The sequence below is a fragment of the Vitis vinifera genome, chromosome 12 (assembly GCF_030704535.1).
Source record: "Vitis vinifera cultivar Pinot Noir 40024 chromosome 12, ASM3070453v1".
Lineage (NCBI taxonomy): Eukaryota > Viridiplantae > Streptophyta > Magnoliopsida > Vitales > Vitaceae > Vitis > Vitis vinifera.
Genome location: NC_081816.1, coordinates 19128856 through 19417213, shown reverse-complemented (window position 1 = coordinate 19417213; position 288358 = coordinate 19128856). Strand labels below are relative to the sequence as shown.

At 34.6% G+C, this 288358-nt stretch overlaps 18 protein-coding genes and 2 long non-coding RNA genes across 51 annotated transcripts in view; 9 read left to right on the top strand and 11 right to left on the bottom strand.

Moving 5' to 3' along the window:
• LOC100248076 (uncharacterized) overlaps window positions 1–4992 on the top strand; it is an 11042-nt gene extending 6050 nt beyond the window's left edge. For 2 of the 3 annotated variants that reach the window (XM_010659462.3, XM_010659463.3), the window contains exons 2-5: window positions 2276–2385; window positions 2478–2849; window positions 3438–4068; window positions 4402–4992. In XM_010659462.3, the coding sequence (XP_010657764.1) occupies window positions 2276–2385; window positions 2478–2849; window positions 3438–4068; window positions 4402–4487 (1199 nt within the window). In that variant the 3' untranslated portion in view covers window positions 4488–4992. The remainder of the gene's footprint in view (window positions 1–2275; window positions 2386–2477; window positions 2850–3437; window positions 4069–4401) is intronic. The other variant, XM_010659464.3, reaches the window with a different exon arrangement.
• A 404-nt stretch (window positions 4993–5396) lies between these two features.
• LOC100242951 (RHOMBOID-like protein 10, chloroplastic) lies at window positions 5397–10120 on the bottom strand. Its single transcript, XM_002273341.4, has 9 exons — window positions 9825–10120; window positions 8763–9010; window positions 8541–8595; window positions 8362–8442; window positions 8177–8273; window positions 8009–8076; window positions 7379–7477; window positions 6795–6836; window positions 5397–5931 (listed from the first exon to the last, which is right to left on the bottom strand). Exons 1-9 carry the CDS (start codon window positions 9981–9983, stop codon window positions 5788–5790), a joined length of 993 nt encoding a protein of 330 aa, XP_002273377.1. The 5' UTR covers window positions 9984–10120; the 3' UTR covers window positions 5397–5787.
• Window positions 10121–12750: 2630 nt separating this feature from the next.
• LOC100265241 (probable E3 ubiquitin-protein ligase RHC1A) lies at window positions 12751–14713 on the bottom strand. 2 transcript variants are annotated; one of them, XM_019223343.2, is made up of 3 exons: window positions 13763–14713; window positions 13426–13615; window positions 12751–13342 (listed from the first exon to the last, which is right to left on the bottom strand). In XM_019223343.2, exon 1 carries the CDS (start codon window positions 14679–14681, stop codon window positions 13845–13847), a length of 837 nt encoding a protein of 278 aa, XP_019078888.1. In that variant the 5' UTR covers window positions 14682–14713; the 3' UTR covers window positions 12751–13342; window positions 13426–13615; window positions 13763–13844. The 2 variants fall into 2 exon arrangements, with proteins under 2 accessions (XP_019078888.1, XP_059597189.1); XM_059741206.1 differs by having other exon boundaries at window positions 12751–13615.
• A 13692-nt stretch (window positions 14714–28405) lies between these two features.
• Window positions 28406–30603, bottom strand: LOC104880985 (E3 ubiquitin-protein ligase RDUF1). Of its 2 annotated transcripts, XR_787056.3 has the most exons (3): window positions 29315–30603; window positions 28995–29184; window positions 28406–28916 (listed from the first exon to the last, which is right to left on the bottom strand). XR_787056.3 is itself a non-coding variant. In XM_010659466.3 (2 exons), the coding sequence occupies exons 1-2, from the start codon at window positions 30231–30233 to the stop codon at window positions 29150–29152; spliced, it is 954 nt and encodes a 317-aa protein (XP_010657768.1). In that variant the 5' UTR covers window positions 30234–30603; the 3' UTR covers window positions 28406–29149. The 2 variants fall into 2 exon arrangements, 1 of the variants encoding a protein (XP_010657768.1); XM_010659466.3 differs by having other exon boundaries at window positions 28406–29184.
• Window positions 30604–55113: 24510 nt separating this feature from the next.
• Window positions 55114–77409, top strand: LOC100246257 (protein RETICULATA-RELATED 1, chloroplastic). The gene is made up of 8 exons (XM_002273501.5): window positions 55114–55650; window positions 65486–65650; window positions 65764–65856; window positions 65930–66045; window positions 74615–74713; window positions 74802–75107; window positions 75947–76111; window positions 76815–77409. The coding sequence occupies exons 1-8, from the start codon at window positions 55288–55290 to the stop codon at window positions 77101–77103; spliced, it is 1596 nt and encodes a 531-aa protein (XP_002273537.1). The 5' UTR covers window positions 55114–55287; the 3' UTR covers window positions 77104–77409.
• A 1325-nt stretch (window positions 77410–78734) lies between these two features.
• On the bottom strand, window positions 78735–81359 carry LOC132254797 (uncharacterized). The gene is made up of 4 exons (XM_059741343.1): window positions 80452–81359; window positions 80231–80361; window positions 80060–80135; window positions 78735–79976 (listed from the first exon to the last, which is right to left on the bottom strand). Exons 1-4 carry the CDS (start codon window positions 81317–81319, stop codon window positions 78799–78801), a joined length of 2253 nt encoding a protein of 750 aa, XP_059597326.1. The 5' UTR covers window positions 81320–81359; the 3' UTR covers window positions 78735–78798.
• A 3608-nt stretch (window positions 81360–84967) lies between these two features.
• On the bottom strand, window positions 84968–93114 carry LOC100263564 (disease resistance protein RPV1). 7 transcript variants are annotated; one of them, XM_010659480.3, is made up of 9 exons: window positions 92450–93114; window positions 90520–91606; window positions 90080–90427; window positions 88662–89981; window positions 88071–88508; window positions 87066–87106; window positions 86356–86486; window positions 86125–86226; window positions 84968–86033 (listed from the first exon to the last, which is right to left on the bottom strand). In XM_010659480.3, exons 1-7 carry the CDS (start codon window positions 92947–92949, stop codon window positions 86435–86437), a joined length of 3786 nt encoding a protein of 1261 aa, XP_010657782.1. In that variant the 5' UTR covers window positions 92950–93114; the 3' UTR covers window positions 84968–86033; window positions 86125–86226; window positions 86356–86434. The 7 variants fall into 7 exon arrangements, with proteins under 7 accessions (XP_010657782.1, XP_010657781.1, XP_010657785.1 ...); XM_010659479.3 differs by having other exon boundaries at window positions 84968–85571; XM_010659483.3 differs by having other exon boundaries at window positions 86207–86226.
• An 8504-nt stretch (window positions 93115–101618) lies between these two features.
• On the top strand, window positions 101619–104302 carry LOC132254754 (protein RETICULATA-RELATED 1, chloroplastic-like). Its single transcript, XM_059741135.1, has 3 exons — window positions 101619–101896; window positions 102738–102902; window positions 103703–104302. Exons 1-3 carry the CDS (start codon window positions 101634–101636, stop codon window positions 103986–103988), a joined length of 714 nt encoding a protein of 237 aa, XP_059597118.1. The 5' UTR covers window positions 101619–101633; the 3' UTR covers window positions 103989–104302.
• Window positions 104303–106076: 1774 nt separating this feature from the next.
• LOC100242860 (disease resistance protein RPV1) lies at window positions 106077–114102 on the bottom strand. Of its 5 annotated transcripts, none has more exons than XM_059741133.1 (9): window positions 113429–114101; window positions 111521–112607; window positions 111081–111428; window positions 109650–110981; window positions 109059–109496; window positions 108083–108135; window positions 107382–107522; window positions 107189–107252; window positions 106077–107097 (listed from the first exon to the last, which is right to left on the bottom strand). In XM_059741133.1, the coding sequence occupies exons 1-7, from the start codon at window positions 113926–113928 to the stop codon at window positions 107474–107476; spliced, it is 3807 nt and encodes a 1268-aa protein (XP_059597116.1). In that variant the 5' UTR covers window positions 113929–114101; the 3' UTR covers window positions 106077–107097; window positions 107189–107252; window positions 107382–107473. The 5 variants fall into 5 exon arrangements, with proteins under 5 accessions (XP_059597116.1, XP_059597115.1, XP_059597114.1 ...); XM_059741132.1 differs by having other exon boundaries at window positions 106077–106690; XM_059741131.1 differs by having other exon boundaries at window positions 107382–107512.
• Window positions 114103–116153: 2051 nt separating this feature from the next.
• On the bottom strand, window positions 116154–118023 carry LOC104880986 (disease resistance protein RPP2B-like). The gene is made up of 2 exons (XM_010659474.2): window positions 116866–118023; window positions 116154–116712 (listed from the first exon to the last, which is right to left on the bottom strand). Exons 1-2 carry the CDS (start codon window positions 117706–117708, stop codon window positions 116236–116238), a joined length of 1320 nt encoding a protein of 439 aa, XP_010657776.1. The 5' UTR covers window positions 117709–118023; the 3' UTR covers window positions 116154–116235.
• A 21425-nt stretch (window positions 118024–139448) lies between these two features.
• LOC100261701 (disease resistance protein RPV1) lies at window positions 139449–147887 on the bottom strand. 8 transcript variants are annotated; one of them, XR_009467092.1, is made up of 10 exons: window positions 147200–147887; window positions 145377–146463; window positions 144937–145284; window positions 143498–144838; window positions 142839–143342; window positions 142022–142071; window positions 141565–141625; window positions 141208–141315; window positions 140600–140704; window positions 139449–140182 (listed from the first exon to the last, which is right to left on the bottom strand). XR_009467092.1 is itself a non-coding variant. In XM_019223454.2 (8 exons), exons 1-7 carry the CDS (start codon window positions 147697–147699, stop codon window positions 141580–141582), a joined length of 3876 nt encoding a protein of 1291 aa, XP_019078999.1. In that variant the 5' UTR covers window positions 147700–147887; the 3' UTR covers window positions 139449–140829; window positions 141565–141579. The 8 variants fall into 8 exon arrangements, 3 of the variants coding, with proteins under 3 accessions (XP_019078999.1, XP_002273047.2, XP_059597113.1); XR_009467091.1 differs by having other exon boundaries at window positions 141208–141625; XR_009467090.1 differs by lacking the exon at window positions 141208–141315.
• Window positions 147888–170906: 23019 nt separating this feature from the next.
• LOC100241137 (disease resistance protein RUN1) lies at window positions 170907–173355 on the bottom strand. Its single transcript, XM_003633334.4, has 2 exons — window positions 172709–173355; window positions 170907–171893 (listed from the first exon to the last, which is right to left on the bottom strand). The coding sequence occupies exons 1-2, from the start codon at window positions 173206–173208 to the stop codon at window positions 171068–171070; spliced, it is 1326 nt and encodes a 441-aa protein (XP_003633382.1). The 5' UTR covers window positions 173209–173355; the 3' UTR covers window positions 170907–171067.
• Window positions 173356–180829: 7474 nt separating this feature from the next.
• On the bottom strand, window positions 180830–192863 carry LOC100246324 (disease resistance protein RPV1). Of its 4 annotated transcripts, XR_009467158.1 has the most exons (9): window positions 192262–192863; window positions 190441–191527; window positions 189989–190345; window positions 188337–189893; window positions 187749–188183; window positions 187261–187319; window positions 185711–185841; window positions 182234–182341; window positions 181543–181982 (listed from the first exon to the last, which is right to left on the bottom strand). XR_009467158.1 is itself a non-coding variant. In XM_010659469.3 (8 exons), the coding sequence occupies exons 1-7, from the start codon at window positions 192759–192761 to the stop codon at window positions 181898–181900; spliced, it is 4080 nt and encodes a 1359-aa protein (XP_010657771.1). In that variant the 5' UTR covers window positions 192762–192863; the 3' UTR covers window positions 180830–181528; window positions 181877–181897. The 4 variants fall into 4 exon arrangements, 3 of the variants coding, with proteins under 3 accessions (XP_010657771.1, XP_019078994.1, XP_059597296.1); XM_010659469.3 differs by lacking the exons at window positions 182234–182341; window positions 185711–185841 and adding an exon at window positions 180830–181528 and having other exon boundaries at window positions 181877–181982; XM_019223449.2 differs by having other exon boundaries at window positions 181542–182341.
• LOC132254782 (uncharacterized) lies at window positions 183546–185290 on the top strand. The gene is made up of 3 exons (XR_009467152.1): window positions 183546–184477; window positions 184561–184679; window positions 184863–185290. It is a non-coding gene; the product is annotated as an uncharacterized LOC132254782 (long non-coding RNA).
• A 22401-nt stretch (window positions 192864–215264) lies between the features above and the next one.
• LOC100263413 (elongation of fatty acids protein 3-like) lies at window positions 215265–216251 on the top strand. Its single transcript, XM_002275541.5, has one exon. It carries the CDS (start codon window positions 215362–215364, stop codon window positions 216157–216159), a length of 798 nt encoding a protein of 265 aa, XP_002275577.1. The 5' UTR covers window positions 215265–215361; the 3' UTR covers window positions 216160–216251.
• A 954-nt stretch (window positions 216252–217205) lies between these two features.
• Window positions 217206–219359, top strand: LOC100253199 (pathogenesis-related thaumatin-like protein 3.5). The gene is made up of 3 exons (XM_002273235.5): window positions 217206–218042; window positions 218175–218841; window positions 219008–219359. Exons 1-3 carry the CDS (start codon window positions 217982–217984, stop codon window positions 219147–219149), a joined length of 870 nt encoding a protein of 289 aa, XP_002273271.2. The 5' UTR covers window positions 217206–217981; the 3' UTR covers window positions 219150–219359.
• Window positions 219360–219807: 448 nt separating this feature from the next.
• LOC100248070 (uncharacterized) lies at window positions 219808–257764 on the bottom strand. 7 transcript variants are annotated; one of them, XM_002273262.5, is made up of 11 exons: window positions 257380–257764; window positions 256143–256371; window positions 255822–255969; window positions 255203–255310; window positions 254452–254609; window positions 252548–252713; window positions 234294–234430; window positions 231149–231836; window positions 230509–230621; window positions 221135–221390; window positions 219808–220256 (listed from the first exon to the last, which is right to left on the bottom strand). In XM_002273262.5, the coding sequence occupies exons 1-11, from the start codon at window positions 257549–257551 to the stop codon at window positions 219963–219965; spliced, it is 2469 nt and encodes an 822-aa protein (XP_002273298.2). In that variant the 5' UTR covers window positions 257552–257764; the 3' UTR covers window positions 219808–219962. The 7 variants fall into 7 exon arrangements, 5 of the variants coding, with proteins under 5 accessions (XP_002273298.2, XP_010657791.1, XP_010657793.1 ...); XM_010659489.3 differs by having other exon boundaries at window positions 221146–221390; XM_010659491.3 differs by lacking the exon at window positions 257380–257764 and having other exon boundaries at window positions 255822–255977; window positions 256143–256218; window positions 256298–256371.
• A 477-nt stretch (window positions 257765–258241) lies between these two features.
• On the top strand, window positions 258242–265455 carry LOC100258274 (probable plastid-lipid-associated protein 4, chloroplastic). Its single transcript, XM_002275671.4, has 6 exons — window positions 258242–258662; window positions 259537–259650; window positions 259932–260027; window positions 262713–262787; window positions 263434–263501; window positions 265067–265455. Exons 1-6 carry the CDS (start codon window positions 258351–258353, stop codon window positions 265137–265139), a joined length of 738 nt encoding a protein of 245 aa, XP_002275707.1. The 5' UTR covers window positions 258242–258350; the 3' UTR covers window positions 265140–265455.
• Window positions 265456–267362: 1907 nt separating this feature from the next.
• On the top strand, window positions 267363–273471 carry LOC109123454 (uncharacterized). Of its 2 annotated transcripts, none has more exons than XR_002031196.2 (3): window positions 267363–267590; window positions 267778–267897; window positions 273391–273471. It is a non-coding gene; the product is annotated as an uncharacterized LOC109123454 (long non-coding RNA). The 2 variants fall into 2 exon arrangements; XR_009467185.1 differs by lacking the exon at window positions 273391–273471 and adding an exon at window positions 269946–270026.
• A 2812-nt stretch (window positions 273472–276283) lies between these two features.
• On the top strand, window positions 276284–277148 carry LOC109121480 (uncharacterized). The gene is made up of 2 exons (XM_019223447.2): window positions 276284–276472; window positions 276581–277148. Exons 1-2 carry the CDS (start codon window positions 276419–276421, stop codon window positions 276947–276949), a joined length of 423 nt encoding a protein of 140 aa, XP_019078992.1. The 5' UTR covers window positions 276284–276418; the 3' UTR covers window positions 276950–277148.
• The last annotated feature ends 11210 nt before the right edge of the window (window positions 277149–288358 follow it).

The following is a 288358-nucleotide window of genomic DNA, read 5'->3' as shown; positions in this document are numbered from 1 at the left end:
CCAAAGATTATAAAAAAAAAAAAAGGAAATTCTCACCCTTACAATGGATCATCGTTGCTAGCAATGCCAAAAAGATCTATACATGACTTTACAATGGATCCCACACATATCATTCGGTAAACTAAAATTTCGCCTGCCTCCCAGCACTCACTTGAAATGAGAGAGGTTTCCAAAAGTATCATCATGCAAAATTGACAATCTTATCACTCGTTCTCCATTGAGAATTTTTTCTTTATCTCTGTCTTCTCTAGATTAGTTTTTTTTTTCCTTAAATAGGTTGAGCTTACTTTACATAAATCCTTCCTCCTTTTCCTTTTCAAGAAGGAAACCTCACTTATTTTATTGACATCCATATTAATTTGGAATTCTTTGGCTCCTTTGAACTCAAAACATTTGCATAATAGTGGCTCACAGTAAAGTTAATATGGAGTGATTTGCTTGATATTAGGAGGCCATAAAAAGCTACTAGCCCTAATAGGTGCATTCTTTGTGAGGAGAGGGGAGTCAAATGACCATCACTTTTTTCTTTGTCCTTTTCCATTTAGGTTGTAGTGGTATCTTTTCCACTAGGCTAGGATCTACTGGGTGACCTTGAACGGGTTCCTAGACATGTTTCTTATTTCCTTTGAAAGCTTTGGTAGGGTAGCAAGGATATTGTGCTTTAGTAGGCACCTTCTGGATTGTTTAAATTGGAAGGAACGATCAAAGCTTTGGAGGCTAAAAATGATCAATTATGCTCCAAAAACCTTAAGAGGGAACGTAATCCCCCTATAAAAAGGGAGAGTTCAGGCTTCTCTCCTCTCTTGGCAAGCCTATTAACTCTTTGGTTTTGATGATCTTAAACAAACAACCCACCTCACTACAAATGTAGGCCATATTTTTGTGGCAGATGATTGTATCTCCAGTGTCCTTTTCCTATGAGCCACCTGAAATATGATGATCTCTCACTCCTTAACAAATATGTTTGAAATAGCCAATGATTTAACTTGCATCAGCCCTTCGAATAGCACTAGAAATTTTGCCTTGATAGCTAGCCAAAAACCTACAAATTTCAAGAAAACCTTTATAATCATCCACCTTTTGTCTCTAGATAGGCCACCAATTCCCATCTGACCCAGGTTGTTTGAGCAATACCAATCAAGTCTCAAGTTTCCCTACACCTAATTGATTGGGCCCTGATTTTTTATCCCCTCTTAATGGGTAACAAATTGATCCCAATGAGGAATTGTTATACTAAATGGAACACTTGCAAATCTTGGTAGTTGACATCTCAAGAATCTTGCAGTAATGCAACACTTCTAATAGGTTATCCATAGATCTACATTTGCCTGTAAATATTCTAGTGTTCCTCAAACTGGATTACACTAAAGATAGCTCCTCTCCACAAAGCTCTCACCTTAAGGCGGGTCATAGACCTAGGACAGAGATAACTACATATATGCAATATCTCAAAGTATAACCATGCTATCTCCTTCACGCAAAGCAACCTATGCCAAAGTAGCATTAGGATAGTGAAGAAAAAGATGATTAACTAATTTACTTCTCATGCCATACAGGCATATAATCCCACACCCACACTATGCCACGTTGTGTTGGTACACTGGGTGAGGTTGAAGAATCCAGACATCATGAATGTTGATAATGCTTTTATCTGAAGTTGACTTCTTGGAGTAAAGAATTTTAATTTCTGACAAGACCTTTTAAGCCTAGAATATTTTCTACTCAAGAAGTGCATTAGTATGTTATGAAGCATATTGATGAAACACACTCTACAGTATTTTAACAGTCAAAAGGAGTTTCCAATGATCAAGAAGTTATGCCAAAGTGGACCTTAAACTTCCTCTATTTGGTACAAGTGCTCTTTTTCTTTCAAGTTATATATTAAATAATTTTGGGGTATTCTGAGTATGCTAGGAGGAGGTGCTGTATATTAAAAATGGTTCACATTGTAAAGCCCATGGATCTTATTCTACTGTATCCTTCCACTGCTAAACTCAAACTACATTTCACTAGGACTTGAAAGGATGAAAAATATTTGCAAAATGGATAAAGTTGATGATGTTAGTTCCATGAACTTCATTATGGTCTAGTGTCTTTGGGAATCCTAACATCTTTTACTTTGTAATTATTTATTAAATTAAAAGGACTTGGTTCTGTAATAGCTTTTACTTCATAATTATTTATCAAATTATGAGGACTCGATTCTGTTTGACTACTCACAGTTGTGGCTTCCTGGATTTTTTTCTAATATTGGATGCTTTATGTGTATTTTCAGCTACGGTTCAAGCATGCTTCAAACTGCAAAAGCCAGTTTCGTTGCTTATTCCACACATTCGAAGATTAGAGTATGATATCTCAGGGGAAATAGGTGTCCCATATACAAAGGTTTTCTTTCAAGCCGAGAATTGCATTTTCTTTTATCTTGTTCTCTTTTTGAATAAAGAAAAGATCAACCTAAAAGCAAATGTTCTCAACAGGTGGTTGCTCTATCAATGCACCAGGCAGGTGCTTCTAACTGGACTGATGTGGTGTTTGGTGTTCTTTCGGATCCAATAAATGTTCCAATAAATCCAGTGTCTCTTAGTGTGCTCAGATCATCTTTAATTGAGCTGTTCCTTCAGCAATCCAATCTAACTTTGACAACATCAATTTTCGGGCAGTCATCTATGTTTGAACTTCTAAAGTTTCAAGGCGGAATCACTGTAATCCCTCTACAATCTACTTCCATTTGGCAGATACCACAGGTCCTATTTAACTTTACTCTCCTGAATTCTATATCGGAGATACAGGACAAGTTGGCTCAGCTTAAGGAACAGTTGAAAGTTGGATTGCATCTGAGGCCTTATGAGGTAAACTCCCATTCAAGTAGCTTATTGCACATTTTATTAATGGTACCAATGGTTGGTTGTCTGATGGGATTCACAAAATACAAACCTGGACCAAATCTGGTTTTGATAAGTTTCATAATGGCGAATGAAATAGATAGTTCACAAACAAATATTTAATCCCTTTGCGACTTTCCAATTATTTACAATTCAATGAATTCATGAAGAATGTCAAATAAACCTTTACATTCAATTAATGAAACAGAACCAAAAAAAAAAAAAAGAAGGAAAAGACTAGACAAATAAGAAAGTTGATTTTTTTTTTTTCCTTTTCCTTGTTTCATCTTTTCTTCTCTGCAGAAAAATCAGATAGTTTATATATTGTTGGTGTGTTGGGTACCTCATAGCGGGTTCTACTTGGGTCCAAATGTTACCTGGCTATTAAATTGTGAAAACCCATCTTGTTCTGGTTTTTTATTAGGTCCAAAAGTATGGTCACAGACCTTAGTACTGGACTTAATTTGTGTCAACAGATAATGGTATCTATTGATACCCACAAGTACATATCAAAACTGATATTGAGTGTTTAACTATACTTTCTTTTGCATGCAGAATGTTTATTTGCAGATAACAAATGTAATTGGCTCAACAGTAGACCCACCAGTTACAGTTCAGGCTTCAATTATGTCAGATTTTGGGATTCTTTTGCCGCAGAGATTGAAGCAGTTGGCTCAAACAATTACGGGCTCCCCTTCAAAGAATCTTGGCCTGGATAACTCAGTCTTTGGTACAGTTAAGGGAGTTAGTTTATCTTCTTATTTGGCGGATACGCTTCATGCAACCCCTCCTACTCCTTCTCCAGCTCCATCTCCAGAACCACATGATTATGCAGGACCATCTCCTTCCCCATATGCCAATCTTTCTCCATCATATCCCCCAGTTCTGTCACCTGACACCCATCATGCCTCACCTTGTTCTAACTGCAATGCTTTCCCCCCATCTGCACCAAGCCCTGACGAGGGGCCTTCTCATTCTTTCCCTCCCATTTCAATGTCTCCTTTGCCTTCAGCTGTTTCACCTCGTGCCAGTTCTCCTTACCCACCTCCCCTGGTTCCTAGGACACAGTTGTCCCCTAATCTGTCACCTTCACCAACAGTATCATCTGACACCAGTCAAGACCAGGACAAAGGAACTGGGAAACACATTGTATCTCCACCGTCCTTATACTCAGCATCATCATCATGTAAGTTGTTCCTGCCATCTCTATTTTTTAAAGTGCATGCAGATGTCTTCCTTGTTTATTTGATTCAGATATTTTGATCATTAATGTTGATTATCATTTGGTATCAAAATGAAAGGCTTTGAAGAGATGAAATTGTTTATTAGATTATGATTCTATGTTTTCTTAAACTTCATTCAGTGTGTCTACACATTAATTTTCCATCTCCCTTTCAATAGCTTTTTTCTGATACATCAGAAAAGTGTTTGAAACACAACTTTTTTGTTGCCTCATAGTTTGAGGTGTCCATTTCGCATGCTTTTTACTTTTTGTATTCACATCCTGTGCACTTTGCAGCTTTTGCAGGTTCATCCAACAAGATCTGGTTATTCGTTTTCTCTGGACTAGTCGTGTCTCATTACCTCTTATGGTTGCATATATAGTTCATCTCCGCACCAAACAAATTCAAAACACTTTGACAGCATACTGATGTTGAGTAACCAGTTTTGTTATGGATTAGGATGGTAAAAGCTCCTGTGAAAGCTTTGGTTGGTTTTTTCTTTCTCCAGCAAGAGAGTTTGTACATGAATCCAAAGATGAATTCCAGGTCAAAGCCAAAAGGGCAGGCCTCTCATCTTTGTTCTACATCTGCGATGGCACAAGAGACCGGGAGACACACTACCATAGGAGTTACTCCAAGAGAAGGTGTGACTGGTAATGAAATGAAGACTGCCTTGCAGATTTCAGAAGAATGATAGTAATCCAAGTGTAAGATATGCAGGTTTTTTTTGTCTTTTTTCCTTTTTTTTTTTTTTAGCAAAAAAATAAAAATAAAAGAGAACAAAAGAAGAAAGAAAGAAAGAAGAAAAAGAAGCAGAGTTGGGTTAAAACTGATGTCATACAGAACTTTATACATCTTTATGTGAATTCAGCAGATGTTGAATTTTAGAGCTTTGATCAAAGAAATAAGTTGTAGGCCTTGAGAAGCCCCATGGTCCAAAAAAGGTCATTGGGGTATTGTGATTTCATGCCTTCTGTTGTGTTTAACTTATTCCATTTTTCCCAAGCTGGTTACATCTTCAAATCACAACAGGAAACAAAAATCCACAGCCACCCCATATAGAAGCTACCCCCTTGTTCTAAATGGATGGATTTTTCATATTTCAATCAATTACTTCCAGTGATTGACCAGGTAGTTTTCTTCCTAATTTGCTCATAATATTAAGTGATTCCTCTTGCTCTGAAAATGGTAAAACACAAGGCAGACTACTGTACATTATGAACAGTCTCTTGAGATGCTTCTCTGAATAAATAACAGAATTGTCTCTGGTTTGACAAACATTAAAACATCATGCCACTGAATCTTTTAGAATAGCATTTTGATAATTCTGTTCTTCATATAAAGCATTTTCCCTAAAATAAATCATTACATTTGGATCCTGGTGTTCCTAGCTTTCAATTAATGGAGAGCTTGAACCTTCATTAGATTTTTTGACAATTCCAGGCACAATACAAGGCAGTTTTGAGAAAACAGGAACACTCTGTTTGCATCAGAACATGAACCTCTTCTTCCCAAAACCCTGATAATCCTAAACCCCCTTTCTCAAGAGATGGATTTGTTAAACAAAAAATATAGTGTGAGCAGTTCATGCATACATTAAACAAGAATCTTCAATGTACAAAAATTTAGGTGGAAGTGGATGAGGGAGAGCTCTGTCAGGAAACCAAGTTTGATTCCAAGTATCAAGGTTTTCTCCTTCTGTTGACGAGGTGGAAAATTGGTGCCCTATCAGCAAATACTCTTCGCCCATCGTTAGACAGGGACTCGTACTTCCATGCAGGACCAAGAAGCCATGATGTCACAAGCCCGCCAAGCAGACCTCCTAACTGAAAAATGCATATGTAACACTCCAAAATCATAAAATATATGAAAACTGAAGTAACAAATAAATACTCTGCCATGAGGTCCCTATTAAGCATCTGGCATGAATTTGCTACAAGAATTAAGTGAAGTTTCCTGCATCTCAATTCATTTTATTGTGGATTGTTTTTCACATAGATGACTGAAAGGCATGTTCCCGTTGGAAATTTGACAGTCAAAAAGTGTAAATTTCCACAACAAATGTGAAATTTCAACAAAAGCCATCCTTTCTTCATGGAAGTTCCCAGATTTTCAAATAAAAAGTTGATATTTCTCTTCCAACATTAAGCATTGCAAGGCAGTGCAGAAACTGACTGTTAGGAAAAGAAAAACAATGTAATGCTTGTAATTTGAATTTACAATGACTGTGAACTAAGGTTGGGGAAACTAGTGAAAATATTTGAAAAAAAAAATGTTCAGTTGAAGTCCTTTCTTCATTTTTAGTCATTACAAATTACAGATTGCAGGATCACACTCTTAATGCAAGATGGGTTCTTCTAAACACTAACTATTAATGGGAGGCACTAGACCTGTTTTCCTCCCCCTGCCCCTATATATTTTTTTTCCCCTTCTTTTTCTTTAATACCATTCTTATCAGCACGCCACCTGGAATAACAGTTTTGAAGGTGCATTCTGAAGCAGGCATTCAATTAATTGGTATATATATATTTTTTTTTTTCTGATAACCAAGGAACCTTCCATGGCCAAGCCTTAGGACTCTCCATGGCGACCCAAACCTTGGGGTGCTAACCACATTCAATTAATTGGTATTTAAATGCCAATTATTGAACAAGAAAACAACATCAACAGAAAAAACTATAACACTTACATGGCCCCAATTATCGATGCCTTTAGACAAACACCCAATAACCTGCATGACAGATGCTCATGGATTTAGTGTGAATCATCAAAGTTGAAAGAATGCGAGAACATTCAAACATTTTTGATACAAAGAACAGGATTTTAGAGATTACTACTACACCATACGAGTTAGGTCAAGATTGTGGGTAGGCCCATTTGTTTTTGCTCTGCCTGCATCTTTGGTATTTTAAGGATTCTTCATCCTTCATAAGGTAAATCAATTGCTTTTGCTTTTTTTTTTTTCCTTTTCATACAAGCATACCATTTTCAAATTACATATATCTTCTTTCCAATATAGAATTGTAGGTAATCAGAGTAAACTGTGATGATTCAGATGACTCAAGATTGAGCCATGCACCTTAACTCACCCAAAATGAAAATTTAGCCACACCATATTACAACAGAATTTGACAGATTGTTGGAATTGATTCAGTAGGTTAGAACACATGACATGACTCAGCTGAGTCACAATTTGATTTCTGAAATTTCCCAGATATGGATTGCATAACTTTAAAATTTTCTGATATTGGAAAGAGAAAATGAGGAACATACCATGTTCAGTACTATTACGCGTGCTATATGCTGTAAACTTTCTTTACTGTCTCCAACCAGACCTCTATGCCTCATCATAAACACTGCAACTGAGCCAACCTGGTCAAACACAAGGAGTTCAATGAATGGGAGATAATAAGGGAAAAAAATTGCAACAGAGAATAAAATTCAAATTATTAAGAACAATAATAAACCACAGGCCCAAAAACGTCGGAATCCCTCGTTAAATTTAGGAACTATTTAATAGATTTTTCTTTCATGCAGCTAGACTTCAAAATTGAATGAGGATTATTCCAACGTAATTTTAAAACCATACAAACTACATAGTTCACCAAATTTTTTTGCTGAAGCATAGGCTTAGGACCCAATTAAATGGTAATTTTCATTACATGGAAAAATTACATTTATAGCCACAGATTTTCTCAGTTCTGTAATATTTCATCTGGACCAAGCTTACACAACTTAAGGCCAAATGCTGAACCTTTTTCTTCCTAGATTTTCTACCTTTTTTGTGGTTCTAGTTTAACAGACATTTCTTTTGCCAGACCTTCTGGCACGCCACTGTTTAAAAGCATTAGCCAGGGAAGCCAAAGTAGAATTATGGAAGAAAAAGACTTCAAGATGACTTACTAAGCCAAAAATAGCTCCAGATGCACCAACTGCAGGGCCTTTGCATAACCAGTAACTCATTGCTGAACCTGAGTTACGGAAACGAGAGAATCAGAATACTAAAAGTGGGAGTGTTTGAAAATAATCAATTGCATCATCGATTGCAGTGGGATTAAAATGGGCTGTTACTTGCAATTGCAGAAGTGAAATAAACTGCAAGATATCTCCTTGGTCCACTGAGATTCTCCACTGTAGGACCAACAGAATTCAAAGAGAAACAATTAACCTGCAAAGGCAAATCTCTTTCAGACAAAAAAGAAACTCTAAATCAGCTATAAGACGATAAATTAGCAACAGTAAGACTCACAGCGTACCATCAGATGCCCAATATTTGCATGCAAAAAGGAAGATGTAGCCAGCCTCCAAAACTGCCCTTTGTCAATGAGACTATTAATCTGTTTGCATTTTTAGTTGATCCAAAGGAAATGAGCCCACAAATAGGAAGTTTCAAAATAAAAGTGGACATATACTATAGTTTCTTGTTAAATCTGACCTTAGCTCCCCATAAAAGTAGCTTGCCTTGTGTTGCAGCTTGTCCAATAAAAACTCTGCGCAGAGGATTAACAAATAAAAGATGAGCCCAACAATATAAGGGAATGTGGAGAAAGGATAAAATAAACAAAAAATGGTATTGCATTATCCATAGGAGATGCCATATTATTAAAGCATGAACAAAAATGAAATTTTTTTCCGAGTCAGAAAAGGTGATACTCACAATACATTAATTGCAATGAGGATATTCGTCCATTGTCTTCCTCTCAGTGAATTTCTTCTGGGTGCCTCTGAGTATGACATTCCCTCATCTCTGGAGCCCTTTCTAGTTTCTTCCCCACCAAAGAAGTATAAGTAGGATGAACATGTAGCGGAAAAGGAATCGCTTGGAAAACTGATTCCTTGAAATTGGATGGCCTTTCCAAACCAGATATTTTTCAGTCCAGGCACATGAGCAAGATGAGCAAGCCTCTGTCAACAAGAAGAATTAGTTGGCAAAAGGAGAAATATGGAACTAAGAAAGCAGCAAGCTCAAATGAAGAATTTGTCATGTTGTATCTAAGTTGCCAAGAAACCAGCATAATCCTTTTGTCACCCATTCAAATCAAACTCCTTTGACCAAGCAATTTCAATATCACCCACCACAAAACCAACTCACACTGTTGTAGCTATTATGCATTGGCTTTCATAAAATGAAAGACATATTATTAAATATTTTCTAGAATTATAAAGGAATTGGAAGCTCCCATGTCAGTGTTAAAGCTACCAATTTGGCAAAACAGCTTAAGCTAACAATTTGACCTAAAAGCTTAAATCATTAAATAGTCTGGCCAACAACATATGGCAAGCTAACATCCCCTCAAGTGTGGCCCCATATCCCATATCCCAACATAGAGGAACGAATTACAGATTACGAGTTTTAGTTCAACAGATGAAGAATTGACAGAGAGAAGCAAACTTGCGACCTGCTTAACCAGCTTTTTTTTCTTCCCTGTCAGAAAAATTTGCAAAATCTCACGCCATCCAATTCAATTATTAACAAAGATCATCACCGGATTCCTTAGAAACAGAAACAAAGATTCAAGATAAAATCTGGGTTTTATTTTGATGCTGCCTTCGGTTTGTTCTCTGCGAAAGCGGAGGAAAAGTAGAGAAAAGCACTAACAGAACGCAACCAACACCAACTAATTACATTAGGATGGATTAAGCCAGAGACGAAAAATCCTGGGCTCTTCACATCTCCAACATTTTCACAGTAGCCAAACGGAGGGAAATTCTCATGTACCTTGAAAGAGGAACGAAGGAAAAACCCTAGATGAATGTATTGACGATGGATGAAGTGGCCAAGGCGGAGAGAGGCGGCCGTGGTGATGAGGTGGGCGGGTGTGGGGCCGACTTTGGAGAGAGGGAAGCGAGAAGGTTGTGGGACGGCTGCGCCCACCATCACTCCGACCGCCACACTCGTACGCAGTTGCAGTTGGAGCGACAGAGGGAAGAAAAAGGCTATATCATATATGGGGCTACCTGGTCTGTGGCCAAACCGAAGAGAAGGCTATGTGGTCTGTGGTCAAACCAGAATTTTCTGTGCTTTTAAGGAAAAAAACCAAGTTACATGACTAGGATTAAAAGAAGATTACAATGAGTACATTGTTGTTAACGGAAACCAGCAATAAGAGCAAGGTAACGGGATTAAGTTATAAGGCAACGGATTAAGTTATAAGGCAACGGATTAAGTTATAACTCGGTAGACTTCAAGATGCATACCTAACCAAAATGTTTAATTAAGATTACATGATTAATCCAGCTTTTTAATGCCTATACATTCAAAATTATAGTCTGAATTTTTCAAAATTTTTTTGTTTGTACTTTTAATTGGGTGAAATAATATTCCTTTCTTACAGGGATGGTAACAATCCATCCCGTTTATTTAAAATAATTTTTATCCTTATTTCTTAAGTTACATTAAAAAAAATTAAATGGGACGGAATAGGAATATAAAATTTTCAATTCTTGTCTGTTTAACATTTTTTTGAAAACTTTTTAATTTTGTTTTAAGACAATACCCAAACCCTTTAGAAATTCATCTCAAGATTTAAAAAAAAAAAAAAATCTTCAAGTAAAGTTAAATTTCCATTATTATCTCTTTTATTTTATGCTCGATGATGGATAAATATAGATACCCACTTCACCGATGTAGGCATAAAAGAAAGGGTTAAGAAAGACAATGTATGAAATAATAGAACTTTAGAGGAGTGAATTTATTGATCTTAATGGAGTCATCAATTGATTTATGAAATTATGTTTGATTAATTTTATAAGAGTCATAGTCAAATGTTTCATTGATATGATTGAGCTACTTTCATAAAGTGTATTTTTTGTGTGTGAAATTTGGGACTTTGCGAAACTTAATTTGGAATGGGGATTGAGCTTTTGGCCTTTTCCCCCTTAGGCCATGTTTGGTATATTGGAATGAGAAATAAAAATAATTATTTTGTTTTTATTCAAAATTTTCTTTGAATATGAATAAATTTGATGTTAGGTAACAATTGAAATCAGAATAAAAAAAAAAAATTAATAATAATATTAATAATATTTTTTATTTTGATTTAAAAAAAACACATTTCAGAGTTTTTTTTTTCTAAATAATAAAATTTTGTTTGGCTATAAAATTTAAAAGCAATATTTTATTTTTGAGAAAAAAAATTTATAGGTTGTTGTTATCTAAAAGCAACTTTTAAAAATGAGGATCGGTTTTAGAGAACAAGTGAGAATATTTTCATCAATTTTTAAAAATAAATGAAAAATATAAAGAAATAAAATAAAAATCATAAAAGCAAATAAAATATAACATGATATCTTTCTTAGTTCATTCTCTCTTTACCACTTAATATCAATATAAAAAATCTTTAAATATCTTTAAATATGATTTTCATCTATGTTTTTGAATTTCCTTTTAACTTCTCCAACTTTTTTTTTATTAAACAAGTAGATTCTAAACCAATATTCAATACAAAAAATTTATTAATTTTTAAAAATAATTTAAAATATAAAAACTGATTCCCGTGGAACTTTATATTGATCAAATTAACACTTCAAAATCTCATACTTATTAAATTAAGTCAAACTTAAATTTTAAAAATAATTTAAAATTTTAATAGTGACTCATCAATAAATATAAAAAAATTTATGGATAAAAATTGGTTTAAAATGATTATTATTATTATTTTTTTTTGTATAGAAACACATTTTTTTCAATTTTTTCAAATTCGAATGAGACTTCCTATTAAATTTATTAATGATTTTAATAATTTTTAAAACTAATTTGAATCTCAAAAAAATATACATGAGAACTATAAAAAGTAATAGACTGAAACTAATACATTCATGATTTACTATTTTTCCTATATACACAATTATATTTTCTAAATTTTCTCATTAAACAAATAGATTTTAAATTAAATGAGAGATAATTAATTTTTAAAATTCTTTATTGAATCTTTTGATTTTAAAGAACAATTTAAAATTTTAAAAATTTATTAATTAATTACTGATTAAATAAAAATTTAAAAATACCATATGTTTAATTGAGTACTAAATATATACATGTAATGAAAAACATAACTAAGTTATTTCCTAAAAAATGCTTTAATTTTTTAAAATTCATTTAAAATAAAATAGTATTACTAATTATTAATTTTAGATTATTATTATTACTATTTATTTTTAACAAACTTAATCAATTATGTTTTTATGAGGGTGTTAATATCCATATTTTTATAATATTTATAAAAAAATATAATTTATTCATATTTTTAAGACTGAATTAAATTTGGTTTATATGATATAAATTCAATTTATAATTTTTTTTATAAAATCAAAACAAAAAATTAATTTTTAAAAACAATTTATCCAAACAAGTTTTCGATTTTTTATTTTCTAAAGAGATTTAAAAAAAATAAATAAATAACTTGAAAAGAAATCAAAATATCTTTTATCATTGAGATTTAATTTCTATTAAAATAAAATAAATTTTCTATTTTATTCTTATCATCGTTCCGTTATCCAAACATGACAATAGATGAAAAAAAAAAGAATAAGACATCCATTCGATCTCCTCATCCATGCTTACCAATCAATGCCTTAGTGTATAAGGGAGGATGGAAAGATCAAATTTATGTCATTCCTCTCATCTTCGTCTCTTGAGAGAATAGAAAATAAATTCAGAGTTTTCTATGAGTTTCAAGAGCAAGTCTAGCTCAAATATACATCACCCACTCAATGATACTCTGTGGTAGCATCTATCAGAAGATTGTGGGTTTTGGAGTTACAATTTGTTCTGCCCCAAAGACAAAGACAATGAGCGAGTAATTTAGATTTGCTTAAACTTAGGTAATGAAGATCCTGGTGTAACAACAAATTATTGAGCATGGATGATATCACATCTATCACCATTGTTAATAGTTTCCATCACTTCGTTGCAGGAGAGAAGATTCTTCTATAAGATTTTAGCTCATCATCATGTTCATAGCAGTTTTCACCATCCAAATCCCTCGCTCAGCCAATTCTGCTAGCTCACCTCAGCGCCATATTCAGAGTCCAAAGAGGCTAATGCTTGAGCTGAAACCCCTTTCACTGCATGTACGCATCAGCATCCTGGTGCACCGATTTAGTATAGCTTCGATACCTAGGAGATCACACTACATTTTTTTTTTTATGTTGAGAACTTGAAAAGAAAGAAGAAAAAAACACTTCAGGATAGTTAGGAGCTTCAAGTACTGTACAATGCCCCCTTATGAAACCTGACTGCATAATTGAAATGGAGAAATGATGAGGGGAAAAAATGACTATATATATATAGAGAGAGAAAATACAGGCTATGGACGTACCTGCGAATCCTCGACATCTTTCCATCAGAGCAATCTTGAAATTAGTATATATTGGATATATATACTTACCTGCCTAAGGAACAATTCAATCACAAAGCTAATGTTATAAGCAGCTTCTCCACATGGAATGTGCTGCTGCAGTACACATATTTATGCTATACAATGAGCCAGGAAGGCCACCAGGTGCCAGCTACAGGAAACAACACAGCTCAGTGTATTATTTGTTAGGCGGTATAGGCGGGTTTGGAAAGAATAAGGCATTCTGTGAAACATGCTTAAAATCTTTCATGATTTTCAGAAAAATGAGGAAGAAAAAAGGAATGATTTTGAGTCTCACCTCCACGCCGATTGTACTGGAAATCAAGACCATCTGGGTACCTCCAATTTGGCAATGAACGGAACGGCCACATAGAGAACAACTAGTTCCATGGCCAGACTAGGCGGTTCGTCACCTCTTCAACATCAAAATTTTCAGCTCTAGTGTTGTGAACAGCATGAGGGTTGGGGGAAGCTTCCAGCTCATGGCGGCAAACGGGGCAAGAGTTATGAATTCTCAACCAAGGAACAATGCAGTCAGAGTGATACATATGCTTGCAGGGCATCTCCCTCACTTCCTCACCAGCCTGGTATTCCTCCTTGCAAACTGGGCAACAAGGGTCATTCCTCAAATGGGTGGGTGTCAGCCTTACTGATGGCAAGGCCTCAATGGCTGAAGGGGCAGCAGGTGGTGGCCCAGGCCTGTCATTTTGGGTGTTCTCCCCCGTCACCTCATTGTGAGTAAGCTCCTCCATCGCCTCGTTCAGCACGTCCCTCATGGTAAAATTGCTTCCACCCACTCTGGGCGCCGCCACATTTTCAGGTGCAGCCACCGGCCTACGTGGCCTAGGTGGTCTACGCAAATGACGGCCGACCCTAGATGGGACATTAATGGAGGGAATACGCATTTCAGTTCCCCATAAAACTCCATTTAAACCAGTGGTTTGCGGCCTCCTTGGGAGCAGAATAACATCCATATCCTCCAACAGCTCAGCTGCCAGGACTCCTAGGCCTGTAAAAGTGGGGACAAGCCTTTGCCTCGGTGCATGGAACTCATACTGGAGTCTGCATGAGCAAAAAGGACATAGAAGAATTTCTGATAGGTTCCCGGATGCAATCCTTACTGTTCTTTGGCAATGCTGGCACCAGTAGTAATGGTAGGTTCTCATTCTTCGGGTACCATGGTGGACTATTACGCGAGGACGACGGTCCAAGGACATGGATTGGGAGCTTTGGAGTGGATGGAGTTGGGTTTTTGATTTCTTGGTGGGTTATGAATGAAGGAAAGTAGGTGGTTTTATATGAGGTTTGATGAAGATAGAGGAGAGAAAGGAATGGCTTGAGGAGGTACGGAAAGGGATTCCAAATCTTGAGTCTAAAACATGTGATTGATTTTGCTTGTACATCTCATTTCCATCCTCAATCTTCTCACCTTTTCACAAAGGAAGGGATGAGTGGAGAAGTGATTCTAGGGTTTTAATTGATTGCATATGAGAATTTGAATTAGCGCTGAGGTAGGTCAAATCGTGCATACTAAGTTGTACCATCGACTCATTAGTGACCAATCACAGACATGTACGTTTGAAGTCTCTTAGTCTTGTATTAAAGTTTCTTTCATTATTTTGTATTTTCATCTCATTTATTTATATTTGATCCAATTTGTTTATATCTTGATTTTATTAGTTTGTATCATCACCCGATGACCAAGATTTCACCACACACATCTAACACCTGAATCAATTCACAACACTATTTGATGTGTTCTTATTGGTTCTAATAACTAAGAAGTTCAAGTTCAATGTTTTTATATGTTGCTTCCAACTTAAGGAATGCAATAAAACAGATCGAAAAAATAAATATAGATGCATGATAAAATTAAAAAAAAAAAGAAATTAATTAGAATTTAAAATCTTTTCTTTCTTATCCTTAAATATTTTTATTTTTTTATTTTTTTATCAATATCATTAAATCATATTAAATAACTATTTGATAAATCAACTTAATAACTTAAAATCACTTTAAGTAATAAATATAAATAATTAACTTATTCTTAAATTCATGTCTTCATTTAACATTTTTACCATCATTTCCCTAATTACATTTACGATCTCTTTTGCTATTTCATGATTTCCATTATTACTTGATATTTTTTTGTCTAATTATAATTTATGAAAGTAAATATGTCAATTTGATGATTTAGAATAAAATTTAAGTTAATTTTATCAAACAATCTTAATATTTAAAGTAATAATTAAGTAATAAGTTTTGAAACAATAATTTAAATATAACTTAACTTAAAAACCAACTTAAGTTATTAAGTAAAAAAAAAAAATTTATCATACACTCTAATGTCTCGTCCTGCTATAAAACTGTGTCTACCTTTGCATATTGTACATAGAAAGGGGGCTCATTCCCAAAGTAATATACCAAAAGGTTAAAGGCTGCTGGGAGACAAGAAATTTGAAATAAATAAATAAATATTAGAAACTTTTAAAAATAAAAAATAAAAATAAAACTCTTCTAAATAAAAATTGAAAAACTGTTTTTTTTTCTTTTAATAAAAGTAGAAAAAAAAAATTTTAGGATAAAATGGAAAAGCAAAAAAGAAATATTTTTTTTAATAAAATCGAATTTCCCTTTTTAATAAATTAAGTTTTTCTTTTTAATAAATTATTTTTTAAAATAAATATATATATATTTTTTAAAAAAAAGCATGTTTGGTTGCATTAATAAAAAAGTTTTTAAAAATAAGTAAAATAAAAAACATGTTTGAAATTATTTTTTATTTATTTATTAATAAGTGTTTTCTTCCATTAACTTGATATTGTAAATATATAAATAATTTTTGAATTCACACTTCATTTAAATTAAAAAATTATTCCATTTAAAAAATTTTACATCCATTATAATTTTTTTTAAATAATTACTTTGTAAACATTTATAATTATATTTAATTTTAATAATATTTTTATTCACATAGATGATAAACTTCTTAATCATTTTTAAAATATTTATTTTAATCATAAATGGATTACACTAATACATGTTTTCGGTCAAAACATCATTGAAATTATACTCCTGCTTCTTGTTTTGTGGAGTTGGGTTTAGCAGGGCTATTGTAAATGCGGCTAGGTATGTTAGACTTTGAAGAGTTTGAACTCTTATTGCTATAAAAAAAAAAACGTATAAATACAACAAAGGAGTAAGAGAAGTGTGAACTAACTCCTAACTCTACCATGTACAACTAAGAAAACATCTTTGAATAAAAGAATAAATCAAAAGTAAGTTTCTAAGACTAAGGAGATAAGTTAATTCATTAGTATGCCCTCTCAAGATGGAGCTCGGGAAAGAAGTCCAATCTTGAACTTGAGATGAAGAAACCGTTGGCGAGGAAGGGGCTTTGTGAGGGCATCGGCGATTTGATCAGTTGAAGAAATATGAGCAACACGAAGAGCATTATTTTGAACTTGAAAAATGAAATTCAATGGCAACATGCTTCATTCATGAATGAAAAACTGGATTTGAACATAATTGATTGGCCTCATTGTTATCACAATAGATGACTAGACAGTAGGGAGGCATAACGCCAAGATTAGAAAGTAGATAGCAGATCCATTGGATTTCAATAGTAGTATTAGCAATTGGTCGATACTCTGCCTCAGTAGAAGATCTAGCAACAGTCCATTGCTTTTTAGAACTCCAAGACACAAGAGTTTTACCAAGATAGACAACATAAGCACTTGTGGATGAAAATGTGTCTTTGTCCTCTGCCCAATCAGCATCAGAAAAAACATGCAAACTAAGAGAAGACTCATGAAAAATTTGTAGGCCATCATTAATGGTTCCAACCAGATAACATAAAAGGTGTTTGACAAAATACCAATGCTCAATTGTGGGACAATGCATGTACTGGGACAACTTGTTAACTGCAAAGGCAATGTCAGGCCCGGTAATGAGTAAATATTGTAGGCTGCCCACCACTGTTCTATACTGAGAGGGATTGGATAAAGAAGAACCCAAGTGTAATGAAAGAGAAGGACTTGTTGGCATAGAAGCAAGAACAGGTTTGGCTTCATGTATCTGAGCTTGTGTTAAGAGGTCTTGAATATAATGTTTTTGAGAGAGTAGCACACCATGCGTGTTGGGGACAACCCCTATACCCAAGAAATAAGTTAACAACCCAAGATCCTTAAGAGAAAACTGTTAAGCAACAACAATCACAAATCGATCCACCATGGCAGGATTATTACCCGTAATGATTATGTCATCAACGTAAACAAGAAAGTAGAGAATATGATCATCAATATTGAAGACAAAGAGAGAAGCATCAGCATAGGAATTCTTAAAACCAAAGGAAAGAAGAAAAGTGTGAAGTTGTTGATACCATGCCCGAGGAGCTTGTTTCAAGCCATAGATGGGTTTTATAAGCCTACATATATGTATTGGGTGGTCTTGATCAACAAAACCTTGTGGTTGGGACATGTAGACATTTTCGAAGAGATTACCTTGAAGGAAAGCATTGTTGACATCAAGTTGCCTTAAGGACCAACCACGATTGACAACAAGACTAAGTACAACAAGAATGGTTGTTGGTTTGACTATAGGGCTGAATGTGTCAGTGTAGTTTATTCCAGATCGTTGGTGAAAACCCTTTGCAACTAAACGAGCCTTGAACCAGTCAATAGAACCATCAGACTTGCATTTAGTTCTAAAAATCCATGTATAACCAATAAGGTTGTGACTTGGATCAGGTGGTATCAACGCCCATGTCCAATTCTTGACTAATGCATCATGCTCCTCTGACATAGCCCGACGCCATTGAGGATCTTTAAGAGCTTGGGTCATCATGGTGGGTTCAAGATCATGGGATTTGGTCAATTGAATGTGCAAGTTCATTTTATGGAGGGGTTTGTGAATGTTGTTCTTAGCTCGGGTGATCATTCAATGAGTAACTAGTGGATTAGTTGGTGGTGGAAGCCATTCTAAAGGGTGTTGAGCAACAGGTTCAGGTAAGAGGTTTGGAAAGAAAGTTGGTGATGGGGCATCACTAAGGGACTGCTGAGGAGTAGCTACTGCAGATGGGGAATTGAGTGGTGGGAAGAGATATGGTGAGGTGACACAAATTGGTGGGGAAAACCAAGTGACAATAGTAGTGGATTAGGGACGAGGTAAGTGTTGTGAGAGATGAGTGAAATGAAACAAAGATTCAACAAACTGGACATGGCGAGAGACATAGATTTTAGAAGTTGTGGCATCAATACAATAGTAGGCACTTTGAGTTAGAGAATATCCTAGAAAGACACAAGGTTTGGAATGAGAATCTAGTTTGTGAGTTGTATAGGGTCGAAGCCAAGGGTAACAAAGACGACCAAATATTTTTAGTTAGGAATAGTTAGGGGTAGTCCCAAAAATATTTTCATATGGAAAGAAAAGATTGAGGGTTGGGGTTGGCATACAATTAATGAGGTAAACTGTTGTGGCAAAAGCATAGGGCCAGTAAGTGAGAGGAATGGGGGCATAAGAGAGTAAGGCTAAGCCTATTTCAATAATGTGACGATGTTTTCTTTCGGAAAATCCATTGTGTTCAAGGGTGTGAGGGGGAGTAGTGAGATGAGAAACTCCATGAGTAGTTAGGAAATGGGCAAGAGCTATGTATTCACCACCATTATCAGAGTAGAGTGTTTTTATTTTTATTTTTTTTTGTCAAAATACTTTTCAACAATGATTTTAAATTTAATAAAAACAGACTTGATGATTACTACTCAAAAAGTGCTATTTCATAGCTTGTAATTAATTCTTTTAAACACTTTTGAGTAGTAGTTATTACCTTTTAACCCAATTAACATATTAAGGACCCTTGCAATCAATTCTAATCAAATTGTGTTAAGTTTTGGTGTTTTGATAGCTTTTTGATCACCAAAGCAATCCGAGATTGAGGAGAGTTCTTTGGAATCCATAAGCAAATCCAGAATACAAGGAGTATGGGATCCTGCTTATTCCACCCGGACGGGAATCATAGCTCATTCCACCCGGGTAAGAATTCCATCCGGCTGCCGCCACTTTCCACCCCGAATGTATCACATCCGGAATTCTGCTGCCACCGCCATTTCACCCAGATGTTTCACATCCGGAATTTTGACGCCGGATGGGAGAGGAGAGCGTTTCAACTTCCCCGGTCACACATATCCGGATCATCTAATAGCGCTTACCCGGAAAGTTTCGCAGATATTTTGCACAGTGTCGCGGTGTTCTCCTGAAGCTTCCAGATATTTGCGACCGACATTTGGAGATATTTTGCTTTAGATATTTGATGTCGAAATCCCCAAACTCTCCTTGCAACCCACCAATTATAGGATTCCTTAGTTATTAAGTTTGGAAAAAGGGTGAATAACCCCTTATATATAGCTTTGTAATTTCCTTTATAGAGAGAGATCGATCATATATCGATCATAGATGTAATCTGAGAGCTTGTTCTCAGAGACGCATCCTTTGTACAGTTTTGTAAGGAAGTATAATACAGAGCACTTGCTCTGCTTTTCATATTTTTGTTTTCTTGTTATTTTACTTTCTAGCCAATCAAACTCTGAGGATTTTTCCTCAGATGATGAGAGGCTAGGCTCTTCGTCTCTTGGAGTGAAGAAAGCTGGGTAAATTTCCACATGCATAAATTGGAAGTTTTGTTGTTTTAGTTTTTAATGAAGAGAAAGTGTGACCCGTTAATGGTTTTTATCTTTTTAGTTAACTTAAAACGCCTTTAATTCACCTGGGCCAACACTTGATAAGGCAAGTGGTCTCCATCCATTGAGATACACTAGTTTATCTCTTGCGAGCCTTTGGGAGGTGGTTTGAAGGTAGGATTTTCTAGAATAGCCAACACTTGGTAAGCTTTTGGACTCTAAGGAGACATCCATTAGTTATCTCTTGCGAACTTTTGACGGATAATCCAAGGTTAAAGATCACCCTGAATGGCAAGTGCTAGGTGAGAGGTATGAGCCATTGCAAGATGCATTAGTGAGAGGGATTTAGTGTTTGAACCCATTAAAGGGAAGCATCTGTACCACACCGGTTCAGGAAATAACTATATGTTAAATCCCCAATGCGAGGAAAATAAACAAGTGACCGGAACTCTCCTTTTTGTATAAGGAATCTGAGCCCAGTGATCTAAACTCCAAGAAACACTTTTCTTTGTAAGTAAAATCAGTTACTATTTTTGGTTAGTTTAAAACCAAACCTTTTCCGCCAAAGATTATGTTTTCTTTTAAAGCTAACCTTGAAATGAAAAGACACCAATTCAGCTTTGAATTAATATCAATTGTGAAGTGAAAACCCATCCCAGTTAAAGATCCTAGAGCCATTATGCTATAGTAGCTTTGTCTTTGCTACCCTAGTTCATGGTGTAATAGGTTATAAATTTTGTTGATTACTTCCGCAATCAAGGAGCACCAGTTGGACATGAATCAGCTGAGACACCAAGTGGGCACGAATCAAATGACGTTGTTGCTGGGAACGAATCAAATGGCGTCGTTGCCGAGCCTTGTGATCAGAATTGGGAACGAATCACTTGACTTCATATTTTTACTTAATAAGGTAACACCAGATATATCTAGTAAAGTGGTCAACAAAGATTACATAGTATTTAAAACCATATGTTGAAATTATTGGTGAAGTCCACATGTCTGAAAAAATAGTTTCAAAAGGTTGAGTAGAGACAAGTGTGGATTTGAAGAATGACAATTTATGACTTTTATTGTTGTGGCAAGCATTACAAGAAAAATCTGGTGACATATAAGATTCAAGACCTAGGTTATTGCTGGAAACAATGTATTTCAGGATGGAAAAAGTTGGATGAGCTAATTGATGGTGCCACTCGGATGAAGAAGTTTTAATGTTGGAAAATGCAAGAAGTGGAGATGATACTATCCATTAATAGACACCATCTTTAGCTTTGCCTGTTAGAAGTGGTGTCCCCGTGCGAAGGTCCTTCATAAGAAAAGTAGAGGGTAAGAATTCAATGGAAACGTTGTTTGTGTTACAAAATTGAGAAATTGAGATGAGATTTTTTTTCATATGAGAAACACATAAAACATTGTTTAAGTGAAAAGTCTTGGTAGAAGTGGTGAGAGAGGTAGAACTAGTGTGAGTAATAGGTGGACCCAAGCCATCTCCAATCATAATGTCATCGGAGCCATTGTATAGAGTATGCAGTGAGAGATTATGGAGATCAGATGTTACATGGTGAGAGACACCACTGTCTAAGAGCCATGATGGATTGGGAGAACTAGCAGCATAATTGGCCTGTGGTTGCCATGGTGTAGGAAAAGGAATAATTGGGGCAGTGGAGTTGGTGGACGAGTGAATGGATATCAATTTGAATAAGGGACATCGCTTGGCAGTGTGACCTTGTATCTTGCAGATTTGGCAGTAGCCTAGATATGGATGGGAAAGTGGATGGCCAGGAGAAGATGTTGGTCCACCACTAGTGGATGGGGAGGATCGATAGGCATGGTTGTGGGAGGGTCGCCAGTTTGTGGTATTTCAGCTAGTTGGATGTGCGATAGCATGAAAATAGGATGGTTCGGGTTTAGTGAGAAGCATAAACGCTTCAAAGGTGAGTAACTTTTCATGAAGCTCGTCCAAAGTTATGAAGGTATCTCTAGCTTGAACAGCACGAACTAGTTCCTTATAGTCATCACCGAGTCCGACGAGTATTGTTTCTATAAGGTCCTCTGTGTCAAGGGATGCTCCAAGAAGAGCTAGTTCATCAGTTCATGCCTTTATTGCTTGCAAAAATTCACTCACACTGGAAAGACCCTTTGTGATTTTTTTTTAAACTAGATTTTAACCTGTTTGATGCGGCCACGACTTGGCTTGGCATACGTGTTGGCCAAAATGTTCCATGCTTCACGAGAAGTGGTGGCTTGAGCAATAAATGGGATAATGGTAAGGGAGAGGGAACCAATGAGAGCATTGAGGATTAGATGGTCTTGGTGAATCCAGAATATGTAATCAGGATTGGGTATGGTGGTGTTGTAGTGGATAAGGGTGGTTGCTAGACAAGGTTTTGATCTATCAATATAAACGATGAGATCATAAACAATGAATAAAGTGTGAAATTACAACTTCCAAGAGGCCGGTATAGTTGCTGAAGGTGAGTTTAAGAGGAGTTTGGGCAGCCATATTAATGGTGATGAGGGTGTTCTGAGGGTCACTAGTGTTTTGAATGGTGGGGGGAGCTGATCTAGTTGTCATGACTATTGAAAAAAAAATCGGTTGGCTATCTCTTAAAGACGCTCTGATACCATAGACTTTAAACAGTTTGAACTCTTATTGCTATATTTCATTGATCAAAGAAAGCGTATAAATAAACAAAGGAGTAAGAAAAGTTCGTTACAAAGATCCTATAAATTAGAGTTGTTGAAACTAGCTCCTAACTCTGCCATGTACAACTAAGAAAACATCTTTGAATAAAAGAACAAATCAAAAGTAAGGGAGGAAGCTCATGGTTGATTGTTGTGAAAAGGGCTTTCAAATCTCATACCAAAGAGACTGATAAGAGAGGTGGCAGAAGAAGAGAGGAACATGACTAGGAGAAAGACGAAGAAAAGGTTTGAGATTTTCTCTTATTGAAAATTTTGAATTTATTCTGTTTTTTGGTTTGTTTGAATTGGTGGGTAGATGGATGTAATAGTGGTGTTTTAGGTTTTGCGTGGAAGAGAGAGAAATGGTGATGGATCTTCTGGAAACCCACGAACCAAGAAACTGCATCACCACAAACCTAGTGAAAGGTTGCTTCTGTCAGTGTCGGCGGTGGCAGTGGTGTTGCACCAGTGAATGATGATGTCTCCATTGCTACTGCCACCGAGCAAACACCATGTGATTGTAGTGGCTATGGCTACCGTAGCTACAATCGAGGGATGAAAAATTCAATGGGAAAGCCTTTAAATTATATTTTCTCTACTCTCAGAACTAGCAAATTGGGTTTGATTTTAGAGGGTTAAGTCTAACACGTTTTCAAACCTAGCAACATCAACCTGAGAAGGGAAAACACAAGAACAATGAGAACACCCTTTTGAAAACACGGAGAACAACCACCTCTTTTTTCCTCTAAGCGGTGTAAAAAACAAGGAAAACAACTTGAAGTTATTATCTGAAAATAGGGTTTTGAGAACATGGAAAACACGGAGAACAAAAACATCCTTCCTTACCAAACATGTTTTAAGTGTTCATCTGTTCTAGAAAACAAAAAACAATTTTTAAGAACACTTTCCAAACAGGCCCATGGTACCTAGAATTTTTCCTTAAACAGGGGTCTTCTCTCATTCCTCTTCCATTTTCCTTGCAGCCACACTGCCACTTCCAAGACACACCCCACGGCCTTCTCTCACTCTCCTCTACTCCCATTTTTTTTTTTTTTTTTTTTTTGCTCTCATTTATTCTTTCTTTTGCTACTCTTCATTTTTTTTCCTTTTATTTTATTTTGGTTTCCCAAAAATCAATCACCTTTCACCATCGCCAATAGGACCATCGACAAGTCGTCGTCGATGGCGTGATGTCGGTGCCATTTCCAGCAACCCCCCTTCTCTTCTCTCACTTTCTCACCTCACCCATTTTCCCTTTTTATTATTCATTTTATTTTGTTTTCCTTTTTCATTTTTTTTCTTTCTTTCTCTCTTCAACTCCACTGTTGGCCAGCCGCGACCGACTAACAATTCTAGCCATCCATAAATTCTTCAAGAAAAAAGAAAAAAAAAGTGTAAGCCATTTATGTATTTCTTTATTTTATTTTATTTTATTTTTCTTATTATTTTTATTTTTTTTCTTGATTTGATTTTAATAGTAATTATTGTTTGTGAGATTTGAATTGTTGAATTAATAAGAAATTTGGATTTTGTTAATTAATATGGAATTTGGATTAATTTGTTATGGGTGATAATATGAAATTTGGGCTAATTTATTATTGGTGAATTAATTTAGAATTTGCTAATTTTAGCTGGATTGGTTGATAATTTAAATGGTTGTACTCATTTAAATTATTTAATTATGAACATGATATAGTATTGTAGTATATTTTTATTATATTTGGGTTTTACATATTCAATTGAATTGATTTTGGTTGTGGATTTGAGTTTGTATATTAAATTAGGCTTGAATTACGGAAAATTAAGTTTATAGCTAATTGAGTTTAATTTAATTTGTTACATTTGGGCTTGACTAATTATGTTTGTATTTTGGTTATTAATTTGAAAATTTTGGGTTAAGACCTATAGCATGAGGGATATTTTTGTTGGGTTAAATTTTCTAATTTAGGTCCATTTTAATTGGTGAAATTTGTTAGACTAATTTGAAGTTTGAATTTGAACTTAAAGACTTTGTATATTTCTGGATATTTACTTTTGGATTATTTTTGTTTTTGCATTGAACATGGATTGGATTAGTTAGACTAATAGGTTCATTCTGTAATTCTATTGGTTGAGTATGAATTTATGACACATGGAGAATAAAATTTCATGAAAGGAAAAGACGTTTAAGAAGACTATAAATGAAACATTGAACTTGTTATAAGCTTGTTTGGGTACACATTTTATTTCTTACTTTTATTTGATTTGATTTTTATTGGTTTTTGTAAATATTTATTTGTATTTATTTACTTATTGTGTATAGAAAATAATTCATAAAATATTCTTTTTAATAAAAGTAAGTTTTCTTAATAAAAATTCATAAAAGTGTTTTTAAGAAAATCTAAAAAATAGTTTTTAATAAAATTCAAAAAAATGTTTTTAACAATAATTGTCCGAAAATTTATTTATTTAATAAAAATTGTTTTGTAAATAAAGTTATCCCAAAAATTAATTTATAATAAAATTGTCCAAAACATGTTTTTTTAAATAATTTTTTTCTTAATTAAAATGAGATTAAAAGTAAAGTAATTTTTAGAAATAGAGGATTTAATTTTATATATATATATATATATATATATATATAAAATTAAAGTTGTAAATCATTTTCTTTAAGGTTGGATTAAATTTAAATATTTTTGTAAATAAAACTATAGAAGTAGTTTTTTTTTTTTTTTTTGAGTAAAAAATCTTTTGCAAAGGAAGTTATATATATTTTTTTTACATAATTTGTATAAAATCACTTTTCTTAAATGAAAGTAAATTGAAATACTTTTGTAAATAAAATTGTAAATATTCATTTTTTTTAATAAAAGCAAATAAAAATAATTTTTGTTGTCAAATTGAAATTTTGTAAAAAATTATTTTGATAAAATAGGTGCAAATAATATTCCTTCTTTATAGGATGGTAACAAGGCGAGTTTGAGATGAGTCATCTCATTCCAATCCCGTTTCTCCATTTTTTAGTCTCATTAAAAAAATAAATGGGATGGGGGCAACTATGCTAATTTCCCATACCTACTCCACCTTGTTTTATTTTATTTTATTTTTAAAAAAAAAAATATTTTAAACTTTTTTTAATTACATTAAAATAAATATATTTTATAAATAATTAAAATATTATAACTTTTTATAACTTATTTTATTGAAAATTATTTAATTTTATTATTATTATATATTAAAAATAGGAAAATAAATTTTATATTAAATTAATTTTTAAAATTAATTATATATATAATCGGAGCAAGATAGGACAAGATAAAAAAATACTCAAACCCATACCAAATTCATCTTGGGTTTAAAAAAAAAAATCTTAAATCCATTTCAAGCTTATTTATTTAAATTTCAAACTCATCCCATTAGGGACTAGACTTCCTAGTTCTTACTATTATCTCTTTTATTTTATTTTTTCCTCTATCCTCGATGATGGATAAATATAAATCCCCACTTTACCAATGTAAATAAAGAAGGACTTTCTATTGTTAACCATGAAAAAAAGTTAAGAAAGATAATGTATGAAATAATAAAACTTTAGAAGAGTGTATTTAATTGATTTTGGTGGAGTCATCGGTTGATTATGAAATTATGTTTGATTAATTGGTATAATTGAGCTACTTTCACAAGTGTATTTTTTGTGTGAAATTTAGGACTTTGTGAAACTTAATTTGAAATAGGAATTGGTTTTCTATTAGGGAGTAGCTTTTGGTCTTTTCCCATTAGGCAATGTTTGATACATTGGAATGAGAAATAAAAATAAATATTTTGTTTTTATTCAAATTATTCCTTGAATAAGAATGAATTTAAGTGTTAGGTAAGAATATAAATGACAATTAAAAAAAGAAATAAATTGATAATAATATTTGTAGATATTTTTTTTAAAAATTTATTTAAAAAACATATTTGAGAGTTTTTTTTTATCTGAATAATAAAAATTTGTTTGAAAGTAAAATTTAAAAACAATGTTTTATTTTTAACCAAAAAAAAAATTGTTTTTAAAATTCTATAGGTTGTTCTATAAAAGCAACATTTAAAAATGAGAATAGTTTTTAAAGAACAAGCCAAAGTTATTTTTATCAATTTTTAAATATAAAGAAAAAGATCAAGAAATAAGAAAAATAAAATGAAAATCACAAAAGCAAATAAAATAGAACATGATATCTTTCTTATTTTATTTTCTCTTTACTATTCAATATCAAAATAAAAAATCTTTAAATATGATTTTTCTTTAAATATACATGTTTTTTTATTTTTTTGTTTTCAACTTTTCTAATTTTTTATTTATTAAACAAGTAGATTCTAAATCAAACAACATTCAAAATAAAAAATTATTAATTTTTAAAATAATTTGAAATATAAAAACCAATTCATTAGTATTAAAAAGTCATGGAACTTTATATCGGTCAAATTAATACTAGAAAGTCTCATACTTAAATTCATTTTGAATGAATTTGCTAGTTTTTCCTTTACTTATAATTATAATTTTGTGAAATTTTTTTACTAAGTAAATAAACTTTAAATTAAGCGGAACTTAAATTTTAAAAATAATTTAAAAATTAAATAGTGACTCAATAAATAATAATAGAAATTTATGGACAAAAATTTGTTTAGAATGATTACTTTTTTTTTTTTTTCTTTTTCTTGTTTTATAGAAAAACATTTTTCCGATTTTTTCAAACCGAATGAGACTTCCTATTAAATTTATTAATAATTTTTAAAAATAATCTCAAATTCAAAAAAAAAAAAAAAAAAAAAACACGAGGACTATAAAAAATATAGACTGAATCTAATGCATTCATGATTTACTACTTTTCCTATATATACTACTATTTTCTAAATTTTGTCACTAAATAATTATATTTTAAATTAAATGATAGATGATTAATTTTTTAAACTCTTTAATGAATCTTTTAATTTTTAAGAATAATTTAAAATTTTAAAATTTGATTAATTAATTATTGATTAAATAAAAAATTTAAAATATTATATGCTTAATTGAGTACTAAATATATGCATGTAATGAAAAATATGATTCATATATTTCATAAAAGTTTACTTTATTTAAAATAAAAATCAATTAAAATAAAATAGTATTAGTAATTATTAATTTTAGATTATAATTATTATTATTATTTGTTTTTAACAAACTTAATCAATTATGTTTTTATAAGGATGTTAATATCCATATTTTCATAATATTTTTAAAAATTATAATTTATTCATATTTTATTAAAAACTATTTATTTTTTAATTTATTTATAATTGTAAAATCATTTTTATTTTTAAGAATTGAATTAAATTTAGTTTATATTATATAAATTCAATTTATAATTTTTCTATAAAATCAAAATAAAATAATATTTTTAAAAACAATTTATCCAAATAAGTTTTGGATTTTTTATTTTCTGAAGAGACTATTTAAAAAAAAATAACTTGCAAAGAAATCAAAATATCTTTTCTTAGTGAGATTTCCTTTCTATTAAAATAATTTTTTATTTTATTCTTATCCTCGTTTGAGTTACCAACAGATGAAAAAAAACTGAGGTAGGATCTATCACAAGATTGTGGGTTTTGGAGTTACAATTTATTCTGCCCCAAAGACAAAGACAATGAACGAGTAATTTAGATTTGCTCAAACTTAGGTAATGAAGATCCTGGTGTAACAACAAATTATTGAGCATGGATGATATCACATCTATCGCCATTGTTGATAGTTTCCATCACTTCGTTGCAGGAGAGATGGTTCTTTTGTCAGATTTTAGCTCATCATCATGTTCACAGCAGTTTCTTCCATCCAAATCCCTCGCTCAGCCAATTCTGCTAGCTCACTTCATCGGCATCTTCAGAATCCAAAGAGGCTTGAGCTTGAGCTGAAACCCCCTTTCATTGCATGTACGCATCAGCATTCTGGTGCACCCATTTAGTATAGCTTCGATACCTAGGAGATCACACTACATTTTTTTTTTTTTTTTTAATGTTGAAAACTTTGAAAGAAAGAAGAAAAAACACTTCAGGATAGTTAGGAGCTTCAAGCACTGTACACTGCCCCCTTATGAAACCTAACTGCATGATTGAAATGGAGAAACGATGAGGGAAAAAAATGACTATACATATATAGAAAATACAGGCCTATGGACGTACCTGCGAATCCTCGACATCTTTCCACCAGAGCAACCTTGAAATTAGCATATATTGGATATATATACTTACCTGCCTAAGGAACAATTCAATCATAAAGCTAATGTTATAAGCAGCTTCCCCACAGGGACTGTGCTGCTGCAACATACATATACATGCTATAGAATGAGCCAGGAAGGCCACCAGGTGCCAGCTACAGGAAACAGCACACTTCAGTTCATTATTTGTTAGGAGGTATAGGGGGTTTTGTTTGCAAAGAAACTTAAAATCTTTCATGATTTTCAGAAAAATGAGGAAGAAAAAGGCATGATTTTGAGTCTCACCTCCACGCCGATTGTAATGGAAATCAAGACCATCTGGGTACCTCCAATTTGGCAATGAACGGAACGGCCACATAGAGAACCATTGGTTCCATGGCCAGACTAGGCGGTTCGTCACCTCTTCAACATCAAAATTTTCAGCTCTAGTGTTGTGAACAGCATGAGGGTTGGGGGAAGCTTGCAGCTCATAGCGGCAAACGGGGCAAGAGTTATGAATTCTCAACCAAGGAACAATGCAGTCGGAGTGATACAAATGGTTGCAGGGCATCTCCCTCACTTCCTCACCAGCCCGGTATTCCTCCTTGCAAACTGGGCAACAAGGGTCGTTCCTCAAATGGGTGGGTGTCAGCCTTACTGATGGCAAGGCCTCAATGGCTGAAGGGGCAGCAGGTGGTGGCCCAGGCCTGTCATCTTGGGTGTTCTCCCCCGTCACCTCATTGTGAGTAAGCTCCTCCATCTCCTCGTTCAGCACGTCCCTAATGGCAAAATTGCTTCCATCCAATCTGGGCACTGCCACATTTTCAGGTGCAGCCACCGGCCTGCCTGGCCGAGGTGGTGTAAGCAAATGACGGCCGACCCCAGATGGGACATTAATGGAGGGAATACGCATTTCAGATCCCCATAAAACTCCGTTTAAATCAGTGTTTTGCCGCCTCCTTGGCAGCAGACTAACATCCACATCCTCCAACAGCTCAGCTGCCAGGACTCCTAGGCCTGTAAAAGTGGGGACAAGCCTTAGCCTCGGTGCATGGAACTCATACTGGAGTCTGCATGAGCAAAAAGGACATAGAAGAATTTCTGATAGGATCCCGGAGGCAATCCTCACTGTTCTTTGGCAATGCTGGCACCAGTAGTAATGGTAGCTTCTCATTCTTCGGGTTCCATGGTGGACAATTATGCGAGGACGACGGTCCAAGGACATGGATTGGGAGCTTTGGAGTGGATGGAGTTGGGTTTTTGATTTTTTGGTGGGTTATGAATGAAGGAAAGTAGGCGGTTTTATATGAGGTTTGATGAAGATAGAGGAAAGGAATGGCTTGAGGAGGTACGGAAAGGGATTCCAAAACTCTGAGTCTAAAACATGTGATTGTTTTTGCTTGTACATCTCATTTTCATCCTCAATCTTCTCACCTTTTCACAAAGGAAGGGATGATTGGAGAAGTGATTCTAGGGTTTTAATTGATTGCATATGAGAATTTGAATCAGGGCTGAGGTAGGTCAAATCATGCATCCTAAGGTATAGTATCAAGTCATTAGTTATCACAATATAAGACCAATCACATTATGCCACATGCACCTAGTTTCTTCTGTCATTTTGTATTTTAATCTCATTCTTCGTATTTTCGTTTCATTCATTTATATTTGATATTATTTGTTTATACCTTGATTTCATTAGTTTGTATTATCACTTAATGATCTAGATTTCACTATACACATCTAAAAATTGACATCGAGAATTTAGTAGATACCGATTTTATACTCTAATAAATTATTCAATAAATTTATAATTTATGTTTATAAGTTTGTAATTGAACTTAAAAGGAATAAAAACTAATCATAATTAAAGTTACAATAAATGATGCATATTACACATAAAGACTTGGCTTTGGCCAGCTTGAATTAACTTTTGGAAATTAAAATAAATTCCAGGACAAAATTGCCCTTTTTTTTTCACGTCTATAAGAAATTCATTTATATTAAATGAAAGATTATAATATCAAAATTATATTTTTGAAAATTTAATTCGAGAATGGGCTTAAAAAGTTGGGCTCAAATGCTTAAAGGCCCAATAGGTCATCCCAATCCTCCATAGTTGGGTTTGGTTTAGGCTGTAAACCCTGAAACAAAGAAGTGTAGGTGTTCATTTTTCTTTTGCTTTTTTTTTTTTTTTATAATACATTTTTTCTTTTTTACTTTTGTAGCTAAATTGAATCAATTCACAAGACTATTTTAGGTGTTCTTGTTAGTGGTAATAAGTTCAAGTTTAATGATTTTGTATGTTGCTTCAACTTAAGGGATGGGTTAAAAAAGATCGAAAAATTAAATATAGATGCATGATAAAATTTATAAAAAAAAATTAAAATTTTAAATCTTGTCTTTCTTATTTTTAAGGTTCTATTTAGTTCCCAAAGAAAAAAAAATTAAGGAAAATAATTTTCTCATGTTTTGTTTCATTATAGAAAATGTAAAAAAAAAATGGAATAAATTAAAATTTTATACAATTTAAAATTATTTAATTTTTATATAATATAAAACAATAAATTAAATAAATTTGAAGAAACATATAAAAAAAATTTATTGACTTTGAATTATTTTTTATTTTCGTTCATTTTTTTTATTCTTTCACTTTTTTATTTTATTTTATTTTCCTCAAATTTTATGAGAACCAAATGTGGCGTAAATATCCCTTTTTTTTCTTTTTTACTTTTTATAAATATCATTAAATCTCATTAGCTTACCACCCACAGTCGGAAAAATAACAAAAAAAAGAGAGTAAAAGTTAAAAGCTAACCTAATGTCCCAATTGCGTCTACCTTTGCACACTGTACATATAGTGGGACTCACTCCTTAAAGTTACATGGGAGACAAGAAATTTGAAAAAATAAAAAAATAAAAGTAGAAGAAAAAATGAATAACATGATTGAAAATTGCTCCACAATATAACAAGTTGTTAGAAAAGAGCTCAATAGGAGTTCATCATGCCCGATAACTGTTATTGAAAATAATTTTAAAAAATAGTTTTTAAGAATAGTTTTTAAAAACCTTTTTATAATATTTTGTAGAATAAAATTAAAAATTTGAAATATTTTTAACTTATTTTTAAATATTTTAAAACATATTTAATTTTTTTTAGTACTTTATTGTTAATCATTTTACGTGTATAATTATTTAAAAATAATAATGAAAACAACTAAAAAAACAATTAAAAGATATTCTCTAAAAAAACTTTATTTTTGTTTTTAATAATAAAAAAAAAACCGAAAACAATTTTCTAGTTGTTGAAAGTGTTTTATTTTTTAAATATTTTTAAATGACAAAACATTAATTCTGAAAATCGTTATCAAACAAGCTCTAATAAGCTCTAACTATATATAAATAAAGTTTCTTGTCACAATGTTTGCCAAAAGGTAATATGTCTAAATCTGAACGATTATTGGTTGAATGATTTGGGTTATTCCATTAGTGAAATGAAGAGAGTTGAGAAAATTAATGGTTCATTGATGAAAATGTAGAGAAATCATTGAGGAGAAAAATCCATGTACTTTAGAACTTGTAGATTTAGGAGCAAACTTAAATGTGAAGGAGGTGTGGTTGTAAAGAACAGAGAAAAATGCTAAGGAAGAAGAACAAGGTTGTCATCATCTAATAAATGAACCATACATTAACTTTAATTTTATAATGAACGAGCATTCATACTAGTAGTGATGGGTGGCAATTCAAGTGGTATGATTCTGTTCGATGAAGAAGCTATGAAGATAAAATGGTCCTCTTTGAAAATTATGTCAACATCTTTAATCTATTTCTCCATGACTGATTTGATTTCGGAAATGGATTGAGCTAGGATGACAATGAAGTTTGTTTTTTCAGTTATGTACTCCTAATAAGACTGGTTTAAAATTTAAATAAATAGTTTAAGGGTATGTTTGTGATTTTTTTTAAACCCCTCTGGGTTTAGGTATTACCTTATCCCACCTGTTCTTATCTTATATTGATTATATATAAAATTAATTTAATTTAATTTTTATTTTTTCTATTTTAACATAATAGTAATAATAATAATATTTTTTGATAAAATAAGTTATAAAAAATAAAATAATTTAATAATTAATAAAATATATTTATTTTAATGTAATTAAAAATTTTAAAAAATAATCTTTTAAAAGAAAAAAAAAAGTTAAATGGGATAAGGTGAAAACAAGTATAAGAAATTTACATACATGTCCCACCCTATTTAATTTCTTTAATGAGACGAGGATAAGAATCATTTTGAATAAGCGAGGTGGGGTTGGGACAGAGGTGACTCTCTTGAACTTACCCCGTTACCATCCCTAGATTGACCTAATCAACCTTCTTATTTCTTTTAATACTATGTTTTTAAGCAAGATCATAAAAAGGAATTCCTAAGGAAAGGAAACAACTATGTTTAGTCATCAACATGTAACATTTTGGGAATATAAATTATGCCTTAGGAAATATATTTATATTTAATGTTGAGGCAAAATTAAGAGTTCAATTTTTTTTTTAAAAAAATTATTCTAATCCTAGAATTCCATTATCTTAAGAATTACTTGAAAATTAATTCATACACATAGATATAGAGATTGCAACTCTTTAAATAACATTTACAATATATATATATATAAAAGGAAATAAAAACAAGTTCCGCCCTTTCCTTTTATTTAATAATTAGAATAAAAGAAAAAATATATCATATTAAAAAATTTCCTAATTTTGGTAGAATATCATATTATAAATCTTACTCGAAAATATGATTAAAATATTCTATTTAGAATAATTATGAACCAAATCTAACCCATAAAAATTAGTAGGGATAGCTTATCAAGTCATATTTTACTATTATCAGAAAGTGTGTTTTCGCACACTCATATGAAAAGAACCATAAAATAAAAAGCTGAATTTATAAAATATATTTCAAACAGCTATTGTGGACCCGCATTTTTCACGTGCGCCCCCACTCGATCGGCGAGACTCACTTTTTATTTGTAAAAAATTAATTTTTGGAAAAAGTTGGAGTCGCCACTTATTTTATTTTTATTTTAAAGGGAAAATAAAACAAGAAAGAAAAACCCTAAAATGTGACTCCATAATTTTTGGAAAAAGCATGTCTTTGAAAAACCCGAGTCTAAGTCCGGGGATTAGGTTACCTATTGGGAAAGTACCTTTAAAAGGTAGCACCCCTCTAAGCCCTCTAAAGGTCTCTACTGACAAAGTTAAGGGAAGTGTGGCAATTAATCGGTTAATTATAGATACCTAAATAGGCTAGGTGATTTTAGAGAGTGGCATGCCAAACACAATCAAATTGCAATAAAGGAAAGTGAGGGTGCGTACCTGAACCGCTCTTCAAGCGCTATCATAAAATATAAAAGTTAGTGTAGAAATGTAGCACACAACATTTGTTTTATTCAAGCAAATCAGGCATATATCAAGACATCCAAGAATCACGTCAAATATGGATATGGTCATCAATGGCATACAAGTCCATAGAGTTCTAAAAATAGATGAGAAGAGAGCGTACCTGGATAGCAAGCTAGTACTCCTCTATGGGAATCTAGAGCATCTCAACAATAATTACGAAACAAATTCATGTATATCATCAAGAAGAATAAAAAATCAACATATCAAGCAAACAATATTGAAGAAGGTATCATGAATGTCGGGCCCCCACCAAAGCCCTAATTAATCTCGCATGAGTTGATTCCATAAATTCCATTGTTTGGAATCATAAAATTTATTCATGCTTAGAAAAAATCGAGAAAATCAGTTGAAAATCAAATAAAATAGTGAAAATGCGTGCCGGAAGGAAAATGGCAGCAAAATGGTGTTGAAATCTGGATTTTATCGCCTAGAGAAGGTCTAAAGATGAATTTTTCAAAGTTGAGAATGTTTAGTTGAACAATGGTTTTGAAATTCAACTTAAAACAGTAAATTCCCAATCAAAGAGGCAAGTAGGGGAGAAGATGCTTGTAGCAAAGTTGCTATGATGGAGTGGAGCTTGTGAATGAGATTTGAGACTGTCTTGCTGGTGTGTTCTGTAGAACTGAATAAAATTATGTTGACCCTCAAATCTGAATTTTGCAACTTGGATTCAGAATCGGCAGCAACATTAGAGTTACTGACAATGGCAAGCTCTGATTCTTCATTACTCCATATACATCAATGACCTTGTTTTGGTTGCATCTTCATTCTGACATCTACAGGCTGTATGTCGTGGCCCACATTCTGTTTTAGCCTCGGGTAGAAATTGATGCAGTGTACTCCGTAGTGTATTCCAACACCTTGTTTAGTTAAGGTCCATGATATTAAATGTCAACTGTCGATCTGGACTTCTGTGGGTGAACACAAATAGCTGAACTGTTAATTGAGTACAAAAGAAGTATATCAAGGTCTTTAGGTACCATTTTCATGTCCATGGACTGGTGAAGGTGAGCTTCCTTAGGCTAGACGGACTTTGCAGAAGTTGTTTTAGATGCCCATTGAATTGTCTCTGGTTTGATGACCGTCTGAATTAGGTGGAACTATTTTCTGATTTGGAGAGTGAGTTCCTTTTGTTAATTCCTCATGACAGCTCAAAGGAGAAGACAATGACACCATAATTGCAGGATGACAGAAGATGATTTCAGCCACTTCTTGAACTGTAGAGAAAAGAACTCCACTAATTGTTGAACAACCAAAATCAGGTCTCAGAACCAATAGTTCATCCAGTATTCTTTCCGTAAGGATGAAGCAAACTTCAAAAAGATGTTTCAATTCATCTAATGGCCTTATTCTATAGTATGATTATGTCTGATGGGTCCAGGATAGCATTGCGTGTTCTCATTTTCTTCTTCTATGTGCTTCTTCAAATCTGAATCACTTACAATTTGACCATCGATTCTCTATGAATGATCATGGGAACTCTCTACATCAGAGTGAGAACCTTCACCTGATATTTGCTCCAATTCCTCCAAGGAGTGTTTGGCAGCTTCAGAGCCGTCAAGAACTATACCTTTATACTCTTCATCTATAGCTGAGCCTTCAACCTCAGATTCTTCATCATCTACATCTGAGTGATGATTGGTTTTATCTAATTTTATTGTTGAGTTTCCTGTGGTAGATTCATCACCATTTTCCACTGCCTGATCTTCATTGCCAACAGCTTCTTTCCCGCTATACAGAAATTGTACTCCATCAGCAACTATCTTTGCAATAGGTCCATTTCTTGTGGCTTCAGGATCAGCTTCTGGTTTGGTTCTTGTTTCCTGTTTCTCCGTATTGCTAATCAGACTAGCAGTTTCGCTTTTATCAGTACAAGCATCCCCTTTAGCATCATCTTAGTTATCAACTATAAAAATATTATGGACAATAACACCATCATTTAATTCTCGATCTCTCTCCTCATCACCATCAGTTTTCTTTTTTTCTTTTTGGAACTTCTGGAATATGGAAGAAAACCTGTTAGAGTGCAAATTCTGCAGATTTTGGGGAGTCCTCTCAGTTTGATTAAATTGCAGATGTACATTCTGCACATGAGTCTGAGGTTGTTCCAATTCCTTCTACTTGTTGGCAGGCATGATGGTGTTGAAGGAATTCTTGAAAATCTGAAATATGTCACTGAGTAACCTTGGAACATTCGAATGATCTGCAGGTTATTTTCCTGCTCTCATCACAAGGCTATCTCATTCCTTCTGATATTCTGGACCTGTCACCTCTGGTTTGCTTGAAGATCATCAACGTGAGGACAATCAAGGTAACATGAGTTATTTGATTCGTAATCACAATTTGAGAGGTTGGGACGCCAGTCTTCAATTTTGCTTTAGCACAGAATTTTAATTCTGAACATAAGAGCGAATATCGTTTCAGCATGAATGTTTGCTGGAACAATATTGCGTAATTGAGATAGGAAGTGTTCCTCTACTGCTTGTGCGGTAATGGTAGCCTGACTACTCCCTTGTGACTGCCTATCATCAAAATCAACATCTGAAATTGGTCTTCTCAGTTTGCAGCCTGTATCAGAACATTCATTTCATGGGAGGGATTGTAATGAAAACCAATCTCAGTCCCAACTATGGCAGCGTCCTCACTCGGTATCCTCTTCTCCAGCACCTCTCGGACCAAGTAAAAGATAAATCCCACCATCCCTTAATAACAATTCAGTGAGGAGTTGCTTCAGCACCAGATTTTTCTGCCATTGATGATCTATATTGCCTCTTCCATTTCATTACAACTGTCCACCTCCCTTTGCTGCAGCAGCTTATACGTAATATTCTAATGCTGTTGAAAGATCGCCAGCACGTAAGTACACTGATCCATACTGCCGGATTATGCCTGATGCCTTTGCTAAGACATCCATCACTCCCAATTTCTATCCTGCCCCAGCACCTTCTGAAAAGACCCCATGATCAGAGGATCCTTTCCATCATTAAAGCTATTGCATATGGGTTATCAATTGCAAATGGGATGTTCTTCTTCTGAACAGTTCTCTCAATCATATCCTCTTGGGAATCTCTTTTCCTCCCAAGTGCCCGTGTATCTGACGAAATTCCCATAAATGGAGAAGACAAAGTCAATTGATTGTCAGGATATACCACATCCATGACAGAATTAGGTCTCATGCATCAAAGCCCAATAATGACATATTTGAGACTAATGTTTTCTCCCACATCCATGATGGCACTGGCATTAGCCACCAGAATGATGGAATTATGCAAGGCAGAAGGTTTCTTAGGAGATAGGTGGTCAACAAGAACGAACTGAAAAGTCACAAAACCAATCACTTAAAGTAGAGTTTCATAGCTTGAGAGCAATTATATTGTCAGTATCCAGCTTAAACCCTTGCTTGAGCATCAACAATCTCAGCAATGGTCATTACCTCAAGCAAGAAAAAAACACTATTTCGCTAACTTCAGCAAATGCAAGGTGCCCCAATGTTTCTTGTGATCCACAAGCTTATAGTCATCAATAATCCCACTCTGCTTTTATTAAAGGCTAAAGACTCTTCAATAACTATTCTTGCATACCCCACTCCAAATAGCAATGCCATAGCAACATCCTAATTGGCAGCAGCCCAGGTCTGATTAATTGCAACTGCCTCTGTTACACTACTCCTGTGCACTTCAGCATTTGCTCTTTAGTTACATTACCCCCTTAGATGGCATTTATTCTACACCATGAAGCAAGCAAGGTTCACTATAATAGAATCTAATAGTAGCAACGAACAGTGTAATCCTGTAGTAATGTGCATTTCCATCACGAGATTCACCACAATGTATCAATGGTCTAACATCAATAACTGGTTGAGGATCAAGTTCATTATCGAACGCAAGACTATGCTTTAGCTCTCAATCTGAGCTATCTATTCATATCTTGAATTATTAAAATGATGAAATTAATGACTCACTGAAACCTGCAGATTCCTCATCTTTCAGTTTCAATGAGTTCCTCTAAACCTGCTTTATAACGACTGTGATATCACCTGGAGATATCTTGAACTCGATTTCTTCAACACGCCCTCCTGTTGGAACATAGGCGACAATAGCAGCAGGAAGAAGTGCAGTAGGTTTTTTCAAAATCAGAGATGAATTCTAGCACTTGAGCATCAGTAAATTCTCCAAATACTCCCTGTATTGCCTTGCCAAATTTCCTCGTACTTCATTGCCAATGTCAGCAGCATCACTGTTGATCCCTATGCCAATCGATCTAACAGAACCATACTGATCTTCATCCATACAATTATCATCAAGCCTTGGCCTCTCACAATTATTCATAACTTTCCCATCTTTTAACATGATAAGTTCGTTTGTTTGAGTGACAAATCCTTGCCATACAAATTCTGCACGCCTCAAATTCAGTTCCTCTTCATCCATTAGTTGTCCATCATATCGAGCTATTAAATCATTTTCTTCAGTCCTCCCATACATTTCAGTCACTGACAGCCCTATAGGAATCATCTGAAGCTGAATCCGGTGCAACATGTTTTGCTTGAAAGTACTGCTCACAGGAGAAATAAGAATTCCTCCTCTGCAAACGATTGATCATCATCTTCATCTTTGGTTAGACCTCTTCCTGTGAGCATGGGACACTCCCATGCCCTGTTCCTTCTTCTGTGCCTCTCCTCAAGACAAACCAAGAATTTCCCCCAAACCCAATGGATTTTAAATTCTGACCCCATGGCTTCCATGAACAGAGGACAGGTATGACCCAAGAGGAGCCAAGCAGGCAAACAAACTACTAAATGAGGTCCCTTTTCATGTTTTAATCAAAGGGCCAAAAGTAGGTGAAAGAGGCAGGGAGCAAAAACATGATTCTCATACATTACGCAATGAAGATGAATTATATTGAAGATGAATCTCAAGGAAGACCAAAGATGCAGTATATGAATAGGGTAAAATCTAGTCTATCCATAACTTAGAAAGCAACAAGCAACAAGCAATGTCTGTATATTCGATGTTCACACCCAATCAACAAAATAAATACTCAAAACCATCAAAGAATCATCAAGAATAGAATAAGATGAAGCATAGGAAATAGCTGGAAACGCACCTGGGCAGTCTTGGCTGCAAAGGCTCAGCTTCTGGCTATCTTTCCTCTTCCTTCTGAAGACAATTCCCAGATAAAAATCCTCTTTTGCTTGTTCTTTCTTCCTCCTCCTCCCTCTCTAAAACTCCAATACGTGCTTCTCCTCAAAGAAAAATCCTGTGATGCGTGCTACCCCCTTAAAGAAAAATCCTATGATGCGTGCTGCCCCCTCAAAGAAAAATCCTATGATGCGTGCTGGCCCAATGTGTCCTCTCACCCAAAAAGAATCTCCTCCCACAATCAAAAAAAAAAAAAAAAACTTTTCTTCTTTTTCCTACCAAGACTCCAATACGTGCTCCCCTCCTAAAAAAAAAAAAAAAAATCCCTCCTGCTCATTCCTCTGTTCTCTTATTTTATATGACAGCCCTCAAGACCTAAATTCTCTTCTTTCCTTTCTTCTTCTCTTCTTTTTTTAAATCTTCCAATCAAAAGCAATCCTCCCAATTTCAAATTCCCCTCCAAAACCTTCCAATGAGAGTCTCACCTTCCTTAAACTCCAATGGTAAGTTTCTTTGCAACAACATGAAATTCTTGAAGTTAAATAAATTGAATGAATAGATAAGCAAGTAAATAAATTAGGAAACGGTAAAAAAATAAATAAATAAATAAACAAAAATAAATAATAAATAAATAAATAAGTTAAGGAAAATAATATAAAGAGGAAGATAACCAATAAAAAGTGAATGATAATCATAAAACTAAAACTAAAAATAAAATAAAATAAAATAAAAATAAACCAATAAACAAAAGCCGAGCCCAAAAGCCATGTAACCATACAAGTCACACTAAAAATGTTCAAATGGGCCAAGTGTGCCTAAACGGGCCTATGATGAGACTAAGTGGGCCTAAGGTGGTGCCTAATGGGCCAAGTGTATCTAAAAGCTATCCTAAAAAACAAGAAAAGCCTAAGTCTAAGTTAGGGCTGCCAAGGGTCACAATAAGGGATCAAATAATCCCTCAACCAAAGTCTCCGAGGTGACTCAGAGAAAGGTAAGTGGTATGAGTAGCCATGGGCCATCAAGGAACTACTGTGGAGCACTAAAAACAAATTTAAAGACATGTGTTAAAGGGACAAAATTGAGGGTCTACAGCTATTTAAAAATAATTAACATTTCATACATTTTTAAAAAATCAAAATATATTATCTTTGATAGTCTTATATACTATTTTTGAGTGTTGAGTATATAAAACTTGAATTATTTTTAAAGGATTTCTATTTTATAATTATTTTTAAATAAGTATGTGGAAAGTCATTTTTTTTCCTTGACTCTCTTTTAACAAAGCTGATTTTCTAACCCTAAATGAATAAATTGGAAAAAAAAAATGCATGCATAAAACCTTTTTTTTTTTTAATGATTCTAATGTTCATTTTAAACCATTTTAAAAGTTATACTAAAATGAAAATGACCAACATAATAAAATCACAAGCTATTATAGAAGATGAAGTGATAAACTCCATTAATATTTTGAAATTAAAATGATAATTGGGGATTGTAGACCCCCATTTTGGGGTTTATTTTTGTAGGTCAGTTTTTGCCAGGTGGAGGGCTCTTAAAGAGCCATGTGCTGCCTCAAGAGAGGCTGTTAGAGAATCACAATAGTGGGTTGAGGAAGCAATCATTAATTGACACGTGTTATGGAATATTATGAGGGGAGAGCATAGGCCGATTACAGAGAGAAGAGGTTGTTAGAGAGAGGGGTGTGTTTTTTAGGGGGTAGCTTGGAGAGAAAGTTTTGGTTACATAGAGAGGAAAGATAGGAGCGTTTTTTTTGTTACAGAGAGGGGTGTTCTATTGCTTAAGGAGCAAGTTTGTTTGGGAGGAAAGACTGAGAGAAACCAGCTGGGTATTTTGGAAACAGAGAGAGTGAGGCTACTAGAGAATGAGGTTGGTTGCTTGAGGAGGGAGATATTTTTGTTGTTGGTTAGAGGATGAGAGGAGGCAGATAGCTTAGGGGGCAATGGAGTTTTACAAAGAGGAGCGTAGGAGGGTTTTTGGGATTTCTCTTGAGGTGGTTACAGAGAGGTTACAGAGGAGCATAGGTTTTTGGGCAAGAGAAAAAACTAGCTGAGACTGAGAGGAGATGGGGGAGTATGAGCAGAGGAAGGGCGTTTTTAGACGGACAGATGAGTGTGTTCTGCTGCTGGAGGAGATAGGTTGCTTGAGGAGGAAGAGAGTTTGAGCAGAGAAGAAATTGAGGGAGAGTAAGGGAGCATTCTCAGGTATGATGTTGTAGACTCCCTGTTTTTCTTTATCATCTTACAATCCCATTTCTTTTCTTTGGTTATTTTTTTTGTTACTTTTTTTCTTATTTAGATATGGGTAGCTAGTCATTTATATGTCTTTGGCTAATATCTGAGTTATCAATGAGCCTTGATATTGCTAATCCATGTTTTGTTCATATAACTCTGTTTGTGTGTCACTTGGCTTTGCTGAGATTTTGCTAGAAGTTTTGCTACTGTTAGTATTATCCTTAGGTCTATTTTGATGTCTCACCTGGTTCCCAAGCTCAAGGTTGCTTGTTTTGGATTATTTGTTTTTTTGCATCCTCTCCTGCTTTGGTTTATTTTCTTTCCTTCCTTGGAGTATGTTGCAAATAATATTTCCCTTGAGCCTACTACTTTGAATTGTCGTTGCCAAATTAGCTTCAAGGTCTCTAGGAAGGGAGTCATGTTATCTAAATCACCTTTGACATATCAGAAATGGCGATGCCCCAGCTCTTGACCGCAACACTGCCCTTGCTTCTACTAAGTTGGCTGAGACAAACAAACACCCAGAGACAGAAAGTGAGTAGAAAATGGGGAAGAAAGGTGAATTGTGAGATGATTCCACTCTCAGCAATGCCTTTGATCACACCATGTCCTAACACAAGATAATGTCTACTTTGTCGTAAATGATGTTTTCATATACATGAATGAAAGAGAATCGCTCATGGTTGAAGCCATTGCAATTAATGATGTGAATGAAAATGCTCCCAGTAGCAACAATACCCCCACTAATAATGGTGCCCACTGCTAGCAGCCGATACCCATTCCATTAGCTCCTCCCATTTATTCCACCCCAAGTCCTCATTCTACAAATCACCATATCCTAACCTTCGTGCCCTCACCTCCAACTTCATACTCCACCATACTAATAACCATACCCCTCTCTCTATTTATCACACGCTGCCACCATACCCATATCACTATTTTTTAAATGCCCACTCACCCATTTCTCTCACTAGCTTTTTCGTCGTTCCCACCCATTTATTTTTTATCCAATCCTGACATAGGTGACCCATGAGTGCATGGCCATCCAAACTCTTTCAGAAGTCCTCTGCCAAAGCCTTTCCACTATCAAACCTAGATCTCAAGCCAATCTATTCCATGTCCAACGTCTCAGGGCAAACCCACCATTTCCATATTCTAGATGCCCATCAAACTCACCACCCTACTCCTCATTTTCGTCCCATACTCAACACCACAATCCAACATCATCATTTTTCCAAGTGTTGGACAAGAAATAGTAACGATTTTCTGGGCATGCTCAGCACGGGTAGTCAAATGAAGAAGTGATTAAATGATATATTTATGGATGAGATTATTGAAAAAGTTGATAGGTTCGCTGGTGTATTCCCTGAACATAAGTACGAAATTGTGAGAATTCTATAAGAAAAAAAGCATGTGCGTGGAATGACTAGAGATGACGTGAATGATGCGTCTACGCTGAATAAAGTAGATATGGGAATAGCTATGGCGAATGCTACAAATACTGACACGCTTCTTCTTGAGCTCCCTAATCAGCCACTTTGGACGAATATTTATGTTCAAAATCATGCTGAGGCTTTTGTTCCTTTGCTCTGGAGTTGTGTGCAGGTTCAAGGACAACTTCATTCATCATGTGATGAAGTTTTGAGCTTTGGGCTTGCACATTATGTCTCATCAGAGTTTTAATTGATGGCAGAAGAGTTTTTTAATGAGTGACTCGATGATCAAGATATATGGGGCTCTACGCATGTCTATCAAAGTGTACTTGATGTGGAATTCCAAAATGTTTATAGATGGTGGCAGTGATTCACTTGTTGCAACTTCTTCACTTGAGTACAACAATTTATTGGTTCTCAAGGAATCATCTGTGATATATTCTAATGCAAATATGGGAGTCCATGGCCAAGGTTTATTGAATTTGTCTGGACCAAGAGATCTAATTAAAGCATAACACTTGATTATGTCATTACTTTACAGTATTAATGTTGGACCTGTTATCACCACTCTATGTCGTCTCCACGTTCACCACCATGAAGGGGTGATTCTGAAGTGGTCACACCCACATCCTCCACCATGATCGCACTTTTTCCGCTGCGTTAAAGGAGGGTGTGGCAAATCTGCAGAGACATGGTATGATGGGAAGCCACGCATATATATTTCACATATGGTCCCGAACTCGTGATCTACCGTTTTTCTTTCTTCAATAATACACCATCCATAGGAGATCACCAGAGTTTGGAAACCGATTACAGCCACTTGAATCAATGGCTGGAGGTAAGTAGACTATGTCTAGTCTTTTACAGATTCAATTCATCTTACAAGTGTTAATTTTGAATTGAATGTATCATATGAATTTCTAACATTTGGTATCAGAGCATGAAAATCTTGTCCCTGCCTTGGTATCTATTTTGCTAGAGAATTGTTTTTTAATGGTTTCTCTTCTCTGTAAGATACTATCTATAAGTTGATCATGCTTTAAAAAGAGCAAATAGCTTTAGCCTTGCCACCACATATCACAGGCCTTCATGGCGCTGATCGTTGCCGCCATTTAAGCGTTATTTTAAGGCGTTCCGAAAGCGCATTTTCGGTGTTGTTTTGGGCTGTATTTTCAGCCACTATGGGTACCATATTTAGGCACCATTAAAGCACTGCTGCTGGTGCTAGTTTCAAGGGTTGCAAGCGCCCATTCAGGTGCTATTTTCAGCCCATTTCAAGCGTCATTCAGGCGCTATTTAAACGCCGCTGCTGGTGCTAGTTTCAGTCGCTGCAGGCGCGACTTAAGGCGTTCCAAAAGCGCCATTTTTGGTGCTTTTTGAGGCTGCAGTTTCAGCAGCTGCAGGTGCCATATTCAGGCGCTGTTCACAGTGGCTGCTAGTGCTGGTTTCAAGCACTTTAGGTGCCCATTTCAAGCACCATTCAGCCCCCATTCCAAGCCTGTGAATGAGAGAATCGGGCTGCACTCCGATGGATGCAGCCCATCCCGTTGGCCGCGGCATGCATGGCCCTGTTGGGGATGAAGCAGTCCACGGGTGGCTGAAAATTAGGAAGATGGGTTTGTGTGGAGAACCTAGAGAGAGATTGGATTTCCAATGAAGCCCACTAATGAAATTGGGCTCATTAGTTAAATGCATGGGCAGTGGCCCATTTTACAAAATCAAGGGCTTTGTGTATTGGGCCATGAATTAAATAAGAAATTTAGGCCTATTTAGGTTTTAATGGCCCGGTCATGAATTACTTTATATTGGGTTTTGAATTGATTAAGTTTTATATAGATTTAGGCACCCTTTCATAATATGAAATCCTTTAAAATTAATTCTGAATTATATGTGATCCTTTATACATGCATATTAAATCATTAATTTTAATGTTTGTATGTATAAAATGTAGCTTAATCTTGTGTTAGATATATTAAATGTTGTAGCTATTGATGCATGCAAATTTTATCTAAATTGTATAAGATATATTAAAATATATATATCATATAATCTTAATGTCTAGTGAATCATATAATTTTTTAATAATTAAGGAATAGCCACAACAACCTTAATTATATAAAAATTATATATTAAGTAAATCTGGATCACATTATGGACATTAATTGTAATTAATTATATGAATATGACAATTTTACCCCATAGGGATTTCATTATATTTATATAATTAATTAGGATAAAATATTAATATTAATTTTCCTAATTTACCCACAAGAGTTGGGAATAATTAATTTAATAGGTTTATCATAAAGCTTATAGATAGAAAAATATCAAACTATATTCATAATTAAATAAAATAGTTTGATAAAGTTTATCATAAAGATTTAGCCCATAGACAATTTTTAATAAAATTAGATTCAATTTTTTAGCATGTTCTACATTGGTAAAACATGAATTTAAATTAAAGCCTCAGTTTTTAATAAGTTTGTAATATTTTTTTATGCAGTTTTACCTAGCATATCTGATATTCGTTGTGAGGTTCCCGAACTTAGGGGAGATAACTTTAAGATATGGAAGGAGAGAATTCTTCTTCAATTAGGGTGCATGGACATAGATTATGCTATAAGGAAAGATGAACCACATAAGATCACTGATACGAGCACACCTGAACAAATTTTATTGTACGAACGCTGGGAGAAATCTAATCGCCTTAGCGTGATGTACATTAAGACAAAAATCAGTGCTGATATACGTGGTTCAATCGAGCAACATGAGAATGTACGTGAATTACTAAAGGCTATTGACGAGCAATTCGTCACTTCAGATAAAGCCTTGGCAAGCACCCTAATTATGAAGTTCACATCCTTGAAGCTCACCGGTATAAGAGGTGTGCGTGAACATATCATGGAGATGAGGGACATTGTGGCTCAATTGAAGAAACTCGAGGTAGAAATGTCTGAATCTTTCTTGGTGCACTTTATCCTTAACACTCTTCCACCTTAGTATGGACCTTTCAAAATCTCTTACAACACACATAAGGATAAGTGGTCTATCAATGAATTGATGACCATGTGTGTTCAAGAGGAAGGAAGGTTAATGATGGAACAAGGAGAAAGTGTCATGCTGGTGACACAAAGGAAAGGAAAGAAAGGAAAATCTCAAGCCAGTCAGAAAGGAAAGCAACAAATTTCTCCTAAATCTGACATTAAGAAAGACGAAAAGTGTTTTTTCTGTAAAAAGAAAGGACACGTGAAAAAGAAATGTCTGAAATTTCAGAATTGGCTTGAGAAGTAAGGTAACCCTACCTCATTTGTTTGCTATGAATCTAATATGGTTAATGTAAACACCAACACATGGTGGATTGATTCTGGATCTACAATCCACATTTCAAATTCCTTGTAGGGTATGCAAAACCTAAGGAAGCCAGTGAAAAATGAGCAATTCATCTTATCCGGAAACAAGATGGGCTCGCATGTGGAAGCAATAGGGACATGTTATTTAACTTTATATGGTGGTTTTATTTTGGAATTGCAAAGGACCTTTTATGTACCAAGTTTCTCATGAAACTTGATTTCAGTTTCTAGACTTGTACCGTTTGGATATTCCTTTCATTTTTCAGAAACATCTTTCAGTTTGATTTATAAATCTGATTGTGTTGGGAATGGTATCTTGTCTGATGGTCTTTATTGTATATTCTTACAAAATGATACGACTCATAATTCATTACATGTCCAAACTGGCATTAAGAGATGTGTTGTAAAAGAGGATTCCTCTACATTGTGGCACCGGAGATTAGGTCATATCTCCATAGATAGAATCAAAAGATTGGTGAATGATGGGGTACTTAGTACTCTAGATTTTACTGACTTTGAGACTTGTGTGGACTGCATTAAGGGTAAGCAGACCAATAAGTCAAAGAGAGGTGCTACTAGGAGTTCCACCATACTAGAGATCATACATACTGATATATGTAGTCTTGACATGGACTCTCATGGTCAGAAATACTTCATCTCTTTCATAGATGATTTCTCACGATACATGTATCTCTACATACTTCATAATAAACATGAAGCTTTAGATGCCTTTAAAGTCTTCAAGGCAGAAGTAGAGAAACAATATGGTAAACAAATTAACATTGTGAGATCAGATAGAGGTGGAGAATATTATGGTAGATACTTGGAAGATGGACAATCACCTGGTCCATTTGCAAAGTTTCCTTAAGAGCATGGGATTGTTGCCCAATACACCATGCCTGGTTCTCCAGACCAAAATGGTGTAGCAGAAAGAAGAAACCGAACTTTATTGGACATGGTGAGGAGTATGCTTAGTAGCTCAAAACTTCCTAAATTCTTGTGGACTGAAGCACTAAAGACAACTGTGTATATATTAAATCGAGTTCCAACCAAGGTTGTCCCAAAAACGCCATTTGAGTTATTGAAAGGTTGGAAACCGAGTTTGCGACATATGCGCGTTTAGGGATGCTCGTCTGAAGTGAGAATTTATAATCCACAAGAGAAAAAACTAGACCCAAAGACTATTAGTGGGTATTTCATTGGATATGCTGAAAGGTCCAAGGGGTACAGATTTTATTGTCCATCTCACAACACTAGGATTGTGGAATCAAGAAATGCTAAATTTCTTGAATATGGCTTGGTCGGTGGGAGCAATCAATTTAGAAACATAGTTTCTGATATTGATCATACAGAGTCTCAACCTTCCACTTCAAGCGATAGATTATTTATTGTTCATAACACCCCTCAAGTACAAACGGGTGTTGAACGAACAATCGATGAAGTTCAACCAGTCATTGAAGTTCCACAAGTTGTTGACAACATTCCAATAGACCAAGTTGATCAGGAGTTGCCTAACACTTCTGAACAACAAGTTGAACCTCATACTTCCTCGGAAGATATTGGTGCAACCTTAAGAAGGTCTGCTCGAACTAAGAGGTCAGCAATTCCTAGTGATTATGTAGTGTATCTACAAGAATCTGACTACAATATAGGAGCCAAAAATGATCCAGAATCATTTTCACAAGCCATGAGTTGCAAAGAATCAAAATTGTGGTACAATGCCATGAAGGATGAGATGAGTTCCATGAGGTGCAACGATGTTTGGGACCTTGTTGAGTTTCCTAATGGTGTAAAAACCATTGGTTGTAAATGGGTTTTTAAGACAAAGAAAGACTCATTAGGCAACGTTGAGAGATACAAGGCCAGACTTGTTGCAAAGGGGTTCACCCAAAAAGAAGGAATCGATTACACGGAAACCTTTTCTCCTGTATCTAAAAAGGATTCCTTGCGCATTATATTGGCATTAGTAGCCCACTTTGATTTAGAATTGCAACAAATGGATGTGAAAACAACATTTCTTAATGGAGAGCTAGAGGAGAAGGTTTACATGAAACAACCTGAAGGATTCCCCTCTAAGGATGGTGAGCAATTGGTTTGTAAGCTTAAGAAATCCATATATGGTTTGAAACAAGCATCCCGCCAATGGTATTTAAAATTCCATAACATAATTTCTTCATTTGGTTTTGTTGAAAATGTTATGGATCAATGCATATACCTTAAGGTTAGTGGGAGTAAAGTTTGTTTTCTTGTTTTATACGTGGATGGCATCTTACTTGCAACCAATGATAAGGGTTTACTTCATGAGGTGAAACAATTCCTCTGTAAAAATTTTGACATGAAGGATATGGGTAAGGCATCTTATGTCATTGGCATTAAGATCCATAGAGACAGATTTAAAGGTATCTTAGGTTTGTCTCAAGAAACCTATATCAATAAAGTTTTAGAGAGATTTCAGAAAAAGAATTGTTCACCTAGTGTTTCCCCTATAGTGAAGGGTGATAGCTTCAATCTGAACCAATGCCCGAAAAATGATCTTGAGAGGGAACAAATGAAGAACATTCCATATGCTTATGCAGTCGGAAGTTTGATGTATGCTCAGGTCTGCACAAGGCCTGACATTGCATTTGCTGTTGGAATGTTAGGACGATATCAGAGTAACCTAGGTATAGACCACTGGAAAGCTACAAAGAAAGTGATGAGATATCTTCAAGGAACCAAAGATTACAAGCTTATGTACAGACGAACAAGCAATTTAAAGGTAGTTGGCTACTCAGATTCAGACTTTGTTGGCTGTGTTGATTCACGTAAATCAACATTTGGATACATTTTTATATTGGCCGGTGGAGCTATATCTTGGAGGAGCGTTAAGCAGACCATGACTGCTACTTCTACTATGGAAGTTGAGTTCATATCTTGTTTTGAGGCTACTTCACATGGTGTATGGCTTAAGAGTTTCATTTCTGGACTTAGAGTTATGGATTCAATATCTAGGCCATTGAGTATATATTGTGACAATTCAACTGCATTCTTTATGGCAAAGAACAATAAAAATGGAAGTCGAAGCAAGCACATCGACATTAAGTATCTAGCCATAAGAGAATGTGTTAAAGAAAAGAAAGTGGTCATTGAGCACATTAACACTGAATTGATGATTGTTGATCCTTTGACTAAGGGCATGCCACCGTTGAAATTCAAGGATCATGTAATGAACATGGGACTTAGTTCCCTTATGTAGTTTTTATTGTACAAACTCTTATTATGATGTTTTCTCATATTGATGTGCACCTTTATTTAATTTTGAGAAAATTCAACTTCATTGGACCAAGAATGAACATAGGGTTTATTCATTAAGTAATATTAATATTGCCACATAAAGTAAAATGTTAAGAAATGAATGCACTGTAATACATGGAAGATAACACTCATTATATAGAGGACTTATCGCCATGATTCATGTATTTGTTACTTAATATGGATAATTGATGGATTAAGATAGGACATTAAGTTAAAGGTGTGGACCAAGTGGGAGAATGTTATCACCACCCCATGTCGTCTCCACGTTCACCACCATGAAGGGGTGATTCTGAAGTGGTCACACCCACATCCTCCACCATGATCGCACTTTTTCTGCTGCGTTAAAGGAGGGTGTGGCAAATCTGCAGAGACGTGGTATGATGGGAAGCCACGCATATATATTTCACATATGGTCCCGAACTCGTGATCTACCGTTTTTCTTTCTTCAAGAATACACCATCCATAGGAGATCATCAGAGTTTGGAAACCGATTACAGCAACTTGAATCAATGGTTGGAGGTAAGTAGACTATGCCTAGTCTTTTACAGATTCAGTTCATCTTGCAAGTGTTAATTTTGAATTGAATGTATCATATGAATTTCTAACAGGACCTGGATCTATTCTGTGGGGTTCGTTGAAGGAATGCCAGTGATAATGATGTGACACCACGACTTTACTGTGAACACTAGGATCGTCCCATGGAACTACTTAATCCACTTGAAGATTGCAATGTGAACTCTTCACTATCCTTCACTCTTTAGATCTGTCGAGTTGAAGACATTATTATTGAGGCCTCCTAGAAGGATTTGTTCTTAATTTCCACCGGGTTAGAATTGAGGTTGCCCATTGTTCTAGAATGATTAGCACATCGGGTTGGGTTGGGCTGTACAGGTGGTGGTGGGCATGGTGGCAATGGCGAGGGTGGATATTACAATGGCAGTTATACTGAGGATGACATTGCATATGGAGATGTTGATTTGCCTTGTAAACTTGGTAGGGAAAGTGGAAATGTTAGTCTACTGAGTGCAACTGCAGGCGGATGGATCATTGTGATTGGTTCATTGGAGCATTCAATGTCAAGTTTGTATGTCAATGGTTCATTTAGATCTGATGGACAGAACTTTGGAGAAAATATAAAAAAGGGGTTCACTCTGGATCTCCTGGCAACAACAGCTATCTGATGTGTCAGGTTGATAACTGTAAAGAAGATCCCTCAAATGTAGAAGACCATCATCGATAGCATAAGGTGTGCGAGATGCATAGCAAATCCACCAAAGCCTTAGAGGGAAAGCGGATGCAAAGGTTCTGCCAGCAGTGCAACAAGTTTCACCCACTTTTCAGAGTTTGATGAAGGAAAGAGATGCTACAGGAGAAAACACTTTTGCATGGCCACTTTTGGCATGCAACCCTAGTAGCCACGTGGCTTTCTTTCACTTTTTCATCTTTGATTTTAAAAATAATTTTCCCAAACCCCAGTTTTCAAGTAGTTTTCCAAATTCTGGTTTTCAAATAATTTCAAGTCTCCAAATATTTCCTCAGAATTTTTAGGTCGTAAATTTTTTTTTAATAAAATTTGTTTCCATTTTCTTCGGCAAGCAATTTTCACATTTTCCTTTATTTTTAAAATGTTTTTGAAATAAGCATGAATTTAATTTTGTAATTCTAAATTATGGAATTTATGAAATTAATTCACATAAAAATAAATTGGGCTTTGGTGGGGGCCCCAACATTGGTGATGTTTTCTCTAAAAATAAATTTGAGTGAAGTGTGATATCTGATGATTTCTTACTCTGTTCAGTGACATGTGTGACATACTTTGTGTTCATTATTGTGCACTAACCCTATCTCATGACAACGCATTAGTGCTTGCTGCTAAGGTACGCATACACTCTCACTTTGACCATTCTCAACGCATTGTTGTGACTCTCATGTGTGTAATATCATTTTGGTATCTCTTGACCTACTAATTAATTGTCATGTCTGCTTCATCATATTTAATATAGACCCATTTTATGGGCTTAGAGGGGTGCTACGGTTTTTTGACATACCTTCCTAATAAGTAACCTGACCCCCGAACCTCAATTTGGTTTTTCACATACCACATTTTCCAAATAAGGAGTTACACTTAGGGTTTTCTTTCTTATTTTGTTTACCCTTTAAAAATAAAACAAAAATAAGTAGAGACTCCAAGTCATTTTCTAAAAAAATAAATCGTTTTTAAATAAAAAGCAAGTTCGCGATCAAGTGGAAGTGCATGAGCAGAAATGTGGGGTCCATAGGGACATTCAAAATGTTAATATTAAAATAAAAAAATAAAAAAAATATGAAAAAAAATCATTTTTAGAGGAAATTGTTAAATTATCATTTTTCCTAAAACCCTAAGTTTTGGGTCACGTGGAGAGAAGAATTAGAGAGATAGACAAAATTGATAACAAAATTTGAATTCATATCCAACAATTTTGCAAGATTTAGGTTCAATATATATATCATGTCCTTTAATAGAAATTTGTTTGGAATAGTATTGAATAATAATAATAATAAATAATTTAAGAAAATGGGTAGAATAAATAGAATTTAAAGATAAAATTTTAAAAAATACTTAGCATGTGTTGCTTTGATTGTATGTATAATTTTGGGCATGTGAAATTTTATATTTCCAAAAATGATTGATTCGTAATGCAATCATTGAAATCTAAATTTGGGACAATTGAATGTGAAAATGCAAAAATTATATTTTAATTTTTAATTAAAATTAGAAATTTGAGGTGTTTTATTTATGCTATAACATTAATTGCTTGACATAGTAATGCAAATTTATATAAATAAAGTTAGAATAAAATTGTGTTTCCTTTTCTTTTATTCTAATGTCCTTACTCCTAGAAATGAAATTGAAAATATGCCAATTTTACATAAATTCCTTAATTTTGAGAGAATTGTACATGTAGTAAAATTAAAAAGTAAAAAAATATAATGAATTGATAATTTAAAATGAAATATTCACTTGTTTATTAAAATAAAATATTTTTCGATTTTTAAATAAAATATAGCATGCTAAAAATGTATAAAAATTAGAGAATAGAAAATGCTAAGATACTGTAATAGACTAATGGTACCTGTCAAACTATAGAACGTAGATGTCAAAATTTTTAGTAAATTAAATTATTACTAAATTTGTTTTCAAAATTATGGTTTCTCAATTCAATAAAATTTGGGCTCAATAAATAATAGGTCATACATACATTTGACACGGGACATATTTTCAAAAGGTGATACATGACAAAATTTGGTTTTATAAATAAAGTCAAATATTTTGATTAAAATCAAAAGAGAATTAAAAAAAATAAAATAAATATTCCCTCACTAAGAAATTTTCTTAATTAAAAAGAGAAATTGCTAAAGTCCAATAATCAAATTTTTTTGAATTAAATAACAAAATTTTCAAATTTTTTTCACTTATAGATAGATGTGACTTCTTTTATGACTTTATATGGGAAAATAGGTTTCACAAAGAATAAAAGACTTTACAAAATCTTTTTGCAAGCTTGAGAAACAATATAAGTATTACATACACACTACTTGTGGTCTTTGATCCATCTCTAAAATCAAGAAAACCTTTTTTTTCTCTTCAAATTGTGATCAAGATAAAAAAATAAAAAATAAATATTCTTTTGTAAAAAATTATCACCACAAATATTATATCTATACAATTATTAATTTGAATAATTTTTTTTGTCTCGTATATTTTTCTATAGTGTTACTTATATGCTAGGTTTTAATGAAATTAGGTGTGTACAAGAAATAAATAGAATCAAACTACAAAGTATATTTGAAGGAGATTAAGGTAAACTAGACTTGGATAAATACTCATCACTTATACCTTTTCAAAATCCATAGAAAAAGTAAATATATCAAGGATTAAAATATTGATAAATACGAATATATTAGTACTTGGATATAGGAAATATTGAAGAAATATTGGTAGATATTTTGATAAAAATATTAAGGCAAAAATGATTCAAAATTCACAAGAATGCTTAAAAAAACTAAAAAAAAAATAAAAATGATAAAATAAGTAGGTAATGCTACTTTTTTTTTATTTTATAAAAATTTGATAAATATTATCTTTAATTGTAAAGATAATATTTATCAAATTTTTATAAAAAAAAGCATAAATTCCTTTAATATATTTATATTCATTTATTTTAAAAATTAAAATACTTTTATTAAAACATATTTTATTACATTTTAAATAAAAAATTAAATTGATTTATATAAAATATTTTATTTGAGATTTGATTTCTAAAAATTTATTACAAGTGACAAATTTTCTATTAACATTAATTTATTTAAATAATTAAAATTATTACTAATTTATCTTATCAAATTAATTTTAATTTATAGAATATTAGGACTTCATTAGTTTTTTTATATTGTAGCAATTTTTTTAGTAAAATTGTATTTTTAATATTTTAAAATAAAAACATTTCAAATTAAATAAAATTAAAGGGATAAAAAAAGTATGAAATGATAATAATTTTTTAAAATAGTATTAATGAGATAAATATAAAAAGTAGGTAAAAAACAAAAGATAATATAGATTTAAAATAAAAAATAAATTAAAAATGAATAATTAAAAAATAAAAAAGGATAAATACATATAGTTTTTTAAAAAAGTTTTCAAAAAAATCTTCGATATTTCATTTGATATATTCCCCGATATATCCGATATATTCTCGGATATATCCGATAATTCGTCCATATATCCGAAATAGCCCATATATTTTCAATACTCTGATACTCGATGTTTTCATCAATTCTGTTGATATTTTGACAATTTTTTTGATATTCCTTCCATTCGATAATTGGTACTCAATATCCTTTTGGGACTATCTGATATCCGACATATGAGTGAAATATATCGATAAAAACCAATTTTTCAATTCATGGTATAGATGGACCATAACGGAATATACGATTGTGTACATCGTCTAACACAATACAAAATGGAATAATACCAAGGACAAAACTGTAATTTACTCACCAAAAGACAAGACCGTCAGTTGATAGCGGTCCAGGACCAACCGGTGCAACTAAAGTTGGGTGGAAGCCGAGTCAGCCGGCTGAGTCACTCGCCCGAACCTCTTGAGTCAACTCGGGAGTTCAAAACCCCCCCATCCCCACATTCGGATTGGGTTGTTACCATACCTCGAGTCCCCATCAAAACCCCCGAGCTACTCTCACCTCAAACCCTCTTTCTCTCTCTAGAATCTCCCAAAGAGAGTCCCTCTCTCCCCAATTTTCCCATGATTTTCTGATCACCAGTTTTCCCTCCATCCAAACATCCCCAAGAAAATGTCTCACTCCGTTTTCGCTCCCCAAATCATGCCTGTCGCCCCCACGAAGACCATCTACTCGTCAAACCCCCTCTTGCCCATTCACACTCTCAGTTCTCTCCGCCCCGCCGCCGCCTCCGCCTCCGCCTTCGCCAAGCGTCGGAGCCTGGCGGTGAGGGCTTCGTCATCGGCTTTGGTCGATGGCGACTCTGTTGCGTTGTTGGAGCGGTGTTTCTTGGCGGACTCGGCTTCGGTCCCGTCTTCATCGGCTTCAGCGATGCCCCTTCCAGTTATGAAAGGGAAGTACGGTTCTTTTGGGGCGGTGACGTTGGAGAAATCGAAGCTTGATTTGTCGCAGAAGCAGTCAAGGTTGAGTCCTGAGGTCTGTGTATTTTTTTTTCTTTTTCTTTTTTGAATTTTGAGAAGCTTTGGTAGGTAGTTGTTTTGGTTGCTAAGGGAATGCTGGACCTGAATGGACGGTGTAATTTTGAGTATTGGACTTTTCGTTCTTTGGGGCTTAAGGAAGAAAGAATACCTCTCAGTTGTTGGGCTGCATAGAAAACCAAACGAAAAAAAAAAGAGATGTATTGTGCTAATTAGGTTTAGATTTTTGTAGCCACATAGTTGTGTTGTGTTAAAAGTCGGGTTTAGGCTTTTGTTTTCTGATGGGATTCCAAATAATTAAAGGATAATCTTCAGCTCAAAATTGTAAGTTTTTGGAAAAATTCTTAGAGAACTTTCCTAGAAATGAACATCCACATGGATTTTTGCGCTGTTTGTTTTTCTTCATTTTGAAAAAAGGAAAGCTGTTGAAAATGGAAAGAGGCAAACCTCCCAAATTTTGACATTCAAGGGTTTTCTCCAATCAGTTGTACTAATTATCAGTATCTATTTCTCAGATCCTAAAATTGATGGTCAAGTTTTATTTTCTCTTTCTTTCCTCATTCTTTCAGCAACCAAATGGAGTGTGGAGTTTCTAATGCTGAAATTGCTTGATTATTAGGGGCATGAGCACATCTTTTAATTTGTTGCTTTAAATTGAGCACATCTTTTACTTGTGCTTCATTTTTTTGATTGGCTTGGGACTGATGTTTATGATTGCTTTGTAAATTCATTATTCTAGGAACAAGGATTGAGTGGATTATTTGTTTATTTTAGTGTTGCTATCTCTTTGAGATGCTGTTATAGGGAATGTCCACAGAGTATTCTATTATAAAGCGCATGACCTGATAGATAAAGTAGTTGGCTGAGTTTTTGTTAATTAAGGGTAGCAGACTTGCTAATCAGGTGAATGCACGTGAATTTTCATGATTCCCATTTGCAGAACTAGGATAGAAAGATTGCATTAAACATAGAAGAGGAAAAGAAGAGGGATGGAGAGTGGATGGACAAGGTTCTATTAGGTGGAAAAGAAGCTTTTTGAGATTAGATCCTAAGGCATTGAGGGGGGAAGTGGATTTTAGTCTCAGAAAAAAGTTGAGGTTCTATTTTCTCTCTGGCTTTTGAAAAGGGACTGTTGGGGCAATTGAAGAAGGCATCTGAATCGGAGAGGTCTTTGGGCTTCATCAGGAAGTTCAGAGGAAAATCAAGGACTTATTCTTTGGAGGTATGTTTTAATAATAGGGGTAAGTTTTTCAAGATTCAAAGTTTGCAACAGATCAAAGAGCTGTCCCTATGGTGGTCCCTGAGGGTGGTAGAAGCAGTGAATTGGAAACTTGAGGTTTGGGACCTCATCAATGGAAGATACCCATTCTGGTGCATTTTGGGTGAGGCAGACTAAGGTTGAAAATAAACTTAGAATAAGACTTTATTGTATTGTTCATTATTATGATCTACTACTATATTGAATGGTATTTAACATTTTTAGTTAACATTGTATTATGAAGCCATCTTGAGGCTGGAAATCAACTTAGAAAAGAGTGAGTTGATCCTAATTGGGGGGTTGCGAATGTGGAGGACATGTTGTTTGTGCTAGGTTGTGAAGGGGGAGAGCTTCCATCTGCCTACTTGAGTCCACCTTTGAGTGTTTTCTTCAAATCATTATCAGTGTGGGATGGGGTGGAAGGGAAGTTTTGAAGAAGTTTGTCTTAAGTCAAAACACCTTATCTAGTCTGCCTATCTATTTTATGTCCTACTTTAGCATTCTAAGGAAGTTAGGTTAAGGCTTGAGAAGATTTAAAAGATTTCCTATAAAGAGGAGGTGTATTAGAGAAAAAGTTGCATTTAGTGAAATGATTGAGTGTTTGCATGGATAAGAGTTAGGGGGGTCCAGGCATTGTATGTCTTTCTTAGCTTAATTGAACTCTCCTTGGAAAATGGATTAGGGGATATGCATTTGAAGGGAAGCAGGAGTTTTTTGGAAACAGGTTATAAAAAGGAAGTGATAACCCTCTTTTTAGCCAAAATGTTCACCTCAAAATAGGTGAACAATTAGAAACCATGGCTGATAAAATGTGTAAACTTCATGTGGAAGTCCAACCAAAAGTGCCAAAAGCCTCAGTTTTGTGGCCTCATCCAAACCAAAAATCATGGAGAAACTATAGTTGATTTTCCCTATGGTATTCTAGAACATATGCCAATCCCCAATTATGAAGAATTTTGATAAAATAACCAGAAAGATGACTTGAACTTCATAAATTATCACACATTCAAAATAGCTGAAGCTTGGTGTGATGTTTAAAAATTTACATATACTTCATGCTTTGATTAAAGCAGATTTGCAAATTTATTCCACTTAATTGAAATTTAAACTAGGTTTAAATGCATATTTGTTTGTTTCTTTTTTTAAAAAAAGAATATATAGTAACAGTGCCTAACTGGAGGGTGCACCAAGTTTTAAATCCATGTTTCTGATGGTTTCAAAAACAAAGATGATTCTCTTTGGCTTATAGAATCCTTAGCCTTTTGTAATCATTAACTTCAAACACATTTATGAAAAACCTGAGTTTCTAGAATGAAGCAATCGACATATAACCTTCCAACAAAGAAAATATTATTGCTAAAATCATAGGTATCAAATGGATACTATTTTATTGCCACAAGATAATAATGATTGCCATGTTTTAACATGAGTTAGAAGTGAAGACAACTTGGGGATGTGAAGATTCTTTAATTTAAAAAGAGTAAGATTGTTCAGTTACATCCTCCATGAATTTTTAGTTTTCTTTTGTGTTCGTGAAATTTCAAATTTTTTGGCCAAGATCAAAATCTATGCTGAAATGAAATTTAAAACATTAATTGCTGACATTTTTATAGAAAATGATGACTAGAATCATATTCGATTTATCATCACCTCTTTAGGTATATCCTTTACTTGTTCTCCTATAGAGTGATTGCCTGAGCTCATATTAAATGCTTGACTTGAACACCTGGTTTCAGTTGCCCTTCACGATTGAATTGTTAATATCAGTTCCCTGAAATCACACTATTAGATGTAAAGTATGGGCCTGCTTTTTTTCAGAATGTGCAGTAAGTTCACTGTTTAATTTGCTTCCATAGTTTGTTATGTAATTAATATTAATTGTGGGAAGAGAGATAGAATAAAGGTCCGACATGAGTGAGAGAGCGAGTGAGAGAACGAGGGCGGCCGAGAGCGAGGAAGCGAGTGAACCCGCCGGCGGCGAGAATGTTTCTCGCGCGGAGAATAGGAGGAAAAGGAAGACGAGGAGCTTTGGGGTGGAGTCCAAGTCCTTCGTGCTGGAAATGGAGGAGAGGAGAGGGAAAACCCTAATAACCATCACGGAAAGCAAGAAAGGGGTATCGTCTTGGGTGCGCATGGGGATGTTCAGCGTCGGACTGTTCATGGAAGGCCTTCATCAGTGCATTGAAGATGTGAATGAAGGCAGATGGGAAAAGGGTTGGAAGGAAAAGGGGAGGAACTTTTCTCTGATGCGCATTACGAACAGGGGGGGGTTGTTTTTTGCGGTTGGGGGTTATTGATTTGGAGTTGAAAAGTTATAGTATCTGTATTCCGAAGGGCAAAGGAGGCAAGGGGGGATGGTCGGCGATGGTGGAGGCTCTCTATCAGTTGGATAACAGTATTATTAATAAGGAAAAACAAGAAGAAATGAGGGTAAGGGGAAGGCAGTGCACGGAGATGACGAAAGGGAGGTCGTTTGCAGATGCGGTGAAGGGTGGGTGGAACAAGGAGTCCAAGATCATACGAGTGGAGGTGGCTCGGGAGGAACTAAGTAGAAATCTCAGTAGACTAGAACATTGCTTGATCGGAAGCTGGAGTCCCAACATCACAACAGGGGTAACCTTGGAAACCTTGGGTGGGGAAATGGCCAAAGCTTGGGGTTTGAAAGGCAAGATGGGGATGGCGAGTATGGGAAAAGGACGTGTGCTGCTGGAATTCGAATTTGTGGAAGAAGCGAGACGGGTTAATCTATCAGGCATCAGGGCTGTGAGAGGTGTTCAAATGGGCTTGGAGTGCTGGGACCCAAACTCAGGCTGTTTGGAGGAAGGGGAGACAAGAAAGGAAGTGTGGGTGAGAATATTAGGGTTACCAATGTCGTTATGGGTTCCGTCGGTGCTGAAAAGGGTGGGAGATGCGTGTGGAGGGTTTCTCGACGTCGACCCTCAGACGGAGAGCTTGGAGGAGTTGCAGTGGGCCAGGGTCTTGGTCAGATCGGACGGCGAGACTTTCCCTGACACTCTAGAGCTAGGGTTTGAAGAGACGACATACTCTGTAACCCTATGGTGGGAGAGGATGCCGTCGATAAGGACGGAAGAGGGGAGAAAGCAAAGCCGGTGGAATCCATCAACGAGAGAGGTTGAAGGTGACGAAGCTTCACGCGCTGCTACGCGAGTGGAGCAGTTGGTGGGCGTGGAAACCGAGGCGCAGAGTCAGTCAGATGATGGGACTGACTGTCTGTCGCAGGACATGGGCCCCTCTGTAAAGAGAGCCCAGACGCGAGTGGGCTCGCCGCAGGGGCCTGGCTCCAAATCTGGGCCTACAGCTTCTGGGCTACTTCGGGCCTTTGGGCCCAAGTCACCTCCAGCTTCTGATGCCCCAAAGGGGGATCAGTCTGGGCCGAGGCTTCCTAATAGGTTGGGGCGGGGTGCAGGCTATGGTATGGGCCAGGCTCATAAGGGGAAATCCAATTTAGCCCAGACCCACCTTTCAGATAATGGGCCTCTTTTAATAACCCCTCCTTCTTGCTCCAACGGTCACTTTAAAGCTGATGACTTAGAGAAAGAGTTCACCAGATGCAGAGAGGAAGAAATGGGGAGAAGACAACAGCTGGACCCAATCAACCCGAGCGCTGAAAGAATGCTAGAAGAAGAAGCTGCGAGGTATGTCTCAGAGATAAATATGGGGGGTACCAGGGTTCAAGGGTCTTTCTCTTCTAATCTTCTTTGTTTCGGTCGGACTCCGGAGAGGGAGTATTACGACCATTCTGGGGGGAGAAGAGAAGGAATTCTGGTTGGAAGTGGGTCGCGAAGACCAAATACAGAAGATCATTCAGGAAGAAGGGAGGGCTGTTGGGACATGGTTGAAATCAGCAGCGATGACCCTACGGGTAGGAATTTGGGGTGGACTACAGACCAATGGGCTAGTCAAGAGGGCAGAAAGGAGGACCAGCTCAATTGGGAGGAAAGTAGCCTGATTAAGTTCAGCCACTTTTTGGGTTTCTCTACGGAAGGTCTAGAGAAGGAAATTTTGAACTTCTTAGGAAAAATCAGGAAAAGAAGGGAGAAAATAATAGACAAAGGACTACTGGAGACTACAAGATTTGAAAGGGAGCTTAAGAGATTGGAGTGCTCTGTTAATTATGAAGGGGACACTAGGAAGAAAGGCCCTCAACAGGGCAGAGGGATCCAAAGTTCAGTTGTCCAATGAATGTAAGACTTCTGAGTTGGAATGTGAGGGGCGTGAATGACAGGTCCAAGAGGAAAGTTATCAAGTCAGTTATCAGAAGCCAAAAGGTGGACCTGTTCTGTATTCAAGAAACAAAGATGCAAGTTATGTCTGAAGAGGTGGTGAGGAGTCTAGGGCCGGGGAGATATCTTGATTGGAAGGCTTTAAATGCTATGGGGACAGCAGGGGGTGTCTTGATTTGCTGGGACAAAAGATCTCTGGAATTGCTGGGGGTGGAAGAGGGCCAATTCTCCATTTCCTGTAGATTCAGGAATGTGGGAGATGGAGTAATCTGGGTGTTCACAGGGGTTTATGGTCCTTGTTCCAGAAAGGATAGGGAGTGTTTATGGGAGGAGTTCGGGGCAATTAGAGGACTGTGGGAGGACCCATGGTGTCTAGGAGGTGACTTTAATTCAACTCTATACCAAGCTGAAAGGAGTAGAAATGGGAGGATCACTTCAGCTATGAGGAGGTTTGCCCAGGTCATAGATGAGTTAGGGCTTATTGATATTCCCTTGCAAGGGGGATCCTTCACTTGGAGTGGGGGGCTCAATAACCAATCGTGGGCCAGGTTGGATAGATTCCTGGTGTCCCCCAATTGGATAGATCAGTACAGTAGGGCTAATCAAAGAAGATTACCTCGCCCAATCTCGGATCATTTTCCGATTTTGCTTGAGGGAGGTGGTCTAAGGAGAGGTCCTTACCCCTTCAAATTTGAAAACATGTGGCTCAAAGCTGAGGGGTTTAAAGAGCTGATAGAGGGGTGGTGGCAAGGGATAGTGGTTAGAGGAAGGCCGAGCTACAGGTTAGCAGCTAAGATGAGGGGTCTAAAACACAATTTAAAGATCTGGAATAAGGAGGTCTTTGGAAGGTTAGAGAAAAACAAAGCTGAAGCCCTTCAGCAAGTGGAGCGATGGGACGTAGTGGAAGAAGAGAGGGCTCTATCAGAGGAAGAGTTAGGCCACAAAAAAATAGCTAAGGAGAATTATTCAAAATGGGTGTCGATGGAAGAAGTGCATTGGAGACAGCTATCAAGGGAAATATGGCTTAGGGAAGGGGATAGGAACACGGGATTCTTTCACCGTATGGCTAATGCCCACAGGAGAGTCAATAATCTGATCAAAATTAAGATTAATGGGGTGAGACTTACAGAAGATCAAGAGGTGAGGGATGGAATAGTAAATGCTTATCAGCATCTTCTTTCGGAAAACGCGGATTGGAAGGCGGATATAGGGGGTCTTGTGCTGAAGCAGATCAGCCTATCAGAAGCGGATGCTCTTGAGCTTCCTTTCACTGAAGCTGAGATCTATGCTGCATTAATGGGGATGAATGGGGACAAGGCCCCGGGTCCGGATGGTTTCACTGTAGCATTTTGGCAAAATTGTTGGGAGATTGTCAAGGAGGATGTCTTGGATATGTTCAAAGAATTCTATGATCAGAATTCGTTCATCAAGAGCCTAAATCATACATTTCTGGTCTTGATTCCGAAGAAAGGGGGGGCAGAGGACTTAGGGGACTACAGGCCAATCAGTTTGCTTGGGGGTCTTTATAAATTATTGGCTAAGGTGCTGGCCAATAGGCTCAAAAAAATCATAGATAAGGTGATTTCCCCTGACCAGAACGCCTTCATAAAAGGGAGACAGATTCTTGACGGCTCCCTAATAGCAAATGAGGTAATAGATTCTTGGCAAAAAAGGGGAGAGAAAGGCCTAATCTGTAAGTTGGACATTGAGAAGGCGTTTGATAATATCAATTGGCAGTTTCTTTTAAAGGTTTTGCATAAGATGGGCTTCGGATCAAAATGGATAGGATGGATGTGGAGCTGTATTTCTACCATCAAATATTCAATGTTGGTGAATGGGGTTCCAGCTGGTTTCTTTTCAAGTTCTAAAGGTCTTAGGCAAGGGGATCCCCTTTCCCCCTACCTATTTATCATGGGAATGGAAGTCCTTAGTGTGTTAATATCGAGGGCCGTTGAAGGGGGGTTCATTTATGGCTGTAGGATATGGAAAGGAAGAGGGCAGCCCGTAAACATAACTCATCTCCTGTTTGCGGATGATACAATTGTCTTTTGTGAGGCAAAGAAAGAGTCCCTGTTGTACTTGAGCTGGATCCTATTATGGTTCGAGGCCGCCTCAGGTTTAAAAATTAACTTGGAGAAAAGCATGGTCATTCCGGTAGGGGAGGTGGAAGGGGCGCTTGATATGGCTGCGGAAATTGGGTGTAAGGTGGGACAGCTGCCCACTGTTTATTTGGGGCTGCCCCTTGGGGCGCCTAATAGGGCCTCCTCCGTTTGGGATGGGGTGGAGGAGAAAATGAGGAGGAAGCTTGCTCTTTGGAAGCGTAATTTTTTGTCCAAAGGAGGGAGAATTACTCTCATTAAGAGCACGCTGGCCAGCATTCCTTTGTATCAAATGTCACTTTTCCGCATGCCTAAATTAGTGGCAAGAAGACTAGAAAAGCTTCAAAGGAATTTTTTGTGGGGAGGAGCCAATGGAGGGAATAAGGCTCATCTAATCAAGTGGGAGGTTGTATGTACGGATAAAAAGAAGGGAGGGTTGGGGTTAAGAAAGTTAATTTGGTTAAACAAAGCTCTCCTTGGCAAATGGATTTGGAGGTTTGCGCGGGCTAAGGAGGAGCTGTGGAAAAAAGTGCTTGAGGCTAAGTATGGGAAAGAGGAATTTGGGTGGAGAACAAAGAAGGCAAATGGGGTGTTTGGGGTTGGTGTGTGGAAGGAAATTCTGAAGGAGTCCACTTGGTGTTGGGATAACATGGTATTCAAGGTGGGAAAAGGCAATAAAGTAAGATTTTGGATTGATCCTTGGTGTGGAAACAACGTGCTGTCCGAAGCTTTCCCGGACCTCTTCTCCATGGCTGTCCAAAGAAGCGCCACTGTGGAGGATTATTGGGATCAGAATCTGAGTCAAGGAGGGTGGAGCTTAAGACTATTGAGGGACTTCAACGATTGGGAATTGGGGTTGGTGGACAATATGTTAGTTGAGTTGAGGAACTATAGAGTATCTATGGAGGAAGATTCGGTTTTTTGGAGGGGAGGAGCGGACGGGCTGTTTAAAGTTAAGGAAGCTTATAGGGTGTTGGTTAATGCTGATGAAGCGGCCTTCCCCCATAGCAATGTTTGGGTGGCCAAAGTTCCAACAAAAATTATTTTCTTTGCTTGGGAAGCTACTTGGGGGAAGGTTCTTACATTGGATAGATTGCAGAGAAGAGGATGGCACCTTCCTAATCGGTGCTTCTTGTGTGGATGTGAAGAGGAAACTATCAATCATATTCTTATTCATTGTACGGTGGCAAAAGGTTTATGGGATATTATTCTTGCTTTGTGTGGTGTACAGTGGGTCTTTCCTAATTCTGTAAAGGAGGTTCTTAGTAGTTGGAAAGGCTCTTTTGTGGGGAGAAAAAGAAAGAAAGTGTGGAAGTCCATCCCGCTTTTCATTTTTTGGACAATTTGGAAGGAGAGGAATAGGCTCGCCTTTAAAGGGGGTGTGTTAGCCTTTCAGAAATTAAAGACTTCGTTTGTGTATAATTTTTGGGGTTGGGCTAAAGTGTACATTGATATGGAGTCGAATTCCCTTATAGGTTTCTTGGAGTGGATAGCTTCCAAGTAGGGGTGGGGTTCTTTTGTTTTTTGGTTAAGGGTTTGTAGCCTTGTATACTCCCTGTATGCTCTTTGGCTTTTGCCTTCGTTAATATAATCGCTTACTTATCAAAAAAAAAAATATTAATTGTGGTAAATGACTTGTGTCTGAGTTATCCTGGTTGTCAAACCCTACGTAGTAAGGTTGTGCTGGATCACCTGATGTAGTTCCTTTTTGAAAGTTGTTTTTGTGCGAACAATTTGGTTGTGTATGATAATAAATTGGGTGGATCATGATCATCTAATAATTCTAATGGTTTACTGTATAGACATTTTAGAGGGGTAATGTATTGTTGGATTCCATCCATAGACTTGTGTGTGGTCCTTGTGGCATGGTTCAGTTGGCATGGAGCGCACAGAGCTTTGGACCCAAATACATTACCCACAGTGGAACATGTTACTAACAGAGCCTTCTTCAGAAAGGTCTAGAGGGTAATCTACATAAGCAATATACTGATTTTCTGGGCTCAATGTGGTAGCATCAGGTTCCATTCCTAACGGGGAAAAATGTTTCCTACTAAAAAATTCATTGACGTGTATGGTGTAGGGATAGTAGACTGGGTACCTGGGGTGCAGTTTTTCATTATATCCGACAAATGGAGTAGACTTTACCATCTTTTCATTTGTGCTATTCTGTTTATTTCCATTTAACTTACTTAGAATCCTGAGCAAGTGATTTTTACTTTTGAAATATTGCAGACTGCTATTGGTGGTGGTGGTGGAGACATCGGAAAGAGAATCAATAATGGTGGTGGTGATGGAGGTGATGATGATGGTGATGATGATGATTACTTTGACGACTTCGATGATGGTGATGAGGGAGATGAAGGTGGACTATTTAGGCGGCGCCTTGTTCTTGAAGAGGTTGGCACGTCAAGGGACAAAAATGCACATTCTTTGATAAGAAATACATTTTCTTTTATGGTATCAGGTTAAATTTTCCAGATGCAGTGATGATTTTTATACATTTGTTTCAGCTGTTTGACCGGAAATTTGTGGATGCGGTTTTAAATGAGTGGCAGAAGACAATGATGGATTTGCCTGCTGGGCTCCGTCAAGCTTATGAAATGGTGATTATTTTTCCTACTTAATCTTATGGTGAAGGACTCTAAAGCTAGATCCTAACTGAAATATTGTTTACAGGGTTTGGTCAGCTCGGCTCAAATGGTAAAATTCCTAGCAATCAATGCCAGACCAACCACTGCTAGGTTTATATCTCGAACACTTCCCCAAGGAATGTCTAGGGCATTTATTGGCAGGTAAAATTAATAAATACTCTTAGATCGACCAAACCAATGTAGTAACTCCTACAGCAGCCACTGCTTTATCTCCAATCCACCTTAATTCTGTCATGAAACTAAAAATTTGTCTTTCTCAATTTTTTATTTTTGGGTTGTCTTAGCTTTTCGAAGTAATCTCTGTATGTTGTCTGTTTGTGAACATTGTTGTGCAATTTTTGCTCTTGACCAAGTCACTTGTATGTAGGATCGGTAATATCATGCCTACCAATCTGACAACACTAATGCACAGATATGTTTTATTGATCATATAATCACTCTATATGTCTTATCTTGAAATTTTTTATCATATATATACATATATATGATAACTGCTTTGCTTGTGAATCAAGTCATTGGTGGCGAGTAGGGTCACTTGTTTTTGTTTTTCTATTTATGGTCCCTTAAACGAATATAAATATCTGTTGAATCATCAGTAGGACTGGTGATTACCAGTCAAAATGATTTTCCTTACCATCAGATGAAGCCAACCTAAACAGTCCTTTTTGTTCCTGAGTATGAGCTGGTTGCTCAGTGGCTCGTAATTTAAAATGGCAACTCCTGCTAGTCAGATTGAGAACGCTGTTTTAGTTTTTTAGATTTATCTACTACTGATATGATTTGATTTTTTTATTTTTATTTTTATTTTATATGTTTTTAGGTGGAAGATGGTCTTTAGTTTCTATCTTGCCCTTATGTGCATCTTTGATGGGCCAAAAACTTGAACTTTGTCCAATTTTCTGTGGGTTTTTTTTTTTCGAATAGAAACATAAGATACACTGAACGCGATACAAGTACAGGAGAAGGATGAGAGGTCCTCCCCTCAAAATACAAAACCTGATCAAGTGTCTGTGGTAATATTGTGAACCTTTTTGCAATACTAGAAAAGAAAAGGAATAGCTGAAGTAGCCTGGTGTTAATTCCAGTCTAAAGAACTACCTGTCCGGCTGTTTGTATAAATCATAGCCCAGATAAGTCACAACCTAACGAGACTGAATAATGGCTAAATCAGTTGAATTAAGGTTATGATGGCAGTGGTGTCTCCCGGAGGTAAGTGCTGGTTTGGTGTAGAGTCAAAGACTTGAAGTTTCAGTCGAGGAGACCAAGGGGAAGGTGATTGGAAAGATTTGTGAAAGGGGTCCAAACTTCTTGTCTTGGATAAGATTTAGTGGTAAGGGCTTGGCTTTGTTGGTGGAAGGAGCTGAGACCTGCAGTGCACTCAAAGTTGGGGAGCACTTTAGAAAGTCTTGGGTGTGGGGGGGGGGGGGGGGGGAGGAGTTACATGTTGGAGTTGTGCAGCAACATAGTTGTGGGGGGGATATGTGTGTGTGTGTATTTGCTGTGCTCTTTTTGGGATGTGGAAGGAAAGAGGGGCTTTGGTTCTTAGTGGGGGTGTCGTCGCGAATGAGGGCTCTTTAGCGAAGGTGGAGACTTCTGGCTCTTCTGAATTTCGTAATGCTTTGTGGATTGAAATAAAAAAAGAGGTGATTGACAAAAATGTGGATGTCTTGAACAAGAGCCTTGTGGGAAGATGGGGGGGACTTTTTGACCAGCCCTCTGATTTAGTCCCTCTTAGGAATTGGGCTCTGTCCATTTGGAAGCTGAAAGGAAATCTATACTTGGCTTTGCTGTGAGGCTCATTCATTCTCTTCGAGTTTGAAGATATAGGCGAAGCTGAGAGGGTACTCCACTTAGGGGTGAAGTGGTTCAAAGGAAAATGTCTCTCGCTAGAGTGGTGGAATCCCTCTGTTGGCTGCCTCTTTGAGGAAAGGGGTGTTTGTGAGGTGTGGGTAAGGATTTTGGGCCTTCCCTTGCATCTCTAGGGAAAAAGTTTGTTCAAAAGATTAGGGGACGCGTGTGGGTGCTTTATGGCTATCGACGAGGACACGGCTGAGCGTAGAAATTTGCAATGGGCTAGGATCCTTGTTAGGATTAGAGGGTGGAAGTTTCCTCGCTCTTTGCAGGTGGTGGTGGGTTCCTTGTGCTTTGTGATTCAGTTGTGGTGGGAGGTTCCCCAATGGGTGAGTGAGGTGCAACCTTCCCGGTGTTGCAGAGGATGGGGGGTAGGAGAAGAGGGCAAGGCAAGGTCACGCACGGGTTTGAGGGTGGAAGGAGAGGTGCCTAAAAAAGTGGACAAATAGGTGTCATCTTCTAACTTGCTATACCTTGCAGAAGGGAGAGGGGCTTCTGTCCTTGAGAGGAAGGGAACTGTCGCTTCTACAGTAACACGTCCTCTCCTCTTTGGCACTGGGCAAGAGATTTGTGGGGTGGTTAATGAGGCCTTGGACCATCCTTGTGGGCCTTGGGCCAAGTTGGGCCTTTTAGAGGCAGAAAGCTCTAAAAGGCCCGTGTCATTTAAAGCCTAAGTTTCTTCAGATGTGGGCCGAGTTAGCATTAAAAGGGGAGGGAAGAAAGGTCTCGAGTTTGGGTCTACCTTTTTCTTTCTCTCAAGATCAGCTGGTTGTCGAAGCCCTAGAAGCTTGAGGCGCATGTCAAAGAATCCAGAAGCTTCAAATCCTTGTGCTTCAATGATGCCTTTCACGGAGTCAATGGTGAAGCCTTTAGCTGATGAAGCTATTTTAGATGAAGCCCTCAGATTTCAAGGTACGCTCTCGCGGTCTCGATCTTCTTGGGGGAAAGGGCCTTCTTCTTTTTCTACTCCTTGGGTGATGGATAAAATTGGTCTGGGGGTGATTGCAAGGAGACTTTGGTTTTTGAGCGGGGAGGGGAAGGTTATTCCGAGTTGGGAAGGGAAGTGTTGGAAGTTGCGGTTGACATAGCGAGGTTGCCTTTGTCCGTGGTTTTTCAAGATGGCTCAACAGTTGTCTTTCCCAGATAATTTTTCTCCCTTTCAAGAAATTGGGCTTGCGTCGAGGGGTTCTGGTGCTTGAGGTTCCACCCCAGAGGGGTGTTCTAGTGGTCCAAGGGGTGAGGATCCATGGGCCGATGAGGACTTCACCAAGCTTATAGAATTCAACAAATTTTTAGGGATGCATGTTGAGGGGTTTGAGGAGGAAATTTGGTCTATGCTGAATAAGTTAAGGGAGAAGGTTGGAAGTGGGACCCCCCATAATAAAGGGCGGAAGAAGAAATCAGAAGTTTTTGGCAACGTCTCTTTCCACAAATTAGAAGCCTTTTCTTGCGTTCAATTCTGCGGCTCTGAGGAGAGAGAATGTCCCTTGTCTCTAGAGGAGGCAGAGGCCAAATTGGGGGCCTTAGAGGATTATAAGAAGTGGGTTCTAATGGAAGAAATGTCGTGGAGACAAAACTCCAGGGAGGTATGGTTAAGGGAGGGAGATAAGAACACCAAGTTTTTCCACAAGATGTCCAATGCCCGTGCATGAAGGAATTTGTTAACCAAGGTGAGAATAAGAGGGACCACTTTAACTGATGATGAAGAGATCAAGGATGGGTGTGTAGGGCTTATCAATCTCTTCTTTCGGAAATGGGGCATTGGAGACCGATTATTAAGGGCTTATGTTTTGACTTGTTGGGGAAAAGATAGGTCCAGAAGTCTTGAGGTGCCCTTCTTAAAGGAGGAAGTTTTTGAAATCTTGTGCAGCCTTTTTGGTGACAAAGCTCTTGGCTTAGATGATTTTACCATGGCATTTTGGTATTTTTGTTGAGGTTTCACTATATAAGAAATAATGGCCTTCTTTGAAGAGTTTTTTCTACATGGTATGTTCCAAAGAAGCCTTAATTCCACCTTTTTGGTTTTGCTTCCCAAAAAAGGGGGTGCTAAAGATTTGAAAGACTTTAGACCAATCAGCTTGGTAGGGGATTGTACAAGCTGCTTGCCAAATTTTTGGCAAACAAGCTGAAGACAGTAGTGGGGGAGGTGGTTTTTGTTAACTAACATGCCTTTATTACAAGTAGACAAAGTTTGGATGTTGTGCTCATTGCTAGTGAGGCTATAGATTCTAGACTAAAGAGCAATATTCCCGGTCTCCTTCTAAAAATGGACACTGAGAAGGCTTATGATCATGTCAACTAGGATTTTTTACTATTAGTTATGTGGTGGATAAGTTGGATTAATTAGTGCATCTCCATAGCTAGCTTTTCAGTTCTCATTAATGGCACTCCTTCAGGCTTCTTCTGTAGCTCTAAGGTTTGAGACAAGGCGATTTGTTACCCCCCTACTTGTTCATTTTGGTCATGGAGGCTCTCAGTTGGTTACTATCCAGTGCTAATTGCGATGGCTTCATTTATGGGTTTAAAGTGGGAAGAAGGAGTGGAGAGAGGAGGGAAGTGTCGCTTTTTCTGTTTGCCAATGACACTTTGATCTTTTGTGAGGCCAGTAGTGATCAATTGAGATATTTGAGTTGGATCTTTATGTGGCTTGAGGCTTTTTCTGGGTTGAAAGTGAATATGGATAAAATTGAGATTATCCTTGTTCCGGGGTTTGGAGGATGTTGCTTCGATGATGAGGTGTAGAGTAGGGAAGCTTCCCACATCTTACTTAGGTCTTCCCTTGGGTGCCACTTTTAAATCTCCTAGGGTGTGGGATGCAGTAGAGGAGAGATTCAGAAAAAAATTATCATTGTGAAGAGGAAAACCTCTCTAGGGGTGGGAGGCTTACGTTGATCAAAAGCACCTTGTCAACTCTTCTAATCTACTTCATGTCTCTTCTCGTTATTCCTAGAAAGGTGTGTGCTCGACTCAAAAAGATCCAAAGGGATTTTTGATGGGGGAGGTGGTGCTCTTGAAAAAAAGACCCCATTTGGTGAATTGAAATTTAGTTTGTGTGGACAAGGAGGGTGACCTAGGAATCCCTAGTTTTGTGGCCCTAAACAAAGCCTTGCTCGGGAAGTGGAGTTGGAGATTTGCAACAGAAGGGGAGTCCCTTTGGAAATAGATTATCCTCGGGAAGTATGGAGTAGAGGATGGGGGGTGGTGTTCGAGAGGAGTAAGAGAAGGTTATGGTGTGGGGGTGTGGGAAGCCATCATAAGTGAATGGGAGGAATTAAGATGTAGAGTCCACTTCATGGTAGGGAATGGGAGAAGGATTAAGTTTTGGAAAGATTTGTGGTGTGAGGAACTAACCTTGAAAGAAGCTTTCCCTAACTTATTTCGTTTGACAGTTAATCAAGATGGTTGGGTGGTAGAAGCTTGGGAAGAGGGTGGGGATTTGAGTAGCTGGAGTCCCTGCTTTTCAAGACATCTTAATGATTAGGAGTTGGGGGAAGTGGAGGCTTTGTTTTGCAAACTACAATCCTTGGTTGTGAGAAGAGAAGTGGAGGACATTATGAGCTAGAGAGATAGTAAGAACAACAAATTCTCAGTTAAGTCCCTTTATTGCTTCTACATGAGGGCTTTTAGAGAACCTTTCCCATGGAGTATCATTTGGAAGTCTTGGGCTCCTGTGAGGGTGAGTTTTTTTTTTTTGCTTGGGAGGTGTCTTGGAGCAGAATTCTGACCATAGACCAGCTGAAAAGGAGGGGTTGGAATATCCTGAATGGGTGCTACTTGTGCAAAGAAGAGGAGGAAACTTCTGACCTTCTACTCCTATTTTGTGGCAAGGCTAGAATGTTGTAGATTTTGATCTTTTCCCTTTTCGGTGTGTAGTGGGTTTTGCATTCCTCAGTTAGAAGGAATTTGCTAGGATGATATGACTCTTTCATGGGTAAAAAAAGGGAGAAGGCATGGAGAGCTGCAGGGCTGCCTCATTGTGTTTAATGTGGACTTTATGGAAGGAACGGAATGGAAGAGCTTTCAACGATGTTGAGTGGTCTAATCAAGCAATTAAATCTCTTTTCTTGTATACTTTTGTGAATTGGGTTAGGGTGTATATAGAGGATCAAACTTTCTCCTTGATTGATTTCATAGATTGGTTGTTTCTCAAGTTAGGGGATGACTTTTTTTGTCTCCTCACTGCTTAGGTTTTTTTGGGCGTTGTGTGTGTACTTTGTATGTACTTTTTTTGCCGTCTTTTGGTACTTATAATGCAAGCTCTTTATTTACCTATCAAAAAAAAAAAAAAAAAAAATACTAGAAAAGAAAAGGATTTGTGAAGATAATGGGATGTGCCTAACTAATGTACATCGAGTTATGGCCCATGAAGGGACACTAGGAATAGCCTATCAAAAGAGAAAAAAAAAAGAAAAAGAATGAAGGGACACCGGGAATTGCTTTTTTTCATTGGATTGAACTGCGCTTGATAATTCTTGATTGATGAAGTTAATAAAAAGTTGACAAAAAGGGTGGAAGCCTGGGATTTTTTGGAGCATTATTGCTTGGGTTTCTAGCTCAAAGTAAGTGCAAAATTTTAACTTATGCTACCACAAACAGAAATTGGAGAGAATTTCTGGAAGGTTAAGAAAACCTACTTTGCCTAAGTTTATGAAACCGTGGAGATGTGCATTGAAATTTTAGGAAACGGCTAGCTAAATAAGCTTAGTACTTAGCATAGTTGTTAAGACCCACTTTAAGCTTGCCTAGGGGATCTTTGTTTGTTCCGGGAAAGGTTTTATTCTCTGTTTTGGTTTTCGCTAGGGGGTTCCCAGCCCTTGTGGGAATTGGGTGTTGGTGGGTTTGAATCTTTCTCTTCTCTTTTCTTGCTTGCCTCTGGGCCATATCTGTATACTCCGTTTGTACTTTGTTGCGCCTTTTTGCAAGCACCTTTAATATATTAAGCTTATTTACCTATAAAAAAAAGAAGCTTGCCTAGGCCCAAAATGCATCAACTCTTCCACTATAGCACCATGCCTGCCAAGGCACATACCTTGTTGGAGAAGTGCATGTGGTTTGTTTTCTTTTTTCATTTTGAATATTTTATTCTTGAAATTTCTGATTGTATATTAAAATTTTATATAATTGCATCAGTTTTTTGTTAGATGCTTTTTTTAAATGCTTGAAATCTTGAAATTTTTTTTTCTTCTTGGATTTCATTTTGGATAATATTTTATGAAATGAACATGCACCCTAAGTTGTGCTTCTCTTGGCACAGATGCATGCCTTGGGTTGCACCTTGTGCTTAAGCCTTGGGGCACTTTTTTGCCTTAGGTGTGCTTTGTGTGTTTCAGACTATGGTATGCAGGGCACATCACACAACAGAATATTGTAATTTAAAGATAAGCAGTTATCTTAAAAATGAAACTTCAGATTAACAGAAAGTAAGAGTTTCTTTCTGCTAGTTATGTTGGTAAGAACATTCTATTCTTTGAGTGCTTGGGTCAGGCAGGATTTAGGTTTCAAAGGACTGCTCATCTTTTTGTATACAGTCATTAACCTGTACAGGCAAAAGTTATATATATGGTTCAAACTGTCGGTAGAGCCCAGATTAGATGATTTAATATTCAGAATCTGTTTGGGAGTGTTTATGATTTAAATGCTCAAGTTACCTTAAGATTCCGGGCTTGGGTTGCTTTCCAGGCTTCCTTTGTCTAATTAATATATTCTCTTCTGTGTTTACCCATCAAAAAAAAATAATTAAAATGCTTAAGTGACCACCCTGGAATCACTTCATGTCATTCTAATCATGTTTGGTGGTTAAGAAAATATTAGAAATTTTTTTAGTTAATACTTGTTTTATGTAGTGTACCTTGAGATTTATGGATTTATAATTAGAATATGTGTTTTTGTTGTTGAGATTAATTCATTAAATTTTTTTATTTTTAATTTGAGAAAAAGTATCAAATTCTAACTATGCATTTTTCAAAATTAGTTGGAATTGTTAATTCTAGTGGATAATTAGATGAGTGTGAACTATGTTTTGAACTTCTAATTAAAAACAAATTCGTTAGAATTGATGGTTGTTAGTATATTTTGGTTTTGTTGTATAGTATAAGGTTGAATTTTGAAAATTTGTAGTAAGTTCATTTATAATCCAAATTTTATGATTCTTAGTGTTCAATGAGGAACTTAAAAAGGCTTATAGACTTTAGTTTTGTTGAGAATTGGATGAATTATGAGGCAAAAATACTGGCTGCATTAAATTGGAGGAATTTACAAAGTTATGGAATTCAATTTATGGTAAATTCATTTATCATTTACCCAAAATTTTCAAAAATAAATTTTGTTTCATTTTTTGTGAAGAATAAGATTTGAGTATTATAATAAAGTTAAAGGTTGAAAAGAGAAAGAAAAAAAAAGTGACTTTTTCCATTGAGATAAAAGTTTGACTCTTTCCATTAAGACAAAATTGTTTACTGGGAATTCCTGGCATTTCATGGCAGTTAAGGATATTTTTAGGTAATATCAAACCATAATTTGCTTAGTGGAAGCTGCATACTCTTCAGAATCACAACTCACTTTTATGAACTTATCTTCAATTAGTGCATTGAATCCTTTAACATATTCTGAAATTGCTTTAGTTGCCATCATTTGTTCTTTCTAAGATATGGAAATCTCATAACATGCCATCCTAAATACTATTTTTGGCTACAAGTTTTATTCATGTGATGTGGGCCAAACAGGGCTTAGTCAGTGTTGTGGAACTCTTGGCAAAACAGGATTGGCCATATGTATTTGTTTAGTTTCAGTTTAACATTGAATGTTCTATTAGCAAATGGTTCAGTATCCTATGATTTCTTATATAACCATCTCTGCACAGGATGATAGCAGATCCAGCTTTTGCATATAGGCTTCTTCTAGAACAGGTTACCACAATTGGCTGCTCTGTGTGGTGGGAGTTGAAGAATCGCAAAGAGAGGTTCGTGTTTGCTTACATATCTAAGTAAAACTGTATGATGTGTTTTTGCTATATTGGTTTGATATTGTTTGCTTTACTGTGATTATAGGATAAAGCAGGAATGGGATCTGGCACTTATTAACGTGCTCACAGTATCAGCATGCAATGCTATTGTAGTTTGGTCTCTTGCTCCTTGCCGTTCGTATGGCAATACTTTTCGGTTTGATTTGCAAAATACGTTGCAGAAGCTTCCAAACAACATATTTGAAAAGAGCTATCCGCTTAGGGAATTTGACTTGCAGAAGAGAATTCACTCGTTCTTCTACAAGGCTGCTGAGTTCTGTATGGTTGGATTAACTGCTGGAGCAGCACAAGGTGCTTTGACAAATTTTGCTGCCAGTAAAAAGAAGGATAGGTAAGAAATGTTTTGAAGACACAACTCCTCCCTCTCATTTTTTTCCTCTCTTTTCTGGAAAAAAACTGTGCTATTTGTTGACCATGTTAGACAAACCCCTTGCTTCAAAGCGTAAGTTGTTAGTGCATGGACAACAGTGTATATCAGGTGAACACCCCCATCATGTATGATGATCTTATGCATGGGAAACAAATGTGGAATAAGTAAACACTTTAAAATATACTTGAACCTAAGATCTCTAGGAATTAATACTTTGATTCCATGTTAAACTATCTGATATGCCCAGGCACATGGGAATACTGATTTATATATATATATATATATATTAAGGTTTTCTAGTTTTTAGATGTCTTATCCTTTCAGGTTTCCTATTTTATTTCCAAGCCAGTTATGACAATAATTGATTCCTATCATTTCTAGAAGTTGAGAGTCTATAAATACTTAAATCATAGTTCCAGTCTACAGTAAGATTGTTACTGTTACTTGTCAATAAAATGAGAATTATATCCAAAGAAGATGATGTTCCTTTTTCTTGCCTTTTTTTCTTAGTAATCATTACAATTAATTAGACTTCAGATACCTAGTTTTTGGTATTTTCTTTAAGAAAATCAAGACGTTTCAGCGGATGGTGCCTTTTCTTGCTATTCAAAGATGTCCACATCCACTGTATGACATGGATTCCAAATGCTGTATGAACTCTTCATTCACTAGGCTGCATCAGGATCACACACTTCAGAAGCTTTTTGCTGGTAGAGAATCACCTTATATCCACTTAACCGCTAAAACAAATATTTTGGAGGGAAATTTATTGTGATAAATCATTTTCCTTTTTTTGACAGGTTATCTGTCACAATCCCAACTGTGAGTACAAATGCTCTTGGTTATGGTGCATTCCTTGGGCTCTATGCAAACTTACGATATCAGCTATTGTGTGGAGTTGATAGAGTGATGATCAACCATTTTGACGTTATTGGAGTGGCTCTGTTCTTTAGCACAGCTTTGAGGTTTGTGTTCCTTTTTCTTTTGTAAACAGTAGCCATATAAACTTTCTTTTTCATCTCTTTCTCAACCATTTCGATGTTATTGGAGTGACTTTGAGGTTTGTTTTCCCTTTTCTGTTGTAAACAGCCGCCATATTAACTTCTTTTTCTCTCTATATCTCTCTCTCAATTGTTTTGATGTTATCTTTATCCCATCTTTGAGGTCTTTCTCTCCATCTGTCTGTCTAACTGAATCATTTTGGCATTATGAGATTGACTCTGTTCTTCAGCACATAGTCAAAGTTTTTTTTTCTTTTTCTTTTGCTAACAGTAGCAATATAGATCTTCTTCCTCCTCACCTTTTCCTTTCCACACCCATCTCCCTCTCTCTCAACCGTTTCAATTCTACTTGAGGGACTCTGTTCTCTAGCACATCTTTGTGGTTTATTTTCCTTTTCTTGTGTTAACAGTAGCCTCTGTGTATGTGTGTGCTGGTGGCAAGAATTAGTAAGTTAGGAATGTCTTTCTTCTTGGTGTGTGTGGGTTTGTAGTAGTAAGTTGGTACTGTATGGGTTTCATTCTTCCATATTTAATAGTACCAGTTTATTATTCATGGTTTTATCCCTTACATCTTACATCTTACATCTATAACTGATTAAAATTGCATTATCTGTAAACTTCCTTTGCTACCTTCCTTAGTGATTAAAAATGCTTGCTGGACGTGCAGGATTTTGAATGTTCAATTAGGGGAGACATCAAGGCTGGCTTGGCTCGGGGTGGAGGCAGATCCACTGGCCCAGTCAGACAACCTCTTGAAGGCGTACAACAGGCCTTCTGAGGGTGCTGCTGAGTCATCTTCAAAATGGTTTATATCAAAGAAGGCCATTGTTTCTGGGCTTGGACTCCTCGGCATCAAACAGGGGACAGGTGATTCTGTTGCTAATCAGGAATCATCACCTCCCAAGGCACGAAGAAAGAGGGTCATCAGGAAGAAGGTCACCACAACTTCTGCGTAGTTTACCCGATCTAATCACCATGACCAAACAATTTTGCAGCCTGATAAGAAAATGCGGGAAGAGCTTGCATGTCAAATCCTGAGCAGAAAGAAGAGCTGAGAGAGATGGTGATCCAGGCTGCTAAGGTGGAAGTCACTGAAAGCCATACATTCAACAGTTCTTAGGAGAATATTGGGGGAGATTTCTTGAAATTTTTTTTTTCCTTTCTCATTCCCTTGTTTTGATTCTTAACTAGTTTGTTAGACACTGTGTCCCAAATTCCATATTCATCTTCCAAATAAGATGGGAGGTTTATTGTTGTGCTCATTGCTAGGAAGTCTTGTACTTAATTACTCATTTTTGACCATTTTCACGTTTCTGGAGTTGCCACCTGATTTCTAGTATTTGACACATCTCATTTGTGAATACCCCAGACAAAGTGATTGACGAAATATTCATAAAATATCCCACTTATGGTGGTGGTGAGAGGTGTTCTGAAAATAATTTAATTTTGAATCATGTTATTTTTTCTGGAAAAATATATCTGTGCCTCCAATATGAATCCAATTTTGTTTTTATATTCATTCTGTATTAAAAGGTTTTTCACTTTTAAGATCAAGCTTCATTAATCTCTCAATATGTGATAATAAAAGGATTAAAGTCAATCAGGGAATCATTTTTGAAAACCATTTTTTTGTTTCGAGAGACAAAACTGGTTTTAGACTCAAAAATGCTAGAAAACAATTTTTTGAAAAAATTTAAGGGTTTGTTTGAAAACTATTTTTGAGAACAATTTTCTCTTTTTTATAACAAAAAAACAAGAAAATAACTATTTCTTATTTTATGTTTTTAAGAATAAAAAATAAGGTGTTTTTAAAATAATATATTTTAATTGTTTTTTATTGTATTATTTTTAAAAATAATTATATAAATATATAGAATGATTAAAAATAAAATATTAGATATACAATTATTTTTAAAACGTATTTAAAAATATTAAAAACATGTTAAAAATATTTTAAGTTTTCATACAAATTTATTTTACAAAACATCAAAAAACGGTTTTTAATAATTGTTCTCAAAAATTATTTTTTAGAACGCTTTTCAAAAACAATTACCAAATAAGCTCTAACTCCTTTCACTGCATTTCTAAGGTTCCTTTTAAAAAAAATAATTATACAAATGATTAAAAATAAAGTGATATAAATAAAATTTATTATAAAAAAATATTTTAAAATATAGAAAGCACAATATTTCAATTTCGAAAGACTTTATTTTAGAAAATATCATAAAACTAAAATTGAGAATTGTTTTTGTAGACATTTCTAAACAACCTTTAATCAAGGATGAAAATATCGGTAATCACGGATATATCGGTAATTCGATTTTACGGATATATCGGATATATCGGAGATATTTTTGGATATATCGGAGATATATCGGTGGATATTATTGGTAGGCTTAAAATTGTTAAAAACTCATGGAAATGTAAGAAAAACCTCATAATAATATAATTAGAAGTATAATAGACATTTTAAAATTGTTTTATTGAAAAATTTGATATATATATGATATAATTTGCGATATTAGATGTAATTATATCATGTCGATATATAAGAAATGTTAATTTCGTAATTGTTCTCATTATAAAGTCACATCAAATACTTCATTTCATTAAATAACAATAATTTGTACACATTACATTGCAATGTCCCTTTAGTACCAAAATGAGTTTCGATGTGGTTCAATGGGATTGATAGATGAAGGAACCCCGGCTTGCTGTTGGAGACAATATTGGTACCAAGTCAATGAGCCTCGATAATATTGGTTATAAATTCTAACATGCCATGCATATATCTCTTGAGTCCTGCCTACTGCTTCTACATGGATAGGATACTCAAAGTTCACCCATGTGTTAACGCCAAATCCTTCTTCCATCTGATATGGAATTTGGTATGGCATTTGTCTGGAAGGGGAATAATGTGACATACCATACTCTTCATCTGTTGAACTTGAAGGTTGACCATAACTCATCACATGAGGAGGGTAGACGTTAGCCTCATTCGAGGAGTCACTAAATTGAGTCCCTATACTCATAGATTCAAAACTCCCTGAAAGTAACTCCTCGTTATATGGTTCCATCATTCGTTCTCTTCCTCTATAAGGCCTCCCAATAGCTCCTATGCCTGGACCAGCTCTTCTAGAGCCATGGTCTTCATCCTGTGTGCAGTGTGTGAAATCATTTTCACAAGTAAATTGGTTGATTGGATATTGACTATGTCGACGTTCATCAATATCTCCTCCCCCATTATCACCTCCATCATCAGTTCCACCTCTTGAACCATCGTAACCAGAAGCAGAAGTACCTGCAGCACTAGGTCTACTACTATGGCCAGCACTTGTGGAGTCAATCTCTTGCTGGGAATATGTCGCATGAAGAGAATCATCAGTATCTTTGCTAAAACTTTCAGAGTGAACTTCTTCGGACAACACACGTTCAACATTAACTCCAAATTCTCGAGCATGAGCGGCAATTCGTGGATCAGGATTTCCAACTTCGTCATCCAAGTGTATAGGCCTAACCCACTGGAACAACTGATTATCTTCTTCTTCACCCACCTCGGCTGAAATGTCAAGGAGATCAAGGTAATCTTTTTCAGCAACTCGATCATTTTCTGCCTCCATATCGCGTAACTTTAGCCTCATATTATAGTAACAAAACACTAATTGCTCCAATCGAGAGTAAGCCAAACGATTTCGTTGCTTTGTGTGGATGAGAGCAAACGTGCTCCAATTTCTCTCACATGCAGAAGATGACGCAGTTTGTGAGAGAACTTTGATGGCTAACTTTCTCAATGTAGGTGTTTGATTCCCATACATAAACCACCATTCAGCTGCAACGAATTTGATAATCATATAAATACTTATGTGGCGAACTTACAATAATAATAATCAATTTTTTCCTATAAAGACTCACCAGGCACCATGGTTGACCTTGATGCAATTGCCGCTCGATCACCGAATCCTCTTTTTGCATCTCGAAAAAGTACAAGCTATGTATTCAACATTTAATTTGTTAGTAAACGTTCAAATAAATTGATGAATGAAATTATTGTTTTATTGACAAAAATAACAATTTTTTATTCACCTCATTTCCAAATTGACCAAGCGATTCAGTAGTTGGATCTAATTTTGCAAAAACATCATGGACAGCTTGAAGTAGTTCCGGATCACTACCAACTCCACGCCTATATTGAAATCTTGGATTCAAGAAGTATGCTAGAATAAAATTTAGTAGAGTTAGTATTTTTTTTTAAAGAAACTTAAATACAAAGTAAAAACTTATAAAGATATATAGTATTTAAGTACCTGCTGCATGAAGTGGATGTTTTAGTGTTTTCTGCCAACGATCTTGTATTATTTTGAACATCCAATCTCCAGCTCCTTGACGAATAAGGTTCTCTTTCATCACTTGCATAAGCTCGTACACAAATGGCATTGTGGGAACAACTTCAGAATCCACAAGTCGAAGCACCACGTATAATGGCTCATATAATGAAACTATATTTGTCAATCTGTCCCAATACGTATGGTCAAACAATAATTGCTCCAATTCTCGTCCAAGTTTTGTTCGACTGAGTTTGTGTTGTGCCCATTCATCACTCATAAACAATTTTTTCAAATCAGCCCTTTTTTTTAGAAGACTGTCAAGAGCAATATAATTGGTAGCAAACCTTGTAGCTCCTGGTCGAACAATGTCTCCACCACAATACTTTCTCATTTGTGCTAGTAACCAACCATGATTGTAAATGAAGTTAGTTATCTTGCGAGCATTGTTTATCACCTCGATAACATTGGGTCTTTTACCGATGTCTTCAAAGATTAAGTCGATGCAGTGTGCCGCACACGGAGTCCAATATAAGTTATACTTCTTCATCAATTGTTTCCCTGCTTTCATGAATGCCGACCCATTATCTGTGACAATTTGGACCACATTTTCCTTACCGACTTCTTTGATAATAGTCTTCAAAAGCTCATATATATACTTGTGGTCTTTGATATAGTTCGATGCATCGACTGACTTAAGGAACACCGTGGTCCCTTTAGAATAAACCATGAAATTAATAATACTTAATTTCGTGGGCCCTGTCCATCCATCTGACATTATTGTGCACCCATATGTCTTCCATTTTTCCCTTTGTTGGTTCACATAAGCTTCCATTTCTTTGTACTCCATTTCCAAGTATTTGTTCTTTATTTCATATGGAGATGGAGGTTCGATTCCCATTCCTACACTTCATATGTAAAACATGTCACAAAATACTATACTTACTAAAAGTATAACACAATATAACATTTGATAAATTAGTAATTACCTGCTTGTTGTGCACCAATAATCATATTCTTGAAGTGATGAGACTTTGCTTTTGCGGGTGCGACACTCTCATAAATGAAGAATTTGCTGATTAAGCGTCCCATCGTTTCTTTAATTGCACCACCCTTGAATATATCTTTGATATTTTTTTGTTTTGCTGCAGAAGACTTGTAAAGCGAAGGGGCAATAGGGGGTGAATGATGCGAATGTCGCATACTCTGTGATTTTCGCATCGTCGACGGTATACCAGTAGAAGACTCTCCCGATTTGCGTTTGCTTCCTACAATATTCTCATGTTGTTCACGTTCCCAATTAGATGCTTTCGAGGCACGAACTGCAGATCGATATGCATCTCGCTCATCTGGGTGCATATCTGTCGGATACATATACACATCTTCTTCCTCAGCATCTTCATCATCATCATCTTCGTTTACCAAATGTGTATGATGCGTCCCCATTGTGCCACGTAATTGACTACGAATTTCTTCAATATCAGCATTTTTTTTTGCTTTTGCTTTTTGTTTGTCATGCACCAACAATCGTATCTCTTCTTTCACTTCGGGCGGCACTCTTGGACACTTTTTGGTGTTGTTATGCGGGTCCTTATGCATTAAATGAGACTTGAATCGTGTGATGCCTCCACTTTTCATTACCAACCCACAAAAATTACAAATTGTTGCATTTCGATTACCCTCAATTGGTGAACAATACTTCCAAGCCGGATCTCGCCCTGGCATGGCAGAACCACCTTCACTAGCCATGCTAAATCTATTGCAAGAAAAATACACTTAAATTTAAATCTATGTTAATTTAACTAATTAAATAAATTACCTAAGTTAATTTTCAAAATCTAAATGTAATTTTATGACAAATTTACTAAATATTGAAATTAATCATAATTGAATATGAAAAAAAATCGCGATAATATAAAAAATTGAGCATATTTAATATTCCATATATAGTAGTTCATGTTAATTTAGCTAATTAAATAAATTACCTAAGTTAATTTTCAAAATCTAAATGTAATTTTATGACAAATTTACTAAATATTGAAATTAATCATAATTGAATATGAAAAAAAATCGCGATAATATAAAAAATTGAGCATATTTAATATTCCATATATAGTAGTTCATGTTAATTTAGCTAATTAAATAAATTACCTAAGTTAATTTTTAAAATCTAAATGTAATTTTATGACAAATTTACTAAATTTTGAAATTAATTATAATTGAATATGAAAAAAAAATCGCGATAATATAAAAAATTGAGCATATTTAATATTCCATATATAGTAGTTCATGTTAATTTAGCTAATTAAATAAATTACCTAAGTTAATTTTTAAAATCTAAATGTAATTTTATGACAAATTTACTAAATTTTGAAATTAATTATAATTGAATATGAAAAAAAAATCGCGATAATATAAAAAATTGAGCATATTTAATATTCCATATATAGTAGTTCATGTTAATTTAGCTAATTAAATAAATTACCTAAGTTAATTTTTAAAATCTAAATGTAATTTTATGACAAATTTACTAAATTTTGAAATTAATTATAATTGAATATGAAAAAAAAATCGCGATAATATAAAAAATTGAGCATATTTAATATTCCATATATAGTAGTTCATGTTAATTTAGCTAATTAAATAAATTACCTAAGTTAATTTTTAAAATCTAAATGTAATTTTATGACAAATTTACTAAATTTTGAAATTAATTATAATTGAATATGAAAAAAAAATCGCGATAATATAAAAAATTGAGCATATTTAATATTCCATATATAGTAGTTCATGTTAATTTAGCTAATTAAATAAATTACCTAAGTTAATTTTTAAAATCTAAATGTAATTTTATGACAAATTTACTAAATTTTGAAATTAATTATAATTGAATATGAAAAAAAAATCGCGATAATATAAAAAATTGAGCATATTTAATATTCCATAATTAACCATGTTAATTAAATTAATTACATAATTTACTATGTTAATTAAATTAATTAAACAATTTAGCTAAGTTAATTAGTTTAATGTAATTCTAAATACGAATTTAAATCACAAATAATCATCTAAAATAAATATATCATAACCTAAATTAATTCAATAAAAATACACAAAATAATTACAATTAAATGTAAACATACTAATTAATTAAAAATACATGAATTAATTATTGCAAACAAAATTAATTATAATTTCAAACAAACATACCTTAAAATGATTGAATAATTGAGCAATCTTGGAAAAAATTGGAGTAGTAAGAGAGGAAATGAAGAATCAAAGCAAAGATGGATGAAATTGATGCAAAATTGGCTATTTATAGATGAAATTTGGGCCAAAATAGCCGTTGGAACCTTAAGTTACCGTTTAAAATTAATTTTGGCCGTTGGATCACAATTTGGAAGCAATCTGGCCGTTGGATCTCTTTGTTAACGTTGGGATTCAAATCTGGGCGTTGGATCAACACGGGCGTGATCTGGGCCGTCAGATCACGCTGGAGAGAGAGGGCCGATTTTCTCAAAAAATCGCCAAAAATCGGCGATAAATCGCCGATAAATCGGCGATACACGGGATTAATCGGCGATTTTATCAAAAAATCGGCGATTTTTCCTGTGTCGCCGATATATCGGCGATTTATCGCCGATTTTTGGCGATTTTTTGAGAAATATCGGCCGGCCGACTTATCTCCTCCATTTGTCGTGTCGCCACCCGCCGACACGCGATATATCGGCGATATTTCGCCGATTTTTGCCGATTTTTTCCTCCTTGCCTTTAATCTCTAATCTTTACATACGATTATGTTTTTTTGTTATTTAATGAACTTGATTGCATGCTTGGTGCTTCCCCTCCACCCCACCCACCCACCACACACAAAAGTGAAGGCCCAAATGCACTGTCAAACTTATGGCTTCATTTATATCCTTTTAGCTCTCTTGCCATTTTCCCTAAGCTCCCTTTTTGGCTCAGGCAAATTTTAAGACAATTTTAGAAAGCCCATTTAGACTATCTTGATTACACTTTATAAGGTTTTTGTAAAATTTAAGATAGTCTTCTGCTTTTATTTATTTATTTATTTATATTTTAAGATATAATTCACATATTAAGTTAATTAACTTTTAAGTGTTAATTTACTATTAGGTTGACCATTTTAATGTATATATTTATCAATTTTATGTAGCTCTTATATTTTCCTTGTATATGTGTACAATTTTTTTTACATTTTTATGTTATTTTCCCTAAATTCTAAATATCCCTATCAAGCATTGTGGTTTTATGCCCACCCCGTCCCGTATTAGATGTAGATATTAAAGTTATTTTATTGAAAAAAATAATATACGTATGATAAAATTTGTGACATTTGATAAATATGTCACTTTGAAAACATATTTAATACTAAAATAATGATTTATATAATTTAATTATACTCAATGATATAAAAAAAAGTATAATTTTTTTTTCAAATATTTATATTTTATATTTAATTGATATACAAAATATATAAAGAAAACCTGTTGAAAAATATTTTATATTCTTAACAAACAATTATGTATATATAGAAAATGAAACCTTCAAAGTGTTGCTCTGGTTTCCACCAGAGCCCCAAAGAGGTCGATAACCAAACCAGAGCCCCAAAGTTCCCAGGGATGTGCACTCATTGGCCCATAAATCTTCAATACTTGATGGAAACTCTGGCAATGATTGAAGACTCTTGCAGTGTTGTTCCAGTGTGAGCCTTTTGAGGCTACAAGGCACGGCAATGAAACTGTTTCTTGTCAGATCTAAACGTCCCAATGAAGATAAGGAGCCAAGATCACTGAGTAGGGCTCCTTCCAATAGGTTGCAGTCACTTATTCATCAACATATTTTCAAGGAGCATAGACCCGACAAAGAAGGCAGTGGCAATCCTTCTGTAGGTGATGAGCGCAAAGATAAAACCAGATTCCTTGACTTGGATTCCCCTGCCTTGCATCCTGCTAATGATAATACTTGAAGCTTTGTCAAAAGAGTAATAGAGGTGGGTACCTCTTGTATACCAATTCCATTTGCTTCGAGCTTTACTAACCCTTGTAGGCTCCCCATGTCATCTGGCAATTTCTTCAGATCTGAGCAACCAGAGAGAGTATAAGAGTCTGAAGAGACGTCAGCTTACAAATGCTTCCATTAGAAAACCTACCCTTGCAGACCTTAGGACATTTGTTACAACTATAACTACAACTACGACACTCACTTCTACACTGTTATATTAAGGGCAAGTTCCATATGGAGGTATAACTTAATTACCAGAGTATGAATAAATTTGTGATGGCCTTTTATTGCTTCTATCCATATTTTAATAATTGTAAGCACACATAATTATTAAACTAAATATCGTCCCGATTACAAAATCAATAAACTAAATACTGGGAATATCAATAAATAATAAACCAAGCAGCAACTGCATTGCCAAATTAATAGACTATTCATTTGCTGCATTAACAAACCAAACTAATGTCCTCAACAACAATAACTACTGTTTCTACACCAGGATCCTCGTTTTCAGTCACACTAGATCCAATGTCCAAAGCCTATGAGCACAAACCACAAAATGCAGGTAAAAAAAAAAACCATAGTGAGATCAGTTATTGAAATCAAATTGCAAGAGAAAATGCATCTTACAGAGAGAAACCATTTCTTCATGCAGTGAAAAATGATAGAGAAATCGACTTCAAGGGAGTGAAATGGGAGAGAGAAGATGGACCTGGTGTGAAAGCAGAGAACCTGAAAGTAGAAGTAAAGGAAGGGTGTAAGAAGCAGAACATAATAATCATTTATGAGATCTATGAGAGCGGTAAAAAAAAAACCACCAAGTCCATAATATTATTTATAGAGTTGGCTGCCACTACATACCTTAATGCCAACTTTCCCACTAACTTTTGCCTCCATCCAATTCTTTGCATGCCTTAGAATTTTGGGTGCAGCTGTACCATCATGTTTGGAGACTACTTCTGCAGGCCTCTACTACGACCAGCCAACTGTGTCTTTCATTTACAAGAGTATTTTGGTTATTATACTTAAATAATGGTAATTAGTCTCCCTATACAAAATAAAATCTATTTTAATCTTTTATATATACAGAATAATATTTTAATCACTATATCTATCTATCTATATATGTATACACTTTAAATATTATCATTTTATTATGCCCTCATCCTAATTTTCTCATAATTTTTTTTAATTTTTTTTTATTGTGAACCTTTAAATAATTCTTTAGTTTCTTTCAAAATTTTTATTTAGTAAAGATGAAAAGGCACAACTTACCACATAAAGCATCGTTCAATTAATACAACTATAAATTTAATCACATAAAATAATTGGAAAAATATTAGTCCACAATGATCACCAAAATGAAATAAAATGATATGTTATTTATCAAATTCAAAATCATTATTAAATTAAAAAAAGTTACAAATAAATTAGAATGGAGTCAATTAAAATTTCATTTTAAAAATGAAAATTAAAAAAATCAATCCATTAATATTATGTATTTTTTAGATAACTAGCAACCTAATGAAGAACTAAAAAGACCTAAAAACATATTAAAAGGAAGTGATTACCTTGGAATGTAAAATGGGACCTCCAACCAATCTTCATGTACCTAGAGAAATTAAAGTATTTTTCACTAAATTGAAAGAAATGATCGAACTCAAAATAAATTGTCTTTATGGTCACTAAAGACTTTTGGTGGACTCTTCAATAAAGTAAATTAAAATAAAGTATTATTTTTTCTACATTAAAAAAAAAAGTTTCAATTAGAATGCGTATATATTTAAATAAGGATAATTAAAACATAACATTTAAGAGTAGTTTATAAAATTAATTAAAAAGTATTTATTCATTAGAATCATTGATTATGGAAAAATGTATTCACTTAAAACAACTTTACCAAGATATTTGATGATTAAAAATTGCGGGGACTAGCAACAAGAGCGATGCTTATTGATAGTGACAGCCTCAATAATTTGGTGAGGTACGACACACCCAAAAAAAATAATGAATAGAAAAATAGACAAAGCATATAAGACCAATAGTAGCATATAATAAAGATAAATAATAAGAAAAATAAGAAGATGGTACCACTTGTGGTTGTGTACATAGCATAGGATGTTTAGGAAGAAAGGTAAGATAAAGAAAGGATCAAGTCAAAACAAAGTCTTCCAAAGTAAATTCCACCACCCACTCTTTCATTTGTCCAAATGGGCGCATAATGCCCTACCCTAGGCTTCACTCTTATGGATGAACTAGACAGTTGAAGGACCTCAACAAGGACAAATCAATACTTTAAATATATGTATTGCCAACCGAAAGCAACTTGGAGTAATAAACTTCAACCAAAACAAAGGGGCTTTTATTTATTTTTTTTAAGTAGGTTTGTAAAGTATTGATTAATTACTATTTGTGATCATTTGAGCGCCCGTAAAGAAACAAAAGGGAGGGGAAGTGAGAACGAAAGTAGAAACTAATAGAATAAAGAGAGTAGGAATAGGGGCGTGGTGCTTTAATATGTTTATTTTAATAAATTAAGGAATGAAAAAATTTGGACCAGATTTCCTGAAGCTTACATGGTTCATCTCCTCCTCCCGGCCACATGGTTCATCTTGCTCAAATACCAGACGAGCCCCACACTTTTTCACCACTTCGCCGGCACGATTGGATCCAGCAAAGGAAACCTTCAGGTGATCGATGCTCGGGCTGAAAACCTCTCCATAAAGGGGTCGATACCCAAACCAGATGTGGTCAGCTTTTGAAAAATGCGTGGAAGCCGTGTTGTGGAGAGAGAAGCCTCCAGATTCGTTCATACTAAAATATTCAGAACGGCCGAACTTACCCATGCCGATGTTTGGGTGGAAAACAAAACAAACAGCCAATCCCATCAACCTGGTAGTACACCAATGTGGAGGCAGCTCTACAGTTACTGAACACCCCAGGCTCTGATCGGTGAACCACTCTGGAATGCTACTCCCAGGAACAACAGCGTCATACCACTTAAGTTCATAATGCTGAATCATGAAAAAGTTGGAGGCATGCATGTAGAGAAATAATATTCTAGGATTAGTATTCCAAGATTATTTGTGGGATTGTGTCAATTATTTAACACGACATTAAATTATGTTTTAAGAATTCTTAGCATACGCAAACAAATAATAACATACCGGAGCCACAAAGTTCGATATTGATGCAACAAGCCGAATTCCCCGTAAGATAGCTTCCACATTGTCACTCTGCTCATTCTCCACTAGTCGGAAGCAATTATAAAATTGAAAGTTTAAATGTCTGGAGTTCCTCCATGCATATGCACTTGATGGATTTGAAAAGGTTTCCAGGGATGTGCAATCATTGGCCAATAATTTTTCAATATTTGATGGAAGCTCTGGCAAAGATCGAAGACTCTTGCAGTGTTCCAATATGAGCCTTTTGAGTCGAGGAAGTCGACTGAGGTTAGGCACGGTGATGAAACTGTTTCTACTCAGATCTAAACATTCCAACCAAGATAAGGAGCTAAGATCACTGGGTAGGGCTCCTTCCAATAGGTTGCAGCCACTTAAATTCAACTTTCTCAAGGAGTATAGAACAGGCAAAAAAGACGGTCGCAATCCTTTTGTTGGTGATGAGCGCAAACATAAAGCCAGATTCCTTGACTTAGATTCCCCTCCCTTGCATCCTGCTAATGATAATACTTCAAGCTTTGTCAAAAGAGTAATAGAGGTGGGTACCTCTTGTATACCAGTTCCATTTGCTTTGAGCTTTACTAAACATTGTAGGCTCCCCATGTCATCTGGCAATTTCTTCAGTTCTGAACAACCAGAGAGAGTAAGAGTCTGAAGAGACGTCAGCTTACAAATGCTTTCCGGAAGACTTGCAAGTTTTTTACAATTTTTCAGCTTCAACAAAACAAGCCCATTTAGATGCTCAATTGATGAAGGTAGCTCTCTTAGACCAGTGTCATCTAGAAAAAGCTTTTTCAAACTCTCCATATTTTCCTGTATCTCTGGAAGCTTCTTCAGTCTAGAGCAGTTTGAAAGAATAAGAGTTTTCAGGGACTTCAACTTAAAAATGCAGCCCGGTAATGACTCAAGGCTTTTGCACTCTTCCAGATTTAATAAAGAAAGTCCATTCAGATATTCAATGGACAATGGCAATCCTTTTATAGCAGTCCCTTTTAAAGAAAGCTCTGGTAAATTATCCATGGCTCCCTGGACCTCTGGAAATTTCTTCAGTTTTGAGCAGCCAGAGAGAGTAATAGTTTGAAGAGACTCCAGATGGATGCTGCTCGAGAAACTCTTGAGGTTCTTGCAGCCTTCTAAATTCAGGAAAATAAGCTTCTTGAGAGCTCCAATGGATGGGTGAACCTTGACTAAACTTGTACAACCTTCAAGAATTATTCTCCTGAGCTTTGGAGCTCCAGAGAAGTCTGGTGTTTTGATAAGATGTTGAGAGTGGCTAAGTTCGATGAACTTTAACTTCTGAAATGACTGTCAAAGAAAAAGAGGAAAAAAAGGCTCGAACAAATCCACTTTAATGAACTTTATAATCCATTTAAAGTAAAACAACAAATCTAAATTATACCTACCTTGTTTCCTTCCCATAGTTGTTCAAGCTGACTAAAGCACATTTTCAACTCGAGAAGCTTCTCAGGATGAAAATTTGATGGAAGGGACTTCAAAGGGTATCCATCCCAGTGGAGAGATCTTAAGTGGTTGGACAGAAATTTAAAATCCCCAGAAAGATGGAATTTACATTCAGTGTATGGACTTTTATAGCGATCATTGTGTCTCCCTATCCAAGAACTTCCCCATATTTGTGCATCATAGAATCTGAGCACTCTTAATTTGTTCATCTTTGTGAAGACATTAACACTGAAGTGTAGCTCTTTCAAAGTAGACAAGTTAAGGACCATGCCTTCAACTGCTTCAGTCCCCTAACAATGAACCAAGAGCAGAGTATGAGCTCAAAGTTAAAATTAAAAAGTAGACAAAAGAAAAAAAAATTTGTTGTGCATTTAGGTCTTACTGTATTTGTTGTTAGCATATCAATGACATCATCATTAACCCACAACCTGCTGCGTTTGCCGGGGTCTTTAATAGATTCTTGCCGAACAATTTCCCATCCCATTTCTTGTATCAAATCATGCATGCACAACTTATTATATGAAATAGTTACGAGAGACTTATCTATAAGATTACGTATTTCAATTTCTGGAAAGAAATCACAACTTTTCAGTAGTTTTATGACGTAATCTTTGTCTTGCCCTTTAAAGAAGCATGCGATGTCGAGAAATATATCCTTTTGATTATCATCTAATCCATCAAAACTTATTCTCAACACATCTTGAATCTCTTTGTTTGGAATTCTTCTAAGTTTTTCCAATTCACTCTCCCATTCCTTTTTGCTTCTATTGTATAAAAAACGACCCAAGATTTTAAGGGCTAAGGGAATGCCCTTTGTATAATTTAGGGCACGGTCACATAGTTGTACAAAATCTCCTACAGGAGGTTTATATTTAAAGGCATGCTGATAAAAGAGCTTACGAGCTTCATCTTTGTTTAATTCCTTAGCCACATATATTTCCACTTTCTCATCTAGCAAATGCTTTTCTCTGGTTGTGATGATAATTCGACTTCCTGGACTAAACCAGTTATGATTTCCAGCTAAAACCTCCAATTGTTGTGGGCAATCCACATCATCAAGAACAATAAGGACTCTCATGGAGTGAAGTGTTTTTTCTATAACGTTGATTCCTCCACTGAGAACTCCTGTATTTAGATTTCCTTCCTCAAAAATTTGTGAAAGGAGTTCCATTTGTATAACAGCTGGATCATTTTTTTGTGATTTTTCTCTAACATTTGAAAGAAAGCAACAACCTTCAAATCGAGTGCGAATTTTCTGATAAACAGCCTCAGCAATGGTAGTCTTACCTATGCCAGCCATGCCCCAAATTCCTACCATCCGAACATCATCTGACCCAATACGTAATAATGAAACCATGTTCTGTATATGAGAAGCCATTCCAACTAGAGCCTCCATGTTGCATGAGGATGCATCATTCAGTTTTTTCCAGATCTTGGAAACAATTTCCTTAATAACCTCGGATTCATGTCTGCGAAATTATAATTGAAAACAATCATATGGTCATCTTTTAAAAGTCACAAAGGGACAAAGAAAAATAGATAAATATAGCAGTACTAGTGCTTAGATTTGTTCTTTGTTGCGACTGAAAGAAAAGAAGGTAGACAAGATATGATTCAACAAGATGAAGCTACGATTAACCCCATTATCATGTTGTTAGGATGGGAACACATGGTATCCAACAAAAGCAGGGACATGAAGCTAGGAATAATGTATTGTGAAGTTATATAATCCAAGATACTATTATTCAGTCTGACACACTCCCAATTGAGCAGTCTGCATAGACAACATTTTAGAACTTGGGTTAGGAACACTAGAAAAGCAATTGGATGCATTTTGACGCCACAACGATTGATTTTCAAAGCTGAAAAAACAGATCCGGTGATCCAATTAATTAATGGGCTGGGTCCGGTATCCCAGTGGGCCTTCAGGAAGGTTGAAAAGGCACTGATCCAATGCTGTTTGAAGAGGTTTTCAAGCATTGATCACAAGAAAAAAAAAAAAAAAACAACCTTATGCTTCTTGTCATTTTTGAGATCAAGGAGCACCAAACCTCATTGATTTGATGTAAAATGGAACTCAGCTTAATATAATCTCTACACCCCTTAATTAGGTTGTTAAAAATGAAATTTTACAAAACCCTCATCCTCGCCTTATCATTTTTCTCTTTGCTAAACCAACAGGAATAGTTGGATTAATACATACTTCAATTCCCTGAAAGAAATTTAAATAGATCGAGCTTAGAAAGGGAAAAAGAAGAATAAAAAAGCAACACCCAAATAGAAAACAAAAGAAATCCAGTTAGAAGAATTACTTATCTCGTGAATCCCATCCAGAAAGATTGGATGCCACAGTTAGAGCTTTTCTCCACTCGACCACTTTCTCCATGTTGTCCCTGTAAACTTGTTCATGCTTTGTAAATGCTACTCCATAACTCCCTTCTTGTTTTCTTACATGAGAGGGATCTACATTATAGAAAACAGGAAAAGCTGTATGTCTTCCCTCTTTGACACACTGAAGAATCTTTGTAAGTTCATCCAAACACCAACTTGAAGAAGCATAGTGTTCGGAGAAAATGATGATGGAAAACCTTGATTCTTCAATTGCCCTTAGGAGTGCTGAAGATATTTGTTCGCCTCTCCTGAGTCGGTCATCTATGAAAGCGTGGATTCCACATCGACGAAGCGCCTTGTGAAGATGATCAGTAAAGCTTTTGCGGGTGTCTTCTCCTCTGAAACTAAGGAAGACTTCATACTTCCATGGATGGGTGGAAGAGGAAGAAGCTACTGAGAGACTGGTTGAAGAAGAAGCCATTTGCAATTTGGAAGAAGAATGGTTGGAAGACGGGTAGCTTGAATGATCGATCCAGAGAATTGTAACTTCAAGATGGTAGCTGTGGCTGAAGACCAAATAAACAAAAAGAAGATAAGACCAAGGTTGCACATTCAAAAAGGAAAAGGAAAGGAAACACCGGGGGACACGGCAGAAAGATTGGAATGACATAAAAGTTAAAAAGAAAAGGGAGAATTACCCTTAAGGGTAGGCTGGGGGAATAAATGACCAATGAGGGTGGGTAACTTTGATAATTCTTTTGAAGGCTTTATATTTTTATTAGACTAATTTACCCTCAATTGATTGCTAGTTCTACCAGTCCCAGAATTCCAATTCCTTGGCCCCTTATCGCCACCTCCTTGGCCCCAACTGACAGCACCATCATGACCTTTCCACCCTTCCCCATTATTGTTTGACTCTTTGTTCCATTCAAAGGACTTATTATTCTCACCAGAATTGTTTCTGTTGTTCCAGCCACCACTTTGATCCCTCCTTCCACGGCCCCTACCTCCAAAACCACCCCTGTCTGAATCACCTCCGCCTCCACCTCCAAAACCACCCTTGTCAGAACCCTTGTCTTTGAACCTTTGGTGACACATTATAATATAAAATTGCATTTACAGTAAATTGAAAAGTATGATTTGATTTTCTTTTTTTTGGGTTGGCTTTTTTCTCTTTTTTTGGGCTGACTTGGTTGGTGGAAGCAGTATGGTCAATTGAAAAGGTTGATTTGATTTTGCTTGTGTGAGGGGTGATATATTTTTGGAGACAAATTGAAATGGAAGATTTTTATTCCACTAATTTGATACCCAATTGGCTAATTTGATACCATATGGAAAGCAAATCAGGTTATAAATTTACTAATTTGATACCCAATTGACTTATAATTTCCTTAATTACTATTTGCAGAACGGATTGTGGCATATTTGTAATGAAGTTTATGCAATTATGGAGTAACCGTGGAATTTCTCGTGCAATTGCAAATGTATTATATTGTGGTGAATAAAATATATATATATTTTTTTTATGATCATGAATTTTTCTTAATATTATATTATATACTCTTTTGTACAGGACAAGGTCATAAAGTACAAGTTAGGGATATGCCAAAGAACCCATAATTGCCCAGTTTCATAAGAAATTTGACATTTTCAAAATTTTACCTTATCATAATGTATCGTAATGTTATTGTATTTGTATTGTAATTGTACTGTATTTTTATTATACCTCTATATTTTTATATAAAAAAAATTAATTTTATAGATTTTTTTTTTATCCATCATTGGATTATCATCAACAACTATTTCACAATATTACAATCAATGAAAATTGAACAACGAATACAAAATAAACAAATGAAAATTATAATCAATTGAGAGACATATTTTATATAATAAATAACAATATTTATTGTATATTATATATGTTAGGGATATGCCAAAGAACCCATAATTGCCCAGTTTCATAAGAAATTTGACATTTTCAAAATTTTACCTTATCGTAATGTATCGTAATGTTATTGTATTTGTATTGTAATTGTACTGTATTTTTATTATACCTCTATATTTTTATATAAAAAAAATTAATTTTATAGATTTTTTTTATCCATCATTGGATTATCATCAACAACTTCATGTATTGAAATTACAATAGTGTATTTTTGTTGTTGTTTTTTTTTTATAATTTTGGCTTGCAAGGATGCTTTATGATAGGAATACAACATGATAGCCTATAAATGCCAAATCAGTAAAAAATAATTCAATATTTTGTCATTTTGGTATATTGTAATGTATCATAATGTTAATATTTTTTCATTGTAACTATATTGCATTTGTATTGTACTTATACTTTATAACTGAAATAATGGTTCTTTTACACAACCTTCAAACTACTAGGCATTCGACTCATCATACCAAAATAATACTTATACAAAAAGGTAACAAATTTATAACAAAAATATAGTGATCTTAATTCTTTAACAAATTCATAATAAAAGACAAAGTGGTCTCGTACAAAGGGGATTTCGGTTTTCAATGACAATCCAAATATGTTTATAAATACACAAACAAAGTGGTCCCAAACAAGCATGAAACAACTGAGAACATTTTTTCTTCAATCATGTCAAAAAGTCTTAACAACAAAACTAAAGTGCAAACCTTTTCAATGGAAATCAATAATAATCATATCAAACAACCCACCCAGCAAATAAATTAAAAATAAAAACACATCTTCAATATGACCTAAATAATATAAAAAAATTCAAAATAATAAATTTAAATCATATTTAAAAAAAAATGTAATTTCTTTCTGAAAACCTCATTCAATATTTCAGATCTAATATCTTACAGCTACATTGTTAAAATTATTAACTTTTCCTTCATTCAATCCGATTTTTAAATTATTTATTTATTTTTCCATAAACTGACGTTTTTTTTTTGTATTAAAAAAAAAAACTGACCTTTAATGGATTTCTTGCTAGATTCACAAAAAAAAAAACAAGTTTTGTGTATCGGTTACAGAGAATGACCTGAAGTGCGCACCTTTTTCCTTTCCCCTTTTTCTTCTACAACTCGGCTCCAGATAGGTTAAAGAAAGGGAGAATAAACACTTTTTCACTTTCCTTGCTTTTCACTTAAGGGTAGTATTGACATTAAAATAAAATAAGTCCTTTGGAGGAATTATCATCATTTGACCTTACCCTTTACAAGACTTATCAAAGTTACCTACCCTCATTGGTCATTTATTCCCCCAGCTTACCCTTAAGGGTAATTCCCCCAAAAGAAAAAGGAAACCACTGGGAAACACGGCAGAAAGAGAGGAATGACATGAAAGTCAAAAAGAAAAAGGAAACCACTGGGAGACTCAGCAGAGAGAGAGGAATGACGTAAAAAAAAAGAAATATTTAGATTCTTAAACAAAGGAATCCAACAAACATTATTTATTAAAATATTTTAATTTGTTTTTAAATTTTAAAAATTAGACATTAAAAATATTATAAGAATGGTAAATGATAAGATATTCACATTGAAAATATTTGTTACCTTTTCTTTTTCTTTTTTTCTTTTTTATGGTATTTTTTTCAATTCAATACAACATGTTGATTTTTCTTTTCAAATTAGTGAATAATTAGTTTGGTTGAAAAGCTCATGAATTTTTTTTTTCTATATGATATAAATTACTTGGTTCACATCATTAATATTTTTTGTCTAATTTAGTATTTTATGTTATTTTAGCATATATTTTATTAAATATTTTCCAATGTAGGATTTATAAGTTAAATTTTATCATATTCTAGAATTTATTTTAATATTATGTTAAAAAAATTTATATAAAATTTTTCTGAGCACTTAAAATTGAATTTAAATTGACGATGGAATGTTATATCATCTTCTTAAGTTGCTTAGCTCCAAAACATTTAATAGTACTTTTTTTAAATAACTTATCAAATTAATATGTGAATTCTTGGAGGAAAGAGAATTTTTACATAAATTTGTAAATAAAAAAGTAAGTTTGTGTTTGTCAACAAAATGAGCCATTAAATCATCTCCTAAGTTGGTCATTGAAGCTTTTAATAGGAAAAGTCATTAGGATATAGGAAGCTTGACTATATGATGGAAATATAAATTTTAAAATTTATTTATAAAGACTAGCTAAACTAGAAGTAGGAAAGAAAGAGCATAGAGGCTTCATATGCAAGTGCCATGTTTGACCGACTTTTTGGATTTATCTTCAAACAAAAGCTCCATAGAAATGGTCATGGAAGCTTTTAATAGGAAAAGTCATTAGGATATAGGAAGCTTGACTATACGATGGAAATATAAATTTTAAAATTTATTTATAAAGACTAGCTAAACTAGAAGTAGGAAAGAAAGAGCATAGAGGCTTCATATGCAAGTGCCCATGTTTGACCGACTTTTTGCTAAGGATGTTTCTCCCAATTTTCAGTTGTGACTTACCACCCAAGTTTCATTATCTTCCTAGTTTTAAAAAGGAAAAGAAAAGAGGGTTTCACTGTCTCAATAAATTGATGCATTTCCAAGAAGAAACATCTCAATTAATTTGAACCCTAAGACCACCTAACTTACTATTAGGATGTTAGATTTTTCACATGAATTTATCACTGAATTTAAGGCAAATTTCAAATTAAAATTGTGGAATAATATCATTTTTTTCTATTGGAAAGTGGGGTTCACACGATGGAAATGAAGGTTGAAAGTGATGTTTACACATATGGAAGGAAAAGTTGAAAGTAGGGTTCACATGGTTAAAAATTGATGTTTAAAATGGGGTCCATATGTTTAAAAGAGTTGTCCAAACTAAGTCCACTTGGGAACCTTCATTTACCACTTGCATTTTCCATTTTCTTTCACATTTTTCTCCTCTTACTTTTTTATTTTTATTTTTATTTTTTGAGGTTGTGTAAGTGAAAATAGATTCTTTTTAATTCAATTGTACAAGCATATATAGTATAAAAAAAATTTATGTATGATAAAATTCTTATATAACAAGCATAGTCTAAGCTAAGTCCACCTACCAACAACCTATTTCCTTTTCTTAGCATTTAATCTCAATGAAAATTCACCAATAGGATGTTAGATTGTCTTACTCAATTGCTTAGCCCCAAAGCATTTATTTGTAAATTTAGTGATTTTTTTTCTAATTTGTCATATTAATGTGTCAATACTTTGAGGAAAAGATAGAATTGTTGCATTAAATTATATATGAAGTTAAACAAGTTGCAAGAGTTGTGGAATAACATTATTTTTGTTTTTACCACAATTTTGAGAAAACAAGGTTTAGATATTAATTGAAATAAAAATATAAAATGAATATTTTAAATTCTATAAAAAATAATTAAATTACATTATGCTATGGTGATAATTAATTATGGTAAGAAAAAGGGTGCTTGCACCACTATAATTTTTCTTTTATCATTTTCACCAGATTGATATATGATAGGTAAGGCTACAATTTGGACGGATTAGTATGTCCTCAATTGAATGCAATGCAATTTTAAAGTAGGTTCAACCAATCATTTTTAGTATATGAATAAGGCTTGAGTTCAAATTTTTCCATCCAAATTTAATTCAAGTTGAATTTAAGTCAAGGTTTGAATGATCCAAGCTAGCCTAACTTAAAACTTGATTTAATATTTTTATAATATTATAATTTATATCCCTATTTATTTTATACTATTTTTTAATTCATTAAAGAATTTTATTTATTTATATATTATACATGATTTTATTTTACTCAAATTTAATTCACTTATTAACGCAGTCTTTTGATGCTAAATTGATTAACTTGAGCTTAATTTAAATTTAGAAAAATAAGATTGAACTATGCTTGTATTAACTATATTAAAATAGACATTATATTGATTTGGTTCAAATTGAACTATCACCTTCAAAAACATTTCCAAAAACCAAGTACACTTATGGGATAAGTGTACTTGTCTAGGGTTTTGATCTCTTTTTGCTTAGGCTTAGCTTGAAAGATGTTATACCAGGTCAAAATCTTATGGCAAATTTCTTTTTCTAAATTCACGAGTTTTTTTTTTTTTTGGGAAATTCTAGATACCGAAAAACACTTAAGGCCTGTATAAACCCTCTATTAACCCATTTTAGGGTTGGACATTTAGAGAGATTCAACCTAACTTGTTCTATCATTCCCAACTCTCAAAGATTCAATTCTTAAATCATGGGTTGTTAGAAGACCTACATTCCCTTAGCGAGGCTGAGGAGAATTCATGATTGGAGAAATATATATAGATATCTATATATATCCTTAAAGTTTGTCCCAACAATTTGACACATGACTCATGGGGTTAAATTCCTACTTGCAACCAACCACCCTATGCTTAGAGTGGATGCCACTATTACTTGGGTTATAATCAATTTGGAGTTTTCTCAGGTATGTACTAAGGGTCTCACTTCTTTCATCCAACAAGAGCTCTCAACATGAAATATATAAACACATAATTTGCTCTATATACATCAATCATCAACATACACAACTTTGTAAAAGTTTATAAACCAACAAAAGTAGTTAAAACCAGTGCTAATATGAATTAATTATATAAAAATTATATCTTAGCGTTAATGTAAATATCTCTAAATATAATTTATCTCATAATTAAAATTCCTAAAGTTAAAACCAATTTAATTGTCAATGTTTAAATAAATTAAACACATTCCATATTATATACATCAATCTTCCATTTACATTTGCATTTGGATTTCTAAATGAAAAATCTCATATTTTACTATATAGTGTTCTTACAAGACATTCCAATTGAAAATGAAAAAATAAAAATAAAAATCTACCACAAAAACACAATTCACCCACAAAAATAGGGAGTTTTGAAAGAAAAAAAGAAATAAAAAGTTATTAATAAAGTTTTTAACTTGAAACTTCTACCGGTAAATCCAACCATGAAGTAAGAAAACTTTTGTGAAACTATCCCTATCTTTACCACTAAATATGACCATTATAATCAAAATCCAATTTTGTAGAAGTGCTAGCAACATTGGAAGACTAGCAGTACCAAATATTTAATCACAATGTGAAAGACTATTCAACAATTGGATCTCATGTGCTTATTTATCTTACAACTAACTTACTTTGAACTCTTTATTTTGTGGTTTGTTATTTTAAAAGATGAATTAAGGTTTCTATCTTTTGTTCCTTATTTCCTTTTAACATCTAGTATTATGTTTTTCTCAAAAATTTTAACTTTCCCCAAATTATTAACAATAACTATGGTGCCGTACTAAACCAAACCTTCCTATCCAAGATGATAGGATCCTATACTAGAACATGCTAGTATGTATAGAGCTCCAACAAGCTTCTTCAACTAGAACCATCTTTATACTTTTTGTTGGAATATAGAGAAATAAAAGTATTTTTCACTAAATTGAATGAAGTGATCGAACTTAAAATGAATTCCCTTTTTGCTCGTTAAAGATTTTTGGTTGACTCTTCAATAAAGTAAACTAAAAAAAGTGTTATTTTTTCTATATTTTTAAAAAATGAAAAAAAAAACATGTTTCTATTAGAATTTGTATATATTTAACAAAAGATAATTAAAACATAACCAATGATATTTAATGGTTAAAAATAAGTATCATAATATATGAGCAATTAGGAAAATTATTGCTTTAATATCATAATATATTTATTTTAATAAAATTGAGGAATGAAAAAATTAGGACCAGATTTCCTGAAGCTTACATGGGGAGTACAGGAAATCGAGGCGTCCGTGGCTATTGAGAAGATGATCTCCTGATTCATCTCCTTCTGCGGGCCACATGGTGCCAAAAAGGAAAGATGCATTCCCCATCTTTCTCATCTTGCTCATATACTACACGAACTCCACACTTTTTCACGCCTTCCCCGTCACTATTGGATACAGAAAATGAAACCTTCAAAGTGTTGCTCTGGTTTCTAAATGGACCACCAGAGCCCCAAAGAGGTCGACAAGTGGTCAATAACCAAACCAGATGTGGTCAGCTTTTGAAAAATGCATGGAAGCCGTGTGTCGTCCATATAGAAGCTACCAGATTCATTCACACTAAAACTTATAAACTCGCCCAACTCACCCATGGTGATGTTTGTGTTGAAAACAGCACAAAAAGCCAATCCCTTCAACTTGGTGTTATACCAATGTGGAGGCAGCTCTACAGGTACTAAATACCCCGCGCTTTGATGGATGAACCACTCTGGAATGCTACTACTTCCAGGAACAACAACGTTATACTGAGTAGATAATCATCCTTTAAAAAGACAAATTTAGAAAATCATATTTTTAAAGTATGTTTAATTTTTGTCACGAAAGATAATTGAGAAAATACTAGAAAATTTAAAAATTCATTACATTAAATTAATGATAGTGCTAGGTTTATAAAAATTGACACAAGTCACGAAAAAATGAGCTAAATAGTAGATTTATAGTGTATTTGTTAGTGTTTTTATTTGAAATATTTTCTTTGAAAGTGTTTTTAGAAAAATCATTTATGAAGTGTTTCTCTAGAAAACATTATAAGTGATTTTTCAAAACTATAGGTGATTTTTCACATTTTTGAAAAGTGTTTTTTAAAATTTGTTAAACACCTAATTCTCTTCTTAAAAATATTTTTTAAGGTAATAATACTTCCTAGAATCATTACCAAATATGCTCTTGGCTTACGGAAACAAATAATAACATGTACACCCAGGGAAAGACAGAATGCTTACTTGGAGCCATGGATTTCGGTCTTGATGCAACAACCCGAATTCCAGGATAGCTTCCACACCATCACTCTGCTCATTCCCAACTAGTCGGAAGCAATTACAGAAATAGAAGTTGAATCTTGACTCCTTCAATGCATTTGCACTTGATGGATATGAAAAGGCTTCCAGGGATGTGTGGCCCATAAATCTTCAACACTTGACGGAAGCTCTGGCAATGATTGAAGACTCTTGCAGTGTTGTTCCAGTATGAGCCTTTTGAGGCTACCAGGCATGGTAATGAAACTGTTTCTGCTCAGATCTAAACGTTCCAATGAAGATGAGGAGCCAAGATTACTGGGTAGGGAAACTTCCAATAGGTTGCAGTCACTTATTCATCAACATTTTCAAGGAGCATAGACCCGACAAAGAAGGCAGTGGTAATCCTTCTGTTGGTGATGAGCCCAAAGATAAAACCAGATTCCTTGACCTGGATTCCCCTCCCTTACATCCTGCTAATGATAATACTTGATTTGCAAAATATGTTGCAGAAGCTTCCAAACAACATATTTGAAAAGAGCTATCCGCTTAGGGAATTTGACTTGCAGAAGAGAATTCACTCGTTCTTCTACAAGGCTGCTGAGTTGTGTATGGTTGGATTAACTGCTGGAGCAGCACAAGGTGCTTTGACAAATTTTGCTGCCAGTAAAAAGAAGGATAGGTAAGAAATGTTTTGAAGACACAACTCCTCCCTCTCATTTTTTTCCTCTCTTTTCTGGAAAAAAACTGCTATTTGTTGACCATGTTAGACAAACCCCTTGCTTCAAAGCGTAAGTTGTTAGTGCATGGACAACAGTGTATATCAGGTGAACACCCCCATCATGTATGATGATCTTATGCATGGGAAACAAATGTGGAATAAGTAAACACTTTAAAATATACTTGAACCTAAGATCTCTAGGAATTAATACTTTGATACCATGTTAAACTATCTGATATGCCCAGGCACATGGGAATACTGATTTATATATATATATATATATATATATTAAGGTTTTCTAGTTTTTAGATGTCTTATCCTTTCAGGTTTCCTATTTTATTTCCAAGCCAGTTATGACAATAATTGATTCCCATCATTTCTAGAAGTTGAGAGTCTATAAATACTTAACTCATAGTTCCAGTCTACAGTAAGATTGTTACTGTTACTTGTCAATAAAATGAGAATTATATCCAAAGAAGATGATGTTCCTTTTTCTTGCCTTTTTTTCTTAGTAATCATTACAATTAATTAGACTTCAGATACCTAGTTTTTGGTATTTTCTTTAAGAAAATCAAGACGTTTCAGCGGATGGTGCCTTTTCTTGCTATTCAAAGATGTCCACATCCACTGTATGACATGGATTCCAAATGCTGTATGAACTCTTCATTCACTAGGCTGCGTCAGGATCACACACTTCAGAAGCTTTTTGCTGGTAGAGAATCACCTTATATCCACTTAACTGCTAAAACAAATATTTTGGAGGGAAATTTATTGTGATAAATCATTTTCCTTTTTTTGACAGGTTATCTGTCACAATCCCAACTGTGAGTACAAATGCTCTTGGTTATGGTGCATTCCTTGGGCTCTATGCGAACTTACGATATCAGCTATTGTGTGGAGTTGATAGAGTGATGATCAACCATTTTGACGTTATTGGAGTGGCTCTGTTCTTTAGCACAGCTTTGAGGTTTGTGTTCCTTTTTCTTTTGTAAACAGTAGCCATATAAACTTTCTTTTTCATCTCTTTCTCAACCATTTCGATGTTATTGGAGTGACTTTGAGGTTTGTTTTCCCTTTTCTGTTGTAAACAGCCGCCATATTAACTTCTTTTTCTCTCTATCTCTCTCTCTCTCAATTGTTTTGATGTTATCTTTATCCCATCTTTGAGGTCTTTCTCTCCATCTGTCTGTCTAACTGAATCATTTTGGCATTATGAGATTGACTCTGTTCTTCAGCACAGTCAAAGTTTTTATTTCTTTTTCTTTTGCTAACAGTAGCAATATAGATCTTCTTCCTCCTCACCTTTTCCTTTCCACACCCATCTCCCTCTCTCTCAACCGTTTCAATTCTACTTGAGGGACTCTGTTCTCTAGCACATCTTTGTGGTTTATTTTCCTTTTCTTTTGTTAACAGTAGCCTCTGTGTATGTGTGTGCTGGTGGCAAGAATTAGTAAGTTAGGAATGTCTTTCTTCTTGGTGTGTGTGGGTTTGTAGTAGTAAGTTGGGACTGTATGGGTTTCATTCTTCCATATTTAATAGTTACCAGTTTATTATTCATGGTTTATCCCTTACATCTTACTCTTCTCGAGTTCATGTAGATGTTGGAAATTGTTCCCTTCTGTTGCAAGCTGTTGCTAAAATCTGCTAAAAAATTGACCAGAACTAGAGCAAATTGTAATTTGCATCTATAACTGATTAAAATTGCATAATCTGTAAACTTCCTTTGCTACCTTCCTTAGTGATTAAAAATGCTTGCTGGACGTGCAGGATTTTGAATGTTCAATTAGGGGAGACAACAAGGCTGGCTTGGCTCGGGGTGGAGGCAGATCCACTGGCCCAGTCAGACCTCTTGAAGGCGTACAACAGGCCTTCTGAGGGTGCTGCTGAGTCATCTTCAAAATGGTTTATATCAAAGAAGGCCATTGTTTCTGGGCTTGGACTCCTCGGCATCAAACAGGGGACAGGTGATTCTGTTGCTAATCAGGAATCATCACCTCCCAAGGCACGAAGAAAGAGGGTCATCAGGAAGAAGGTCACCACAACTTCTGCGTAGTTTACCCGATCTAATCACCATGACCAAACAATTTTGCAGCCTGATAAGATAATGCGGGACGAGCTTGCATGTCAAATCCTGAGCAGAAAGAAGAGCTGAGAGAGATGGTGTTCCCCGGTGATCCAGGCTGCTAAGGTGGGAGTCACTGAAAGCCATACATTCAACAGTTCTTAGGAGAATATTGGGGGAGATTTCTTGAAATTTTTTTTTCTTTCTCATTCCCTTGTTTTGATTCTTAACTAGTTTGTTAGACACTGTGTCCCAAATTCCATATTCATCTTCCAAATAAGATGGGAGGTTTATTGTTGTGCTCATTGCTAGGAAGTCTTGTACTTAATTACTCATTTTTGACCATTTTCACGTTTCTGGAGTTGCCACCTGATTTCTAGTATTTGGCACATCTCATTTGTGAATACCCCAGACAAAGTGATTGACGAAATATTCATAAAATATCCCACTTATGGTGGTGGTGAGAGGTGTTCTGAAAATAATTTAATTTTAAATCATGTTATTTTTTCTGGAAAAATATAACTGTGCCTCCAATATGAATCCAATTTTGTTTTTATATTCATTCTGTATTAAAAGGTTTTTCACTTTTAAGATCAAGCTTCATTAATCTCTCAATATGTGATAATAAAAGGATTAAAGTCAATCAGGGAATCATTTTTGAAAACCATTTTTTTGTTTTGAGAGACAAAACTGTTTTTAGACTCAAAAATACTAGAAAACAATTTTTTGAAAACATTTTGTTTTTAAATTTAAGGGTTTGTTTGAAAACTATTTTTGAGAACAATTTTCTCTTTTTTAGAACAAAAAAACAAGAAAATAACTATTTCTTATTTTATGTTTTTAAGAATAAAAAATAAGGTGTTTTTAAAATAATATATTTTAATTGTTTTTTATTGTATTATTTTTAAAAATAATTATATAAATATATAGAATGATTAAAAATAAAATATTAGATATACAATTATTTTTAAAACGTATTTAAAAATATTAAAAACATGTTAAAAATATTTTAAGTTTTCATACAAATTTATTTTACAAAACATCAAAAAACGGTTTTTAATAATTGTTCTCAAAAATTATTTTTTAGAACGCTTTTAAAAAACAATTACCAAATAAGCTCTAACTGCTTTCACTGCATTTCTAAGGTTCCTTTTAAAAAAAATAATTATACAAATGATTAAAAATAAAGTGATATAAATAAAATTTATTATAAAAAAAAATTTTAAAATATAGAAAGCACAATATTTCAATTTCGAAAGACTTTATTTTAGAAAATATCATAAAACTAAAATTGAGAATTGTTTTTGTAGACATTTCTAAACAACCTTTAATCTCTAATCTTTACATACGATTATGTTTTTTTGTTATTTAATGAACTTGATTGCATGCTTGGTGCTTCCCCTCCACCCCACCCACCCACCCACCCACCCACCCACCCACCCACACACAAAAGTGAAGGCCCAAATGCACTGTCAAACTTATGGCTTCATTTATATCCTTTTAGCTCTCTTGCCATTTTCCCTAAGCTCCCTTTTTGGCTCAGGCAAATTTTAAGATAATTTTAGAAAGCCCATTTAGACTATTTTGATTACACTTTATAAGGTTTTTGTAAAATTTAAGATAGTCTTCTGCTTTTATTTATTTATTTATTTATTTATATTTTAAGATATAATTCACATATTAAGTTAATTAACTTTTAAGTGTTAATTTACTATTAGGTTGACCATTTTAATGTATATATTTATCGATTTTATGTAGCTCTTGTATTTTCCTTGTATATGTGTACAATTTTTTTTACATTTTTATGTTATTTTCCCTAAATTCTAAATATCCCTATCAAGCATTGTGGTTTTATGCCCACCCCGTCCCGTATTAGATGTAGATATTAAAGTTATTTTATTGAAAAAAATAATATATGTATGATAAAATTTGTGACATTTGATAAATATGTCACTTTGAAAAACATATTTAATACTAAAATAATGATTTATATAATTTAATTATACTCAATGATATAAAAAAAAGTATAATTTTTTTTTTCAAATATTTATATTTTATATTTAATTGATATACAAAATATATAAAGAAAACCTGTTGAAAAATATTTTATATTGTTAACAACCAATTATGTATATATAGAAAATGAAACCTTCAAAGTGTTGCTCTGGTTTCCACCAGAGCCCCAAAGAGGTCGACAAGTGGTCGATAACCAAACCAGAGCCCCAAAGTTCCCAGGGATGGCACTCATTGGCCCATAAATCTTGAATACTTGATGGAAACTCTGGCAATGATTGAAGACTCTTGCAGTGTTGTTCCAGTGTGAGCCTTTTGAGGCTACAAGGCACGGCAATGAAACTGTTTCTTGTCAGATCTAAACGTCCCAATGAAGATAAGGAGCCAAGATCACTGAGTAGAGCTCCTTCCAATAGGTTGCAGTCACTTATTCATCAACATTTTCAAGGAGCATAGACCCGACAAAGAAGGCAGTGGCAATCCTTCTGTTGGTGATGAGCGCAAAGATAAAACCAGATTCCTTTACTTGGATTCCCCTGCCTTACATCATGCTAATGATAATACTTGAAGCTTTGTCATGAGAGTAATAGAGGTGGGTACCTCTTGTATACCACTTCCATTTGCTTTGAGCTTTACTAAACATTGTAGGCTCCCCATGTCATCTGGCAATTTCTTCAGATCTGAGCAACCAGAGAGAGTATAAGAGTCTGAAGAGACGTCAGCTTACAAATGCTTCCATTAGAAAGCCTACCCTTGCAAACCTTAGGACATTTATTACAACTACAACACTTACTTCTACACTATTATATTAAGAGCAAGTTCCATATTTTAATAATTGTAAGGACACATAATTGTTAAACTAAATATCGTCCTGATTACCAAATCAATAAACTAAATACTGGGAATATCAACAATTAATAAACCAAGCAGCAACTGCATTGCCAAATTAATAGACTATGCATTTGCCGCATTAACAAGCCAAATATGGGCTGCACAACCAAAGTAATGTCTTCAACAACAATAACTACTGTTTCTACACCAGGATCCTCGTTTTGTTTTCAGTCACACTAGATCCAATGTCCAAAGCCTATGAGCACAAACCACAAAATGCAGGTAAAAAAAAAAACCATAGTGAGATCAGTTATTGAAATCAAATTGCAAGAGAAAATGCATCTTACAGAGAGAAACCATTTCTTCATGAAATGGGAGAGAGGAGATGGACTTGGTGTGAAAGCAGAGAACCTGAAAGTAGAAGTAAAGGAAGGGTGTAAGAAGCAGAACATAATAATCATTTATGAGATCTATGAGAGCAGTAAAAAAAATACCACCAAGTCCATAATATTATTTATAGAATTGGCTGCCACTACATACCTTAATGCCAACTTTCCCACTAACTTTTGCCTCCATCCAATTCTTTGCATGCCTTAGAATTTTGGGTGCAGCTGTACCATCATGTTTGGAGACTACTTCTGCAGGCCTCTACTAGGACCTGCAACCTGTGTCTTCACATTTCTTACAAGAGTATTTGGTTATTATACTTAAATAATGGTAATTAGTCTCCCTATACAAAATAAAATCTATTTTAATCTTTTATATATACAGAATAATATTTTAATCACTATATCTATGTATACACTTTAAATATTATCATTTTATTACGCCCTCATCCTAATTTTCTCATAATTTTTTTTAATTTTTTTTTATTGTGAACCTTTAAATAATTCTTTAGTTTCTTTCAAATTTTTTATTTAGTAAAGATGAAAAGGCACAACTTACCACATAAAGTATCGTTCAATTAATACAACTATGAATTTAATCACATAAAATAATTGAAAAAATATTAGTCCACAATAATCACCAAAATGAAATAAAATGATATGTTATTTACCAAATTCAAAATCATTATTAAATTAAAAAAAGTTACAAATAAATTAGAATGGAGTCAATTAAAATTTCATTTTAAAAATGAAAATTAAAAAAATCAATCCATTAATATTATGTATTTTTTAGATAACTAGCAACCTAATGAAGAATTAAAAAGACCTAAAAACATATTAAAAGGAAGTGATTACCTCGGAGTTGCAAATGTGCCCATCCACTTATAATCACCTTCACCTTCAAGTACCTAGAGAAATTAAAGTATTTTTCACTAAATTGAAAGAAATGATCGAACTCAAAATAAATTGTCTTTATGGTCGCTAAAGACTTTTGGTGGACTCTTCAATAAAGTAAATTAAAATAAAATATTATTTTTTCTACATTAAAAAAAATATTTCAATTAGAATGCGTATATATTTAAATAAGGATAATTAAAACATAACATTGAAGAGTAGTTTATAAAATTAATTAAAAAGTATTTATTCATTAGAATCATTGATTATGGAAAAATGTATTCACTTAAAACAACTTTACCAAGATATTTAATGATTAAAAATTGCGGGGACTAGCAACAAGACCGATGCTTATTGATAGTGACAACCTCAATAATTTGGTGAGGTACGACACACCCAAAAAAAATAATGAATAGAAAAATAGACAAAACATATAAGACCAATAGTAGCATATAATAATGATAAATAATAAGAAAAATAAGAAGATGGTACCACTTGTGGTTGTGTATATGGCATAGGATGTTTAGGAAGAAAGGTAAGATAAATAAAGGATCAAGTCAAAACAACAGAATGCCCTACCCTAGGCTTCACTCTTATGGATGAACTAGACAGTTGAAGGACCTCAACAAGGACAAGTCAATACTTTAAATATATGTATTTTATATTTATTGCCAACCGAAAGCAGCTTGGAGTAATAAACTTCAACCAAAACAAAGGGGCTTTTATTTATTTATTTTTAAGTAGGTTTGTAAAGTATTGATTAATTACTATTTGTGATCATTTGAGCGCCCGTAAAGAAACAAAAGGGAGGGGAAGTGAGAACGAAAGTAGAAACTAATAGAATAAAGAGAGTAGGAATAGGGGCGTGGTGCTTTAATATGTTTATTTTAATAAATTAAGGAATGAAAAAATTAAGACCAGATTTCCTGAAGCTTACATGGTTCATCTCCTCCTCCCGGCCACATGGTTCATCTTGCTCAAATACCAGACGAACCCCACACTTTTTCACCACTTCGCCGGCACGATTGGATCCAGCAAAGGAAACCTTCAGGTGATCGATGCTCGAGCTGAAAACGTCTCCAAAAAGGGGTCGATACCCAAACCAGATGTGGTCAGCTTTTGAAAAATGCATGGAAACCGTGTTGTGGAGAGAGAAGCCGCCAGATTCGTTCATACTAAAATATGCAGAACGGCCGAACTTACCCATGCCGATGTTTGCGTGGAAAACAACACAAACAGCCAATCCCATCAACCTGGTATTACACCAATGTGGAGGCAGCTCTACAGTTACTGAACACCTCTCGCTCTGATGGGTGAACCACTCTGGAATGCTACTCCCAGGAACAACAGCGTCATAGACAATAGATAGATCCCGCTGAATCATGAAAAAGTTGGAGGCATGCATGTAGAGAAATAATATTCTAGGATTAGTATTCCAAGATTATTTGTGGGATTGTGTCAATTATTTAACACGACATTAAATTATGTTTTAAGAATTCTTAGCATACGCAAACAAATAATAACATACCTGAATATCACTTGGAGCCACAGAGTTCGGTATTGATGCAACAAGCCGAATTCCCCGTAAGATAGCTTCCACATTGTCACTCTGCTCATTCTCCACTAGTCGGAAGCAATTACAAAATTCAGAGTATAAATGTCCGGAGTTCCTCCATGCATATGCACTTGATGGATTTGAAATGGTTTCCAGGGATGTGCAATCATTGGCCAATAATTCTTCAACACTTGATGGAAGCTCTGGCAAAGATCGAAGACTCTTGCAGTGTTCCAATATGAGCCTTTCGAGTCGAGGAAGTCGACTGAGGCTAGGCACGGTGATGAAACTGTTTCTACTCAGATCTAAACATTCCAACCAAGATAAGGAGCTAAGATCACTGGGTAGTGCTCCTTCCAGTAGGTTGCAGTCACTTAAATTCAACTTTTTCAAGGAGTGTAGAACCGTCAAAGAAGACAGTCGCAATCCATCTGTTGGTGATGCGCGCAAAGATAAAGCCAGATTCTTTGACTTAGATCCCCCCCCTTTACATCCTGCTAATGATAATACTTGAAGCTTTGTCAAAAGAGTAATAGAGGTGGGTACCTCTTGTATACCACTTCCATTTGCTTTGAGCTTTAATAAACATTGTAGGCTCCCCATGTCATCTGGCAATTTCTTCAGTTCTGAACAACCAGAGAGAGTAAGAGTCTGAAGAGACGTCAGCTTACAAAAGCTTTCTGGAAGACTTGCAAGTCTTTTACAATTTTTCAGCTTCAACAAAACAAGCCCATTTAGATGCTCAATTGATGAAGGTAGCTCTCTTAGACCAGTGTCATCTAGAAAAAGCTCTTTCAAACTCTCCATATTTTCCCCTATCTCTGGAAGCTTCTTCAGTCTGGAGCAGTTTGAAAGAATAAGAGTTTTCAGGGACTTCAACTTAAAAATGCAGCTCGGTAATGACTCAAGGCTTTTGCACTCTTCCAGATTTAATAAAGCAAGTCCATTCAGATATTCAATGGACAATGGCAATCCTTTTATAGCAGTCCCTTTTAAAGAAAGCTCTGAGAAATTATCCATGGGTCCCTGGACCTCTGGAAATTTCTTCAGTTTTGAGCAGCCAGAGAGAGTAAGAATTTGAAGAGACTCCAGATGGATGCTGCTCAAGAAACTCTTGAGGTTCTTGCAGCCTTCTAAATTCAGGAAAATAAGCTTCTTGAGAGCTCCAATGGATGGGTGAACCTTGACTAAACTTGTACAACCTTCAAGAATTATTCTCCTGAGCTTTGGAGCTCCAGAGAAGTCTGGTGTTTTGATTAGATGTTGAGAGTGGCTAAGTTCGATGAACTTTAACTTCTGAAATGACTGTCAAAGAAAAAGAGGAAAAAAAAGGCTAGAACAAATCCACTTTAATGAACTTTATAATCCGTTTAAAGTAAAACAACAAATCTAAATTATACGTACCTTGTTTCCTTCCCATAGTTGTTCAAGCTGACTAAAGCACATTTTTAACTCGAGAAGCTTCTCAGGATGAAAATTTGATGGAAGGGACTTCAAAGGGTATCCATCCCAGTAGAGAGATCTTAAGTGGTTGGATAGAAATTTAAAATCCCCAGAAAGATGGAATTTACATTCAGTGTATGGACTTTTATAGCGATCATTGCGTCTCCATATCCAAGAACTTCCCCATATTTGTGCATCATAGAATCTGAGCACTCTTAATTTGTTCATCTTTGTGAAGACATTAACACTGAAGTGTAGCTCTTTCAAAGTAGACAAGTTAAGGACCATGCCTTCAACTGCTTCAGTCCCCTAACAATGAACCAAGAGCAGAGTATGAGCTCAAAGTTAAAATTAAAAAGTAGACAAAAGAAAAAAAAAATTGTTGTGCATTGAGGTCTTACTGTATTTGTTGTTAGCATATCAATGACATCATCATTAACCCACAACCTGCTGCGTTTGCCGGGGTCTTTAATAGATTCTTGCCGAACAATTTCCCATCCCATTTTTTGTATCAAATCATGCATGCACAACTTATTATATGAAATAGTTACGAGAGACTTATCTATAAGATTACGTATTCCAATTTCTGGAAAGAAATCACAACTTTTCAGTAGTTTTATGACATAATCTTTGTCTTGCCCTTTAAAGAAGCATGCGATGTCGAGAAATATATCCTTTTGATTATCATCTAATCCATCAAAACTTATTCTCAGCACATCTTGAATCTCATTGTTTGGAATTCTTCTAAGTTTTTCCAATTCACTCTCCCATTCCTTTTTGCTTCTATTGTATAAAAAACGACCCAAGATTTTAAGGGCTAAGGGAATGCCCTTTGTATAATTTAGGGCACGGTCACATAGTTGTACAAAATCTCCTGCAGGAGGTTTATATTTAAAGGCATGCTGATAAAAGAGCTTACGAGCTTCATCTTTGTTTAATTCCTTAACTATATATATTTCCACTTTCTCATCTAGCAAATGCTTTTCTCTGGTTGTGATGATAATTCGACTTCCTGGACCAAACCAGTTATGATTTCCAGCTAAAACCTCCAATTGTTGTGGGCAATCCACATCATCAAGAACAATAAGGACTCTCATGGAGTGAAGTGTTTTTTCTATAACGTTGATTCCTCCACTGAGAAGTCCTGTATTTAGATTTCCTTTCTCAAAAATTTGTGAAAGGAGTTTCATTTGTATAACAGCTGGATCATTGTTTTGTGATTTTTCTCTAACATTTGAAAGAAAGCAACAACCTTCAAATTGAGTGCGAATTTTCTGATAAACAGCCTCCGCAATGGTAGTCTTACCTATGCCAGCCATGCCCCAAATTCCTACCATCCGAACATCATCTGACCCAATACGTAATAATGAAAACATTTTCTGTATATGAGAATCCATTCCAACTAGAGCCTCCATGTTGCATGAGGATGCATCATTCAGTTCTTTCCAGATCTTGGAAACAATTTCCTTAATAAACTCGGATTCATGTCTGCGAAATTATAATTGAAAACAATCATATGGTCATCTTTTAAAAGTCATAAAGGGACAAAGAAAAATAGATAAATATAGCAGTACTAGTGCTTAGATTTGTTCTTTGTTGCGACTGCAAGAAAAGAAGGTAGACAAGATATGATTCAACAAGATGAAGTACGATTAACCCCATTATCATGTTGTTAGGATGGGAACACAGGGTATCCAACAAAAGCAGAGACATGAAGCTAGGAATAATGTATTGTGAAGTTATATAATCCAAGATACTATTATTCAGTCTGACACACTCCCAATTGAGCAGTCTGCATAGAGAACATCTTAGAACTTGGGTTAGGAACACTAGAAAAGCTATTGGATGCATTTTGACGCCACAACGATTGATTTCCAAAGCTGAAAAAACATATATGGTGATCCAATTAATTAATGGGCCGGGTTGGGTATCCCAGTGGGCCTTCGGAAAGGTTTATAAAGCACAGATCCAATGGGGTTTGAAGAAGTGTTCAAGCATTAATCACAAGACAAAAACAACCTTATGCTTCTTGTCATTTTTGAGATCAAGGAGGACCAAATCTCATTGATATGATGTAAAATGGAACTCAGCCTAATATAATCTCTACACCCCTTAATCAGGTTGTTAAAAATGAAATTTTACAAAACCCTCATCCTCGCATCATCACTTTTCTCTTTGATAAACCAACAGGAATAGTTGGATTAATACATACAGAAAGAAATTCAAGTAGATCCAGATTAGAAAAAGAAAAAGAAGAAAAAAAGCAACACCCAAATAGAAAACAAAAGAAATCCAGTTAGAAGAATTACTCATTTCGTGAATCCCATCCAGAAAGTCCGGATACCGCAGTTAGAGCTTCTCTCCACTTGCTCACTTTCTCCATGTTGTCCCTGTAAACTTGTTCATGCTTTGTAAATGCTACTCCATAACTCCCTGTTTGTTTTCTTACATGAGAGGGATCCACATTATAGAAAACCGGAAAAGCCGTATGTCCCCCAACTTTGACACACTCAAGAATCTTTGTAAGTTCATCCAAACACCAACTTGAAGAAGCATAGTGTTCGGAGAAAATGATGATGGAAAACCTTGATTCTTCAATTGCCCTTAGGAGTGCTGAAGATATTTGTTCGCCTCTCCTGAGTTGGTCATCTATGAAAGCGTGGATTCCATTTCGACGAAGCGCCTCGTGAAGATGATCAGTAAAGTTTTTGCGGGTGTCTTCTCCTCTGAAACTAAGGAAGACTTCATACTTCCATGGATGGGTGGAAGAGGAAGAAGCTACTGAGAGACTGGTTGAAGAAGAAGCCATTTGCAATTTGGAAGAAGAATGGTTGGAAGACGGGTAGCTTGAATGATCGATCCAGAGAATTGTAACTTCAAGATGGTAGCTGTGGCTGAAGACCAAATAAACAAAAAGAAGATAAGACCAAGGTTGCACATTCAAAAAGGAAAAGGAAAGGAAACACCGGGGGACACGGCAGAAAGATTGGAATGACATAAAAGTAAAAAAGAAAAAGGAAACCACTGGGAAACACGGCAGAAAGAGAGGAATGACATGAAAGTCAAAAAGAAAAAGGAAACCACTGGGAGACTCAGCAGAGAGAGAGGAATGACGTAAAAAAAAAGAAATATTTAGATTCTTAAACAAAGGGATCCAACAAACATTATTTATTAAAATATTTTATTTTGTTGTTAAATTTTAAAAATTAGACATTAAAAATATTATAAGAATAGTAAATGATAAGATATTCACATTGAAAATATTTGTTACCTTTTTTTTTTCTTTTTTTTTTCTTTTTTATGGTATTTTTTTCAATTCAATACAACATGTTGATTTTTCTTTTCAAATTAGTGAATAATTAGTTTGGTTGAAAAGCTCATGAATTTTATTTTTTCTATATGATATAAATTACTTGGTTCACATCATTAATATTTTTCGTCTAATTTACTATTTTATGCTATTTTAGCATATATTTTATTAAATATTTTCCAATGTAGGATTTATAAGTTAAATTTTACCATATTCTAAAATTTATTTTAATATTATGTTAAAAAAATTTATATAAAATTTTTCTGAGCACTTAAAATTGAATTTAAATTGACGATGGAATGTTATATCATCTTCTTAAGTTGCTTAGCTCCAAAACATTTAATAGTACTTTTTTTAAATAACTTATCAAATTAATATGTCAATTCTTGGAGGAAAGAGAATTTTTACATAAATTTGTAAATAAAAAAGTAAGTTTGTGTTTGTCAACAAAATGAGCCATTAAATCATCTCCTAAGTTGGTCATTGACCAATATTTGGATTCATCTTCAAACAAAAGCTCCATAGAAATGGTCATGGAAGCTTTTAATAGGAAAAGTCATTAGGATATAGGAAGCTTGACTATATGATGGAAATATAAATTTTAAAATTTATTTATAAAGACTAGCTAAATTAGAAGTAGGAAAGAAAGAGCATAGAGGCTTCATATGCAAGTGCCCATGTTTGACCGACTTTTTGCTAAGGATGTTTCTCCCAATTTTCAGTTGTACTTACCACCCAAGTTTCATTATCTTCCTAGTTTTAAAAAGGAAAAGAAAAGAGGGTTTCACTGTCTCAATAAATTAATGCATTTCCAAGAAGAAACATCTCAATTAATTTAAACCCTAAGACCACCTAACTTACTATTAGGATGTTAGATTTTTCACATGAATTTTTCACTGAATTTAAGGCAAATTTCAAATTAAAATTGTGGAATAATATCATTTTTTTCTATTGGAAAGTGGGGTTCACACGATGGAAATGAAGGTTGAAAGTGATGTTTACACATATGGAAGGAAAAGTTGAAAGTAGGGTTCACATGGTTAAAAATTGATGTTTAAAATGGGGTCCATATGTTTAAAAGAGTTGTCCAAACTAAGTCCACTTGGGAACCTTCATTTACCACTTGCATTTTCCATTTTCTTTCACATTTTTCTCCTCTTACTTTTTTATTTTTAATTTTATTTTTTGAGGTTGTGTAAGTGAAAATAGATTCTTTTTAATTCAATTGTACAAGCATATATAGTATAAAAAAAATTTATGTATGATAAAATTCTTATATAACAAGCATAGTCTAAGCTAAGTACACCTACCAACAACCTATTTCCTTTTCTTAGCATTTAATCTCAATGAAAATTCACCAATAGGATGTTAGATTGTCTTACTCAATTGCTTAGCCCCAAAGCATTTATTTGTAAATTTAGTTATTTTTTTTCTAATTTGTCATATTAATGTGTCAATACTTTGAGGAAAAGATAGAATTGTTGCATTAAATTATATATGAAGTTAAGCAAGTTGCAAGAGTTGTGGAATAACATTATTTTTGTTTTTACCACAATTTTGAGAAAACAAGGTTTAGATATTAATTGAAATAAAAATATAAAATGAATATTTTAAATTCTATAAAAAATAATTAAATTACATTATGCTATGGTGATAATTAATTATGGTAAGAAAAAGGGTGCTTGCACCACTATGAGCGCCCGTAAAGAAACAAAAGGGAGGGGAAGTGAGAACGAAAGTAGAAACTAATAGAATAAAGAGAGTAGGAATAGGGGCGTGGTGCTTTAATATGTTTATTTTAATAAATTAAGGAATGAAAAAATTAAGACCAGATTTCCTGAAGCTTACATGGTTCATCTCCTCCTCCCGGCCACATGGTTCATCTTGCTCAAATACCAGACGAACCCCACACTTTTTCACCACTTCGCCGGCACGATTGGATCCAGCAAAGGAAACCTTCAGGTGATCGATGCTCGGGCTGAAAACCCCTCCATAAAGGGGTCGATACCCAAACCAGATGTGGTCAACTTTTGAAAAATGCATGGAAGCCGTGTTGTGGAGAGAGAAGCCTCCAGATTCGTTCATACTAAAATATGCGGAACGGCCGAACTTACCCATGCCGATGTTTGGGTGGAAAACAACACAAACAGCCAATCCCATCAACCTGGTATTACACCAATGTGGAGGCGGCTCTACAGTTACTGAACACCCCAGGCTCTGATCGGTGAACCACTCTGGAATGCTACTCCCAGGAACAACAGCGTCATACCGACTTTCACCATACTGAATCAGGAAAAAGTTGGAGGCATGCATGTAGAGAAATAATATTCTAGGATTAGTATTCCAAGATTATTTGTGGGATTGTGTCAATTATTTAACACGACATTAAATTATGTTTTAAGAATTCTTAGCATACGCAAACAAATAATGACATACCCTGGCAGAATGCTCACTTGGAGCCATGGATTTCTGTATCGATGCAACAAGCCGAATTTCCTGTAGGATAGCTTCCACAGTGTCACTCTGCTCATTCCCCACTAGTCGGAAGCAATTAGAAAATTCGAAGTTGAAATCTCCGAACTTCCTCAATGCATATGCACTTGATGGATATGAAAAAGTTTCCAGGGATGTGCAATCATTGGCCAATAATACTTTAATACTTGATGGAAGCTCTGGCAATGATTGAAGATTCTTGCAGTGTTCCACTATGAGCCTTCTGAGGTGAGGAAGTCGACTCAGGCTAGTAGGCACGGTGATGAAATTGTTTCTACTCAGATCTAAACATTCCAACCAAGATAAGGAGCTAAGATCACTGGGTAGGGCTCCTTCCAATAGGTTGCAGTCACTTAAATTCAACTTTTTCAAGGGGCATAGAACAGGCAAAAAAGACAGACGCAATCCATCTGTTGGTGATGCGCGCAAAGATAAAGCCAGATTCCTTGACTTAGATTCCCCTCCCTTGCATCCTGCTAATGATAATACTTCAAGCTTTGTCAAAAGAGTAATAGAGGTGGGTACCTCTTGTATACCAGTTCCATTTGCTTTGAGCTTTACTAAACATTGTAGGCTCCCCATGTCATCTGGCAATTTCTTCAGTTCTGAACAACCAGAGAGAGTAAGAGTCTGAAGAGACGTCAGCTTACAAATGCTTTCCGGAAGACTTGCAAGTTTTTTACAATTTTTCAGCTTCAACAAAACAAGCCCATTTAGATGCTCGATTGATGAAGGTAGCTCTCTTAGACCAGTGTCATCTAGAAAAAGCTCTTTCAAACTCTCCATATTTTCCCCTATCTCTGGAAGCTTCTTCAGTCTGGAGCAGTTTGAAAGAATAAGAGTTTTCAGGGACTTCAACTTAAAAATGAATCAAGGCTTTTGCACTCTCCCAGATTTAATAAAGCAAGTCCATTGAGATATTCAATGGACAATGGCAATCCTTTTATAGCAGTCCCTTTTAAAGAAAGCTCTGATAAATTATCCATGGCTCCCTGCACCTCTGGAAATTTCTTCAGTTTTGAGCAGCCAGAGAGATTAAGATTTTGAAGAGACTCCATATGGATGCTGCTCAAGAAACTATTGAGGTTCTTGCAACCTTCTAAATTCTTCTACCATATATTTGTAATAACTTCTTCTACTACAATAATTTAAGCATAACTTTTTTAAATTAGCGTACTATTGAGAAAAGTCCGTTGAAAGTAGGGTTCACATGGTTAAAAATTGATGTTTAAAATGGGGTCCATATATTTAAAAGAGTTGTCCAAACTGAGTCCACTTGGGAACCTTCATTTACCACTTGCATTTTCCATTTTCTTTCACATTTTTCTCCTCTTACTTTTTTATTTTTTATTTTTATTTTTTGAGGTTGCGTAAGTGAAAATAGATTCTTTTTAATTCAATTGTACAAGCATATATAGTATAAAAAAAATTTATGCATGATAAAATTCTTATATAACAAGCATAGTCTAAGCTAAGTCCACCTACCAACAACCCATTTCCTTTTCTTAGCATTTAATCTCAATGAAAATTCACCAATAGGATGTTAGATTGTCTTACTCAATTGCTTAGCCCCAAAGCATTTATTTGTAAATTTAGTGATTTTTTTTCTTTCTGATTTGTCATATTAATGTGTCAATACTTTGAGAAAAAGATAGAATTGTTGCATTAAATTATATATGAAGTTAAGATGAGTTGCAAAAGTTGTGGAATAACATTATTTTTGTTTTTACCACAATTTTTAGAAAACAGGGTTTAGATATTAATTGAAATAAAAATATAAAATAAATATTTTAAATTCTATAAAAAAATAATTATATTATATTATGCTATGGTGATAATTAATTATGGTAAGAAAAAGGGTGCTTGCACCACTATAATTTTTCTTTTATCATTTTCACCATATTGATATGTGATAGGTAAGGCTACAATTTGGACGAATTAGTATGACCTAAATTGAATCCAATGCAATTTTAAAGTATGTTCAACCAATTATTTTGAGTATATGAATAAGGCTCGAGTTCAAATTTTTTCCTTCTAAATTTAATTCAAGTTGAATTTAAGTCAAGGTTTGAATGATCTGAGCTAACCTAACATAAACTTGATTTAATATTTTTATAATATAATAATTTATATTTGTATTTATTTTATACTATTTTTTAATTCATTAAATAAATTTATTTATTTATTATATTATACATGATTTTATTTTACTCAAATTTAATTCACTTATTAACCTAGTCTTCTGATGCTAAACTAATTAACTTGAGCTTAATTTAAATTTAGAAAAATAAGATTGAATTATGCTTGTGTTAACTATATTAAATTAGACATTATATTGATTTGGTTCAAATTGAACTATCACCTTCAAAAACATTTCCAAAAACCAAGTACACTTATGAGATAAGTGTACTTGTCTAGGGGTTTGATATCTTTTTGCTCACGCTTAACTTGAAAGATGTTATACCAGGTCAAAATCTTATGGAAAATTATTTGCCACAAATATATGATGTGATTAAATATAATATTTTGCTATGAATATAAATTTCATATCTAAAAAAACTTTTTTGCCATAAAAATAAAATTTGTTGCAAAAATCTTCTTTTTTCCATAAAAATTTATTTGTGGCTAAAATTATAGTGGCAAAATGTGAAATTTGTTATAGTGTCTTACACAATAATTGTTCTAGCGACACTAGTGGATCCTTACCATGATTTGGCAATGGGACTTAAAGACATGCACTCATAGATAATAGGATTTTGTTCCCTCGTGAGTTCTTTTAGAATGTCTAATTATATGCTTAAGGCTTCAAAAGAAAAGGAAACAAGAAAAAAAGGAAGATATTAATGAGTCAAAATACGAAGTTATAAATATTCCATGAATTTAAGTCAAATTTAACCTACACAACCATGCTTGCTTAAGTAATGGGATTGAAACCATATTATCTTTAAGGAGTATATATAGGCTCTTGATATGTTAATAATTAATTGGAAATGTCAACAATGCTATGTTTAAAAAGAATAATGTTAGTGTCCCACACATGAGGCCTCTTTGTTAGCATGAACCTCCAAGTTTTGTATAGTTTTTTAATTAAAAATAATAATATAATGTAAATAACCAAACCGGTTTACAAATTAAGGTAAGTTGCCCAATGACATTCTTTACACATTCTAAATTGAAAAACTAGCAAATCAAAAGAGCCCTTTGTAGACCCTCTATTTTGTCTTCCTCGCACATGTCGTTTATGGCAATTCCCTGGTGGCCCATTAATACTCGTGTAACCTATCTTTTCTAAGCCACCTCGGAGACTTTGGTTGAAGGATTATCTGACCCCTTATTGTGACCCTTGGCAGCCCTAACTTAGACTTAGGCTTTTCTTGCTTTTTTTTAGGATAGCTTTTAGGCACCCTAGGCCCACTTAGGTAACCCTAGGCCCATTTAGGTATCCTTAGGCCCACTTAGTTACCCTAGGCCCACTTAGATCACTTTAGGCCCATTTAGACACTTTAGGCCCACCTAGTTACCCTAGGCCCACTTAGATCACTTTAGGCCCATTAGGCATCACTTTAGGCCCACTTAGATCACCCTAGGCCCATTTAGGTACTCTAGGCCCATTTAGGTAACCCTAGGCCCATTTAGACACTTTAGGCCCACTTAGATCATCCTAGGCCCATTTAGGTAACCCTAGGCCCATTTAGGTACCCTAGGCCCATTTAGGTACACTTGGCCCATTAGGCATCACTTTAGGCCCATTTAGACACTTTAGGCCCACTTAGATCACCCTAGGCCCACTTAGATCACTTTAGGCCCATTTAGGTAACCCTAGGTCCATTTAGGTACCCTAGGCCCATTTAGGTAACCCTAGGCCCATTTAGACACTTTAGGCCCACTTAGATCACTTTAGGCCCATTTAGGCACCTTAGACCTACTTAAGCACCACCCTAAGCCCACTTAGGCACCCGAGGACGATTTAGGCACTTTAGGCCCACTTAGGCACCTTAAGTCAATTTAGGCACCATAGGCCCTTTTAGGCACCTTAGGCCCATTTAGGCACCCTAGGCTCATTTAGGCACCTTAGGCCCATTTAGATCATTTTTTGCATGGGCATGGTTTGCATGGTTGCATGGCTTGTATGACTTGCAAGACTCGTTTTTGTAAAATCACATTGCTTGACTTTTTTTTACCTTTACATTTTTGTTTATTTTATTTTATTTATTATTTTGTATATTTCTTCATTTATTTTATTTTCCTATTATTTTATCACTTTTCCAATATACTTGTCTTTACTTATTTAGTTTAATTTAATAATTTTGTTTAAACGTTTTCATTATTATTATTATTATTATTACTATTACTTTATTAACTTTGAAATTTTGCAGGAAGTCCACCAATAGAAAGTGAAGCTTGGAGTGGGTAGCTACCATATAGGTTCCAAGAGTAGACATATGGAAAAAATGAATGGAGCCATGTTATGGGGAAGATTCAGCTTATGTATGAAAAAAGAAATGATGAGCAGCAAAGAAGGTAATGTAATTTGTCTTTTGGAAAAAGAATCACGTGATGATGGAAGGAGGATTCAGTAGTGTTTTGGGTCAAAGCATATTTTAAATGGAAAAGAAAAAGAGATGATATATTTTAGGAAGAATTGAGGTGGCATATTGAATAGACAGATTGTATTTTGCAAGAAAGAGAGCAGGGGGAATTCATGGAAGGAAAGAAAAGTCAACTCACATGCAAAAAAGGGAGGAGAGGAGTGATGAAGGGGATTGAGGTTTTTTTTTGGGGAATATGAGAAAGACAATTGAGGAGAGAGAGGAGGATTTTTTTTGAGAGGAGAGCTTGAAAATAGAGGAGACGTCTGAGGAGAGAGAAAGAAAAAAAGGAGAGTTCTGGAAGAATTTGGAGGGGATTTTTTATTTTTTAATGAGATTCAAAAGAAAATTGTAGACATGGAGATCACGTTTCCGGGTGGAACTTCTAAAGGACGCATAGGCTGATTCGAGGACTCTTTGTGGTGAAGGAACACACGAGCCAGATCGAAGAAGCAAACATAACTAGACTGAGAAGAAAAAGTGACACAACCGTGAAAGAGGGTAGCTGCAAGCAAGGTTAGTGTTCTTTGACTTCGTTTTGTTGGATTTAAAATGCAAACGAATGTGAATATATGGTCAGTCCTGATGTGAATGATGCTATTGGCATGTTTTTATTTATTTGTTAAAAAAAAGGGAATGAAATCATGGACGGTTATAATAGGATTTAATGTCTTTCGGTGAGTGTTTTGTTGGATTTAATGTATTTATATGAGATGTGTTAATGATTGTTTGAACAAAATATAAATTAAGTTAGGATTTTTTAGTTTTTTTTGGTTTTTGAATTTATTTTATTTTAGTTATCATTATTATTATTGCTAATCTCATGTTACTTTTTGTAGGCATTTGTCTTGGATGATTCGGGATGATAGTTTAAAAATTGGATGTTTTATTCGTTTTGGATAATTTTGTGATGTTAATGAAAAGTTGAAATATTCTGCAAGTTTGTTTTAATTTTTAATAATTTGGATATCAATGAAAAGTTATATTGTGCTTATTTTTTTTAGCCTTGGGATAATTCCTGATGATTGTTTGAATAAAATATAAATCAAGTTAGGATTTTTAGTTTTTTTTGGTTTTTGAATTTATTTTATTTATTTTATTTTAGTTATCATTATTATTATTGCTAATCTCATGTTACTTTTTGTAGGCATTTGTCTTGGATGATTCGGGATGATAGTTTAAAAATTGGATGTTTTATTCGTTTTGGATAATTTTGTGATGTTAATGAAAAGTTGAAATATTCTGCAAGTTTGTTTTAATTTTTAATAATTTGGATATCAATGAAAAGTTATATTGTGCTTATTTTTTTTAGCCTTGGGATAATTCCTGATGATTGTTTGAATAAAATATAAATCAAGTTAGGATTTTTAGTTTTTTTTGGTTTTTGAATTTATTTTGTTTATTTTATTTTAGTTATCATTATTATTATTGTTAATCTCATGTTACTTTTTGTAGGCATTTGTCTTGGATGATTCGGGATGACAATTTAAAAATTAGATGTTTTATTCGTTTTGGATAATTTTGTGATGTTAATGAAAAGTTGAAATATTTTGCAAGTTTTTTTTTTTTTTTTTTAGTTTTCAATAATTTGGATATTAATGAAAATTTATATTGTGCTTAATTTTTTAGTTTTGGGATAATTCCTGATGATGATGAAAAAGTTTGAATTTTTAAGTGTTTTGATAATTTTTATGATAGCTTTGTTCAAAAAATAAAAAATAAAAAGTGGTAATATTTAAATTATTTTAAACTTTTTTTTTGTTCTCTTGGATTAAAATATAAAATAATTGTTTATCTTATTTAAAAAAAATTTATTATGTTTTAAAAAAATAATAAATTTTTTTTTGTGCTTTCTAAATAAAGAGTTGTGGAAATCATCCTCTTGTAAATAAAATAAAGTTTTAAAAAAAAATTATTAAAGGAAAATTTAAATTATAAAAGATATTCTTACATAAAAAAAAATATTTTTAAATCATCAAATATATTTTTTATAAGGTTTTATTATTATTACCATTATTAATTAATTATTATTTTTTTTTCTTTCTCTTTTTTTTGTAAATGAATTTTTTGAAAGCATTTTCTTTACATGGAATTAAAGTCTTTTTTTAAATAAATTAAAACTTCCTTTTATAAAATTCATTAAAACTATGGAATCAATTATTATTATTATTATTGTTATTATTAATACTCATGAAATATTTCCTTTATAAAAGTGATAATTACATTTATTTTCTTGTGAATGAACTTTTTAAAAAAAACATTTTCTTTGCATGGAATTAAAGTCTTTTTATTTAAATAAAAAAATTAAAGCTTCTTTTTATAAATAAAATTCATTAAAACTATGGAATCAATTATTGTTATTATTATTATTATTTTTAATACTTATGAAATATTTCCTTTATAAAGCCTTCTTATTTAAGTAAATCAAAACTTCCTTTTATAAATACAATTCATTAAAACTATCGAATATATGTTTTTTTTTTTTTATACTCATGAATTTTTTTTTTATTTTTTTTATTTTTTTTATTTTTTTACGAAAGTAATAACATTTAATTCTAGGCTATATTTGTGTATATCAATTAGGGAATTAGTGAAACCCTTACATCTTGCTAAAACTCATCTTTACTACCACCCTGCCACTTATTGAAATCATATCTATTTTATTTTATTTTATTTTTATTTATTTATTTATTATTATTTTTTTTAGAAATTATATACAAGATGTGTGCGATAATTAATGGCTTCGTATACTTTGATTATTTTTGCTTTGCTAATTAGATAACAAGAATGATAAGATTTATGTTGTTTATTATTTATTATCTAACCCCTTAAGACTTGAGGAAACATGTTATAAGTTATCTATGCTATCCAGGTACGTCCCCTGTCATCTACCTTCTAAATTCTGTAAATATAATTATCATTGTGAATTATACCTATGTTTGAGAATGCTTGGCATGTTTTGATATTTGTTACATCATTTGAATATTCATGATAAAATGCATGCTGAGTGATATATTGTCTAAACTAACAATTGATGTTTCATGATAGTGCTTAAGAAGTGGTTCAGGTATGTACCCTAAATCTTCTATATGATTGTAGTTGATTTTCTTGTTAACATGTTATTTTTTTTAAATCACCAAGCTTACTTAGGTATCTATAATTAATCGATTAATTGTCACATTTCCCTCAACTTAGTTAGTAGAGACCTCTATAGGGCTTAGAAGGGTGCTACCTTTTAAAGGTACTTTCCTGATAGGTAACCTGATCCCCCTACCTAGACTCGGGTTTTTCAAAGACATGCTTTTCCAAAAATTATGGAGTCACATTTTAGGGTTTTTCTTTCTTGTTTTATTTTCCCTTTAAAATAAAAATAAAATAAGTGGCGACTCCGACTTTTCTTAAATCACTTTTCCAAATTAAAAAGCGAGTCTCGCCGATCGGGTGGGGGCGCACGTGAAAAATGCGGGTCCACACCCTTGTGAGATTCCCAAAATTTATTACACACATAATTTTGAAAGTGCAATGACATTGTACATACCATATCTCTATGTTAGACTTACAAGGCTTGAATCAATAATTTCCTAAAGGCTCCAAAATCATATCATAGACATATGTATAAAATAATATAGTACAAGTTAGTTTTAAACTCCATGTAAAAAATATCCTAGAGTTTGTTAGATTTTACATTCCAAAATAATATCAAGATTTATAAAATAACTTTTTTCATGTCTAGTAAATTACTAAAGGAACATGCCTCATTTTCCTAACAAAGTTTGAAACATTAACATATGTTAATGGCCACAAATATATCCATGCATCAAGTACATAAGCAAAACATGTTTATTTCTTACCATAAAGGAATACTCAAACCACTAACACAATTCCTCTTGAGCTAATATGTTTACAAACAAAATGTATATCACATATATAACATGGTTTAAAATGATAAAATAAATTGACATAGCTATAGTGAAAATAATCATGCTCTTAATACATAGCTAATAACTTCTTAAGTGTAATAATAAGTCAAGCATGCTAATATCAACTCCTTATAAACAAGAGTCCATTAACACTCCCAAGCCAAGTATTGCTCGTCAACATATATAGCAACATTTACATCTATTAGGACAATGAGTCTAGTACATTATATGATGACAATATTGTTTCAATATATTCTGGCTTAGGAGACTTTTTAAATAGTAACTTACTTTCCACTGAAGAGTCAAGGTTGTCGTTGGTTCAATTGGAAAGTCACTATTAAGTCTAAAAAGGTTTGTTTAAAGGTAAGTTAGGTGATTGAAGAGTTAAAGTGGATAAATATATATATTGTAAACTAAAAATGCATGAATTAATGTTTTGGAAAAACAAGGGACGCTTGAACGCTAGAACCAATGGTCAAGCATTGGAACTGCTCAAGTGCTTATTCAGCGCTAGCTCAAGCACTTGAGGTGCTTAACCCAGTGATTAAGTGTGCTCAAAAAATTGTCTTGAATTTGCTAGAATATGGCAAATATCCTTTTCAAAATTCATGAGTTTTTTTTTTTTCTTTTGGGAATTCTAGATACCGGAAAGCACTTTAAGGCCTATATAAACCCTCTATTAACCCATTTTAGGGTTGGACATTTAGAGAGATTCAACCTAACTTGTTCTATCATTCCCAACTCTCTCAAAGATTCAATTCTTAAATCGTGGGTTGTTAGAAGACCTGCATTCCCGTAGCGAGGTTGAGGAGAATTCATGATTGGAGCAATTGGAGATATATATATACATATATATATATATAAGTAACCAAAGTGATTTTTAAATGTGAGGTTAAGTACACAACAACATGTGCATGTTATAAAGTGAAAACCTAGTCAAATGAACCCTCATGAGCTTCCTAAAAATCACCAATAAACATGACATCCAAAGTGCATTATTTCCAAAAGTAGATAGTTTATCATTAGTAGGACAAAGAGTGAATATACACCATGTCCCCAATTCATTATTCCATTATTTGAATAAATAATTGGCCTACGGCTCCTAGATAACAACAAAAGCATATATAAAGTTAAAAAATGTAAGTTAATTTCCAACTATAGGATACAAATTTCCCAAAGTCCCTTAAAATTTTACATACCAAAAATATGTCAAGATAGATATCAAAACTGCATATTTGATACAATTATATAATAAAAAAGAGGCATGCTTCATTTTCTTGACATTGTTTGAAAAGCCAATATATATATATATATATATATAGATAGATAGATAGATAGATAGATAGATATCATATATGTATGAGGTGTATAAACAACCTATATTTCATTTTCCTTTGTTTGTGCAAAGATCTCCATGCTACCAATTTTCTCAACCACTCTCATTTTCCGAATTCATTTTTGAAACTCCTATTACACATTCTCCAATCCTTAAAGTTTGTCCCAACAATTTGACACATGACTCATTGGGTTAAATTCTTACTTGCAACCAACCACCCTATGCTTAGAGTGGATGCCACTATTACTTGTGTTATAATCAATTTGGAGTTTTCTCAGGTATGTACTAAGGGTCTCACTTCTTTCATCTAACGAGAGCTCTCAACATGAAATATATAAACACATAATTTGCTCTATATACATCAATCATCAACATACACAACTTTGTAAAAGTTTATAAACCAGCAAAAGTAGTTAAAACCAGTGCTAATATGAATTAATTATATAAAAATTATATCTTAGCGTTATTGTAAATATCTCTAAATATTATTTATCTCATAATTAAAATTCCTAAAGTAAAAACCAATTTAATTGTCAATGTTTAAATAAATTTAACACATTCCATATTATATGCATCAATCCTCCATTTACATTTGCATTTGGATTTCTAAATGAAAAATCTCATATTTTACTATATAGTGTTCTTACAAGACATTCCAATTGAAAAAATAAAAATAAAAATAAAAATCTACCACAAAAACACAATTCATCCACAAAAATAGGGAGTTTTGAAAGAAAAAAGGAATAAAAAGTTATAAATAAAGCTTTTAACTTGAAACTTCTATCGGTAAATCCGACCATGAAGTAAGAAAACTTTTGTGAAACCATCCCTATCTTTACCACTAAATATGACCATTATAATCAAAATCCAATTTTGTAGAAGTGCTAACAACATTGGAAGACTAGCAGTACCAAATATTTAATCACAATGTGAGAGACTATTCAACAATTGGATCTCATGTGCTTATTGAACTTACAGCTGACTCACTTTGAACTCTTTATTTTGTGGTTTGTTATTTTCAAAGATGAATTAAGGTTTCTATCTTTTGTTCCTTATTTCCTTTTAATATCTAATATTATGTTTTTCTCAAAATTTTTAACTTTCCCCAAATTATTAACAATAACTATGGTACAGTACTAGAGCAAACCTTCCTATCCAAGATGATAGGATCCTATACTAGAACATGTTGGTATGTATAGAGCTCCAACAACTTCTTCAACTAGAACCATCTTTATACTTTTTATTGGAATACAGAGAAATAAAAGTATTTTTCACTAAATTGAATGAAGTGATCGAACTTAAAATGAGTTCCCTTTTTGCTCGTTAAAGATTTTTGGTTGACTCTTCAATAAAGTAAACTAAAAAAAGTTTTATTTTTTTCTATATTTTTAAAAAATGAAAAAAAAACATGTTTCTATTAGAATTTGTATATATTTAACAAAAGATAATTAAAACATAACCGTTGTAGTATGTGGCTCATATTTGTTGTGGGGTGAACAATAGGTTGAGGGGTGGTTTAGGGGTATTTTTGGAATTTTCATTCCTAAGGGTTAATATAAATACCCTTTTATGTAACCCTAATTTTAACATAGTAAAAATCCTCTTTTTCCCTATTCCCGTGGATGTAGGCAATTTTCCGAACCACGTTAAATCTCCGTGTTCTTCTTTCTTGTTTTTCTAATTACTTTTCACCATAAATCGTTGCACGGATTTCAACAATTTGGTATCAGAGCGAGGTTGAGATCGATGTATGGACAAGTAGTCCGGTAGATTACTCTGGTTTGAGAGTATTTGAGTGCCCAGCCTATGTGCACATTCCTAATGAGGAGAGATCAAAGCTTGATGCGAAATCTAGACAATGTATCTTTCTAGGGTATCAGAAAGGGGTGAAAGGCTTCAAGCTCTGGGATCCAAAGGCAAACAAGGTGGTGATAAGTAGAGATGTGGTTTTTGATGAGAAACCCATGTTACAGTGTACTCAGAAAGGAGAGAAACAAGAACCAGAAAGTTGCAGCAGTAATGAAAAGTTGATACAGGTGGAATTAGAGACTCATGATATAGAGGATCATGCTTGGAATGCAGGGAAGTCTAGTTCGGAAGATCAGCAACATCACAATATAGCCATGGATAGACCCAGACGCACTATTAAGCCACTTATCAGGTTGTGTTTTGAAGATTTGGTTTCTTATGCATTGATTACTAGTAGTAGAGATCCTATTACTTTTCAATATGCAGTCAAGAGAAAAGTAGATGGATGGGTGCTATGGTGGAGGAGATTCAATCTTTGTATAAGAACCAGACATGGGATTTGGTGGAGCTTCCAGAGGGGAAGAGAGCAATATGATGCAAATGGGCGTACAAGAAGAAAGAATCAGTTTCAAAAAAAGAAGGTGAAAAGTTCAAAGCTCATTTAGTAGCAAAAGGTTACTCATAGAGGAAAGGGGTTGACTATGATGAGATCTTCTCCCCCGTGGTTAGACACACTTCCATAAGGATAGTGTTGGGTTTGGTAGCACATTTTGACATGCAATTGGAGCAAATGGATGTAAAGACAACTTTTCTTCATGGTGATTTGGAGGAGTTGGTCTATATGGTACAACCAAAAGGGTTTATTCAACCTGGATAAGAACACTTGGTCTGTAAATTGAGGAAATCACTTTATGGGTTGAAGCAGTCTCCAAAGCAGTGGTACAAGCGTTTTGACTCCTACATGATTAGGATTGGCTACAAGAGATGTGAGTATGATTGTTGTGTTTATGTAAAGAGCTTAGATGATGATTCATCATCATTTATTTTCCTATTACTCTATGTGGATGACATGTTAATTACTGCAAAGAGTATGGTTGAGGTTAACAAGCTAAAGTCCTTATCGAGTAAGGAATTTGACATGAAGGATTTAGGTGCAGCTAAGAAGATTCTTGGAATGGAGATTCACAGGGATAAAGCTTTAGGGAGATTATGGTTATCTTAGTATAGCTATGTCAAGAGAGTATTGGAGAGGTTCAACATGGATGATGCAAAACTAGTAAGTACACCTTTGGCAAATCATTTTAGGTTGTCTACTAATCAATGTTCAAAGACATATGATGAAGTGAAAGACATGTCAAAGGTTCCATATGCAAGTGCACTGGGATGCTTGATGTATGCTATGGTTTATACAAGACCAGATTTGGCGCATGTTGTTAGTGTGGTGAGCAAGTTTATATCAAATCCGGGAAGAATGCATTAGGATGTAGTCAAGTGGATTTTTAGATACTTAAGGGGTACTACAGACTATGGCATCATGTTCAACAAACAACAGAGTGATCCTTCAGTTAGAGGATATGTTGATGCAGACTATGCAAGAGACTTGGATGACAGGAGGTCTACCATAGGTTATGTATTCACTCTTAGTGGGGGACCTATTTGTTGGAAGTCTATGATATAGTCTTTAGTTGCACTATCTACTACTGAGTTAGAATATATGGCAATAGTTGAGGCTGCAAAGGAATCATTATGGCTTACAGGTTTGGTTAAGGAGTTGGGTATTCAGCAAGGTGGAGTTCAATTATATTATGACAGTCAGAGTGCCATTTATTTGGCAAAGAACCGGGTGTATCATGCAAGGACCAAACAAATAGATGTGAGGTTTCACAAGACCAGGGAATTGATTTCTTTTGGTTAACTATTACTTGAGAAGTTTCACACCTCTGAGAACGCAACATACATGTTGACAAAGCTTATTACCACAGAAAAGTTTAAGCATTGCTTGAATTTGATTAATGTCTCCAGTTGCTAGATGGGAGATACCCCAACCTATTGTCCCGGGTGGAGTTATAAGCTATGTTTCTTTCTCCTAAGGGTGGAGTGAATATTCGCTAAGGTGGAGATTATTGTAGTATGTGACTCATATTTGTTGTGGGGCGAACAATAGGTTGGGGGGTGGTTCAGGGGTATTTTTGAAAATTTCATTCCTAAGGGTTAATATAAATACCCTTTTATGTAACCCTAATTTTAACATAGTGAAAATCCTCTTTTTCCTTGTTCCCGTGGATGTAGGCAATTTGCCGAACCACGTTAAATCTTTGTGTTCTTCTTTCTTGTTTTTCTAATTACTTTTCACCATAAATCGTTGCACGGATTTCAAAAATTCGCTTCAAATCACTAATGATCTAATTGAACACATTGATATGCTGGCTTAGATCTGAACCTTCTGCCATCTTAAGACCATACAATTTCTGTTTAAGATACAACTTGTTCGTCAACAACTTGGACATATACTGACTTTCCAATTTCAACCAGATTGCCGTTGGTGACTCCTCATCCATGACATGGTACATCACGTCATCAGCCAAACAAAGTCTGATCGTTGCCGCAACCTTCACTTCCAAATCCTTCCAATCCATGTTGTTCATTCCTTCTGGTTGCTTTCCGTATAACGCCTTCACCATACCTTGCTGCACTAACAGATCTTTAACTCTCCTCTGCCATAGGTCGAAATTCCCAAATCCATCAAACTTGACCACGTCGAACTTCGCAGAAGAAATCCCAGACATCGATCCCAACCTCGCTTTGATACCAAATTGTTGAAATCCGTGCAACGATTTATGGTGAAAAGTAATTAGAAAAACAAGAAAGAAGAACACGGAGATTTAACGTGGTTCGGAAAATTGCCTACATCCACGGGAACAAGGAAAAAGAGGATTTTCACTATGTTAAAATTAGGGTCACATAAAATGGTATTTATATTAACCCTTAGGAATAAAAATTCCAAAAATACGCTTGAACCACCCCCCAACCTATTGTTCACCCCATAACAAATATGAGCCACATACTACAACAATAACCAATGATATTTAATAGTTAAAAATAAGTATCATAATATATGAGCAATTAGGAAAATTATTGCCTTAATATCATAAGATATTTATTTTAATAAAATTGAGGAATGAAAAAATTAGGACTAGATTTCTTGAAGCTTACATGGGGAGTACAGGAAATCGAGGGGTCGGTGGCTATTGAGAAGATGATCTCCTGATTCATCTCCTTTTGCCGGCCACATGGTGACAAAAAGGAAAGTTGCATTCCCCATCTTTCTCATCTTGCTCATATACTACACGAACTCCACACTTTCACTATTTGATACGGAAAATGAAACCTTCAAAGTGTTGCTCTGGTTTCTAAACGGACAACCAGAGCCCCAAAGAGGTCAACAAGTGGTTGATAACCAAACCAGATGTGGTCAGCTTTTGAAAAATGCATGTAAGCCGTGTCGTTCATATAGAAGCTGCCAGATTCATTCACACTAAAACATATAAACTCGCCCAACTCACCCATGGTAATGTTTGCGTTTAAACAACACAAACAGAAAATCCCACCAACTTGGTGTCATACTATAGACCCTCAATTTTGTCCCTTTAGCACATATTTTTAAATTTGTTTTCAGTGCTCCACAGTAGTTCCTTGATGGCCCATGGCTACTCATACCACTTACCTTTCTCTGAGTCACCTCGGAGACTTTGGTTGAGGGATTATTTGATCCCTTATTGTGACCCTTGGTAGCCCTAACTTAGACTTAGGCTTTTCTTGTTTTTTTAGGATAGCTTTTAGATACACTTGGCCCATTAGGCACTACCCTAGGGCCACTTAGTCTCATCTTAGGCCCGTTTAGGCACACTTGGTCCATTCGGACGTTTTTAGCGTGACTTGTATAACTTGTGTGGTTGCATGACTTGTGGGGCCCATTTTTGTATTTATTTGTTTAGTTTTAGTTTTATGATTATCATTCACTTTTATTAGTTATCTTCCTCTTTATATTATTATTTTCCTTAACTTATTTATTTTTATTTATTTATTTATTTATTTTTACCGTTTCCTAATTTATTTACTTACTTATCTATTCGTTCAATTATTTAACTTCAAAAATTTCATGTTTTGCAAGGAAACTTACTATTGGAGTTTAAGGAAGGTGGGACACTCCTCGGAAGGTTTTGGAGGGGAATTCAAAATGGGGAAGATTGCTTTCGAATTGGAAGATTTGAAAAAGGAAAAGGAGAAAAGAAGAGAGGAAATAAGAGGATTTGCCTTTTTAGAGAGATTTAGGTTTTAGGGGGTAATATATACATGTGAGAAAAGGAAAAGAAGGAGGAGGAGAGACGTATTGGAGGCATCGGAGGAAACCATTTAAGAGGAGAAGAAGAAAGAAGCACAGAAAAACCAGTGGAGATTTTCTGAGGATAGAAACCAGTGCAGATTTTTTTTTTCCGTTAGAAGAAAGCATTCCCAGGTATGTCTACTGTAGATTCCTTCTTCATTCCCATTATCCTTTTGTTATGTACTAATCTTTGCCAGATTTTGAGTCTTGCTTAGATGCTAGGGGGCAGAATGACAGAGGTCACATGCTTGTCTACATTGATACTTGCTTCTATAGATGTTATTGATTTATCCCTTAGGAGTTCTCTAATTTTGATTTAGTGCTGCTAGGTTCCATTTATTATTATTTCCTGTGCATTACATGAGAACTGTGGTTGTATTCGTTTGTTGGAATCTGCTCGTACTTATCCCATCATTCCAAACCCATTGAACCTAACATGAAATGGGTTTTCATTTAATGGATCGCTTATTTGTTCATCCCTTTTTTTTTTTTTATCAAACTCTATTTTGGCGGGGTTGTTTTTCTATAGTTGAGCATGCTTCAAATTGCTATGTTCTGCTTCCCGGGTGTGTCTTCCTATATTTATGAATGAATAAGGTATAGATTTGTGGGCTTATGAGCTGTAAAGGTGATTTCAGTGGGGTTGAGATTCTGGGTCCACAAGAAAAAAATAAAATAGCAGAAAAGAAAAATCTGTAAGAGAGTTGGGAAGTCTAGAGTAGTGCAAATCCTCTTGGGCGTCTTTGGTTCAGAAATATCAGAAAAGTTAGAAGGATGAGAAAAACAAGAAAGATTGTTTGCCTTTGAACTTTTGATTGCTTAAAGATGTTTGACAATGACCACTGTAAACAACCTGCTACTTTAATGGTTGTGATATTTGAATGTCAGTATGAAGATGTGATTAGGGTGAAAGTGCTGAAATCAGAGCTCAGGAGAAGATCATTGACTGTTGAGTCTGATATGGAACACAATTGAAATGCCAACATTGAGATATTTGGAAGAAGGGGTCTTGCTCCAGGAGTTAGACTTGGTGGGGTGCTTGGTGACTCACTTACCAGAGTTGTAGGAATGCAAGCAGATGCACTTTTGTTTGTAGAGGCCAGAAAACAGGGTTTTGATTCTTTGGAAAGAGAAGATGACATTTTTACTATAGAAGAGAAAGGATCTGATGCTACTGGTGACCATGATAGGATTGTGGTGAATGATGACAATATCCTACAGTGGGCACTTGTTCTGGAACCTGTTAGGGAGCTACCTACGAATGGGGAAATCAAAATTAGAAAGTGTATTTATGAGGCTCTGGAGAAAGATTCATCAGAATGGGTAAAGAAAATATTGGCGCATTCAATCGGTAAGGAGAATGGATACTCAAACCAATGTTCTCCACATGTACCTACAAGATGGCTCGATTATTCAGGACATTGTTTTTGGTTAGTTTCAGGCTTAAATGCATGACTATTGCGTGAAGACTATGATTCTAGTTTCTACGCATGAAAAGAAGTTGATTGGAAGGAATTCAGTTATTTATATCATTGTTAGGCCATGAGTTCAGAATTATAGAAAATTCATAGTTTGCATTGAAATACAATTAGTGGAACAAATCCCTGAAACTGGGCAGAATCTTTAACTTCTTCTAAGCAAACTTTGCAGATGGAGCCCACCTTAGTATAAAGGCATTCAGATGTTCTTAATTGTTTACTGACATGTGCCACTTCCGGACTATGGTTATTCACGTGGATGGTTTAATAGCTAAAATTCGTAAATACAAGAAAACTTGGTGCATACAAGGTGTTTAGGCAGCATGGAGGCTTAGCAGTTGGGAATTGATGGATGAGTACCTTGATGGGACTGACAAGGAAGGTTTACTTTGCAGCAGCTCTGAGAATAATGCTTCTTTTGACATGGATGTTGTGAAAATTCCTCAGGTCATGATAAAGAAAGACCAATTCTCCGTTGCTGAGAAAATTGCTCTGTCCAAACGAGCTCTAATTACTCTTCCAGCTGTTGCTGAAATCAATTGATTTGGCTGATCTGAGATTTACAAAAATGATGGAAAATTAGGGAAATCGGCTCAGATTTACACAGCCACCCCTTTGGGCAAGAGAGTGGCTTTACAAAGATTGGTTCTTGGTGCAAGTGGCCTTGGTGCCCAAGTTGGTGATTGCTGGCTTCAATATGCAAAGCTCTGTCGCTCAGCTGGTTATTATGAGACAGCTAACCAAGCAATTCTGGAAGCTCAGGCTTCAGGTCCACCTAAAGCTCACATGGAGAAAGCTTTGGTGGGTTGTTAAAAACCTAAGCGAAGGTTCCGTTTCACTGCTAATCTCAGCAAGTGATTCGAAGCTCAAGCTATTCAACTTTCCAATGAGGGGAAGTTTAGAGTAGCAGTTCTAGTTTCACAGGCCGCACTTCAGTTTATTCAAGGTTTGTCTAGACTATTGGAATTCCTTAGTTTTGGAGCTGTTTGAGGCACACCATAATTTAGATAATCTTGCGATGGCTGCAAATACGACGGGACTGCAGATACCATTGATCCCTGGTACGGTTGATGGCCTTGGTTCACAACTTCTGCAGCGGCGGCGACTTTATTCTGGTCTTATGTCACAGTTGAGATTGCTTATGATCTGTTGAATGGCTAAGCATGAAATTCTGATTGTTGAAAATAAAAATGGGAATATTGTTCGTGAAACCATGAAAGACAATGACGTCCTTGTTCAGTATAAGATTATGAGACAAATTCTGATCTATTTGTCGCACCTTGATCATGAGGATACTGAAAAGCAGATGCTGAAGAAATTAAGCTTACTGCTGAAAGTGAGGAACTGAAGTCCTTGATGAGCTCCTTGGGAAAGAGAATTGATGAAACATAGAAAAAATACGAGGAGACAAACAAGCTTAGTGAAGAAGGGCTGAAGCAAGCATTGGAAACAAACCAAAAAAAATAGTTCAGTTAAAGACTGCTATGCAGAGGCTTGAAGAAAAGTTTTCTGATGTCAAATCTGAGAATCAAACTCTTCGGCAGCGAGCCTTGTTAAAGACACCCATAAAACGCATTGCAGATATTCTTTCAACTCCGGAAAAGAATCAAAGTTTGGAAAATGGTCATCACTTGAGTGAAGAGAACGGAGCTAATGAACCAATAAATGCAACGCCTATTAAGGAGGTTAAGACAGACTCAGAGAGCAAGATGAGGAAATCCCATATTGAACACCAGTATGATGATATTGATACCCTGATTAAATGTGTTCCAAAAGATATTAGCTTCAGTCAAGGAAAGCCTGCTGCAGCATTTACAATCTATAAATGTCCTCTCCAGTGGAAACCTTTTATGGCTGGAAATGGGCATCCCAGAAGAAATTCCCTGCCGATCAGTTGGCCCAAATGATCCTGAACTCAAAGAACAAATAATTCAACACATGGCTACTGCCCTAGCAAATGCACCACCTATCAGAAGAGGGCATTACTGTTTCAATTGATGTAGCTGAATTCAAGATAGAGAAGCTCTTTGCTGCTGCTACCACTTCTGCCTCTATTTCTGGCATTGACATCTGCCACTTTTCCTTACCATGTCTCATGATCTGGACAGTCCTTTACAAACTCAGATGGCAGTTGCAACCAGCAAAGGAACCAGTTATTATTACTCTGAAAGATAAGAGAATGGGAAGAGAACCTTATACAAGAAGATGTGTTTTGTTCAAACTGAAACTAGCAGTATGTTGGGTATGGAGTTAGCCAAGAGTGACAAGGCATATGCAATGAAGAAGAGATTACAGCTTGCCCTCGATATCCCAACTGAGGAAAGCTCATTAACACATTGGGATCTGCACTTGTTCTGGCTGCTCAACTTGGTGATCAGTTTTATGGTGATACTGTGAAGAACCTAACTGAAACAGTGGAGGATTGTCTCATGATTTAAAATTTTGGATCAGATCAGAAATATTGCTCATCCTATCGATGTATCAGATCAGGGGGCTTCTCCATGATCTACTGTGGCAGATCCTGATAAAGATATTGAAAGTTGGGGAGGTGTTCAGTGTTGCAGGTTTAATGGCTTTGGGTACTGCCATAGATCTAGAAGAGACTTCAAATTTCCATTTTCAAAAATTCCTGAAGATGATCTAGCCTTGGGGTTCTTCACTTGGAGATGGGTTCTCACCCTCGGATTCGACCACATGTTCTCACCTCCTGTCTACCTCGGAATGTTAGCTCACCTGGCTACATAACTCATGGTCTGTACTTACAGAACACAAATCCGATTAAGGTTGCAAGAGGATAGAATTTCTGGCACTTTGCTGAAGCCATTCACAAACCAGTATGCACACAGCTGTTATTATTTGTGGAAGGACTGGATGTGTTAGGACCACTCAAGTTCCTCAGTTCTTGTTATGAAGCTGATTTAGGCCCGAGGCAGGCAGCATGCTCACGTGGAGGAGTATGATGAGTCTGGACTACTGGTGACTTGTCTCAACTATACCTTCACGCCCCTGTTTCCACTAGTGTGGGGGGTTTCCAAATGACAACTGAATAAGGGAATGGAGCGAATGAGTATGGCCTAAGAGCTTGCTCCAAACACCTATAATCTCCACTAGTTTACCAGCACATACACTACCTCAAATGAGACGCTGATTTCAAATGGTAAAGGGACTGTGCTTGCGAAATCAGCCATTCGAAATGTGAAACAGAAATCCTTGGAATATGATTAGAATCGACAAGTTGCTTAAAGACCTTGATGACCTTGCTAGTACCATTTCTGATGAGCACTGTTCTGGTGATGACACCATACACAACTGGAAATAATACCCATGCATAGAACAGTATGATTCATGGAAAGGCAAGTTCAGGGAGACCCAGAAAGAATGAAAAGGCAATTCAGAACCCCGCTTTTGTTAGAAGTCTTGTTCAGAAAATTGGACCGATGGATTTTTCAGCATATAATAAGAAAAGGCGATTGCCTCAAGTTGATCATTTGCAACCAGTCTACTCATCAGAAGCTTAAGTATGCAGAAAATGGTTTATTCGACCATAAGCCGCATGAATCGAACTCTATTATGGCAGATTGAGGTAAAAGTTGAAAGGCTTAACCAATTGAAAGCTGGCAAAATACAGGGAACCTCTCAATGCAGAAAATTGGAAATTCTAAACCTTCTATTCAGTATTTGGCTTATGTTGTGAAGAACTCCATTTCAGCAATCTACAGAAGCATCCCCAGGCGACCCAAGTAATTCAGTCTCAAAAGCAGCCTAGACACTAATCCAGCTTGGCCGCCTTGCCACATACCATACTCCTCCTATTGTTTCTTCTTCTTTTTTATGATCTTATACGTCTTAAAGCCGGATTTCAAAACCTTTTTCTATCAAAAATGAATTTGGTTTTCTCTAAGGTTCCTTAGAAGCATTTAGGTACAAAATCCAGATTTTAACATGCAATTTGCTGCCACTTTATTTCGGGTATGCACTTTCACTGTTTTCTTTGATTTTTAACTATTTTCTTGATTTTTCTTGATTTTCAACAAGCATGAATAAACTTCATAATTCCAAATCATGGAATTTATGGAATCAATTCATGCAAAATTAATTAGGGCTTTGGTGGGGGCCCGACATTCATGATGTTATCTTCAATACTGTTTCTTGATATCTGATTGATTTTTTATTCTTCTCGATGAAATACTTGAATTCGCTTTATATTTATTGTTGAGATATCCTTGTTTCCCATAGACGTGTGGATGCTCGCTAAATCAGGTACACTCTTCCCACCCTACAACTTTGAAATTCTATGGATATGTATGTTATCATGAGCTATGATCCTGTTTGATGGCATGATTAATTGCCTTGATGCTTGTTTGATCATCTTTGACAAAACACATATTATGTGTCATATTTCCAAACTAATCTCTCATGTTTTATGATAGCGCTTGGGAAGCCGTCCAGGTACGCATCCTTAACTTTCCTTCATTGTTATTCGATCTTGTTAGACATGCAATATTCGAAATCATCTAGTCTACTTAGGTATCCATGATTAACTGATTAATGGCCACACTTCCCTTAACTTTGTCAGTAGAGACCTCTTTAGGGCTTAGAGGGGTGCTACCTCCTAGAGGTACCTTCCCAATAAGTAACCTGATCCCCGGACCTAGACTCGGGTTTCTCAAAGACATGCTTTTTCCAAAACTATGGAGTCACTTTTTAGGGTTTTTCTTTCTTGTTTTATTTTCCCTTTAAAATAAAAATAAAATAGGTGGCGACTCCAACTTTTTTTTAAAAATTAATTTTTCACAATAAAAAGCGAGTCTCGCCGATCGAGTGGGGACGCATGTGAAAAATGCGGGTCCACACATACCAATGCGGAGGCAGCTCTACAGTTACTAAACACCCCGCGCTCTGATGGATGAACCACTCTGGAATGCTACTTCCAGGAACTAGCTAGAGCGTTATACTGAACCAGGGTTACCAGGAATCACGGAAAAGGTTGAGGCATGTAGAGAAATAATATTCTAGGATTAGTATTCCAAGATTATTTTGTGGGATTGTGTCAATTATTTTGGAGGCATGTAGGGAAATAATATTTTAGGATTAGTATTCCAAGATTTGTAATCTATGTTCTAAGAATTCTTAGCATACGCAAACAAATAATAACATGTACACCCAGGGAAAGGCAGAATCCTCACTTGGAGCCATGGATTTCGGTACTGATGCAACAAGCCGAATTCCCAGTAGGATAGCTTCCACACTGTCACTCTGCTCATTCCCAACTAGTCGGAAGCAATTATAGCAATAGAAGATGAATCTTGACTCCTTCAATGCATATGCACTTGATGGATATGAAAAGGTTTCCAGGGATGTGTGGCCCATAAATCTTGAATACTTGATGGAAGCTCTGGCAATAAGTGAAGACTTTTGCACTGTTCCAGTGTGAGTCTTTTGAGGCTACCAGGCACAGTAATGAAACTGTTTCTTCTCAGATCTAACCGTTCTAATGAAGATAAGGAGCCAAAGTCACTGGGTAGGGCTCCTTCCAATAGGTTGCAGTCACTTATTCATCAGCATTTTCAAGGAGCACAGACCCGACAAAGAAGGCAGTGGCAATCCTTCTGTTGGTGATGAGCGCAAAGATAAAACCAGATTCCTTGAGTTGGATTCCCCTGCCTTACATCCTGCTAATGATAATACTTGAAGCTTTGTCAGAAGAGTAATAGAGGTGGATGCCTCTTGTCTACCACTTCCATTTGCTTTGAGCTTTACTAAACATTGTAGGCTCTCCATTTCATCTGGCAATTTCTTCAGTTCTGTGCAACCAGAGAGAGTAAGAGTCTGAAGAGCAGTCAGCTTACAAATGTTTCCGTTAAAAAACCTACCCTTGCAGACCTTTTTCTGTTTTAATAGATGTTACATGAGACTAGACTTAGTAAATTTATTACAACTACAACACTCACTTCTATAGTATTATACTGACTTAAGACTATGAATAATCTCTCTTAAAAAAATAAAAAATTGAGCTTTGCCAAAACCTCACTCAATGAATAAAATGTTGAGGTAGCTGCAAAACATCTACAACCTAAGCATAATTAGGGGAGAAGCATTCACACTGCCTCAATCTGAAGACTAACAGAACCTTAGCAAGTTACCTAAGCAAGAAGCTTTCAAGACTAATTGATTATCTCATATATCCTCAACAACAATCGAGACTAGGGATGAAAGCATACCCACTCAAATCCAAGCAATTCTAAATTTGAATAGCTTGATGCCTTTGCTGCAACAGATGCATCAGTGATTTCTCATCCAAGTAGAAGCGAAAGCATTTGCAGGCCCTTGAACATAGAGCAATCAAACAACATCTATCAAACTTGTAGTTATCAGAGATCCCGTTCTTAAAAAGACAGACTTTTCGGTGCTTCCATGAAGTAGAGTACTAGGATGATTTATGACTGCAGAGCTGAATAAAATTTGTGATAGCTTTTTAATGCTTCTATCAATATTTTAATAAATGTAAGGACACATAATTATTAAACTAAATATCGGGCCAATTACCAAATCAGTAAACTAAATACTGGGAATATCAATAATTAATAAACCAAGCAGCAATCGCATTGCCAAATTAGTAAAATATTCATTTGCTGCATTAACAAGCTAAATATGAACTGCATAACCAAAATTTGCATAAACCTAAAGTTTCGATGAGATCCAACATTGGTAATCTTCACGCAAAGAGAGATAGAGAGAGAAGTTATGCCCATAGAAAGTTTCCAGAGTGAGATCAGTTATTGAAATTGTTAGAGAAATCAATTAAATAACGAGAGAAAATGCATCTTACTAAGAGAAACCACTTCTTCACACTGAAAAATAACACAGAGAAATCGACTTGAAGGGAGTGAAATGGGAGAGAGAAGATGGACTTGGTGCAAAGTCAAAGAACCTGAGACTAGAAGTAAAGGAAGGGTGTAAGAAGCAGAACATAATAATCATTTATGGGATCTAATGGGAGTGGTCATGCCCTACTTATAAAATGAATATATTGTAGCAGTAAAAAAAAATACCACCATCTCCATAATATTATTTATAGACGTGGTTCTCTAATTGACTGCCACTACATAGCTTAATGCCAACTTTCCCACCAACTTAGCCTCCATACAATTCTTTGAACGCGGTAGAATTTTGGGTGCAGCTATACCATGATGTTTGGAGACTACTTGTTGGCCACTGCTACAATTGCTTGATTGCATCTGGCATTACTAGTAAGAGAAATAATGGTAATTAGTCTCCCTATGGAAAATAAAATCTATTTTAATCTTTTATATATACAAAATAATATTTTAATCTATTTTAATCCCTATATATATACCTTAAATAGTTTCATTTTATTACTTCTCATCTTCATTAATTTTCTCGTAATTTTTTTTTCTGTATTATGTATTGTTTGTGTGTTTTCAATTCTCTTACTCTAACATAATATATCTATTATTGAAATAAAGAAAACTATAAATGAATTAGAATGGAGTCAATTAAAATTTGATTTTAAAAATGAAAATTCAAAAATTCAATCCATTAATATTATAAATTTTTTAGATAGCTGGCAACCTAATGAAGTAATAAAAAGAACTAAAAACATATTAAAAGCAAGTAATTACCTTCGAGACGGAAATGCGATATACGAACAACTTTCATCATGTATAACCACCTGGAGAAATTAAAGTATTTTTTATTAAATTAAATGAAATGATCGACCTTTGAATGAATTCTTTTTATGCTCACCGGATACTTTTGCTGGACTCTTCAATAAAGTAAACTAAAAAAAAGTGTTATTTTTTTTCTACATTTTTAAAATTGAAAAAAAAAACATTTCCATTAATTAGAATTTGTATATATTTAGCTAGTTTATAAAATTAATTAATAAGTTTTTATTCATTAGAATCATTGATTATGGAAAAAGGTATTCACTTAAAACAATTTTACCATGATATATATTTAATGGTTACAAATAAGTATCATAATTAACATTTCAACATTAGAAAAATTATTACTTTAATATCATTATATGTTTATTTTAGGTTAGTTTTTGTCTGTGGAAAGTGCTAAGTCATAATATGTTTATTTTAATTATACTTGGTTACTAAAAAGTATTAAGGAAAACAAATATTAAAAAAAATGATTTTCTCATTTTTGATTTGATCATAAAAAATATCAAAGAAAATAAAAAATCATTACATATTAATTAGAAATTTTTATATATTTAAATTATTTAATATTTAAATAGAAGAAAAAATAAATAAAGAGTTTGAAATAATATATAAAAATAATTTATTAATTTTAAATCTATTTTTAATTTTTTTTTTTTATCATTTTCCCTATTTTCTTTCCTTTCTTGTTTTCCTTTAAATTTTCCCAAAACATAACCTTAATAAATTGAGAAAAGAGAAAATTAGGACCAGATTTCCTGAAGCTTACAGGGGGAAGTTTGGAAAAGGAAGCGGCGGTGTCGGTCTCCTGACTCTGAATTTGATTCATCTCCTTCTCCCGGCCACATGGTGCCGAAAGGAAAGATGCATTCCCCATCTCATCTTGCTCATATACTAGACGAACCCCACACTTTTTCACCACTTCGCCCGGAACTTTGGATGTAGCAAATGCAACCTTCAAGTGATCGCGTAAATCCACTCCAGAAATTAATCGATACCCAAACCAGATGTGGTCAGCTTTTGAAAAATGCATGGAAGTCGTGTTGTCGAGAGAGAAGCCGCCAGATTCATTCACACTAAAATATGCAGAACGGCCGATCTTACCCATGCTGAATTTTGGGTGGAAAACAGCACAAGCAGCCAATCCAATCGAATTGGTATTATAACAACCTGGAGGCAGCTCTACAGTTATTGAATCCCCCTCGCTCTGATGGGTGAACCACTCTGGAATCCTACTCCCAGGAACAACAGCGTCATACCGACTTTCACCATACTGAATCAGGAAAAAGTTGGAAGGCATGCATGTAGAGAAATGATATTCTAGGATTAGTATTCCAAGATTATTTTGTGGGATTGTGTCAATTATTTAACACCATATTAAACAATGTTTTAAGAATTAGTAGCGTACGCAAACAAATAATAACATACCCTGGCAGAATGCTCACTTGGAGCCATGGATTTCTGTATCGATGCAACAAGCCGAATTTCCTGTAGGATAGCTTCCACAGTGTCACTCTGCTCATTCCCCACTAGTCGGAAGCAATTAGAAAATTCGAAGTTGAAATCTCCGAACTTCCTCAATGGATATGCACTTGATGGATATGAAAAAGTTTCCAGGGATGTGCAATCATTGGCCAATAATTCTTTAATACTTGACGGAAGCTCTGGCAATGATTGAAGATTCTTGCAGTGTTCCACTATGAGCCTTCTGAGGTGAGGAAGTCGACTCAGGCTAGTAGGCACGGTGATGAAATTGTTTCTACTCAGATCTAAACATTCCAACCAAGATAAGGAGCTAAGATCACTGGGTAGTGCTCCTTCCAGTAGGTTGCGGTCACTTAAATTCAACTTTTTCAAGGAGTGTAGAACCGTCAAAGAAGACAGTCGCAATCCATCAGTTGGTGATGCGCGCAAAGATAAAGCCAGATTCCTTGACTTAGATCCCCCCCCTTTACATCCTGCTAATGATAATACTTGAAGCCTTGTCAAAAGAGTAATAGAGGAGGGTACCTCTTGTATACCACTTCCATTTGCTTTGAGCTTTAATAAACATTGTAGGCTCCCCATATCATCTGGCAATTTCTTCAGTTCTGAACAACCAGAGAGAGTAAGAGTCTGAAGAGACGTCAGCTTACAAATGCTTTCTGGAAGACTTGCAAGTCTTTTACAATTTTTCAGCTTCAACAAAACAAGCCCATTTAGATGCTCAATTGATGAAGGTAGCTCTCTTAGACCAGTGTCATCTAGAAAAAGCTCTTTCAAACTCTCCATATTTTCCTGTATCTCTGGAAGCTTCTTCAGTCTTAAGCAGTTTGAAAGAATAAGAGTTTTCAGGGACTTCAACTTAAAAATGCAGCCCGGTAATGACTCAAGGCTTTTGCACTCTTCCAGATTAAATAAAGCAAGTCCATTCAGATATTCAATGGACAATGGCAATCCTTTTATAGCAGTCCCTTTTAAAGAAAGCTCTGATAAATTATCCATGGCTCCCTGGACCTCTGGAAGTTTCTTCAGTTTTGAGCAGCCAGAGAGAGTAAGAATTTGAAGAGACTCCAGATGGATGCTGCTCAAGAAACTCTTGAGGTTCTTGCAGCCTTCTAAATTCAGGAAAATAAGCTTCTTGAGAGCTCCAATGGATGGATGAACCTTGACTAAACTTGTACAACCTTCAAGAATTATTCTCCTGAGCTTTGGAGCTCCAGAGAAGTCTGGTGCTTTGATTAGATGTTGAGAGTGGCTAAGTTCGATGAACTTTAACTTCTGAAATGACTGTCAAAGAAAAAGAGGAAAAAAAGGCTAGAACAGATCCACTTTAATGAACTTTATAATCCATTTAAAGTAAAACAACAAATCTAAATTATACGTACCTTGTTTCCTTCCCATAGTTGTTCAAGCTGACTAAAGCACATTTTTAACTCGAGAAGCTTCTCAGGATGAAAATTTGATGGAAGGGACTTCAAAGGGTATCCATCCCAGTAGAGAGATCTTAAGTGGTTGGATAGAAATTTAAAATCCCCAGAAAGATGGAATTTACATTCAGTGTATGGACTTTTATAGCGATCATTGCGTCTCCATATCCAAGAACTTCCCCATATTTGTGCATCATAGAATCTGAGCACTCTTAATTTGTTCATCTTCGTGAAGACATTAACACTGAAGTGTAGCTCTTTCAAAGTAGACAAGTTAAGGACCATGCCTTCAACTGCTTCAGTCCCCTAACAATGAACCAAGAGCAGAGTATGAGCTCAAAGTTAAAATTAAAAAGTAGACAAAAGAAAAAAAAAATTGTTGTGCATTTAGGTCTTACTGTATTTGTTGTTAGCATATCAATGACATCATCATTAACCCACAACCTGCTGCGTTTGCCGGGGTCTTTCATAGATTCTTGCCGAACAATTTCCCATCCCATTTCTTGTATCAAATCATGCATGCACAACTTATTATATGAAATAGTTACAAGAGACTTATCTATAAGATTACGTATTCCAATTTCTGGAAAGAAATCACAACTTTTCAGTAGTTTTATGACGTAATCTTTGTCTTGCCCTTTAAAGAAGCATGCGATGTCGAAAAATATATCCTTTTGATTATCATCTAATCCATCAAAGCTTATTCTCAGCACATCTTGAATCTCTTTGTTTGGAATTCTTCTAAGTTTTTCCAATTCACTCTCCCATTCCTTTTTGCTTCTATTGTATAAAAAACGACCCAAGATTTTAAGGGCTAAGGGAATGCCCTTTGTATAATTTAGGGCACGGTCACATAGTTGTACAAAATCTCCTGCAGGAGGTTTATATTTAAAGGCATGCTGATAAAAGAGCCTACGAGCTTCATCTTTGTTTAATTCCTTAACTTCATATATTTCCACTTTCTCATCTAGCAAATGCTTTTCTCTAGTTGTGATGATAATTCGACTTCCTGGACCAAACCAGTTATGATTTCCAGCTAAAACCTCCAATTGTTGTGGGCGATCCACATCGTCAAGAACAATAAGGACTCTCATGGAGTGGAGTGTTTTTTTTATAGCATTGATTCCTCTATTGAAAATTCTTGTATTTAGATTGCCTTCCCAAAAAACTTGTGAAAGGAGTTCCATTTGTATTACAGCTGGGTCATTTTTTTGTGATTTTTCTCTAACATTTGAAAGAAAGCAACAACCTTCGAATTGAGTGCAAATTTTCTGATAAACAGCCTCAGCAATTGTAGTCTTACCTATGCCAGCCATGCCCCAAATTCCTACCATCCGAACATCATCTGACCCAATACATAATAATGAAACCATGTTCTGTATATGAGAATCCATTCCAACTAGAGCCTCCATGTTACATGAGGATGCATCGTTCAGTTCATTCCAGATCTTTGAAACAATTTCCTTAATAACCTTGGATTCATGTCTGTGAAATTCAAATTGAAAACAAGCATATGGTCATCTTTTTAAAGTCATAAAGGGACAAAGAAAAATAGATAAATATAGCAGTACTAGTGCTTAGATTTGTTCTTTGTTGCGACTGAAAGAAAAGAAGGCATGATTCAACAAGATGAAGCTACGATTGATCAAACTGTTAACCCCATTATCATGTTGTTAGGATGGGAACACATGGTATCCAATAAAAGAAGAGACATGAAGTTAGGAATAATGTATTGTGAAATTATATAATCCTAGATACTATTGTTCAGTCTGACACACTGAGCAGTCTGCATAAAGAACATCTTAGAACTTGGGTTAGAAACACTAGAAAAGCTATTGGATACATTTTGACGCCACAAGGAATGATTTTCGAAGCTGAAAAAACATATATGGTGATCCAATTAATTAATGGGCCGGATCGGGTATCCCAGTGGGCCTTCGGAAAGGTTGAAAAAGCACTGATCCAATGGGGTTTGAAGAAGTGTTCAATCACAAGAGAAAAACAACCCTATTCTTCTTGTGATTTTTGAGATGAAGGAGCACCAAACCTCATCCTCGCCTTATCATTTTTCTCTTTGATAAACCAACAGGAAAAGTTGGATTAATACATACTTCAATTCCCAGAAAGAAATTTAAATAGATCGAGCTTAGAAAAAGAAAAAGACGACAAAAAAAAGCAACACCCAGATAGAAAACAAGAGAAATCCAGTTAGAAGAATTACCTATCTCGTGAATCCCATCCAGAAAGTCCGGATGCCACAGTTAGAGCTTCTCTCCACTTGAGCACTTTCTCCATGTTGTCCCTGTAAACTTTTTCATGCTTTGTAAATGCTACTCCATAACTCCCTGTTTGTTTTCTTACATGAGAGGGATCCACATTATAGAAAACCGGAAAAACTGTATGTCCCCCCACTTTGACACACTCAAGAATCTTTGTAAGTTCATCCAAACACCAACTTGAAGAAGCATAGTGTTCGGAGAAAATGATGATGGAAAACCTTGATTCTTCAATTGCCTGTAGGAGTGCTGAAGATATTTGTTCGCCTCTCCTGAGTTGGTCATCTATGAAAGTGTTGATTCCACATCGATGAAGCGCCTCGTGAAGATGATCAGTAAAGCTTTTGCGGGTGTCTTCTCCTCTGAAACTGAGGAAGACCTCATACTTTCGTGGATGGGTGGAAGAGGAAGATGCTACTGAGAGACTGGTTGAAGAAGAAGCCATTACAAATTTGGAAGAAGAATGGTTGGAAGAAAGACGGGTAGCTTGAATGATCAATCCAGAGAATCGTAACTTGAAGAGGGTGGGTGTGGCTGAAGACCAAACTAAAGCAAGATATATATGGCTTCATATAAAAACTCCTCTGAATAAAAAAAAGAAACAAACACCAGAATTTTCGTGTGTTTTCTCACAACATAAGATTCTTTTTGTCCTTAAAAGAAGATAAAAGCAAGGTTGCAAAGTCAGAAAGAAAAAGGAACCTAGTGGGAGACACGAGAAAAAGATAGGAATGACTCAAAAAGTATATTTAGATTCTTATAAAAAGGATCCCACTAACATTATTTATTAACATCTTTCATTTTCATGTGAATTTTTAAAAATTATACATTTAAAATATTATAAGAATGGTAAATAATAAGATATTCACTTCAAATTAAAATATTTGTCATCTTTTTTGTTCATTTTTATTTTTTATGATTTATTTTTTAAAATTAATAACTTTTATGTAACAAATATAATTTGATTTGAAATTTATTTATTTAATAAATTTTTTTTAAAAAATTTAAGATGTTCAATATGAATACTAGATTATGGAAAGAAAAGAAAATATATCATGTTTAATTTTATTTGTTTTGGTATGATTTTTTATTTTATTATTTCTTTATTTTTAAAATTGATTAAAACAATTTTTACTTATTGTATATTTCACTTTTGTTTTAAAAATTAAAAAGAGACTATAATATCCAATGTTATGAGTTTTTAAAACATAAGAGAAGACACTTTTTCCAAGAAAAAATAGGTGAAGAAGATGTTGGCACAAGACAACTGCCTTAGATGTTGATTTAACTTATTACTTTGGTTTGTCAATGGAAAACAAATAGGCGTTTCAATCATTCAAGCATGGTGCACCTTTATTTTGTTTTCACATTAATTTCCCTCTATTTCAAATCTATTCTACCTGATTCATAATGTGACAGGTTGCCGAGATTTTGACAAGAAAAAAAAAAAAGAAAGACACAATTTATTTTTAAATATTTATTAAAATATGATAGTTTTGAATTTTTTTTTTCCAAATAAAAGTTAAAGTATTATTTTCAAAATTTTTAATTTAATTTAAATTTTAAAATTGCACATTTTCAGGTAGTTTATATATAAGTGTAATGTGTTAAATGATAGTGTTTAATAGTTAGGTTAATAATGTTATTTGTCTTTGATAAATATGCCTTTTTCTCGTATGGACGTTTACTCACCCACGTGTATCAAAGACAAAGATGAATCTCCATCACATTAATTGATGCTTTTGGCTGCATTCAATAATTTCAGTGGGTTCCTTTCTATATGATGGAAATATAAATTTAAAATTTTATATATAAAGATTAGGTAAACAAGAAGTAGAAAAGAAAGAGGGTAGAAGCTTCATATGCAAGTATAGGGATAGGAATGGGGCGAGTTTTTTCAGGTACCTCCCCCACCCTGCCCCTAATGGGATGGAGTTTAATTTTAATAAATGGGTTTGGGATTTTTTTTAAAATTCGGGGCTGGTTCGAGTATTGCCCCGTCCTGTCCTAATTATATATAAAATTAATTTTAATTTTAAAATTAATTTTTATTTTATTATTTTTAATATATAGACAATAATAAAATATTTTTAATAAAATAAATTATAAAAATATAATAATTTAATTATTTATAAAATATATTTATTTTAATTTAATTAAAATTTTTAAAAGTAATTTTTTTAAAAAAAAATTAAAATTAAAAAAAAAAGTTAAATGTGGCAGGACGGGGTGGGTATGAGAATTTATCATACCCGCCCCGTCCCGTTTAATTTTTTAAATGAGACATGGATGAGAATTGTTTTGAATAAATGGGACGAGGTTGGGATGGGGGCAACTCATCCTAAACCCGCCCCGTTGCCATTCCCATGCAAGTGCCTGTGTTTGACTGACTTTTTACTAAGGATGTTTCTCTCAACTTTCAATTGTGACTTACCATCCAAATTTCATTATCCCAATTTTAAAAAGGAAAAGAGAAGAGGGTTTCACTATCTCAATAAATGGATGCATTTTCAAGAAGAAGCATCTCATTTAATTTGAACCCTAGACCAACTAACTTTTTATTAGGATGTTAGATTTTTCACATGAATTTAAGGCATGTTTCAAATCAAAATTGTGGAATAATATCATTTTTTTTCTATTGGAAAGTTGAGATGTGATGGAAATGAAGGTTGAATGCAATGTCTACATATATGGAAAGAAAAGTTGAGAGTAGGGTTCACATTTTTAAAAACTGATGTTTAAAATGGGGTCCACATGATTAAAAAGGATAAGTTGAATCACACAAACCGAAAAAAGTTGTCCAAATTGAGTCCACTTGGGAACCTTCATTTCCCACTTGCATTTTCCATTTTCTTTCACATTTTTCTCCATTTTCCTTTGATTTTTTATTTATTTTTTATTTTTTATTTGGAGGTTATGTAAGTGAAAATGGATTCTTTCACACTACAACATACAAACTCTCCCAACTCACCCATAGTAATGTTTGCGTTGAAACAGCACAAATAGCCAATCCCATCAACTTGGTATTTATACCAATGCGGGGGCAGCTCTACAGTTACTGAACACTCCTCGCTCAGATGGATGAACCACTCTGGAATGCTACTTCCAGGAACAAGAGCGAGTAGATAGACCAGGGTTACCAGGAATCATGAAAAAGTTGGAGGCATGTAGAGAAATAATATTCTAGGATTAGTATTCCAAGATTATTTTGTGGGATTGTGTCAATTATTTAACACCATATTAAAATATGTTTTAAGATTCTTAGCATACGCAAACAAATAACAGCACACCCAGGGAAAGGCAGAATGCTCACTTGGAGCCATGGATTTCTGTATTGATTCAACAAGCCGAATTCCCAGTGGGATAGCTTCCACAGTGTCACCCTGCTCCTTCCCAACCAGTGGGAAGCAATTATAGTAATAGAAGTTGAATCTTGACTCCTTCGATGCATATGCACTTGATGGATATGAAAAGGTTTCCAGGGATGTGTGGCCTATAAATATTCAATACTTGATGGAAGCTCTGGCAATGATTGAAGACTCTTGCAGTGTTGTTCCAGTATGATCCTTTTGAGGCTACCAGGCACGGTAATGAAACTGTTTCTGCTCAGATCTAAACGTTCCATTGAAGATAAGGAGCCAAGATCACTGGGTAGTGCTCCTTTCAATAGGTTGCAGTCACTTATTCATCAACATTTTCAAGGAGCATAGACCCGACAAAGAAATCCTTCTGTTGGTGATGAGGGCAAAGATAAAACCAGATTCCTTGACTTGGATTCCCCTCCCTTACATCCTGCTAATGATAATACTTGAAGCTTTGTCAAAAGAGTAATAGAGGTGGGTACCTCTTGTATACCACTTCCATTTGCTTTGTACTTTACTAAACATTGTAGCCTCCCCATGTCATCTGGCAATTTCTTCAGTTCTGAGCAACCAGAGAGAGTATTAGTCTGACAAGACGTCAGCTTACAAATGCTTCCATTAGAAAACCGACCCTTGCAGACCTTAGGACATTTATTACAACTACAACACTCACTTCTACACTATTATATTAAGGGCAAGTTCCATATGGAGGTATAACTTAATTACTCAGAGTATGGATAATCTTTTTCTCTTAAAAATAAAAAAATAATAATTCGGCTTTGCCAATACCTCACTCAATGAATAAAATGTTGAGGTAGCTGCAAAATATCTTGAACCTAGAGGGGTAATAACATAATTAGGTGAGAAGCTTTCACACTGCCTCAATCTGAAGACTAACAGAACCTTGGCAAGTTACCTAAGCAAATAGCTTTCAAGACTAATGGATTATCTTATAAATCCTCAACAACAATTAAGACTAGGGATGAAAGCATACCCGCTTAAATCCAAGCAATTCTAATTTTGAATAGCTTGATGCCTTTGCTGCAACAGATGCATCAGTGATTTCTCATCCAAGTAGAAGCGAAAGCATTTGCAGGCCCGTGAACATAGAGCAATCAAACAACATCTATCAAACTTTTAGTTATCAGAGATCTTGTGCTTAAAAAGACAGACTTCCATGAAGTCGAGTATGAAGATTTATGATTGAGTGCTGAATATAATTAGTGATGGCTTTCTAATTCTTCTATCCACATTTCAATAATTGTAAGGACACATAATTATTAAACTAAATATCCGGCCGATTACCAAATTAATAAACTAAATACTGGGAATATCTGCCAAATTAATGGACTGCATTTGCTGCATTAACAAGCTAAATATGAACTGCATAACCAAAATTTGCATAAACCTGAAGTTTCGATTTCACCTTTGTGTCAAGAGTATTTGTATAGAGCTCCAACATTGGTAATCTTCACGCAGAGAGAGGTTGAGAGAGAAGTTATGCCCATAGAAAGTTTCAAGAGGGAGATCAGTTATTGAAAACAAACAACAAGAGAAAATGCATCTTACAAAGAGAAATCACTACTTCACAGAGTGAAAAATGACAGAGAAAGACTTCAAGGGAGTGAAATGGGAGAGAGAAGATGGACTTGGTATGAAAGCAAAGAACCTGAGACGAGAAGTAAAGGAAGGGTGTAAGAAGCAGAACATACATAATAATTATTTATGAGATCTATGAGAGCGGTCAAGCCCTACTCGTTTCTAAAATAAATAGATGGTAGCAGTAATAAAATGCCACTATGTCCATAATATTATTTAGTGAATAGTAGTTTGGCTGAAAAGCTCATGAATTTTTCTTTTGTATATGAAATCAATTACTTGGTTCACATCATTAATATGCTTCGTCTAATTTAGTATTTTATTTTATTTTAGTACATATTTTATTAAATGTTTTTCAATATAGGATTTATAAGTTATACTTTCATCATATTTTAGAATTTATTTTAATATTGTGTTAAATTTTTTTATATGGAACTCTTCTTAGCACTTGAAACTAAATTTAAATTAATGATGGAATATCATATCATCTTCTTAAGTTGCTTACCTCTAAAACATTTAGTAGTAAGTTTTTTTTTTAATTTTTATAACTTATCAAATTAATATGTCAATTCTTGGAGGAGAGAGAATTTTTACATAGATTTGTAAATAAAAAAGCAAGTTTAGGTGCGTTGATAGAATGTCTCATTAAATCATCTCCTAAGTTGGTCATTCACCAATGTTTGGATTCTTCTTCAAACACAAGCTCCATAGAAATGGCCATGGAAGCTTTTACTAGAAAAAGTCATTAGGGTATAGGAAGCTTAACTATATGATATAAATATAAATTTAAAATTTTATTTATAAAGACTAGCTAAACTAGAAGCAGGAAAGAAAGTGGACAAGGCTTTATATGCAAGTGCCCATGTTTGACTGACTTTTTACTAGGGATGTTTCTCCTAACTTTCAATTGTGACTTACCACCCAAGTTTCATTACTTTCATAGTTTTAAAAAGGAAAAGAGAAGAGGGTTTCATTATCTGAATAAATGGATGTATTTCTAAGAAGAAGCACCTTATTTAATTTGAACCCTAGGACCACCTAACTTATTATTAGCATGTTAGATTTTTCACATGAATTTATCACTGAATTTAAGTCAAGTTTCAAATTAAAATTGTGGAATAATATCATTTTTTTTTTTACTGGAAAGTGGGGTTCACAAGGATGAAAATGAAGGTTGAATGTGGTGTTTGTACATATGGAAGGAAAAGTTGAAAGTAGGGTTCACATTGTTAAAAATTGATGTTTAAAATGGGGTCTATATGATTAAAAAGGATAAGTGGGATCACACGACTGAAAAGAGTTGTCCAAACTAAGTCCACTTGAGAACCTTCATTTCCCACTTGCACTTTACATTTTCTTATGTTTTTCTTCATTCTCCTTTATTATTATTATTATCATTCTTATTACTATTATTATTTTTATTATTATTTTGAGGTTATGTAAGTGAAAATGGATTCTTTTCAATTCAATTATACAAGCATATATAGTATAAAAAAATTTCTATATATAACAAAATTCTTATATAACAAGTGTAGTCTAAGCTAGGTACACCTACCAACAACTCATTTCCTTTTCTTAGCATGTAATCTCAATGAAAAATCATCAATAGGATATTAGATTGTCTTACTTAGTTGCTTAGCCCCAAAACATTTATTGGTAAATTCAATGATTTTTTTTTTAAAAATTTTTCATATTAATGTGTCAATACTTTGAAGAAGAGATACCAAAATGATAATAATAATAATAAGTTTATAAAATTAAACTTTAAGAGTAGTTTATAAAATTAAATAAAATTAAATAACATTTAAGAGTAGTTTATAAAATTAAATAATAAGTTTTTATATATTCATTAGAATCATTGAGCGATTAGGAAAAATATTGCTTTAATATCATAGTATATTTATTTTAACAAATTGAGGAATGAAAAATTTAGGACCAGATTTCCTGAAGCTTACATGGGGAGTACAGGAAATCGAGGCAGCGGTGGCTATTCATGAGAGGATGGTCTCCTGATTCATCTCAGTCTCCGGGCCACAAGGTGCCAAAAGGAAAGATCCATTCCCCTTATTTCTCATCTTACTCATATCCTGCACGAACCCCACACTTTTTCAAGCCTTCCGCGTCACTGTTGGATACAGAAAACGAAACCTTCAAAGTGTTGCTCTGGTTTCTAAACGGACCACCAGGGTCAGCAAGTGGTCGATAACCAAACCAGATGTGGTCAGCTTTTGAAAAATGCATGCAAGCCGTGTCATCGATATAGAAGCTGCCAGATTCATTCACACTAAAACATATAAACTCGCCCAACTCATCCAACTCACCCATGGTGATGTGTGCGTTGAAAACAGCGCAAACAGCCAATCCCATCAACTTGGTGTTATACCAATGTGGAGGCAGCTCTACAGTTACTAAACACCCCGTGCTCTGATTGATGAACCACTCAGGAATGCTACTTCCAGGAACAACAGCGTTATACCGAGTAGATAAACCAGGGTTACCCTGAATTCTTGAAAAAGTTGGAGGCATGTAGACAAATAATATTCCAGGATTAGTATTCCAAGATTATTTTGTGGGATTGTGTCAATTATTTAACAACATATTAAACTATGTTTTAAGAATTCTTAGCATACACAAACAAATAATAACATGTACACCCTAGGAAAGGCAGAATGCTCACTTGGAGCCATGGATTTCGGTATTGATGCAACAACCCGAATTCCCAGTAGGATAGCTTTCACACTGTCACTCTGCTCATTCTGATAGACAAACACCCGCATCAGCAGCTGATTCTTCTCCTCTCTAACAGATGCTGTTATGATTAGTTAGAAGATGGTTAGGTGGTTCAATAGATGGTTAGATTAGTTATATACTATCTATATATATATATATATATATATATATATATAGCTATTGATCTACTGTATAATTTTGTGTGGTGAATAGAAATAGATTCTTCATTCTTGCTAAATTTGTGCTTGAGCACTTACATGGTATTAGAGCCATAGGCTCCTGAATTTTCTTTTTTTGATTTCTCTCCCGACAAGACAATCAAGAAATCTCCAACAACACTTTTTGCTGCAACTTTCTTATGATATACGTCATTTGCAGATTACCTTCTGCTTTGCTTAGTCACCTCAAGAAAGCTTCAAGAACATACTGTACCTAGTTTCCGATGGCTTCATCAACACAAACCACATCGAAGATTGTCTCTTCTCAAGTAACCTCTACCTGGAACATGAGCATGTTGAACCATCCTCTTCCTATCAAACTAGATAGAGATGACCATATCCTTTGGCATACACAAATGGAAAATGTGATATATGCCAATGGATTTGAGGACCATATTGAAGGTCTGAGACCATGTCCTCCAAAAACAATATCCACCGGTGAAGTGAACCCAAATTTCTGGTTTGGAGGAGATATGATCGTATGATCCTGAGTTGGATTTACTCTTCTCTCACCCCAGATGTTATGGGCCAAATTGTTGGGCTACGAACATCCCATGAAGCATGGACAACCCTCCAACGAAGCTTCTCTGCTTCCACCAAAGCAAGAACAATGCAACTGAGACTTGCTTTTCAAACAACCAAAAAAGGCCCTCTCACCATGATGGAATACATCCAAAAACTCAAACACATCTCTGATAGTCTGGCAACTATTGGAGAACTAGTGCCAGAAAAGGATCAAATCCTTCAATTATTGAGTGGACTAGGGGCTGAATGCAACCCCATCGTGGCTTCTCTCATAGCTAGAGATGATGACCTTCAGCTTCATGAGGTACATAGCATTCTTCTGACTCATGAACAGAGGCTGCATCTTCAAACCATGGCTGCTGAAGAAGGCCTCCTTATTGCCAATATTGCAACTCATAACAGACCATGAAGGTCACAGTCCAACAAACCCTCTCAAGGGAAACCACCTCAGTCGTTCATGCCAACCCTATGACCTGACACTCTTCCAGATTCATGGTAGCAACATCTTCAATGATATCACCCTAACCAATTCAACAATAATCAATCTCGGACAAATAACCGACACAGTGTTAGTTATGTGGCAAGTTTGGGCACATGGTCCTCTCTTGTTATCATAGATTTGATATGAATTATCAAGGGCCACGTGCACCAGTCTCATCAACTTCTCAAACTAGTCCCACTCCTCCTGCTCAAGCTATGATGGCAACACCTTCCCCAACATCAACGGACTCCTAGTTTTTGGATTCAGGAGCCACCCACCATCTCTCTCACACGATTGCTAATATCCACAATGGTACTCCCTACAATGGTACTAACTCTATGATGGTTGGCAATGGTAAGTCCCTACCTATAACCCAAGTTGGTCATTCTTTTCTTCACACTTCTGCTAAACCCTTTATCTTACACAATGTGCTTCATGTTCCACAACTCACTTCAAATCTCATCAGTGTGTCAAAATTCTGTACTGACAATAATACCATTCTTGAATTTCATCATTTTTCATTTTTTTTCAAGGACAAGGATACCAAAGTGACTCTCCTCCAAGGCCAACTTGAATGTGGACTCTACAAATTTCTTACCTCATCTATCAGGTCACCTACTGCCAATTCTAAACATCAAGTGTTTCTCACAAAAACTAAACCCATTACTATGTTGTGGCATCAACGATTTGGCCACCCTTCTGCTGTAATACTTCAGAAATTTTTTCATACATGTAATATTTCACATAACTCAAATAAAATAGTTGATGTTTGCAATGCTTGTTGTTGTGCCATAAGTCACAAAATTCATTTTTTTCTTTGTCCATTTCCTGGGCCTTCTCTCCTCTTGAACTCATCCATGCAGACTTGTGGGGACCAACACTTGTTCCTTTCTCCATAGGTGCCCGGTATTTTTTGTTGCTCATGGATGATTACTCTAGGTTTGTATGGTTATATCTGCTCCCCACCAAGGACCAGGTTCACTTCACTTTTGTCTAATTTAAAACTCTTGTTGAAAACCAGTTTCAGACCACCATTAAATGTCTTCAAACAAATCATGGTGGAGAGTTCACTGCCCTCACATGGTTTTTATCTCTTCATGGTATACTCCATAGATTTTCTTGCCCTTATACACCTGAACAAAATGGCTAGGTCGAATGCAAGATGCGCCATGTTGTAGAAACTGGGCTCACTCTTCTTTACACAACTGCCCTTCCATCCAAATTTTGGTCCTATGCTTTCACCACAACAGTTACCCTTATCAATTGCATGCCTTCTCATTTGCTCAATTACAGCTTCCCATTTTCTCTTCTTTAGAAACACCCGCCTGATTATTTCCATTTCAAAGTCTTTGGTTGTCTTTGTTATCCACACCTTAGACATCTCAACACCAACAAATTTCACCCACAGTTCACACCCTATATCTTTCTTGGTTATGCAACATCTCACAAGGGTTATCTTTGCCTCAATCCTACAACTGGCAGATTGTACATTTCTAGGCATGTAGTCTTTGCAGAGACTACATTTCCATTTCACGCATTGAGTTCTCCTTCCCACCAATCATCTCACTTTCTTGTCACTCCAACATTTCCTTTTCCTCTATCTTCTATTCTCTTCCCATCCACAACCAGCTCTCCTCCGACTACCCCATTCGAACCTGTCCCCACATCACCTCTAACCAGCTTTTTGTCTTTACTCTCGCTCATTAAGGTGCCATTTATGGATGAAGTAGCTGAGATTCCTACTACTCCACTCTAGGATTCCACAGCTCCAATTCCTGGCCTTCCTATGGTTACTAGATCCAAATCTGGTATCTATAAGAAAAAGACCTATCTTACCTCAATCATAGCTAAGCCACGTACTGTCAAGCAGGCTCTTCAAGACCCCAACTGGAAGCTTACTATGGAACATGAATATCAGGCTCTATTGAAGAATCAAACTTGGTCTTTGGTGTCACCTCCATCTAATGCCAAAATTATTGGGTGTAAATGGGTCTTCAAACTCAAACATAAACCTGATCGTAGCATTGATAGGTACAAAGCTCGACTAGTTGCCCAAGGTTTTCATCAAACCTATGACATCGATTTTTTTGAGACATTCAGTCCAATCGTGAAGCCTTGCACTATCAGGCTTGTTCTCTCCATTACTACCTCTTCCAACTGGCCTACTAAACAACTAGATGTCCATAATGTTTTTTTAAATGGAGATCTTCAAGAACAGGTGTTCATGATGCAACCTCCAGGCTTTGAAGATAGCTCTTGCCCCACTCTTTTTTGTCATCTACAGAAGGCTCTTTATGGCTTTAAACAAGCCCCTGGAGCCTGGTTCCACAAGCTCAACTCCTTTATCTTATAGTTGGGATTCCAATGCTCAAGGGTTGATGCATCTTTATTTTATTTCCACTCTGTATCTGATATTATCATCCTCTTAATCTATGTGGAGGATATTCTCATTACTGGCAGCAATCCACCTTGGGTCCATCAAATCATTTCTTAGCTTGGCTCCCATTTTGCTCTTCGAAACCTTGGGGATATTAGCTACTCCCTTGGCATTGAAGTCACCTGGCTTCCTCATGTTCTTCATCTCAATCAACAACACTACACACATTAGCTACTTGAGCGTGCTGATCTTCTTAGGGCCAAATCTACTAGCACACCTGGTGCTTTGGGAAAATTGTTATCAGCAGCAGATGAAGAACCTTTATTTGCTCTTGATGCTACTTACTATTGCAGTCTTATGAGTGCTCTGCAGTACATAACTCTCACATGACCAGAAATCTCATTTGCGGTGAATCGAGCTTGTCAATACATGGCTCATCCTACCACTTCTCATCTGCAAGCTACTAAAGGCATACTGCACTATTTCAAAGGTACTGCTACTCATGGTCTTTCTATCCATGCCTCACCATCTTGGTTTCTTCAAGGCTATACCGATGCAGATTGGGCTTCATGTCCTGATGATAGAAAAAGCACCAATGGTTTTTTTTTTTTTGGCACCAATCTCATCTCATGGTTCTCCACCAAGCAACATGTTGTCTCTCGTAGTAGTGCAGAATTGGAGTATCGGACACTTGCTCTTCTCGCCCCTGAGGTCTCCTAGGTTCAGTTTCTGCTCAAAGAGTTGTGCATTCCTCAATCGAACACTCATCTGATCTAGTGTGACAATATCAGTGTTGCTGCTCTTGCAACTAACTCTGTCTCCCATGCCCGCTCCAGCCACATAGAGATTGATCTTCGCTTTGTCCGTGATAAGGTCCTCCGCAAAGAGCTTTTGATTCTATATGTTCCTTCTACCGACTAGTTGGCAGATGTCTTTACTAAACATGTTCCAAGTTGTCAGTTCTCAGCCACTCGTACTTGTCTCTCTATTGTCCCGAGACCTATTAGCTTGCAGGGGGATGATAGACAAACACTCGCATCAGCAACTGATTCTTCTTCTCTTTAACAGATGTTGTTATGATTAGTTAGAAGATGGTTAGGTGGTTCAATAGATGGTTAGATGGTTAGATTAGTTATATACTGTAATATATATATAGCTATTGATCTATTGTATAATTTTGTGTGGTGAATAGAAATAGATTCTTCAATCTTGCTAAATATGTGCTTGAGCACTTACACATTCTCCACTAGTCAGAAGCAATTAGAAAATTCAAAGTTGAAATCTCCGACCTTCCTCAATGCATATGCACTTGATGGATATGAAAAATGTTTCCAGGGATGTGCAATCATTGGCCAATAATTCTTTAATACTTGATGGAAGCACTAACAATGATTGAAGACTTGCAGTCTTCCAGTATGAGCCTTGTTGACTGAGGTTAGCAGGCATGGTGATGAAACTGTTTCTACTCAGATGATCTAGACATTCCAAGCAAGATAACGAGCTAAGATCACAAGGTAGCGCTCCTTCCAGTAGGTTGTAGTCACTTAAATTCAACTTTTTCAGGGAGTATAGAACCGTCAAAGAAGGTTGTCACAATCCTTTTGTTGGTGATGAGCGCAAAGATAAAGCCAGATTCCTTGACTTAGATTCCTCTCCCTTACATCCTGCTACTGATAATACTTGAAGCTTTGCCAAAAGAGCAAGGTGGGTACCTCTTGCATACCACTTCCATTTGCTTTGAGCTTTACTAAACATTGTAGGTTCCCCATGTCATTTTCCAATTTCTTCAGTTCTGAACAACCAGAAAGAGTAAGAGTCTAAAGAGACATCAACTTACTAAACATTGTATTTTTGTTTGTAATGTAAGAGGAATATGATTTTTTAGACTTTGAAGGAATGTTTCTTTGATATTTAGGTAAGATGTGATATGGGTTTTGGTTATTTGGATTCTATTTTATTGAAATAGATTGTATGTCTCCGTTTGATTGAAATTATTGTGTTATTTTATTTGATTGAAATGCTTAATTTTCAGCACCTGGTTTAATTTTTGAACCCATATGATTTGGGGATTTTCCTTTTCGGTTGATTCTAGGCTTATTTGTAACTAAGAGGAGTGGGTGGAAGGAAATGCTAGTAACCTATGGAACTTGATCTATTGAATGAATACCAATATGTTTATTGATATTAAAAAAAAAAACAAAATATTGACACCCTAACTATATTCAGGGTTTTTTTTTTTCCTCATATGTGATGTTAATGAGATTTTAAGAGCTTTGAAGTTGTTGGGTGTTGTCATGTTTTAAGAAAAGCCAATAAGGTTGTTTGTGCTTTAGTCAATCATATCATATGTTAGTCATTCTGTGACAAATGATTGTACTTAGGATTGGAAAGTTCCTTGCAATATAGCAAGATTGGTGACAAAGATTGTGCAAGCTTTTAAAATGCCTAGATCTGAATTTGTGTTCTGTTTGTACTGTTGTTGGTCATTATATTTTAAGATGACATGGAGAGAGTTGTTGATAACAATTTAAACGTTAATAATGTTGATAACATTATCACAATTTCTCTTGAAATTCTAATAATTAATATACCTTAAAGCCTCTGTTTTGGGTTTAAGTTTTATCATGAATTTTAATCTTATTTGAAAGAGGTTATTTAGAATATGGAGGTCCAAATTACTGCCAATTTCTAGTCTTAGGAAAGTATATCCAATAAAGGTTGTTTCCTGAGGGATGATGGTGTTCTCATAAACTTGAAAATCTTAAAATGGCAACTAAGCAATTTGGGATTTTAAAATGGCAAGGCCATATCCTATAAAATCAACACAAGAGATAATAACATCCAACCTTATCAAAAGTGTCTATTATCTTGGATCGTTTCGACCGAGTTATGCCTAATAGAAACATGTTCTCCATACTAAATTCCAAATTCCAATTGAATGGACAAGGTAAAAAAGCTTCATTCATCATGTGCTAAAAACATATAAGGGGCTAGAGGATCATAGACAAAGTTTACCTAAGTATTGTAATTTCTTCTAAATGTTTGTGAAACTCTATAGAATTAACCAAGCTCAGGAACACCTTAAGAACAAGCCCAAGAAACTAGTAGTTGATGGGGTCTAACTTGAACTCAAAGAATTAGTGCTTAACAACTTAACAACACACATAAAACCAACTTGTTGTAGAATTTCACTTTTAATATTTCATAAAAAAGTTAATATTGTTTCTGTATTCTTTATATTCCACACTATAAAACTATACTCTTACTATGAAGTGGCTTAATTAAAATATTAGATGCTTATATTCCCATGGCTTGATAATAATATATACAATATAAAAAAGCTTTTGAATAAAAGTGGCATGTGTGTAAATCATGACAAGAAATTGTTTTGCATTGTTGAATGTTCTAAAGAATTGCCATTTTAGGACTATCTCTATCAATTTAAAAATTCAAATTTTATCTGCTAATATATGCTTATTCAATGCCTTTATATCTCAATAATATTTTAAAAGTTTCAAGCATGACTAATAACTTGCTTAGTATCTCATCTTTCCAAATTGACTTTCTGATTTTCCTAGTTGATCTTCCAGTCCATCTCAAGGTGATTCTGCAATACCTCTCACAATTCTGTTGACTAATTTAGCCATTAATTAGTGTGAGAATTCATACACATTATCATCTATTGCATCATCTCTGAACTTGAGCTTGTTGTTTCACTTCAACCTGACCTTTGCTCTCGTTTTGCCTATTATCATGTAATTGTTTCTTTGATGTCATCTCTATGGAATGAATACTTTCCTCTAGCACTTCTTTAACGTTTTCTTTTATAAATAATATTGTATTAACTATTGAAAAAAGAATTAACTAATGGCAATGCTATTGTTCATATTATTTTCATCAGGTAACATTATTCATTTTATAGGCTTATAGTAATAAAATTCATTATATAAATTATACTTAAATATAATGCAATATCTTATATGCATCATGAATTTTTTTTATTTATTATTATTTTTTTTTGCAACATCCAATGGATCAATCTATACTAACAACATCTATTAAATTAAATGATGTAGATGAGTCAAATTTATGGAGTTCTATCATAGAAAAAAAAAATTCATGGATGTCATGGTAAAGTAAGTGAACAAGGGGAATATGAGAAATGGAGTATTTGAACAAAAAAATATGGACTAAAATTCATGAATATTTGAAAAGAAAAGGAAATCTGAACTACTCATTGACAGGTTACGCACCAAGCATCAAGTATTTAGTGAGCTATTGAAACAAATAGAGTTTGGTTAGAATGTTGAAATGACCACCATGCAATCTATAAAAGACATGTGGCAAAACTATCGTAAATGTGCTAAAACTCTAGAATATGTATACACATAATTTTCCTTGATTTATCATATTGTATATTTGTGGACCTTCATTTTTCATGTATGTCCCTACTTAATGGCAAGACTCATTTTTATTGGTGAAAAATTAGTTTTGGAAAAGTTGGAGTCGCCACTTATTTTAATTTATTTTAAAAGGGAAAATAAAACAAAAAAGAAAACCCTAAAGAAGTGACTCCATAGTTTTGGAAAAACGTGTCTTTGAAAACCTAAGTCTAAGACCAGGGATCGGTTACTTATTGGGAAGGTACCTCAAATAGGTAGCACCCCTCTAAGCCCTAAAGAGGTCTCTACTAGCTAAGTCGAGGAAGAAATGACAATTAATCAATTAATTGAAGGTACCTATGTAGGTTAAGGTGATTTTGAAACTAGCATGCTAAAAAAGAAATCAAATCACAATCGCAAAGGAAGGTTAGGATGTGTATCTGGACTGCCGCTCAAGTGCTATCATAAGACATTAAAGTTAGCACAGAAATATAACACACGACATGTATTTTATCAGAGCAAATCGAATAGAGATCTAGGCACCCATGGATGGAATCAAATATAGATATGACTCACAACAACATGCATGTTCATAAAATTCTGAATAGTGAGTGATAGAGAGCATACCTAGATAGCATGCATAATTTATAAGATTCATTCAAAAATGCTATGGTGGTTAGGACAAGTATAAATTATATAACATCTTTATTATGACTAATATACAGCACCAAAGCCAAAATTGAGCCAAGATAAGTCAAATGACTAAAAATAAATAACAATTTCAAGCAAAGTACAAGATCATCAGCATGCAATTAGAAAAGGGAGCATCACAAAATAATTTCGAAAAAAATGTTTTGGAGTGGGATTTAATTACAAAATTTTTTAGGAAACAACTCCTACACATCTAGAACAAGATACTAAAAGCCAAACACTCATTCAAATGACAAATAGCAGCAAAGACACCCAAAAGTTCCAGAAGGTCCAGATTAGGTAAAAACAATAGTGACATGCATAATCAAATCTTTTAAAAAACAATAAGAGATCACATAAAATCATACAAAAAATCACCTACATCATTAAAAGTGTCTATATCACAAAAAAATGAATCCAGGGTCTGGTAGCACTCAAAAGTATTTTTAAAACGTTCTAACTAATCAGACGTCCAGAATCCATCATGTACAGTAGGTACGACTTTAAAAAATCATATCACCCTCAAAAAGACATATTTTTTAATATTTTATACATCTAAGATCAATTTCAAGAAGTATAGAATTAAAAAAAAATATCAAATCAAATTTAAAAAGTTATCTGTTATTTTATTTTTGCAAAAATATTTTGGGTGTTCAGAACTAGGTGAAAACATAGCCCTCCTACAAACTCATTTATATCTTCAATTCCATAATTTATTTCTTACTCAAATGAAATTTTAAATTCAAGTTCAAGAGCTGAGGAAAATCATACAAGTTTCAGAAACTTTTTAAAAATATTCTGAAGTTGCTGAAACGAATTTTAAATTTAAAGGGTCGATGATTGAGTGAAAAGTGGCAGCAAGGAAGAGTTTTGAAAAATTTTCTTATGTAGGAGTTCCATCAAGTCCCAAATTACTTTTGCATGAGTTGGTTCAATGAATTCCATTATTTGGCACCATGAAGTTCCAGAGGTTCATGTTCAATGTTCTCAATTTCATCAGTGACCCACATAATTGGTATGGGCAATCCCAATAAAAAATAGTGAGGAGTGTCAACCATTGTTGCAGCATCAGTTGGGTATTGTAAGCTAAAGATAATCAGATTCTGTAATAAGAGTTGGAAAGTCAACTTGGTATTGATCTCTAATTTGAGGAAGTACCTCTGGATTTCCAAAGGCATCACATATACCAGTAGACTCTAAAGACAGTGACTATGCATTAGATGCATCTTCAGTACCATCTCCATTGTGATTTATTTGTACTAAATACGTCTCCTCCATTCAACAACCCAAACCATTTGAAACCCACGTGCAGAAGCCAACCTCAGAAAACGGGTCTGGTCGAAGAGAACTGAGCTTTCATGGTGAAGAAGGTTGAATTGGTGGAGACTTCTTTACTATGATAAACTACTTCCAACATCCAAGAATTTTTTAGACTTTTCCACTAGAAGCATAGCAGTAGCTCCCATCTAGGTGCATCAATTGAGTTCATCTATTGCAAAACCACCATTTGCATTCAGTAATGGAAGGATAACATTTACTGCATCAAATAACTGCTCCATATTTAATGATTCCCCAACTGTTTCCAATGGAAGTTTAGATAATAATAGAACAACCTTCAATCTTTCTAAAGTACAATCAGAGTTTGGTCATCCCTGAATTACAACAATCAAGACATTCAAAGCAAGAAGATGCATAGTAGACAAAGGGTAGTTCACAAGAAATGCATTTTTTTGACAACAAATTAGCAGAGTCTTCAAACACATTGCTTCAAGTTATGTCACCGCCCAAGTTAGCATACATCTCTATCATGAAAGTTTTATGCTTGCAAAAGTCAACTAAAGCCTCCATAGTAACTATTTTCTGTTGGGATAAGCATCATATCTGCTTTGAGCAAGTCACAAGATCACAAAGGAAAAGAAAGCCTTAAGTTGTAGTTTAAGCTCAGTCCACAAATGCTGATACAGATTGAGAACAATGATACAAAACATAGAAAGAATTAGTGGTCTCATTGACAAGCCAAACTGGATCAGATTACAAAATAGTTTATCCTGTATTAGACTTAGTAACCTGGGGTGTTTAAGAATAGAGAGCCCACCGATTTCAATAACAGATCTCCACCATGCGGGGGATCTCACGTGGCTCTTTCATGAGATGCAAATCATATGGAGTAGCCTCCTTCCCATTACCAACATCAAATTATATTTTCATCCAACACACTAGCTACCAGACCAACAACAAATATCTGCTCCATCTGAAACTGCAAAATACTAACTGGCAAAACGGTTTCTTATTCCATCAAGAAAACAATCTGTATGCCAACCTTTGGCCTGCATTTGGGTTAAAAAGGTAGAGAAAACACTATTCATCTTATCGTAAGACTATTACAAGATAGTCATACTTGGCTCATGACCAATTTTCTCCAGGTTTGTAGCATATGCAGCAACTAGCCAACCCCTCAATGCATCTTCACCTGCAGCATCATGCTACAGTACCAACATTCTCTTTCACTGTAGAATTAGAGAACAGGGCAGAATTCCAACTTCTTAGACTCTTGATTGTCTTTGTCAGTGATCATTGCTTGAGGTTCATTCTAGCTCACTACATTAGAAATCTCCATCATCGGCAAAGATGGATCAATTGCCTCAAAAGGCTCTTATCCAGTAGTGCTACAACGTGCATCTTTTTCATCAGAAGTCGAAACCATCTTACTTCCCACTTGAGAATACTCGATCCCAGCCAACAAATTTACATCCACAAAATTTCCATTTGCCACTTCTTCCTTTCAAGCCTCGAGAGGATGTTGGGGACTCTCTTATTTGGAATTCAAGAACTCATGGGCTTCTCTTCTTTCCTTCCTCTCATCTGGTTCCCTTTTTTGGTCTGTGATGATCCTTTCTTCTCAAAGCCATAGTGTCTCTATCTCTAATCCTCTCCTACAACCCTCAACGTTCTACTAACATATTCACACTACCCAAGCCGCATCTCATCCATTGCTGCCCGTCCTTTTGATCAGTGGAGAAATTCCTCCCACCTTCTCCCATCCGTGAGTCTCCCTTTTTATTCGGATAAAGAGAATCCTTTCCTTTTTCCCCTATTGTGGACCCTCTCTGTTAAAGAAAGAACTTTTACTAACCTCTTATCCTTCCTTTAATGGTGCATGAATCCCATATGATATGTTTGTTGTATTTTTTAAGAATCTCTTCTTCTTGTGCTTCAACCATGCCTTCCTTTCTTGGAGAAAATTCTTCACATGGTAGCCACGAATCTGGAGAATTCCACCTTCCCCTCTAAATATTTTTCCTTCTAGAACTAGAATCCCTTTGGTGTGTGAATATCCTTAACATTTGCACCCCATTTGCAGCCTTTGGACTTTCCTTTGTGAAAAATCTTGGTGATCCTCTTTCCAAAAATCTAGCAATCGTTTCCTCATGCAAGAAATAAAATAACAATAAAAAAAAAAAAAGATAAAATAAAATAAAAACAAAACAAAGATTAAAATCAATAAATATCATGAAATTGAAAATCAAAAGAAATTTAAATCATGTAGCTAAAAAAAAGAATAAAAATCAACCACATGCAAGCCATACGAGCCATGTAACCATAAAAAATAAAAATAAAAATACGAAAACCATGCAAACCATGGAGAAATGCCTAAAGGTGACCTAGGGTGTGTCCTAGTGTGCTAGGGCGAACGGAATGGGCCAAGTGTGCTTAGGTGAACCTAAGTGGGCCAATGTGAACCTAAGTGGGCCTAAGTGAACCTAGATGGGCCTAAGGTAGTGGGCTTAATGCGGTGCCTAATGAGCTAAGTGCCTAAGTGGCCTAAGGTGGTGCCTAATGAGCCAAGTGTACCTAAGTGGGCCTAAGGTGTTTAGGACATTGCCTAAGTGACCTAAAGTGATCAGGACATTGTCTAAGTAACCTAAGCATGCCTAAGTGTGCTATCTTAAAAGTGCACCTAAAAGCTATCCTAAAAAGGAAGGAAAAGCCTAAGTCTAAATTAGGACTACTAAGAGTCACAATGGGGTTAGATAAATCCCTCAACCAAAGTCTATAAGGTGGCTAAAAAAAGGTAAGTAGTATGAGTAGTAATGGGCCATCAAGGAAGTACTGTGAAGAACCGGAAGTGAACTTAAAGACATGTGCTAAAGGGACAAAATGGAGGGTTTACAAAATTCATACTTTTTATTTATTTTGTTAGACTCGTCTAAAAGCATGATAATTTTGAAATAGAGGATGTGAGCATTACAAGCTATTGGGACTCATATTTGATAAATCTATTACTATTGGAGTGCTTCATGTTGCATCCACTCAAGATCCACTTGATATGAATGATGAGATAGAATTGGAGAAGCAATTTCTCCACTTAAGAACTCATGTTGGTCTTGATGCTAATAGCACTAACCATAGTGATCCCTTTAATATCTTTGATGAATCAACAAGTTAACATGAAAAACGAACAATAACAAGTGTTGAGCACAAAATTAAAAAAGAGATTAGATCACAACAGATGTGTGATGTGCTTCAAGCATGGATTGAGGTAGCTAAAGTAAAAACATAAGTTTCTTTAACTAAACAGAAAAATGCAAAAACAATTTTACTATCAATTTAGATTTCTCCTTGACTAATTATGTGTGTCTCACTGAAGAGATTGAGCAAATTGATGATGATACTTAAATGAAAGCAATGGAGAATTTTAAGGATCCAAGTTAGAGAGATTTTTGTTCATATGTCTATCGATAGAAAGAAATCTCGATTAGCGAGATTGTAGTTATTTGTGGGTTTTTTTTTTATTAGATAGGATGTACTTGGGCTTTATTTGGTTGTTTAGATACATATGGATTTAATTGGTTGGATGAATTTACTTTATATGACATATTTGGAATATATTTAGTTTTATTTTTACATATATAGTCTTAATTCATGGTTTTGTTTTCAATTATTGGTTGTTTATTTTATGCTTTTTATTTCCTATTGTGTACTAAATCATTATCTTGTGTGTTTGATACATGATAAACATACATAAAATATTTTCTTGTGTTTTTTTTTAATCTTAGTTTAGGTTTTATCTTGATATTTTGATTATAATATTGTTATTAATTCACTTAATAAAACTATTATATATGATACTATGTGTGGTGATATTATATGCACGATAAAAAGATTACCCTGTATATGGATCATAAATCCCATTGTGTTATTAGTTCATCTTCCTTGTCTTCTTCTAGTATAGAAGATTTTGAAGATTATATAATGTTACTCTATGTATGTGAATAAGATGAAAGATTTTTGGATAAGATGCCTCAAAGGACATCCATTTTGAGAGGTGAAGATTTTGTGATGGGGCTATTGAATAGCTATGAAAGAACATGTTAAGAATTATTTTTGATCAATGAAATCACATTTCTTCTTCTTCTTTATGCCTCTTTGAAAGAAAATGAGCATTTAAAAAACTCTTGAGAAGTCATGGTTGAAGAAGCACTTGCTCTGTTTCTAATAATTATTGGTCATAATGTGGGAATAACAGTTATAGTGGATCATTTTCAACATTCATTTGAGACTGTGAATGGACATTTCACTTGAACTTTGAGGGCAATATGTAAACTTGCAAAAGATTTTATTTGTCATACTAGCTCTCCATTGCCTTCTCATATTGTCAACAACTTAAAGTATTATCCATGGTTTTAGGGAAGACTTCATATATATTAATATAAGTTTTAAAATATTTTAAGTGCTTTAATCAAAACTAAAAATCATCATGTTTTGTTGTTAACAGAAATGCATTGGTGCAAGTGATGGCACACACATAAGTGCATTTGTTCCTATTGAAAAACAAGTTAGCTATAGAGGAAGAAAGGTTGTAGTGACTCAAAATGTTTTGTGCATACAATTTTGATATGATGTTTACATTTGTTTATGCAGGTTAGGAAGGCATTGCAAATGATTCAAGAATTTTTCTTAATGCAATTATAAGACTTGAAAACAAATTTCCATGGCTTAAAAAGGTAAATGATAAAACCATTTAAATTACTAATTTATTAATTAGTTATATAATTCTATGATTATCATTTTGCTTTTGCTTTGCTATATTAATAGGTGAATACCACGTGGTTTATTTTGGATACCCATGTACTATGAGTTTTCTTCCTCCATTAAAAGCTGAAAGATATCATTTACAAGATTATCATGGTTGAGGTCATCAACCAAGGACTTACAAAGAATTATTCAATTATAGCATTCCTCACTTAGAAATAGAATTGAGCGTTGTTTTTGTGTGTTTAAAGCACATTTTCCAATTTTAAAAATGATGTCATATTTTAATCTAAGTAGGCAACCATTAATAGTTATAACTTATTGTAATATTCATAATTTCATTCGTATGTGGACTCAACAAGATATAATGTTTAGATAATGGGAAGAAAAAGATTTTGAAGTTGGAGATAAGGAAGACACTACTACGGGTGAAACAAGTCATACAATGAATTTGTTCAATGAAGTAGCAGCTATGGTAGCTTATCGAAATCATATTTTTCAACAAATGTGGAATGCTTATGTTAATAATTTGTAAAAATTTATAGCTAAATAATTTTATTAATGTTTAGGAGTAAGAAAAATTATGCAACTATTGTAATTCACTTGAACTACTTTTTTTTGCATCTTTATGCTTTTTTTGCTTACTTTTTTGCTAGCTACTTTTAATTCAATATTTATTTATTTTGTCAATAGAAAAAAAAACAATTGAAGTATGTATTTGACTTGTATTAAAAATGAATATTAAAATTATTTTTATCTTATAGTAATTTTTGTTTCACTAGAATAAAAAAAAATTGTTTCATAATGAAAAAAATATTTATCTTTAATGAATACATAATTGTAATTTTTTTTTAATAAGATTTAACTTGAATTTGATTTCATATTACTATAAATTAAATTTATAAAATTTTTATAAATTAAAAATAAGACAATGTTTTTAAAAAACAATACCAATTCTTTCATCCAAACGATTTTTTTTTAAACATCTTGTCAAACACTCTTGTTTTTAAAAAATTGTTTTTTGTTCTTTATTTTAAAAACAAGTTTTCAAAAACACCGCCCAAGGCCTTAAGCTTCTTAAGATCTCTAATGGATGGGTGAACCTTAACCAAACTTGCACAACCTTCAAGAATTATTCTCTTAAGCTTTGGAGCTCCAAAGAAGTTTGGAGTTTTTATTAGATGTTGAGAGTGGCTAAGGTTGATGAACTTCAACTTTGGTAAAGACTGTCAAAGAAAAAGAGGACAAAAAGGGCTAGAACAAATCTACTTTGATGAACTTTATAATCCATAAAGAAAAACAACAAATATAAAGCATACATAGTTTCCTTCCCATATTTGTGCAAGCAAACTAAAAAAAAAAATGGTTGAGTACAAAAATTAACTCAACAAGATGAAGCTAGAATTGATCAAACTCTTACTCCTTTTGATTATCATCTAATCCATCAAAACTATATCTAAGCACATCTTGAACCTCTTTGTTTGGAATTCTTTTGAGTCTTTCCAATTCACTTTCCCATTCTTTTTTGCTTCTATTGTATAGAAAACAACCCAAGATTTTAAGGGCTAAGGGAATGCCTTTTGTATAATTTAGGGCACGGTCACATAGTTGAACAAAATCTTCTATAGGAGGCTTATGTTTAAAGGCATGCTGACGAAAGAGCATAAGAGCTTCATCCTCATCTAATTCCTTAGCTTCATATGTTGCATCCACTTCTTTCTCAATTAGCAAACGTCTTTCTCTGGTTGTTATGATAATTCGACTTCCTCGACCAAACCAATTATGATTTCCTGCTAATGCCTCCAATTGTTGTCGGTGATTCACATCATCAAGAACAATAAGGGCCTTCATGGAGTGGAGTGCCTTTTTTATAAAATTGATTCCTCTATTGAAAATTCTTGTATTTAGATTTCCTTCCCACAAAATTTGTGAAAGGAGTTCCATTTGTATATTGGCTAGATCACTTTTTTGTGTTTTTTCACTAACATTTGAAAGAAAGCAACAACCTTCAAATTGAGTGCAAATTTTCTGATAAACAACTTTAGCAATGGCAGTCTTACCTATGCCAGCCACACCCCAAATTCCTACCATCCGAACATCATCTGACCCAATACATAATAATGAAACCAAGTCTTGTATACGAGAATCCATTCCAACTAGATTCTCCATGTTGCTTGAGGATGCATCCACCAATTCATTCAAGATCTTGGATACAATTTTCTTAATAATCTCGGATTCATGTCTGTAAAATTCAAATTGAGAACAATCGTATGGTCATTTTTTTTAAGGTCATTAGGGGACCAAGAAAAATAGATAAATATAGAAGTGCTTAGATTTGTTCTTGGTTGCGACTGAAAAAAAGATAAAAAAGAAAAAAGAAAGAAGAGGCAAACAAAATATATATAACTCAACAAGACGAAGCTAAAATTGACTGCTATCATGCTATTAGGATGGCAACACATGGTATCCAATGAAAGAAGAGACATGAAGCTAGGAATAATATGCACATAGTATCCAATAAAAGAAGAGACATGAAGCTAGGAATAATGTATTGTGAAATTATATAATCCAAGATACTATTATTCAGTCTGACCCACTCCCAATTGAGCAGTCTGCATAGAGAACATCTTAGAACTTGTGTTAGGAACACTAGAAAAGCTATTGGGTGCATTTTGACGCCACCAGGATTGATTTTCAAAGCTGATAAAAAAAACATATATGGTGATCCAATTAATTAATGGGCCGGGTCGGGTATCCCAGTGGGCCTTCGGAAAGGTTGAAAAACCACTGATCCAATGGGGTTTGAGGAAGTGTTCAAGCATTAATCCCAAGAGAAAAACAACCCTATGCTTCTTGTGATTTTTGAGATCAAGGAGAACCAAACCTCATCCTCGCCTTATCATTTTTCTCTTTGATAAACCAACAGGAAAAGTTGGATTACTACATACTTCAATTCCCAGAAAGAAATTTAAGTAGATCCAGCTTAGAAAAAGAAAAAGAAGAATAAAAAAGCAACACCCAAATAGAAAACAAAAGAAATCCAGTTAGAAGAATTACCTATCTCGTGAATCCCATCCAGAAAGTCCTGATGCCACAGTCAGAGCTTCTCTCCACTTGAGCACTTTCTCCATGTTGTCCCTGTAAACTTGTTCATGCTTTGTAAATGCGACTCCATAACTGCCTGTTTGTTTTCTTACATGAGAGGGATCCACATTATAGAAAACCGGAAAAGCTGTATGTCCCCCAACTTTGACACATTCAAGAATCTTTGTAAGTTCATCCAAACACCAACTTGAAGAAGCATAGTGTTCTGAGAAAATGATGATGGAAAGCCTTGATTCTTCAATTGCCTGTAGGAGTGCTGAAGATATTTGTTCGCCTCTCCGGAGTTGGTCATCTATGAAAGTGTTGATTCCATATCGACAAAGCGCCTCATGAAGATGATCAGTAAAGCTTTTGCGGGTGTCTTCTCCTCTGAAACTAAGGAAGACTTCATACTTCCATGGATGGGTGGAAGAGGAAGAAGCTACGGAGAGACTGGTTGAAGAAGAAGCCATTTGCAATTTGGAAGAAGAATGGTTTGAAGACGGGTAACTTGAATGATCAATCCAGGGAATCGTAACTTCAAGATGGTAGGTGTGGCTGAAGTCCAAACTAAATCAAGGCAAAAATAAACAAAAGAAGACAAGAGCAAGGTTGCAAACCCAAAAAGAAAAAGGAAACCACAGGGAGACACGTCAGAAACTTAGGAATGGCAAAAAAGTCAAAAAGAAAAAGGAATCCAATACATGTTGCTTAGCTCCAAAGCATTTAATAGTAAGTTCTTTTTCTTCTTTTTTTTGTTGTTGTAACTTATCAAATTACTGTCAATTCTAGGAGGAGAGATGTTTTACATAAATTTGTAAATAAAAAGGTAAGTTTGGTTCATTGATCGAATGAGTCGTTAAATCATCTCCTAAGTTGGTCATTCACGAATGTTTGGATTCTTCTTCAAACAAAAGCTCCATAGAAATGGTCATGGAAGCTTGACTATATCATGAAAATATAAATTTAAAAATTTATTTATAAAGACTAGCTAAGCTGGAAGTAGGAATGAAAGAGGATAGAGGCTTCATATACAAGTTCCATGTTTGACCCACTTTGTACTAGGGATGTTTCTCCCATCTTTCAATTGTGACTCATCACCCAAGTTTCATTACCTTCACAATTTTAAAAAGGAAAAGAGAAGAGGGTCACTATCTCAATAAATGGATGTATTTCCCATAAGAAGAAGCACCTCATTTAATTTGAACACTAGGACCACCTAACTTACTATTAGGATGTTAGATTTTTTACATGAATTTATCACTAAATTTAAGGCAAGTTTCAAATTAAAATTGTGGAATAATATCATTTTTTTTCTATTAGAATGTGGGGTCCACATAGATGGAAATGAAGGTTGAACGTGGTGTCTGCACATATGAAAGGAAAAGTTGAAAGTAGGGTTCACATTGTTAAAAATTGATATTTAAAATAGGGTCCACATGATTAAAAAGGCTAAGGGGATCACACGATCGAAAAGAGTTGTCCAAACTGAGTCCACTTGGGAACCTTCATTTCCCACTGGCATTTTCCATTTTCTTTCACTTTTTTCTCCATTTTCCTTTAGTTGTTGTTGTTGCCTTTTTTCTTTTTTTTTTTTTTTTTTTTTTTTTTTTTTTTTTTTTTTTTTTTTTTTTTTTTTGAGGTTATGTTATGTAAGTGAAAAATGGATTCTTTTCAATTCAATTGTACAAGCATATATAGTATAAAAAAATTTCTATGTATAATATAACTCTTATATAACAAGCATAGTCTAAGCTAGGTCCACCTACCAACAATCCATTTCCTTTTCTTAGCATTTAATCTCAATGAAAATTCACCAATAGGATGTTAGATTGCCTTACTTAGTTGCTTAGCCCCAAAGTATTTATTGTAAATAAATTATTTTTTTTCTAATTTTTCATATTAATGTGTCAATACTTTGAAGAAGATATATAATTGTTACATAAAATTATATATGAAGTTAAAAGGCGAGTTGCAAAAGTTGTGGAATAACATTATTTTTGTTTTTATCACAGTTTTTAGAAAATAGGGTTTAGATATTAACTGAAATGAAAATCTAAAATAAATATTTTAAATTCTATAAAAATAATTATATTACATTATGCTATGGTGATAATTAATTCTGGTAAGAAAAAAGGTGTTTGCACCACTATAATTTTTCTTTTATTATTTTCACCATATTGATATGTGATAAGGTTACAATTTGGACGGATTAGTATAACCTAAATTGAATTCAATCCAATTTTAAAGTAGGATCAACCAATCATTTTTAGTATATGAATTAGGCTTAAGTTCAAATTTTTCTCTCCGAATTTAATTCAAGTTTAATTTAAGTCAAGATTTGAATGATCTAAGCTAGCCTAACATAAACTTGATTTAATACTTTTATAATATTTATAATTTATATCCATATTTATTTTATACTATCTTTGAATTCATTAAAGAAATTTATTTATTTATTATATCATACATGATTTTATTCTACTCAAATTTAATTCACTTATTAACCTAGTCTTCTAATGCTAAATTGATTAACTCGAGCTTAATTTAAATTTAGAAAAATAAGATTGAATTATGCTTGTATTAACCATATTAAATTATACATTATACTGATTTGGTTCAAATTGAACTATCACTAGCAAAAACATTTCCAAAAACCAAGTACACTTATGAGATAAGTGTGGAGTTGATGCGTGTCAATGAGCCATATGACTGAAAAAGTGTTATTGAAACTTGAAATTGGAGTCCACATGACTGAAAAAAGTTGTCTAAGGTGGGTCCAAAAAATGGAGTTCACAAGATTGAAAGAATGTTGTTGAAACTAGGTCCACACGGCTAAAAATTATCATCCAAGGTGGTCCACAAAGTGGAAGTTTACACAATCCAAAAAGTGTTATTGAAAGTGGCTCTACCCTATTTCCCACTTGTCCCTCCTTTTCTCTCTCACTTTTTCCTCCCATTTTCCCTTTTTTGGGCTTTAATTTGAATATATCCCTTTTTCAACTTCTTCCTTAATTCCATTTCCTTGAAACATAATGCACTCAAACATGCTAACATTTATTTTATTTTTTTTAAATAGTGAAATTAGATGTTTTAATAAAAATATTTTTCAAATTTAATTTTCCAGTATAAAATTAATTTTATTACTAAAAAAATAAAAAATTTAATATTTTATGTTATTTTGACATATTTAATTAAAATTCTAAATGTACTATTTATAAGGACAATTTTCTAACAATGAATTGCAAGAGAAATTTATTTAAAATTTACAATTTATAAGGAAAAGCTATAATAGAGTTAAAAAAGTAAATATATGGCTTACATCCAAGCAGGTGATGCCTACATACCATTGAGTGCAATAATACTACTTCTACGTATTGTGATGTGTAATCATCAAAAGAATGGTAACATCGAATTTCATAGGAAGTTTCATTCTTGACCATCTCATTCTAATCTATCCATCTTGCATAACAAATTAGATTTTAACTCTTAGTTATATGCTAAGTTGTCTCCTTTTTTAAAAGGCTTAACTAACCCACGCTATACAAGGATTGATTTTTAAATGAGATGGTCAAAATTAGATTTAAGAATTCGATTAAAAAATAAGGATAACAAGTTTAAGTTCTTATGAAAGAAATTGTTGGGGTACAATAACTCAATAATGTCACTCTTAAGTTCGAGGATGAGTAATGCAAATAATGATGATGTTGAATAAGATGCAATGGTTTATCTGTCAAGAAAAAAATTATGGTTGAATTTAATGTTCCAAGTATTTTGATGTATTTTAATTAAGAAAAATTTTGGTGTTTGTTTTACCAATTTTGGTTTAGATGAAGGTCAAATAAAAGAGGGATATATATGACTCCATATGAAAACTACTTTGAAACAAAAATAAATAAATAAATAAATAAATACTAAAATTTTCTTGTCTTTTCTCACACCACAAAGAAAAAAGATAAAAGCAAGATTGAAAAGTCAAAAAGAAAAAGGAAACTAGGGGAGAGAGAGAGAGAGAGAGGAATGAGAAAAAAGGTATTTATATATTTAGGGTAGCATTTTTACACAAAAACATCCCAATTACTATTACTTTTTAAATCTTTCATTTTCATGTTAGTTTTTAGAAATTATACATTCAAAATATTATAAGATTGGTGAACAATAAGGTATCAACATTGAAAATATTTCTCACTCCTTTTTTCTTTTTATTTTATGATATTTTTTCAACCTAATTCAACAAATATGGTGTAACAAATTAAATCCCTATAGTAAAAAAATGAAATCTTGATTTGTTTTTCATTAATGAAAAATAATTTGGCTGAATAACTCATGATTGTTTCTTCCTGTGAAATCAATTACTTTATTCAAATTTTTAATATTTTTATCTAATTTAATATTTTATGTTACTTTAGTAAATAATTCATTAAATGTTTGCTAGTGTAGGATTTATAAATTTGGCTTCCACCATATCCTAGAATTTATTTTAACATCATGTTAAAAATTTTATATGGTAGTTTTCTTTGCACATTTGTCTAAATTTTAATTAATGATGGGAATATCATAGCATTTTCTTAAGTTGTTTAGCTCCAAAGAATTTAATAGTAAGTTTCTTAATTTTTATAACTAAATAAATTAATATGTAAATACTTTCAATTAAGTGTCCGTAGAATGGATCATTTCATCTTCTCTAAAGTTGGTTATTCACAAATGTTTGGATGGTTATTCAAACTAAAGCACCATAGAGATGGATAGTGAAGCTTTTGCTAGAAAAGTATTGGAAGCATTATCTAATGGAAATATAAATTTAAATATTTATTTCTAGATGTTAGCTAACCTAGCTAGAAGAAGGAAAGAATATAAAGGGCTTCTCATGCAAGTGTCCATGTTTGACGGACTTTCTACTAAGGAAGTTTCTCCCAACTTTCAATTGTGACTTACTATCCAAATTTCATTATCTTCATAGTTAAAAAAAAATGAAGACTTAAATGCCTTAATAAATGGATGTATTTTCAAGGAGAAACACCTCTTTTAATTTGGACACTAGGACTATCTTACTATTGGAATATTAGATTTGTATAGCTATTTAGCTACCATCCATGCATGTGGTAACCAATCCAAGCCAAGACCAAACTTAGCCTATACCTCATGGCTTCATGTTGGTTTATTCCTAAGGTTGCATTTTCTTTTATATAATATTATGTTTTAAGTTCTTAAAATGAGTTTGTTTTTGAATTTGTTTCTTCCTCGGTATGAGCAAAACAAAAGTAAGAAGGCAACCTTTTGATATTTCTAGAAATGAATCAATTGCTAAAACCAACTTTTAAATAAACTTGTTTCACTCAATATATTAATATTGGATGATTGCATATTAATTGTTCAAAAAAGAAATAAACTTTCAAATAAGACTTGAAAATAAATATTATTGATTTTGAGAAAAATTGCATGTTTTAGCATTGAGTATATCAATGAAAAAGCTTAATAAATCAAATTGAAAAAATTATGGGTTAACTCAGTTGTAGGTGCAATGCATACCATTTAAATAATAATAAATGTTTTTTAAAAAATAAAATAAAATCTCACGTAGTAATTGTTCTAGCAACATTAGTGGTTCCTTATGATGATTTAGCAATGGGACATAAAGATATGCACTTATAGACAATGGGATCTTGTTCTCTTGTGAGTTCTTCTTTTAGAATGTCTTAAGTATATGCTTAAGGCTTCAAAAGAAAAGGAAAGAAGAAAAAAAGGAAGATATTAATGAGTCAAAATACGAAGTTATAAATATTCCATGAATTTAAGTCAAATTTTACCTACATAAGTACGCTTGCTTAAGTAATGGAATCAAAACCATATTATCTTTAAAAAGTACATGTAGGCTCTCGATATGTTAATAATTAATTGGAAATGTAAAAAATATTATGTTTAAAAAGAATAATGCTAGTGTCCCATACATGGGGCCTCTTTGTGAGCATGAACCTCCTCGCCTTGTATAGTTTTTTAAGTCAAAAAATCATAGTATAATGTAAATAACCAAACTGGTTTACAAATTAAGGTTAGCTGCCCAATGACATTCTTTACACGTTCCAGAAAAACTAGCAAATCATAAGAGTCCTTGTGAGATTCCCAAAATTTATTATACATATAATTTTAAAGGTGCATTGACATTATACATATCATATCTCTATATTAGAATTTTGAAGCTTGAATCATATTATTATACACATTGTACCCAAACTTCTATTACACATTCTCCAATCCTTGAAGTTAGTCCCTATAATTTGACACATGACTTATTGGGTTAAATTATTACTTGCAACCAACCAACCACCCTATGCTTGGAGTGAATGTCACTATTACGTGGGTTTAGTCAATACTATAATCATCATTTGGAGTTTTCTTAGGGTACTCTTGCTCCTTTCATTCAACATGAGCTCTTAACATAAAATATATAAACACATAATTTGCACCATATACATCAACCATCAACATGCACAACTTTGTACAAGTTTATAACCCACCAAAAGTAGTTAAAACCAATGCTAATATGAATTTATTATCTAAAAAATATATCATAGCATTAATGTAAATACTTCTAAATATTATTTATTTATCTCATAATAAAATTTCCTAAAAGTTGAAACCAATTTAATTATCAATGTTGAATAAATTAAACACATTCCATATTATATATAACAATCCTCCATTTATTTCGCATTTGGATTTATAAATGAAAAATCTCATATTTTACTATTTACAGTTCTTAGAAGACACTCCAATTGAATTTTAAAAAATAAAATCTACCATAAAAACACTATTCATCCAAAAAAAGATATAGATTTATGAAAGAAAAAAGGAATAAAAAGTTATAAATAAAGCTTTTAACTTGAAACACGTACTTCTACCGGTAAATCAACCATGAGGTATGAGAAAACTTTTGTGAAACCATCCTTATCTCTACTATTAAATATGACCTTTATAATCAAAATCTAATTTTATAGAAGTGTTAACATTGGAAGACTAGCAATACCAAATATTTAATTACAATGTGAAACTATTCAACAATTCGATCTCATGTGCTTACTGATCTTACAATCAACTCTATTTGAACTTTTAATTCGAATCCGGAGAAATTAAAGTACTTTTCACTAAATTGAATGAAATGATCGAACTTGAATTGATTTTTTTTTTTTTTTTTTGCTCACTAAAAACTTTTGGTTGACTCTTCAATAAAGTAAACAAAAAAAATTGTTATCTTTTCTACATTAAAAAAAAAAAACATGTTTCTATTAGAATTTGTACATATTTAACTAAAGATAATTAAAACATAACATTTAAGAGTAGTTTATAAAATTAAATAATAAGTTTTTATATATTCATTAGAATCATTGATTATAGAAGAAGGTATTCACTTAAAACAACTTTACCATGATATTCAATGGTTAAAAATAAGTATCATTACATATGAGCTATTAGAAAAAATATTGCTTTAATATTATAGTATATTTATTTTAACAAATTGAGGAATGAAAAAATCAGGACCAGATTTCCTGAAGCTTATATGGGGAGTACAGGATATCGAGGCCTATTGAAAAAGATGGTTCATCTCCTTCTCCCGGCCACAGGGTGCCAAAAGGAAAGATCCATTCCCCATATTTATCGTCTTGCTCAGATACTACACGAACCCCACTTTCTCAAGAGAAAATGAAACCTTCAAAGTGTTGCTCTGGTTTCTAAACGGACCACCAGAACCCCAAAAGAGGTCAGCAAGCGGTCGATAACCAAACCAGATGTGGGCAGCTTTTGAAAAATGCATGGAAGCCCCGTCGTCGATATAGAAGCTGCCAGATTCATTCACACTAAAACATAAAAACTCGGCCAACTCACCCATGGTAATGTTTGCGTTGAAAATAGCTCAAACAGCCAATCCCATCAACTTGGTATTATACCAATGTGGGGGCAGCTCTACAGTCACTGAACACCCCACCCCCTGATGGATGAACCACTCTGGAATGGTACTTCCATAAGCAACAATGTTATACTAAGTAGATAGACCAGGGTTACCAGGAATCATGAAAAGGTTGGAGGCATGTCGAGAAATAATATTCTAGGATTAGTATTCCAAGATTATTTTGTGGGATTGCGTCAATTATTTAACACCATATTAAAATATGTTTTAAGAATTCTTAGCACACGCGAACATTTAATAATAGAACATCCAGGGAAAGGCAGAATGCTCATTTGGAGCTCTGGATTTCTGTATTGATGCAACAAGCCGAATTCCCCGTAGAATAGCTTCCACAGTGTCGCTCTGCTCGTTCAATGCATATGCACTTGATGGATATGAAAAGGTTTCCAGGGATGTGTGGCCCATAAATCTTGAATACTTGATGGAGGCTCTGGCAATGATTGAAGACTCTTGCAGTGTTGTTCCACTATGAGCCTTTTGAGGCTACCAGGCACGGTAATGAAACCGTTTCTGCTCAGATCTAATCGTTCCAATGAAGACAAGGAGCCAAGATCACTGGGTAGGCTCCTTCCAATAGGTTGCAGTCACTTAAATTCAGCATTTTCAAGTAGCATAGACCCAATCCCTCTGTTGGTGATGAGCGCAAAGATAAAACCAGATTCCTTGACACGGATTCCCCTGCCTTGCATCCTGCTAATGCTGATACTTGAAACTTTGTCAAAAGAGTAATAGAGGTGGGTACCTCTTGTATACCACTTCCATTTGCTTCGACCTTTACTAATCATTGTGGGCTCCCCATGTCATCTGGCCATTTCTTCAGTTCTGAGCAACTAGAGAGAGTATAAGAGTGAAGAGTCGTCAGCTTACAAATGTTTCCATTAGAAAACCTACCCTCACAGACCTTTTTCTGTTTTAATAGATGTTACCAGAGTATGAATAATCTTTTTCTCTTAAAAAGAGCTTTGCCAACTACCTCACTCAATGAATAAAATGTTGAGGTAGCTGCAAATCATCTAGAATCAAGAAGGGTGATAACATAATTAGGTGAGAAGCATTCACACTGCCTTAATCTGAAGACTAACAGAACCTTAGCAAGTTACCCAAGCAAGTAGCTTTCAAGAATAATTGATTGTCTCATAAATCCTCAGCAACAATCAAGACTAGGGACTAAAGCATACCTGCTCAAATCCAAGCAATTCTCAATTTGAATAGCTTGACGCATTTGCAGCAACAGATGCATCAGTGATTTCTGATCCAAGTAGAAACAAAAGCATTTGCAAGCCCCTGAACATAGAGCAATCGAACAACATCTATCAAACTTTTAGTTATTAGAGATCTTGTGCTTAAAAAGACAGACTTATCGGTGCTTCCATGAAATAAGAGTATGAAGATTTATGACTGGAGTATTTGTGTAGCGCTCCAACATCAGTAATCTTCATGCACCGAGAGAAGTTATGCCCATAGAAAGTTTCCAGAGTGAGATTAGTTCTTGAAATTGTTAGAGAAATCAAAAGGCAAGAGAAAATGCATCTTACAAAGAGAAACCACTTCTTCACACAGTGAAAAATGATAGAGAAATCGACTTCAAGGGAGTGAAATGGGAGAGAGAAGATGGACTTGGTGCGAAAGCAGAGAATCTGAGGCTAGGAGTAAAGGAAGGGTGTAAGAAGATGAACATAATAATTATTTATGAGATATGTATGAGAGCGCACTACTACAAAAATAGTTTATGGTGTCACTATTTACGGTGTCACTTTTAAAATAATGACACCATAGGGTTTATAATTAATAAAGGTGACACATCATATAAAAAATCTTCAATTGAGGTAGTTAGATGATATTAATTTTATATTTATAGTGTCATTTTTTGGGAAGTGACATCATATAAAATAAATTTTTTTAGGTATTATAACTTAATGAGCCCACTTTTAGAATTAATAATGATGGATACTATATAAAAATCCCATTGTTTCCATATCTCACCCACAATCCAAAAAATCTCAATATATAAATCCTATATATAAAATCATGATCTTCTTCAACCTTTTTTCTCACCCATCCATAGTCAACACGCTCACAACGGACATTCTTCACTTTGTGGACTCCCAAGTAACCCAAAATCTCTTGGATCTGTCATTTTTTTTTTCTTTTATTAATGTCATTATATTAATTGTTTCAACATCTTTGTATTATGGTTTTTGTGGATTGTGTTTTCTTGAGTTGTAGGGAAAAAAAATTTAGGTTTAATCTTCTAGCATAGAAGAAAAAACTGTAGATTAATTGATTTTTTCATCTAAACCAAACACATGATCAAGTCCTTAAAAAAAGTGAAAAACAGGAAAAAATGAATGATTTTTAATATGTATTTGTGTGAGAATGACAGGTACATAATTTTTTTTAGATTTATTATCACATAATCTTCATCCTTTCTAAAAAACGAGAGAGGAAAAAAAAAAGAATGATTTTTCTGTTTGTATCTAAGTGGGAATGAGATATAGAATTTCGTTGAGAGTATCCAACCCCAAAAGGACCAATCCGGGAAGGCATGTGTGGTATTGACGGGAGATGATAAGATGGAAATCATAACCATAGCCATGTTCTCTCTGTGTCTTTCTATCCTCTTCAATTAATTCATGGGCATAGATATTTTATTTAGTTTTTATATTTAATTTATTTATAGTTTATTTAGTTTCTAAAATCCAATTAGCTAGATATTTTATTTGATTTTGTTTTTATATTTAAGTAGTTGAGTTTTGGAAAGTTTTTATATTTTGTTAATAGAAATAGAAATTTTTATATTTTTTATTATTAGGAAATTCTATTTTGTTAAATTGTAAGTATCTATCTCAATAAGAGATTATTAATATTCAAATGAAAGTGATGAAAGAGAGTAAATATTTTAATGCTCAATTATATTTTAATGTTATTTTTTTTTACATAAGGGTTTATTTATGTTTTCAATTTTGAAGTTCCCTTTCCAAGTCTAGCAACAAAAGTAGTGTCCAACCTTAAAATGGGCATGTGTGGTATTGACGGGAGATGATAAGATGGAAATCATAACCATAACCATGTTCTCTCTATGTCTTTCTATCCTATTCAATTAATTCATGGGCATAGATATTTTATTTAGTTTTTATATTTAGTTTATTTATAGTTTATTTAGTTTCTAAAATCCAATTAGCTAGATATTTTATTTGATTTTGTTTTTATATTTAAGTAGTTGAGTTTTGGAAAGTTTTTATATTTTGTTAATAGAAATAGATATGAGGACTTAGAGGGTTTATATTTAGGTAGTGCTTGAGCCAAGGAAAATGATAGTCCATTATCTTGACCCTATGCATCACAAACCATGTGAGGACTTAAATGACATCGTAAACATGTAAGTTCTTCCTATTATTTTTCATAGTATTATTTTTAAATAAAAAAATACATTCACCTCAAACACATTTTTTTTATTATTTATATATATATATTAAAACATATAACATTTACCTATTTTAAAAATGTACCCATTGAACTTATTTACATAGGGCTCTTCGAATATTTGCAAAGAAAACATCTAAGAGGGAGCCATCTTAGCAACTAGTGCAGGTGACATCCAAAAAATTTTCTTTACACATTAGCTTATGCATTTGCACCATTTATATATGTGAGTACTAATGTTATTTTATAATTGATCGATTAGTGTCCAAGAGAAGAAGGAGGGTTCGAATGTGACTACTTTGTTATGAGATTCACTAAAAAGATAATTTTTTTATCCTACAATTATTGCTTCAAAGGTATTACTTATTTAATGAATTGTACATAGTTTTAGGCCTTCAAATGTTATGCATTTTAATGTTATTTTCTTATTTGATTTCAGTTTGGTGATAAAAAAAAACATATTCTCAAGTAGAATTCGATGAAATTAGAGGAGAATGGGCTACTTTTGTGCTACAACTAATCATGAATCATGTTGATGCATCATGATCACCATGCATGGTGAGTCCCTTAGCTACTACATGAATTTTTCCATAGGTATTGTATAGTAATGCTTATTCTTTGGATAATGTTTCTATTTGAAAAAAAAAAATAGTTCTTAGATTTGTTCATTTATGATAACATCGATCCATGTTTATTTTCTTCAATAAAAATCTCTAAAACTCATTAAATTTTGAAATGCAGGTATACACTCTTGGGAGGGTGAAATGGAGAATAAAAAAGAAGAAGAAGGCAACAAGATTTTGGGTTTTTAAATGCAACTCTTATGTCATACGTTATAGGACATAAACGTTACTTTAATTGCAACTGAGAAGTTTAGATTTTTAGATGGGACTTTTATGTCATTTTATGGTTAGCCGGTTTTATGCTTATGAAATGGAGGTATACATGAATCTTGGGATCTTTAACATTTCTGAATCATGTTTTGGTATGTATTCACCCTTCTTTTTTAGTTTTAATGGGTTTGATATGTTGGACGTACTATCCTTTTGTGAACATTTGATATACAAATATCATTAGATGATTAATGTATTATGAGTTATTCCAGAAACATTACAGAAAAATGAGTTAAATATAATATGATTGTTATATTTATGGACAAAATATAAACAGATTAATCTTATTAATTCATAAGCATTACAAAAATCAACAACTAAAACCAATCATATCTTCCACAATAATTTACAATGATGTGATACCATAACTCAAAGGTGATGCATTTAATGTGACATCATAACTCAAAGATGATGTATTTAATGTGACACCCTATCATCACTAGAAATATATGGTGTCACTTCCGAATGGGTCACCATTTATCTACTTTGGTGTCACTTCCAAGTACGTCACCAATTGGTACCCTCTATGGTGTCAGTGGAGAAGGTGACATTATGTTGTAGTGACACCCTATGTTTATGGTGACTCGTTATAAATGTCACCATATACCTTTTTCCTTGTAGTGGCGGTTGGGCCCTACTCGTTTCTAAAAAATACCACCGTGTCCATAATATTATTTATAGACTGCCACTACATACCTTAATGCCAACTTTCCCACTAACTTTTGCCTCCATCCAATTCTTTGCACGCGGTAGAATTTTGGGCGTAGCTAAACCACCATGTTTGGCGACTACTCGTGCGGGGCTTTAAATCAACAGACCAACTGCGTCTAACAGCACTCACACGACTATTTTGGTTATTATACTAAAAAAAATGGTAAATAGTCTCCCTATACAAAATAAAATATATTTTAATCTTTTAATATACAAAATAATATTTTAATCCATTTTAATCCCTATATATATATATTCATTTTATTACATCTCTTCCTAATTTTCTCATTTTTTTTCTAGTTTTTTTTATTGGTTCTTGTGTGTCCAACTCTGTTACTCTAGCATAATATATCTATTAAAACTAAACTCTCGTCAACCTCTAGATAATTCTTTAATTTCTTTCAAGTTTTTTATTTAGTTAAGACAAAAAGGCACAACTTAGCACACAAAATATGTTCAATTAATACAAATATGAATTTAATCACATAAAATAATTGAAAAAATATTAGTCCACAATGATCATCAAAATGAAATAAAATGATATGTTATTTATTGAATTCAAAATCATTATTGAAATAAAGAAAACTATAAATAAATTAGAATGGAGTCAATTAAAATTTGGTTTTAAAAATGAAAATTAAAAAATTCAATTCACTAATATTATATATTTTCTAGATAACCAACCTTGGAAAACTACGTCATGCAAAATTGTTATTTCGAATCATCCTCCTTTAGAGGAAATAACCATAAAAACTCGAAATATTGAAATCATCGCTTCACCTTTCAAAATAATAGGATTAAAGGATAATGAAGGAAGAACAGTAACCTTAAAATACTGTAAAAACCTTCAACAAAAAAATAAATTTACTAATCAAATGTTAGGTACTCTCTCTTCTCAATTAGATAGAATAGAAAACAACTTAGAACTTCCAAATAATCCTTTAATCACTCTTCCCCAATTTCCAAACAAAAATTAGACAAAAATCGTATGATTTTCAAACTTGCGGAAGTAGGAAGTGAACCAATCAAATTTTCAAAATCGAACAATGAATTAATCAATAGATTAACAAATCGGTTAGAACAACTAGACCTCTCCTTCAAACCTTCCTCTACAAATACAAAAGTTGTAAATGTTATAACAGAAACTTCAAATTTAAATATTGATAGGTTGAAATCCATATTTAAGGATCAAGACCCTCAAATAAATAGAATAAACCATCAATTCAAACAACAAAACAAAACTAGAAATTATTACCCTAGACCAACACCTCCTGATCTTTAATATGAAGAAAGGAATCAAATCATCTAATCAAAGTATGATGGTGATGACATCTATGAATAGAACATAGATGGAGTAGGTGAGCATCAAATCTTGAATATACTTCAAGAAATGATCATGGACAATGTTCACACTAAAGAAGAAAAAGAAATAGTTCAAAACAGTTTAAATGAAAGAGGAAATCAAAATTTTGTTCATATCTTAATCTAATGGAGTAGTAAAAAGACCTAAAAACATATTAAAAGCAAGTGATTACCTCGGATATCTGAGTCTCCACCTATAATAACTTCCTTCACTTTCTTCATGTTGAGATATCTGAAGAAATTAACGTATTTTTCATTAAATTGAATGAAATGATTCAACTTAAAATGAATTCTTTTTATGTTTCACTAAAGACTTTTGGTGGACTCTTCAATAAAGTAAATCAAAAGAAAGTATTATTTTTTCTACATTTTAAAAAAAATGAAAAAACATGTTTTTATTAGAATTTGTATGTATTTAACTAAAAATAATTAAAATATAACATTTAAGAGTAGTTTATAAAATAAATTAATAAGTTTTTATTCATTAGAATCATTGATTATGAAAAAGGTACGTATTCACTTAAAACAACTTTACCAAGATATTTAATGGTTAAAAATATGTAGCATAACATTTCAGCAATTACAAAAATTATTGCTTTAATATGTTTATTTTAATAAATTAAGGAATGAAAAAATTTGGACCAGATTTCCTCAAGCTCACATGGTTCATCTCCTCCCGGCCAAATGGAAGATCTTGCTCAAAGATCAGACGAACCCCACACTTTTTCACCACTTCGCCGGCACGAATGGATTCAGAAAATGAAACCTCCAGGTGATCGATGCTCCGGCTGAAAACCACTCCAAAAAGGGATCGATACCCAAACCAGATGTGCTCAGCTTTTGAAAAATGCATGGAAGCCGTGTTGTCGATAGAGAAGCCGACAGATTCATTCATACTAAAGTATGCAGAACGGCCGAACTTACCCTTGCTGATGTTTGGGTGGAAAACAGCACAAACAGCCAATCCTATCAACCTGGTAGTATACCAATGCGGAGGCAGCTCTACAGTTACTGAACACCCCACGCTCTGATCGGTGAACCACTCTGGAATGCTACTCCCAGGAACAACAGCATCATACGGAATCCTTGAAGCAAACTGAATCATGAAAAAGTTAGCGGCATGCATGTAGAGAAATAATATTCTAGGATTAGTATTCCAAGATTATTTGTGGGATTGTCTCAATTATTTAACACGACATTAAATTATGTTCTAAGAATTCTTAGCATACGCAAACAAATAATAACATACTGTGCGAAGCGAAGAATAATCCATTGGATCCATAAATTTCGTTACTGATGCAAAACGCCGAATTGCGAGTAGGATAGCTTCCAAAGTGTCACTCTGCTCATTCTCCATTAGTCGGAAGCAATTACAAAATTCGAAGTTGAAATCACAGAACTTCCTCAATACAAATCCACTTGATAGATATGAAATGTTTTCCAGGGATGTGCAATCGTTGGCCAATAATTCTATAATACTTGATGGAAGCTCTGGCAATGATTGAAGACTCTTGCAGTGTTCCAGTATGAGCCTTTCGAGTTGAGGAAGTCGACTGAGGCTAGGCACGGTGATGAAACTGTTTATACTCAGATCTAAACGCTCCAACCAAGATAAGGAACTAAGATCACTGGGTAGTGCTCCTTCCAGTAGGTTGCAGTCACTTAAATTCAACTCTTTCAAGGAGTATAAAGCCGTCAAAGAAGACAGCCGGAATCCTTCTGTTGGTGATGAGCGCAAAGATAAAGCCAGATTCCTTGACTTAGATTCCCCTCCCTTACATCCTGTTAATGATAATACTTGAAGGTTTGTCAAAAGAGTAATAGAGGTGGGTACCTCCTGTATACCACTTCCATTTGATTCGAGCTTTACTAAACATTGTAGGCTCCCCATGTCATCTGGCAATTTCTTCAGTTCTGAACAACCAGATAGAGTAAGAGTCTGAAGAGACGTCAGCTTACAAATGCTTTCTGGAAGACTTGCAAGTTTTTTACAATTTTTCAGCTTCAACAAAACAAGCCCATTTAGATGCTCGATTGATGAAGGTAGCTCTCTTAGACCAGTGTCATCTAGAAAAAGCTCTTTCAAACTCTCCATATTTTCCCGTATCTCTGGAAGCTTCTTCAGTCTTAAGCAGTTTGAAATAGTAAGAGTTTTCAGGGACTTCAACTTAAAAATGCTTTCTGGAAGACTTGCAAGTTTTTTACAATTTTTCATCTGCAACAAAACAAGCTCATTTAGATGCTCAATTGATGAAGGTAGCTCTCTTAGACCAGTGTCATCTAGAAAAAGCTCTTTCAAACTCTCCATATTTTCCCGTATCTCTGGAAGCTTCTTCAGTCTTAAGCAGTTTGAAAGAATAAGAGTTTTCAGGGACTTCAACTTAAAAATGCAGCTCGGTAATGACTCAAGGCTTTTGCACTCTCCCAGATTTAATAAAGCAAGTCCATTGAGATATTCAATGGACAAAGGCAATCCTTTTATAGCAGTTCCTTTTAAAGAAAGCTCTGGTAAATTATACATGGCTCCCTGGACCTCTGGAAATTTCTTCAGTTTTGAGCAGCCAGCGAGATTAAGAATTTGAAGAGATTCCATATGGATGCTACTCGAGAAACTCTTGAGGTTCTTGCAGCCTTCTAAATCCAGGAAAATAAGCTTCTTGAGAGCTCCAATGGATGGGTGAACCTTGACCAAGCTTGTACAGCCTACAAGAATAATTCTCCTGAGGTTTGGAGCTCCAGAGAAGTCCGGAGTTTTGATTAGATGTTGAGAGTGGCTAAGTTTGATGAACTTCAACTTCTGGAATGACTGTCAAAGAAAAAGAGGAAAAAAAGGGCTAGAACAAATCAACTTTGATGAACTTTATAATCCATTTAAAGAAAAACAAAAAATATAAATTATACCTTGTTTCCTTCCCATAGTTGTTCAAGCCGACTAAAGCTCATTTTTAATTCAACAAGCTTCTCAGGATGAAAAGTTGATGGAAGAGACTTCGAAGGGTATCCATCCCAATGGAGAGATTTTAAGTTGTTGGATAGAAATTTAAAATCCCCATATAGATGCAATTTACATTTAGGGTACTGATTTTTACACGAATCATAGTTTCCCCGTTTCCAAGCATAATCCCAGATTTCACATATTTGTGCATTACAGAATCTGAGCACTCTTAATCTGTTCATCTTTGTAAAGACATCAACACTGAAGTGTAGCTCTTTTAAAGCCGACAAGTCAAGGACTATGCCTTCAACTGCTTCAGTCCCCTAACAATGAACCAAGAGCAGACTATGAGCTCAAAGTAAAAATTAAAAAAAAATAATAATAATAAAAAATAAAAAGTTATGCATTTAGGTCTTACTATATTTGTTGTTAGCATATGAATGACATCCTCAGTAACCCACAACCTGCTGCGTTTTCCGGGGTCTTTAATAGATTCTTGCCGAACAATTTCCCATCCCATTTCTTGTATCAAATCATGCATGCACAACTTATTATATGAAATGGTTACGAGAGACTTATCTATAAGATTACGTATTCCAATTTCTGGAAAGAAATCACAACTTTTCTGTATTTTTGTGGTGTAATCTTTGTCTTGTCCTTTAAAGAAGCATGCGATGTCAAGAAATATATCCTTTTGATTATTATCTAATCCATCAAAACTTATTCTCAGCACATCTTGAATAGCTTTATTTGGAATTCTTTTGAGTTTTTCCAATTCACTCTCCCATTCCTTTTTGCTTCTATTGTATAGAGAACAACCCAAGATTTTAAGGGCTAAGGGAATGCCCTTTGTATAATTTAGGGCACAGTCACATAGCTGTACAAAATCTTCTGTAGGAGGCTTATATTTAAAGGCATGTTGACAAAAGAGCATATGAGCTTCACTGTTGTTTAATTCCTTAACTTCATATATTTCCGTTTTCTCATCTAGCAAATTCTTTTCTCTGGTTGTGATGATAATTTGACTTCCTAGACCAAACCAGTTATGATTTCCAGCTAAAACCTCCAATTGTTGTGGGCAATCCACATCGTCAAGAACAACAAGGACCTTCATGGAGTGGAGCGTGTTTTTTATAGCATTGATTCCTCTATTGAAAATTCTTGTATTTAGATTTCCTTCCCAAAAAATTTGTGAAAGGAGTTCCATTTGCATATCAGCTGGATCATTTTTTAGTGATTTTTCTCTAACATTTGAAAGAAAGCAATAACCTTCAAATTGAGTGCGAATTTTCTGATAAACAACCTTAGCAATGGTTGACTTACCTATACCAGCCATGCCCCAAATTCCTACCATCTGAACATCATCTGACCCAATACATAATAATGAAACCATGTTTTGTATATGAGAATCCATTCCAACTAGAGCGTCCATGTTGCATGAGGATGCATCATTCAGTTCATTCCAGATCTTGGAAATAATTTCCTTAATAACCTTGGATTCATGTCTGCGAAATTCAAATTGAGAACAATCATATGGTCATCTTTTTAAAGTCATAAAGGGACAAAGAAAAACAGATAAATATAGCAGTGCTTAGATTTCTTCTTTGTTGCGACTGAAAAAAAAAAAAAAAACCAAAGGTAGACAAAATATATATAACTCAACGAGATGAAGCTAAAATTGATCAAACTCTTAATCCCATTATCATGCTGTGAGACGTGAAGCTAGGAATAATGTATTGTGAAATTATATAATCCAAAGATATTATTATTCAGTCTAATACTCTCCCAATTAAGCAGTCTGCGTAAAGAATGTCCTAGAAATGAGGTTAGGAACACTAGAAAAGCTATTGGATGCATTTTGAGGGCACAAGTATTGATTTTCAAAGCTGCAAAAACATATATGGTGATCCAATTAATTAATGGGCAGGGTCGGGTATCCCAGTAGGTCTTCGGAAAGATTGAAAAAGCACTGATCCAATAGGGTTTGAAGAAGTGTTCAAGCATTAGTCACGAGAAAAACAACCCTATGCTTCTTGTCATTTTTGAGATCAAGGAGCACCAAACCTCGTCCTCGCTTTATCATTTTTCTCTTTGATAAACCAACAGGAAAGGTTGAATTAATACATACTTCAATTCCCAGAAAGAAATTTAAGTAGATCCAACTTAGAAAAAGAAAAAGAAGAAAAAAAAAAGAGCAACACCCAAATAGAAAACAAAGAAATCCAGTTAGAAGAATTACCTATCTCGCGAATCCCATCCAGAAAGTCCGGATGCCACAGTTAGAGCTTCTCTCCACTTGAGCACTTTCTCCATGTTGTCCCTGTAAACTTGTTCATGCTTTGTAAATGCTACTCCATAACTCCCTGTTTGTTTTCTTACATGAGAGGGATCTACATTATAGAAAACCGGAAAAGCTGTATGTCCCCCCACTTTGACACACTCAAGAATCTTTGTAAGTTCATCCAAACACCAACTTGAAGAAGCATAGTGTTCAGAGAAAACGATGATGGAAAACCTTGATTCTTCAATTGCCCGTAGGAGTGCTGAAGATATTTGTTCGCCTCTCCTGAATTGATCATCTATGAAAGTGTTGATTCCATATTGACAAAGCGCCGAGTGAAGATGATCAGTAAAGCTTTTGCGGGTGTCTTCTCCTCTGAAACTAAGGAAGACTTCATACTTCCATGGATGGGTGGAAGAGGAAGAAGCTACTGAGAGACTGGTTGAAGAAGAAGCCATTTGCAATTTGGAGGAAGAATGGTTGGAAGACGGGTAGCTTGAATGGTCGATCCAGGGAATTGTAACTTCAAGAGGGTACGTGTGGCCGAGGAAAAAAAAAAGTCAAAAAGAAAAAGGAAACCATCAGGAGACACGGCAGAGAGATAGGAATGACATCATTAACATTTTTCCGTCTAATTAAGTATTTTATATTATTTTAGCCCATATTTTATTAAATATTTTCCGATGTATGATTTATAAGTTACACTTTTACCATATTCTAGAATTTATTTTAATATTATGTTAAAAAATTTTATATAGAATTTTTCTTAGCACTTGAAATTGAATTTAAATTAATGATGGAATATCATATCATCTTGTTAAGTTGCTTAGTTCCAAAGCATTTAATAGTACGTTTTTTTATTTTATTTTATAACTTATTAAATTAATATGTCAAGAATTTTTACATAAATTTGTAAATAAAAAAACAAGTTTGGGTTTGTCGATAGAATGAGTCATTAAATCACCTCCTAAGTTGGTCATTCACCAATATTTGGATTCTTTGTAAAAAAAAAAAAAAAAAACTCCATTGAAATGGTCATGAAAGCTTTTACTAGAAAAAGTCATTAGGGTATAGGAAGTTTGACTATATCATGGAAATATAAATTTTAAAAAGTCATTATCTTCCTAGTTTTAAAAAGGAAAAGATAAGAGGGTTTCACTATCTCAATAAATGGATGCATTTCCAGAAGAAGCATCTCATTTAATTTGGGCCCTCGGACCACCTAATTTACTATTAGGATGTTAGATTTTTCACTCTGAATTTAAGGCAAGTTTCAAATTAAAATTGTCTACACATATAGAAGGAAAAATTGAAATGAGGGTTCACATCATTAAAAATTGATGTTTAAAATGGGGTCCACATGATTAAAGAGGATAGGTGGGATCACATGGCTGAAAAGAGTTGTTCAAACTAAGTCTACTTGGGAACCTTCATTTTCCACTTGCATTTTCCATTTTCTTTCATATTTTTCTCCATTTTTCTTTTTTCTTTTTTTTTTTCTTTTTTTTTTTTTTTTTGTTTGAGGTTATGTAATGAAAATGGATTCTTTTTAATTCAATTGTACAGGCATATATAGTATAAAAAAAATTTATGTATGATAAAATTCTTATATAAGCATAGTCTAAGCTAAATCCACCTACCAACAACCCATTTCCTTTCTTTGCATTTAATCTCAATGAAAATTCACCAATAGGATGTTAGCTTAGCCCCAAAGCATTTATATGTAAATTTAATGATTTTTTTCTTTCAAATTTGTCATATTAATGTGTCAATACTTTGAGGAAAAATAGAATTGTTGCATTAAATTATATATGAAGCTAAAGTGAGTTGCAAAAATTGTGGAATAACATTATTTTTGTTTTTACCACGGTTTTTAGAAAATAGGGTTTAGGTATTAATTGAAATAAAAATATAAAATAAATATTTTAAATTCTATAAAAAAAAATAATTATATTACATTATGCTATGGTGATAATTAATTAGGGTAAGAAAAAGGGTGCTTGCACCACTATAATTTTTCTTTTATCATTTTCACCATATTGATATGTGATAGGTAAGGCTACAATTTGAAAGGATTAGTATGACCTAAATTGAATCTAATGCAATTTTAAAGCAGGTTCAACCAATCATTTTTAGTATATGAATAAGGCTTGAGTTCAAATTTTCCCATCCGAATTAATTCAAGTTAAATTTAAGTCAAGGTTTGAATGATCCGAGCTAGCCTAACGTAAACTTGATTTAATATTTTTATAATATTATAATTTATATCCGTATTTATTTTATACTATTATTTAATTCATTAAAGAAATTTATTTATTTATTATATTATACATGATTTTATTTTACTCAAATTTAATTCACTTATTAACCTAGTCTTCTTATGCTAAACTGATTAACTTGAGCTTAATTTAAATTTAGAAAAATAAGATTGAATTATGCTTGTATTACCTATATTAAATTAGACATTATATTGATTTGGTTCAAATTGAACTATATCACCTTCAAAAACATTTCCAAAAACCAAGTACACGTATGAGATAAGTGTACTTGTCTAGGGGTTTGATCTCTTTTTGCTTAAGCTTAGCTTGAAAGATGTTATACTAGGTCAAAATCTTATGGAAAATTATTTGCAACAAATATATGATGTGGTTAAATATAATATTTTGCTACGAATATAAATTTCATCTCTAAAAAAAAAAAAAACTTTTTTGCCATAAAAATAAAAATTGTTGCAAAAATCTTCTTTTTTCCATAAAAATTTATTTGTGGCTAAAATTATAGTGGCAAAATGTGAAATTTGTTATAGTATCAATAATTGTTCTAGCGACACTAGTGGTTCCTTATGATGATTTAGCAATGGAACATAAAGATTTGCACTCATAGATAATAGGATTTTGTTCCCTTGTGAGTTCTTTTAGAATGTTTAAGTATATGCTTAAGGCTTCAAAAGAAAAAGGAAACAAGAATAAAAGGAAGATATTAATGAGTCAAAATATGAAGTTATAAATATTCAATGAATTTAAGTCAAATTTAACCTACACAAGCATGCTTGATTAAGTAATGGGATTGAAACCACATTATCTTTAAAGAGTACATATAGGCTCTTGATATGTTAATAATTAATTGGAAATGTCAACAATACTATGTTTAAAAACAATAATGTTAGTGTCCCACACATGAGGCCTCTTTATTAGCATGAAGCTCCTAGTTTTGTATAGTTTTTTAATTTAAAAAAAAATAATATAATGTAAATAACCAAGCCAGTTTACAAATTAAGGTAAGTTACCCAATGACATTCTTTACACATTCTAAATTGAAAAACTAGCAAATCAAAAGAATCCTTGTGAGATTCCCAAAATTTATTACACACATAATTTTAAAAGTGCAATGACATTGTACATACCATATCTCTATGTTAGACTTACAAGGCTTGAATCAATAATTTCATAAAGGCTTCAAAATCATATCATAGACATATATATATAAAATAATATAGTACAAGTTAGTTTTAAACTCCATGTAAAAAATATCCTAGAGTTTGTTAGCATTTTACATACCAAAATAATGTCAAGATATATAAAATAACTCTTTTCATGCCTAGTAAATTATTAAAGGAACATGCCTCATTTTCTTAACAAAGTTTGAAACATGAACATATGTTAATGGCCACAAATATATTCATGCATCAAGTACACTAGAGTTGTTCGCCAAACTTGGGGCTGCTCAGAATGGGTGGTTCAGTGAGTTAGAGCTTGACTATTTCAAATGTCTGTCTGCATTCATCCGTCCAGCCGAATGTGCTTGCTCCCCTAAGCATGAGGAAGAAATGTCTCAACTTGTCTATGAAACCGGTTATGAAATGCCCTAAAGCTGCTAGACAGCCTGTGAGGCATTGCAACTCCTTTTTGGTACTTGGGGCAAGTGTTTCAAGGATAGTTTTAATTTGATCTATATTAACTTCAATTCCTCTTTGGGTCACCATAAACCCTAGAAACTTTCCCACCCTGATGCAAAAAACACACTTAGCTAGATTGAGCTTCATGCTGTATGCCTGCATCAGGCGAAATGTTTCTTCCAAGTGTTGGACGTGTTCAGCTCGGGTTCCGCTTTTTACAACAATGTCGTCAATGTAGACCTTCATCGTTCGACCGATCAAAGGCTTGAAGGTCTTTGTCATTAGCCTTTGATAAGTAGCATTGGCATTCTTAAGCCCGAACGGCATAACTTTATAAAGTACAACCCATGTGGTGTAACAAAGACTGTCTTCTCCTCATTCGGCTAGGACATGGGAATTTGGTGGTATCCGGAGAAAGCGTCTATAAAGAGAGCATCTCATGCTCGACGATGGTGTCGACTATCTAATCTATCCGAGCCAAGGGAAAACTATCCTTTGAGCAGGTGTCATTCAGGTTGGTGTAATCAATACAAACTCGTCACTTCCCATTCTTCTTTGGAACGACCACCACATTTGCTAATCAGTTCGAATACTTGACTTCTCTGATAAATCCGGCTGCTAGCAACTTGTCAATCTCCGTCTGGATGATTCTCTGCCTATTTGGATGGAAACATCGAACCTTTTGTCAGATGAGGCGTGAGAAGGGTATGACATTGAGCTTGTGAAAGGCCACAAATGGATGGATTCTCGGCATATTAGAGTGAGTCCAAGCGAAGACGTCTTTGTTTCACTAAAGCATGCTTCCAAGCAGGTCCAATTCATCATACATGAGTAGGGAGCTAGTATAGGTGATTTGATTTGTGCCATGTGAGAGGTACAATGGTTGGAATGGATTAGTTGTAGGTGGATCCTTCTCCGCCAGGCTCCGTAATTTCTATTGCTCCCTCGTGTTTGATGATTCCGGACGTGCTTCTTCCTTGGTTGAATGTCCGAAATCTAATGCCACTTGTGAGCATTTGTGTGTGGCTAGTTGGCTACCAAGGAAATTGATTTGTCCCTCCTCAGTGAGGTAACTCACCATCTAATGGTACATAGAGTGAACGACCTTCATTCTATGAAGCCATGCAAGTCCCACAATGGCATTGAAAGGAGACAAATCTTCTACCATCAAGAATTGTACATTCAAGATGACTGGACCAGCTTGGAATGGCAACATAACATCACCCTGAGAAGTCGTCATGGCTCCATTGAACTCAGACAATAATCGTCCTGGGCTCTCTAGGGCAAATGGTGAGTAGCCCATCTGTTTGTAGGCTAACATTTGTAAGAGGTCGGCTAAGCTACCTGAATCAACCAGAATCCTTCTCATGTTGAACTCGTTTATTCCTAGTATTAGGACTAGGGCATCTTCGTGTGGTTGCAACACTTGGCTAACATTTATAGAGGGAAAGGTAATTGTGTCGTTGATAGGGCACATACTTCCTTCCGAAAAGTTATGTTGAACGAAACTGACCTGTTCTTTTACAAAGGTCGCACGGAGCTACCTCTACTTTTTCTGTTTAGAATTGTATCTTTCATCAACGAGACCTTCGTGGATGCAGTTGATGACAACTCTGGGAGCTGCTAAAAATGTGAGGGCTTGGACGACTAGGTCTTAGGTCATCTCTCTTTGCCCGCTAGTTGTGCGAACATATTGTTTCAGGTGTTCAACCCTGATTAGAATTTCCACCAAGTAGTGGAGACTCCTACATTGTTCGGTGGTATGGCCATGATCTTTATGATAGGCACACCTTCTGCTCCGATCCTACTTAGCCAGATCTATCATGATTGGCTTTGGCCACCTGAAGTCAAACAGATCGCAGATTATCAAGAGGAGTTTCTCATATATGATACTGAAGGGGGTCAGTCTCGCTTGATTCTGCTGCTTCTGGCCATCCCGCCTCTTGTTAGCTTGCCTCGATTGGTTTGAGGGCTTAAAGCTTCCTGCTTGGTCGAACGATTGGTGACCAAGACCTATTAAGTAGCCGCCCAAACATTGGCCTCGAGCATGGAGTACTTGTTTGCTCATCTGAACAAGTCATCCATCATTGTTGGTGGCTTCTTTGCGAGAGACTCAAAGAATGGTGTGCCTAGACAAATTTTTTGCTGAAAGATTTGTAGGATGGTGTCCATGTGGTAAGACTCCACCTGGAGCACAGCTTGTTCAAACCGATTCATGAAGTCTCTGAGGAACTCGTTTTCTTGCATCTTGATGTTTTGTAGGGTGTTTATGTTCTGCTTATGGCGAGTTGAACATAAGTAGTGACCCACAAAGGCTTCCGATAAATCCCGAAAATTGTTCACGAAATTCTTCAGGACATGGTGGAACCAAGAGAGAGTCTGGTCGTGTAGGCTGATTGGAAAGACTTTGCACAGTAGTGTATCATTCCCTATATCAAGGGTCATAAGTTGCCTAAAGTGCATGATGTGATCAAACGGATCGCTTATTTCGTCGTATGTCATGAATTTTGGCACTATGAACCCCTGAGATGGTTCCTAATTAATAATATGAGGGTCGAACAACGTGGAGAGCAAGTCATCCAACCACCGACTAATAGAGTCGGGTGGAGCTCGATCAGTTGGCGCCCCTACTTGTCACTGTCTTAGTGGATGAGAAGGCCACTCCGACGTAATTGTTGTGGCTGAGAGATCTAAACGAGCCTCCAAGGTTTCTACCATGCTCGATTTTCCCTCTACGCCTAGCGTCTGAGGTTCCAATCGGGCTCGCATCGCATCTGATAGTCATGACCTTTTGTCACGCCTCTTCTTCATTGATAGTATGGTAGAGTCGATGCCTTTGTCCAGCTGTACTTGGAAAGCAGGCGAAAACTCCTCCTCAGATCGTGTTGTGTGATTGCTAGAATAGAATTCTGCGTTCCCAAGGAAAGATGTCTTATCAGTCCGTCTTGAGACTATTCACTGGCTTTGGGGTTTTTGACTTTGAGAGGAGCCCGCTGATGACATTTGGACATGCAACTCTTCATTCTTTTCTTTGAGTCGCCTAGTTTGGCGGAGCAGAGACTGCATATGTTGATCATTCTCTCGCTAGCGTCTTTCTATACTTTCACGCCAAGCAAAGTAACCTTTGCTCCCCATAATTGATGATTAGTTTCTGGAGGGTTTTGACATCCTTAGTAGTTTCCCACAAACGACGCCAATGTTGAAGCTAAGCTAATTGGAGTCAGGTCCATCTAGTTTCACTGAAGTCAAGCGAACTTCTTCCCTACTTCGTGTCTCTTGAAGAATCTGTCTAGTTGTACTGGATCCAGACGGGCTTCATTCCTGCACAAAAGGATGTCCTTACAAGTGGTTTGGGCACACCCCTCCAAAGCTTAAGTCGAACAAGAGTAGCTTTAACTATTTTTTGGGAAAGAGTGAGCATATGTGCATGCTCGTACCTTGTTCGTGCTTTTTGGAGGGTTTATATAGAGCTGATGACACTGCCACTATAATGTTGACTATGCACTCTAACCCTTTCTGTAATGATGATTGTTCTTAGGGCGGCTGGTAGGTGTTATCTACTAACGTGCCAAGATCTCGGACCGTGCCGTTGTCTGTCTATTTAGCCTGTCAACGTCTAAGATTATGTGCAGCAATTAATTGACATGGACTTGTGGGCTAAGTGGAGTATGATCGACCGCTCAGATGTCAGGCGTGAATAATCACGCGTGCAAGAGGTCTTTAAGACTTGACTAGACAGTCCTTCCCATTTGGGAGTCTAGGTTGTTGATTCCATCTGGCCCTGTGGAAGAAGGGAACCCTCTCATTTATGATGCTAAACGGAACTTATCTTGGCCTGGACGGAATGATCCTGGATAGGTTACATATTTATCCTAGATGGCTAAGGGGTCTTGCGCTTGATAGGGACACGTGGAGAGGGACGCCCCACAGCTGCCACTTTCTGAAAATAACCGCCACATTGCATGCATGCAAAGACTCCACGCACATCCACTTTGGAAGGCGGCATGTTTTGAGGATTTTCCACCATTAGTGAAGGAGGTTGAGTTAAAGCTTTTCTTGTCTTGGTTTTGATTCTTTTATTGATTTGAAAGTTAGTTCTCTTTTTATATATTAGTTTTGACTTTGAACTAGGTTGAAGATTAAAGTTTGTTATTTATTAGTTTTGATTTTAAATTAGAATGAAAGTTAAAGTTTTTTTTATTTATTAGTTTCTATTTTAAGTTAGGCTTAAAGTTTGAGTTTTTAATTATTTTAATTAGTTTTGATTTTGAATTAGGATTAAAAGTTAAAGTCTTTGTTTATTTTATTTTTTATGTATTAAGTTTGGATTAATTTTTTTAACTAGATTGAAAGTTAGAGTTTTTCTTATTAGTTTTGATTCATAAATATTGGATTGAAGGTTAGGTTACTTGTTAACTTTAATTCTTAATTGATACAATTTTAATTTTTTTTTTTTTTTTTTTAGAAATTTTAATAAGTTAGTCTAGTTGACCCAAAGTTGTTTTATTCACTTTTTAAGTATGTTAACTTTGATTCTTGTTTGGCTTATTTCAATTCGTGTGTTTTTCGAAGTTTTAGGTAATTAGTTTAATTGATCCTGTAATATAAAGTTAATGTTTTTTTAATTCTAAATTAGTTTAGTTTTAACCTATCTTTTAGTTTAAGTGTGTTTGCGGTTTTAATTCATGAATTTAAATAATCCTATTAGATGAAGTTTATATTTTTAATTCCAAATTAGTTTAGTTTTAATCTATCTTTTAGTTTAAATGTTTTAGTGTTTTGAATTCATTAGTTTAATTAATCCCATTAGATAAAGTTCACATTTGTAATTTTAATTTAGTTTAGTTTTAGTTTATTTGTTAGTTTAGATGTATTTGTGATTTTTAATTCAATAGTTTAATTAATCCTATTAGATAAAGCTCACGTTTATGATTTCGATTTAGTTTTATTTTAATTTGTTTAGATGTGTTTGTGATTTTAATCAATAGTTTAATTAATCCTATTAGATAAAGTTTATGTTTTTAATTCTGACTTAGTTTAGTTTTAATTTATTTTGTTTTAGTCTAGATGTGTTTGTGTGTTTTGTTGATCTTATGTTAGTTTTTTATTGTTATTCTCAATTTATGTGTTTCTTGAATCCCAGTTTTTAATTATTGATGGATATCTCGTTAGTTTATTTGATCTAAATATTAATAGGTCATTGCTTTGGTAGTTCTTTATCAAATTTAATCTTCAAAGGCCATCGAAAAATAGTGAAGATTGGCCTCAATTTTCTCCACTTTAATTTGCTTGGTTGTCAAAAAATTTACTTTGTGATTTTGTTTTCTTTTGTTTTGCTTGGTATTTTATTTCTTATGTGTTGTTTTCAAATTAATTTCTTTTATTTTAAAAGAAAATACTTTTCTCAACAGATCCCTTTGAAAATCTATTTTAAAAATTCATTTAGAATCCTTAGAATCAAAATTTACTTTTTTTAAAAAATATGTAACTATATCTCATTCAGTTTGCACCCTTTTGTTTTCAATAAAAATTTGGTTTTGAGTGAAACATGAATCCAAGCTTGTAGTCCCAAATAGATGAGAACCCATAGGCTAGATTTTTGTATATCAATTGGGAAATTGGTGGAACCCTTACATAAAATCATTTTTCAAAAAAAAAACCTTTTATTGTTAGCTTATTCGATTTGATCTATTTATGATGTTTCTAAAAAATTTCCACCTATTGTATGATATTATAGACATCTTGAATATGAATTTAGAACTTTGTTCAAGTTAAAAAGTAATTATGGAATGGAAGATATAAATGTGTCTTTGGGGGGGTTATGTTTTCACCCAGTTTTGGATACCCAAAATATTTTTATAAAAATAAATGACTAGATGACTTTGTAAATTTTATTTGATATTTTCTCCTAATTCTATACTTCTTGAAATTGATTTTAAACATATAAAATATTGAAAATAATTTTCCCAATTGAAATATGTAATTTTGTTTTTCTGTACTTATCTTGAATAAAAGGGTTGTTTGATTGTTTTTAAAATTGATATGTATATCTTCTAACCCTGTCTTTATTTTTATTGTAAAATAAACATTCTAAGCATATTGCTTGATTTTTTTATGATTTTTTAGCACTTCCATGTTAGTTTAAAAAATCAATTTATGCATGCTATTGAATTCTACCCTGGTTTGAACCTTTTGGGATGTTTTTGTAAACTAGAATCAATTGGAGCTTTATTAAATTGTTCGGCATTTTTTGTGATAATCTATACATATATAAGAGGTTCCCTAGAAATTTTTGTAATTAAATTCACTTTCTAGATATTTTTTATGATTTATTTTGCGAACCTTTTTATTCTAACTACATGCTGAAGTTCTTGTACAGTGCTTGCTTTATTATTTAATCTAGTGTTGTTTGGCATATTTTGACTTGGTTTTGGTTTTTATTCTCTAATGTGGACATAATGAGGATGTTGTTTGATTTTTTCCATGAAAAATAATGTTTTTAAATTTTTTTTTAAGGATTTTTCAAGTGAATGTAATTGTTCCTCCCCTTGCTACATGTTTTTGTTAGATACTAATTTAAATACTTACAGCTATCTTGAGCATTAGTTTAAATTTAAAAATGAGCTTGTATGCATGCCCTACGTGATAGTTGTTGTTTCTTTATATTCATACCATGTCATTTGAGTTGTATATATACCTTGTATGTTAGGGTTTATTGTCATAGTTATTTGTTATTACTTGTGAACTAACCCTTTCTATCTATATGCAAGCATATTTTAAATTGTACATGCTCGCAAGTACGCCTCTCACACCTTTTATTCCTTTAATTCTGTAATATGCAAACTTTGAATGTGGATATTTTGAAATATATTATTGTTTTGTATGTTTTGATTAGTGCTTGATTATTTGAATGAGATGAAATGGGCGTTGTATTATATTGTCAAACTAACTTTGATGTTTTCATGAAAGCACTTAGGATTGCAACTTAGGTATGCTCCTATCTTCCTTTTTCTTGTGATTAATTTCTTTGGCACATTTGTTACAATGAATAGCATGTTGTTTGCCCTTAGACTTGATCACCTTTGTTTTCTTTGGTATTCCTGATTTATTGATTATTTGTCATGCTTTCATCAACCTAGTCAGTAGAGACCTATTTTTTGGGCTTAGAGGGGTGCTACCTTTTTAAGGTATCTTCCCGATAGGTAACCTAATCCCTAGACCTAGACTCAGGTTTTTCAAAGATACGCTTTTCCAAAAGTTTAAGGAGTAATTTTCTTAGGGTTTTAGTTTCTTATTTTATTTTTCCTTTAAAAAAATAAGTGGTGACTCTAATTTTTCATAAAATACAATTTTTCAAAATCAAAAGAGAGTCTTACCATCGAGTGAGGACACACGTGAAAAATACGAGACCACATGAGTGTCCATTAGTGTTCCCATGCCTAAGGAATATTCCTCATATATAGTAATATTTACATTAAAAGGGGAAAAGTTTTAAGCATAAAACCATACACTTGTATACTCAATGAGGGTATCTATACCTTTAAAGAAATAACATGCAATTATAGTCCATAAGTGGACTAATATAAGGAAATATGAAAAGTTAAATAAAATTGATAAGATACATGCATTAAAATGAAACTTGACAAGTAATAACTACTTTAAATTTAAATATCTCAACATATCATTTTGCATCTTTATAAAGTGTAATAATACTGAATGCTCATCTATTCATTCATCATATTAATTTGGTTTTGTATTTCGTCAAAGGATATGCATCTACACTATACAATACTCTTCATTTGGAAGTCCTTATAAGGGATCCTACTTCCTTACTCTTGATTTTATATCTTCACACAATAATAATACTCAATGCTCATCCATTCACACACTAGAATTTGTTTTGGTCTCCGTCTAAGAATACACATCCATGCTCTACTATATTCTTTATTTAGAGTCTTCATAAGATGGTAAACAAGGATCTTAGCGCCGCACTCTTCATGAGTCTTCTTGGGTTATATTAGGGATCCCACTCCATATATCCTTCATGACCTCTTGCCATAAAACCGTGTCTTTGATTGAATTTGCCCTTAGTACTTATTTTCCATTTTCATTTTCACACATTATTTTACTTTTCTTTTCCTTAGTTAAAAAAATGATATGTTAATGCTTCTAAATGTCATTTAGGCATAGATTTCAACTATGTATTATGCACCACATATATTAACCATCATCACATAGAACTTTGCTAAAGAGATTATAAGCCTAACAACAACAACAACAATTAAAACCAACACCCAATATAAATTAATTATCACCACAATTAAATCTCAGGATGAGTGACATATCTATAAACATGTAATTTATCTCACGATTAACATTCATCAAAGTAAAAATTATTTCATTTGGATTCCTAAATGAAAATTCTCATATTTCTCTATATCATCTTCTTGAAAAGCATTCCAAATGATTATGAAATGAAAATCAATCATAATAACAAATATTTCACCCATTTAAGTGGAGGTTATTTGAGAGAAAATAAAAATTAGGTGCAAATAAAGTAAGAAAAATTGGTGAAACACCATCATTAGTGTTTAATCTAACTATAAAAAGTGAAAAAAAAGTTTTTAAAGTCCTATACATACCTCTATTAGCTAAATATAACTATCAACTCAAAATAGAACTTTATAGAAGTGTTACATTAATGTTAAAGATTAGTAATACTTGAAATTTAATCATGATATGTGGTTATGTTAGTGTGATATCATGTTTACTGGTGGTAAAATATATTAAGGAGCCTATCATGCCTCTATACATAGTTGAGTCAATAGATTTACCTTGTTTATCCTTCTCAAGCTTAATGGATGAGCTCATTGGAGTTCCCATTGCCTTTACATTCTCAATCTTGAATCTTTTGAAAAGATCTCTAATGTATTTGTCTTGGTTGATGAAGGTGTCTTCTTTTAGTTATTTGATTTGAAGTCCAAAGAAGTAGTTGAGCTTTCTTATCACGCTCACCTCAAATTCACCATGCATACACTTAACAAACTCTTCACAAAGTGAAACATTAATAGCACCGTATATAATATCATCAACATATATTTGAACAATAAGCATATCATTTTCTTCAGTTTTAATGAAAAGAGTTGTATCAATTATGCCCATTTTAAAATCATTATCTAGAAGAAATTTTCTTAACCTTTCATTCCATACTCTAGGTATTTGTTTCAATCCATAAAGTGTCTTTTTAAGTTTGAAATATGATTAGGGAAGTTAAAACTTGTAAAACCAGGTGGTTTGTTCATTGTTCACATAAACTTCTTCCATTATAAAATCATTTAAGAAAACACTTTTCACATATATTTGATATAAAATAAATCTTTAAAACATGCAAATGCTAGTAGCATCCTAATGGCTAGTAGTCTAGCTATGGAGGCAAAGGTTTCTTCATAATCTATGACTTTTTCTTAATTAAACCTTTGGGCTACTAACTTAGTTTTGTTCCTAACAATTATGTCATTTTCATCCATCTTATTTCTAAAACCCTTAGCACCAATAATAGTTTGATTAGTAAGTCTAGGTGTTAATTCTCATACTTCATTTCTTTCAAATTGATTAAATTCTTCTTACATGACAATCATCCAATTTTCATCAACTATAGCATTATTTATGTTCTTAGGTTCAATTTGAAAAATTAAAGCTAAATTATTACAAATATTTCTAATAGAAGATCTAGTCCTTAACCCACTAGATGGATTACCTAGGATTTGGTTTTCTGGGTGGCTCATGACAAACTTTTAATCCCTTAGAAAGTCTTGACTTGATTCACCTTTCGCCTGTTGAAGTGGGGGAAGTGTTAAAGGTGACCTTTCTTTCTTTGGATCAGCCTCATATTTTCTTATTGTCTTCCATCTTCAATTTACAATCTTCCCATGTAGTCCTCCAAACCTAAATTGTCACACCTCAAAACCCACTCTAAGGGCATGACGGTCATTTCACACCTCAAGCCCAAAGGCTTAAAGTGGAAATAACACAAACATTCGTATTGTAACTGGAAATTTACCAATTACCAAATTCCTATTCAGAGTAGTATGAAAAAATTCTAAAATCTCCAAGTATCAACTTTAAAAAAAAAAAAAACTAATACATTAACCAAAGTGTTATTGTCCAAATAACTCCAAACTCAAAATAATTCAAACGAGAATTAAGTTTTAACATCTAAACAATTTCCAAAATAAAGAGAGCTTAAACAAATATCCTAATAAAGCCAAATTTCCCTCCTAACGGTCACTCCTCGCCCAAATTGAGGTTACCTAAAAGATTATCAACAAAGGGGGATGAGCTCAAAGCCCAATAAAGAACATTAATACAGTTTCATGGATCTAACATTTTCAATCATGCTTGTAAATAGGAGATATAACATATACTTATTTTCATAAAAACTTTTGAGTTCAAAATACTAATACATTCAAACTTTTTAACAAAACTTTCTCATATCCATTTTAAAACAATTTCTCATCAAAACCAAATCGAATACATTCAAAATATCTTTACTCTGGTTATCGTATAACAAATGATGCCCAATTAGGTGGGACTTCACAATGAGTTACTAGTTTCAAATTTATCGCATTTAAGGTGAACAAAACCAAATGTCAACAATTATAACCCATTGACTAGGGTCATAAGGTCAACTATTATAACTCGTTGACTAGGGTCATAAGGTCAACAATTATAACCCATTGACTAGGGTCATATAATATCAACTACTATAACTCATTTATTAGGGCCGAATATGTAAAAAATTATAACTCATTAACTAAGGCCATAGAAATGTCAACAATTATATCATGTTGACTAGGGCCATAGGAACTAGAGTCAAACACTTTATTTCATTAATTCAAACTTGTAAAACAAAATATCATATCTCCAAAAATTTTCATTTTTCATAAACAAAGAAAATTTTCAAATATACTTTCCATACAAAACACATATTTGATCCATGAGTAAAGATAAAAATAACATTTTTACACATTTCAAAATATAATATAAAAAAAAAATTATTTTCTTTTATAAAAATCTGCATTAATTTCCCTTACCTTGAAGAAACGCTCAAAAACTTGAAGTATTTAGCTTGATGAATTTACTCATCACCTAACATAATATCATACACAATTATTTAAAGGTAAAAAATTGGCAATCCTAAAAATATTTTATTTAGTATTAAGGATCATAATTAATTTCTCATGCTAATATTATTACTACCCAATATTATTTTCAACTTACTAAACAATAATAAATTAATTTACTTAGTTTCCAAATTATTGTAAAATTCATTTTCTTTCCTAATCTTACCCTCCCTATTTATTTCTTTATATACTTAAATTAAATTAAAACCTATACAATAGACTATTATTATTATTATTATTGTTCTCATAATCCAACTGTCACTTAACCACAATTCCACCCCCACACCCCATTATATATATATATATATATATATATATATAGATATATTATTACTTTTAAAGACCAGCAACACCATTACTCCAAGCCACCAACTAACACCATTACTCCAAGCCACCAACTACACCCATTATTATTATTATTATAATAATAACACTTTTTTTTTCTTTTTTTGTTTCTTTCTTCCTAGATATCCACACGCATCCTTATTTTTTTTTCTTTTAAACCCTCTACTACACGACACACATCTACATTATTATTATTATTATTATTATTATTATTATTATTATTATTATTATTATTATTATTATTATTATTATTATTATTATTATTATTTTCTCTTCACAGAAAATCACGCTACTCTTATTTTATTTATTTATTTTTTTCTTAGATCCATTCATTTGAGTAATCAAAATCTATCGATCTCCATTGATAAATCAAACTATGTTCATAAATTTTTAATCTTTTTGACCTATAAATTAATTAAACGAACTCTAATTAAAATTGAAATATTCCAAAGAATATATAAAGTGTTCAAAACTAATTAACGAATATAAAATATTAATTTAAAGATTAAAAATCTTACCTGAAAAATTGATCTTCAAACCTTAAACCTCCAAATCTTGAGCCTTATGCTCTCTAATCTTTCTGATCTTTGTGTAAAAGGGTTTTTTGAATAGAGAATGTAAGAAAAATCTAATTTATATCTAGGGGTTTTAAATACAAAAAGACTTTTTTACCCTTATTAAATTACTTTAATTAATTAATAATTTATAAATTAAGATTTTACCCCTAAATTGGGTTTGGGGCATTACATAAATCATCAACACTAGATATTTCTTGAAGAGTATTATTAGATTCATAAAAATAACATAGATGGACTCCTCTACTACCATGGTTTTTTTTGTTAAAAACTCTAAAAGCTTTACTTGAAAGTAAGTCACCAAGGAAAATTCTAACATTGGATTTTGCGTTAAATTTCCAAGGTTATCTTTGGTGCTTAAAATAAAACATTTGAAACCAAAGACTTTGAAATAGTCAATATTAGGTTTCTTGTTTTTTGAAAACTTATAAGGAGTTTTCTTGAGGATGGGCCTTAACAAAACTATATTTAAAACATATCAAGAAGTGTTAATCGTTTCAGCCCAAAAATATTTTTGTCGATCATTTTCATTTAGCATGGTTCTTGTCATTTCTTGTAGATTTCTATTTTTCCTTTCAACTACCCATTTTGTTGAAGAGTTTTAGGAGTTGAAAAGTTATGGTCAATTCCATGCTCATTGTAATAAATTCAAAATCAATGTTTTCAAATTCTCTCCTATGATCACTTCTTATACAAGTGATTGAAAAATCTTTTTCATTTTGAACCTTTTTACAAAACTTTGAAAATGCCTAAAATTCAAACATGACACATGTGTACCTAGAGAAATCATCCACAGTAACATAGACATAATATTTTTCACCAAGACTTGGTGTCCTAGAGGGACCCAAAAAGACTCATATACAATAATTTTAAAGGTCCTGATGTGGAAATGAAATTTTTGTTTTTAAAAGTTTTTTATGTGTTTTTCCACTTGACATGCTTCACAAACTTTGTCTTTCTGGAAATTAATTTTGAAAATGTCTCTAACAAGTTCATTTTTGTTGAGGTGTGAGATGATGTCCATATTAGTATATCTCAACCTCCTATGCCACAACAAATTTTGATCATGCATACTTGAAAAACATTTATCATGGTTATCATATTTTTTAATATCAATTGTATAAACATTTTCACTTCTATGGCTCATGAAGATGGCTTTGTCATTTTGAATGTCTTTGATGATGCAATGAAATACTTCAAAAATCACTTTAAAACCTTTGTCACATAGTTAACTAATACTTAAGAGGTTATGCTTTAAACCATCAACTATTAACACATTTTTAATAAGAGAAGAAGTGTTTGTCTTCTTTAGCCCAATGATCCTTTCTTTAGCGTTGTCTCCAAATGTCACAAAGTCACCCTTCTTCTTAATGAGAAATGCAAACATAGACTCATCTTTAATCATGTTTTTTTAGCATTCACTATCTAAGAACCATTTGTCCTTTTTTAAGCCTTACAAGTATAACTTAAATAGATTTAGGTACCCATATCTTTTTAGGTTGTTGGGGGTTAGTAACATTTTATTTTTCAACCTAAATTTTCTTAATTTTTTAAGTAGAAACCTTTTGAGAATCATTTTTAAGAGGGTAAGTACTACTAATGTGTCCCTCCTCTTCCACTAAAGTTGCAAATGGTGGAAAGACTTGGACTAGTTGATTCTTTCATAAAGTAATTTTCGAAATACTTTTGATTCTTAGAAGATTTATGCCCTAACCCTTATTTTATCAAAAATTTATTTTTAGCTAGCAAGTATCATATCAAAAGACTTTTGACCCAAGAGAAAATAAAGAGTGAAGAGGTTAACCATTCATTATTCTTTTTCAAAATGTCATTCTCTTTTTCAAAAGAAGTTTTGGCATTTTCAACATTTGAAAACTTTTCTTGCACCTTTTCAAGTTCTTTTTCAGGTTTTTGAATTTTCTTTTTGAGAGACATTTTTTTTTTCAAACCAAGATTTTCAAGGTCTTCATACAAATCCTCAAAGGCATGCATCTTGTAAATTATCAAAGCTAATGTTTGAATTTACCTCATTAAGTTCATCAATGGCCATAAAGCACATGTTGCCACTTTCTTCTCCTTTTCTTTTTCGAATAAGTCTTCTTGACTATCACTTCATGTGGCTACCATAGCCTTATTCTTTCCTTTCTTTGCTTTACTCTTATAGAGAGGGCAATCATATTTGATGTGTCTCGGTTTCTTGCACTTGTAGCATATTATATCATTCTTCTCTTTGTCCACATTTAATGAAGCTTCCTTCTTTTGAGATTCCTTTCTTGAGGTGAATCTCCTTCCTTTAAATTTCTCACCCTTCATAAATTTCTTGAACTTTCTTATGATAAGGGCTAAGTCTCCATCTTCTTCATTTTCATTTATTTCTTCTTCAACTTCCTCCTTATCATTTGTTGAGACTTTGAGAGCTATGCTTTTCTTCTTCTTATCTTCAACATCTTGATGACTTGTCATGGTAATTTCTTGTGTCATCAATGATCCAATTAACTCCTCCAATGGTAGCTTGGTTAAGTCCTTGGCTTCTTGAATTGTAATGACCTTTATTTCCCATTTCTTTGGAAAGGACCTTAAGATCTTCATCACTTTCTCTTATTTTTTGTAGGTCTTTCCCAAGGCTTAAGACCAATGATAATGTCAATGAACCTAGTAAACATCTTAACAATAAGTTCATTATCTTTCATAGCAAACAATTCATAGCCATGAACAAGTTTATTTATCTTTGATTCTTTTACTTGATTAGTTCCCTCATGAGTTACTTCAAGTAATCTCCAAATTTCATTGGCCAATTTACATCAACAAACATGATTATATTCATTCATGTCAATAGCACATTGCAAAAAGCAAATGGTTGTAGCATTTAATTAAACATTTCTTCTATCATGTTCATTATATTCTTGCTTATTTTTTGGAACCATCACTCCATTTACAAGTTTTGAAGGAATAGTGAGACCTTATTCAATAACATCCTAAAGGTTAAGATCAATAGATTGTAAAAAATGAGTTATTTTAGTTTTCCAATAGGGATAATCAGTTCTCATAAAGAATGGGGGTTGGTTAGTTACAAAACCTTTCAAATGGTGTGAGCTTAATGGATTAGTCATATCTTCTTCAATTCTTAAATCTTTAGAAAAAGGTCTAGCTTTGATACCAATTGTGAAACAGAGACCAATTTAATTAAGCGAAACCACTCAAATGGGGAAAGGGGGGAGGGGGAGTTGAATTGGGTTTTAAAACTTTTTCAAAAATACCCTTAATCCATAAATAAAAATGCAATAAATTTAAAGAGATAAGAGTAAGAGAGATTACAAGCATGGGTTTATAGTGGTCCGATCCTACCTACGTCATCTCTCCTCAAGCTCCTTTTGAGTAAGGGTTCCACTAATGTGAAGCTTTCAACCAAGCTTCCAAGTTCTTACAATTGGATTCACCGACTCTTATAGGTGTTCCAAGTAACTCATCAAGTTTGTTCCCAACTTGAAGCTCTAGGACTTAACATTAATTCAATAAATGAGGCTTTAAGATCACTTAATCCTAACACAATTAATGAATAAATGCAAAGAAATTAGGAAAAACACAAGGGTGAGGTAAGAATGATTTGCAAGTGTGAGTTTAATGCACCAAAGAGAGAATGAGGGCTTTGAATGAGAGAAATAGGTAGGTAAGAAGCTTAATGCAGGTGTTCTCTTATCAACAACTAAATAACAACCCTCTATTTATAGGTTTCCAACCTTGGACACCAAAAATTGTACCAACTAGCCTTTCCCGATCAAGCTCCAATAGACCAGTTGACTAGTTGTTATGTAATTAATGCATGGCGTTAGGGGTTCGATCGGACCTCAATCAGGAAGGGGTTACCTTCAACTAAGAAAGGGTTTCCCTTTATTGGGAGCCCTTATAAAAGAAATAGAAGGAAATGTACACCCTTGATCGGTCCTCAACTAGGAAAAGGCAACCAATTCGATCAATTCCCAACCATTTGAGTCGATTCAGTTCTACCCTCAATCAATTGGACTTTTTCAGCTTTGAAAACAATCTTTTTCACTCCAATTTTCCTTTAACACTTAGGCAAGGTCTTTAGGTACCTTAGTCAAGTTTAAGTGATTTTGCCTAAGGTTTCTTAAACATATACTTGAGTTTGAATAAAATTAATTCAAAACTTAACTCGGTTATCAAAATGATGCATGAATAAAATAAAATTCCTAAGAGCACCCAAATATTCACCTTACATTAAGTTTCTAAGCTTGAATAGCCTTCATGCACCCTTGATATTACTTTCATTAGATCCTTTGATGATTAACCTGATTTCTCATTTGACTTTCTCGATTAGTACCTGAAACTTATCTCGATTTTAACTCTTAGCATACTAACCATGATTTTTTATCATCAAAACTCACTTAGGAGAACCCTAAGGCTAATAGTTAGTAATAATTGTAAGATAAAAGAAAATTTAAATAATACTTCAAAGTGGAAAAAAAACTCGTATATATCAAAAGTGACCTTTTGCCCTTTTTTCATGGAAAAAATCAACTTTTGCTATGAATTTGCTTTGTTGAGTAATATGCTACCACAAATTTATGCCAATAATTTTGCCTTTTAGCTACAAACTTTATTTTTTATTGTTAAAAATAATTGCTCATGAACTTATAGCAACAAACTTACCACAAATAAATTTTCGTGGAAAAAACTTTTTTACTACAATATACTCTTTTTTAATTACAAATTAATTTATGAAAAAAAACTCATATTTTATGTCATGTCTATAATTAATATGCTGCTCTATTTAAATCTAGATAAAAATATAAACCTTGCCCAAGAAATTCTATTTTTCATAAAAAGATTGTATAATATGAAATATTACGTCCAAATAGTAGGCTTATGTTACTCTTGATTGTGAATCTTTCTTATACATGGGTTTTATAAATAAAAAAAAATATATTTAAGAATATATAGCATTTTTTTTTTTTTAACTTAAATCATGAAGAGAAAGCATATAACAATTTTTTATTTACACCTTGAGGGGTTACAACTTATAATTATATTATTACATATGGGTTCATTCTTGTTAAATTATATGAAGCAATATAACTATAATTGAAATACTTATAAGTTTTTCGATTTGACTAGTTGAGTTGCTTCTTTAATAAATTCAAAGGCATGACATGCAATTTTTTTTAATGGTTTTCCCCCCCAAAAACAAGGATATTTATTTATTGAGTCTCATTTGAAAAAACCCTTGCACCATCTTTGGTTCCAAAAAAATATTAAATAAAGAAAAAAATATTGTGAAAAAATATGTTTTTTCATATTTGATTTTATTATGAAAAATATTAAAAGAATTCAAATATAATTAAAATTAGTTAAAAACTCAAGCATTTTCAAATTATTTTATTTTTATATCCAATAGTTAAAATACATGAAATGATTTGAAGTAGCATATAAATATAATTTATTAATTAATAGTTAGAATGTGCAAAATCATTTGAAGTAATATATAAAAATAATTTATTAACTTTAATTCTTCTTCTTTTTTCTATCTATTTTTCCTCCTTATTTTCTTTCCTTTGCATTTTCCCTTAAATTTTCCAAAAAACCAAACATAATCTCAAGAATTAATAAAAATATATCATTAGAAACTTTAAGAAAGAGGGTTTGATTCTAGCAAGGTTCTTCTCCATAAGTGAACAATACTAGTGGGATTTTTCAAGTTGTTAGCTATGACTCATTTCAAACATGCATATGAAAACATAGTTGACAAATGAAAATGAATAGGATATACAATTGATCCAATATCAAGTTTTTGGGCACCATGGACGAACATATGAGATTAACTTAGTGTCATGTTGCTTTGAAGATTTGAAGATGATTTCTAATAACATATTGAATGGAATAATATAATACAAAATCGAGCTTCTTGAATTTGATAAAAGATTTTATGTGATTGTCATTGATAAGTGGAAAATATTTTGCACTAATATAATAACTAAAATCCTATTTAGTAACTATTCTTAAAAATGGTTTTCGTTTTCTATTCTTGTTAGAACATAATCAGAACTATTTGACAAACTTTTGATAAAAATAGTTCTTCCATAATTTATTTTGAAAATTAATAGCTTATTTTTTAAAACAAAATTTAGATTTTTTTTTTAGTTATTTTTTGTTAAGTGTTTTGAGCCACAATTAAAAAATAAATAAATAAAATATTTTGAAAACTCTTACATCATACATAAGTGTACAATGTCTTCATTGAGAATGAGTTGAGAAAAAAAATCATATTGGAGTTCTCAAGCAAAATTTTATTCCTAAAACTTGAAAACACAATTTGATTACATTTTACTAAAATCGTGCTTTCAAGAAACGATTTCAATAGAAAAATATTGAAGATTTTATTAAGATACATTCAAATCGAAAAATAATAATACATAGCTTTGATAAAGATGGGAAAAGCAATAAAAATAAAAATAAAACATGAAAAGGAAATAAATTCATTTACATAAAAAATATAATATAAAAAAAAGGTAGATATAAGCAAAAAAAAAATGAAGTGAAGTCTTCAAAACATGACTTCAAAATAATATAATTGTGTCTTTAAAACACGACTTCACAATGATGCATGAAATTATGTCTTCAAGACACGTTTAAAAACAAGTTGTAATATGACGCATTTATGAAGCTTATGTGACATAAAGTATTATAATTTTATCAATAATTTTAAAACCATTACTTTTCAAAAATGATTTTTTTTTAATTTACTATAAATTTGTCAAAAATCCTTGATTTCCATGGTAAAGACCAACCCTTTATCATAGATTGAAAAATGGAATTAAAGGGCCTCAATAAAGGGTTCTCTTGGGCTTAAGAATGGTTCACCCCATACTCTCCCCGATTTGTTTTGGGCTTAAAAATGGTCCAGCCCATACTCTCCCCAAAATGGCAAAAACAAATGAAGTTAATACCTTCAACCCCCCTCTCCATTTCGAGACTGCTGCTACCTCTCAAACCTCATCCATCCACCACTGCCCCTCTTCCCCACGGAGGCGCGCGCTCCCACGCGATGGACAGCCTCCACCATTACCTCGTTGACCACCCAACGCTGGCCAACTTCGAGTGGAAACAAGGCCACACTTGGGGCGCCTCCACCCAATTCCTGACCCTCACCATCTTCTGCTATCTCACCCTCACTTACCTTCTCTCCCACTCCCAAATCCCCACCCTCCACCCCCTCCTCCTCCGCCCCATCTCCGCCGCCCACAACCTCCTCCTCCTCCTCCTTTCCCTTGCGATGGTCGTCGGATGCTCCCTCTCCGCAGCCTCCCAAACCCCCGATACCCGTTGGATCTTCTGCTTCCCACCCGACACCCCTCCCTCCGGGCCCACCTTCTTCTGGGCCTACGTCTTCTACCTCTCGAAAATCGTTGAATTTATTGACACCTTCTTGATCATCCTTAGTGGGAGCATCAAACGGCTGTCCTTCCTCCACGTCTACCACCACACCGTCGTCCTCATCATGTGCTATATATGGCTCCACACCTCGCAGTCTCTGATGCCGGTGGCGCTCGTCACCAATGCGAGCGTCCACGTGCTAATGTACACCTACTACTTATCCTGCACACTAGGGTGGCGTCCACGGTGGAAGCGCGTGGTGACAGACGTTCAGATTGTGCAGTTCATGTTCAGTTTTGCTGTTTCGGGTTTGATGCTGTACTACCATTTTAGTGGAATAGGGTGCTCTGGGATCTGGGGTTGGTGCTTTAATGCGGTTTTCAACGCTTCTCTTTTGGGTCTCTTTCTTGACTTTCATTTCAGGAACTATGCCCGGAGGAAGAAGGAGGAGAAAGCTAAAGGGTCTTGATTTTGTAGTTTTTGTTGGAATTTGTTTATTGTCTGGGCATCAGACGGTAGTGATTGGCCAGGAGAAGGCTAAAGGGTCCTGATTTTGTCCAAGTTTTTTATTCCTTTTAATCTCTATTTAACGTAAGAATCACATTCCTTGAGAAAATAAATAAATAAATAAATATATATATATATATATATATATATATATATATATATATATATATATATATGTAGGGACTAAATTGAAAAAGGATAAAAGTATAAATAAAATTTAGGGAATAAATAGATGACACAAGCTAGTCCGAGTTAAGTACATTTTTTCAATGCCCATTGAAAATATATCATTAATCAAAATAATATCATATATATAACTCGGGTTTCATTATCTCATATCCAAATTTCATTTATTTATATACCACATACGAAATTTTATTATTTCATATCTTGGTTTCATCTCATTGTATCTTGGTCTTATTTGTTAATAATTCTTTATCTTTTTTCTTATATTTTAATCTCATTTCTTTATACTTTAATCTTGAATATTTTTTATGGTATGTTTTCAATGGTCTAGATTCCAAATTCAATAGGTACCTTACTTTTTTCCCACCGATCATGGTAGTATGTTGAAGATATATTACCTTTGTAACTAAATTTATTAGTGCATTAGGTATTTTAGATTAATTTACACTTTTGTTTCATTCATCCCCTAGAACTTTCCATACTTTCCTATGATTTACACTAGAATCAACTCGAATTAAACGGGCAAGTATTAATGAATTACTTGAGAACACATGAAAATAGAGACTAAAAGAGATATGGAAGCAAATTTAAATTGAAATTTTTTTAAAAGAAAATATTTAAGCCTTTTTTTTAATTTAAAAAACAATTTTTTCCAATTTCAATTTTTTTTTTCAAAATTTTATAATTTTTCTAAATTGATTTTAGGTAAAATATAATTTTTAAATCAAGTCAAAATTCACTAAGATTTTTCCAATTCTCTCGGGAGCTCATATGCTTAAGCTTTATATTATTATTTTCTATGCTTAACCCATAACTCTCAAAGGTGTTCACTTTTATTTTTTAGTTCTTAACAAAGATTCACATTCCCTCAAATTTAGTGGATCATATTGTTGCGATCTTTGTCCCCATGATTTTTAACCTTCATAAAGTTGAGAAAGACTTCATAAGTGATTTTCCACATAAATCAATTATGTCTCCATACGACTGAAATTCTTGTGTAGATCGATAAATCTAAATATAATTAAAATAAGTCATAAAAACTTAAAATTGGTAAACTTTAGACTAAAATGAAGAGGATAGGTAGTTGTATGACAGAACAGATCTTAAACTTTCATTATGTTAAAATTATTTTGAAAATATGGCACCTACAATTTTGAAAAATCAAATCTAAATGGTTACCATAGTGGCCACATTTGAGAGCAAGTGAACCAAATTACCTCATACCTGGATCAACTTAACCAAACCAACTCTCTGGTATAACCAAGCTACCTCTTAAGAGTAGCATATCAGGGGGCTCCAGGGCATGATACAGCTATGGTGAGCTAAAAGAGCACAATCAGGGGCAACTGAAGTGGGTAAAGAGGAGGGGGGACAGAAAAGCTAGAGCTGCTAATAAACTAAGAAGGGTATGGGAATCATTTGCAAATGCAAGTAAGGAAGCTTAAAAAGCCTTTTATAGTGTAAGTTCAGGCCACCACTGCTTCTGGATTCACTCACTCCTGCACGTATTCTTCCCCACTCTCCTCATATATGTGTACACACAATAATACTCTTCTAAACACCTATGCTCCCATCTCCCTTCTTCTTCACACACAGAGATGGCTTGTCATTTTGATCTCCTCACCTCTCTTTTCCTCATTGCCATTTTTATTCTATTAGGTACCATTTTCTCTTTCTCCTCTCCTGTTTCTTAACTGGTTGTCATGTTGAAATGTCTTGTTTTTATCCATTTTCCATGGTTTTTGTTTTTCCTTTACTAACCGTCCCATATCTCATGCTTTGTATATGTAGGAGGAAAATTGTGTGAAAGTGCAACCACCTTCACCATTGTGAATGACTGCAATGAGACAGTATGGCCTGGAATAATAACACCTGGTCTCAACTTCCATGGTGGTGGTTTTGCACTCAAACCAGGCCAATCAGCCATTTTCACTGCTGCCGATGTGTGGGGTGGCCGGATATGGGGCCGAACAGGTTGCAGCTTTGACAAGAATGGCAGTGGAAAATGCCAAACTGGTGCCTGTGGCACTACCCTCAACTGTACAAGCCCTGGAAAACCTCCTGCTTCAATTGCTGAGTTCAACCTTGGTGATATTGACTACTACGATGTCAGCCTTGTTGATGGATTCAACCTGCCCATTACAATCACCCCCATGAAAGGTACCGTAAACTGCAGCGTTGCTGGTTGTGATGCAGACTTGAGGCAAAAATGCCCAAGCGAGCTAGCCCTTAAAACAGATGGGAAGATCATAGCTTGTAAAAGCGCATGCGAAGCATTCAACACTGATCAGTACTGTTGTCGAGGTGCGTATGGAAATCCTATATCATGTGTTGCTACAAACTATTCCAGGAGTTTCAAACAGGCCTGCCCTGTGGCATATAGCTATGCATTCGATGATCCTACGAGTATTCTCACCTGCAATGCCCCAGAATACATTGTAACTTTCTGCCCATCAAGGTAAGAGCACACTAAGAATGAAATTTTCATGGTCAATAACAGAATTTAACACGCATACAACTTCACAAACTTAAGATGAAAATCAAGACAGTTCAAACAAAGTCTTTCATAATGTTGCTTATTATCCAGGGCTTTACTTACTACTAATCAATGGTGTTGAATTCAGGAACCAAACAGCGTGCTCATATCATGACAAGAAACTGAACTGCAATGCATCAAAGGGCTCAAAAGAACTCTCTCATACATGGTGGTGGCTCCTGATACTGCCATTGGCCTCAATGATTAATTTAGGGCTTCCAATTAGATAAAATCTGGTACAGTGTCGATAATTTTTTGGATCAACCAACTATTGTTGTTGTTGGGACTATTATCTCTATTTACATAGTGTATTTTTTTGTTTGATGTTCCAATTCTCTTCCAAATGTTTACTATAGAACTTGTACAAAGATGCCCCAACGAATATTACCCCTGTTTTCAAAGTTTTCTAATGTAGTTCGGGTGTGTCTTCTTTAATCAAACAACTCCCTCTGCAAGTAATGGATGATGGGCATCAAGCCATACCCAAATTAAGTTCTTACATTCTCTAGGAATAGAATCCAAAGTAATCTTTGTACGTATCATGCAAGCATAAAGAAGATTTTAGAATCAGATGAGATGATGCAATCATACACAAAAGAAGGAAATATATGCATGATCCAAGAATTGAGTCAAAGCAGCTAACTAAAATGAAGATGGAAAGAGACGTTCTCAAAGGTTTTACCTGGATTTGGTGATTACATAATGTCCTGCTTTCAGAAAAGACCCCAGCACCATTTTCTCAGCTGAATTCCTGAGTGATTCAAGCATCTTGCAATAATAAAGGTCTGCAGTATTAAGTTGTAACTTCTCCAGTTTGCTCTCTCCATAAAATGCATGCTCTTAATGCGTTTTATGACCATGAGATTCAGAACCAAAAATTTCTAATTATTAGCTTACGAAAATAATAAAGAAAATGTCAATTTATATACATTTTAAAAAATAATCAGCAGGAAAAGTTTGGCTAAATTTTGCTTTTTCTTTAACTGGGAAGTGCTGGCCATTTTGTTACACAACTCCACCCTGAAAAATGTACATGTAACAAATTATCTAGACTTAATATTGTTTTGAGTTCTTTCTGATTTTTTGTTATTAATTTCTTTCCTTTGATCCACTGACCAAGAGTCATCACTCTCAAACGGTATTACAGCAACCGGCGCTGCAGGCACAGTATCCCAACGCTCCTTCAAAAATCTGATGAACCTCATAGCCATTTCTCTACGAAACTCAAGCTCTCGTGTGAAAAGATCAAGGATAACAAAACCAAGAACATAGTTAAAAGGAATGACAAGGAGAATGGTTGCAGAACCTAACAGCACCAAGGCAACCTCTGTTGTTACCTGAAGATTTCAAATCAATCAGTTACTGTCTGAGTGAAAAAGAAAGAGAAAAACAAGATAACACTAAACTTTAAAGCACAAAAGTGGAAAAAAATTCACATTCTCTCTCTCAGCATGGTAACCACATGCACATGTGCTTAAGTGAATTACTGTGATCATTCGCGTGTGACATAGATATAATTTAGGTAACAAAATTGTTAAAATACTTGTGTAAGATTCCTAAATAGTCAGATATTTGCCAATTTATAGCATGGTTGAGAAAGGTACCAAAAAATTTTCTTTTCACTGCAGCAAATAACACACCCCAGCAATATGCCAAGAGAATATCACTTGCCCGATTAACTTTTCGGAGACCCAATCAGCAGACCACAAGGCCAGCAGTGAAGAACAGAATCAAAGAACTATTTATTTATTTCATTCAGCTGCTTTTTGTGAAAATAAATTTAAAAGAAATCAAATAAATAAAATTAGAAAAAAACTCAATTGTAAACCCAGATTTCTACACTACAACTCTATTTTTTGAAGTCACTAGTCAGGTATCTAAAATGAATTCCCATTCTTAGAAATTTCAGACATCATAATTTTCATATAGTTTTTTAAGTATGCATGGCACAAACAGTTTATTTACCACAGCTATGTTATTGCATATACTTTTTCCTCCAAGATGATGTTTGATCAAATAAGATAAATTTGGAAAAACATATCCTGCCAATTGTCAACCACCCACAGACTAAATGCACCCACATAATAATAAAAGAAAAAATGACATTTAACAGGTTCAAGAATTTTCATAAGAACAAAGAATAATTGTACACATATAGTAACTTTTAGAAGTGTAACATTCAGAAGAATAATTGTACAGTGTCATGACGACATACCTGGGGCTGACCTGAAAGAATAATTGTACGTATTTTTAGAAGTGTAACATTCAGATTCTGTAGATAGTTTTCAACATCACGCATGGCTTCTTTTACAGCTATGATCTTTTGAATTGTATTTGAAGGTGGCTGATCACGTATAGTAACTTTTCCAAAAGATCTTCCCAGACGACCTTGCTCCTTGAGGCCCTTTAGTAACAACATGCCAAATGCCACGATCATCAATGTCATGGGAAATACATATGGCAGCAAGTTTCTGACAAAACAATCAGTACATTTCAGCTTAGATTTAGTGTGTAAAAATATGAAGCATTTTGAATGCCTTCAAAAAACTAATAAAGCAAAGTTCCTGCTTAACACTATAAATTGTATTCTCCATCTCTTTAAAAGGCATATCTTTGGTTAAAGGGTTATATAAAAACAACTTCTAGATCGCATCCTAAGCCACATTCTATTAAATCTTCTCTTGAACTAGGAACATTTACAGAAGAATGAAAAACATGAGACTGAAATAAGAAACATTTGTAACTTATCAGATTCTAGAAGATGGGACAAATATTCGGAAATTGGATTTGTCTCTCAATAACAGAAAAAACTGATAATAACCAGCATTTACCTAAATAAACATGTTCTAAGCACAAAATGTCCCTATGAAGGGCAATGTATCACAGTAGTTTAGAAAAGGGAAGGCATCTGCAGATTCTTACATCACATCAGAGTGCCTGCATAAAAAGTTAAGTTTTTTAATGAAAGGACTAAGAAATTCCTGGGTTGCCGCTGTGTTTCACTTTGTCAAAATAGATAAATAATGAGTATTTTTAAAGAGAGATAAAGTTCTCTTTTTGAATTGAAGGTGCATTGATGGAGACAAGTAGTAGCCACCTTTAAAAGTTTACCAAAGGTGCAAAGAGCTGGGCTCTAAGGCCCAAACTTTAATTTGGCAATTCTCCGGATGATAATGGACTTAGTTGGGATCTTATATAATTCAATATGGATTCAACCTAGAAGTACTTTACAAGAATCAAATTATGGGCCCAGTCAATTGTCATAAGTTATTATTGTCCATCGAAATGTTGTCATCATTTTCCAAGAGTCTTTTAATGAAGTCTAGTAGTAAAACCGAGTTTCTGATATTTTCAAGCTGCATTCCAACTATGTGAATAGTTTGAAAAAGTTATTGGAGAAGTACTATACAGTAGTTGATCTGTCTTCTGAAAAAAATCAATGGATGGATGATAAATTTTTAACATTCACTATTTTCTTCATGTGATACAAACAATACTTGGGGGTGAAGCATAAAGGTTTCTACGAGTTATTCTTAGAGTTTTTTCAGTGATACTAAACATCTACACTCCTTGCATTTCACTTCCCTGTCCTGCAGCAATTTTGGTATCAGAGTGAGGTTGAGATCATGACTGCATGATCTAGACGGACTTTTAGAGGAAGGTTTTTGACAACCAGCATGATGAAATGCTAATTCAGACGGTGAACCAGCTTCATAGCCTCCACATTCAACTAACCAATGTCGAGACACAAACATCTTCACCCACTAAGGATTCATCACATGTTAAGCAAGGGGGAAAGGTCTCAGGCTTGCATTAAGGAAAACTAGGAGGACCAAGAAGCAATTCAAGCACCATGATACCCTATGTTTGAATCGACTAGAGGATTACTTGAAAGAAGAAATTTAGTTTGTGACATCGTTGGAGATATCTCCAAGAAAGTGAAAATAGAGGTTCATAATTTCCAAGCAAAAGGCAGATCATACTCAATTTATTGATCGGCTAGCTGCAATTGAAGAGTACTTTGTTTAGTATGATGACTGATGACCGAAGAGTGGGATTTGCTAAAATGAAAATTGTGGGTTTAGCGAAATTTTGGTGGACAAGGATGAAGTAGACAGTAGAAGGATGGGGCTACCATGAATCAGCACATGGCAAGAGATGAAGGCTAAGCTATGGTAGAAATATATGCCCCACAAATTAGTAAATGTGATCAGCTCATTAATTAGAGGCAAAACAACATGCATGTTGCTGAGTATATGCAGAAATTTGATTTAAGACAAGAAGTCAAATAATGGAAGGTTCACAGAAAACACTTGCAAGATTTAAGTTGGACTAAGACCCAAAATGAAAAGGGAGTTGCTGTATCAGCCATTATACAGCTTAGAATATGCTTTTCAAGTTGCATTAGATATGGAGGAATATGTGGGATATTCAATCAATAGGGAGCCAGGAGTTACAGCTAGGGAATCTGTGCATAAGCAGTTCAATGACACAAGTTGCAGTATGAGGACAGGATCCAACCACAAGGTATAATCCATCTTCTTCTCAAGTGGCTGATCCTAAGGGTAAGGGCATCAAGTGTTTCAAGCGTCAACAACCTTGCCACATAGCATACAATTGTTCCAAGAAGAACTTACATATTGGCTTGGAGCATGAATGTTGTCTCAGCCTCCACCAATTGAGTACCTCAAACTTCCTATTTAGCCACACCCACAACCATACAAGGTAGCATGGATAAATAACAGGTCTATTTGTTTCTCTTTCTTGTGGTGTTTATAGTGATTCAATTTGGTGCGACGGTGATCCCTATGAAAGTAATACATGTCATTCTTGGTCATCCTCGGCTTTATGACCAAGGTATACATCATTCTAGGAAAGAAAACACTTACAGTTTCAAGAGAAGTTTCGTTGAAACCAGTGACTAATGCTGAAATGCAAAAATACGATATTCCAAAGTCAGCAAAAGTTGCCAAGGGACATGAAGAGTTCTCTTCTTATTCTTTCTAAGAAGTTTTAGAAAGAAAGCAAGGAAAATTGGGTAATATATGTCATGGTGATGAAAGAAGTCAAGAAGACAAATGCTAGCAGCATTTCTTCTATATCTAAGAAGGTCACTGAACTGCTCAATGACTTCTCAAACGTAGCTCCAGCAGATACCTAATGAACTTCCCTCACTATGCAATATTCAGCATGCTATAGACTTTATACCAGGATTCCATTTGTCTAATCTTCCAGCCTATTTAATCCAAGTGAAAATGCAGAGCTTAAAAGACAAGTGGAAGAGCTACTATCCAAGGGACTTATTTGCGAGTGTCTTAAGTCCTTGTGTTATCCTTGCCTTACTAACCCTAAAAATAGATGGCAGTCAATGCATGTTTCTAGACAGCCATGCAATCAACGAGATAACCATCAAATATTGGTTCTCTATTCCTTGGATAAATGGTCTGTTGGATCTAATGGCAGGATCTTATATCTTTTCAAAGATAGATTTGAAGGGTGGGTATCATCAGATAAAGGCCTGGGGATGAGTAGAAGACTGCTTTTAAGATGAAGGATGGTATCTATGGGTGCCTAGTCATGCCTTTTGGCCTCTCAAATGCTCTTAGCACATTCATGTGTTTCATGAATCAAGTACTTCAACCATTTATTGGAAAGTTTCTAGTTGCTTACATTGGTAACATATTAATCTACCGCAAGGCTGAGGATAATCATGTCTTCCATTTGCAACAAGCTATGAGAGTTATTTGGTGAGAAAAACTCTACATAAATTTAAAAAATGTTCCATCATGACCCCTTGTTTCAGCCAAGGGGTCAGAAGTAGACTCTGATAAGGTACAAGCCATCCTAGTTAGCACTATTACAGATCCTGTCACTAATTGTATGAAAAAAAAACCAATTTGTTTGGACTAAGGTAGCAGCAAAGGCTTTTGAAGAGATAAACAAGAGGTTGACTGAAGCACCTGTTTTGCAACTTCTTGAAGTAGCCTGCAATGCATCAAACATAGGAATTGGAGGTGCAATGAGTCAGGAAGGACATTCTATTGCATTTCCAATGAAAAACTGAATGAAGCAAAGCAAAAATACTCAACCTAGACAAGAATTCTATGCTATGGTTCAAGCTTTGCACTATTAGGATCATTATCTGCTTCCAGAGGAGTTTGTTTCATATTCTGATCATGAAGCTCTCAAGTATATCAACTCTCAAACTAAGCTTAATAACCGGAATGTGAAATGGATCTCCTTCTTACAAGAATACACCTTCATTATTAAGCATAAATCAGGAGTTGAGAACAAAGCAACTGATTCTCTTAGCAGAGTGGTGTATATTCTTTCTTCTATGGCTATACAATTTGAGGAATTTGTTTTGTTGAAACAAGATTATCATTCATGGAAGTATTTCAGCATTATATATACTGACCTAGTAGCTAGGAACCTGGGAGCATATCCTGATTTTCTGCTGCATGATGGATATCTTTTCAAGGGGACCCCACTTTGCTTACCTAACACGACTTCATGAACAAGTGAAATAGGAATTGCATTTTGGAGGACCAACTGATCATTTTGGAAGAGATAAAACGATTGGAATGACAGAAAATCAATTTTATTGGCCAAGTTTTGAAAAAAGTAGCTAAGAATGTTACTAAATGCTGCATATACCAACAATCAAAGAGGAGGAAGAAAAATGCAGGACTGAACATGCCACTCTCTATGCCACCTGAGCCATGGCAAAGACCTAGGCATAGACTTTGTACTTGGTTTGCCAAAACCTTTCAGGGGACATGACTCCATATTGTCATGGTAGATTTTTTTTTCTGAAATGGTGCACTTTATCCCATGTTCAAAGACTTTGGATGCTGTCCATGTTGCTAAATTCTTTTTCAAAGAAATTGTTAAGCTTCATGCTTTGCCAAGACTATTGTTTGTCATTAGGATGCAAAGTTTGAGTTATTTTCAGAGAAGTTTATGGAAGAAGTTGAACATAAAGCTAAGTTTTCTAGTACTTTTCACCCTTAAACTGATGGCTAAACAAAAGTTGTTAACCAAAGTTTGGGTGATCTACTTCGTTGCCAAGGTGGCAAACATGTTACTAAGTGGCAGCAAATTCTTCCAATGGCTGACTTGACATACAACAGTTTTGTCAACAGACCTACAAGTTGCAGCCCCTTTGAGATCATGACTACTTTGCTTCTTAGGAAGCCTATTGATAAAACCAATGGAGGCATGATCAAGTGTTCAAGTCGATGCTTTTGGTAAACATATACATGATATACATGATGATGTCTGGAAAATTGCTCTTAGTAATGAGAATTACAAGGCACATGCTGATTTGAATAGGAAGTCTACTGATTTTAACACAAGAGTATGGTTTTAAAAACCGGACTGGATCAGCCAGTCCGACCGTCGGCCGATCACGGTTTTGGTCCGATCCAGTCAATTAAACCAAAAATAGGTTGAACCGGGATTGAACCGGCGGTCCGACTGGTGAACCGGACGATTCCCTCCGAACCGAATGGTTCAATTAATTTTTCTTTTTTTCTTTTCAGCATCAAAACGACGTTGTTTTGGAGGATATAAAACCTCCTTCCAAGCCCTCCCTCTCCAAACTGTAGCAGCTGCCGTTGCCTCCAGCCCGCCCCCAACACGCCGTGATAGGCTCCCACCGTCGGCCGTTTCACTATGCAAAATCTCCCTCCACCGGCCGTAACACTGTCGCCTCTTCTCCATCGTGCCGTTGCAAGTCGGCAAGCCAACCCTTGCCGCTGTAAGCCCCCTCCGGCCAGTTGTAAACCACTCCCCCCCCGGCCTGTGCAGTGGCAGTAGCTGCTCCAACGTTTGATTTTTATTTTTTAAAATTTATTTTTTATGTTTTATTACTTTTATATTTATTATTTAATGTGTTATTTTTATTTTTTTATCACAATTTTGATAGATATTATAAAAATTTAGATAGAATTTATTATTTTTTTAATTTTAATAATATATAAAATAATAAAATATAAATTTATGACGTCACCAGTTCGACCGCAATTCAACCGCTAGTCCGACCAGTGAACTGTGAACCGATAACTTTTTCAGTTCAATAACCGGTCCGATTTTGAAAACATTGCACAAGAGATACAATTATGGCAAGGATAAGGCCTAAAAAAAATCCTAAAGGCGCATACAAGAAATTTGACTCAAAGAATAATTGACCCATACAAAGTGCTCAAGAAAATTAGCTCCAATGCTTATATTCTTTATTTGTTAGAAAATATAGGCATTAGTAACATCTTCAACATTGAGGGCCTAACCTTATGTTCTAATCCTAAAGATGCTACAACAAATGGTCCAAATGCTCACCCACAACCAGCCCTTCAAATGAAGGAAGAAATTGAAGACGTTACTAATCACCAAATTGTTTCAACAAGAGGATGGTTGTATCAAAAGTATCTCATCAAATGGATAGGCAAGCCAATTTCAAACTCCATATGGATTGAAGATAGAGAATTTTAACACTTGAATCATGACCTTGATGAGAGATTTCATGCATTTAATTTATCAAGGTTGAGTTTTCCTAAGCCAAGGGGAGTTGATGGAAACAAGTGGCAGCCACCTTTAAAAGCTTACCAAAGGCGCAAAGGAATGGGCTTTAACTCTAAGGTCCAAACTTTAATTTGGCATTCTTAGGATGAAAATAAGCTTAGCTAGGATCTTATATAATTTAATATGGATTCATCCTAGTAGACATTCTTAACTTCTAATATTTTCAAGCTATGTTACTACCATGTGAATAGTTCCAAGAAGTTAACAAGTCTTTGGAGAAGTTCTATATAGCAGTCAATCTATCTTCTAAAAAAAATCAATGAATGAATGATAAAATTTCTAACCTCCACTATTTTCTTTGTGTGACACAAACAACAACTAGGTGTGAAGCCTAAAGGTTTCTAGGAGTGATTCCTAGGATTCTTTTTTTTTTTTTTTTTGATAAGTAAGCACAGAATATATTGATAAGAGGCCAAAAAGCCACACGTATACAAGGAGTATACAATCTAGCTAAGCCTTACAACCAAAAAAGAAAACAAAAGAACCCCACCAGCCCTTATGTGGAGGCTATCCACTCCAAGGAGCCTATAAGAGACAGCGACCTCTCTCCACTATACATTCTCGCCCAACACCATAAATTACAGACAAATGAATTTTTTTATTTCTGAATATCTATCACCCCCTCCCCCTAAAAGCAAGCCTATTTCTTTCCCTCCAAAGGGTCCAAAAGATGTACAACGGTATAGACTTCCATATCTTTTTCCTTTTTTTCCCTACAAAAGGTTTCCTCCAGCTTAATAAGACCTCCTTTACAGTTTCTGGAAAGACCCACTGAACACCAACCAAAGCACATATCATATCCCATAGGACTTTTGCCACTATACAATGTATGAGAATGTGATTTACAGTTTCCTCTTCGCAGCCACACAAGAAACACCGATTAGGGAGATGCCACCCTCTTTTCTGAAGCCTATCTAGCGTAAGCACCTTGCCCCAAGTAGCCTCCCATGCAAAAAACAGAATTTTTGTTGGAACTTTATCCACCCAAATGTTGTTCTTCGGAAAATTGTTAGCCACGGTATTTACCACCAAGTTGTAGGCTTCTTTTACTTTAAACTGTCTGTTTCTTCCCCCTTTCCAAAAAGCAACATCCTCTTCTAAATTAGGATTGTACCCCCTCAAAGTATGAAGCAAATTACCTACCATATCCACCTCCCAATCATTGAAGCCCCTCACAAACCTTAAATCCCAATCTCCTTGGCCCACATTCTGATCCCACATTTCTTCTACTGTGCCATTCCTGTGAGCAGCCATCCCATAAAGGTGAGGAAACCTTTGGGACAACACTGTACACCCGCACCAAAGATCATTCCAAAATCTGATTCTGGTACCATTCCCCATAGTAAAAGCCATATTTTCCCAACACCAATCTTTTTCCTTCATAATTTCCTTCCAAACCCCTACTCCAAACGTCCCATTAGCCTTTTTGGTCATCCAACCAAATCCCTCTTGCCCATATTTCGCCAAAAGCACTTGTTTCCACAGATTTTCCTTTTCACAAGCAAACCTCCAAATCCATTTTCCCAACAAAGCTTTGTTTAACGGGATTAGCTTCCTTAAGCCAAGCCCCCCCTTTTCCTTCTCCGTACACACAACCTCCCAATTAACAAGGTGCACTTTCCTTTCTAAGTTTCCTCCTCCTCAAAGAAAATCCCTTTGCAATTTTTCTAACCTTCGCGCAACCGACTTAGGCATACGGAAGAGAGACATTTGATACAATGGCATACTAGCCATCGTGCTCTTAATGAGAATAAGTCTCCCACCTTTGGAAATATATTGACGTTTCCAATGCGCAAGTCTTCTTCTCATCTTCTCTTCCACCCCATCCCACACGGCGGTACTCTTGTTAGGAGCCCCCAATGGCAGCCCGAAATACACAGAAGGCATAGAGCCCACCTTGCAGCCCAATTCCGCTGCCATCTCCTCCATCTCTTCCACCTCGCCAATTGGGATTATTTCACTTTTATCCAAATTGATCCTTAACCCTGAAGCGGCTTCAAACCCAAATTGATCATTCCTAGGGTTCTTGTAGTGATACTAAACATCTATCCTCCTTGCATTTCACTTCCATCATGCATATTATTAGCTTAATACAGATCATTGGACCATTTCCTATCAGGTTAAGTTTTTGGGTAATAGCTAGTTGAATATGATAGCAAAGCTCTGGACCTTAAGAAATCTCTAGTTTGAGCCTCTCGGTCTGTTTGTTTGTCTAGGATTATTGTCTCTCTCCACTAGCGGTGGGGGAGGATGTTAGCTTAATATACATTGTTGGTCCATTCCCTAATAACTTGAACTTCTAGGGTACACTTGGTATACAAGAATATGGAATGGGAATGGAAAATCCATTCCTTTTCCCATTCATTACTGTGTTTGGATTACTTACTAGAAATGGAAATAGGAATAAAAAATCATTATCATGGAAACCAAAACCCACTCTTATAAAAATTTTGATTCCTTTCTTCCACATGGTATTCCAATTCACCTTCATTCCTATTCCTGCAAACCAAACTATCCTTGCAGTAGCTGGTATTTTAGCAAATAGCCAAAGTAAAAAAGAAAAATAAGAAACTGGAAAAAACTAATGATTTTTCTAGTTTCTTCAAGCAACACAATAGCGACACAAAGGTTTACAGCATTACGTCCAGAACTGATTTCATCTCTCAAAAAATATTTAGAAAGGGATGTTGTAAAATTGAGAGCTATGATCAAAGCAAATATTCTAACACCAAAAAATAAAGATAAAAATAAAAATAAATAAAAAATAAAAAATAAAAATAACAACCTTTGCAGGACATTGGTTTCATAAAAAGGAAACTACTGTAATATCATCAACAGAAAACATGTAGCAGTCAAATATTATAAACTAATCAATTATCTTGGCAGTAGGAAGTTACTAAAACTTTCAAACATCACCTGAGCACTATGTAAACTTGAATTCAGGAATTCAAAACCAAACTGTATACAACAAAAATTCTTCCAAACAACATTGTCATAATAATCTACCTGACAATAAGTGTATATGCAAATGCAAGAAAGGAGACGGTCAAGTGCGGCTCCTCCCAGCGCCTAAGTTTTTCAAAATTCTTGGCAGTGACAGTCAAAGGAAGTATAAGTTCCTGCACAAATGCAAAAATCCGATATTAACTAGTAATTTCATTATTGAAACAAACATTAGAAATATAACTTCAATCCCTCTAGAGAAGAATCAACTCATATAGTTTCTTAAAATGGTAAATTTCACTCATCTCCCCTAAGGTTTGAAGTAAATACACCTAGCCACCAGTAATTTGAAATTTCATCAAATACCTCCACTTTGCTTCTTATTTGTGTTTTTTGCTCACCTCCCTTTAATTCAAAATAAGGGAGGTATTTGATCAAATTTCAAACTCATGGTGGCTAAGTATATTTAGCCCAAACCTCAAAGGAGGCGAGTGAAATTTATCCTTTCTTAAAATCATGCTTAGTTGAAATATTTGAACCAGTGCGGCAGTTTATCAAAGATGCATCAAAGTGATGATAATATGGGATTCAACGGAAAGTTTTGCACTAGAAACACTTAATGAAAAAACTAAACAACAACAAAAAAGGGAAAAAGAAAAGAAATTAGGATTGAAAATAAAAATAAATGAAATGACGGCCCAACCTTGAAAAGGTCAATGTTGCTGGGTATCCCTTTAAGCATTGCTGCATCAATTGTGGCTTGTGTTTTCTCAACCACTTGGTATTTATGTTTGCATGTTACCGCTGCCCTTTCTACAAGAGTAGTATCAGCCACGACAAGATTTTTACTTAATACAACCCCTTGTTTTATTGACGCATTCTTCCAGAAAGCTATAGAGGAACTAGAAACCCAAGATGCAGATCTCATCCACTTCCTGAAGTAGACACTTCCATCTATGTCAAATACATGGTTACTACTTTCAAACACATCATCAGAAGACCTTGATCCTCGATCTGGTAGATAGCCTGCCTCCTTAAATTTTGTGACTAACTGTCCACCCCAATAATTAACAGCTAGAGTTTGCAACACAATGTCTCCATAGGGTGCATTTTGCAAATATGAGAACTGAACAAGTTTAATTGGATCATCCAACAACTTCCGGATAAATTGAAGGGCCTGAAGTCTAGCAATACTGTTCATTGCACCGGTGATAGCCCTTTCCTTCCCTTTGTGAGCACCATACACATGAAATACAGATTGATCACCATCCTCTGCTCCATACTCATTTATGAACTTGTATAAAGCAATAACTTCATTAATAAATGCATACCAGACATCTCGTCTCATTTCACCTCCTAAGTCCACAAATTCCAGCACCCATGTTTCGGACCTGAATATAAATATATGATAGAGATGTGAATTTTGTAAATCAAGTCAAAGATGCAAATGAAGACAGATGATCCTCAACCATGTGAACCAAAGCAAATAACCTAAGTCCATTACCATTAGTTACTAGAAGCTTTATGTTACATAGATTTACAAATTTTCTCAATAAGGAACAAAAGTAACTGTTTACATTCAAGAGTTCCAGGAGAAAAAATATGTTTACAGAAAAAAAAAAATGAATTGAATGCTGAAACACAATTACATAGTACCAATATGAGCTTTCAGGTCAGTTAATGGCGGGCATTCATCTTGCTGCATCCATCTGATTAACCAAGCTTTCCAATTCAAAAGTTCCTTGTGACTACTTTTTTGTTTGTCAATGCAATATTAATTTTTCACCAATTTACGAGTCGTGTAATTTCACATCTGAATGCAGTATTCTAGGACACACATCCTTGATTAAATGGAATGCAGTTTCAATATGTTATTATGAATAATTCCAACTTTTTCTAGACAAAAAGGAGGCATTTACCTAGTGCGAATATGATGCAATAATGAATTTTTTTAATATAGATAAATCGCTTTCCATCATAGGGAAAACACATGATTTGGGATAGTTGTCCACAACTAATGTAAAATACCCCTGATTTTTTTTTCAAGGTACTGTGGTCAAAGAGCAGACTGGACTTGAGAATATTTTATTTTAAGGGCGAGTTTTTCCACCAAAAATTGTTGGTTGTAAATGGTAATATTCAGAAAATGTGAGAACATTTTCAATGTTTTATCCCTTGGTAAACCTTTTATGATAAACAAACCCAAAACCAAATTTTAGGTTTTCCACAATTTAGTAGATCCTTTTCTTTTGAAATAATCCAACCTTAGGATGCGGTTTAATGTTTTTAAATAAATGGTTTTTATAGTAGAAAACCATTTCAATGGGTTCTTAATTTAATCAAGGGACTGAGAGATTTTAAGGACATTTTCTGGAAACTTCTAAGCTAAGGTTTGCACATTATAAAGATAAGTGAGGGGCATTAAAGATTAGTCACAGAAGAGTAGAAAGCCCTGAAAAACTATAGAACTCCAAACCATTTTTTTGTTAAAGCACCACCTCACAGAGAGAGAGAGAGAGAGAGAGAGAGAGAGAGAGAGAGAAGGTGGAAGATGAAAAAGGAAGAGATTTTTTCTCTTAGTCTCCAAGGTTTAAGGTAAGGGATCAAAATATCGTTTTTTTTTCCTTGTATTTTGAACAGTGGTGGAGGCAAGGCATGCCCTGGAGGGCATATGCCCCCTGCCTCCTCCCTCTGGGAAAAAGGAATAAAAGAAAAAACAATTGTGCATAAAGGGGGATTTGATCCCTTTCTCAAATATGAGGAATGAAATGAATTCCTTAGTTACCATTAGGCTATACATGCAATTTGTTCAATTTTTGCCCCCGCTGAATTTTTATTTTATTTTTATTTTGATAGACTCTCCCACTGAAATTAATACCCAGATCTTGCCCCGCCTCAACCCATTTGTTGGTTCCTCCACTGATTTTGAACCTAGAGTTTTGAAACCTTAAAGATTTAATGAGGGACGAATAAACCATACGATTGTTAAAGACCTTCATGATAATGGTTAATACACCTTCTTATTGGAAAGGAACCCTATTTTTGAAAAACCTGAAAATACTGGATCATAGGCTTAGAATAATAAATTCTGAAAATGGGGCTTAGACGTAAGATTGAATAAATAAGCATAAGTTTAAGCCCGTGATTTTGAATCATTTGAATGGATTGAGGCTTAGAAATTATGCAAAAGGACTCTAGGTTGATAGTTCAGCCAATACAGAACTTAGAAACACCCATATTCAAATTTGGGATCTCATCTTTCTTGTACTTTTGACTAAGATGATATGATGAGCTTGTTTCAACTCAACTAGAGAAAAACAATGAACACAGATAACAATGGAATACCACCTGGATTCTAAATATCCGCTCAAAAAACTTTAATCTAATGTACATCAACCAGCATAAAATCTTTCTTAAACATAAGGCTAATCCTTCAAAATCCAGTGAATTGAGAGAAAAACTCAAGGCTACAAGACAACTACGAATTATGACCTGTTGGCATGCCACTTGTTTTTACATTATCCACAATTAACCATATACGTCCTTAATGATGGAAACATATTTGTTTGGAATGCAGTGTTAGGAGAATTCTCTCACATGATGCCCAAGTGTTCCTTTGCATTGTGATTTCTTTAATTATTCTCAGTCCCATCTTTTCTGGCACAATGTTATTGTATGAGAGAATGTCAACTAACAAAATTAACCACACAGAGAAGGAAAACAAAGCATGCAGTATCAGACATGCAAATTTTTGTGAGTTATATATGAGTGCATCCATACAATAAAGATCCTAAATGAACCATGCCTCAAGTTGCCATTTAGAGACGTGTTTTGAGAAGCTCACTCACCCAGGACCAGAGGAAACAGAAACGGCAGAGTCAAAAAGAAGGGATCCAAAAGGTCCAACTTTTGTTTTCTGCACTTGTAAACCATTTCTTGTAAGATCCAATCTTCTAGTATCTTGCTGCCCTACTAATCCAACAGCCTACAATGCATGTGGAATACTCGTTAATGCCACTTTAAATATATTATTTCATATGCACAATATAATATACTTAAGCTAATATGGATAACACCTTGACCATATACTAAGACAACCATACAGAACATACTATTCCTGCACATTTTGTTTCTTCTTCTTCTTCCATTTTTTTTTTTCTTTCTTTTTGAAGTTTGTACTAAAATAAAATAAAATAACTATTTTAAACATTTTTTAACAGAAACAATCATTTTAGAAAAGGACTTTCCAATATTATTTTTATAAACTTTGACTTGGTTCTATACTTAGTGCCCAATATGGGTTAAATTTCAGTTGCTTCAGAACTGGAATTAATTCAAGAAGTTTTGTGAAGTTTTATAGGAATTCAAATAATCATCATAGAACAACACATGGAATGCAATAGACCCAGCTCTAGTCGAACCAACCTTAAGTCATGATATCTTAAGGAAAGCAAGTTAGCTTGACATATATTATTGTCTCATTCCATAATAGCTTAAACTTTTTAAGTAACTGGTAGTTTCGTGATGAGAACTCAAAACATTGCATTATTGAGTTCCCATCGATACCTCTCAATGACTTTCAGTTATCAATACATTCCTTTCAGCCATATTTTATGCTTAGCCCCATTCTCGTTTGTCTAATAGGCTTTTGGTAGTTTTTGTAGTGTTTCTAGAGGATTAAATAAGCTCTTGGTTCGGATGGAGGAACGAATTGGGGAATAGAAAAAGAAGAATTATGGGAAATGCAAAGTGCTGGAGAGCAGGAAATGTAAGTTGGAGCGCCAGGAAAAGAACTGGATAACCAGCTTTTGGAAAACCAGGAATAAGCTTTGAAGAACCAACAGCAACAGTGTTAATGCCAGAGAGTTAAAAGAGGAAATAGAGTGCAGAGCTGAATTATGGTGTAATGCCCCTGGCACTGGTCATGTGTAGATCAAGCATAGAAGGCCCAGCAGCAGAACAGAGAAGAGGTTTGCATGCAGTGGCTGGCCATATATAGCATTGACATGATGTACATCAAATTCAATGGATTTGGTTCGTCTAAGAGGGGGATAGCCTTGTGGCAAGCTGCAAACATCGCTCTTATTCGGATTGTGTGGAGGGAAAGAAATGCGAGGATTTTTGAGGATAAAGCAAGGAATTCAGAGTTTCTATGGGACTCTATTGTTTTCCTTGCTTCTCTTTGGGCTTATTGTTCCAAGGTTTTTAAGGGGACTCCCCTTAATGCATTACATCTTGATTGGATAGCAGCGTGTACTCCATAAGGAGTGGTCTTTTTAGTGTTTGCTTGTTTTCAGTGTATTTTTCTTTAGCTTAGCTTTCTTTGGCAAGAGGATTCCTCATCCTTCTTTTGTAATTATTTTTATCTATCAATAAATCTTTGTGTCGTTTCCAATCAAAAAATATATAGCATTGACATATACAGGATTGGAGAACTGAATTAGACCCTTTGGTAGTCCTTGATTATCCCAGTACTGACGAAGGAGCACATCATGGCAGTTCTCCCCATGCTCGTTCAACTCCACACCTTGAAAAAGTCTCAACAAAAGTTGTTCGCAGAAGAAGCACTGTCATCCCAGTGCTCACTTATTGCACTGGAGAACAGTCGGGGTTCCAAAATGTGAAGCTGGTCCTTTGCACTGAAATTGATATTTTTCTTGTAAGTTATCACATGGCAGTGTATACACAATTTGAGAGATTCTCCTTGCTATAGCTGAAAAATCGACAATTTAGGAAGTTTTATGCATTCCCCTTTAGCTCAGGGATCAAGCTGTGAGTGGAAGAAAGGAAGAGAGAAGAAAACAACTCCTCACTTAATTAGACTAGAAACATTTTACAGGGTATAAATACACAATCTGTACAGCTATTAGAGAAAAAACTAATTAATATACATCTATACAATCCTTAAAATTACTCAATTATTTGTGCCCATCATATATACATAAAACATTGACTAAACCATATTCTATGAATACGGACAGATTCTATGTTGCTCTTGCTAACACTCCCCATCAAGCTGGTGATAGATGTCATGCATTCCCAGCTTGCCAATTATAGATTCAAACATGATGTTTGAGATTCCTTTTGTAAAGACATCTGTGAGTTGTTGCTTAGTTGTTACAAAAAGCGTGGAAATCTATCTACTCTCAATTTTTTCTTTGATGAAATGTCTATCTACCTCAATATGTTTAGTATGATCATGTTAAACTGGACTATAAGTAATACCAATTGCAACTTTACCATCATAAGACTTCAATTTAAACTCTTTTGAGTAGTCCTTTAATTTCCTTGATTCATAGTCCAAAATTCAGCTTCAGCACTGGATCTTACCTCAGTGGTCTGTTTCTTGCTTCTCCATGTAACAAGATTACCTCTAACAAAAGTGCAATATCCCATTTGACCTTCTATCCACAAGAAAACCAACCCAATTTGCATCCATATAAACTTCTATTTGAAGGTGACAAGAGTCCTTTCCAAAAATAACCTTTAAATACTTCAAGATTCTTTGAACCATGTCCACGTGACATTCCAATGAAGAATGCATTAACTAACTTACCATACTTACGGCATAAGCTATGTTTGGTCTTATATGGGATAGGTAAATCAATTTTCCCACCAGCCTCTAGCTTCTTCCTTTCTTAATGGAATTTCTTTCTATAATAAACCCCAATTTGTGGTTAAGATCAATGGGTGTCTAGCATCTTCCTTTCCATAATGGAATTTCTTAATGGATGGTGCAGCTGTATGCACAACTATGTTCGAGCTACAGCTGTGTTAGAGTTATGTTACAGCTATTGTGATATAGTTATTTCCTATTCTTATTTTTGTTTCCTGAATTTATGAGAGACTTTCTCCTAAAATCAAGGATTAGATTTCTTCTTCTAAAGTAATGATCTCAGCCATTCATGTATAAATATCAATACAAGAATCAGTTTGAAAGAGGTGAGAAAAATAAAAAGAAGTATTTTTTTCTCTCCCTCAAATTTCTTCATTTTCTATTTTTTTTAAGAATCAGTATCCCAGTTTTGTAGGGATTTAGTTGACTCTTGTTAGCCTGTATATTTTTCCATGTACAATGGCAAATTAATCAATAACATTCCCATATTTTCACATGGTATTAGAGCCAAATTTGGCTCCTTGGGATATTTTCTTTTCAACCTTCATTGCTGAATATTTTTTTCTCTAGGTGTTTGCTGTCTCAATCATTGAAACTGCTGCAGTACCCAATCTTCCTCCGTCTTTTCGAGGCAAAACAGAGTACCTTGAAGCCATATATTCTTATTTATTTTTGCCTTCATTGCCCATTTTTTTTTTTTTTTTTTTGATAGGTAAACACACAAAATATATAAATTATAAAAAAGGAAGCCCGGAGGACAACCCAAGGCATACAGGAATTATATAGTAGGCACCATAAGGCAAAGAAGAACAAAAAGGAGGGGAAACAAAAACCTCACCCGCCCTCACCTAAAACCCAACCAATCAAAAAAGTTGATTAAAGGTAGAGATCCAGCATCTATATACAACTTTGTCCAAAACCAAAAACTACACACAAAATAATACTTCAACCAATGAATTGAAAACTCTTCATTGTCAAACGTCATCCTATTTCTTTCCTTCCACACCGTCCAAAAAAGGCATAAAGGAACCAGCTTCCAAGCTTTTTTGCGCTTTTTGCCAACAAAGGACCCATACCATCCAAGAAGAGTCTCCCTTACCGAGCAAGGGAGAACCCAAGTCACCTCAAAGAGAGCAAATAATAACTCCCACAAAACCCTAGTCTTCGAGCAGTGGATTAAGATGTGATTAGTAGACTCCTCTTTGGCTAGACAAAAGAAACATCTATTAGCTAGGGTCCAATCCCTCCTCTTAAGCTGATCCAATGTAAAAACTTTCCCCCACAAGGCTTCCTAAGCAAAAAAAAAAACCACTTTGAGAGGAACATAAGGACTCCAAATGATGTTACTTGGAAACCAGACTGTATTTCCCGACTCTACTGCACTGTAGAGAGACTTAACTAGGAAAATCCCACTTTTTGTCTTATTCCATACCACCCTATCCTCCCATTTTGTGCTAACCCTCTTCCCTTGAATTGTCATGAGCAACCGTTCCACCAAAACCACCTCCCAATCATTGAAAGCCCTAGAAAAACGAGAACCCCAACTCCCCCCCTCAACCGAAGGGTCCCAAACCTCCAACACCCACTCCTCTTTCAAAACCGCCAAAGCAAACAAAGAGGGGAAAGAGTTGCAAAAAGCCTCAGCACCACACCATGAATCCTTCCAAAATCTAACTCTTCTACCATTACCCACGGAAAACACAATGTTGTTGCTCAACAAAGAACCTTCCTTCCTAATCTCCTTCCATAACCCCACTCCAAATCCCTCTCTTCCTTCACAGGTATACCACCCCCCTTCTTCCACCCCATACTTCCTACTAATAACTTGTTTCCAAAGAGCTTCCCTTTCTACCATTAAGCGCCAACTCCATTTACCCAAAAGGGCTCTATTAAGTGTAGAAAGGCATCCAACACCCAAACCACCCTTCCTTTTATCCGAGCATACAACCGCCCATTTAGCAAAATGAGTCTTCCACTCCAAAGCCCCCCCACCCCAAAGGAAATCCCTTTGGATTTACTCAAATCTCAATCTAACCGATCTAGGCATACGCAGAATAGACATATGGTAAATAGGCATGCTGGACAAAGTGTTTTGAATGAGAGTGAGTCTCCCTCCTTTAGATATATATTGTCTCTTCCACATAGTTAATCTCCTCCGAAACCTCTCCTCCATCCCGTCCCAAGCAGCTAATTTGTGTGGGGCACCCAAAGGGTGCCCTAAGTACGAGGAAGGAAGCGTCCCCACCTTACACCCAAGCTCAAGGGTCAACTCCTCCAAACTGTCCACCCTCCCCACTGGTAGGATCTCACTTTTGTCCAAATTAATTCTTAAACCAGAGATGGCTTCAAACCACATTAACACCCAACTTAGGTGAGTCAGTTGTTCCTCAAAGGCTTCACAAAAAATCAGCATATCATCAGCATGCAGTAGATGGGTGAGTTGAACTCCCTCACCACCCTTCCTTTTAACCCTGCAACCTGTCAAATAGCCCCCACTAACTGCTCTCTTAATCAAATAGGATAAGGCTTCCATTCCTATCACAAAAAGATAGGGCGAAAGAGGGTTCCCTTGTCTCAACCCCCTTGAGCTGTTGAAAAATCCTGTCAGCGTGTCATTAACCAAAATAGAGAAAGTTCTTGTAGAAATACACCACTTAACCCATCCTACCCATTTCTCTCCGAACCCCATTTTCTGCAACACCTGGAGCAGGAAATCCCATTTTAGGTGGTCATAAGCCTTTTCTAAGTCAAGCTTGCACAACACCTCGCACTCATTGCTTTTCAGTAGAAAATCTATAGCCTCATTAGCAATTAACACTACATCCAGAATTTGCCTCCTCTCAACAAAAGCATTTTGAGACGAGGATACCACCTTACCCACCACTTTCTTCAACCTATTAGCTAACACCTTTGCTAGCAACTTGCACAGCCCTCCCACCAAACTGATAGGTCTGAAATCTCTCAGGTCCTCAACACCACCCTTTTTTGGAACCAAAACCAAAGAAGTAGAATTCAGACTTCTAACAAACCTCGTGAAATTCTCGGAAAAAACCCATCACCTCCTCCTTCACAAATTCCCAACTAGACTGCCAGAAAGCTAGGGAATAACCATTCGACCCCGAAGCTTTGTTCCCGCTTAGATCAAAGAGAGTAAAGACTACCTCTTCATCAGAGAAAGCCTCCTCTAGCCTAGCTGCCTCTTCCCCTACTAATCTCTTGAATACCAGTCCATCCAAGCTTGGACACCAGTCATCAGAATCCGACAATAGGTGTTGGAAAGCACTAACAACACCCCCCTATATTTCATGCTCCTCACCTAACCATGTTCCGTTAATTTTAATCTTGGTCAGGTTACTCCTTCTATGAAAATTCGCCATCCTATGGAAAAAACCCGTATTCCTATCACCTTCCTTCAGCCACACTTCTTTAGATTTTTGCCTCCAAGAGGACCCATTTCTTCAATTCCTCTCTTGCCTCCTTCCTAGCCTCCACCTCCTCCACAAATAAGGCACTAGACCTTTCCTAATTATCCCATAAATTCACTTATTGTAACGCCAAGCTCTTGTTAACCTCCACCTTCCCAAACACCTCCTTATTCCAGGTTTTCAAATTACTCTTTACGGCCTTCAACTTTGCTACTAGAATGAAACTGCAAGAGCCCTTGAAATTAAACCCTTGCCACCAGCCTTTCAACAGATCCTTAAACCCCTCCTTCAACCACATATTCTCAAAACCAAAAGGAATAGGGTCTCTCCTCATCCCTCCCCCATCTAGTAGAATAGGGTAGTGATCAAGCACTAGTCTAGAAAGAGTGCTTTGCACCACCCCACTAAAATGACTCTCCTAATCCTCAAACACCAAAAAGCGATCCAATCTTGACATTGTTTGCCCATTTAGCCCACCATTCCAAGTAAACGAACCCCCCCTGTAAGAGAAGGTCTCTCAATGCCAACTCATCAATCACCTTCAAGAATCTTCTTAATGCCTTCATTGCCAATTGCAAAGTTTTTTTCTTTCAGCCTGAAAACTCTCATGTTTGCCTTATTTTCCTTGGCCTTCATTACCCATAATTTTTTCTCTCTCTTTTCCCTCACAACATCATCATGTTTGATGCAACTAAGGTGCCTAACACATCCGATATTCAAGTGACAGAGACACCAAGCATAGTTTCAGTCGAAGATTTGCAAAATATCCAACTAAGTTATCGGTTGAATGGAAAAAACTACTTGAAGAGGTCTCAATTTGTTCGAACCTTTCTAAAAGGGAAGGGCAAATTGAGTCATATGCTTGGAAAGGGCCCAAAACTCGGGGATCTGAAGTTCGACACCTAGGATGAAGATGATTTTATGGTAATGTCTTGGCTATGGAATTTGATGATGCTTGAAGTAAGTGATACCTATATAGTGAACTCTTGTATGGTGAATTCAAATCGAATTATTGTAATAGTGTTGTTTTCAGGTAGTCACAGTGAGATTTCTTAGCTTTGTATAGTGAATTGTTGTCTTCAACTCAAATATACGAGCAACATTTCCTTTCTTGGAATATGTCAGAGTTATCGCATCCCAAACTTCTTTTCCAGTAGAAAGGAATAGGAAACGTTAGTGATCTCAAATTGCACAAAGTTGATTAACCATGAGATGACCTAGAAATTTTCAGCTTCCCATTATTTGAAAAAGAGATCTAAGATTTTTGGTTCTTTAATGGTACCATGCAATTAAATCATCTTCCCAAGAAATCCTACCATTCAGTTTGTCAAAAGTAATATGTAGGATTAGATTATCATGTGATGGATCCATACGCTGCTGAGTTGTTTCAGTAGGAGGTTTTTTAGAAATTTATTATTTTTTTTTTATAGGTAAAAGCAATTGTATTAAAAGCGCCTAAAATGCACCTAAAACATACACGATGTATACAAAGCCAAAAAAAGGGGAGGGATTCAAAAAAAAACAACACCCTCGCCTCACTTACAGCCCAGCTAATCAATAAAATCAAATAAAGGCAAAGTGCTAGACCATAAATGCACCCTGACCCACTCCAAAAACATGTACATGAAGGAACGTAAAATAGCATGGTCTGTCAAGTCTGAATCTTCAAAGGCTCTTTGATTTCTCTCCTTCCAAAGGGTCCAAAATAAGCATAAAGGAGCTACTCTCCACGCCTTCTTTCTTTTCTTCCCAACAAAGGATCCCTACCAGCTAAGAAGGGCATCCTTTATTGAGAAAGGCATTACCCATTGGACATTAAAAAGAGCAAGGATGAGGTGCCACAACAAGGTCGCCTTTGGATAGTGGAGAAGGATATGGTTTGCTGACTCCTCTTCACCTTTACACAAATAACATTTGCTTGGACAACACCAACCCCTCCTTTTTAGTTGATCTAGAGTTAAAAAAATTTCTCAAACTGATTTCCAAGCAAAAAAACCACGCAATACCTAACGGGAAGCCTCTTGGAGAGCACCCTACTAGGGAGGAGTAAAAGGACTTCACCGTAAAGGTACCTCCCTTTGTTAACCACCAAGCCATGACATCCTCAACACCACTTCTAATCACTTGTCCTTGCAACCTAATAAGTAACTCTTCCACCTCTCCCAATTCCCAATCATTTATCTGTCTTATGAACACCCAGTTCCAACAACCCCCTTTCCCAACCTACTCCCACATCTAGTTTACCTAAGCTTCTCGATCAATGGCAATTGAAAACAACACTAGGAAAGCCATTGCCAGAGGATCCTCCTCACACCACCTATCTTTCCAAAACCTCACCCTCCTACCATTTCCTACCCTAAAACCAACCCTATTATTGAATTCCTCCCACCCATTTCAGTTTGCCTTCCAAAGACTCACCCTATAACCTTCCCTCAAAACTCTAGAACACCATCCTCCTTCTTCCTCTCCATACTTCCCTACAATCACCAACTTCCACATAGCCTCATTCTCATAAGCAAATCTCTAGCTCCATTTTCCAAGGAGGGTTTTATTCAAAGTGGACAACTTTCTAATCCTCAAACCTCCATCCTTTTTATCCAAGCCAATTAATGACCAATTCATTAAACAGGGCCTTCTTTGGAGCTCTCCTTCCCCCCAAAGGAAATCTCTTTGAAGTTTTTCCAATCTAAAGCTCACCTTACGTGGGATTACAAATAAAGACATCTAGTAGATTGGTAGGCTAGATAAAGTGCTCTTAATTAAAGTAAATCTCCCTCTTTTCGATAAATACTATCTTTTCCACAAGTCTTTTCTGAAATCTTTCCTCTACTACATCCCAAACTGGTATAGACTTGAAGGAAGTACCCAAAGGTAGGCCCAAATAAGTAGAAAGGAGAGAGCCCACTTTACACCCCACCACCCCAACTGACTCTTCTGCATTAGAAACCTTAACTGACTCTTCTGATTAATGGAGAAAGTGCTTCCATTGCTAAAATAAAGAGAAAAGGGGAAAGAGGATCTCCCTGTCTTAGGCCTCTAGAACTTTAAAAGAAACCTGTAGGGGTCCCATTAATCAAAACTAAAAACCGAGTTGAGGATATGCACCACTTCATCCACCTTACCTATTTTGCCCTAAAGCCCATTTTTTCAATGACTGCTAATAAGAATCCCTAGTTCACATGGTCATAGGCCTTTTCGATATCCATTTTGCAGATGACCCTCCTTTCTTAGCTTTTCAACCTTGAGTCTAGCACCTCATTTGCTATAAGGACTACATCCAAGATTTGTCTTCCCACCACAAAAGCATGTTGGGAGTTTGAAATCACTCTCCCAACAACTCTTTTTAGCCTATTAGCCAAAATGCTAGCTGGAATCTTATAGAGGCTCCCCACCAAACTGATGGAAAGTCCCTCAAATCCTCTACACCCCCTTTCTTAGGAATGAGCACAATAAAAGTGGCATTAAGGCTTCTCTCGAAGTTACCTAGATCATGAAACTAAACAAAGAAATAACTTCATTTTTTACAATATCCCAACAAGATTGCCAAAAGGCTAAAGAAAAACCATTCAGACCAGGAGCTTTGTCTCCACTCAAGCTAGCAAGAACCGCAAATAGGCAGAAAAAAAAAAAAAGAAGGAATAAAAAGGTGATGAAAGGAACAGTGGCAATGAAGGTAAAAAAAATTGCTAGGAAAGGATTAGAATATTCTTCCAAGCTCTGATATGGTGAGACTATATGAGTGGAAGAAAGGAAGACAGAAGAAACTGATTCCTCACTTATTTAGATCAGAAAAGTTTGACAGGCTATAAATACATAATCTGTACAGCTATTAGAGGAAAGAAAAAGTCTAATATACAACTATTCAATCCTATAATGACTTCATGATCTACTCTCTAGCAAATATATACAAAACATTGACTAAACCAGATTCTATGAATCTGGACAGCTTCTATAAATCTAGACAAATTCCATGAATTCTATGTTGCTCCTGATAACATAAGCAGTATGGTTTTCTTGTTCTCTGCAGCTTTTCCTTTACCTTACTTGGTCTTCTTCAATTCAATTTCAATTTCAATTTCTATTTCATCTAGTGTTGTCTAAAGCAAAAGGTGATGTTGAGACAATAAGAATCCTTTTAGCCTAAGGCAAAAGGCAAAAAACAAGGCTATCGCCTAACTATGGGAAGGTGATAGGATTTCCCCTCACCTTGACCTGAGAGGTTTAGACACTTGTAAAAACGGAAGGTCCAAAATCCAGAAAACTATGGAAAACACAACCATTAGGGGCTGTGTAGCTGAAGAAGCTACTCAGAAGTGAATTACATGGTGAATACCAATGGATCCTAAGTCTTGACTTTTTTTTGTTGATTGGAGTTTCTTAATCTTCATTTTTCTTTATTGTTAGTTTGATATACCCCACCTTCTCTAACCAAATTGAAAATAGAATTTGCTTTGCTGACCTTAAACTACACATCACTCTACCTTCTCCATTCTTAGATTTCACTAGATCATAACAATCCCCAAGGTGTGATTCCTAACTAAGTCCAGATCCTACAAATCTTAAATAATCCTTGTGCTTCAGAATTTGACCAACCTTACAAAGCCAAGTTGCAAGCATTTCATATGATATCAAACTCTTTATTCCAATAGTTCTAGAGTTGGAACCTATCTATCTTGTCCCTCCATGTGTAGCTTAGACCAGACACAATGAAGTAGCTTGATATACATTTTCATTTAATTCCCTAATAACAAAAACTTCTAGGATATCTAATAGTTTCACAAAACAAGTGAGGCTCTTGTAGGGTAACTAAAGTTAAGCTTGTTCACACCAGTAATTATTTTATTTTTTTTTATAGACAAAGGCAAATTGAATTAAGAAGACGCCAAAAGAGGGGGCACACCCAACGTACACAGGCAGTATACAAAAAGAGGTTCCCCAAGCTTTGGTTTGACAACTCTTCATCTTGGAACGTTCTTCGGTTTCGCTCTCCCCAAATACACCAAAAAAGACAAATAGGTGTCAATCTCCAAACTACTTTCCTCTTCTTCCCTAGTCCCTTAACTTTCCATTCCAGAAAAAGATTTCTCACTGAACCCGGGTACACCCACACCAGTCCAAAAGATGATAGCAGCAGAGTTCATAACTCCCTTGTCTTACCACAATGAATCAAAACATGGTCCATCAATTCCTCACTATCTTTACAAAGATTGCACCTATTGACCATGGACTAGTCGTTCTTTCTTAACATGTCTACCATTAAAAATTTTCCCCAAACTGCTTCCCAAGCAAAAAAAACAAGTTCTAAGAGGGGCATACGAATTCCAAATCTCTTTGGTTGGAAATAAAAAGCTATTCTCGACCCTTAAAGACCTATAATACAATTTGACATTACACTTTCCCCTCCCATCATTCTTCCAAACTAAGGAATCATCCCTTTCTTGAACCTTTACCGCAGAAATATGTTCCAAAAAACGAGTCATCTCCTCCAATTCCCAATCTTGGAAGGATCTTCTAAAGTGCACCTTGGACTATATTGAGTCATGAGGGAGGGTGGTAGGTGTTGGTTTGCTATGGAGTCGAAGTCTTTCGAGATTTCAGTTGAGGAGATTGGTGGGAAGTTACGTGGTATTATCTTGGAGAAAAGTAGAGGATTCTCCTCATGGATTAGGTTCGGCGAGTTCAGTTTAAGATGCTTGCTGGAGGGGGTGGAAGCATGTTGTAAGGAGGAAAGGTTTAGAATAGGTGCAAAAAGTCAAGTAGAGGAAGGAAGGAGTTTTAGATTGGAGAGACGCTCAAGCGAGGCGAGAAGGTTCATTATCTGCTCTGTTCGTGATGTGGAAGCAAAAAGGTTATGTTTAGTCTTTCCAGAGGGAAGGGGGATCCTAAGGGGTTGGGTTAAGCTAGCGGAAAAACAGCGTTCAATTGGTGTTGTTACCCCTGATGAAGCTAAGCGGGGTAATGGCCTTGGTGGAGTTAGAGCTAACGAGAATGGTGAAGAACAGGCTAAGGTAGAGGACGAGAGAAAGACCTTTGTTGAGGTGGCAAAGGCGAAGGCTGGAAGATTAGGAGACTCAGTGTGGCTCCAACTTAGGGGTAGTAACTTGAGAAGTAAGGAGGAGCAACTGGGGTGCAATCTAGTGGGAAGGTGGGGAGAAGAGGTAGCTTTGGTTCTGGATTTGGCTATGCTAAGGAGATGGGGGGTGCGCTTGTGGAATTTAAAAAGGGGAGTGAGCTTTTCGCATTTGGGCAGTGGGCTTTTTTTGGCAGAATTTGTGGATGCAAAGGAAGCGGAAAGGGTGTTAAGAGGGAGGGTTCAGCACTTTGAGGACAAGGTGTTTTCTCTGGAGAAGTGGGGACTAGAGGCAAGATGTTTTAGGGGCGGGGTTCAAGCTAATCAATATTAGGTGAGGGCACTGGGCTTGTCATTACACTTTTGGAATCGGGAGGTGTTTAGGGAGTTGGGGGATAGTTGTGGAGGGTTTGTTGTTGTGGACGACGACACAACTAACTTCGTGCAGCTGTAGTGGGCTAGGCTCTTAGTGAGGTCTGAGGGGAAAGACCTCCCTAGAACGTTGCAACTGGTGGTGGGTGCCTCTTGTTTTGCAATCCAATTGTGGTGGGAAGTGCCACCATGGGTGACAACGATGGTGCCGATGCACGAAAAGGAATGACCGAAGGTTAGAGATGAAGGGCAAGTGGATTCACGCACATGGAAAAGTGTGGGGCTGCACAGGCGCAAACACAAGCTGCAAAGGATGGAGCAGTGTGTTTCAGTGGTAAAGTCAGAGTAAGGGAGAAAGGTGTTGACTCTAACTTGCACGTTGTGGGTATGGTTGGGATTACAGTGGCAATTGCAGGAAAAGATGAGAGAGGGAAGGCACTCGTTGAGGAAAGGCATCCTTTTCCAGATGATGGAGAGGGGTTAAGTAAGGGAAGGAGTGGGCCCAAGGTTTATTGGGTAGGGTTTGACAAGGAGAGGGGTGGCCTGACTTTTGGAGCCCAGGAGCCTATCTCAATGGGCTTAAAGAAGGGTGGGCTTACGACACTTAAGGGCCTTAGGGTGGACCAAAATCTGATGGCCTTGGGGGCTGTTGGGTCTATGGAGGAGGGTCAGCACAGTTCTCCAAACTTAAGTAAAAAGGGTCCGACCCAGGCGACTAATGCTGGAACTTTAAAGGGGCTTAGGGCTCCTGAAGTTAAGGTCTCTGGTTTGGAATGGAGTCTCAACGAGGAGAGTCGCAGAGCTGGGTCAACTGCTCAGGCGTAGGGGATGTTTGTAGCAGATGAGTCACTGCTAAAGGAAGTCGCCAAGTACTCTTCTTCTGAGCCTCGCTCTTCTCTTAGCTTTGGGGGTTGGGGTTCTCCTTCTTCTTCTTCTTTCTCTAAGGGGGACAAAGCGATGGTGGTTGTTGATCGGGGCCTTAGGGATCTCGATGGGACGGCCATTGAGGGTGGAGAGGCGGTTGTTGATCCGTTGAGGGTAATATGGGCAGATGGGAGTGAGAGGGGAGCAGCATCCATTTTTTTGAGGGGGGGAGGGGGAGCAAAGGCGATGGTTGGAAAAGAGTTTCTAGATAGGGTTCTAGGAAATAGGTTGGAGGAGGATGAGGAGGGTGTTGCGGAGCCTTGGCTGAACAGTAGCTTCGTCACTTTCTGTCGATGCCTAGGAATGCCTTGAAAGGGATTTGAGGGGGAGATCTTGTTGCTTTTGAAAATGATGAAAGAAAGGAAAGAGCTTAAGGGCAATTTGGCTAGGAAGAGAAGGAAAGTCCAGAAAACCTCAAGATCTGAAAGGGAATTGAAAAAAATTAAGTGTTCGGTGAATTACAGTGGTGCAAAGAGGTGTGGGGGGGCACTACAACTTGCTAAATGAAGTCGAAGTCTTATGGTGTAGAGAATGGTGAGGGGAATTTTTTGGTTCCTTTATGAGGTAGAGGATTTTATCGTGGAATGTAAGAGGGGTGAATGACAATGAGAAGAGAAAAGTGATCAAGGCATTAATTAAGTCTCACAAGGTGGATTTAGTATGCTTGCAGGAGACTAAGATGCAGGAGATGTCGATAAGGATAGTCCGGAGCCTTGGTGTGGGTAGATGTTTAGAATAGGGGGTCGTTGATTCAAGGGGGGCCTCTAGTGGTGTGTTGGCGTTTTGGGACAATAGGGCGTTACATTCACTGGAAGTGGAAGTGGGAATGTTTTCAATCTCCTGTCGGTTCAAGAACTGTGAGGATGACTTTTGCTGGAATTTCACAGGGGTCTATGGCCCCACCCTAAAAAAGGAGAGGAAGCTTTTTGGGGTGAGCTAGGTGTTGTCAGAGGGTTGTGAGGAGGTCCTTGGTGTGTGGCAGGCGAATTTAATGTGATTAGGTTTCTTATGGAGTGTAGTAGGGGAGGCAAACTTAACTTTACAATGAGGAGATTCTGTGAGATTATCGAGGATTTAGAGCTAAGGGACCTACCTCTGCAGGGAGGTCCTTACACTTAACGGGGGGCCTAAACAATCAATGTAATTCTAGGCTCGATCGGTTTTTGGTTTTGGAGGACTAGAAAGGTCACTTTACAGGGGTTGTTCAGTGTGTCCTCCTTAAACCGATTTCGCATCATTCTCCAATTTTGCTAGATTGGGAGGGAGGGGGGAGTGGGGGTGAGGATAGGCCCAATGCCTTTTAGATTCAAGAACATGTGGTTGAAGGAGGAGGGTTTCAAGGATAAGTTGCAAGCTTGATGGGAGAGTCTCAATTTTAATGGAACTACTAGTTTTGTTTGGGGGCGAAGTTGAAAGCCTTGAAGCCATTACTGAGAGAATGGAACAAGAATGTCTTCTTTGGTAAAGTTGAAGTTAATAAGGCTTTGGCTTTGAATCAGGTGGAATTTTGGGACAAAGTAGAGGTTGCTCGGCCACTTGTTGTTCATGAGTTGGAAGCTAGGAGAGGTGCAAATGAAGATTTTAAAAAGTGGGTCCTCCTAGAAGAAATTTCTTGGTGGCATAAATCAAGGGAGTTGTGGCTCAAAGAGGGGGGCAGAAACACTAGATTTTTCCACAAGATGGCTAATGCGCACATGAGGAGTTCGATGGCACGGGTTAAAATCAATGGTGTGTGGTCAACAAAGGAAAATGAGATCAGAGAAGGGGTGGTGAATGAGTTTAAGCTTCTATTGTCTACTGTAGGAGGGTGGAGGCCCAGTATTAGTGGTCTGTCTTTTGCAAGGTTGGAGGCGGTTGATAGGGCAAGGCTAGAGGAGCCTTTTTCTAAGCAGGAGGTTTTCAAGGCTCTTAAGGGCTTTAGTGGGAATAAAGCACCCAAGCCTGATGGTTTTTCAATGGCTTTCTGGCAATCCTCATGGGGGTTTGTGAAGGAGGAGGTTATGGGGTTTTTCAGGGAGTTTCATGATCACAATTGTTTTGTCAAAAGTCTGAACGCAACATTCATAGTCTTGATCCCAAAAAAAGGGGGTACGGAAGATTTAAGGGATTTCAGGCCAATTAGTTTGGTGGGTAGGCTGTACAAGTGGCTAGCTAAAGTGCTAGCCAATAGATTAAAGCTGTTAGTGGGTAAGGTGGTATCCAAGGCCCAAAATGCCTTTGTGAAGGGTAGACAAATCCTGGATGCTGCCCTTGTTGCTAATGGAGTCATAGATTCAATTTTGAAGAGTAATGAGGGGGTGGTGTTGTGCAAGCTTGATATGGAGAAGGCGTATGATCATGTGGACTGGTCCTTCTTGCTGTCAGTTATGAGTATGATGGGTTTTGGGGAGAAATGGCTCCAATGGATGTAGTGGTGCATCTCTACAACTAGTTTTTTCATTTTGGTTAATGGGACTTCCTTAGTATTCTTCCAAAGTTTTAGAGGTTTAAGGCAAGGGGACCCACTCTCACCATACCTGATTGTGATTGCTATGGAGGCACTTAGTTGCCTTCTAAAGAGAGCTGTAAGTGGGGGTTTTCTGTTAGCCTGTAAGGTGAGGGGTAGAGGTGGTGAAGGGGCTCATGTATCCCACTTATTGTTTGTCGATGACACTTTGGTTTTCAGTGCGGCTACTCAGGATCAGATAAAGTATTTAAGTTGGACTCTAATGTGGTTTGAGGCCATTTCAGGGCTGATAATTAATTTGGATAAAAGCAAGTTAATCCCAGTGGGATGTGTGGAAAATGTGAAGGTTTTGGTTGCAGAACTTGGTTGTAAGGTCAGAAGTCTCCCCTCCTCTTATTTGGGACTACCTTTGGGGGCTCTTTTTAAGTTTGTGGCTGCCTGGGATGGAGTGGAGGGGAGGTTTTGAAAGAGATTGGCAATGTGGAAGAGAAAATATATCTCCAAGGAAGGGAGGCTCACTTTGATCCGAAGTACTTTGGCTAACTTGCCCATTTATTTTATGTTTGTGCTTACTTTGCCTAGGACGGTCAGATTGAGGTTGGAGCAAATTCAAAGAGATTTTTTGCGGGGTGGTGGGGCTCTTGAGCGGAAACCTCATCTTGTAAGATGGACACTTGTTTGCTTAGATAAAAGAAAAGGGGGTTTGGGGGTGAAGTGTCTTTCTTCTCTTAATAAGGCGCTTTTGTGCAAAAGGAGTTGGAGGTTTGCAAATAAAAGAGGGGCCTTGTGGAATCAAGTGATTAGGGGAAAGTATGGGGAGGAGCAAGGCGGTTGGTGCTCCAAGGAAATGAGGGGTGGATATGGCGTGGGGTTGTGGAAAGCAATTAGGAAGGAGTGGCATGTTTTAAGCAATAGAATCTCCTTTATGGTGGGCAGTGGTCAGAGGATGAGATTTTGGAAGGATAGATGGTATGGAGATTCACCTTTTTGTGTCGCTTTTCCTACTTTGTTTGCTTTAGCTACGTTCAAGGGCGCCTGGGTAAAAGATGTGTGGAGTTTCACCGAGGGAGGGGGGAGCTGGAGCCTGCATTTCTCTAGACCTTTCAATGATTGGGAGATGGATGAGGTGCACAGTTTTTTATTGGGTCTTAATGGGAAGAGTGTTCGGCAAGATGTGGAAGATAGGGTGCTTTGGATAGAGACTAAATGTGGAAAGTTCTCAGTTAAATCTCTCTACAAAGCCCTAAAATCTGGACCATTAGCCTCTTTCCCATCAAATGTCATTTGGAATTCATGTGTGTAGCCCAAAGTGAGTTTTTTTACGTGGGAAGCAACTTGGGGGAAGGCCCTTACTTTGGACCAACTTCAGAAAAGATGATGGCCTTTAGCAAATAGATGCTACCTTTGCCAAATGCATGAGGAATCGATAGATCATATCCTCTTTCACTGTGCCAAGACAAGGACTCTTTGGGGGTTATTTTTCACTCTCTTCAAGGTGCAGTGGGTGCTGCCATCCTCTGTTAAAATGACACTCTTGGGTTGGAACGGGTCTTTTGTGGAAAAAAAGAGAAAGAAAGTTTGGAGAGCAGGCCCTTTATGTATTTTTTTAGACAGTTTGGAATGCAAAAAACAAAATTGTATTTGAAGATGATGTGTTGTCCATTCAAAGACTTAAGAGTTCTTTTATTTATTTTCTTTGGTTGGAGATGAAATTGTTCATAAAATATGGTCTTCCGTCTTTAGTAGGTTTCCTTGATTGGGTTGGTTCTTGTTGAGGGTGGTTTTTTTTGGGCCCCTCTGCTTTCCAAGGTTTTTTTTTGTTCTAGCTGGGGAGGGGGGTGTTCCTTTGTTGTATCTTTTTGAGTTGTTATTTTAGCGTCTCTTTTCAATACAATTTCTTCTCTTTTACTTATCAAAAAATCTTCTAAAGTGCGCCAGTAATTATAGTTATCCAACAAGTTTCTGATTTTGTTTCAGACACCTTTGAATTTTCTAAGCTATGCTATTATATATAATATTAAACAAAATGTTTAGTTACATAGTTCCCAAGAAAAAATTTTATCATATGAATATGTGCCCATGTCTAAATATATGTAACAACCCAAAAATCATTAAAAGCATCATACTACTCATGTTCATCAATAACTCCATGAACTTCATATGATTTAAAAATACACAACACTCCATTGAATGCCTTTGATGAGGTAACTTTACATTAATTCACTTCACAAGTTAGAATGAATAAATACCTCAAAATAGAGTGCTTTATTGGTCAAAATAAGTTTTCCTGGCCATGCAACATTGTTCTCCCACTTTATGACCGGGCGCTTCCTGCTAGAACCAATACATATGATCCGCTCCCTGGAAAGCTGGGGGGATTCTTGAATCTCATATGATTTGCGTCCTTCGTGCACTCTACATCCAAAAACAAAAGGAGAGAGGGAGAGGGAGAGGGAGAGAGAGAGAGAGAGAGAAACACCGGTAGAAGATAAGAATAAACTCTGAAAGATTAACCTACATATGTAACTGACAAACCACGGAAATGGGTTGCATGCAACAAGACATAACCATAACATGACAGATTATAATCGTTTAAGCTTGGAAAATATCAACTAAGAGAAAAATAGCACCACCATGTGACTCTAATTCAAAAGATTTCTTAAAATATTGATTGAAAACAGCCAGTTGAAAAAACTAGTGCAATAATAATTTTGAAATATATTACTGAAACATTTGCACAGCCCATGGCAAGTCTTCAATTGCATGCCTCATTATAGACATATCCTACTTATTGCTTTACTTCAGAATTAATATCAATATTGCCCCTAATATTAAAGAAATTAATACTATAAGATATAAATTAACAGAGCCTCGTCCCAGATTCCCAATTACTTGATGTTGACTTCACGAATCCTATTTGCAATTCACTTAACCTAGGGTCATATCTTCAATTAAGTCATAAACCATTATGCTCTTTTCTCACAACCTCAACCTACAGTTTTTTTCTGGACGTACTCTCATCCTTACAGCAGATTTTATTTGAACAAAAACACTCTTTACCAGTGTCTTGTCATTTTTCTTCATTGCACATAAATAAACAAGTCTAGCCAACCTCTCATTTGTCCTCAAGCAGTCCTACCTCTTACTTCTCACAAGTACAATAATTCCTCAGTTTACTCTTTCTTGATTTCCCAAATTGTCCCAACATTTTCATGTCAATTATTCTATCATTTTATGGACATTTTGTTTGTTAACTCTCAAAAATTAAAGAACATGCCTGTGCAACTAACACACTCCCAATAAGTGGAATTGTTTGTAAATTTTTTTAATTTTTTTTTTTTTGATAGGTAAATTTTTGCCCCATTGGACTTTGAACCAGGAACCTCCCACAAACCCTCCCCATCCCTTTAACACTTGAACCAGGCCTCAAGAGCAAGTTTGTAAATTCTAATATTATTAAAAGGTTCCTATAAATTATGGGGATTGCACTCCTAAATATTATTTTATGGGAATTGTGCTCCTAAATATTATTTATATTATAAATTCTCATCCTATAACCAGTTTTGAAAGAAAAATATACATCAAATACAACCCAAAAACTCCCCCATCAATGCTGTAGGAGATTAAGATTACTTTTGTCCATGTGTCCTGGTGGCAGTTACACTGAAATAACTATGAAACTATATGATCCAAGTCCAGAAAAAATCTTCCATCACTGTTAAGCTGTAAAACTGTCCACCAATGATCCAGTGTCGGAACTCGTAAGGTTGCCTTATGGGTTAGACCCTGGTAAGATCAACAAATAAAGTGAAAAGATAGAGACCAGTTTTCCTCATTTCTCAACACACACACACACACAATAATAATAATAACAATTAAATTAATAAGTAAATAAATAATAAATTGTAGAGCCTCACTTGAAATCTAATGTGAACAAGCTTCTTTAATGATTTTATTATGATTAGAAATGAACAAATTCAACATTAACGGTTCATAGATCTTAAGAGAATTTGAAACTTCACAAATTGTAAAGGTTTCTTCAGATGATGATCATAAATGCAGCATATTGCAATAAGGTAATTAATTACCTTATATGAGAATAACAAGAGGTCATAACAATATACAGGATTATAAAGGGAATCATGACACTCACTTGAGAAGTTCATTAACATATGTACACCACAAACTTAAAGATATGCCCCGTTCATCACCAGCAAGAGCCTTGAATAGATTATGTGCAGTTGGCCGATCGGCAACACCAGAAACAGCAGGAGCAATACGAACAAAAGCCTCTTCTCCTACAAGCTTCCTCTTTAAGGCCAACAAGCAAATAATCTATTTTAATTCATAACTTCAGAAATATTATTATAGAATGTTGAAAGATAAATGTTTCCAACCAGTACACCCAAGCAATAGAATTAGACTTCACAAAACCTTTGCAAAACTTTTCAACAAACTTGTTTTGCTGCACCAACAATTTTCCATCCCCTCAAGCTCATTGAATCTTTATTCCAAAGATGTTATTTGCAATTCATAGATCATTCTTTTCAAATGCCTTGCTCAACCAAGCCTTTTAGCTCAAAATTTTCAAACTTACTCTTTGCAGCAATCAACATATGGTAAGCACAAATGTAAAACAGATGCAAAAACTATCATCAAGGATTTTGAAATAAAGACAACGATAACATACACAGCATGTGTACCAAACACAGTTAAAAGAAATAGTTTCTGGAGAATAAAATGATGATCTCGGAAACCTGTTCATGAATTTTTAGGAGTTGGGAACTAAAGAAGCACAAAACCAGTGATCCAACAATCCAATCTCTAGACACTAGAAGTTACAAGTTGCTTTAGAGGGTGGAATATCAGGAAGAGGAAAGAAAAGAAAAAAAAATGGAATTAACCTTAAAGGAAGCTTTCTCTAAACCAATAGCATTTGAATCATTTGCTTCATAGTAAGGATTCTCCCATGCGAGCATTGTAATGAAAATCAGTCTCTGGAATGCAGGTTCCTGTAAGCACCAAATTTATCCCAAAAAAAAAAAAAAACCCAACTGGCCAATCAGATAATTTAGTAAGTCCTACAGGTCTCACAAAAGATTATGATAAATCAATGAAAAAAAATAAGCTAGAGATAAATATGTAAGTCCCTAAGGTTATAGTTTTCAAAGCACTTGTATACAAACAGAAATAACTGTAAAATATAATCATATACACATAGTATATAAATACATATCTAAATCATCAGAACTTATGCTTAAGATAAATAGATAGTCCACATAGTATCTTTATAAAATCAGATGACACAAGCTACAACAGATAATGTCATGTCTTTACTATAATACCTTAACTAAAAGAAGGGAAAAAATAAAAAATAAAACTACACCTACTTTAACCATAATTAGAAGAAAACATGAGTAAGGAAAGTGAAGCTGCAAACTCTTGGAAGACCAGAGAAAATAGAAAGGAAAACCAGATGAAAGAAAGAAATGAATGCAATATGCTTATACTTAATCTACAAACCTTGAGGCAAGGATGAATATCAGAACTATCTCTTGACAAGAACCTAAAGCAGCAATATTCCACCAAATTACGGGCATCGTTATAGACAGTTTCAGGAACAAGTGCTCTAAATATTTTCTGCATTTTTTCCCCAGTCAATCCGTTCATCCTGCACATCTTAATTTCAAAAAGTCAAATGACAATCCCTTAATTAGTCTGATAGGTTGAGATAGTATGCTGTCACAAGCAAAAAAGTAAGCACAAAATAGCATCATTTATCAATAGATACTAATCTAAGAAACTTAAAAAACACAAATAAATAAAACTGCCAAGTATTGTCACCTGCTGAATTGCTCAATAGAAACAATAGCAGCCAATGAAAGGTCGCCACTGGGTGTGCTGCTCTGAATAGTTTGTTCTGGCACAAATACATCATCCATATCTTGAGTGTCAGACACATTTGCAGAGTCAGGCTTTCTACCATGACCAGTTCTTACCAATGGAGAAGTCACTTCATTCAAAAAGCTTTGAGTCTTCACAAGCCACATATTCAATTGTTCTTGCACAGCATCTGTTGAGAACATAAGGATTTGAAAATCCAAAACTAGAAGCAACATTAATGCAGTAACCGCATACCATCTCCCATGAAATCTCTAGCATCTTAGGACTCATACTAAGTTACAAGACAAACTAATCCTTAAACTTCAATCTCAATCTCCATCTTCTAGAATACAACTTTACATCTAACCCGGATAGACAGCTAAAGTTTTACAAAACTATAGGTTCTTAATGCAGCAACTACCAGGAAGACAAACCATTAGCATTCACAAATATGTTTATGATTTAATATGTTCAATATGAAATCCTGATTCTAATAAAATAAATTGTAATTGCAAGCACACACAAGAAAAACCAAATCTACGAGGTTTGGCTAGATTGCATATGGACTTTGGAAGGGAGGAAAATCAAATCCACTATTAACAATAAGAAGAAATACAGAAACTCTTAGCAGCCTCTCAACTCTCAACGTTTAACTCCACAACAATCATCAAATAAGCCTACCTGCCAACTACAATATATCCACCCACAGAAAAAGGAAAAGAGAATCATCTTGGGGACAGCAAATATCGGGTCTTTTCTATTGGTACCTCACCTGGGTCTATTGGCCCTCTGGCCTCTAGAGAAACTCTCTTACCGTGGTCCTTGACGTCCAATAATGAGTGTATGTTACATGGAGCCTAATGTCACAGATTAGCATATTGAATCACAGAGGTTCGAAAACCCCCCAGGATAATCATATAATGCCTACAATTCTGAATTATATTGAAGTTTATTGATCAGCTAAGCTCTTTAGTTGGGTTAAACCCTTATATGCTCTGGACTACTGTTTTTATGATAAAAATACATTCAATTCATTTCTGCATATGGACTTTACACTAATTACTGAAAATCAGAATGACCCAGAAGTTGAATCCAACCCAATACTCGGCCTTTATAGATACAAGAATGAAAATTGAAATAGAAACACAAAAGAAAAGAAGTTTATAATTCATATGGAAAAAAAAAAAACAGGACTCACGGGTATCAATGTCGCTTAATCTCCACCTATCACCCATAGACTGGACAACGAGCTTGAACCGGAGTTTGGGTCTTGCAGAGAATCCCACCTTGCAGAAATCCCGATGAGGGAAGAGAGGAAACAGCCCGGTTTTTGATGGGTTTAGATGGGTGATTGAGAATTTTGAATGCATCTTTTTTTCTGAGTCTTTTACAATTTTTTTTCCTCTTGCTTCTCAAATTAAATCTTGGCCTCGATTCATGAGTGATGTATGGAGAGAAAGGAAGAGTTGAGAAGCAAGGAGGCGTGCGGAACAGGGCTATTCACTGGTTTATGCGCACATGAGACATGTGCTTTTCCTCTGTAGATTTGCTCCTCCAATCAGGCACTCTAGACTTTTCTAACTTTCCAAACACTATTAATAAAAAAAATTTAAGTAGAAAATTAAATAGACTGATGTATGTCAAAAAGGACAAATAAGAAATAATTATTTTATTTGGTGTATTCCAAAAAGAATGTTCTCGAAATATTTTAATTAGAAAAATAAATTTTAAATATGATTAAATAAGAATATGGTATGAAAGAATGAGACATATATATTCAAAAAATAAATAAATAAATGAGTGGGATTTGACCAATTCTTAATAATAAAAAAAATATCATAGTATAATTTTAATTTAAGACCAAGAAATAAAGTTAAAATTGTGAATTATTTCAAAAAAAATTAATAATAAAAGTGAATCTAGAAATACTAATTTAATTTGGGAATTAATTTATTTTAATCACATTGAGTTTTGAAATCCTTTGATAGTAAGATGATAAGAAACAAATGCTCTAATTAATCCTGTCCACCCAAACTATTTCTATTTTTATTTTTTGATTTTTAATAAAATGTGAAATGAAGCTAAAAAAGACATGAAACTGGAAGATGAGGAGGTGGCTTATTGCAGTGACCAAACCAAAGGCTACACCCACTTAGACCCACAAGCTCTATGGCCTTATCTCTGCATTCTCCATCTTCACTTCTCACTCCCATTCAACCCTCCAAGCCCTCATCCCTCACACTCCTCAATTGTCAGTATTCTCCACTCACCAAGCCCACCAACCACATCACCTACAATGATGCAGCAGTCCTCTCAAATCCTTCACCTTCCAAGAAATGGAGAGTTGGGGTCTCTTTTTTTCCTGCTTTTTTGAAAAAAGGAAAAGATGCTAAAGCTCTCAAGGAAGAGCTTCTTGATGCCATTGCCCCACTTGATAGAGGTGCTGATGCCACTCTTGAGGATCAACAAAGGGTTGATCAGGTTGGGATTTCTTCTCTTTTCTTTTCTTTTTTTACTCTTTTATTTAGTGTTTGGTTAATGTTTTGCAAGTAATTCTGTTGATTTTGGGTGTGAAGTTCAGAGGCAAGAAAATTCTTATATTTGATTTTGGTATTTGCACTTTAAACTGTTTGTTGATTTTAAGGGCTAAAAGCAATGCTCTTGCTTTGATGTCCAAGGAGAGAAATTGAAGCAACATAAGGAGGCCCAAATTTACTTGTTTCACCTTTCAAAAGGGCTATTTCGTAGGAGAAGATAATATTCATTCTTCACTAATATTGAAGATTGACCCAAAACTCTTGTGTTTGAGACATAGGGAAATTACACTTTCCAGTCTGCCAGTTTTTGAAGTTTCATTCCCCTAGCCAGATGAATTTGTCAGGTGGCTTTATGATCTAATTATTCCCATTTAAAATATAATATAAAATTAAGAAGTATGGGTATTACCTAAAAGGGAGTCCTGAGAACAATTTTGATTCTAGACAGATGAAGGACAGGGCAATTGACCTTTTTGGGCTATTTATTAATGATATCCTTGATTCTCAGAGAAACTTTCCATGTTTTCCTCCCTGTGTTCCCCTTCTCTTTCTATATCCCATGGTGAGAGTGTGATACATCTCCTACTCGAAGTAACAATGTTTAAAGCCTTTGCTGTTAGAATGTTGAAGTCTAGGAAATCCCATTTTGAATAGGTTCAGATTGTTACTACAGCCCACACCTGGCATTGCTTTTCTTGGACATTGCAGAACTGATTGTATTATGTCATGCTAATTTAAAACCAGATGGATAAATATAGTTATTATTGTTAATTAACACTGTTATTTTTTTCCTTTCCTTGAATTTTTTTATCAATTAGATTGCCAGTGAGCTTGAAGCAGTCAATTCAATAAAGGAGCCACTGAAATCTGATTTATTGAATGGAAAATGGGAGCTTATATACACGACTTCACAATCGATTTTACAAACCCAGGTACAGTATGGTCCTATTCTTTAGTTATACTTACATGGGTATTTCATATTCGTTCTCAGACATTTGACATCTTTTAAGATATTTGCTAACTTAGAATCTTGATTAGAAAAGTTAACTTAAAAGCAATGAATTGCAGAACACACTCCACAGGTTCTAGGATCTATTTCTATTGATTACAACAATGCATGAATAAATGATTCAAAAAATAATGTTTTACTGGACTATTTTGCTTTTTCCTTTCTTAAATAACTTCTAATTACCCACAGATAACATTGTGACAGAGACCCAAATTCTTAAGGTCAATTGCAAACTACCAAGCAATCAATGTGGATACTCTAAGGGCTCAGAACATGGAATCTTTTCCATTCTTCAACCAGGTAATATTTGAGTAGTTCCCGCATTTGCTTAATCTCTGGTTGACATTCACTTGGGTTTTTATTCTTATTTTATATATTTATTTATTTGTTTTTTGTAGAAGTGTTGAGAATAATGTTTTGGCCTAGTTAGTCACCTTGCAATGGAATTTTTCATATTTCTATTCTCTTTGGCCCAAACGCCCTCCCATTTTTCGTATTGATATGGCATAAAGTGTGGACAAGTTTTACATGCTCCCTGAAGAAAAAAAAGTAAGAATTAGACATATAAAGAATAGGAGTCTAACCATAAGTAGATGCGAAGCTGACTCCATCCACAAGTTTGATGATTGGCTAAAATGGTCCAAGATCCACTACTATGGTAATCAATCCATCACCTGCTTCCTTATTATCGGGGAGTGGTTTTCTTGAAGTAGAGGTCCTTGTTGACTCATGACTGTCATGCACTCAGCCAAATTGTCTATTAACCTCTATAACTTCAGCTATAACCTTCAACTCATCATTGGCCTTTAGTTGATGATCTTACCCTGTCTGAAACCTGCAGTTAGAAGCGACTTCTCTAAGTTTCCTCAACAAAAGCCAGTGTCCTTTCTTCTTTATCTGGATCCTATGTTGTTCCATTTAAGTTCTCTCACTGCTTTTTTGGTTTTGTAATTAGGCTTTTATCCTTCCTAGGTCTCTTCAGTTTTTGAAACTTGCATACTTTTGTATTACATGAGATATGATTCACACAGGACATCTCATTGAAACTCAATTACTGGGCTGGAGTCTGGACATCTTCAAAACCCCGGTTGACTTGACCTTGCCCCCGTATCTTACTATCTTACACTATTTAAATACCAGGGAGGCTTAAACTCGAGATCTGTAGATCTGTAGTACATGAGATATGATTCACACAGGACACCTCTAATGTGATTTCTAATTAAACTTTCTTCTTTGAAACAATAATCATTTTGCTTATGTGAATCATACCTCATATTGATGAACTAGTAATTAAGACACTAAAGGAAAGGAAATCCTTAATTAGGTCTGAAATTTTCCGCAAGGGTTGGTACTTGGTGGACAGGATTAGCAGTGACTTAAGGCAAGAAGAAGAGCAAGGTAGCTGTCAATGCACTACCCCATGAGTAATCCTTGCTTCAGCGAAAACACCCAAATAAATCTAAATCTGTTATCGAATCCACTTCAAAACAATGAAGAATAATTGTACCTGTGATACAAATAGCATTAGTTGTTTAGAAAAATATTGTAATAAAAGCTTAAATCATTTTTATTTTCTAAGAAAAAATTAATACACGAGCATGCTGTTGTTTATTTTGGTCCAAGGTAATTTTATTAGAATTTTGGATGTTATATTATACCATCAAATTAACTACTTATCAAAAAAAAATTATACCATCAAATTAACATTTCCCCAATGACTTTTTGCCTACATTCTCTGCAGCAGTTCCTTTACAAACTCACCACATGATTTTAAAGTACACAGTTCCTTGACAGAAGCTGAAGGTCTACCTACCTTTAAACCAGTTAAATGCATGATACATGATGTGCTGAATGGGTATACAAGAGAGAGAGAGAGAGAGATCAAATCAGGTTTAAAGAATGTCATTTCATGACCTGATGATCTGGTAAAATAAATTAATGACCATATCATGTGTTGAACTATATTAAAAGAGAACAAAAATCATTACTCAACCACAAAGATTGTCTTCAATGGTCATTAAGTGATACGATTTTAAAAATGTAATAAATTCAATTCATTGCATTATGGAATTATTAGTGATTCAGTAACAATAATCAAGTTTTAATAATGTAATTACATAATTGCATTTTGAGTGTAATTGACAACAATTACAGGATGTAAGTATATCACATAATGAATTTAACTGAAAAATAAATTTTATGATGTCTTAAAACACTTTTTTTTTTTTTTTTTTTTTTTTTTTTTGTATCCCTGCAAAAAAATACTTTAAAATCAAGCGAATAGAAATTATTTCCCAGATGTAGAGCTATTATTCAAGATGTTATTAAGCATGCATTCAGATGTACAGCAAGTCTTGTTGACTGCACCATACTTGTAGTCATTGTAAAGTAATATTCTTTAAATTGTTTTAGACCTTACGTCACATGTTTCTAATTCTAATACATGGAAATGATAAGAGCATGATGTGCTTAACCAGTTTAAACTTTTAAGGTCCTTCTATTCACTGACGGAGCAATGTATTTTAGAGTTGTTTGGAGGGTTACTTTCCTGAGCACTACCATCAAATTTTCTAAATTAAGGATGCCAGGAAGGAATTCATCTTAGGATTCAGGATGTTGAAAAGAATGCATCTTATGAAGTATTGAGTCATAGATGTATTTGAAAAGTTTCCCATTAGAGCCATCAGATGCATTTAATCAGTGTGCAAGTTGGCCCCGGTGAGTGGAAATGGACTGTATCTTTACGGGTTTTTAAGCACCTGCGAATTTTAATTTTTTGGGTTCTCACCCTCTCTTTTGTTGGTTTTTTTTTTTTTTTCCTGCCATTGAAGCATGTCATAGATACTAAGAGTCATTTTAGTAGGTAAACATATGGCTAGCTAATGATCAATTAGTTTTCTGTTTGTGAATATTGTTTCTATTCTTCAAAACTGATGTTTTATTGCACAAATATTGGCCTGTCAAGTTCACATCAACATTCTGTAGGTGACAGCAGATTTAACGCCTCTAACTGCAAAAAAGGTGGCTGTAAAATTTGATTCTTTCAAAATTCTTGGTCTGGTAAGTGTTCTCGTTGCTTTTAATTGTTTCATGTGCAACATATTAATGTTTATTTATTGCATTTTTTACGGAGTAACATTGGAACTCAACTGCTTCTTTGAAAGTTGTGGGCATAAGCAGGGAATTTTAAGAGTTCAGATATAAAAAATAGTAGGGTGCAAGCCGCAGATTCCATAAAATTTTTTACCCCTCAGTAGTCAACTAACAATAATAGAAAAAATGGCAAATTCCTTCAACACATTCTCAGGCAACCTTGTTGGGAACTAGAGGCATGTAGGTCTATAAGAATAATATGGCACTTAAAGGTGAAAAGGAGACACAATTTTTTTTTTTTTTAATCTTTAGCTTAATTGATGAGCTAATTTTAAATGCATAATTTGTGTTCTTATCTGTACTTCTCATGCTAACCATATCCAACTCTCGTGACAGTATTATTTTTTATACACATTCTGAAATATGCCATCCAGTTTTTCATTCAGTTATTTACTAGTCCAAGGATAAAAAGTACATGAAGCCTCTTCTTTCTTCAAATTACGTTCTAATAATATCTACATTAAACGATGCATAACACATCTGCCCATATTGCTTATGAATTCTCATCAAATAATTTATTTAACATACATAGTGATGTCTTTGTGGTGTATAGATACCTATTAAGGCACCTGGTAGAGCTCGTGGTGAGTTGGAAATTACGTACTTGGATGAGGAGTTAAGGTGAGTTGAATACAGTTTACAACTTATATAAACTTGAAAGTTTTCCAATAGTTCTACTCAGCTCTCTTTCAAATTCTCCCCTTGGCCCGTTGCTTTTACTTTCTAAAATCAAGATAAGGAAAAAAAAAAAAAGAAATAAATTACTACATCAATTTCTAGTAGTGAGGAAAAGGAATCTTAGAGATGCATCTTGAGAATTTATGTTAAAGGTTTTTTTTTCCCTAAATGAAAAGCTGTTAAAGAGGTCAAAATATTTATTGATGTTGTTGCTACTTGTGGTCATAATCATTGCTATTCTACCCAAAAAAAACAACATGATCACTATCTCAAAAACATTGACTGCCTGAAAACAGTATATGCACAGCTGTGTATGGCAACCTCACACCAAACCCTAGACTATGAAAACCGAGGGCAATATATGAAGTGCAGAAGAGACTCAAAAGTTCCTTGATCTTCATTGCCCCTGTTTGTCACAGCTATAACTTCTATGAAAGTCCTTTTCAGAGGGATCCATGCATAGAAAAGCTTATTGGGAAAAGATCTGTTGGTGTTTGCTTACTGTTTTTTAGGACTTTTAACCTGGATAATCTTAAGTTATAAAAAATAAATAAATGGGCAATGTTATCGTTTTACAAAATTTATGAAATTATTGATTTGTATATATACATTTCTAAACAAAAACTAGCTTTCCCTTGGGCCAAAAGTTATTGCCTTGTAACTTCTATTCAAAGATTTTAAGTTCTGATAGTCTTTTTTAATAACTTAAATACAATCACGGACAAGATAAAAGAGCTTTTACTGTCAAAATGCTATTTTAACGATCAGCATTTTTTGCCAGAAGTTTTATCTTATGTTTGAGATTGTAATATAGAGGAATTAACCTTCATATCACAAAAAGTTGCACTGGGCTGGTTGTCCCACAAGATGAAAAGAATATCATTCGCATGCGTCAGGATTACCAGGTCTCTGGAGGAGGCCTGGCTTGGTTGTACTGTTACTTGACTAGGAATATAAGGGGGACAGTCTATAAATTTATGAAACCAACTCTTGGCATATTTCGGTCATTGCGTTAAATGAAGCAGGAGCAGATTCAAGTACCTCCTTTCATGAACGTCCTGAACATGCTTGGCTGTATGAAGCCGCATCTTTCTTGCACCTTGTATTAATTCGATGGTTTCAATTGGTTTTTGAACTGCGTTTGGGGTTTTGCCCAATATGCAAGTATCAATTATTGTTTTGTTTAGAGGAAGTAATCAACTGCAGTGTGATCCCATCAGATCCTTTGTTCAGCTCTTTTGCCTACTTCCCTTCCTAGACTAGAGAGCTTATTTTTCTTGGTTAAGGGTTTCAATAACAACCCAGGTTTAACCCAGCCTAGAACATCTTGTCTATGTATTTGTTATTTCTTTTTCACCAATGACTTATCTTTGCCAATAATGGATTCTTACTGCATGGTGGAAATATAAAGTACTTGTTGATTTTTCATTCGAAGTTCTATATCTATATCTACCATTACTCCATTTAAGGATACAGAAATTTACAAAAGGGTGGTTTCTCCATTGCAGAGTATCAAGAGGCGACAAAGGAAACTTGTTCATCTTGAAAATGATCGACCCATCCTACCGGGTTCCTGTATAATGATGCTTGAATCACACTGCAGAAGTATGATACCTGAATCCCAAGCTTTCTTTGTTGTGGGAATCTTCCTGAGACACTCCTTTTAATTTGTATAATAGAACTCTTTACTCGTTCATGTTGGTTCAAGCCAATTTTGGTCAGATAGAAACTGATTTTGGAAAGAGTTAGATGCATATGTGCTGCATACTTCTATTTTTTTATGTATTTATATAAGAACATGATCCATATTGATCAACACTGTCTATCACAAATTGTTTGTATCAGCAGTAGGGTATGCTGCTTTATAAATGATCTTTTAAACAAGAGATTAAGGTTATATTTGATTCCCGAAAAATTTGAGGGAAAATGCAGGGAAAAATAGAAGCATATTATTCTTCAAAACTACACCAAACTAGTTTAATCAAACGACAAAGAAGAAAAAAAGGACAAAAATTGGAGCCCTTAACAATGCATTAATGGGAAACTCAACCGAGGAGGCCTCTTTTAATTTTGTCCCATGCAAATTCCATGTGTTATCTACGTGGACATCCAGTTGGGCTGCTAGCATGGTGCTGCTGTGGCAATATATGTTGATTCGGTTCTCTCATTTCAACTTCATTAAGGATAAAATGGGAAATAAATGTAATTGTTGTGTTGAAGCTCGTAGAGACGCTTGATAGTGATTTTAGAAAATGTTTTTAAAAAAAAATAGGTATTTGATAAAATACAACATTTTTAAATCTAAAAAAATCATTTATATTATTAAAAAAAAATACTTGTAATGTTTTTTGAAGAAATATTTAATTAAAAATACTCGAAGTTTTTTTTAAAATTTTTAATTTGGATTGTTCATCGGATTCCTTGTAACTTGGATCATCATAAGTTCTTAATTTTCAAAATTGGATTTATTTACATAATTTTTGCTTCCTTATTTTTTTAATATTATAAAGTGAAGGATACTAAATAAGGAAATAATAAAAAAAAAAAAAGTCAAATATATAAATATTCTTTCCTTCCGCACCATACCTTTTTTTCTTTATTTTTCTTCTTAACAAACCTAACACAAAATCTTCTTTTTCCAATCTTCCTTGCCAATGAAAAAAAAAATATTTAAAGAGTATGGTCATTTAATTAAGGGGTAATTTTGTCCTTAAAAATTATCATGTAAGTGGATGTGAAGAGGATTAGATGAATGTATACATGATTTCTCTTGAATTTTTTCATGAAATGAGAGCATTAAAAGAGTGCCAACCAAAAAATTGTAGCACCTCATCCCACTAAGAAGCAATCTATTTTTGAAAAAATTACACAAACACTCCCTAAGCTATCTGATAATTATACTTTAGTCCATCAAGTTTCTGAAATCAAAGTGACCCATTGATGCTATAATCAAAGTGCCACCTTGACCACCATTGTGTACCCATATCTACCCTTTTATTGAGGTTGACCAACCTTGACCGTTGGTTAATTGATGATATCATTATCAATGAATAATATATATATATATATATATATATATAAAGTACCTTCTAAAGATTATTTTATTTATCTTAACATATCTCACCTCGTTATCTAATTAATTTTAACTTTTTAAATATAAAAACATAATTAATTCTTATTAAATTATTTCATATTTATTTTCTTACTAATTGAATTCAGGTAGAGAGAGGAATATTCGTTCAAAACCCTTAGTCCGATCGGAAGATAGTATATATTTCATCAAGATAAGATTCATAGATGAAAGACAAATCAAGCAAGAAAGACAGAAAAAATGGTCGATCTCTCGAGTGATATTGATTTGTTTTTTTTGTTTTTTTGGGTGAATATGACTATCTTCATGATATCATTGGTTCGGTTAAAGATATCTTTCTAGGAAAATATTTGTGTTTTTATATAATTAACTTTTCTTTCTTGTCTTTCTAGAAAAGAAGAAAGTATATGGGGGTGGGGTAGTGTTATGATTGGAAATTTTTTGTTTTCACTCTCTTTGTCTATCTTCTTGTTGTTGTACTATGAAAGTCTGAAGTTTAGTTATATAATTTTACAGCAACCAATGAATGGAAGGATTTTATGTTATCATTTTTTCTCTGATGGCAAAGTTTAAAAAGATCTTGTGGAAATATATTTAATATCTTGGATGGATATTGATTCTTTATTTTATCCTGTACTTGAAATAATATATGCTGATTATTTTGTCATAATAAATTTGTGCTTTAATTTTTATTTTTTATTTTTTATTTGGGATGAGTGGTGTTGAGAGGAAGTAGATGCTGGGGATGAGTGGTGTATGAAGATCTAATTCTCCTTGTTTTGTTTATTATCTCAGTGTAACTTTTTTCAAAGCAGTATTCATGACTACCTTACTTACTCTATAGACAATGAGGGTCGTGAATACGTTCTGAGGCATATTCTCCGTAGAGCTGTTCGTTATGGAAGTGAAGTTTTGAAAGCACAAGAAGGATTCTTCAATAGGTAGAAATGACAATGGTGCTTAGGTTTCTTTTAATTTTCCCCAGTGTAGGCATTTAATGAAGTTTTTCTTGTATCTTTTTTCCTAATTTTTCACATAAAGGACAACTTGAAACTTCGTTCACAGTTTTTGTTACTAATTCATAACTCTATATACTGACCATTTTTGTTAATGGTTTTTTGAAACTAGCCTCTTAAACATTGTTGTAAAGGTGATGGGTGATGTTTTCCCTGAACTGAAACAATATGAAGTGCACATCAGTTTATAATTGCTGAAGAGGAAGCAAGTTTTGGCAAGACATTACTTAAGGTATGTGTGCGTATATGTATATAATTATTGCTAAGTTTCTTTACCTTGTGCTTGATGTTTTGGTATGAAATTCTAACATTTGTGGACTTCATTGAATTGTTTTTATGGGTTCATAGTTTAGCATTGCTAGAAATATTGAAAATTTTGAAAATGGGAAACTTTAATATATTTCTGAATGGGTAGAACTTAGAAGTTGTGGTGACATTTTTTTGTCCTTTAGGTCAAATCTATATGACATGTTGTGGAACTCCCCAGAAATGGATTTAAAAAACTTTACAAGTTCTAGGGCTCCGTGTTTTTTTTTTCCTATAAAAGAATAGTGAACATGAATAGTTTCAGAAACTTTCTCACTGCTAGGCATATATTCTAAAATTTAAAATAATTTCAAATTCTTATTCTTTCATTGTCTAATGTTGCTAGAATGCTAACGAGAATTATTTTGTGTCTTGTTGAAACCATTATTTTTGAAATTATGTTGTTAGTTTAATACAAAGAGGGCTTTTATGATCTTCTTTTAATTTTAATTTATCTTTTTGGTTGTGTTGTTGGATTTTTTCCTTCCTTGTGTTACCTATTATAGTTAGTGCACTTGTATATTCCACATAAAGAGTTGATCTTAAAGGCTTGTTTGGGATAGCATTAACTTTTGTGCAGTAGAGGTGGAAGTAGATATTGTCGTCGGGTTGCATTTTATGTTTGGGAATTGTATTTTAAAAATACTTTTATTCAAAAGAAGGATAATTAGCACATTTTTAAACATTTTAATCAAATAAAAATTTTCTCTCTGCTTCATATTTGAGGAAAACCTTGGGTCTTCCTGATTTTCCAAAATGTGAATAAATCATGTTTGAATGTACATGGCCATTGTTGAAAGTTCTATCCAAATACTCTCTTAAAAGTTGCATTTGACCTTCAAACCCTGCTTTTAACATCTTAGAAGCTCTCCCAAGTTGGGTTAAATGTTGTTGGATAAGTAGATGGGTAGAGTGATGCCCATTATGGAAGATATTCCCTTTCATGGGTTTTGAAGTATTCACTTTTTGTGTGTGCGTTGGGGGGGGGGGGGGGGGGGGGGGGGGGGGATGGAGAGGGACAATGAACCTATTAAATTGGGAGGTCTTTTAGGGATGAGACAAAGAGAGGAACACCCTTTGTTTACAAGTATTTTTAGTAGGTGTTGTAGTTGTCAAATTTCATCAAGGATAGGTGAATTAATACACACACACACATAACATGCCTGGTTCCAAGAACAGTATTTCACTATTACAAATACATCCATGTAACTAATAAGCAGATAAATGATGTATTTTTGGGGACTTATAGTGAGCATGTAGATTTTCGCTTCCTTAAATGAGTATGCTTGTCGAATTTAAAATCTAACAATAGGCTTGTTGCACTCATGCCCCATGCCTCTCTTCATGTTATGTTGTATTTGACATGCATACTTCACACTTTTTGACATGTGCATGGAACAAATGAACAACCCCTTATGGAGAGTAAGATGCTAGACCGGTATCCTATTTTATCTCTAGGCAAGCTGGTTTATTTTTTTGATAGGAAACAAGAAAGAGATATATTGATAGAAATAAGAAGTACAAAAGAAGGATGAGGACTCCTCCCACCAAAGAAAAAACTAAACAACAAGAATAAAAAAACAAGAAGCTACAATGTAAAAACTACAAACAAGCTCTTTTGGCTAGACCATCCCGTTGGAGCTACACACTGCTAGCCAATCTAGTTGTAATACATTAAGGGGAATGCCCTTAAAAACCATGGAACAATAGGCAAGCTGGTTTATTGGCGAACCCATATAATATAATTGCAGTGTACATAATGCATCCATGTCTTTTTAGGGTTCTTATGGCAATCTGAATTTTGTAATACTGATGATTGATCTATCTTTAGGGAATTGAGAATAAGGGTTGGTTGTTGCTTTTTATGTACTTCCACCTTTTTTTTTTTTTGTTTGTCTTGTATACTTCGTGTATACTTTTAAATTTTAATACAATTTGCATTTACCTATCAATAAAAAATAAAAAAATCTTTAGGGAATTGAGAAATTTAAGAAGGCTGCTCAGGAAGTTCAGGGGAAGATATTGAATGGACAGGCAAGTAAATTTCTAATTTAGAATTTCTTTATTTTTAGTGATTATACGATAAAGTTTTCATGATTCATGCATTCATTTTCCATGGCATGTCATAAGTTTCATATCAAGCAAAAACTTTAAACCTTTCTGTGTGAAGCATTTTTCACAGTTTAAGAGTTAATTTTCATTAAATACATTATATTTTAATTCTTTAATAAGTGTTTTGTAATGCCTTGCTATTTTCTTTCATTTTCCTCAGTTTCTTACAGATATTTAGGTGTTGTTTAAATGATTTCTCTCCTCCATGATGCACACCAATATTAGATGCAATTTTGTTTCATTCTTAAAGTTGCTGAGGAATTTTATACTACACCAGTATCTACTAATTTTATTCATGATTCACAAAAATGTTGTAACTGTGTGAACTAATTCAATTCAATGGTTCTAAAGTGGGCATGTGTGGTTATAACTTGTAGTAATTCATTAATGGGATCTGATATGGAAAAAAATTGTTGAACTTTTCTATACGAGAACAATGGAGCAATGACTGTCTTAATTTCCTTAACTCAGAGGATCCTGTAAATGTATATTTGAATGAGTGTAAGGGTGCCAATTAGTATGGATTCTTACATTTATTAATTAACGAGTATAAATGTGCCTATCAGTATGGTTTGGAAATGAATGAATATAAAGTTTCCTGTCAGTATGTTTTATAAATGAATTGAGTATAAAAGTTATTGTCAATATGGTTTCTTATATATATAAGTTTATAATATATTTGTATGGATAGTTTAAGGAAATCTTCCTATGGGTAGGGGGTGCATTATGGCCTTCTGGGAGTGTGGAGGTTGTCCATTTTGTGGAGTTCTCTATTTCATATTTCTAGTTCCTCACAATACATCTGATTTTTTTTTTTTTTTTTTTTTTATGGGTTACATCTGATAAATATCATGTTTTTTAGTTATTGGCAGTAGGCAGTGTGAGTTTTCCTTTCCAATGAACAGAAAACATAGGATTTTATCTATTTTATTCATTTTCTTTTAGTGTATCCTCTGAAATATATCTGTAAAAAGAGACTAAAAGGTACAAGAAAACTTTGTACTTCTATGAGTCCTGGCATTTGACTCCCAATATTTTTTACACTTGATTTTGCTACTCAAAGAGTGATATTTTAATGTTGTTCCAAGATGTAGAAGATGGACACAAACTTCTGTCTTTGATGATTATTAAAGTTATGGAATATTTTTATTAACTGAAGTTGTCCTAGGATTAGAAAAAAAAAATACAATGAGATATAAAAGGTTAATTCTGCTTTCATAGGTAAGAAAATTATATTTAACGGACTGGAAAAGAGTGAATCCAATACATGGGAGAATGAAATAAGTAAAATGTAAGTTAACTCAATAATATATATATGTTTATATATATATATGACAAACACCAAGGGTCCATTTTGTAACCGTTCTTGAAAATAAAACTGTTTTCTAAATTAAAAAACACTTTTGGCAAACTTTTGACTGAAACGGTGTTTCCATAAATTATTCTACAAACATATTGATTTTTAGAATAATTGAGGTGTTTTCAATTGGTTTTTGTTGCATTTTCTAATGTTCACCAATCCTATATAGAATATCACATGCCTGCACTATCTATTAGCAAATACAACTTCAAGTTCATATTGGATACTTATCACAATATGTTGCAGAGACTATATTATATCTGCATATACCTAACAAATTAATTCAACTAGTCTTTGATCCAGCTACTTCACTGATACTGCTATATGAATCCTTTGTTGCCAACCAACTTCATGTTTGAATCAACCCTTCACTGTCATGTTGTTTCTGGCCACCTCTACTCGCATGCTTAATGGTCAATAGTTGAACATAATATTTTGAGTGATAGAATCTACATAGTCAGGGTATATGCTGTAATTTGATTGAGATTTGTTTATATTTGCTTCCAGATTCTTTCTTGTTGGTTCTTGCTTCTTAAAATTTGTCTTCAATGCTTATTTTGGCCTCCCTTTTCATAGCCCTTGAAACCTGGTTGGCGTAGCAAAGTGTTGGGGTGGGATCCTTGTAGGTTTCCACTTTAATTTTCAGGAGATGGCAAAAATATTACCTATATAAAATGTTTGTTTTGTCGTCATATTTATTTCCAAACATAAGTGACTTTAACTTCTTCTTGTTCAAACATACCAGAAGAGCCCTATGTTATTTACAATAAACATTAATCCTTCTTAGCTTATTCATTATGTATTATATCTAAGCTTTGACATTCCTCTCCTGTCCCTTTTTCTCTTCCCATTCTCAGTTTCTCCTTGTTGGACTACAGATATATATAGACTTTTTGAAGAAACTAACTTTGTAGCATTCATAGATTACTTGGGAATTGTTTTTGAGGTATTCTCTTTTTCCTATGCTCCTTCTTCTTTCTTCTCTGCATGTCTGTTTTTGTCTTTCTATCATTTTCTTGAGAGAACATCATGCAAATGTAGGGAAAACCCATAATTATTGTGATGTTTCTTCAATCAACTTTTCTTCCTAACTGTGCAACTATTATCATCTGTTATGTTCACTAAGACATTAACTTATTTGTTTATAGTCAGCCCCCTCATTGTTTACCACATATTTTTGCTTTGTCTTTGTCCACCAAAATTGCTTTCAATTTCTTACCTTGAAAGGATGAGGTGATTGAATATTAACTCTATGAACGAATTTGATGCATTATACAAATTGATTTCGAAAAAAAAACTATAATATGGGATTTATTGAGATCTTTGTGAAGATACGATGGACTTTTCACTTTCGAATCAAGGTCCATGTATAAACACATTAGGCCTAGGTATACACCTACAAAGTTAAGATAGAAAGTTATGTACATGAGAGTGAGAGTGAGAGTCATAAACTAATTGCATCAAAAGAATGTCCCTCTTCGATATGTGCGATCATTTAACTATTAATGTCTTGTCTCTGGTAAAAGGTTCTTTTCGATAACTATTATAAGATGTAATTATGTTTTTAGGATGATGAGGAATGGAAGTAGAAAGAAACATAGAAAATCGGTTGGAGATGAGGACATGGGAAAGGTGGGTAGGGAGGAAGCCACCATTCATATTCCTTAAGCAACTTCATGGCATTAGATTATGGATACATGTATATATTAAGGATTTGAATATAGAAAGGGGCCCTTCAATCCATTCTCCCTCGTTTCCTCTATGTCTTATGTGTCACTAAGAAAAAAATCTTAGACGTTCGATTACCATCACATGGCCCAAGGATGACCCCTTTATGGCCTTTCTCTTCACCCTCTCTTCTCATATTTCTTTCATCATTATATTCATACATAATCCCTATTTACTTTTGTTGTCATTTTTTTTATAACAAGTTTCTATTTAATTAAGGTGATGGAAGAGGACATGTTCTGCTACATTCATGAAGGTGGTCAGCTAGTTAAATGTGTTAGAGGGTCTATTCAATATCAGGGTGGTCATAGCGAATCAATGGTTGTTAGCCGACATATGTCACATAGTGATTTCGTTTCAAAACTGTGTGATGCACTACACTTTGACCAGAATTCTATCAAATTGGAATTCACGGTCAAGTTTGAGCCATCATGTCTACTACCGTTGCATGATAATGCAGCCCTACTTAAGATGTTTCGATTCAACGAAATGTTTTGTCACGTCTATGTCTCATCATCAAGTGAAGTTGTTGAAGGTTGTATAGCACCGAATAGGTATTGATAGCCTTCCCAACATCAAATCCACTATGTCTATTAACTTTTCTTCAAATATATGTAGATGGATGAATATTTTTATTTTCCTTTGTAGTGTCCCTTCTCTTATTGTTGGTTCGAATTCTGCATATCTACTTCCATCCAGTGGCGATCTGCCAATTAATATTTGTAATGACTCTCTTACAATTGAGTCATATGGGTTTTCCCATAGATGTGCGGAAGCAAATATACTCGAACGTGACTCAAGGCGGTTTGAAAATTCCATTATGGGTAGTGAACATACCTTCCCCAATGCTGCCGAGTTCCGTGATGTCATTTATTTGATGTCAATTGCTGGTAGATTCCGTTATCGCTTCAAGAGGAATAGTATGAAACACATGACAGTTGTTTGCACAGTTACTAAATGTCCTTGGAAAGTCACAGCTCGTGCAATTGGGGATTCGAGCATCGTCCAGGTTCACACTTTTCATAACCATCATAATCATAGTTTGGAAGATGTTGCCGCATGCCAACCTTTAGTGAGATCTAATTGGGCTTCATTGCTTATTGATGATGTCATCCAATCCACTCCCGATTACCAACCCCGCCAAATTTGTAAGGACTTTCAAAGGCAACATGGGATGCAATTGACGTATCTTCAAGCATGGAATATCAAGGAGAAGGCAAATGAGCGCATTTATGGAGAACCCAAATATTATTACAAATTGTTGCCTTGGATGTGTTAGAAAATGGTTGCAACAAATCCAGGAAGCATTGTTGAGTTGGGGCATTCAAGTGATGGACATTTTGAGCAACTCTTTGTTGCTCATTCGGTATCTATCCAAGGGTTTGCAATGGGGTGTCGGCCAATCATAGCTATTGACTCCGCCCATATGAGTGGGCCATATAGAGGTGCGTTATTTTCGACGACCGCATACGATGCTAATGACGCCATGTTCCCTTTAGCCTTTGACGTGATGAGCTCAAAAAATTATGACGATTGGTCTTGGTTTTTGCAAAATTTGAAGAAGGTTGTTGGAGATAAGAAAGTCGTTATTATCTTGGATAGACATCCCACTCTCCTTCGTAGTGTTCCTGAAGTGTTTGGGCTTGAAAACCACGCCTACTATTACCGTCACTTGAAGGAAAATTTCAGCTCTTTCTTGAGCAAACATAACACAAGAGGGAATAAAGGTAAAGAAAATGCACTCCAATTCCTTGATAGTATTGTCCATGCAAGGTTAAAACACGATTACAATGTTTCCATGTTTGAACTACAGAAATACAATGACACTTTGGCCAAATGGGTTGAAGAAAATGAACCCAAACATTGGGCTATGTCCAAATTCCCAAAATAAAGATGGGATAAAATGACCACAAACCTTGCCGAGTCGTTTAATGCTTGGCTAATGAATGAAAGACATCATTTCATTTGTACATTTGTATTGGAGCATATGGCTAAGTTAGGTTCTATGCTTGTCAAACATAAAGAGGAATCAAACAATTGGAAGGAATGCATAGGGCCAAAAATTGAAGAAAAAGTGCAACAGAAAATTGCCAAGGGTGAGGTGTATCTGGTCACTCCTTTCATGAACGGAATATTTGGGGTTTCTATCAGAACCACCTTCTTGAATGTGGACATTATGAAGCGTATTTGCACATGTAGGGGTTGGGAAATGTTGGGCATCCCTTGTGAACATGCAACAATCGTTATTCTTTCCATCGATCAGAATGTTGTTGATTTTGTTCAAGATTGGTACAAATTCCCAATGCAAGAGCTGATTTACTCGGGCTCCTTCTCCGGTATAGAGACCCATGACATGCCAATGGTCCCTAATGATGGTTTGGTTCGATTTATCACCGGTGAAGTTTTCCTCTCTCTTAACCCTCCCCATACCAAGCGGCCTCCTGACAAACCAAGAAAGAAGTGCATTGAGTCCTAATTTCAAGATAAACGGACCGTCTCTTGCTCAAGATGTCATACTTCCGGGCACAACAGGAAAACGTACAAGAACCCTTTGTCTTAAGTGCAATGCTGTCACATTCTTCCATGACTGAAACTATGTGTTTTTTGTATATCTATTACATGTTTTGAACACTCTTCTAAAGGTTGTTACCAACCAAGAACACATATGTAACACTTATCATTGGTGTGTTGTAATGGGTAATATTACATCAAGATTGTTATCATAATTCCTTTTGCTTCATTTCTTAGTAGGCTAATCTTGTTGAAAACCATATAGTGGTATACTTTTTTATTCCAATTTAAGGTATATTATAAATATCAAGCTCCCATTTATTAAGAACTGTGTTGTACAGTACTTGAACAAATGTTATTGTCGTACTAAACAAGCTTATACAGGTTGTAAATTAAAATCCATCATTCACAGACATAGGGACAACTATTTTATGTAAACTTTATGAATTTTCTTTGACCTCTGAACTCATTTTTATTATATTTGAGATCAATTCTGATCAACTGATACAACTACAACACTATACATGTGGTCTTTTAAGATTGTTATGCTGTTAATGAGGAATATATATATAAAACTGCTCATTTCATTGTGCAGGATACAACATCTACCCCTTATATTGCTATTATCACGGTGATGCTCCATTCACAATCTCTTGGTGCATAATTTTCCCCAACTACTAGTCTACGCTATTGCTGAAAATACTCCAGGAAAAGAAGCACTTCATTTATTAAACACATGGATAACAGACAAAGGAAGCGGAAAAGCCATGTTCCATCAAGATCTAAAGCGGTAAAATATTCGACAACCCTTTAACCTACTTTTAAAACTATTGCCCTTAAGGCTTAACTTTGGAATTGCGACATATTTGTAATATATTTTCTTTCTTTCATGTTGTAGGTTAAGTTACCAAAATCACGCTGCTCGGGAAAGAAATTCCTATCAATCATGGATACCCTCCCAATGGATAAGAAAAATGCCATCAGCGATATGGGATTCGGGGGCTTGCTGCAACTTGGTTGTAAAGAATTGCGCTATGAGCTAATAACGTGGATAGTCGCCAAGTACGACATTGGCTACCACCGCTTATGCATGGAAACAAAAGTTGTTGTCCCAGTCATGCCCAAAGATGTTAGAGAGGTGTTGGGCATCCCGGACAATGGCGTTGACATTCTCATCTACAATAGGCGTGGCACACCTAACCGCACATACGAAATTAAAATATTGGAAGCTAATTTGCGTGATTTACCGTTGGCGAAGAATTCATGAAATCCTTCCTCATTTTCGCCTGTGCCACTATCCTTGCCCCCAACTCAAAACAAGAAGGTATGCATGACTTGTGGGACGGTTTGGGATAGTGAAGTGGGGGTGCGCAAAAATTGGGCCAAGTTTGTTCTCCAATATGTCGAGGATGGGATAAGGGACTATCGTACAAGTCACCCAACATACATTAGAGGTTGTGTCTTGTTTCTTTAGGTATTCGTTTCTCAACCTCTCCACATTAATGTCATATGCGTCTACCAAAATAATTTCTTCTTTTGTTGATATTGTAATAGCTTCTCTAACCAACTTATATTTTATTCCCACTTCACAGGTTTTCTATATCACCAAGTTCTATATGACAGCTTTCCAAGTTGAAGTCCGTAGTCCACTTTCGGCTGCATGGACAGATGAGCAAGTCAAGAGGCGCTTGCCTGCCGAAATACACACCTATGGCAATTATGACCATGTCCAGGTATGCTAAAATTCAACAACTCCATAAACGTAGTTTTGTGTTATCATTAATTTATGTTTCAAACGTAATCATCAATGTTTGTTTGATGTATGGGCAGGTTATACAGGGAAGCAAACCTTCTGCACATAATGATGGACATCCATACGAGGCGGGTTGCTCACACTCTGATGACCCAACTAAGGTACGCCATGGCACTACGACTTTATTACTTCACAAACAAACTTGAGCACCATCCTCATTCTAGTTGACCGTGCTAATTGATATTCCTTTTCCCTAACACTAGACCATTGAAGCACGGCTGAGTCAGAATTTCGAACATCTTATGAGCTTCGCTTCATCTGTGGAACAAGACATTGCCAAACTACATGCAAGGTCCAGTGGAGGAAAAAGTGGTTGTGCACTCATCCCACCAGAAGAAGCTGTGAATGTAGAAAGAAAGAAAGACGAGGGAAAACCGGTGTGCATCCTTGTAGTGATGAAATGATGAGAAAAGGAACCGGTGCCGCAAGCACTCATTCTGGCAAGCAAAGAGTCACTGGTGCAGCAGTAGATGATGGCCCATGTATTGACCACGACACATTCCCACCTTCACAAAAGAGTGCTGAATTGCAATCACTTAAAGAGGTGCAAATGGGTGTTCAAGAAGGCTGTGGCAGCAAACAACCTTCTCCTACCTCTATGCGGAGATTTAAACACACAACGAAAAGGCTTGTCAAGCCAGCCGCCATTTGCAAATCCCCTTTCGTCTCTCAATGTGTTCAACTATTTCCTAAAATCAGCCAACAAGAAAGGTTGGTTGCGGATTATGCGTTGTCAAAAGACGATGAGCCAAGGTACTTCAGATTATCGGAGTGGTATGCCAAATGATGAATGCAGAACAAGCTATACCACCGCGCGCACACTATTTCGACCTATCATTCTCCGTGAGGCCTTAATCATAATTCTTTAATGCGTTTCTCTATTCTTTTAAATTGGAGACTATGTGGTGAGCTGTAAAAACAAATGGACAGGTGGTGCTAGCCAGCCTTACGGCAAAGGCCAAAAAGCATGAAATTAGAGAGCGGTGACGAATGTTCTTTCATGCTAAATTTGTGGGCCATGATTTCTCAAGTTGTGATATGGTACGTCAAACCTAGTACAATGGCATCATAGTCAAAGTCTTTGTTTCATTTAATTATCATATTATAGTGCCCTACTAACCTATTAATGGCAATGTCATCAATATGTGTGTAGCTATTTTTTCCCGTCTGTGACAACAACCATTGGCATGTGCACGTGGTCAATATTCCAGCTTCAAGGGTTGAAATCTTATCTTCATTGCCTTTAAGAAGGAGTAACGGGATAAGTGTCATATCGATACACTTATCTGATGCAATTGATAAAGCATTCCATGCTCATGGCATGCTCAGGCGATTGGAGGTCTCAAAATTCCAGCATGTGCAATCCCAAATTGTGCAACAACTAAATAGGTAGATTACTTTAACCGTTATTATTTTACGTATCATTAAATATGCAGTACTGATGTATTTGTCTTTTATGCTTGATGTATGCATATGATTGGTGTAATGCAATTGGTGGTGTAGATATGATTGTGGCATGTTCGCAATCAAGTACATGGAACATTGGAACGGGGCGACACTAGCACATTCAATCGCGAAAGTAAGTGCGACCAAGACTTTAGAAATTGGTTTATTTGAATTTTTACCAAACCAGCCTATGATTTTGGTGTGTGTTGTGCAGGACAAGATGCATCTATATCGATTGAGGCTGGTTGTTACTTTGGTTACTAATGCGGCAAACAATGCTAGAGATAAGGTCTTGAAGGCATGTCGAATTTGATTAATAGAGGTCACCTTGGACAGGCAAGGTCAATGATGGAACCGTACTTGCATGAGAGTGGGGCTGGTAGTGTCGGCAGTGCATAATCAGAAGGTGGCGCCCTCTATTTTTTTCTCTGTTGTTTGTTTCTCTTGAAAATTTATATTTGAGGGAATTACCTTTCCAATAAAAAATACTCAGGCATAAAAGTAAACTTTTTCCTAGAATCACAATTAAATACATATGAACCAAGCTAATAAATTAATGTCCTTGTGAGTTTTGATAAGAGAAGACACACTAGAATGAATACCCTGTGAAGTATTTTATTTATTAATTTTTTTTTTTGTGATAAACACCTTGTCAAGTGATTTTGATAGTTTATTACTGAAAACTTTATACCAGAATTATATCTGCTGAAACATATAGAGGCTTATTGTTTGAATATTTGAGCATGTAGGCTTTATAATTGGAAATTTAATGGTGCAGAATCTGGAGGTGGTTCGCAAGCTGGGAAAGCACTGAGAAAAGAAGAACAAGAAAATACCAAGGTTCTCCTCATTAATGCGATCTCATTTGCACATGCTAGTTGTAAGTTCTCATTTCTTGGATGGTTTGGATATTTATGTTAAAGTTGTTAGTATCATGTGAAAGAGCTACCATCATACTATTGACTTTCTTTTTTTGTTGTGTTGTGAATTTCATTAGGTGCTTCTGTTTTCTGCTACTTTCAACAATACAGATAAAAATAACGTTATTATTATTATTATTATTTTTTAATTGCAGGCAACAATTGGAAAACAAGATGGTTGACAACCATAAAGACATGAGCAATGTTACAATTCAGAATCGTGGCTGCTAGAAAAAGAGATGTGATCATAAGACATTCTCATCATGACTCAAACTTTATAATATAACTGTTCTTATTTTGATTTTTGTTTGTAAATGTAGGAATGCCAATACCGGAGCCCTCTAAAAACTATATAGATACATCATAATTGGTTTTTTGGTTTACCATTTGTACTTTGGGCACCCATTGCATTGGGTAAGATCTCGATATTTCGTTATTTTCTGTCTCCGAGTTTTTTAGATCTAGAAATTACTTGTGTCTATTCAGTTTTAGCGTGAATTGGAGCCATTTTCCCGTGAAATTTATACTTTATTAATCTTTTCTATTTTCAATTCATGAAAAGGTTGTTTTCTGTTTCAAGGGTTCTCTCAAATTATTTGTTTGTTTTTTCTTTTAAATTCTCAAATTATATTAGAAGGTCCCAGATACTTCCCCAAACACACTTAAATAACGAAATTTCGCAATCAGAAGGCTATTGACACATTCATTAGCGTCACCGACGCTTCCGAGGACGTTGCCGTTAGGAAACTCTAGGTATTTCACTTACCTCTCGAGGAATTCCTGCTCTGTCGTTATCTCTGAGGGTTTGGTTGAATGGTTGGTAAATTGAGCTTTTTTTTCTTCAGCTAAGGTTTCTTGTTGAGGAATTGTTTTTCCAAAATAGAATTGAGGTTAAAAATCTAGTCCAATTTTCATCTAAAAGTGCAATTTCTAGCCATCAATTAAGGAACATTGTGAACTTGTGTGATTATTGCAATTGCCTACCATAAGCTTTCATTTTGGAAGGGGGTTAAAAACAATTTTTATTCTTCAAAAAGAAAAAAAAGTTCTTCAATTTTTAAAATCACATTGGAAGAATTTTGTGCTGAAAATAGTGTTTTTTTAACCCAAGAATCAACATATTATAATATATATATATATCTGAAACAAAATAAAATTTTAAAAATAAATTTAAAGTGTCTAAAATATTTTTTTTATGGTATTTTAAGAAATAATTAAAAATACAATGAATAGATGGAGAATATTGGGAATAGGGTTGATAATGAGATGGGATTTTTCGGGTATCTCTACCTTCAATAATATTTCACTTTCCTATTATGATAAATCATAGTAACTAAGATATTTTTCATATTGAAAATAATAATTATATAATATAATTTATATTTCCAATATGTATCTTAAAATGTGATAGGTTTGTAATATAACAAGTTCTTTATTTTTTAATCCTTATTTGTTAATTTTTTTTAAAACTTATCAATACCTCTTATTATTATTACTATTTATCTTAGTTTTGTAAAAGACAATTATTTAAAATAAATCCTATAATTTTTTTTTAAAATCTTAATCTCCTTTTTCAAATATAATATTGCATATATTGTGATTTAATTAATCATTTATGTTGTTTTAGCCATTATTTTTATTTTTTTTAGAGGTAATGTCAAATTATGTGAAATCCTTATTTATCTTCCAGTAAAAATAGGGAAATTTTGTTATGTTGTGGGAAATTATAAATGAGAAGCCCTGATATTAAATTCTCTCTTGGAGTGCAACTTGATATTAGAGTTATAATATGGCAATAGTTAATCTTGTGATTCTTCTCCTAAGTACAGCCGTAAAAAGTATGAATAATGAATTGTCTTAATTCTTAAATTCTCAATTGATTGCATCCATTGTTATGATTCTTTCTTTTTTTTTTATTTTTTATTTTTTATTTTCTAATCACCATTAGTTTTACTCTTAGATAATACTAAAAATTTATTTTAAAAAAACACTTTCAATAATAACATGCTTACTCCTTTTTTCTTATCCTTATCTTCTCCTAAGCTCGGGGAAGTGCTTTTGGGGTACGTACAAATTATCTTTTATGTCATTAGATTTATCGAAAAAGTATCTTAAATCGCTTTTTTTAATTAAGAAAAACAAATTTTTTTAAAACTTTGTTTCTAATAATATATTTGAATTTATTTTTAAAAATTATTATTGAAGATAAAATATTATAGATAAAAGTTATTTTTAATAAATATAAAAAATAAATTTTTATTTAAAATATTATTTTTTAAAAATTATTCTATATTTTTTCAAATTAACGAATCAAAACTCACTTTTCCGTATTATAAAACCACCTAATTGATAAATTACCTTTTGTTAATCAACAATAGCACGAAACACAAAATTTTGACTAAGCACATTTAACCTTACACTTCTAAAGTGTAAGTGTGAATATGTGCATGTTATGCACAGATTGATTTTTGAAAGGGCAGAGTACGTCCAATAATCCTTAATAAAGATGAGAATCGATATAATATTTATAGATTTTTTTCTTATTTATAATATTTTCTCATTTATCTTCTATATTTGGATGATTAAGTAAAAGAGAAAAAAAAAAGAAAAAAAGATCATATTGATTATAACCTGGATTCTAAAAATTGTTAAATAATATATAATAAATATACTAATTTGATTATAATTTGGTGAAAATTTTACAAAAATATTATTATTTGTCTACGTTGAAATATTATTTCATGCAATTTCTTTGAACCATCTTGGATTAGTTTTTTCATTAATTTTGTACACACAAATCTTTTTATATAATTAATTAGTTGATGGATGTGGTTCACAAATAACAAAATATGAATTCATCGTGCAATTGTTATGATTATTAATAATTTCTTTTATCATTTTACACTAAAATTAAATAAATTTTAATTTTTAGACATAACTTCATGTTTATCCCGTAGGTTATGTTTGATTTCCAAAAAATAGTAGGGAAAGAAAAAAAAGATATTAAGAAAAATGGTTTTCTCATATTTGGTTTTACTATAAAAAATATAAAAGAAAATCAAATATAATTAAAATTAATTTAAAATTTATATATTTTTAATTATTTATCTTACCATAATAAAGATAGAAAAATGAATTTGAAGAAATATATAAAAATAATTTATTAAATTTAAACTTATTTTTTATTTTCATTTCCTTCTACTTTCCCTCTCCATTTTTTTTTCTTTGTATTTTCCCTCAAATTTTTTGGGAACCAAACATATTCATAATATTTTTTTATATTTTCATTTTTTCAGTATTCACTAAAAACCTAATTAGCAGGTCAAATATATTCACTCATTTTCACTTTTAATTTCTTATATTAGAATGTGTATTTTATAATTAATAACACTTGTAATATATAAAAATTAACTTAAGCTATTTAGTTGGCAGGATAGGATAGGATAGGATAGGATAAGATATATTTCTTCTAGGATATCATATCTCATTAAATAAGAAATACATATCATAGGATATGATTTTTAAGGCAACTTATCCCATGAAATATGTTATATTATATTATGTTTATATTTAATTTGTGAAATGAATAAAAGAATAATATGAAATATACATTATTTTCAATGTTTAAAATAAAAATTATATCACATTCCAATATTTCGTATTTAAAATTTTGAAATTTCTTTTATATTTAACCATATTCATGATTAAAATATTTAAACTTTATAAATAAAATTTTTTATATTATATTATTCAATATAAAAAAATTATATATTATATATTATTGTAAAACAAGGACAAATATAATGTAAATCAAAGTAGTAGAGATAAAATATATCTTACTTTGATATATAATATGGAAGAAGAAATCAAAGAAGAGAATTGAGAAAGTGAAAGAAAGAGAGAGAGAATGAGAGGAAGAACTTTTCTTTCTTTTTCTCGGGATATGTATTATAGGAGACGGGAAGCCCTTTTATAGGCTTTCCAAATGGCTTCCATTAATATCCCCATTAATGAATATTAATGAAACTCATAAATAACATTAATGGCTTCCATTAATGAGTATTAATGGAAGTCATAAATAATACTTAATTAACATTAATGTGGTGGCATTCACTACTACAATTATAACACTCCCCCTTGGATGTCCACCACATTGAAAGAATATGCCTCATTAAAATCTTGCTAGTAAAAAAACCTTATAGGAAAAACCTAACGAAGGAAAAAAAGTACAATATTCTTTTTTTGGTATATTAGGACTACCTCGTTAAAAAACCTTGCCAGTAAAACCCAGTAGGATAAAACCTGGACGAGGGAAAAAAATAGTACAGTACACTAACACCCTTTTACAAGCATACTCCCCCTCATGTCGATATCCTTGAGTTGACGCATTCCAATCCTGTGTATTAACTTCTTGAATGTTGAGGTTAGCAATGATTTTGTGAATAAATCTGCTAGATTATCACTTGAGCGTATTTCTTGCACATCAATTTCACCACTCTTCTGTAGTTCATGTGTATAAAAGAATTTTGGTGAAATGTGTTTAGTTCTATCTCTTTTAATATAACCCCATGTTATTTGTGTAATGCATGCAGCATTATCTTCAAATAATATTGTCGGGTCACCTTTAATAGAGGAGAGTCCACATGATTCCCGAATATGCTGGATCATAGATCTTAGCCATATACATTCACGATTTGCTTCATGAATTGCCAGCATTTCTGAATGATTTGATGATGTGGCCACCATTGTTTGTTTGACAGATCTCCATGAAATAGCAGTACCATTGCAATTAAACACATACCCTGTTTGTGACCTGCCTTTATGTGGATCTGAAAGATATCCTACATCTGCATATCCAAGCAATTGTTGCTTTGATTCCCTTGAGTAAAATAAACCCATATCAGTAGTTCTGCGAAGATAACGCAATATATGTTTGATACCATTCCAATGTCTTCGAGTTGGAGCGGAATTGTATTTTGCTAATAAATTGACAGAAAAAGCAATGTCTGGACGTATACAATTGGCAAGATACATAAGTGCACCAATAACACTAAGATATGGTACTTCAGAACCAAGTAACTCTTCATCCTTTTCGCAAGGACGAAATGGGTCCTTTTTCACATCAAGTGATCGGACAACCATTGGAAAACTTAAAGGATGCACTTTATCCATATAAAAACGCTTCAAAACTTTCTTAATGTATGTTGATTGATGTACTAAAACTCCATTTGGAAAATGCTCGATCTGCAGGCCGAGACAAAATTTTGTTTTTCCAAGATCTTTCATCTCAAATTCCTTTTTCAAGTAATTTGTTGTTCTTGTGAGCTCTTCAGGAGTTCCAACAAGATTTAAGTCATCAACATACACTACAATAATTGCAAATCCGATTTCTAATTTCTTAATGAAGATGCATGGGCATATAAGGTTATTCACATACCCTTCTTTTAGCAAGTATTCGCTAAGGCGATTGTACCACATGCATCCAGATTGCTTTAATCCATACAAGGATCGTTGTAACTTGATTGAGTACATGCTACGAGGCTTTATATTATTTGCTTCAGGCAATTTAAATCCTTCGGGGATTTTCATGTATATATCATAATCCATGGATCCGTATAAATATGTTGTAATAACATCCATGAGACGCATATCCAGTCATTCTGAGACTGCCAAACTAATTAAGAAACGAAATGTGATTGCGTCCATGACGGGAGAATATGTTTCCTCGTAGTCAATACCAGGTCTCTGCAAGAAACCTTGTGCTACTAATCGCGCTTTATATCTTATGATCTCATTATTCTCATTGCACTTTCGTACAAATACCCATTTGTACCCAACATGCTTTACATCTTCAGGTGTTTGGACTACAGGTCCAAAAACTTCTCGTTTTGTTAATGAGTTTAATTCTACCTGTATAGCTTCTTTCCATTTTGGCCAATCATTTCTATGTCGACATTCTTCCACATGTCGTGGTTCGGGATCTTCATCATTTCTTATAATATCAGAGGCCACTTGGAAAGCAAAAATATTGTTAATAACAATATTATTTTGATCCCATTTTTCTCCCGTTTGTACATAACTTACTGAGATCTTACAATTTTCAAGTATCTGTGCCTCTTCAGGGGCTTCTTGTTCAATATGTGCCTCTTCAAGGGCTTTCTGCATTATTTATGCCTCTTCTAGGGCTATAGATTTATCAATTTTAAACTGATCCGTCATTTTGATGGTCTCTTCTAGAGTGCCAAGTTTTTCTTGGGTTCTCCTCTTCCGGGGAGTTACATCCTTTGAGCCGACAGGTCTACCACGCTTCAGGCGTATCTTAGATTCATTTGTTAACTGTCCTACATGGGCATCAATCCGTGTTGGAATATTTGCAGCCGGGATATGTGACTTTGTCACTTTCTTTATATCAATGAATGCATCTGGTAATTGATTTGCAAGATTTTGCAAATGAATGATCCTTTGAACTTCTAGTTCGCATTGATTTATATGAGGATCAAGATGGGTCATAGTAGATGCCTTCCAACTAATTTCTCGTCGTTCTTTAGGAATCGACTTTTCTCCCCCTAATGATGGGAAAACACTCTCATTAAAATGACAATCCGCAAAGCGGGCTGTAAAAACATCGTCTGTCAAAGGTTCAAGATATCTTATGATAAATGGAGAATCAAAACCTACATAAAACCCAAGTCTTCGTTGGGGACCCATTTTAGTGCGTTGTGTAGGTGCAATTGGTACATATACTACACAACCAAAGATTCGTAAGTGAGAGATATTTGGTTGTTTTCCAAGCACAAGTTGTGAAGGGGAGTATTCATGGTAAGTTGTAGGTCGAATACGGACTAAAACCGCAACATGCATAATAGCATGTCCCCAGGCGGAAGTAGGTAATTTGGTTTTCATTAGTAATGGTCGAGCTATTAATTGGAGATGTTTGATGAAGGATTCTGCTAAACCATTTTGGATATGAGTATGAGCAACAGGATGCTCAATATTTATCCCTACTGACATGCAATAGTCAATGAATGTTTGAGAAGTAAATTCGCCAGCATTATCAAGACGTATTGTCTTAATTGGATAATATGGAAATTGTGCTCGTAATCTGATTATTTGTGCAATGAGTCTAGCAAAGGCTACGTTACATGTAGAAAGGAGACAAACATGTGACCACCTAGTAGAAGCATCTATTAAGATCATAAAATAACGGAATGGTCCACATGGTGGATGGATAGACCCACATATGTCCTCATGTATTCTTTCTAAAAAGATTGGTGACTCAGATATGACTTTAGTAAAAGATGGTTTGATTATCAATTTACCTTGTGAGCAGGCAACACATGAGTATTCATTGGGCGAAAGAATCTTCTAGTTCTTTAGTGGATGCCCATGTGAGTGTTCGATTATTCGACGCATCATTGAAGACCCTGGGTGACCTAGCCTATCATGCCAAAGGACAAAAACTTTTGGGTTGTTGAACTTCTGGTTCACGACAACATATGATTCAATTGGCTTTATAGTTGTATGATACAACCCAGAGGAGAAAGCCGAGAGTTTTTCCATTATAAGCTTCTGGCCAGATATAATGGAAGTAATGTAAAGATATTCTACATTATCTTCATTCATAGTTTCAATATGATATCCATTTCTGCGGATATCTTTAAAACTGAGCAAATTTCTTCTGGATTTGCTAGAATATAACGCGTCATTTATATGGAATCTAGTTCCATTTGGCAACGTTATGTTTGCTTTTCCAGAGCCTTCAACTAAGTTTGTAGTACCAGATATGGTACTTACATTAGCTTTTATTAATGTCAATTCGAGGAAATATCTTTTATCTCGAAGAATTGTGTGCGTGGTTGCACAGTTTGCAAGACATACATCATCCTCATTCATCTTGAGACCAAATAACACATGGATTTCAGATATAACAAAAAAAACAAGGCATAATGTAAATAACAAAGTAAATCAGATGTAAATATAAGACATAATAATATATTATTTCATATATAAAGTAACATCAATCAATGTTAATTTTCTCATCATTTATCAAATGGTATGTTTTTTCATTGGGACCTCCAAAGAAATCAATGTAATAGTAGGTTAGGTCCAATCCATCACCATCGGTAAAGTTAATCTCTATCTCTTTTCCTTTAGCTTTTATTGATGCTTGGTAAAGGTCGACCAAATGTTTGGGCGTACGACAGGTACGCGACCAATGCCCCTTCATACCACATCTATAACAATTATTCTCATGGTTCTTAGGAGGTTTATCTTGTAAGCGCTTCCCATTTTCTTGTATTGTCTCAGTATTGTTCCACTTATGGTGGTGCAATGAGACTTTCATTTTCTGAGAATTATTACTATAAGAACCATGGTATCGGGGATTTCTTCCACGACCATGACCACGTCCTCGTTCTCGTCCACGTCCACGAGTTTGGGACGATATTGCATTCACTTCAGGGAATGGTTCAGATCCAGTTGGACGAGACTGGTGATT

Excerpts from the sequence above, each read along its gene's own strand:
- LOC100241137 (XM_003633334.4), bottom strand. The coding sequence starts at position 173,208 with ATGGCTTCTTCTTCAACCAGTCTCTCCGTAGCTTCTTCCTCTTCCACC. Across the intron at positions 171,894-172,708 it reads GGATGGGATTCACGAGATAG|ACATGAATCCGAGATTATTA; the intron begins GTAATTCTTCTA and ends TGAATTTTACAG.
- LOC109121480 (XM_019223447.2), top strand. The coding sequence starts at position 276,419 with ATGGATAACAGACAAAGGAAGCGGAAAAGCCATGTTCCATCAAGATCT. Across the intron at positions 276,473-276,580 it reads TTCCATCAAGATCTAAAGCG|GTTAAGTTACCAAAATCACG; the intron begins GTAAAATATTCG and ends TTCATGTTGTAG.
- LOC100248070 (XM_002273262.5), bottom strand. The coding sequence starts at position 257,551 with ATGCATTCAAAATTCTCAATCACCCATCTAAACCCATCAAAAACCGGG. Across the intron at positions 230,622-231,148 it reads GCAACATTGACCTTTTCAAG|GAACTTATACTTCCTTTGAC; the intron begins GTTGGGCCGTCA and ends GCATTTGTGCAG. Across the intron at positions 220,257-221,134 it reads TTCTTTCAGGTCAGCCCCAG|GTAACAACAGAGGTTGCCTT; the intron begins GTATGTCGTCAT and ends TGAAATCTTCAG.
- LOC100242860 (XM_059741131.1), bottom strand. The coding sequence starts at position 113,928 with ATGGCTTCTTCTTCAACCAGTCTCTCAGTAGCTTCTTCCTCTTCCACC. Across the intron at positions 112,608-113,428 it reads GGATGGGATTCACGAAATGA|ACATGAATCCGAGTTTATTA; the intron begins GTAATTCTTCTA and ends ATAATTTCGCAG. Across the intron at positions 109,497-109,649 it reads TGGCTCCAAGTGATATTCAG|CGGGATCTATCTATTGTCTA; the intron begins GTATGTTATTAT and ends TTCATGATTCAG.
- LOC104880985 (XM_010659466.3), bottom strand. The coding sequence starts at position 30,233 with ATGTCCTTGGACCGTCGTCCTCGCATAATTGTCCACCATGGAACCCGA. Across the intron at positions 29,185-29,314 it reads CCATTACAATCGGCGTGGAG|CTGGCACCTGGTGGCCTTCC; the intron begins GTGAGACTCAAA and ends TGTTTCCTGTAG.
- LOC132254797 (XM_059741343.1), bottom strand. The coding sequence starts at position 81,319 with ATGGAGTACAAAGAAATGGAAGCTTATGTGAACCAACAAAGGGAAAAA. Across the intron at positions 80,362-80,451 it reads ACATCCACTTCATGCAGCAG|CATACTTCTTGAATCCAAGA; the intron begins GTACTTAAATAC and ends ATTTTATTCTAG. Across the intron at positions 79,977-80,059 it reads AAGGTCAACCATGGTGCCTG|CTGAATGGTGGTTTATGTAT; the intron begins GTGAGTCTTTAT and ends AATTCGTTGCAG.
- LOC100246257 (XM_002273501.5), top strand. The coding sequence starts at position 55,288 with ATGTCTCACTCCGTTTTCGCTCCCCAAATCATGCCTGTCGCCCCCACG. Across the intron at positions 74,714-74,801 it reads TTGAAGAATCGCAAAGAGAG|GATAAAGCAGGAATGGGATC; the intron begins GTTCGTGTTTGC and ends CTGTGATTATAG. Across the intron at positions 75,108-75,946 it reads GCCAGTAAAAAGAAGGATAG|GTTATCTGTCACAATCCCAA; the intron begins GTAAGAAATGTT and ends TTTTTTTGACAG.
- LOC100253199 (XM_002273235.5), top strand. The coding sequence starts at position 217,982 with ATGGCTTGTCATTTTGATCTCCTCACCTCTCTTTTCCTCATTGCCATT. Across the intron at positions 218,043-218,174 it reads TGCCATTTTTATTCTATTAG|GAGGAAAATTGTGTGAAAGT; the intron begins GTACCATTTTCT and ends TTGTATATGTAG. Across the intron at positions 218,842-219,007 it reads GTAACTTTCTGCCCATCAAG|GAACCAAACAGCGTGCTCAT; the intron begins GTAAGAGCACAC and ends TGTTGAATTCAG.
- LOC100258274 (XM_002275671.4), top strand. The coding sequence starts at position 258,351 with ATGGCCTTATCTCTGCATTCTCCATCTTCACTTCTCACTCCCATTCAA. Across the intron at positions 262,788-263,433 it reads CTTTCAAAATTCTTGGTCTG|ATACCTATTAAGGCACCTGG; the intron begins GTAAGTGTTCTC and ends TGTGGTGTATAG. Across the intron at positions 263,502-265,066 it reads TACTTGGATGAGGAGTTAAG|AGTATCAAGAGGCGACAAAG; the intron begins GTGAGTTGAATA and ends TCTCCATTGCAG.
- LOC132254754 (XM_059741135.1), top strand. The coding sequence starts at position 101,634 with ATGAGCCCAAAGATAAAACCAGATTCCTTGACCTGGATTCCCCTCCCT. Across the intron at positions 101,897-102,737 it reads GCCAGTAAAAAGAAGGATAG|GTTATCTGTCACAATCCCAA; the intron begins GTAAGAAATGTT and ends TTTTTTTGACAG. Across the intron at positions 102,903-103,702 it reads TTCTTTAGCACAGCTTTGAG|GATTTTGAATGTTCAATTAG; the intron begins GTTTGTGTTCCT and ends CTGGACGTGCAG.
- LOC100242951 (XM_002273341.4), bottom strand. The coding sequence starts at position 9,983 with ATGGTGGGCGCAGCCGTCCCACAACCTTCTCGCTTCCCTCTCTCCAAA. Across the intron at positions 8,596-8,762 it reads CTCATTGCAATTAATGTATT|AGTTTTTATTGGACAAGCTG; the intron begins GTGAGTATCACC and ends TCCTCTGCGCAG. Across the intron at positions 8,443-8,540 it reads TACTTTTATGGGGAGCTAAG|ATTAATAGTCTCATTGACAA; the intron begins GTCAGATTTAAC and ends AAATGCAAACAG.
- LOC100265241 (XM_059741206.1), bottom strand. The coding sequence starts at position 14,681 with ATGTCCTTGGACCGTCGTCCTCGCGTAATAGTCCACCATGGTACCCGA.
- LOC100246324 (XM_019223449.2), bottom strand. The coding sequence starts at position 192,761 with ATGGCTTCTTCTTCAACCAGTCTCTCAGTAGCTTCTTCCTCTTCCACC. Across the intron at positions 190,346-190,440 it reads ATATGCTAACAACAAATATA|GGGACTGAAGCAGTTGAAGG; the intron begins GTAAGACCTAAA and ends GTTCATTGTTAG. Across the intron at positions 189,894-189,988 it reads AACTATGGGAAGGAAACAAG|TCATTCCAGAAGTTGAAGTT; the intron begins GTATAATTTATA and ends TTTCTTTGACAG.
- LOC100261701 (XM_059741130.1), bottom strand. The coding sequence starts at position 147,699 with ATGGCTTCTTCTTCAACCAGTCTCTCAGTAGCATCTTCCTCTTCCACC. Across the intron at positions 145,285-145,376 it reads ATATGCTAACAACAAATACA|GGGACTGAAGCAGTTGAAGG; the intron begins GTAAGACCTAAA and ends GTTCATTGTTAG. Across the intron at positions 144,839-144,936 it reads AACTATGGGAAGGAAACAAG|TCATTTCAGAAGTTAAAGTT; the intron begins GTACGTATAATT and ends TTTCTTTGACAG.
- LOC100263564 (XM_010659480.3), bottom strand. The coding sequence starts at position 92,949 with ATGGCTTCTTCTTCAACCAGTCTCTCAGTAGCTTCTTCCTCTTCCACC. Across the intron at positions 91,607-92,449 it reads GGATGGGATTCACGAGATAA|ACATGAATCCGAGGTTATTA; the intron begins GTAATTCTTCTA and ends ATAATTTCGCAG. Across the intron at positions 88,509-88,661 it reads TATCGAACTTTGTGGCTCCG|CATTATGAACTTAAGTGGTA; the intron begins GTATGTTATTAT and ends TTCATGATTCAG.
- LOC104880986 (XM_010659474.2), bottom strand. The coding sequence starts at position 117,708 with ATGGAGAGTTTGAAAGAGCTTTTTCTAGATGACACTGGTCTAAGAGAG. Across the intron at positions 116,713-116,865 it reads CAAGTGAGCATTCTGCCAGG|TATGGTGAAAGTCGGTATGA; the intron begins GTATGTCATTAT and ends TTCCTGATTCAG.
- LOC100263413 (XM_002275541.5), top strand. The coding sequence starts at position 215,362 with ATGGACAGCCTCCACCATTACCTCGTTGACCACCCAACGCTGGCCAAC.